The sequence below is a fragment of the Pongo pygmaeus genome, chromosome 7, assembly GCF_028885625.2.
Source record: "Pongo pygmaeus isolate AG05252 chromosome 7, NHGRI_mPonPyg2-v2.0_pri, whole genome shotgun sequence".
In the NCBI taxonomy this organism is placed as follows: Eukaryota; Metazoa; Chordata; class Mammalia; order Primates; family Hominidae; genus Pongo; species Pongo pygmaeus.
This window is the reverse complement of record NC_072380.2, coordinates 64,933,533-65,221,890: the sequence shown is the minus strand read 5'-3', so window position 1 is coordinate 65,221,890 and position 288,358 is coordinate 64,933,533. Positions and strand designations below refer to the sequence as shown.

At 39.9% G+C, this 288,358-nt stretch overlaps 1 protein-coding gene across 3 annotated transcripts; it reads left to right on the top strand.

The window, feature by feature from the left end:
• The first annotated feature begins 119,111 nt into the window (after window positions 1-119,111).
• Window positions 119,112-286,553, top strand: OPRK1 (opioid receptor kappa 1). 3 transcript variants are annotated; one of them, XM_054499482.2, is made up of 6 exons: window positions 119,112-119,313; window positions 162,369-162,536; window positions 259,834-260,029; window positions 261,186-261,490; window positions 277,169-277,521; window positions 282,454-286,553. In XM_054499482.2, the coding sequence occupies exons 4-6, from the start codon at window positions 261,234-261,236 to the stop codon at window positions 282,984-282,986; spliced, it is 1,143 nt and encodes a 380-aa protein (XP_054355457.2). In that variant the 5' UTR covers window positions 119,112-119,313; window positions 162,369-162,536; window positions 259,834-260,029; window positions 261,186-261,233; the 3' UTR covers window positions 282,987-286,553. The 3 variants fall into 3 exon arrangements, with proteins under 3 accessions (XP_054355457.2, XP_054355458.2, XP_063524846.1); XM_054499483.2 differs by lacking the exons at window positions 119,112-119,313; window positions 162,369-162,536; window positions 259,834-260,029 and adding an exon at window positions 260,634-260,823; XM_063668776.1 differs by lacking the exons at window positions 119,112-119,313; window positions 162,369-162,536; window positions 259,834-260,029 and adding an exon at window positions 269,342-270,588 and having other exon boundaries at window positions 261,422-261,490.
• Window positions 286,554-288,358: the final 1,805 nt, after the last annotated feature.

Sequence of the window (288,358 nt, the reverse complement as noted above, 5' to 3'; positions counted from 1 at the left end):
ACTGAGGAAGTGCAGTGCATCACCATGTAGTTACCATGGTAACAGCACCAACACCTGCAGCTCAGGTGACTTTTGATTTGAGGTTTGAATTGAAAGCCGCTGCAGCTTGTCCTTGGCTATTGTATCTTGACACATACTCCGGTTCCTCCTAATTGGAAGACAGGAGCCTCTTCTTGTGCTGGGTTCTGCAGCTTTGGAGGATAATATCTCCTTCTGATGCCTCTCTCACACTCACCCTGACATCAAGGAACCCTCCAAATTCTTTAAAACAAAGTGCAGAAAACCCCATCTGGCTGTTTTGTGTCCTGTAGTGATAGACAAGCAGATAGAAATTTCAGTTTATTGACAGAGGCATCATGTCTTCTTATTTAGATTCTAAAATCCACACATTAAGTTAGCCAAAATCAAAGTTGAAGGCCATTTGTTACCTCTGTGTAACTTAGTCTGCACGCCTGGTGTGGTGCTTCTTTAAGAGACTTCCATCAACATTTAAGATAATTTTCAGGCCTTTTTCAGATGGTAGGCTGCTGTTTTGAATGTGACTGGTTGTGAGTAGTCATAAATTAGCTCAGTTTTATCCAAGTTATTGTCCAATAAAAAGCAAATCAAAACTTCGGAGAAACTATCTGAAAGTATTATTGCAAGATGGGGGAAGGGAACCATTGCTGGGGCAGGGGACTATTGCAATAGGGAGAGTGCTCTAAACTTAAGATCTCTGAGCACCTCTAGAGTTAGGCAAGAGTTTTACTTTCTTTTTTTAGAGACAGAGTCTCACTCTGCACCCAGGCTAGAGTACAGTGGCATGATCATAGCAGCCTCAAACTCCTGGGCTTCAGCGATCCTCCTGCCTCGGACTCCTGAGGAACTGGGACTGACTACAGGTGTGCACCACCACACCTAGAAAGTTTATAAATTTTTTGTAGAGACGGGGTCTCATTATGTTACCCAAGCTGGTCTTGAACTCCTGGGCTAAAGTGGGTGGTGGGGTGGGTGGTAGTGATGGGTGATGGGTGGTGGTGGTGGTGGGTGGTGGTGGGATGGGTGGTGGGTGGGGCGAGGGGTGGGAAGTGGGTGGTGGGGTGGAGGGTGAGTGGTGGGGGGTGTTGGGGGTAGGAGATGGGTGGGGGGTGGGAAGTGGAGGGTGGGAGTTGGGGTTAGGGGTGGGAGGTGGAGGTGGGGTGGGATTTCTTGACATTTTCTGTTTCCCAGGATCAGAGGGCTCAAGCAAAGTTTAACATTGTCGTTATAATATTTCTAGGGCTGGAAAGAATTTTAGAGTCTAGTTTCACCCTCTCATTTTACCAGTGAAGCAGCTGAGGCCCTGACAGAGTTTTCCACCAAATCTGTCGAATTGGCTAAAGGCACAGAGAAGAAACTGCACGAGGGATGCTAAGACTTAGAACTATTCTAGTCTTCATGAATGTATATGCACAGTGTTATGGGGAGGTCAAAACGAGATCATTTTGAAGATTCTTTGGAAAGTTAAAAGCAAGACTTAAAATAAGCATCTAAAATGGACATTCATTCTCCCTCTCAGCCCTCTGACCTTGTTCTTCCAGATCTTCTAACAACCTGCATTTACCTACTGTGTTGACTTATCGTCTGTCTCTCTGCACTATAATACAAGGTCTATGGGAGTAGGGGTTTTGGTTTTCTAGTTTGTTACTAATTGATTGTTAATATGCAGAATGGTTCTTACAGGCTAGGTACTCAACAAATATTTATTGAAAAATCAATAAGCCCAGGGAGTCATGAGCCCTAGAAATAAAGAAATCTTTAAAATATCAGCCTTTTGGTAGGCTTCTGCAATCACCCAGCAATTATCTATGGGAAGCTTCAGAGTTCTCGGCATTCTCTCTGGATCTGGGGTTTGAGTGGTAAAGGCAACGGACCACGTCCTGCTGATCTTCCTGTGGGGAAGCCCAGCAGCAACTGGAAACTGATAGAGAAGTAAAATATCAGACAATGACCCAGTGAAGGAATTCAAGGAGGGAGTATCACATCTTAGATTGGAGGTCAGGGTAGAAGAATGACCCAAATAGCGAAGAGAATTCAAGGAGGGAGGACCACATCTTACATTGGAGGTCAGAGTAGAAGAATGACCCAGACAGTGAAGAGAATTCAAGGAGGGAGTACCACGTCTTAGATTGGAGGCCAAAGTAGAAGAACTCTCTGGGTCTAACATTTAAGCAGATATTGAAATGATGAGAAGACAGCCAAGTAAACCAGCAAGGAAAGCATTCCAGGGGGCAGCCCAGAAGAATCAGCTTCTTGCAATGTACGTTTTTATGGTGCCTTTTCTATTTCTAAGTGCCTTGCTGTCATCACCACCATGAGAGCCCTAAGGATTAGGGGTTTTGTTATCACAATGTCTGGTTTATTAGAAAGGCCTCTAAAGTTTGCCTCTAGTTTGGAAAACCACTGTTTCTATTTATCTGAATAGAGAAGAGGAAAGCTAACCTTGGGATCGGTTGTTTTAATTTGCAGGAAAACCTAGATTTTTAATGAATAACAATGAATGAGAGAGAATTGATACAGGCAGATCTGAGATATCCATATCTGTCTCTGCAGTAGATGGTTAAGAAATGCTACATATGATTTGTGTTTACTGTGCTGATGTTGAGAGAGGAACACCTGGGTGAGATCCAGTAAGTTCTAAATAAATCTAGCTTGATGATATCTCTTTGAGTTATAAGTATATATTCTATCTGTAGTGAAAGAAAGGGAGAAGCTACATTGATTTTAATGGAAATGTCAGGAAGAGGTTGAATGAGTTGAAACATAAATGAGACAGTCATTACAAAATATTCAAATGAAATTTTGGGATAATAAGAATGCTCATTTAAAAAGCCTGTTCGATTAGTGTCAAGCTAGAACAGAAAAACACATTTAAAAGGCTGCACTTTAGTTTGTGTCTGCGTATTTGCCACACGTAAGCTTAGACACTTTAATAAGACATTTATAAACACTGAAATATATGAGTTGATACGGTGAAACATAATTCCAGAATCCCTGAGTATAACAGGTCTGGAGCATGATTTATAAGTTATTTTGCAATGATGTGTCTGAGGTCGTGGTGGCTGCACCTGTAGTCTCAGCTACTTGGGAAGCTGAGGTGGCAGGATCCTTTGAGCCCAGGAGTTCCAGGTTACAGTGAGCTGTGATGCGCCGCTGCACTGCAGCCTGGGCAACAGAGTGAGACCCCATCTTTAAAGAAAAAAAAAGAAGAATCTGAGACATTGTAAGAAAAATTCCTTCATCTCCTCATCGTGTTTATTGGGTGCCTGCTGTGTGCCCAGCCATATGCTAGAGGCTGGGGATATAGGAATAAAAGTTACCAGCCATGCCCTAGGTCAGTGCCTAGTTCTGGGTCAGCAAATAGCATCCAACTTGTTCAGTGCTATTCTATCATTAAAACATAAGCCGGAGTTATATTTGTTTGCACACTTTACAAAAATAATATGTAAATAGATGATTCTATGAAAATGTCCAAACGATGCTGTTAGGTAGACATCACTCTACACACTTGTTTTGTGGGTGACGTTGCCTCACTAAGGAGCAGCTCCAGCAGCCGACCAGAATCAAAGCTGTCCTCTTTTGTGGGGCCCTGGGCTTACCCAGGAGAGAAAAAAATAAACTGACACAATGTAGGCTAATCGTGATATTGAAAACAGAAAGGACTTGGGAGCCTCCTGAAATGAATTGTTAAAAATTACATAAGCCTATTTATGGTTGAATTTATAATAAAATAAGTGCCTGTGTGTTTGTTTTCTTGGCAGTTCTGTCAACGAGGCTGGAGTGCAGTGGTGCAATCATGGCTCACTGCAGCCTCCCCATCCCGGGCTCAATCGATCCTCCCACTGCAGCTTCCTGAGCGGGTAGGAGTACAGGCATGCACCACCACTCCTGGCTAATTTTTTTTTCTTTGGTATTTTTTTGTAGAGACAGGGTTTTACCATGTTGCTCAGGCTGGCCTCCAACTCCTGGACTCAAGCGATCCACTTACCTCGGCCTCTCAAAGTTCTGGGATTACAGGCGTGAGCCACCGCGCCTGGCCTGTGCTGGTGGTTGTAAGAGCATAAGCTATTGTTCTTTCCATCCTTCTCTTTTTCAGTTTTTCTTCTGTTTTTGCATAGTTAGGCCCTTGTGAAGTTTGGCTGATATTTGTTTTATGCTTTTAATTCCCCTCAAAAAAGAATTTTCTACATTTTACAAAGAACTAAGAGAAAACCCAAATAAAGCACTGAGTCCTGGGGATCTGTGGTCTCCTGTTTCCTGCAGCCTGTTTCCTGCGGCCTGTTTCAGTGAGCTCTGTTGCTTGTTAAAGCCTTAAATAAAGTCAATATTTTGTGATGAGACCATTTCAGAGGACATGCTTGCATATCTGTGATGTGCCCATGGACTCCCAACAGATGCTGCTATTTTCATAATGACATTTTCTAGCAGAAGAGATGAAACAAATATTAAGGCTCCTTTCTTTGTTAAATCAGATTAGAATGTAATGCCAATTGCATCCAGCTTTAAACAAACCCAAGGAATAAAAATCTATACTTCCAAAACAGATGCACGAGGTTTGAATAAAGATTCATCTGAAGGTCTGCACTTGCTTTCTCCTCCTTACATATTGTTCCTTGAAGTGATTTTTTAAAACCCAGGTCTGATCCTATCATCTCTGATGCTTACAACCTTTCCAAGGCTTCCCTTTACCTATGGACAAGGCATTTTAACATGATAGAAAATGTCCTTTCAGCCCATTCCCAACTCAGCAGGCCGCTGGCATGCACATATGCGCACCTCCAAGTGTGTGTCCCATGCTCATGTGGCTATGCTGTCTCGTAGTCTCCAAGTCACTGAGCATCCCATTGCTGGGGCTAGGTGTGGTGTGCATGGTTCTTCCTCAGGAGATGGAGGGATGCCAGCCTTTTGCCTGGTGAGGTTTGGGACGAGGTCTTGCCATAACCAGATGCTATGCTGCGATGCCAGGAGTGGGCTCTGGAAGTCTGTGTAACCCCTTAGTGTCCTTTCCCACCCCTTCCCCACCCCTTTAGGCTAGAATGTAATGCCTTAATATTCACACTGTGGTCCAAGTGCCAGCAATGCCAGCCTCACCTGGGAGCTCCTTAGCAATGCATCACACTAGGTCCTACCCTGGACTTACTGTGTCAGAAACTCTAGGGTGGATCCAGCTGTTGTGTTTGAACCTCTGGGTGATTCTGATGTGCATTTGAGTTTGCTGTAGATGAACACAGCCTGGCTCTTCTAGGTCCTGCTGACGTATTGAAGCAGAATATGCATGTTAACAGGAACCCATGATTTGTGTGCTCAGCACCATTCAGAACCTGCTTCCTTGATTACACATATTCCATTCCTACTGAGCTCTTCTAGGTAGGTGGGCAGCAAGGAGGAGCAGTATAGACAGAGGCCTTGCTTTTACATAGCCTGCATTCCAGGTGGGAGGGTGGCATGACAATAAGAAGGGGGGAAAAGCAGGTAAAATAGTGGCAGAGTAATGGCTCTGAATCAAAGGAAACAGCCCGGTGGGAGGACAGGGGGGAGAGAGAGAGAGACAGAGACAGAGAGGAAGGTAGAGAGGCAGAAGGAGGGAAGTAGAGAGAGAGGAGGGACAAGGTAAAGACAGCATGGCTAGTGAGGCCTCTTTCTAGGAGAAGCCAGCCTGTGCTCACCTGGGACTACGTTGCACAGAGGGTGTTGTGAGATGACTGGGCTCACTGCACAGTTTCTGACTCAGTAGGTCTGGGGTGGGGCCTCAGCGTGTTGCGTTGTCCGCAAGCTCCCAGGAGGTGTTGTTGCTGCTGGTTTGAGAACCCTAGATCTAGGAGATCATTCCAGAAACACGGCACATGTATTTAGACCTTGGGCCTTGGGGCAGGCGTGGGTGGGACAGGCTGTTCAGCACAGCCTGGGGTCGGAGGAAGGTGGGACGTTGGGGGCCAAGTCTGGTAGGTCAGCAGGTGCCCTGTGGGCTGTGGGATTTTGTTCTCTTGGCCCAAGAGAGCTAGTGGTGGGTTGTGGCAGGGGAGAGATGTGGGGCCTGATTTGCATTTGTAAAAATGCAAATTATATTGCTTTGATTTTCTATTCAAGGACAGATTGGGGGGCAGAGGTAGAAGCAAGAGAGGTTAAGAGGCTACGGTGGTGGTCAGTCCCTTCCAGAGATGATAGTGGCTTGGATCCCCATGACAGTGGCAGAGTAGAGAAAGGTGGGCAGATTTGAGGTACATGGTGCAGGTGGAGCAGACAGCACTTGCTACTGGATGCTTGGGGGTGGGAGAGGGGAAGAGAGGAACCAAGGGTGCCTCTCAGCACAGCACTTGGGTGGAGGTGAAGCCATTCACTGGAATGGGAAGCTGGGGTTGCAGCAGTGGGAGGTGGGGCGGGAAACCCAGTGTTCTCTTTTAGACATGTCATGGTGTACGTGAGGATGAGACATCCCAGTGGGAACGTGGAGCTGGCATTTGGGTCTGTGAGTCTGAAATTCAGGGAAGTAGCAAGGGATGAGGATTTTATTTTGGAAGGCATCAACAAGAGGTGCCATTTGATTGAAGTTAGCAAATTGGCTTAGCCATCCAAGGGACTCCACACTCCCCAGCACACCTCGATTCCCAGCCTCCTTCTAGGACTCTCCCGAGCCCAGCCTGGGTCTGGCTGCTTCCCCCTGAAGCAGGGCTGGCTTGCTGCCCTTTCCCGCAGCACAGCCACAGCTGGCACCCTGCTAAGACACAAGAAATCCTCTAAACCTAGCTCCTTTCTACTGGGGGCTCTGCTGACCTTCAGTGCCAGCCACCACTTCACTCAAGCCCTCCCACACTTGCCTCAGTGGGGTTTCCACCAGTTGGGTCTTTGCACACGTGGCTACTTCAGCCTCATGCCCTGACCGTATGGGGGTGCCCCACTGAGCCAGGATCTGCCCCCACGCCGTCCTGCTCATCCCCATGATGTGGAGCTGTTTTATCAGCTGGTTACTGTGTGTAGTCCAGGTCCTCAGAACTTGGAATAGGATGGGCCTTTTTCATTTAAAAAATGTGCTCTCCAAACGCAATTTTCAGATAAGCTCTTTCAACTTTATTTTCTTTTTCTTTTTCCTTTTTTATATGACTACAGGCATGTGCAGGTCTTTAAAGAATCTCTGTGTGACTGTGATTGATTCTTTGGTCTGAACATGACAGCCTTCTGGTCAATTTAGCTGCTATTGAGTCACACCAAGACTGAGGAGGGGCATGTTCCACTCGCTGACTGTCTTTGGCAAGCCAACGTGAAGTCTTGGAATTAAATAACTATCCATTCTGTGCCTAAATACTCATTTGTAGAATCCACGTTCCTGCCTTTCCTAAGAAGCACCTTTGATTTGCTTTTACATTCTCATTTTTTTTTCCTGTTTCATAAGCTCAGTTCAATTCATCATAATCAGCTGTAGGCAGCTCCAAATTTAAATAATGTCACCTGGGTGAGTCATGCCTAAGGGAACACTGAGTTGGTCAATACACGGTTTCTGCACAATCTAAATTAAAGTCAACTTTGAGGTTGACTTGAACAGAGTGAATTCAGCCAGTGCTTCAGGTTTAAAAGACCAAGCTGCTCTTGGTTGTTTGTACATGATAAACTAGGTTGTCTTAGTTCACAGACGAATCCCAAAGAATGTCAGTGTCTTTTGGAAGTAGCAAATGTTGGGACTGAGAAACGCTAAGCACTATCAAAGGACTAAATACCCCGGCAAACTGAAAATCCTGATACTGTTTGCAAAGTGCATCAGTAATTATGGTCTGGAATACCTGCTATGTTGGGGGAGGTTTATTTATCTTACCTTAATCAAGGACCGTATGGTACTAAGTCAGGAAGCAGCAGTCGGACCTTGACTATTCCTAGGCCAAATATGGTAAAATTACTAATTGCCTTGCACAGGATTAATAAAGTGCTATTATTTGTGTTGAATTTTACTGAAACATAAGTTAGAGTTTATAGAGACAGTCATAAAATAGATATGATCTTTTCTGTTCCTGATCCTTTTCCAAGATATTACTTTCCTCCTCTTTCAGGGCCCAGGAACAAAGAATTGATTTCCTTTCCTCATTTAATTAATATTTGTTGGGTGATTGCTATGCAATAGGTACTGTTGTACACCTTGAGGATACAAATGTGAGCAACATCATGGCCTCTGCTGACATAAGTCTGAGAATGTGGTGGTGGAAATTGATATGTGTTAATGCTGTGTAATTAGGAGAGGTGCCTCTTACATGGAGGTGAGGCCTGAGGTTCTAGAGCCATGCTAGTTTCTCGAAGCTGAATCTTTGAAAAGAGAATAATCAAGAATGAGGACAGAGATATAGGTGAGTTGGGAAGAGCTGAGATGTTCCTAAATATGTCAAGCTCAGATGTTAACTTCCAGGCAATGGCTAGCCATCCAAAGATTTTAAACAGAGGTGTAAGAATCATTAGATTTTACTTCTGAAAGATCATTCTGGGATTAAGGTGGAAGATAGATTTGAAAGGTGCTGCACACACCCAGAAGAGAGATAGGGAGATTTCACAGGGAGGCGATGGTGGGAGCGATAAAGAAAGGATGGAGTCATTGGTGAGAAGTAGGTGAAACAGAAAGACCCCAGGAGACAGAGATGTGGTGGGACAGTGAGACATACGTGTGGTGGGATGGTGAGATGTAGGTGTGTTGGGATGGTGAGAGGTAGGTGTGGTGAGATAGTGAGATATAGGTGTGGTGAGATGGTGAGATATAGGTGTGGTGGGAGAGTGAAATGGTGTGGTGGGATGGTGGGATGTAGTGTGGTGGGATGGTGGGACGCAGGTGTGGAGGCCTCAGAACATCTAGCCTTTGGACAGGTGAGTTGGAACTTTAGCAGGAGTTGGGGAAGGAGACACAGTCTGAGAAAGCAGCTCTGTGGAACTGATTCTTCATCTGCAGAAGTGGATAGTCTCTTCCTGCAAGCATTTAGAGGAGGGAGGAGAAGCAATCACTAAGCCAGAGGGATGTGGAGAAAGCACAAATGACACTGAGGAGCAACAGACACCAGAGGAGAAAGTACGACATTGTCTTTAGCAATACTTAGTAATGACCTTCCTTTTTGTTAATTTATTTAATTCTCAAAGTTTTCCCTATCAACAGGGAAGGAAACAGGATGACAGTGTGTGTCAGATAGTCTCTGAAATGGCCACAATCAATCAACACCTTCCATTTTTGGAAGCTGAGGCTGGGTCTTCTCAGGCAGGGCAGAGTGTTGAATCTGGGCTATCATCTCCACCACATGGACTGTTAGAATGTAGTGGAGGAGGCTGGGTGTGGTGGCTCACATCTGTAATTCCAGCACTTTGGGAGGCTGAGGCAGGCGGATCACGAGGTCAGGAGATCGAGACCATTCTGGCTAACACGGTGAAACCCCATCTCTACTAAAAATACAAAAAATTAGCCAGGCATGGTGGTGGGCGCCTGTAGTCCCAGCTACTTGGGAGGCTGAGGCAGGAGAATGGCGTGAACCTGGGAGGCGGAGCTTGCAGTAAGCCGAGATCGCGCCACTGCACTCCAGCCTGCGGGAGAGAGCGAGACTCCTCTCAAAACAAACAAACAAACAAACAAAAAAGAATATAGTGGAGGTGATGTCAGGTGCCTCCTGAGACTAGGTCATAAGAGGCCCTGCAGTACCTCTCTCTTAGAGTAGAGCTCTATACTGGGGGCACCATACCACCTGGAGAAGCTACATGGAGATCCATGTAGAAGTGCACCAGTGACGACCAGTAAACTCTCAGGGGCATCCTTGCAGAACCAGCCTGAGCCATTTGGCTCCTGGGTCCTTGCTCTTCCTGTTCTGAGATGCCTCATGTATGCTGTGGAGGTACGGATGCATTCTTGCAAACAGTATTCATGTTCTTATAAAAATATGTACTTATGCAAATGGAACATTTGCCAGGCACAAGTGTTTCCCTAAATATTTAGAGTAAAAATTATTGCATGGATAGAGCCTGAAAGTCTTAAAAAAATCTTTCAGAATTTATCTTTTTTCATTTGTGAGTTGGAACAAAAGAGCCCTTAAGACTCCCATACTGATCCAGTTTGCTTATTAAGTGTATTGGTTTACTGGGGCTGTCATAACAAAGTACCACAAACTGGATAGCTTAAACCACAGAAGCGTATTGCCTCCCAGTGCTGGAGGCTGGATGCCAGCAATCAAGGTGTCGGCAGGGTTGGGTCCTTCTGAGGCTCCGGGGCAGACTCTGTTCCATGCCTCTCCTGTTTAGGCTAATGAGCAGCACACATTAGCTGCTGGTGGTTTGCTGAACATCTTTGATGTTCCTTGGCTTGTAGAGGTCTAGTGCCCTGATCTCTGTCTTCATCTTCACATGGGGTTCTTCCCATGAGTGTAGCTGTGTTTGAGTTGCCCTTTTTATAAGGACACTGGTCATACTGGATTAGGGCTCACCTTAGTGACTTTGTCTTAATTTAATTATATCTATTCCAAATGAGGTCACATGCTGAGGTCCTGGGGATTAGGATTCAACATAAAGATTTGTGGGGACACAACTCAACCCATAACAAATAGTATTTATTAAGCATTTATTCAGCACACCTTTGCAAAGTTCTAGCACATTGAACAGAAGTATCAACAAGTAATCATAGTCAATTTTTGTAAGACAGATAGGAGCAAAGTGCCCTGGGGAAAGAAGCAAGTAATACCCTCTGCCTGGGAGAACCAAGGAGGGCTTCCAGGAGGAGGAATTTATAGTGTGCACAGAGAGCGGGCTTATAAAAAGCAGAAATCACCCCGTGCAAGAGCCAGGAGCAGACAGGCCTTGGTGAAGGGTGTGCTAGAGTCTGGAGGGCTGTCCTAGAGTCTGGAGGGCTGTCCAGTTTATGTTTTAGCCAGAGGATAGCATTTCAACTTGAATTTCTGAGAAAAAAAGCCGGGTACTTGTGTGCATTTCTTCTTTTCTTCTCTTTCTTTCTTTCTTTTTTTCCTTTTTTTTCTTTTTTTTTGAGATAGAGTCCCGCTCTGTCACCCAGGCTGAAGTGCAATGATGCAATCTTGGCTCACTGCAACCTCCCCCTTGCAGGTTCAAGCGATTCTCCTGCCTCAGCCTCCCAAGTAGCTGGGATTACAGGTGCATGCCTGGATAATTTTTGTATTTTTAGTAGAGATGGGATTTTGCCATGTTGGTCAGTCTGGCCTCGAACTCCTGGCCTCAACTGATCCACCTGCCTCAGCCTCCCAAAGTATTGGGATTACAGACATAGCCACCACACTTGGCCTGTTTTTTCTTTTCTTGTTTTTATATCATGTCCTTTATTATTATTTTGGTTTAGGTGCCTCTACATATATATGTCTGCATTTTACCCTTATGATAAACTACACTTGATTTACTTTGCCATGCACAGGGCTGATTTTTACTCCCTCTATTAAGTTGGGCACTGAGGCCCAAGAAGCAGGCTCCTGGGCAGGGCTGGCCCTGTAGGAACGGGCGTCCACCCACTCCAGGTGTGTTCCTGTATGCCTCACACTCCTGCCGTCTCGAAGGTCCTAGGCGTGGGGTCGCAGCACTGCTCTCAGCTCACCTTCATTATCGGCATTAACTGTACTGTCACGGGGCATGATGGGTCCCTGGACTTAATCCCCACAAGAGCCCCGGGAGCAAGGCATGGGGCCTATCTCCATTTTACTGAGGAGGAAACCGTGTCTCAGAAAGAGAAGCCTGAGAAGTACCTCACAGAGGCCCTGAGAACACCCCCTTCGGCTGTCTTTGTCTGGAGAGGAAGCTGAGGCTCTGCAGGGCAAAGGGACTTGCCGAGGTACCAGGAGACCCAGTGGCCAAATCAAGCCCAGGCCCATACCCTGTCTCATTGTCCTGGGCTGCTTCAAGGTTACCATTTCAAGCGTCCTGCCATTCTACATGACTTACCATAATGATAGAGGGAAATAAACAGCATTTTAGTCTCAAGGGTTTTTTTTTTTTTAAATTTTGGTTTTGTTTTCTTTAAAGATTTCAGTGCATCTTATAGCTGAGAGTGATTTGCCTATTAAGTATACAAAGTGAAGAAACATCTTTGTGTACTGATGCATCAGATCTTGGAGTTGGAAGGGCACTTCCTGGTGCTAACCCACCCCTGGTGCTCTCAGAAGGGAGGTGCTCAGTGTCCACGTACTGCCATGCCCGAAGCTTGGGGCCACACCATGGGAAGCACATGCTGTTCTTGTTCTTGTTCCAGGAGCAAAGGAAGCTTCCAAGGCTCTGCAGAGGGGTGGTGGCACCACCCCTTGGACAGTTTCCCTCCTCCCTCCTTTCCTCACTCAGTAGCTGGCCTTCTTTCATGTGCAAGTCCCTTGCAGCTCTTGTAGGTGTGTCCTTTCTAACACTCACGGCAGCTTGCAACCCTTGAGTACAGCCCTGTGATTGGTTTTAAGTGTTTGTCTCCCTAACTCACTGGGATGAAGCCATGCATGTATTGTTCCCCACTGGAATCTCACGGCTTAGTGCAGCCTCTGACACACACTGGGGTTGCATAGCTATTTGCAGAATGCATGAATCCAGCGCCTGGTCTCAGCCACCAAACTCTACTGCTTTCTGCACTAGGTGGGTGGATGGCAGTTGTGGGCTGGTAAGTGGCAAATACCCACAACCTGGCCTTCCTTCTGTGTGGGCGGGAGGACTGGTTCCCATGCATCTGCTCCAGGCTAGTCTCACTCCAGAATGCACACTGCTGATGTGTGCAGCTTGTTAGCCTAAACAAATGTGTTGAGGATTCTCCAGGTCCAAGCATAAGAGTCACTAATTGTTTCTCTAACAAAAACCCAAACTAGTGGCTGGTGGGCCAGTCCAGGCCCAGGGTTTTGTGCTGCCAACTTCATTCTTTTGAGTTTTCATGGAAAGAGATGCTGGCTTGGCAAAAACATGGCGTACTAAAATTTTTTAAGTGGGAAAGATTGCTGAGCCCTGACCTTGACAATGTTCTTGGCAAAGAGGACATGAGAAGCTGCTGGCAGTCAATTCTCCTTTTGGTGGGGATACGCTTTGCAGTTCCAGGCTGCTCTGTGTCACCACTCCTGCTCCCAAAAGCTGGTGACAAGCAGATATATACAATCTATTCAGCTAGCTTTTTTGGCAAACTTTGCTTTCTCCTTGGTGGCTATTGGCTCGTTTTTATGGTTAATTATTGGCTTTCTTTTTCTTTCTTTCCTTTTCATTTTTTTCTAACAGACTCCAAGACTCAAACATTTGGAAGCTATCTGGATGTCTCTGGCCCCTCTCCTCCTCATTCTCTCCCAGCCAATGCTTCTTCCTTCCTCCAGTCTCACCCCCAGGAGTTCATCAGTCTCTGCTGCAGATTCTGTGGCAATGCAGAACAATTTAGTTCCGAGTGAACTTGTCTGAAGGCTTGAAATGGCTTTCTTAAACTGAGTCACTTTTTATTCTCATAAGAGGTTAATTTTCTTTACACATGAAATCGATGTAGCTTGCTATAGTGTTGCATATTGAACCTTCTCTCTTCTTTCCCCAGTGGACCCATAGGGGATCCAATGGGACCCATAGACTCCCAGAGACCTGGAGGATGCAGGTATCATGTGGTCCTTGCCACAGAACCATGATGTGTCAGGAAGATGGCAGAAGACGGTGGAAGATGTGCATTTTTTTAAATAACAAGGACAGGAAACTCAGGGAATGTCTGGATAAAGCAGGGAATGTCTGGATAAAGCGGGGATTGGTCTGGGATGTTCCAGATGATGGCAGGGCTGCAGGCTTGCCAAAGGACCCCCCGTGGGGATGGTGGTCCTTTGGATCAAGTTGTGGTCCAGGTACAAGAGGCACATCATCAGGATTCTCCCCACAGTGGAGGCCTCCAGGAGGTTTGTGCCTATGGCTTGATTTTCCACGTGGGTGTAGTGGGGGCTCTGATAGGTGCTCAGGGGACAAATGAAGACCGGAATGCAGCCCATGGTCTTGCTGAGACTTTGTGGCTGGGGAGGTCATCAGTTTCAGCAGGCCCTGCCAAGAGTCTATTCCTGCAGTGTCATAGACATTATTTCACCCATCCAATTATTATTACTGTGATTTTCTTGTGTATTTATACATCCAGTTACAACATCTTAACTTAATCTATGAGGACCCTGGCCCAGGGAGGTGGCTGACTTGTTCAAGTTTGCAGCGAACAGCAGAGCCAGCTCAGCCCCTCTTCCCTCCTCTAGGCCTTCCTGCGCTGGACGCCAGCCTCCTTCCCGCCGGTCCACTCCCGCCTGTCCATCAGCGCCACTCTGTGAGTGTGACCCTCGAATCAGACATAGCATTCTATTCACTGGTAGAGAAGAGCAGGGTCATTCCCTGTCCCCAGGTCAGCCCTGTCACTCAGCTCCAGGGCTTTACTGAAACTGCCTTACCATCTGAAGTCAAAACTATAGATTGCTATAGTTTTGATTAAAGGACTAATGCTGACTCTAAGTACTAAACCAAGCTGTTACCAAGATATATTCTAGAACTGGAGATTTAAGTATAGCTTCCTGTTTCTTCCTAAATTCTCTCAATTCGCTGTTCCTCCTAAAATGGGCTTATATTCAAATGCAGCAGGATAGAATTGGTTGAGTAAGATATCATTAAAAACGTGCATTAAGGAGAACAATATTGGATGCTGAGAAAATTGAGCAATTTTGAAAATTTTCCTGCTTCTAAAAAAATAGTCTAAACTAGACAACCTTTTACTATAAATAAATGATGTGTATACAAATGACAAATTAAGAGCTGCAGATCACAGCAAAAGTAGAACATAAAATATTCTGAATATGTTAGGGGTAAATTCAAGTCTGTATACGATGAAGGTGACTACCATTTGTAAGTTTATTCTCATCTTAAGCTTTATCTAGCTATATGACTTTATCCAAGTCAGTTTCCTTTTCTTTTTTTTTTTTTTCTGAGATGGAGTCTCGCTCTGTCACCCAGGCTGGAGTGCAATGGCGCAATCTCGGCTCACTGCAATCTCCACCTCCTGGGTTCAAGCAATTCTCCTGTCTTAGCCTCTTGAGTTGCTGGGACTACAGGTGTGCACCACCATGCCCGGCTAATTTTTGTATTTTTAGTAGAGATGGGGTTTCACCATATTGGTCAGGCTGGTCTCGAACTCCTGACCTCAGGTGATCCACCAGCCTCGGCCTCCCAGAGTACTGGGATTATAGGTGTGAGCCATCGTGCCTGGCCCCAGTTCTTATTTTCTAGGTTTAGTGATCTTGTCTCAGATGAAGAGGTAATTACATCTACACTGGAGGACACTGAAGACTTTCCTAGCTCTCACATTCTGTGCTTCATTGTGTAAGAATGTGTATAACTGGGTGGTAAGTAGCTGGGGTTGGAGACTAGGAATTGGAAATTGGATAATACCTTCTTTAGCTGTTTAGAGTTTTGCTGGAGCTGTTTCACTTTAGAAATTAGGGTTGATGTTTCTGTGGTTGGAATGGAAAGTATGTTTCTGTCTCTGTTGAAGAGGAGGCTCTCTTCGTGTGCCATTTATCCTTTCTAACACCTGCCAGCTGAGCTGTAAAGGGAGCTCCACAGGGTCAGCTTTCCAAGGATTGACAGATGTCAGTTTTCACATCATGCTGTTCATGAGACATTTCACAGCAGCAGGACTTTAAACAATGTTAAAAAATATTATCCTTGGCATTATCCAGGGCTGCAGATCACTTTCTTATTTTTATCTCTGCAGACCAGAGAGAGGTTCTTCTTTTGAATTACGTCACCATCTTAAAAAACAGCACTATTACTCAAAGGACAAATTAGCAGAGAAGAGGAATGAGTTGTGCACATTGGCACTGTGTCAACTTGGAATGAAGGGAAGCATAGATATTGTTCACAATATACCCCAAACCAAATCGTCATTAAAAACAAAAGCCATGGCCAGGCGTGGTGGCTTACGCCTGTAATCCCAGAACTTTGGGAGGCCAAGGCAGGCAGATCACAAGATCAGGAGATCGAGACCATCCTGGCTAACACGGTAAAACCCCGTCTCTACTAAAAAAAGTACAAAAAATTAGCTGGGTGTGGTGGCAGGCGCCTGTAGTCCCAGCTACTTGGGAGGCTGAGGCAGGAGAATGGTGTGAACCCGGGAGGTGGAGCTTGCAATGAGACAAGATCACGCCACTGCACTCCAGCCTGGGCCACAGAGCGAGACTCCTTCTCAAAAAAAAGAAAAAAAAGCACCAAAAAAAAAAAAAAAAAAAAAAAAGCCATGTAATCAGTCAAATAAGATGTCATTACTTTGGGGATTTATATATATTTAATCCTAAGCTAACTAACGCAGAAACAGAAAAGTGCTGCATGCTCTAACTGGGTGCTCATGGACGTAAAGCTGGCAACAACAGATACTGGGGACTCCTACAGCAGGGAAGGAGGGAGGGGAATGCATTGAAACACTAACTATTGGGTACTTTGCTCAGCACCTGGGTGACAGGATCTGTACTCCCAAACTTCAGCATCATGCTATATAACCATGTAACAAACCTGCACATGTACCCCCATAATCTAAAATAAATGTTGAAATTATGTAATAATAATCATTTAAATGTTAGCCCATGAGATGGTGAAATACTGTTACCAACACAACTTTGACAAAGCGGGAGTGCATTGACCAGAAGCAGATCATGCGATGGTGAGGACATAGGCTGCCTCTCTTCCGATTTCAGAAGGAAACACGGACGTGGGACCAGCTGCACTCAGGCCAGCAGGGTACTTGTCCTTCTTACAACCACACATATTGTGAATTTGTATAGCAGTTAACATTGCTGAAGCCCTCTCAGGAATATATGTCATGGTCCTTTGAACTGATAGGCGTGGTGTTTAACCATGTCTGTAGTGCCTATAAACTTCATACTTTAACATCTGCCTCTGTGATGATACCCGATGCCTTGTTCTGGACAGCCTGAGTCACCTTGTCTTGGCCTCCCGCCTCCCTCATCATCACCCTCCACATCAAGAGGTGTCCTTCTCCTGAGGTGTGCTTTTCAAAGGCAAACCACCTAATCCAGAGTCTGCACGCCCATCCACCTCCCTTATCTGGCTCTCACGCTCTGAACCACCATCCCCCTGCCCTTATCACTGTACCAGATACCAGATAGCCCCTGGAATTATTTAAACTAGCCCATTCTGAGCTTGTTTGCCCTGCCTCCCATTGCTTCCCTTGGAAACCATAATAAAGGCTCTTGCCCACAGTGACCTCTTCCCCCGCCTTCTCAGCGACCCCGGGGAGTCCCCATGTGGCCCTGTGGTGTGATGCACGCTCCCTCTCTTGGGATCTGTGAGTTTAATGCACAATCTTTTCAATGGTAGTTGTCCCCTGATCTGTTGTCTTCACCATACCTGAAAAAATAATGAAACCTATCAAAATACAGGCTGCGAGGCAGAGGATCTGATGCCTGCAAGATGAGAGACCCTGACAGTTTTTTCTAGCTCCTAGCCCTGAGCTTCCCCCCCCGCATGATATTCTAGTGATAAATGGTGTGGAATGACAGAAAGAAATCCAGCTGGGGGTGTATGGATGTACCTTTGACATTGCATGGGAGCTCTTTGCCTACCTGTCTTGCTTGGGCATTTCCAGTCCTTCCTCTGGGCATCCTCAATAGCAGTGGAATTTTTAATTGGGAAAATGGGGATTACTTCATTGGGAAATGAAGTAATATGACATATTATTTCAAAAAAAAGCCACATTACTTCATTTCCCAATTATAAATAGACCCTTCACCATGGATCTGCCATTTGCGACTTCCATGACATTGCAAGTGTTTGAGTTCAAATTCACTTTCTGCAAACCACGACCATGTTTGTCTGTTTCACAGCTGTATTCCCAGGCTTAGCACATCTGGCATAGTTAGTGCAGGCTAGATATCAGTTAACTAAATGAATGAATGAATAAACCATCCAACTACTAAATCAGGTTGTTTCAAACTCATCCAAAAGTTTATATGGGTTGAGTGTAACAAACTTCATGGGTTTCTGTGGTAGGCTGAATAATCATTCCTCCTGAAAGTTATCCACATTCAAATTCCTGGAAACTGTGTGTATTACTTTATATGGCAGAAAGGGTCTTTGCAGATGTGATTAAGAATCTTGAGATGGGGAGATTATCCTAGATTATTTGGGGGACCCTAAATCCAATCACAAGCATCTGTGAGAGATGCAGAGTGAGATGACATGCATGGAGGCAGAGGAGGCAGCATGAGCAGGAGCCAGAGATTGGAGTGTTGTGTCCACCACTATGGAAGCTTGACAAGGAATTTTTCTGCAGAGCCTTCAGAGGGAGCAGGGTCCTGATGACACCTGGGTTTTGGGTTTCTGATCTCAAAAACTATGAGAATAAATCTCTGTTGTTTTAAGTTCCTACCTGTGTCATAATTTGTTACAGGTGACTCAGGAAACCGATAGTTTCCGAGGGAAATTGATGGGTATTTCTCTCTGGAGAATTCTAAAAAGAGAGACTCCCTGGTCATGTCCTGTAGTGGCTGGATAGTAGAAACTAGATTTGGTGGTCTGTTGAAGTTCCTTTCCAATAATTCTTCTTGGATTCTTCGAGAAATGCGATGACTTGGCTTCATTTTCTGTCCTCATGTAAGTGACTTAGGTAAGGTTAGATGAGAGGAAGAGCACAGGTGTGTTTAGGTAGACCTACACCCCCCAGATAATTAGGATACTTCAACTCCTGTTGTTCTTAGTCCATTCTCATACTTGCCAGTCCATGTTACTTAGATAAAAGTGAAGGGAGTCTTTGAGATTTATGTTCTATCATTACACAGGGATTGCATTTCTTTCTCTATTGAGTTAGGACTGGAAAAGATACTTCAAGAGAATTTTTGAATTCAATAGGATGACCTTTGAAGGTAAAGAATATGTAAAGTGGATTTCTAATGAAATCTTATTCAATCCCGGTGAAGATATTAACATTTTGTTTTGTGTAGTATTTTCCTGCTTTATTTTTTGTCAGTTAATTTATTAAGAGGCCACTGACAGTTTTTTCATTTTATTTTTAAAAATCTACCCAAACAAGGTGATCAGAAGCTTCTAAAATCTTAATAAAAACCTGATTCTTAAATGTGAAATGAACTTAGAGAAAGGATAGTAGCATACATCATCTAATTATTTAGGTATTAAATGTTAGAATTTTGGGGGTTAGATTCGCAGATATGTCCAAATCATGTCCTGTCCTTTCTTGTCTCCTAGGTAACTGCTAGAGCACATTTGAGATTTTTTTCCCTGAAAAATAAATGTCTTATATAACAAGCTGGCAGTTAAGAAGGCAGAACATATATTTTTTTTTCCATTTTAAACAATACAATTTGGCCACAGATTATATAGAATATAAAAATTGACAGAGAAATATAGCTTCAAGAGATATAATGTCAGTATGAAATATTTTAGTGAAAGTTACTAACATAATTTTGATTCATTGCATTTCTCTTAATATAAAATTTTATACAGCCTGCTTTTCCACAACATCCCCATTAGCAGGGATCTGTGTTGGTCTCTTTGTAGACTTTAGTTTATATTCAGTGTCCAGGCTCTGTCCAGTATTGCAAAGGCTACATATCTATCAGGGGTTCATCATCCTCTGCCTAGAGAAGCTCTCACAGAGGGCAGTGAGTTTTCTCCTGATAACAAAGGTCAAAATGCCTTTTCTCTCTTAATGTAAGATTCATCTTTAATCCTGCGGCATACAAGCCACTTTTGTGCCCAGTCAGCCAGTGTCTGAAATGTCTCCAGTCTGAATCCAGTTTACTTTTTTTCTTCTAGTTGGCTCCAGTGGGAGTTTGCAATTTCACTTGCTTTTTGTTTTACCTTTCTGGAGTTCCCTAGGGAAGCTAGTCTATACTATACAAACTTTAGTAGATGGCCAATACATGCGTGTATCTTCTCTACCAATAATATTGATTTCTTTAATAACATTCCTACCAGTGTTATTGGTAGAAACATTATTAGTGGAAAGAATGATGTCAGTTGAGAGAGGCTCCTAGGCTTCTGGCTAAGAAGCCTGGTGAGTGGTTTTAGTATTTATTGGGGAAGATGGTGATTTAGTGTTTTTTTTTTTTTTTTTTTTTTAATGGATTTGATTTTCTAGAGCAGTTTTAGGTTCATGGCAATATTGAGCATTAGATATGGAATTTTCCCATATATCTCTAGTTTCTGCACATGCCTCACCTTCCCTCAACATATCCCACCAGACTAGTGCATTTGTTACAATCGATGAACTTACACTGACACATCACCATCACCCAAGGTTTGCGGTTTATATTAGGGTTCAGTCTTGATTTTGTACATGCTATGGATTTGGGTATGTTTATAATAACATGTATCCACCCTCGTAGTATCATGCAGAGTAGTTTCACTGCTCTTAAAATCCTCTGGGCTCCATCTATTTATTCCATGATTTAGGTTTTGATGTCTTGAGTTTGCCCACAGGGGACAAATGAAGCCTTGCAAATGGGTAAGGGCATCTAGGTATACAATGTAAAATAAGAAGAGAAGATTGCCTGTCGCTACATCTTGAGGAGCACCCACAGGCGGCAAAGAGATGGACCAAGAAAGAGGCATCTACAGCAGAGTGAGAGTGACAAAAAGATAAGTGAAGCAAGTCTTTTATTCATTCATTCAACACATATTTTTGAGTCCCTACTATGTGCTAGAGACTACTATGCATTAAGAGCTAAGTATTTGGAGAGTGGCATCACAGAAGCACAAAATAAAGAGTGTTTTTAAAACTAGAAAATGGTCAAGAAATGTATTTTAGACATGAGGTCATTGGTGACTTTAGGAAGAGAAGTTTCAGTGGAGTGGTGAGAGTGGGAGCCAGATGGCAGAGGCTTGAGGATGGAGAGAGAGGTAAGCAAGGGTGAGAGTGAAGGTGAACAGTTGTCAGGTTCACGACTACACCAAATGTCATGTTGAGGTCCGAAGGGTGTGGGTGGATGAGCAGAAAGAACTCAGGGGCCCGTAGGCAGGTGAAAGATGATTTTATTCAGCAGCAACTGTCATCAACAGCTTTCTCACACTGCCTGCCCTGTCTTGGTTGCTTAAGCCAGTGGCTCCCACATACAGCTGCGCAGCTGGCTCTCCCCTGCTTTCAGGGTCAACAGCTTAACTCTTTCTCTCTCTGGGCGTGAATGAGCTGAGCTATGTTCTGGCTGCCCTTGGTCCATCTGCAAAGATGGACAGCTCTGACTCACTCTCTCTTTCTCTGGGTGCCAGTGCCTATACAGTGTCAACAGGGCAATTATACCTTTCACAGACAATAGTGGCTTAGAGCCAGGTGATGAGCCTTTCCTATGTTATGGCTATGGTGGTGAGCTTCTCTATGTTATGTCTACATGGCTGTGATAACAAGTGGAGTTGTACACCTGTGCTCTAAATTCATTGAGTCACTCTGGATGTTTACCTTGGCCTATCCTTGACCAAAGCACAGCCATGTTCCTTACACTCCACCCCCTGGGCTGAGGAGGAGGTAGGGCTTGATACACAGGTTATATGCATAAACTTTGGGTACATAGACTCAATATACACAGGCATGGGCTTTATACATAAGTTTGGGGCACATAGGCTTGATAAACAGGTTTGGTACACAGGCCTTACATTCTATCCCCTAGGCTGAGGGAGTCCTTAGTGGGGACCCATGCACATAGGGCAGCACCTTGGACCCATAGGCCACAGCAACAATACAGGGAACAATAGACTACCACTAATGTTCCTGTTATGCTACCTGTGATTATTAGAGCCCAACATAGGCCAGAGCCTAGAGAAGCCCACCATCTCTGCAGGGGGTCATCAGTAAGGCGCTCAATCACCTTAATATCCTGTGGCACCCCTTATAAGGCTGCTGTTATGTTCTGGTGGTTGTCAGGAATAAATGTACAACATTGTGTCTCTACAAGGGCACAGGTGCCACGTTGGGCAGCTCTGACCATGTCTAAGGCCATCCGGTTTTGCAGCACCACATTCCTGATCTGATTGATTTCATCAGTTAACAAAAAGGAGAGCAACTCGGGTGTAATTCAGGGCCCAAACTGTGTGCTCTGCAAGGGCTGTAGCTTGCATTTCTACAGTAGCGACACCTGCTCTAGGGATAGTTATCGCTTAGGGGTAGAGTCACCAGGGGGCTTGCTGAACTCGTAAAAACCAGGAACATAGCACCTTCCAGTTAGGTGGATGACTAGGCAATGTGGGAAACACAGTGGCAGGCACAGAAAGCCACCCCCAGGTACAACGTCCAGTCCAATTGGCTGGTAGATATGGCCATCCTGTGTCCCCATGGACCCATAAACTCCCTGGGGGCATAAAGTCCATGAAGGTCCAGCCTTGGTAAGGCCACTTATTCCACCACACCCTTGGTGTCGCGGCATGTGTTATGTTTGCACAAACCTCAGCAACCATCTCTCAGTGACTTTACCCCAGTGCTCCTCTATACATCATGGTACCTGCAATGGGGGCACCACGTGTTTTCCCGTTAGTCAGCCCCATCCATCATGGACACTGTAAGTCAGCCAGGGGCAGGCTTGCCATGGGTTTTGGGATGCCTCGCTATCCAAAGCCCGCCCATTGCATTGTCCATTGAACACCAAGTCTCTAGCCATGTCCAGTTCTGCACAGAAGCTGGATGCATGTTCCAGGGCAAGCTGCCTGTAGCTGCTGCTGGAAGGGTGGTGCAGATCCAACAGTTGAAGACATTGGTCACCTCAGCATAGGTGTGGGCCCAGAACATGATGCTGTTGGAGCATGCCAACCTATGGCTGGAACGACAAAGCAAGCACAGGTACTAACAGAGGTAAATCATGTCCCTCAGGCAAAATACAGGCCAACTTTTCACCTCTGGATAATAATGCAGCCACCAAGGGCATCTGCCCTGGGTGATGATACCACACTTTATCAGCTCCCTATGGTTCTTTTGGGTGCTGTACCCATGCCAGACACACAGGGGAGCTTATGCTAAGCCACACAGACAGTACACATGTCCTCTGGAGGAGAGTCTCTTCCCTGGCCATTCCCCTATGCATGGTTAATTGTGGAGGCCACACATTAAATACCCAAGGAGTAACATGTAAGTTATACTGCAGCCCCTCCCCCCAGGGGGCTATGATAGCCAACCATCTGCAATGAGGTGCTTGCAGAGTCCATGGCTAACACTAGGTTTTTCTGTTCCCCTGCCTTTAGGGGCACTGGGGCAGGCAATAACAGATTACCGTTCAACCCTGTACCTGGTTGGAGAAGGTTGTTCTTCCTCTCCTAGATCTGGCCACATGGCCTAGCCCCACATGGGTCGATGACTAACTAGCTAATTCTGTAACTTCTAGGTAATTAACCACAAAGTTAAGCCTTGATAAATTGCCTAGCTACTAGTATAGATTACCACAGGTGTCATCTCCTTGGTGATCACTGTCCATATTGCCTTGAGTTCAACGTATTAGCTACTTTATTTACACCTGGTTTTAAACCATATCGTGTCAGTACTAGGCTGGACTGCAGCAGCAATCCAGGCAGCAGCAGTACTCTGGCTATACCTACCTGTATACTATGCCTCATTAGGAATGGGAGGATGCCCTTCCTTATGGTAAAGGCTCAGGGTCTAGAGGTGCCTCAGACCGCATGACTTTATCTTGCATTAGGACTATAGGCTTCAAGACCTATCGTAATTTTACTCCTAAGGGACCAGTACTCAGTGTACTCTGCTGCTCTAAGTAGGTGCTCCACTTAGCTAAAGTGGATGTCTGTGCCTTCCCTATCCAGGGGGCTGTTACCTATGAATGCACCAATCTCACTATTACTAACTGCTTCTTTATCAAGGAATACTGGGGCTCAGCTCCCTTCCACAGCTGGGACCAAAAGCCTGTTGGCATACTCAGGTACTCTATGCACTGCTATAGGCCCTAACTGAAACTCTGTGGTCACAGGCACATCTAGTTTAAATGGGCACCTCTGGCCAACTACCTGTATGGCTTGTGCCTGCTAAATAGCCTGCCAGGCTACCAGAAAGACTGTTTCAGGAGCATCATACCAATCCTAGGCAAGAAGAACGTTGCCACTTCTAAATCTGCATGAGAATCAGAGGTTAACATGACATCATTAAAATCATGACACATGGTGGGGCTATGAATATAGCCCTGCTGCGCAACACTGTGAAAGTCCATTGTCGCCCTCCCATGAAAGCAAACTGTTCCTGGCTCTCTGGAACAATGTCGACTGAGAGGAATGCATTGGTCAATTCCACCACATAGTGGCATTGTCTCAGTTCTGTTGTCAAGAAGTTCATCAAATCCATGATGGAAGGTACAGATACATGCAGAAGGGGTATTACTTTATTCAGTTTCCGATAATCCACCGTTATCTGCCAAATCCCATCAGGCTTTCTGACTGGCCATAATGGAAAATGGTAGGGGCTATGGATGCCACACACTATTTGCACCTCCTCTAACTTCTTAGTGGTCTCAGTTACCTCTGTATTCCCAATGGTATTGATGAGTGGAAGTAACCTGTCAGGGTTGTGGCAGAACTTGGGGCTGGTGATGTGTATGTTCACCCAGTACCGGCTTTACTGCATGGACTCAGAATCTGAATTCTCTGGCCGTGGTGTGCAAGCCCAGACCACGCAAAATGTCCACCCCTAGAATATATTCAGGTATAGGAGAAACATACACAGTGTACAGGTGGGGAGCCAAGCGGCCAATGCCAAGATGCAGAGACACAGGCTTCACCTTCACCGACTGGCTCCCATAACCGTCCATAAATGCAGCTTTGCCTAGAAATTTATCTGGGTTCCCATAAACTAGACTGCAGTCTGCACCAGTATCTACCAGTGCTAGGACCCCCTGTACCTTAGTGGGGGACCAGTGGATTGCCAGCTCCACATATAGCCTCTGGTTGTCTGGTTCCCCCTGCCAAGCTGGGGACCTCGGCCAGTTCCCTAATCAAACAAGAAAGGCTCTGTATCTCTGCCTGTCTGCAAATAGTCCTTGAGTTGTAGCTTCTGGGAGGGATTAGGTTGAACAACATTGTTTTGCCCCCCACACCTTAGGCATTTTCTGGAATTGCTGCTCCGGGGACAATTGCCTTCACAGAGCCAACAACATTCCATTGAGTTGCCCGTCAATTTTCTCCTGAGCAACCCCGGCTGCAAGTAAATCAATCCACATCTGCATGCAGGTTACCTCCTGGAGCCCCTTTTTATCTAGTGGGGTGGTTGACTGCGGATGAGGCATTTTCTCCTTCCTTACAGTGCGGATTCCCCGGTCCTGCGAATGGCCTTGCCAGAGCAGTAGTCACTTCATGTATGCGGCACCCCACAAACGGGGTGAGAACAGCGGCTAGAAAGCCATAAGGGTTCGGGATGCTGAACTCAGCACAAGATCCCTCATATGGGAGGTAAAGCGTTCATCATCTGGCCCCACGGTAATCAGACCAAACATAGCCTGCAGCATACCTATCTCCAAGAGTATCTGCACCAAATTAGTATATGATTGCCATTTACTCACGATTTCTAGTATCTCTCTGGCATCATTGAAAACAGTCCATATGACTGTCATTAGCCACTTGATTAATGTGTGGCCACCTTGCTCTTGTGCCAACCGTTGGCACAGCTGCAGCTGCTGACGAAGGGAGGGGTGAGTTGTGATAGAAGTCAGCTTCTCCATTTCAGAGGCGGAACAAAAAATGCTATCAGCTCCCTCAGATGCTGCCGGCACTATTTACCTAATTCTCACAACTCATTGGGGTTATAGGCATAATAAGAGGTGTGTTGCACCACTGTGGACGGGGTCCCTGGGCTCTCCCCTAGGGTCCCATCAGCTGCTTATGTTCTACCTTCTGACGGATCACAGGAGGAGCCTGCAGCGGAGGAGCCTCCTCCTCCTCAGCATCAGATCTAAAGGGAGTGTCCTGCCTGAAGGACGGGCTCAAGGTCGCACTCACAGCTGTTGCTAACTCCTGTTCCAGGCTGTTTATCTGGGCCTCCAAGTACCCTGCTTGCGCCTGGAGGTCTCTCACCCCCAGGTCCTGCTCAAAGCTGTGCACTTGGGCCCCCAGGCATGCGGCTTGTGCCGGAAGGTCCCTTACCTGTGGCACTGAGCATGTACTTTCTGCAGTACAGTTAGAAATGCCCATCCGACTCTGCTTGCAAAGATACGTTCTTTCTCTGTGCTGTGAGCTTCCAGCTGCTTCAGTGCTTTCTCCACACTCGAAGGAGACCTGTCCTCTGGTTCCCATGTTTCCACTGGGGCTCATCCAAGCAGCACTACTGCCACCAGGTATCACAGCCCATGCTGCTGCCAGAAAGCCAACCCCGGGATCCCCAAAGGCTGAAGACCCACTTGCCTCATCCTGCCAACTACGCTAGTTGTCAAGCTCACGACTATGCCGAATGTCATGTTGAGGTCCGAAGGGAGTGGGTGGATGAGCAGAAAGAACTCAGGGGGCTGTAGGCAGGTGAAAGATGATTTTATTCATCGGCAGCAACTCTTATCAACAGCTTTCTCACACTGTCTGCCCTGTCTTGGCTGCTTGAGCAAGCAGCTCCCACATACAGCTGCACAGCTGGCTCTCCCCTGCCCTCAGGGTCAGCAGCTTAACTCTCTCTCTGGGCATGAGCGAGCTGAGCTGTGTTCTGGCTCCCCTCTGTCTGTCTGTCTGCAAAGATGGACGGCTCTGACTCTCTCTTTCTCTGGGCGCCAGTGCCTGTACAGTGTCAACAGGGCAATTATACCTTTTACAGGCAATAGTGGCTTAGAGGTGATGAGCCTTTCCTATGTTATGGCTGTGGTGGTGAGCTTCCCTATGTTATGTCTACATGGCTATGATAACAAATGGAGTTATACACCTGTGCTCTAAACTCAGAGTCACTCTGGGATGTTTACCTTGGCCTATCTTTGACCAAAGCACAGCCATGTTCCTTACTATGGTGTCTCAAATAATCAAATTATGATTGAAGAGGACAGAGTTTGGATGGTAGATGGAAGGGCTCAGGCACAAAGGAAGGTTATGTCAACAAAAATGGTGAAGGAGGAAATCTGAAATTCCGCTCTCCATACAAGCAATAAAAAACTGGCAAAAAGTCTAAGAATCAAAATTTTTGGGACTCTGGAAATAACCAAATGCTTGCAGCAACCCAGGGAATGCTTATTCAAGAAAAAAGCTAAATCTTGGCAACAACAGTAAACTTTGTGGTGTTTAATGTACTTTAATCCCATTTCCCACTCTGAAGCTCAGCAGAAGCCTTGATAATAAAGCTTAAATTCTTGGCACTTGTTTAACATGGAAAACACCTGAGCATATTTAATCACTAATTTGAAGAGGTTAGAAGAACTTGATAGAGCACTTGAAGTCACTGTAACTGAGAGGAAAGTGGATAGTGCCAGGTGGAGGGGCTTTGACAGGAGGAGGCTCACTTCAGATATAAGGAGGGGAAAGGAGGAGAGACCATGTGCCATCTGCTTGTGCAGAGCACTATTACTTTTTATTCTATGCGTCCTATTTTTGTCCATTAGATAAGGGGCATATGCCAATGGTGAATATGAGAGGACTAGGAATCCTAATAGGCTTTGTAGTCACTGCCAACATCTCCATGCAGATTGACATCTGAGAATTTTTGATACTGATTTGTACAGTTGTGTTATAGCCATACTAAATGGACAAAGACATACCCTCTGTAATCAATTACCATAACCCACCTATGTCACCCATAGTGTGCCTGCCTCCCTGTCCATTTCTACTGCCACTGCCTTATTCTAAGCCTTTATAGCCTCAATTCTGGATCACCTGCACTGCCTAATAGGTGACGTTCCTAACTCTAGGCTACACCCTTTTCTTCCTTTCTTTTCTTTTTTTCTACAACAGAATTCAGATGTCTACTGCAGTCATGATGAAGATGCATGTATTCATCCAAGAATGAAGATTTGCTAGCCATTTGCAGTGAAAGCAAAAAGAGATAAAACCAAATTGGCTGTTGAGTGACTTGGGTTGCCTGGCAACAAGTTAACTGAGACTGGAGCCACTCTCAACCCCACTTGGGAGGGACTCTGTAGAATTTCAACTTACTGCAAAGTCTTTCAGGTGCTATCAGCAGTAGCATGAGGTTCTCCTGAGAAATTGCAAACCAGCTGCCATATCTACTATCAATGGCACTTTCACAACCACAAGAGCTCCCTATGTTGTTAATTGATTGGGTGATCTCAAAGTCCCTGCATAAAGGATGAGCAGCAGGGGGATGGGAGTACTTCTCCGGGAACACAATTCCTGCTCTGTCCAGCCATTCCTGGAACAAGTACTCCTTTCCAGGCAAAGCTGAGAGTCCCAGAATCAGTATGTAATTTGCCAGGCATGTTTTGGCTTACACTGTGAAATATTTGTAGGGTTTAGCTGGGCACTAAAGGATAAAGGGCCAAGGGAGTAGAGCATATTGGCAGAAAGTAAGGTGAAATGATAGATCCAAGATGGGCATGCTTTTGCTTTGGCTGCCATAACAAAATACCACAGACTAGGTAACAGAAATTTATTTTATCACTGTTTTGAAGGCTAGAAGTCCTAGGTATAGATGTGGGCAATGCTGGTTGCTTCTAAGGCCTCTCTCCTTGGTTTTCAGATGGCTGCCTTTCCCCTGTCTCGTTGCAGGGTCTCCCCTTTGTGCACACATTCCTGGTGTTTCCTGGTGTGTCCAAATTTCCCCCATTATAAAGACACCAGCAGCTTGGATTAGGGTCCTCCCTAATGGCTTTATTAACTTAACCACATCTTTAAATGCCCATTTCCAAGTCAGTCACATTTTGAGGCACTGGGGTTTGGAACTTCAACACATGAATTTTGGGAGAACAGTTAATCTTATAACAGATAAGGAGAAAAATGAATACAGTGAGGCAATTTGATGAGAAATTATAAACTAGAGGGTGGGATCCCTAAAGAGAACAAAGACAAAGATAGTGAGACTTGTTAAACAGGGAAGCTATAAAGATAGAAGGTTGTGGTGAGGAATATCTGAAATATTACTTTGAAGATAAAAACCTTTCACTAAATAATACAATCTAGGGTATGATCTTAGAAGTGGATAGGTGGGGTAAGTAGGAGGTAGACTTCGAAGGTGATTAAGTCAACCCCCAGTGCACTAGAATATGGGAAGTATCTCTGATGTGAACATTGAAATAACAGAAGGATGGCAGATAGTGGGATAAAGAGGAATGCAGAATCTGATGTGAAAATATACTCTTCTCATTTGGATTTGAGCCATTGCTTCATGGCAGGTGACATGCAGCCTAGTTTCCTAGGATTCTGAAAACCAAGTTGATTTGAATTTGCTATTTAAGGAGGGCACATTTTAAAAGCAGGTCTTGGCCAGGTGTGGTGGCTCATGCCTGTAATCTCAGCACTTTGGGAGGCTGAGGCGGGTGGATCATGAGGTCAAGAGATCAAGACCATCCTGGCCAACATGGGGAAACCCCATCTCTACTAAAAATACAAAAATTAGCGGGACATGGTGGTGTGTGCCTGTAGTCCTAGATACTCAGGAGGCTGAGGCAGGATAATCGCTTGAACCCAGGAGGCAGAGCCTGGTGACAGAGTGAGACTCCATCTTAAAAAAAAACAAAAGAGAAAGAAAGAAAAAAGCAGGACTGTAGCAAGTTTATTTTATACTAAATCTGTTGTGTTTTATTACCAGTCAAAAAGGTGCTTCGCATATTTTTTGTGATCTCCATTGTGTCAGGTATTACATGCAATAATAAGAAAATATAAAACACAGTCTCTATGATTAAAGTTTATATTCAAGTTTAAGAAACATGAGTAACATATCTGAGACAGAACCCAAATAATATAAAGAATCTTACATACTAAATTTTGTAATCCAGACTCAGTAGTAAAATAATTTGAAGAAAGAAATCAACAAGAGATGTTAAAAGAGACAGGAGAAACTGTAACAAGCTGAGGCTGAAGAAATGGGTATGCTTTGAAAAGCAGCGAGAAAGGAAGGAGGTGAAACAAGTATCCTGACAGAGAGCCCAGAAGTACGAGGGAACATGGTAAGTTTGTGAATAGATAGACTATTATTTGGACCAGAAGGCTAGGCATATATTGCAGAATTTAGAAATCAAAATTTGCAGCACTGAAACAAAAAAGAGCTTATGAAATAAACAACAGTTTAGTATACTGTTAGCTTTCACTGGGAAGAATTCGAAAGCTCTTTAATGTTATAATGCAAATAAATGACCTGAGTGAAGGGATGTTTATAAAAGAATATTTGGATAGGTATAGCCTAAAGCTAGGAAGGTCAACTATTAGGAAATTCAGATGATCTGGAATTTAGGGTATCAGTGCTTAGAACAAGGCAGTGGCAGTGGACATGAAGAGGGAGGCACGCTATTGGTGACATGGGTGGGATGTGGTAACTACTTATATAGGATATGTCTTAGTCTATTTTGTGTTGCTATAACAGGATACTTGAGGTTGGGTAATTTCTAAAGAAAAGAGGTTTATTTAGTTTGCAGTTCCACAGGCTGAGAAGCTCAAGAGCACGCCCCTGGCTTCTGGTGAGGGCTTTTATGTTGCATTATAACATGATGCAGAAAGTCCAAGGGGAAGTGGACACTTGAAAGAGATAAAACCTGAAGGGCATCCTGGCTTTCTCATGGAAATTAATCAATTTCTAGGAGAACAAATCCAGTTTCACCAGAGTGAGAACTCTTTGACTGCCATGAGAATGACACCAAACCATTCATAAGAAATCTCCCACTATGACCCAAACACATCCCACTAGGCCCCACCTCCTAACACTGTCACATTGGTGATCAAAATTCAACATGAGTTTTGAGAGGGCCAAACCAAACCATAACAGAGTGTAATGGGGGATTCTGGGGTAAAGATGATTAAGTTTTTGAGTGTTTCTGACACATGAAAAGTGGTAGTGTTGGGGTAGAGGGCAGCTGGCTTGAGAAAAAGTTAACTTCTGAACATTTATTTTAAGAGGCTAGCTTCATGTCCTTGTTTAATCATCTAAGTCATATAGACAAAAAATTAATTTCATATTCATGTAGGAAGCTACTCTGAATGATAAATTAAGTTAAAATGACTCCTCTAAAAGCATACTTATATTTCGTATTATAATATATGTGTATAGAGAACATTTATGAGCATAGACATCATTCTCAGCAAACTATCGCAAGGACAAAAAACCAAACACCACATGTTCTCACTCATAGGTGGGAACTGAACGATGAGAACACATGGACACAGGAAGGGGAACATCACACACTGGGGACTGTTGTGGGATGGGGGGAGCGGGGAGGGATAGCATTAGGAGATATACCTAATGCTAAATGACGAGTTAATGGGTGCAGCACACCAAATGGCACATGTATACATATGTAACAAACCTGCACGTTGTGCACATATACCCTAAAACTTAAAGTATAATAATAATAAAATTAAAAAAAAATTAAAAAAAAAGAAATATTGAGAATGTCCAGAAAGCAACAGAAACCTCAAAGGTCATGATTTAAAAAAAACATTTTCCTAATTACGGATTAAAATGTTTTATTTGCTACATGAAAAAAAAATTTTATGTCAAGTACAAGTGAAATTGTCAGTGTCTCCATTGTGGGGGAAAATGGAGAGACAAAGACTTTTTGTTTACATAATATATATATAAATTCTCCCTAATTTTAAGCATATTTTTCGTACTATTGGTAAGTATTTATTAGAGAAACTTTAGAAAACTCTCATCTATTTTATTAAATAAGGAATTATTTACTATACTGTTTGGCAATCTACTTTTCTGCTCAATAAAATAGAATTCATATTTTAAAAAATCACTAAATAATCTTCTCCAGAATATTTTAATGACTTCATAAGATCCTATAGTATATATGCTTTATAATTTTTGTCAAGTATTGTGCAGTTTGATATTTAGGTTATTTGTAATATTTTGTTACTTAAAACAATGCAAAGAACATTCTGATAGCTTATTTTTGAATATATGTATAACTATTCTCAGCATAAGTTTCTAGAAATTGAATACCATATAACATTTTGTTTTTTAAAAATTACATTGCCAATTTCTCTCCTGGAAAGATAAATATCTTTGCCTATTTAGTAGGCAAAAATAGCATTGCATTTTTAAACTAAACTGTTTCATATTTAAATACACTTACTATTCCTTTTCTTTTTGAATTATCTGGTGTCCTTTACCCACATTTCTGTGGTATCTTTTCTTCTTTTTATTGTTTTGTAGGACATTAAGCCTCATATATATTACAGACATTTCACTTAGTTTATTATTTACCTTCTTTAAGAGAGAAGAAAGACCAAAATGTTTTTTCTACTCTCACACGTAACACTTACCATAATACTTCACCTCTGGTTACCAAAGTGGACGTGGGGTGTTACCTCTGTCAGCCTAAAATAACAACAAAGAGAGTGGCTCACAAAATAAAGGAGCTTACGTGGTAATAAATGACAAGGGAGCATAATCCAGAATTTGTATGCTATGAGGAGCTGTAGGCATATTCAGGGAGGGTGAGGCAAGGGGAAACTTTTAAAGGCAAAATGAAGAAATGCACACAAGTTGTTTTGAAATAATTATCATTGGCAATAAGGATTAATAACAAGGGTGGCATCAATAGGAGGTTAAATAGGTTCCAGGCAGATGTCAATGTGGAAGTGTTCTTTGTGTAAGATTGCAGTGGTCTTTGTGCAAGATTGTGGTTTTCAGATAATTCTTGTAATAATTTTTATCATAGGCACGTGTGTATGAGAGCCCCTCTATCATGACCTTCTGACTTCATTTTGTACGGTTTGGCACAAGTGACTCCATTTTGATTCTGACAACTTTCACATTTTCCTGTTTGATCAAGATCTTTTCTCTGAAATGATTGTTGATTAATTAACTAGGAGTTAGGTTTGATTGTCCCTTCATACTGGATGGACCTGTTCTGGTTGGTTTCATCCTGTGTGGAGGAAATAGCCAGCAATTATGAATCAATATCAAGACGCTTTGGCTGCATTTGGGCAACAAGGAGGTTTAGAAGGATGGGCTCCCAGGTTAAGTTTGCCCAAGTTCGTTGTCAGGTTAAATTTTACCAGTTCCATAGGTATGGGAGGTATTATTCTGAAGCATTGGACCAGCATTATTCGATTAGGTGTTGTACTTCTATAGAAATTTGATAGGAAACAGGCACAATGTTTAAAAAGAATAATACAGAGTAAAAATGACAGCAATATGATGTCCCAAGTTTGTATAATGGTTTTGGACCATGAATCTAGGCCTGAAGGCAACCAACAAAACAAATAAACTGACCATGGGGAAGGGAGTGAGACCTGCTGTATAGCCAGATATTAGAGGAAACTAGAAGAATTTAGGATTGAGTCCAGTCTACAGATAGATAATAAAAAATTTTAAAATACAATGAACAGGGTTACAATCTAATAACAGGTGTATTACAACTTTTTTAAAAAGCTATCTCTATTTTTACCAAAATAGATAATCAAAGCAAGACTAATTTGTTTGCAAACTTGACCTGATTATTTATATAAGTCCAGAAAAAATGATGATTGATTTCATAGGTTAAAAACTCTTGAGACTAAAAAGCTGAATCAAGGCAAACTTTAGATTTCACCTGCAGTATGTTTAAACAATTGAAATATGACATCCTAGTCAAAACCTCAGTGATATAATCAATGTTTTCAATTGTATCCTGTTATAAAGGAAATAGATTCTTATTGAACTTATGCACATAACTATATATTGTCATAAAGATACCCATGAATAGTTTCTGAATTCTGGAGGGATCAGAAGAAAAACAGTGAATATTTTGAATTTTGTTTATGAAAATATACTTTACCAAATTGCCATAAGCTATAGAGAGCTTAAGAGGAAAGCTTCCTTAAATCTGGAAAACAAAGTATTAAAGTAAAGAACCAACAAAATTTTAAGTAAAAAGTTATAAACATTATTTTTATTAGTTATTATCTCATAATAAATTCTTGTGCTGCTTGATCTTGGTTAACAATTTCATGAATTTATCCATTTCTTCATTAGAGTTTTGGAAATTTTTTACCCAGTCCAATGGTATGATCTTAAAGTTATTAGAAACCTGCATTCAATAGTACTCATCAGAGTTTTTCCCATGAGAAGTAGTTTTAGACTGTATCTAATTGGAAGTGCTTTTAGAGAAAAACCAAGACAATAAATGTCTATGGACAAAGACTTAGAATAGCCAGTATTAAGAATCTAATGAGAATGTATTATAACCAGAAATTGATGAGAAAACTTGTTTCATTTTGTGTCATATAACATTTTAACATAATAACTAAAATTGTGACTGATAACTATTAGATTCTAAAAATTTACATAATTTTTGGAACAGTCAATTCAATAACATTTTCATACAAATATAACTTTAAAAGATTAAGCATCATTTCTTATTTCGAGAATGCTTCTCATATGATTTAATATAGTAAATAAGCCTAATTAGTTTAGTATCTCTATTTTTACAAAATGAGAGAGATCGAGTAGACTCAATTTAGAATTTGATTTTAGAATTTGTAAAATGTCAAAAAGTTTAAAACACTTGATCAATATAGGATCACAGGTCACTGTGAGAAAGTAATTCATTTAACCAGAGTGATAATTAAAAGACTTGAAAATCAAATACAGACAAGTACATAGTACTTTCTACAAAGCAGAAAGAAAAAGAATCTTAACTCCTTGAAGGTTTAGTTTTCTTAAGTAATCAAGGACCTAAAAAGACAGTACAAAACACAAGAAATTCTCTTGATAAACCATAGAACCCTTATTTCCTAGGCCAATTATCAAAAAGGTAGAGAACTTTTACTATTTTTAAAATTAAGAGTAGATCAGTACTCCAAAAAAACCTTGTTGTTTTAACACAGGATGAATTTTTAGTTTTATGTCAGTATTATTTTGATATCAATGTTTAACCTTTAGAAAAACATACAAACAATTCCCTTTTAGTTTTAGCCACCCTGATCACATGCAACATTCCTTTTATAAGATTCATTTTTCACAAACCTTTTACAAATTGCTCCGACCTTCTATAACTTGCTCAAATCTAGTTTTTTTTCCCATACTGTCCCTGTTTTTATATTGAAGCGACCAGTCATTCTACAAAAATTTTACTTTTCTTTTTCCCTCATCATTTTGACCATACAAGATTGTCTGTCCTAGAAAGAATAATTTTCCACCTTTCTCTTTTCTATTTTCCTTACCAAAAACATATTCCCAGACTTATAACTTTCTTTGCATTTGTCTGTCTTACTCACTGGTTCCTTATTTTCTTTATAAATTCACATTATGAAATGACCTTTAAGTAACCTCAGACATACAAAATCACTCTTTTTAAACAAAAAATATATCCTCATGCCTTTTTACAATTTTTCTCATCAAAAACACATCTTGGTTTTTCTTATACACTTTGTATAAGGATTTACATATATTAATTAAAAATATTGACTCTTAGTAGCCTTAATTTTTAGAAAAAATCCAGAAAGTAAGCAATTTTTGAACTGTCTTGACACATATCAAGATTTGATAAATACACATTTCATGATTTTTAGGAGCATTTTTTTTTCAGGGAACACTTTTTCAATGTGGATGAGGACATATTTATGAACAAATACAAATATATATTTTTTATAAAATTTAAGAAGCCAAGAATAAACTTAAACTAATATTTAGCAATTAATGTTTCGATATTTTAGCTTATTTGGATTACTCATGAAAAATTTCCTGAGGCGTTAGATAAAGCTAGCCATCATTTCAAGTTATTTCTGTATTAACCACTTTTATAGGAGGTGAATATCAGGCAGGCATCACAAAAACAAGAACCTGAAGAGTTAAATATATGAATATCTTATTTTACTGCTGTGGTTGATATATATGAAGTAATGGACACAGCATTGTACTCTCATTTGCACATGTTTCTTAGGTCACACTCATATTCTTATGATCTTAAATATCTAATAGAGATAAAAGTTGTGTCTGCATTATATTTAATATTAACAACTGTCAACAAATCTTTAATTATAATTTTATCCACCAAAAATTGTCTCAGATTACATAAGCCTTAAAAAATTTGGGTTAGTTTCTACTTTTCTGACAGTTTTAGATATGCTCACTTATTTCTATGTCAATTTTTTTTTTTTGAGATAGAGTCTTGCTCTGTCACCCAGGCTGGAGTGCAGTGGCACGATCTCTGCTCATTGCTACCTCCGCCTCCCAGATTTGAGTGATTCTCCTGCCCCAGCCTTCTGAGTAGCTGGGACTACAGGAACCCACCACCATGCCTGGCTAATTTTTGTATTTTTAATAGAGACAGGGCTTCACCATGTTAGCCAGGCTGGTCTCGAACTCCTGACCTCACGTGATCCACCTGCCTCGACCTCCCAAAGTGTTAGGATTACAGGTGTGAGCCACCGTGCCTGGCCCTCTATGTCAATTTGAATGATGCCTTTTATTAATATTAGTAGAAAAGAGCTTTACAATTTTTCATTTGCTCAGTTTTTAAATAGTCAAAAATCATGCCAACAAGAAAGTGGGCAGAGGAGCAGAACATATAGTTAGTCGGGTTCTAAGAAAAGGAGTTTCAGTTGACTGAGAAATTCCCATGAGAGAAGCAGGATCTAACAGAGAAAACAGAGAGGCTTTAAAAAATTGTAGCTTGAACATCAGCTTCCAATTAAGTTGACTTCTCACCACACAGTGCTTAAAAAATTATTCAAAAATATCTTGTTATTAGGTTTCAGCTGGGACAACAACAAATATTCCTGGCAGTATTCAACTCCCTTTCTTTCTGAGTGTGTAATTTCATTTTCGCTTAGAAGAGAAGGTCGAAGAAACAAACCAAAAGTTTCTATCATGCTCCAAATATAAACCAAAGTTTCAAACCAAATGTTTTCAATTGTGATTCAAAATTAATAAGGCTTTTATGGCTTAACCATGGGTGCAAAAGGCATCCCCAAAGAGGCTGCAAAAGAAGCATCCCCAAAGAGGGTGCAACAGTCAAGATCCAAAGTTTCTCTCGAAGATACCCTAAAAAAGTGAACATTCTAAGTGTTAACAAGGCAATGAAGGCGGAGACAATTAAATGTAGATTTCCCTGAGAACCACAGCTGGACAGAGGCACTTTTGCCTGTTGAACTCCTAGCCAAGATGGCTGGTTGTCTGAAGCCAACCTGACAACTTGTGTTTCTCTGGCTGGCAGATACCAGAGAGAATATCCTCTTTGGTCACAAAGCCAAGATCTCAGTGATTTTTCTCCTTATGACAAATCACACAAAAGAAAAAGACAAGGACTGTTTTTGAGAGGCTGTGGATCAATAACCAATGGGAACCTGGAACCATATTCAAAAGAGTCACAATTCTCTGTAATGCCAGTACTTGGGGAGGCCAAGGCAGGTGGATCACGAGGTCAGGAGATCGAGACCACCCTGGCTAACATGGTGAAACTCCATCTCTACTAAAAATACAAAAAATTAGCCAGGCATGGTGGTGGACACCTGTAGTTCCAGCTACTTGGGAGGCTGAGGCAGGAGAATGGCATGAACCCAGGAGGCAGAGCTTGCAGTGAGCTGAGATCATGCCACTGCACTCCAGCCTGGGCAACAGTGTGAGACTCCATCTCAAAAAAAAAAAAGTCACAATTCAAATTACGAATTCTTACAAATAGTTATTTCTCCTGCCAATCTCCATTTAGCAGGGGAAAGAAACAATGAAGGGACAAGGGAAGTTGTTTACCTTCCCTTCTCAACCAGGCACTACAGCTAGAGATCCGGGAAAGCTGATTTTGGTAAGAATTTTTACCTTTTGCTGGCTTTTGTCAGATCTCTGAGGATCCCATCTGTAGACTATGAAGCCAGTGGGGTGCCACAGTCTATATGGTCCTGCCTGGATCAGGGAATGAAATCAACGTAATATAGATTAATAGAACAGAAGTATAATACAAGTTTTACATGGCCGACGAGCCCTCATAAGAAAGTGGAGACTCAAAAGAGGTAGTCAGTTAACCAATATCTGGACTGCACAGGGAAGAGTAAACTGAAAATGTGACCAAGGAGGCTTAAAAGACAAGTTACTCTACAAGGTTTACAAGTGTTCTTTCAGTTTCAAGTTCATGTCCAAGAAGATAAAAATCTTGCCTTTCCGGCAGAGGCGGGCAGATCACGAGGTCAGGAGATCAAGACCACCCTGGCTAACACGGTGAAACCCTGTCTCTACTAAAAATACAAAAAATTAGCCAGGCGTGTTGGCGGGCGCCTGTAGTCCCGGCTACTTGGCAGGCTGAGGCAGGAGAATGGCGTGAACCCGGAGGCGGCGCTTGCAGTGAGCCGAGATCAGTGCCACTGCACTCCAGCCTGGGCTACAGAGTGAGACTCCATCTCAAAAAAAAAAAAAAAAAAATCGGAATTGGTGGCTGTGGAGAGATGAAACAGGCAAGTAGTTAACAAATTTTGGGAAAAAGGGGAATTCAGCTAGACAAGGATAAAGACAAGGATAAAGACAAGGAGGAATTATAGGAAGGGGAGGGGCAGACTCCGGAGAAGGAAATTCAGCCAGCTTTCAGGCAGTACTTTGCAGTGAGGCTTTTTTTAAAAGTCCTGAATGTGCTCTCTGAAATCTTAAGATACCAATTAGAAATGTGTGTCTCATTTGAACTGTTTAATACTGTAACATGATCTTGTAATTTTAGTTCTAACACACATAAGCTTGGGGAGTTTGAGTAATCCTCATAATGATCATGAGAGCTTTAAATTATCCTTGGTGTAACATGTCCATTGGTTCAAAAGTGTGCATAAAGAAGGGTCATAGTATTTGAACATATAACCACCTGGAGCCCCTGAAAATCTGGCATGCTTTAGAATTTGAGGATTCATTTCATTTCTCATTAATTTCTCAAGAGCAAAAGAAAATCTTTTAATCACGGTCAAGGAACTTTAAGAGTTTGAGTAAAGTGTTTTGTTTTGACATGGCATGGGATGCTTTTTCTGCTTGGTTGACAGCCTTTGCCCTAGTTTTCCAACCTGTGACCAAGTTTTCCCTGTTGCACATAGATTTTCTCAAGACTGGCACATGGCTTAGTGGTGATCTTGCCTGTCTGTGACCCAGTGTATCCTCACATGAGAGACTTTTTTCCCTCATAGAATGGTGATTACCATCCTAATGGGTTTTAACTCATCAACCTGTGTCCACCATTGGTATGTTCACTTTTGCTCTGCAAAGTTGTTCAGAAACAAACAAGGAAAAAAAAAAAAGACCCAATTTACTTACAGACAATTCCTAAAAAAACAAAACCAGGGTACTCAACAGAAACAGAAAGACAAACTGCCTTTATACCAGAAATGACTTGTCAGAAAAGACAAAAAGTCTTTTATAGCCCTAGGAGGGATGCAAGGTCCTTTATTAAGGTGGTCTCATTCAAGCTTGATCTCAAATACAGTCAAAGAGCTCCTATCAAAAAGAGGGAGCTCAAACTGAGAGAAGACTCCCCAGGGCAGAAAAGGTGAGCTGTGAAAACACAGTCCTCAAAAGGGCTCAAGTGGGTACTGTACACTAGTCCAAGAAGTACCAACTTCTTCCAAAGGTGATCTTACTTCAGATCCTACTTCTGACACCAGATTATGTTGGCCTAAAATAACAACAGGGAGAGTGGATCTCAAAATAAATGAGTTTACTTGGGAATGAATGACAGGGGATTACAAACCAGGAAGTGTGTGCTATGATGGATCACAGGCATATTCAGGGAAGTTGAGGCAAGCTGAAATTTTTAAAGACAAAATGGAAAAGGTTATATAAGTTGTTCCAAAATGATTACTGTGGTTGTGGTGGTCTTTGTGCAAGATTGTGATTTTTAGACCATTCTTGTAATACTTTTTATCACAGATGTGTGCATGTGAGAGCCCCTACTGAATCCATTTTGTTAGGGTGTGGCATAAGTGACTCCATCTTGATTCTGACAGCTTTCACACCCAACACACCAAGCAGTTCTCTAGCAGACACCAACTGGGTGTTTTATAATTTTTATTTTATTTTATTTTTTGAGACAGAGTCTCGTTCTGTCACCCAGGCTGGAGTGCAGTGGCGCGATCTTGGCTCACTGAAAGCTCCACCTCCTGGGTTCAGGCCATTCTCCCGCCTCAGCCTCCTGAGTAGCTGGGACTACAGTTACCTGCCACCATGCCTGGCTAATTTTTTGTATTTTTTAGTAGAGATGGAGTTTCACTGTGTTAGCCAGGATGGTCTCAATCTCCTGACCTCGTGATCTGATCACCTCAGCCTCCCAAAGTGTCAGGATTACAGGTGTGAGCTACCGCGCCCGGCCTTATAATTTGTTTCTGTTCTGACACTACATGGAAATAGCATCAGATCCCACAGGTTAAGGACTCAGTCCCACCAGACTTCTCCCCATTTCAGACACCAATCACAAGTAGGCTCTGTCATCTATACTTCTGACTGACAAGCTATTAATCAAAGTTCCCACCACTTCCTTCTTGGGTTTGATTAATTTGCTAGTGTGTCTGGAATTGGTTCTTTCTGGTGGGTTCTTGGTCTCACTGACTTCAAGAATGAAGCCACAGACCCTTACGGTGAGTGTTACAGTTCTTAAAGATGGTGTCTAGAGTTTGTTCCTTCAGATGTTCAGATGTTCAGATGTGTCCAGAGTTTCTTCCTTCTGGTGGGTTCGTGGTCTTGCTGACTTCAGGAGTGAAGCCACAGACCTTCGCAGTGAATGTTACAGCTCTTAAAGGTGGCATATCTGGAGTTGTTTGTTCCTCCTGGTGGGTTTGTGGTCTCGCTGACTTCAGGAGTGAAGTCACAGACCTTCGCAGTGAATGTTACAGCTCTTAAAGGTGGCGCGTCTGGAGTTGTTTGTTCCTCCTGGTGGGTTCGTGGTCTCGCTGACTTCAGGAGTGAAGCCACAGACCCTCATGGTGAGTGTTATAGCTCATAAAGGTAGTGCAGACCAAAGAGTGAGCAGTAGCAAGATTTATTGTGAAGAGTGAAAGAACAAAGTTTCCACAGCATGGAAGGGGATCCAAGCAGGTTGCTGCTGCTGGCTTGGGTGGTCAGCTTTTATTCCCTTATTTGGCCTCACCTATGTCCTGCTGATTGGTCCATTTTACAGAGTACTGATTGGTCCATTTTACAGAATGCTGATTGGTCCATTTTTACAGAGTGCTGATTGGTGCATTTACAAAATTTAGCTAAACACAGAGTGCTGATTGGTGCATTTTTACAGAGTGCTGATTGGTGCATTTACAAACATTTAGCTAGACACAGAGTGCTGATTGGTGGGTTTATAATCCTTTAGCTAGACAGAAAAGTTCTCCAAGTCCCCTCCTGACCCAGAAGCCCAGGTAGCTTCACCTCTCAATCCCCCCTCTAAACAGGACACCCCAACTGCTGTTGGGAATTGGGCAATAACTGCTGTAGCTACTTCCTGCTGGATGGGGTTAAGAAGGGGCCCTGCAGTTGTAGTATCCTCCAGAGGGGAGCTCTCTAGGCCAGGGAAAGGGCCAGTGGGTCAGTCCAGGGGTCCTTGGTAGAAGTTATTAGTTGAGCTCATTTGGGGTTCCATTTGTAAGACCATCTGTAGTTGATGGCCTCGATTCTAGAAGAAACAAATTTGACAAGGAGGTTAAAAATACAGGGCCTGAAGGCAAGTAATAGCAAGATGGCTGCCACGGGACCTAGAAGGGGGAGAAGCCATGTTGCCCAGCTCCAGAGGTTGGTATAAGAGTTTGAAAGGCATTGTCTCATTTCAGAAGCCTTTTCCTGTAAATGCCGGGCAGCATCTCATACTATCCCTGACTGGTTAGTGTGAAAACAATACTCTTCCCCTAAGAAGATGCAGAATCCTCTTTTCTCAGCATTGAGAGGGTCTAGGCCTCAGCGGTTTTGGAGAGTCACTGCTGCCAAAGAGTCTATTTGGGATTGTAGAGTAAGGATAGATTTCGTTATTTCTTGCAAACTGTCTGAGAAATCCTTTGAGAGTGTGTGGTAGTAGGATAATGAAGTAGATAAACTGGCTATTCTGGTTCCTGTAGCAGTAGCCATTCCTAACCCTATAAGTAGGGGTATTAGTTGTATGGCTCTGCACTGACAGACTTGAGCTTTGAGGGGTACTGATAGATTCTGATTTCCTGGGGTAATGTTAATGTTGGGACTTAGAAAGACTAAGGTGCAGGTGCCTGTCCAGTTTGTAGGGAGGCAGCTATAGGTCCACATGCCACATAAGAATATACCTTGGCTGGGTAGACAGAACTGGTTGTGTATATTAAAAAGGTGTGTGAGTTTGTTGTTTTCATTTTTCCATACTCCTAGAGTACTTGCCAAGGTAGCTCCAGTGAGTGCCTGGAAAGGGGTGTTGGGAGCCAACTGAGTGGCTCCCTGTGTTCTATTTTCCCATTGGAGAAAAAACCATTTTGTATCTACTAGGAAGCATTTGAGAGAGTGATTGAAAGAGGGGATGAGAAGGCATTCACTGGTGGTGGGCGTGCTGCTGCAGGGGGTCCAGGGGGTGAATGGTCATGCAGGGAGCATTACAAAACCTGGACTTTTTGTTAAGCAGGAAGGAGGTGATGATATTTGGGGGCCCTGAGAAGCAGACAAGCCATCTGAATGGGGCTGTTTGGGTGACTCAGAAGTTACTATGATTAGTTGAGGCTTGAAGTTGTAGGGTGTAATTACACTGATGTAGTAGCTGCCCCAGGGGCAGGCCTGATCACAGGTTGCGTTGGATGCATAAAGGGGCTTGGAAAGTTAAGATGGTATTCATAGTTACAGGGCCATGTATGGGCTTTTCATTGCTTGTGTAATAGGTGTGGTTGGAAATGTAAGAAGTAGAAGTTGGATTGCACGTCCTGTTAGGGTATTCTTGGTCCTATCAGAGATGGGGAAGTTGGCTAATGATTGCATATTTAGAAGTCAGAAAGGGTCTTTTCCTTCATAATAAGGATGGTAGGTTAAGTTGGTAAAGACCCAATTTTTTTGCAGGAATGGGAGTGGCAACATAAGCAGATGTGGATAGAGAGATTCAAAGCCAACAGTCATTTGCCAAGGAATGATTGGACTGGTTTAACAGAGATTGGGTTAAGTTGAGAGTCTTGAAGAGGTAATTAGGAGCTAGTGGAAGGGGAGGGGTGATTGTATGAGGTACCCAAGGAAGTGGGAGGGATAGATAGGCAAAGAGTAAATGGGAAGGTAAAGAGGGTGCTCTGGAAGATGAGATCATTTTATCCAGTCTGAGTTAAAGGTAGGAGTAAATTGCTGTCAGAAGGAATGAAGATAGAAAGGTTGATGTGATTAGGATTTTCATCCTGGCAGGAGCTACAGTATATAGTCCTATTGCAAAGAGTATGGTTAGTATGCTACTTAATAATGTGATGAAATAGTAAAACGATTCCATTAAAGGGGCAAGGAGAGGTGTTAAAGATTATGCAGGTTTTCACTTATCTTTTTTAAGGAGGAAGGGGTTTTTCTTCAGGATCAGTGGTAGGAGCCTTTTCAGTCTGGGATGTTTCCTTCCAAAATAGGAGATGCAAGTCCTCCAACAGTTTGCAGGTATATTGAGGCAGCTCTGGCTGATCTTGGGACTCCTGAGCTGATGGCCCCACAGGTTCCACAGGGGGTGTCCAAAATTTAACTTGGGTGTGGTGAATCCAAGATTCCACTCCTGCCACCTTAACTGCAGTGGGGATAGAGAGGATTACTGAGTATGGTCCTTCCCACAAAGAGTCCATAGATGGGGCGTAGAGGGAGAAATTTGACCAACACTAGATCTCCTGGTTGAAACAACTCTGTTCCCTTTTCTCTGTGACATCCTTCAGGTAGGTTTTTAAGGTTTTGTTGATATTTTGCCAAAGAAGTTATATCTTTGACCAAGTTGGCCGTTTCCTGATCAAGTGGGAGGTCATTTGTGAGAAAAGGTCATCCCTACAGCATTTCATATGGACTGAGCCTCATATTGTGAGGAGAATTCCAGATTCTCAACATGGCCATGGGCAAAAGAGTAGGCCAAGGGAGATGAGTTTCTTGTGTTAGTTTCCTTAAGTGCCTCTTCAGTGTTCCATTTGCCTTCTCAACCTTCCCTGAGGATTGTGGCCTCCAGGTGCAGTAAAGATGATATTGTATCCCTAGCACCCTGGAAATTCCCTGAGTTATCATGGCTTTAAAAGCCAGACCATTGTCACCTGTAAGCTTTGGGGAAGCCCAAATCTAGGAATTATTTCATGAATTAGGACTTTAATCGCTTCCTGAGTCTTCTCTGTCTTACAGGGGAAAGCTTCTATCCAATTTGTAAAGGTATCAACACAGACCAACAAGTATTGAAATCCCTTTGACTTAGGCATATGGGTGAAGTCTAACTGCCAGTCCTCTCTGGGATAGTGACCTATTCTTTGTTCCCCCAAAAGGGCCTTATGATGGACCAAGGGATTATTCCTTTGGCACACCTCACAGGCTTTGACTACCTGTCGGACGGTCTGGAGGAGATTTGGCCCTGTAAATAGGGATTTGGCCATTTGATGAATGTTTTCAATAACCATATGAAAAGTTTGGTGGAGGGTTTTAGGTATTTTCCACTGGCTGGCTTTGGGTATAAGTACCTTTCCTTCTTCTGTCATTAACTACCCCGAGGGGAGAAAACTGTGCCCCTGTGTAAGTCCCCATTCTGTTTCAGTTGGGGTATACTGGGGCTTAATCTCTTGGAGGGGGTTGTTCCATACCAAGGGTCCTTCCATAGGTATTTGTAATGGGATGTTCTGCCTGGCAGCAATTTCTGCCTCAGCATCTGCCTGACAGTTTCCTTCTGCCTTTTCTCCTTCACCTTTCTGATGGCTTTTGCAGTATGAGACTGCCACCTCCTTGGGTTTTTGCACTGCTTGCAATAACACCATAATTTCCTTGTGGTATTTAATGGGGGTTCCCCCAGAGGTTAGGAACTCCCTTTCTTTCCATATTGCAGCATGGGCACATAGGATCAGATAAGCATACTTGCTATCTGTATACACATTTACTCTTTTTCCCTTTCCCAGTTCTAAGTCTCGGGTAAGTGCCACCAGTTCTGCTGACTGGGTGCTGGTCCCTGGGGGAAGAGGCTTACTTTCAAGAACAGTTACATTACTAACTATGGCATAACCTACCCTTCATATCCCATTCTCCACAAATGAACTTCCATCAATATATAACTTAAGGTCAGGATTAGCTGAGGGGACTTCTAAGAGATCATCTTGGGTGGCATAGGTTTGGGCTATAATTTGTTGGTAGTTATGCTCAATTGGTTCCCCATCCTCTGGGAGAAAAGTGGCAGGGTTGAGGGCCATGCACATATGTATTTGAAGCACTGGTCCCTCAAGGAGTAGCACCTGGTATTTAAGTAGGCAGTTGTCTGATAGCCATAAACTTACTTTGGCACCTAGTATGCCATTTACATCATGAGTAGTCCAGACAGTGAGATCCTTTCCTTGTATTATTTTGATAGCCTCTGACACTAAGATGGCCACTGCTGCAACTACCCTTAAACAGTGAGGCCAGCCTTTTGCTACTACATTAACTTCCTTCCTTAGGTATGCCACTGGTTGTGGGGTTGTCCCACAAGTCTGTGTAAGGACTCCAAGAGCTATTCCTGCTCTCTCTGTGATGTACAAACAGAAGTTTTGTCCTGTGGGAAGGCTTAAAGCTGGAGCTTGTACTAGGGCCTGCTTTAAGGTTTTGAAGGCTGTTTCTGCCCCTGGTTCCCATTCTACTAGATGAGTATTTGCCCTCGGGGTCTCCTTGATTAGAGTATAGAGGGGCCTGGCTATCTTGCTGTATCTGGGGATCCATAGTCGGCAAAAGCCAGTGATTCCAAGGAACCCCCACAACTGTTTTAATGTCTTAGGGTGAGGATAAGCCAGTATTGGCTGTATTCATTCCTTGCTGATGGCCCTGGTCCCTCTGTCTAAGATTAGGCCTAGATATTTGACCTGCTGTAGGCAAAGCTGGGCCTTTGATCCAGACAACTTATACCCTTGATTAGCTAGAAAGTTCAAGAGATCTAGAGTAGCCTGCTGGCATGAGGCTTCTAAACTGGTAGCCAAAAGTAAATCATCCACATGCTGAAGGACCAGAGTGCCTGGACTTGAGAAGTGGCCCAGATCTTGGGCCAGTACCTGAACAAACAGGTGAGGGCTATCCCTAAACCCTTGGGGCAAGACTGTCCACATAAGTTCAGATGTGTGGTCTGTGGGATCCTCAAAGGCAAAGAGAAACTGGAAGTCAGAGTGCAGGGGATTACAGAAGAAGTCATTCTTGAGGTCCAGAACTGTGAACCATTCTGCTTCCTCTGGTATTTGAGAGAGCAGGGTATAGGGGTTGGGTGCAACTGTATATAGAGGAATTACTGCCCCATTGATGAGTCTAAGATCTTGCACTAGTCTCCACTGACCATTTGGTTTTTGTACTCCTAGAATTGGGGTGTTGCAGGGACTGCTGCATTTCCTTACTAAGCCTTGAGCTTTTAAATGTTTAACAATATCCTGTAATCCTTTATGAGCTTCAGGCCTTAAGGGATATTGCCTTTGATAAGGAAAAGGGGTGGGATCTTTTAGCCTGATTTGGACTGGGTGGGCATTTTTTGCCCTTCCAAATTGTCCTTCCAATACCCAGACTTCAGGGTTGATTCCCTCCTCAAGTAGGGGACACAGATTGGGTAACTTGTTCCCCATATTCATGTAGATAATAGCTCCAGCTTTGGCTAATATATCCCTCCTTAATAAGTGTGTGGAACTTTCAGGCATAACAAGAAAGTCATGTGAAAAGAGCAAAGTCTCCCAATTACAACTGAGTAGGTGGGAGAAATACCTGGCTACAGGCTGTCCCAGGATTCCTCAGTTGGTAATGGACCTTGAGGACAGTTGTCTGGGACAGGAGATTAACACTGAGAAGGCTGTGCCAATGTCCAGGAGGAAGTCAATTTCCTGGCCCTCAATGGTTAAACATACCCGGGGCTCAGTGAGGGTGATGACATGAGCTGGCACTTGCCCTGGGCACCCTCAGTCCTGTTGTTGGATCATCTGGTTGGGGGCTTCTGGCCTGGGGACTCTGGATGTTGTCCTCTGGGGCAGTGCACCTTCCAGTGATTACTTTGGCATTGTGGACATGGCTGAGGGGGCAGCTTGTGTCTGGTTGGACAATCTTTTTTAAAGTGTCCTTGTAAACCACACTGATAACAAACCCTATCGGGTGATTGGCCTGCTCCATTTTCTGTCCTCTCTGAACCACCAAGGTTCATTTGTCTGAGGGCCATGACTAAGGCTGCGGCCTTTCTCTGATCTCGCTTTTCCTTTTGGGCCTGTTCCTCTTGGTCCCTATTATAGAATAACAAAGTTGCCAGGTTTGATAATGCCTCCAGATTTTGTCCAGGGCCTAGGCTCACTTTTGGAGCTTTCTCCTGATTTCTGCAGCTGATTGGGTAATAAACTTATATTTTAGGATCAACTGACCCTTGAGTGAGTAGAGTGACAGGGGAGTATATTTTCTTAAGGCCTCCCATAGCTGCTTGAGGAAGACAGAAGGATTTTTTTCCTTTCCCTGAGTTATGGTGGACATCATTGAATAATTCATGGCTTTTTCCTAATTCTCCTTAGTCCTTCTAGAACATGGGTCAACAGATGTTTGCAACTCCAGTCCCCATGATCTGAGCTGAGGTCCCAGTGGGGATCCATACTGGTGATGGCTTGCTGACTGGTAGGGAATTTGTCCCTTTCTTCAGCTGTCTATCACTTACTTGACTAAGATACCAGGTATTTCCAAACTCTTGGGCTGCAGCTAAAGCTGCATTCTTTTCATTAAAGGCCAGGGTTTGATCTAACAATAGCATGACATCTCTCCAAGTGAGATCAAAGGTTTGCCCTAGACACTGTAGGACATCTGTGTACCTATCAGGATCATCTGAAAACTTCCCCAGGTCTGCCTTTATCTGCTTTAAATCAGAGAGTGAGAAAGGGACGTGTACCCAGGTAGGGCCAAATTCCCCTCCTCCTACAGCTTGAAGGGGACATAACCAATAGCCCAGGGGTTTTTATGGTCCTTTAGAGATTTCTTTGCTTATTTCCTTCTGGGTTGGGGAGATTAGAGGAGGCTTATCATTAACAGGAAGGAGAGCTATGGGGAGGCTAGGATATGGGGATAAGCTGAGAGGTCCTCCTGTGGGATGTAAATTGTAAGCTTTGCATAGTTGTGTATTCTCCTTCAATGAAAAGGAAGCTTGGACATAAGGTATTTCACTCCATTTGCCTTCCCTCTTACAGAAAAGGTCAAGCTGCAGTATAGTATTGTAATTTATACTTCCCTCAGGTGGCCATTTTTCCCCATCAGAGAGATAATGTTGGGGCCAAGCCATGGTGCAGAAAAAAATGAGCCACCTCTTTTTCAGGGTTTGTGGGTCAAATTTGTCCCAATGGCTTAGGATGCATTTCAGGTGTGAGCCTGTTGATGCCTGAGTGTTTCCCATCTGAAAGACAAAACTGCCCATGGTTTTGGTTTGTTTCTTTCTCCCCCTGCCCAATAACCCATGATGGTCCCTGGGCCCTGCTGATTGGAATAGTTGCACTCACCGATGCAGCAGCAGAAACACCTTTTGCCCAAGAACCCGCAATGGTCCCTGGACCCTGCTGATTGGAATAGTTGTGCTCACCGATGCATCAGCAGAAACACTAGTTTTCCTCCTAGACCACAAGGAGGACTGAGGGAGGTCAGATTTAGTGGCCCTTACTGATACATTCTCAAAAATCTGCACCCTTGCCTGTTCTCCTAGACCACAAAAAGGACAGAGAAAAATCAGATTTAGTGGCCCTTACCGGCGCATTCTTGAAAATCTGTTAGAGTCCTAAGCATTCTCCTGTTAGTATTGGGACCTTACCTGTGTCCTATAAAGATGTTATGCCCTAAAAAATGAAGTGGAGGGCCATATCCTGAGGGAGGGGAGGGATCTCCAGAGTTGGAAGAGTGATGCCTTTTGTCCTCACTTATATGAATAGGAAGGATACAATTTCTGAGGCTTCCCATATCCTAGCTTCAGGAATAGCTTTTGTTAGGTCTGGTTGTCTGAGGAGGGATCCTAAAATTCCAGATAGTCCCCCCTACAATGGGGCTTTTGGCAAAAATTATGTCTTTCTGATTGGTGAGCCTGGGTGCCTAAAGAAGGTAACAGAGACCTGGAGTTTAAATTAGAAATAATTCTTATAGGAGAAACTAGAAAAGCACCAGAGACAGGGAGTGGTTTTTAGAAGCAGGACTTGCCTCAGAGAAGAGAGGCAAGAGGAAGTTTGTCTGACAGGCATTAGGACCCAGGAGGCAAGAGTCAGGATAGATAGGATAGATGGGCGAGTCTCACTTGGGTGACATGACTTTGAGAGTTCCACTCATAGCTGCAGGGTCAACCAGCTTGTAGTTGGGACCCCGGAACTGTATGGCTTTCCTCTCTGTCGACTCTTGGCTCAGCCCAGAAGTACAGGAAAAGCGGAAGCTGGTTTCAGGCAAACTAACACTCCCAACTCCAAAGAATCAGGGGTTGTTAGACAGCCCTTTCGCAGAAAGCCTGACGCCAGTGTCTTTAGACTGGTGGCCATGCTAGTCGCTTTTAACTGGCCAACAGGCACCCGGTATTTAGCCCCCAAATTCTAAGGAAAAATAGGACAGGGTAGCAAGTGAAAGGGGTCCGATGGTACTCACCACTTGGTGATAGGTGATAGTCCCTTCGTGGTTGCCAAAATGTGTGTGGAATTGGTTCCTTCCGGTGGGTCCTTGGTCTTGCTGACTTCAAGAATGAAGCCACAGACCCTTGTGTTGCGTGTTACAGTTCTTAAAGATGGTGTGTCCAGAGTTTGTTCCTTCAGATGTTCAAATGTGTCCAGGGTTTCTTCCTTCCAGTGGGTTCATGGTCTCACTTGACTTCAGGAGTGAAGCTGCAGACCTTCACAGTGAGTGTTACAGCTCTTAAAGGTGGCACGTCCGGAGTTGTTTGTTCCTCCCAGTGGGTTTGTGGTCTCTCTGACTTCAGGAGTGAAGCTGCAGACCTTCGCAGTGAGTGTTAAAGCTCTTAAAGATAATGTGGACCTGAAGAGTGAGCAGCAGCAAGATTTATTGTGAAGAGCGAAAGAACAAAGCTTCCACAGCGTGGAAGGGGACCCAAGCAGGTTGCCACTGCTTGCTCGGGTGTTCAGCTTTTATTCTCTTGTTTGGCCCCTCCCATGTCCTGCTGATTGGTCCATTTTACAGAGCACTGATTGGTACATTTTACAGAATGCTGATTGGTGCATTTTTACAGAGTGCTGATTGGTGCATTTACAAACCTTTAGCTAGACACAGAGCGCTGATTGGTGCATTTTTACAGAGTGCTGATTGGTGTGTTTACAAACCCTTAGCTAGACACAGAGCACTGATTGGTGCATTTTTACAGAGTGCTGATTGTTGCATTTACAATCCTTTAGCTAGACAGAAAAGTTCTCCAAGTCCCTACCTGACCCAGAAGCCCAGCCATCTTCACCTCTCACTAGGACAGCTCACAGAACTCAAAGAAATGCTTACTTATGTGTACTGATTTATTATAAAGAATATTACAAATGATACAAGTGAATAAATGGAAGAGGAAATAGGGCAAGCTACACAGAGAAGGGGCACAGAGCTTCCATGTCCTTTCTGGGCACATCACCCTCCTAGCATCTCCACATGTTCAGCAACCCAATAGCTCACCAAATCTTGTTGTTCAAGAGTTTTTACATAGAGTTTAATAGAGCTTAATGTTTATCCCCTATCCCTTTTCCCAGAGGTCAGTGGGTAAAGCTGAAAGTTCCAATCCTCTAACCCAATCCTCTAGTCTTTCTGGTGACCAGCCCCATACCATGGCTATCTAGGAGCCCCACCCCAAAATGCTTTCTTAGCATAAACTCAGATCAAAATTGGCTCCTTATGAATAATGACACTCCTATCACCCTGGAAATTCCAAGGGTTTTAGGAGTTCCGTGACAGAAAGAGGGGAAAAATGCTAAATATGTTTCATACTACACTACTCATTCTAATTTTTGTTTAAAATATTCCTGTACTGTATTTCTACACACAACAGTGCAGGATTTCTTTGAATGAAGGACTAGAGATAGAAAACTAAATAAGATTATTTTATGTTTTTTCCAGAAAAAGACTATCTTGGTGGAAGAAAAACTCCATAACAGGTGGGATGGAAGTCAACTTAAGAACAAAATTTGACGTTTGTTTCTTTTACTAGCAAGTACTTTCTGTTAAATTTTAATAAAAAAGTTAGGGCAAAAAGTTGTGTTAATATATGTTCCAAGTAGAATTTCAATCCTTTGTCTTCCTATAAATTTTTGTCTTGCTTTTTTCTTCAGAAATATTTTGATCCATATTTAGTCATGGACTAGTTGTATTTCAATTGTGTTTCATCTTTGGCTGTTACATAATATACCTTGTTATAATTCATGCAAGATAATTATCTATTTTAGAGTCTATAAAAAGCACAATTTACTCAGCAAAAGAAAAATGAGCTCATGAAATAAAATCTGGGAAATCCAAGCCAACTCTAATCGATTGGTAAGCAATACAAATTTAGTTGAAATTACTTTTATCATATATCAAAATAATATGAACACAACTATATCTTTAATAATGAGAGATTAAAGCTTATCGTTAATCTTTATCTTTCTTTCCTTGACTTCATTATAATGAGACTAAACAAAACCTTCTTTAAACTTTAATCTTCCCAATTTAAGCCACTTCTGGTTAAGCAAATGTCACACTTTTCTCTTTTCATTTACAGGGTTGCTTCCCCCACCCCACCCAGACTCTTTGCAGTTGCACACTGAAATAGAAGTAGAAAAGTTTGGCTCTTGCAAGTCTGTGTACTGTTTGACGATTATGTCTTTCCTACTTTTATTTCATTGCCTTCTTCCTAATCTTCTTTTTTTTTTTTTAATACTTTAAGTACTGGGATACATGTGCAGAGTTGTTACATAGGTATACACGTGCCATGGTGGTTTGCTACACCCATCAACCTATCAGCTACATTAGGTATTTCTCCTAATGCTGTCCCTTCCCCCAGCCCCCTTAACCCCCCGAGAGTCCCTGATGTGTGATGTTCTCCTCCCTGTGTCCATGTATTCTCATTGTTAACTTCCACTTATGAGTGAGAACACGAGGTGTTTGGTTTTCTGTTATTGAGTTAGTTTGCTGAGAATTATGGTTCCCAGCTTCATCTATGTCCCTGCAAAGGACATGAACTCATCCTTTTTTATGGCTGCATAGTATTCCATGGTGTATATGTGCCAAATTTTCTTTATCCAGTCTATCATTGATGGGCATTTGGGTTGGTTCCAAGTCTTTGCTATTGTGAACAGTGCTGCAATAAATGTATGCATGCATGTGTCTTTATAGCAGAATGATTTATAGTCTTTGGGTGTATACCCAGTAATGGGATGGCTGGGTCAAATGGTATTTCTGGTTCTAGATCCTTGAGGAATCACCACACTGTTTTCCACAATGGTTAAGAACTAATTTACATTCCCAACAACAGTGTAAAAGCATTCCTATTTCTCCACATCCTCTCCAGCATCTGTTGTTTCCTTACTTTTTAATGATCACCATTCTAACTGGTGTAAGATGGTATCTCATTGTGGTTTTGATTTGCATTTATCTAATGATCAGTGATGATGAGTTTTTTTTTTCATGTTTGTTGGCCACACAGTCGCTCAGATCACAGTCCAATCAAATTAAAACTCAGGATTAAGAAACTCAGTCAAAATTGCACAACTACATGGAAACTGAACAATCTACTCCTGAATGACTACTGGGTAAATAACAAAATTAAGGCAGAAATAAATAAGTTCCTTGAAACCAATGAGAACAGAGACACAACGTACCAGCATTTAGCTGTATTTAAAGGGAAATTTATAGCACTAATTGCCCGCAGGAGAAAGTGGGAATGATCTAAAATCAACACCCTAACATCAGAATTAAAAGAACTAGAGAAGCAAGAGCAAACAAATTCAAAGGCTAACAGAAGACAAGAAAAAACTAAGATCAGAGCAGAACTGAAGGAGACAGAGACATGAAAAACCTTCAAAAATGAATGAATACAGGAGGTGGTTTTTTTAAAAGATTAACAAAATAGACAGCCAGCCAGACTAATAAAGAAGAAAAGAGAGAGGAATCAAAGAGACACTATTAAAAATCATAAAGGGGAGATCACCACTGATCCCAAAGAAATGCAAACTACTATCAGGGAATACTATAAACACCTCTATGCAAATAAACTAGAAAATCTAGAAGAGATGGATAAATTCCTGGACACATACACCCCCCTAGGACCAAACCAGCAAGAAGTCGAATCCATGAATATACCAATAACAAGTTTTGAAATTGAGACACTAATTAATGGCCTACCAGCCAAGACCTTTGATAAAATCAACACCCCTTCATGTTAAAAACTCTCAATAAACTAGGTATTCATGGAATGTATCTCAGAATAACAACAACGATTTATGGCAAACCCACAGCCAATATCATACTGAATAGGCAAAAGCTGGAAGCATTTCCTTTGAAAACCAGCACAAGACAAGGATGCCCTCTCTCACCACTCCTATTCAATATAGTATTGGAAGTTATGGCCAGGGCAATCATGCAAGAGAAAGAAATCAAGGGTATTCAAATAGGAAGAGAGGAAGTCAAATTGTCTTGGTATGCAGATGACATGATTATATATTTAGAAAAACCCATTGCCTCAGCCCCAAGGCTGATAAGCAACTTCTCCTAAAGCTGATAAGCAACTTCAGCAAAGTCTCAGGACACAAAATCAATGTGCAAAAATCACAAGCATTCCTATACACCAATAATAGACAAACAGAGAGCCAAATAATGAGTGAACTCCCATTCACAATTGCTACAAAGAGAATAAAATACCTAGGAATCCAACTTACAAGGGATGTGAAGGACCTCTTCAAGGAGAACTACAAACCAGTGCTCAAGGAAATAAGAGAGGACACAAGAAATGGAAAAACATTCTATGCTCATGGATAGGAAGAATCAATATCATGAAAGTGGCCATATTGGCCAAAGTAATTTATAGATTCAATGCTATCCCCATCAAGCTACCATGGACTTTCTTCACAGAATTAGAAAAAACTATTTTAAGTTTCATATGGGACCAAAAAAAAAGAGCCCGTATAGCCAAGACAATTCTAGCAAAAAGAACAAAGCTGGAGGCCTCATGCTACCTGACTTCAAACTATACTACAAGGCTACAGTAACCAAAACAGCATGGTACTGGTACCAAAACAGATATACAGACCAATGGAACAGAACAGAGGCCTCAGAAATAATGCCACACATCTACAACCATCTGATCTTTGACAAACCTGACAAAAATAAGCAATGGGGAAAGGATTCCTTATTTAATAAATGGTGTTGGGAAAACTGGCTAGCCATATGCAGAAAACTGAAACTGGACCCTTTCCTTACACCTTATACAAAAATTAACTCAAGATGGCTTAAAGACTTAAATGTAATACCTAAAACTTAAAAACCCTAAAAGAAAACCTAGGCAATACCATTCAGGACATAGGTATGGGCAAAGAATTCATGACTAAAACACCAAAAGCAATGGCAACAAAAGCCAAAACAGACAAATGGGATCTAATTAAACTAAAGAGCTTCTGCACAGCAAAACAAACTATCAACAGAGTGAACAGGCAACCTACAGAATAGAGCAAAATTTTTGCAATCTATCCATCTGACAGAGAGCTAATATCCAGAATCTACAAAGAACTTAAACAAATTTACGAGAAAAAAACAACCCCATCAAAAATTGTTTTTTTTGGTCAGAGTATTCCAATCTGGCCAAATAAGAACTTTGTTTTCCATACTGGGTTTGTATACCTGGTTTTCCTGAAATGAAGCAAAACTGACCATTCCCAACAATGCTTAACCTTCTGTTATACACTCACTGTTCCTTTTATGGAACGACTTCTAAGCTAAGCTCACAAGAGGATTAGCCTTTCAAAAATATTCTTTAGAATTGAGTTATTTAAGGCTTGGATGCAGAGTAAGAAGAAAGTCTTGCTTTAGAGAAGTGTTTTCTGTTTGTTCACTCTGAAAATTGACCTGCCAAACGCAGAACAAAAGGGAATAAGCAGATCATATCTGCCATTCATCATATACGATATTTATTTCTCAATTAGAAAATGCATAGTTGGAAGAAATTATGTGAATATCTGCAGACACATATGAATGCTTTTACACCAATAACTTTGCTTTAAATAATTCTCCAGAAATATTCCAATACATGTGACAGAACTGTTTGGAAATCCCTAGTGTTTAGACTGATTGTGAGCATGTCTTTCTGGTGGAAAGGCTGCTGTACTAGCCCTGAACATCAGAAAGAAGCATTTTCTGCAGGAGTTTGTTTTTATTTTTTCTTATTTCTTATATAAAAATAAAATTGGATACATGTGCAGAACATGCAGCTTTGTTACATAGGTATACATGTGCCATGGTCATTTTTGGCACCTATTGACCCATCCTCTACGTTCCCTCCCCTCACCCCCCCATAACCCAACAGGCCCTGGCATGTGTTGTTCCCCTCTCTGTGTCCACACATTCTCAATGTTCAACTCCTACTTAGGAGTGAGAACATTCTGCAGAAGTTTAATAATATAATTTGAGTACTGGTCATTGAAATTTGATAAAAGATTATAAAATTAGATGTTACAAGCTACTTAAAATGGTTCTCACTGTGTCTTAATTCTAATCTTATCTCCATGGATTCTTCTGTAGTTATGAAATGTACCCAGTATTCTTGAGAACTGATGTAATAGACATAACACAATAACTGAAAATATCAATTAAAAAGAACAAAAAGAATCCAATTCTATCACTAACATGCTGTGTAACCTTAAGTAAGTCCTTAATCTTTTGGTATCTCATCAGTAAAATAAGGACAATTATATTTAATTTAAAAAATTGTTAGGATTGTTTATAAAATTATAGGACATATTATTATACTTAGGACAGTGTTTGGTACCTAATAGACACTTAGTAAATACTTGGGGAAAAATTGGCTTTCTTTATTTATTGAACAAATATCTATTGAGGGTTTACCTTGAGCTAGGGTCTTATCTAGTTACTTGGGACAAGTCAGAAAATAAAACAAACAAAAAAAAATCCCAGCTCTGTTGGAGTTTACATTTGTGTGTGTGTGTGTGTGTGTGTGTGTGTGTATGTGTGTTTGATACATACAATAAACAAACAGGTAAGTAGATTATTGATGGTGGTTTATGCTAATTGAAAAAAACGGAAGAAATCTCAAAGGAGTAGAGAGTGACAAAAGTAGAGTATGCTTTCTAAGATACAGAGAAACCTCCCTGATAAGGTGGGATTTTAGCAGAGATCAGAATGAAATGAGCCATATGTATATCTTGAGCATGCTTTGTTGAGAAAAGGAAAGATCAGTGGATCTGAAATCAAAAGATCAAGGAAGGCATGATAGCACATAAAATCTGGGAGGAGGATATGAGTGGGTGTAGTTGGTGCAGGTTATGCAGGGACCCACAGGTTTTTCTAAAAATTTTGGTTTTTACTTTGAGTCTAATTTTAAGCAAGAGTGATGTGATTTGATTTACATAGAAGAAAACCACTCTTGCTGCTAAAGAATAGACTATACAGGGCAGGAATTAAAACTGAGAAGGCCAACTGGTAGATTGTTGTAATGGCGAAGGTAAGATATGACTGTGGCTTGGATCAGGTCGGAAGCAGTGTAAGTGGTGGCTACAAATCAGATTTAGATATATTGTCTAAGAAGATGGGTCAAGGATTTAGTTACGAGTAATTATGGATGGAGATCATGCCAATTTGGCAAAGATATGGAATAAAAAAATTTTGGAAGAAAAATAAAGAATTTTTAAAATATATATTATGTGCCTTAGTTAATTTGCTTAAGAGGAGTGTTTAGGACTGAAGATATAAGAATGGGTGTTGTCAGCATATATTAAAGATATATTTATTACTCTAAGGAATGATTATCAACAGACCAGAGAAAAGTCAGAATTCTGGGGTATTTTACCTCTCAGGATCTGAAAGGGATGAGAGCAACTCAACAAAGGAAGCTGAGATGGGGTGGCTTTGAGATAGGCTGAGAATCAAGAAATAGTCATGTTCTGAATGCAAGGCAAAGAAAGTGTTCCAAGGATAGAGTGATTAACTGTATGAAACACTGCTGACAGGTCAAATCAGACGAAGGCTGATCATTGACCAGTGAATTTGGTAATATGGAAGTCAACTGGACATTTGGTAATATGGAAGTCAACTGGAAAATATTGTGAAAAACAATATTCTCAGGGCATTGGGAATTGATCAAAAGTAGGCATGCACACACACACACACTCACTCACAGAAGCATGAATAATTTTATATTTACCCATATACTTAGGATTTCTGGTGGTAAACTGCAGCCAAGTTCCTGTCTAGTAACATTTTCTTGCTGTCTGAAGGACTTACTTTAATATATTTTGTATGGAAAGTCTACTTGCAATGGATTCTCTCATTTGTTGTTTATCTTTGGATTCCTTTATTTCACCTTTATTTTGAAAAATAGTTGTACTGGATCTGGAATTACTTATTGACATTCTTTCTGCACTTTGAATATGTCATTTCACTGCCTTTTGGTCCCACTGTTTCTGATGAGAAGTCAACTGTTAATCATATTGTATTTACCTTATATGTAATTACTTACTGTCAGAATTTTCTTTGGACTTTCACCAGCTTCATTGGATGCGATTAGGAGTGATTCTATTTGTGTTTGTGTATATCTTGCTTGTGGTTTGTTGAGCTTCTTAGATTTTTCTGTTAATGTTTTTCATTAACTTTCGGTACTTTCAATTCTTAATTCTTCAAGTATTTTTCTGCTCCTTACTGTCCCTTCTCTCCTCCTGGGACACCAATTACATATATGTTGATGAATTTGATGTTATCCATAGGTCTCCCAGTCTCTGTTCATTATTCTTCAGTCTTTTTCCTTCCCATTTTTCGAATTAGATATTCCACTGCCCACCTTTATTTCAGCGTATTCTGATATCTCAAATCTGTAGTTCAGCTCAACTAGTGAATTTTCATTTTGGTTTTGAACTTTTTAGCTTAGAATATCTATTTGGTTCTCTTTTATAATGTTTAGTTCTTCATTAAGAATTGCTGTTTGTTGGGTTATTATCATTCTGTTTCATTTTTCATTCTTTAAACATTTTAATAACTGTTGCTTTGCAGACTCTGTTTGCCAAATCAAACATCTGGGCCAATTCAAAGTAATTTTCTATTGGCTGCTGGTTTTCCCTGAGTATGGTCATATTTCCATTTCTTTGCATGCCTCAGATTTTGGCTAAAAACTGGATATTGTATTTTGTATATTGAAGCCACTCTGGATTCTGTTTTATTAGCAAACCAAATTCAGCAACATTAAAAAAAGATTATTGCTATGGTTTGACTTTCCCCTTGAAAACTCATGTTGAAATTGAATTGCCACTGTAATGGTATTAAGAGTGGGACTGTTAAGAGGTGATTAGTCCATGAATGCTCTGCCCTCATGCATGGATTGCCATTATCATGGGAGTGTGTTAGTTATTGTGGGAGTGGGTTGTTATAAAAATGAGTTCAACCTTCTCTTGCTCTTACCCTCACTTGTCCTTCTGACTTCTCCTATGGGATGACATAGCACAAAGGCCCTAGCCAGATGCTGAAACCTTGATATTGGACTTCCCCACCTCCAGAACTGTGGGAAATATTTTTTTCTTTATATATTACTGTTTGTGATATTCTGTTATAGCAACACAAAGCAGACTAAAATGATTATATACCACAACAAAGTGGAGTTTGTTCTGAGAATGGAAAGTTGACTTTACATTCAAAAAATCAGTTAAGAAAAATAATTTAAAACAAAACAAAGACCAACTAAATATTAATTTAAACTAAAAATTAAACATAAATTAATCATTTAAAAACCAATGATTATTTCAATCGATGCAGAAAAAGCTGTATATAATTGAATATCTATTTATGATAAAAAATCTCAGTGAACTAGAAACAGAAGAGAGATGCCTGACAAAGTAGCTACAAAAAGCCTACAACTAAGATGGTAGGAAATGTTGCAGAATAAAGTCTTTCTTCTAAGACTGGGGAACAAGAAAATGATGTCAGCATCAACCACATTTATTAACTTTGTATTGGAGGTTTTAGCCATTACAATAAGGACAAAAAGGGAATTTCTAGGTTGAAAAGGAATCAGTAACTCATTCTTCACAGACAACATCATCTTGTGTGGAGAGAATCCAAAGGAATTTATAATAACAACAACAAAACCCTATTAGATAAAAAAAACCCTATTAGATAAAAAAAAAACAAATTTACCTAGGTTGTAGGATACAAGATCAGTAGGCAAAATCAATTGTATTCATAGTATTAGCAAAAAATAATCTGAACACTAAAATTAAGAGGACAATTGTATTCACAATAGCATTTAAAAAAGTGAAATACTTAGAAAAAAATTTAAACAAAGAAATGTAAGACTTGTACACTGAAAACAATGAAACATTGCTGATAAAAATTGAAGAATACCTGTATTAATGAAGAAGTTGTCCACGCCATGGGTTAAAAGATTTAATATTTATAAGATGATAATTCTTTGCAAATTTACCTAAAGAGTCAATGCAATCTCTGTCAAAATCTTAGCATGCCTTTGTAGACTTTGAAACCTAATCCCCAAACATATTTGGAAATGTAAATGATCCAGAATACCCAAAAATTTTGAATAAAAGAACAAATTTGAAGTTCTCATGTGACCTAATTTCAAAACCTACTATAAAGCTAGGGAAAAACAGTGTGTAGGCATAAATGTAAGGACAGACATAAAGATCAGTGAGTCAGAATAGAGAACACAGAAACAAACTCACATATTTATAGTCAACTGAGTTTTAACAAAGTTGCCAAGGTAATTATTTTAAACAAATGGTACACTACAATTAGACATCTAATTTATTTTATACCCTTATTTCAATCCATACACAAAACTAGCTAAAATGAATTATAGACTTAAATGTAAAAGTTAATTCTATAAAACTTCTAGAAGAAAACATTTAAAAGTATATAAGTAATTTTGTGTTCGACATATATTTCATAAATACAACAACAAAAACAAGTAATACATTAAACCTCATCAAATTAAAAACTTTAATTCTTTCTAAAGATACAATTAAGGAACACAAGACAAAAACTTGGAGAAATATTTGCAAAAAACATCTCTAATATTTTACAAACATGGCAGAAAAAGACAGTGAAAAAAGAGAAAATGTCTGTAATAGGTTAAAAAAAGTATTGGTTTCAAAATGTTCCCCCCACAACAAATCTTCTATTTTGAAAACTGTCATTGTTCTAGACATTTTTAAAATTCAATGAAGCTGAAATTCATATAATATAAAATGATACATTTTAAAGTAAACAATTCAATGACATTACTGCATTCATAATCCTGTGCAACCACCACCACTATCTAGTTCAAAATAATTTTCATCATCTCCAATGAAAACATTATGCTCATTAAGCAGTGACTCCCTAGATTTCTGTCTCCTCCCAGCTGCTGGCTACTACCAATCAGCTTTCTGTCTTTATGGATTTGCCTATTTTGGATATTTCATAGAAATATAATGCTATAATATGTGACCTTTTGAGTCAATTTTTTCACATAATGTTTTCAAGGTTCATCCACATTGCAGCGTATGGCATCACATCATTTACTTTATGGCTGAATAATATTCCATTGTATGGATATATTGCAGTATGTTTATCCATTACCTATTGATGTATAGTTGAGTTGTTTCTCTCTTTTGACCATTGTAAATAATGCTGCTATGAACATGGATGTACACACATCTGTTTGAGTCTCTGCTTTCAATTTTTTGGAGTGTATACTTAGGATTGCAATTTCTGGGTCATACAGTAATTCTGCATTTAATTTTTAAAAGAACTTTCAAACTGTTTTCCAAAACAGCTGTACTATTTTACATTTCCAGCATCAGCAATTTACAAGTGTTTCAATTTCTCCACATCCTCACTATTATTTTCCATTTAACAAAAATTATAGTCATCCTAGTTGGTGTGAAGTGGTATCAAGTTGTGGTTTTAATTTGAATTTTACTAATGATTAGTGTTGTTGAGCATCTTTACATGTACTTATTGGCCATTTGTATATCTTCTTTGGATAGATGTCTTCAAGCCCTTTACACATTTTTGAATTTAGGTTGTCTTTTTATCTTGCTGAGTTGTAGGAGTTCTTTATATACTTGGGATATTAGACCCTTATTAGATAAATGATTTGCAAACATTTTCACCCATTCTGTAGTTTTTCTTCTCACTTTCTTGGTAATGTCTTTCATGAAAGGTTTTAATTTTAATGAAATTTAATTAATTAATTTACTTTTTTGCTGCTAATTCTTTTGATGTCATATCTAAGAATCTATTGCCAAATCCAAGGCTATGAAGATTTACTCCTCTATTTCCCTTATGGTTTTAGCTCTTACATTTAGGTCATTGATCCATTTTGAGTTAAGTTTTGCATATGGTATGAGTTAGGAGTCCACTTTCATTATTTTGTGTGTGAATATGCAGTGGACTCAGCAATATTTGTTGAAGAGACTCTTCTTTCTCCATTAGGTGGTCTGGGCATTTTTGTAAAAAAACCAGTTGACCATAGATATATGAATTTATTTATGGACTTTCGATTCTATTTCCTTAGGCCCAAATCCCACTGTTTTTATTACTGTAGCTTAGAAATATGTTTTGAAATCAGGAAGTGTGAATTTTCCAACTTTGTTCTTTTTTACAATATTGCTTTGGCTATTTGGAACTCTCTGAAATTCCATAGGCATTTGAAGATCAAATTTTCTGTTTTTGCAAAAAAGGCTGTTGGAATTTTGATAAGAATTGCATTAATTCTCTAGATTACTTTGGAAAGTATTGCCATATTAACAATATTTACTATTCCAACCCCTGGATTGGGATGTTTTCCATTTATTAAAATCACGTTTTATTTCTTTGACATTTTTGCTGTTTTCAATGTATAAGTCTCTCACAGCCTTGTTTATTTTTATTTTTTAGACATTCTATTCTTTTGGATGTGATTGTAAATGTAATTGTTTTCTTAGTTTCCTTATGGATTTTTCATTTCTGCTGCATAGAAACACAATTAATTTTTGAGTATTGTTCATGCCCACTGCAGCTTTGCTGAATTTCTTAACTCCAGTTTTTCTTGTAGATTCTTTAGTATTTTCTATACATAGAAATGTCATCTGCAAATAGAGATAGTTTTAGTTTTTCTTTTCCAATTTGTATGTCTTTTATTTATTTTTCCTGCCTATTTACTCTGGCTAGAACTTACAGTATAATGCTGTATAGCTGGGGTAAAAGCAAGCATCCTTATCTTTCGAGGAAAAACTGTCAGTCTGATCATGAGTAGGATGTTAGCTGTGGATTTTTCATAAATACCCTTAGACATGTTGAGGAATTTCGCTTTTATTTCTAGTTTCTGAATGTTTTTTAAAAATCATGAAATGGTATTTGATTTTGTCAGACATTTTTCTGCATCAATTGAGATGATCATGTGTTTTCTACTTGGTCTATCAACTTGATGTATTACATTGATTGATTTTCTTATATTGATACACCCTTGCATTGCTGGGATAAATCCCACATGATCCTGGTATATAAGCCTTTTAGCATATTGTTTGATTTAGTTTTCTGGTATTTTGTTGTAGTGTTTTATGTTCATATTCATCAGACATATTGGTCTGAAGTTTTCTTTTCTTGTGATGTCTCTGTCTAGTTTTGGCATTAGGGTAATAGTGACCTCATAGAATGAATTAGGAAGTATTTCCTCTTCTATTTAAGTAAGAATTTGGAAAATATTAAAATCAAACTTTTTAATGTTTGGTAGAATTTCTTTTTTTATTTTTATACTTTAAGTTCTAGGGTACATGTGCACAATGTGCAGGTTTGTTACATATGTATACATGTGCCACGTTAGTGTGCTGCACCCATTAACTCATCATTTACATCTGTTATATCTCCTAATGCAATCCCTTCCCTCTCCCCCTACTCCGTGACAGGCCCCAGTGTGTGATGTTCCCCACCATGTGTCCAAGTGTTCTCATTGTTCACTTCCCACCTATGAGTAAGAACATGTGGTATTTGGTTTTCTGTCCTTGTGATAGTTTATTCAGAATTATGGTTCCCAGCTTCATCCATGTCCCTGCAAAGGACATGAACTCATCCTTTTTTATGGCTGCATAGTATTCCATGGTGTATATGTGCCACATTTTCTTAATCCAGTGTGTCATTGATGGACATTTGGGTTGGTTCCAAGTCTTTGCTATTGTGAATAGTGCCACAATAAACGTACATGTGCCTGTGTCTTTATAGTAGCATGATTTATAATCCTTTGGGTATATGCCCAGTAATGGGATGGCTGAGTCAAATGGTGTTTCTAGTTCTAGATCCTTGAGGAATCGCCACATTGTCTTCCACAATGGTTGAACGAGTTTACAGTCCCACCAACAGTGTAAAAGCATTCCTATTTCTCCACATCCTCTCCAGCACCTGTTGTTTCCTGACTTTTTAATGATCACCATTCTAACTGGTTTGAGATGGTATCTCATTGTGGTTTTGATTTGCATTTCTCTGATGGCCAGTGATGATGAGCATTTTTTCATGTGTCTGTGTGATGTCTCTGTCTAGTTTTGGCATCAGGGTAATAGTGACCTCATAGAATGAATTAGGTCATATTTCCTCCTCTTCTATTTAAGTAAGAACTTGGAAAAGATTAAAATCAATTTTTTTAATGTTTGGTAGAATTTCTAAGTGAAGCCATCTGCTCATGGTCTTTTATTTGTTGTGAGGTCTTTTATTCAATCTTTTAAGTTTGTCCAGGTTTTCTATTGCTTCTTGAGTCAGTTTAGGTAATTTGTGTCTTTTTAGGAATATATCCATTTCATCTAGGTTATCTTATTTGTTGGCATACAATTTTTCATAGTGTTCTCTTATAACCCTTTTTATTTCTGTAAAGTTGGTAGTAATGTATCTACTTTTATTTCTAATTTTATTTATTTGCATCTTTTCCTTATTTTCTTAGTCTGGCTGAAATTTGGTTAATTTTTTAGTCTTTTTTTAAAGAACCAGGATTTGATTTCATTTATTCTACTTATTATTTTTTGATTTCCTTTTTATTTACCTCTCTAAATAAACCAATCATCATAGAGGAAGTCAAGTTAGCAAGGAATTATTGTTCAAAAGTCTCTAGGCACAGAAAATTTTCTTGGCAAATTATTTCAAGTATTTAGGGGATAAATTATTTCCTGCTATAAAACGGTTTCATAATGTAGAAACAGATGAGAAATTACTTTTATTCTACAAAAACAAAAATGTTGATGCACAAATAAATTCTGGAAACACCTACATAAATTATTAGTAAATATGATTCCATTGCATATTAAAATACAAAGGCAAAACTGTCTGCATAAACATGACTAACAGAAGACTGTAATGATTACTCAATATAAGCAAAACATATAATCATGTCAATAAACACTGAAAAGATGACTTCTAAAATTCAACACACAATCCTGATAAAAATGACAAGAGAAAGTTTGAACAGAAATATACTTTCTACAACAACATCAAAATTAAATGCAAGGCAGAGTTTTCAGAGAAATTACAATTAAAATCAGGAACAAACTAAAGATGGTCACTCATCTCTGTTCTTCAAACATTAGCTTGGAAGCTCTATCTTTTACAATAAGACATGGAACAGAAATAAGTATAACCATTTTAGAAGGAAAAGAATTATTTTCTAGCTGAAAATATTTTATGACTAGAAACATCAAAGCAATCAATTGAAAATGAAAAGTTAATATGAGAGGTAAACAAAATGATTAATATATAAACATCAAATTTATTATCATATGTCAGGAATGACTAACTAGAAAACACAGTAGAAGTTAAGAGAAATACACTTCATTGTAGCTACAATACATAAAATACCTTGGCATAATCTTAACCACACTTGGATCCCTTGGACATTGCTGTTAGCCAGTGTGCATTTCAAGTTTTCTGTACGGAGCAGAGCAACACAGAGATTTAATAAAGTGATACAAACCTTTAGGAAAGCAGTTTTGCAATTTATACTATCAAAAGTCACTAAAATATTCAAGCCCATTGTCACTCCAGTTTTACCTCTGGGAATTTATCCTTAGGTATGTAAACCAAAAGTATCTGAGACAGGTCTCAATCAATTTAGAACGTTTATTTTGCCAAGGTTTTCTGTACTTTGCCAAGTATAGAAAAAAGCCTTCAGGTTGCTAATAGTGATTAAATGCCCAAGGAGGTCCTGACGACATGTGCCCAGGGTGGTTGGGGTACAGCTTAGTTTTGTACATTTTAGGGTGACATGAGACATCTATCAATACATGTAAGATGTACATTGGTTCAGTCCAGAAAGGCAGGATAACTGGAAGTGGGGCTTCCAGGTCACAGGTAGATTTAAAAGTTTTCTTACTGGCAATTGGTTGAAAGAGTTATTATCAATAAAAAGGAATGTCTTACAACAGGGGCTGTGGAGACCAAGGTTTTATCATGTAGTTGAAGCTTCCAGGTAGCAGGCTTCAGAGAAAATAGATTGTAAATGTTTCTTATCAGACTTAAAGAGTCTGTTCTGTCAGTAATTCCAAAGGGGAGGAGAGTATCATGAGGCATGTCTGGCTCTCCTTTCCCATCATGGCCTGAACTAGTTTCTTAGGTTAACTTTGGAATGCCTTTGCTGACACAAGGGGCTCATTCAGATGATTGGGGAGCTTAGAATTATGTTTTTGATTAACAGGTAATAATCCAAACTGTGGGAAAATTTATATACAGCAAGATTTTTAATCCACCTAAAATAAAATAGGAAACTATCAAAATATTCAACAGTAGGGGAATAATTAAGCAGCTATGGTATACCCTTATGATGGAGTATAATTAGATTATTAAACATGATGTTTATAAAGATGCTATGTGAAGTGACAAAAATATTATAAAATTTTGTTAAAGTGTTATTCAAGCAATATAAATTATTGTTGGGAAAGTAGTATAGAAAAAAGCCTTCAGATTGCTAATAGTGATTAAATAAGTAAATAAGTGTAAGTGGTTTTCTCCTAATTAGATTTTCCAAAGTGTCTGCAATTATTTTTATATTAAAACATCTTTTTTTATTTATCTACCTGAAATTTATGTTTTAAAATAACAGATGAGAAAACAATTGAAAATGTAAGCTGTAGGCAGGACATGGTGGTTCACGTCTATAATCCCAGCACTTTGGGAGGTCAAGGTCAGAGGATTGCTTGGGGCCAGGAGTTCAAGACAGGCCTGGGCAACATATTGAGTCTTTATCTCTACAAAAACTAAAATTATCCAGGTGTGGTGGCATGTACCTGTAGTCCCAGCTACTTGGGAGGCTGAGGTGGGAGTGTTGTTTGAGGCCAGGAGTTTGAGGCTACCATGAGCTATGATGACATTGAGAGGTGAAGCTGGCTGGGCTTCTGGGTTGGGTGGGGACTTGGAGGACTTTTCTGTCTAGCTAGAGGATTGTAAACACACCAGTCAGCACTCTGTGTCTAGGTAAATGTTTGTAAACACACAAATCAGCACTCTGTAAAAATGAACCAATCAGTGCTCTGTGTTTAGCTAAAGGTTTGTAAATGCACCCATCAGAACTCTGTAAAAATGCACCAATCAGCATGCTGTGTCTAGCTAAAGGTTTGTAAATGCACCAATCAGCACTCTGTAAAAATGCACCAATCAACGTTCTGTAAAATGGACCAGTCAGTGCTCTGTAAAATGGACCAATCAGCAGGATGTGGGTGGGGCCAAATAAGGGAAAAAAAGCTGGCCACATGAGCCAGCAGTGGCAACCTGCTTGGGTCCGCTTCCACGCTGTGGAAGCTTTGAACTTTCACTCTTCACAGTAAATCTTGCTGCTGCTCACTCTTTGGGTCCACACTACCTTTATGAGCTGCAACACTTGCTGTGAAGGTCTGTGGCTTTACTTCTGAAGTCAGCAAGACCATGAACCCAATGGGAGGAACAAACAACTCCGGACCCACCACCTTTAAGAGCTGTAACACTCACTGTGAGGGTCTGCAGCTTCACTCCTGAAGTCAAGTGAGATCATGCACCCAGTGGAAGGAAGAAACTCCAGACACATCTGAAGGAAGAAACTCTGGATACACCATCTTTAAGAGCTGTTACACTCACTGCAAAGGTCCACAGCTTCATTCTTGAAGTCAGTGAGACCAAGAACCCACCAGAAGGAACCAATTCTGGACACATTTTGGTGACCACGAAGGGACAATTGACTGTCACCAAGTGGTGAGTACCATCGGACCCCTTTTGCTTGCCATTCTGTCCTATTTTTCCTTAGAATTTGGGGGCTAAATACCAGGCACCTGTTGGCCAGTTAAAAGTGACTAGCATGGCTGTCGGATTAAAGACATGGGTGTCAGGCTTTCTGGGAAAGGGCTCTCTAACAACACCCGACTCTTCGGAGTTTGGAGCATTGGTTTTCCTGGAACCAGCTTCTGCTTTTCCTATACTTCTGGGCTGAGCCGAGGGTTGACAGAGAGGAAAGCCATTCAGCTCCAGGGTCCCAACAACAAGTTGGTTGACCCTGTGGCCATGAACGGAACTCTCAAAGTCATGTTGCCCAAGCAAGTCTCACCCATCTATCCTATATATCCTGACCCTTGCCTCCTGGGTCCTAATGCCTGTTAGACAAACTTCCTCCTGCCTCTTCTCTGAGGCTAGTCCCGCTTCTAAAAACCACTCCCTGTCTCTGGTGCTTTTCTAGTTTCTCCTATAAGAATGATTTTTAGTATAAACTGCAGGACTGTATTCCCTTCTTTAGGAACCTGGGCTCACCATCAGAAATATATAATTTTTGCCCAAAGCCCCATTGGGGGTGGTGGACTATTTTATCTGGAATTTTATGATCCCTCCTCAGACTAGCAGGCCTAACAAAAGCTATTCCTGAAGCTAGGATATGGGGAGCTTCGTAAATGGTATCTTTCCTATTCATATAAGTGAGGACAAAAAGCATCACTCTTCCAACTCTGGAGATCCCTTCCCTCCCTCAAGATATGACCCTCCACTTCATTTTTGGAGCATAACATCTTTATAGCACAGTAGTAAGGTCCCAATACTAACAGAAGAATGGAATGCTTAGGACTCTAACAGGTTTTTGAGAATGTGTCAGTAAGGGCCACTAAATCCGATTTTTCTCAATTCTCTTTCTGGTCTAGGAGGACAGGCGAGGGTGCAGGTTTTTTGAGAATGCATCAGGAAGTGCCACTAAATCTGATTTTTCTTGCTCATCTTTTTGGTCTAGGAGGAAAACTAGTGTTTCTGCTGATGCATCGGTGAGTGCAACTATTCCAATCAGCAGGGTCCAGGGACCGTTGTGGGTTCTTGGGAAGTGGTGTTTCTGCTGCTGCATTGCTGAGTGCAACTATTCCAATCAGCAGGGCCCAGGGACCATCGTGGGTTATTGGGCAGGGGGAGAAGGAAACAAACCAAAACCATGGGCAGTTTTGTCTTTCAGATGGGAAACACTCAGGCATCAACAGGCTCACACTTGTAATGCATCCTAAGACATTGTGACAAATTTGACCCACAAACCTGAAAAAGAGGTGGCTCATTTTTTTCTGCACCATGGCTTGGCCCCAACATTATCTCTCTGATGGGGAAAAATGGCCACCTGAGGGAAGTATAAATTACAATACTATACTGCAGCTTGACCTTTTCTGTAAGAGGGAAGGCAAATGGAGTGAAATACCTTATGTCCAAGCTTCCTTTTCATTGAAAGAGAATACACAACTATGCAAAGCTTGCAATTTACATCCCACAGGAGGACCTCTCAGCTTATCCCCATATCCTAGCCTCCCCATAGCTCTCCTTCCTATTAATGATAGCCTCCTCTAATCTCCCCAGCCCAGAAGGAAATAAGCAAAGAAATCTCCAAAGGACCATAAAAACCCCTGGGCTATTGGTTATGTCCCCTTCAAGCTGTAGGAGGAGGGGAATTTGGCCCAACCTGGGTACGTGTGCCTTTCTCACTCTCTGATTTAAAGCAGATAAAGGCAGACCTGGGGAAGTTTTCAGATGATCCTGATAGGTACACAGATGTCCTACAGTGTCTAGGGAAAACCTTCGATCTCACTTGGAGAGATGTCATACTACTGTTAGATCATATCCTGGCCTTTAATGAAAAGAATGAGGCTTTAGCTGCAGCCCAAGAGTTTGGAGATACCTGGTATCTTAGTCAAGTACATGATAGAATGACAGCTGAAGAAAGGGACAAATTCCCTACCAGTCAGCAAGCCATCACCAGTATGGATCCCCACTGGAATCTCATCTGAGATCAGGGGGACTGGAGTCGCAAACATCTGTTAACCTGTGTTCTAGAAGGACTAAGGAGAATTAGGAAAAAGCCATGAATTATTCAATGATGTCCACCATAACTCAGGTAAAGGAAGAAGATCCTTCTGTCTTCCTCAAGTGGCTATGGGAGGCCTTAAGAAAATATACTCCCCTGTCACCCAACCCACTAGAGGGTCAATTGATCCTAGAAAATAAGTTTATTACCCAGTCAGCCACAGATATCAGGAGAAAGCTCCAAAAGTGAGCCCTGGGCCCTGAAAAAAATCTGGAGGCATTATTAAACCTGGCAACCTCAGTGTTCTATTACAGGGACCAAGAGGAACATGCCCAAAAGGAAAAGCAAGATCAGAGAAAGGCCACAGCCTTAGTCATGGCCCTCAGACAAATGAACCTTGGTGATTCAGAAGGGACAGAAAATGGAGCAGGCCAATCACCCTGTAGGGCTTGTTGTCAGTGTGGTGTGCAAGGACACTTTGAAAAAGATTGTCGAATGAGAAACAAGCTGCCCCCTTGCCCATGTCCACTATGCTGAGGTAATCACTGGAAGGCACACTGCCCCAGAGGGCAAAGGTTCTCTGTGCCAGAAGCCCCCAACCAGATGATCCAACAACAGGACTAAGGATGTCCAGGGCAAGCAGCAGCTCATATCATCACCCTCACTGAGCTCCGGGTATGTTTAACCATTGAGGGCCAGGAAATTGACTTCCTCCTAGACACTGGTGCAGCCTTCTCAATGTTAATCTCCTGTCCCAGATGACTGTCCTCAAGGTCTGTTACCATCTAATGAATCCTGGGACATTCTGTAACCAGGTATTTCTCCCACCTCCTCAGTTGTAATTGGGAGATTTTGCCCTTTTCACATGCCTTTCTTGTTATGCCTGAAAGTCCCACACCCTTATTAGGGAGGGATATATTAGCCAAAGCTGGAGCTATTATCTACATGAATATGGGGAACAAGTTACCCATTTGTTGTCCTCTGCTTGAGGAGGGAATCAACCCTGAAGCCTGGGCATTGGAAAGAACAAACTCAAGCTCCAGCCTTAAGCCTTCAAACAAGATGAAACTTTTCTTTATATATCACATAGTGAGCAGGAATAGCTCTTGTAGTCCTTACTGAGACTTGTGGGACAACCCCACAACCAGCGGCATATGTAAGTATGGAAACTGATGTAGTAGAAAAAGGCTGGCCTCACTGTTTAAGGACAGTTGTGGCCATGGCCTTCTTAGTCTCAGAGGCTATCAAAATGATACAAGGAAAGGATCTCACTGTCTGGACTATTCATGATGTAAATGGCATACTAGGTGCCAAAGGAAGTTTATGGCTATCAGACAACCAACTACTTAGATACCAGGCACCACTCCTTGAGGGAGTGGTTCTGCAAATACATACATGCATGGCCCTCAACACTGCCACTTTTCTCCCAGAGGATGGGGAGCCAATTGAGCCTGACTGCCAACAGATTTATGCTGCCTGAGATGATCTGTTAGAAGTTCCCTTGGCTAATGCTGACCTTAACCTATATACCAATGAAAGTTCATTTGTGGAGAATGAGAAAGGAAGGGCAGGTTATGCCATAGTAACAGTACTTGAAAGTAAGCCTCTTTCCCCAGCGAACAGTGCCCAGTTAGCAGAATAAGTGGCACTTGCCTCAGCCTTAGAAGTGGGAAAGGGAAGAAGAATAAATGTGTATACAGATAGTATGGTGCTTATCTAAGCCTACATACCCATGCTGCAATATGGAAAGAAAGTGAGTTCCTAACCTCTGGGGGAACCCCCATTAAATATCACAAGGAAATTATGGAGTTATTGCACACAGTGTGAAAACCCAAGGTGGTGGCAGTCTTACACTGCTGAAGCCATCAAAAGGGGAAGGAGAGGGGAGAACAGCAGCATAAGCAGCTGGCAGAGGCAGCAGAAAGGAAAGAGAGAAAGAGACAGAAAGAGAAAGAGAGAGAGGAAGGAACAGATGGAGAAAGAGAGAGAGGAAGAGAAAAAGAGGGAGTCAGAGAGAAGGAGAGAGACAGACAAAGAAGAAGTCAAAGAGAGAGAAAGAGACAGAAAGTCAGAGAGAGAGAGGAAGAGACAGAGACAAAGAGGGAGTCAGACAGAGAAAGAGAGAGAAGTCATAAAGAAAAAACAGTGTACCATATTCCTTTAAAAGCCAGGGTAAATTTCTAAATGTCTACCCCACCAAGGCATATTCTTCTTACGTGGAATGTCAACATATATCTGCCTCCCCACTAACTGGACAGTCACCTGCACCTTAGTCTTTCTAAGTCCCAACATTAACATTGCCCCATGAAATCAGGCCCTATCAGTGCCCCTTAAAGCTCAAGTCCATTAGCCCAGGGCCATACAACTAATACCCCTACTTATAGGGTTAGAAATGGCCACTGCTACAGGAACCAGAATAGCAGGTTTATCTACTTCATTATCCTACTACCACACACTCTCAAAGGATTTCTCAGACAGTTTACAAGAAATAACAAAATCTATCCTTACTCTACGATCCCAAATAGACTCTTTGGCAGAAGTGACTCTCCAAAACCGCTGAGGCCTAGACCCCCTCACTGCTGAGAAAGGAGGACTCTGCAGCTTCTTAGGGGAAGAGTGTTGTTTTTACACTAACCAGTCAGGGATAGTATGAGATGCTGCCTGGCATTTACAGGAAAAGACTTCTGAAATCAGACAATGCATTTCAAACTCTTATACCAACCTCTGGAGTTGGGCAACATGGCTTCTCCCCTTTCTAGGTCCCATGGCAGCCATCTTGCTATTACTTGCCTTCGGGCCCTGTATTTTTAACCTCTTTGTAAAATTTGTTTCCTCTAGAATCAAGGCCATCAACTACAGATGGTCTTACAAATGGAACCCCAAATGAGCTCAACTAACAACTTCTACCAAGGACCCCTGGACTGACCCACTGGCCCTTTCACTGGCCTAGAGAGTTCCCTTCTGGAGGACACAAACTGCAGGGCCCCTTCTTCACCCCTATCCAGCAGGAAGTAGCTAGAGTGGTCATTGCCCAATTCCCAGCAGCAGTTGAGGTGTCCTGTTTAGAGGGGGGATTAAGAGGTGAAGCCGGCTGGGCCTCTGGGTTGGGAAGGGACTTGGAGAACTTTTCTGTCTAGGTAAAGGATTGTAAACACACCAATCAGCACTCTGTGTCTAGCTAAAGGTTTGTAAACACACTAATCAGCCCTCTGTAAAAACGGACCAATCAGCACTCTGTAAAATGGACCAATCAGCACCCTATAAAATGGACCAATCAGCAGGATGTGGGTGGGACCAAATAAGGGAATAAAAGCTGGCCACTCAAGCCAGCAGTGGCAACCCATTCAGGTCCCCTTCCATGCTGTGGAAGCTTTGTTCTTTCGCTCTTCACAATAAATCTTGCTGCTGCTCACACTTTGGGTCCGCACTACCTTATGAGCTGTAACACTCACCATGAGGGTCTGTGGCTTCACTCCTGAACTCAGTGAGACCACAAACCCAACTGGAGGAACAAACAACTCCAGATGCACTACCTTTAAGAGCTGTAACACTCACTGTGAAAGTCTGCAGCTTCACTCCTAAAGTCAGCAAGACCACGAACCCAGCAGAAGGAATAAACTCGACACATCTGAACATCTGAAGGAACAAACTCTGGACACATCATCTTTAAGAGCTGTAACACTCACCATGAGGGTCCCTGGCTTCATCCTTGAAGTCAGTGAGACCAAGAACCCACTGGAAGGAACAAATTCTGGACACAACATCACTATATTCCAGCCTGAGGGACAAAGAGACCCTGTCTCTAAAATTTTTAAACAAGTAAACTTTTAATTTTACTGTCCTGTAGCCTACTATCACCTAAGATTTTGCGTCTGAGCTTGTTAATTCTCTTTTCTTATGTGTATGTATGACACTTAAAAACATCTGTTCATTTTGTTTTACACAGGTAGTAGAATAAAACCATCTGCTTGTAAATATGTCAAATAGAACAGAAATATACAGTGTGTGAGAAATAAATTTCTCTTTATCATATTCTTTTCCTGCTCTTGGCAATGCCACATTGTGCCTCAGAGGTTCGCAGGTTGGTGCAAGTCATTCCAAACATTTATGTGAACTTACATAAAATGTGCAAGAGCCTTAAAAAATAAATTGAATTGCCCTCTTGCACTGAAGTGCACTTGCGTGTTCTGCACTAGGTATATTGCAATGTGTTCTGGATAGCTTGCTCCCTTGGCACCAACAGCTCAGATTCGTTTCTTTATTGAAATTAGAAGAACCAAACTTCAACTAATTCCTAACTGATGAATTTCTGGTAAAGTAATAAAATTCTTCTTACCACCAGTGATTATGGTTGTAGGTTTGCTGATTTATTCCTGAGTTTCTCCCAGTTTCGTGTTATCAGGTGTTTTCTAATTCTCTTCTCTTGATGGGATATTCCCTTCATTATGTGTATGATCCCTTTTAAGATTACATTTTAGAGGCTGGGCATGGTGGTTCATGCCTGTAATACCAGCACTTTGGGAGGCTGAGGTGAGTGGATCACCTGAGGTCAGGAATTTGAGACCAGCCTGACCAACATGGTAAAACCCCATCTCTATTAAAAATACAAAAATTAGCCAGGTGTGGTGGCAGGCGCCTGTAATCGCAGCTACTCGGGAGGCTGAGGCAGGAAAATTGCTTGAATCTGGGAGGTGAAGGTTGCAGTGAGCTGAGATTGTGCCACTGCACTCCAGCCTGGGTAACAAGAGTGGAACTCCATCTCAAAAAAAAGAAAAAGAAAAAGAAAAAAAGAAAAAGAAAGATTACATTTTACTGTTGTGTTTACTTATCCTTCTTTCTTGTATTTCATGCCTTCCTCTTCCTTGACTTCTTCCTCTACCTTTTCTACCCCCTCCTCCTTGTCCCCCCAGTCTTTTTCTTCCTTTGTAGTTCTTACTTGAATTTTCTTCCAGAGGGTGATATTAATATATGAGTGATAATATTTAAAGTCTTGCATGCTCCAAAAATTTCATATTTAAATGCTTTATTGGCTGAGCATAATAGCATTCTATTTTGAAAATTGTTTCGTTCTTCTAACTTTTAGTCGTTCAACAAATCCTAAATGAGCATTTAATAAATCAAGAGCTGTTTTAGGTGCTGGAATTACAGCAGTGAACAAATCGGACAATAATCTCTGTCTATCTTGGGCTGATCACCAAGCCTAAAATCCTACATCCTAGCAGGCTGTCCATTAGATACTCGGTATTCAGTAGGGTATATATAGTACTCTTTCTATATATACTATCTATATATTACTCTGGTATTCAATAGAGAATGGATACTAGAAACTTGCTGTCAGTCTAATTTTCAGCTTCTGAGACAAATGTTTAGAATTTGCATTTACATTGAAGTCTCCAATTTTTTCTAGGATGTGTTGACGTGAGTGTTGTTAATGTGTGTGTGTGTATGTGTATGTGTGTGTGTGCATGCTTTTAAAAAATTAATTTTCTTGGTTTTCACATTGCAAAAATGAACTTTTAATTTTCCTTCTATTCCCTCTCGCATCCCCTTTGGATGTACTTAATGCCACATACATTGGTCCTCATGCTTTTTGACTCTCCTCTCATTTAACAAAAGTCTCTGCCTACTCATTCTATATTTTAGAAGATTCACTTTACCACTTATTAGATCTTCAGCCATGTTCATTCTATTATTCAACATGTCCACTGACATTTTAATTTTGATGGTTATTTTTGAAGGAGTAAGAGCACTTTTCTGCTCCTGGGATAGCTAGCTCTTTTTCACAGAACAATATTTTTGTGATATAATATTCTCTTGACTCGCTCACAGTATACTAATTAGAAGATGTTTAATTTTTTTTTCTAAATTCTGGGTTACTTCTCTTCTTCCAAGGTTGTTTTTTTCACTTGTTAATTTGGGCTGCTCCTTGATGCTTTTGATTTTCCTCCAATGTCAGTTGTACTTGGTTGATCCTATCTTCATATTAGTTTTTGTTGTAAACAAAAACACTGGTAATCTGACTTCTATATTTAGCCACATTTTAGTGTTTTTGCTTTTTTTTTATTTTTATTATTATTATTATTATTATTATACTTTAGGTTTTATGGTACATGTGCACAATGTGCAGGTAAGTTACATATGTATACATGTGCCATGCTGGTGCGCTGCACCCACCAACTCGTCATCTAGCATTAGGTATATCTCCCAATGCTATCCCTCCCCCCTCCCCCCACCCCACAACAGTCCCCAGAGTATGATGTTCCCCTTCCTGTGTCCATGTGTTCTCATCGTTCAATTCCCACCTATGAGTGAGAATATGCGGTGTTTGGTTTTTTGTTCTTGCGATAGTTTACTGAGAATGATGATTTCCAATTTCATCCATGTCCCTACAAAGGACGTGAACTCATCATTTTTTATGGCTGCATAGTATTCCATGGTGTATATGTGCCACATTTTCTTAATCCAGTCTATCATTGTTGGACATTTGGGTTGGTTCCAAGTCTTTGCTATTGTGAATAATGCCGCAATAAACATACATGTGCATGTGTCTTTATAGCAGCATGATTTATAGTCCTTTGGGTATATACCCAGTAATGGGATGGCTGGGTCGAATGGAATTTCTAGTTCTAGATTCCTGAGGAATCGCCACACTGACTTCCACAAGGGTTGAACTAGTTTTCAGTCCCACCAACAGTGTAAAAGTGTTCCTATTTCTCCACATCCTCTCCAGCACCTGTTGTTTCCTGACTTTTTAATGATTGCCATTCTAACTGGTGTGAGATGGTATCTCATTGTGGTTTTGATTTGCATTTCTCTGATGGCCAGTGATGGTGAGCATTTTTTCATGTGTTTTTTGGCTGCATAAATGTCTTCTTTTGAGAAGTGTCTGTTCATGTCCTTCGCCCACTTTTTGATGGGGTTGTTTGTTTTTTTCTTGTAAATTTGTTGGAGTTCATTGTAGATTCTGGATATTAGCCCTTTGTCAGATGAGTAGGTTGCAAAAATTTTCTCCCATTTTGTAGGTGTTTTTACTTTTTACTATGAAAAACCTGTTTCAGAACCAGGAAAATATCTGATTGTTGATATTTTTATAGTAATTTTAACAATTTGAAAAATATGTTTCTGCATCTTTCTAGACAACATTCGGCATCAAAATATTGAAGTTTTGGATTGTTTTTGATGTATACTCTTCAAGGATGATGCAAATAAACATCTTTACCATGAAGGCTGGGCATGGTGGCTCATGCCTGTATTCCCAGCACATTGGGAGTCCAAGGTGGGTGGATCACCTGAGGTCAGGAGTTCGAGACCAGCCTGGCCAACATGGTGAAACCCCATCTCTACTAAAAATACAAAAATTAGCTGGATGCAGTGGCAGGTGCCTGTAATCCCAGCTACTCGGGAGGCTGAGGCAGGAGAATCTCTTGAGCCCAGGAGACAGAGGTTGCCATGAGCCAAGATCACACCACTGCACTCCAGCCTGGGCAACAGAACAAGACTCTGTCTCAAAAAACAAAAACAAAAACAAAAACAAGAACTTCACCATGAAATACTGAGAACAGGGCAGAATTTGTCAGCTTGGTCTTTTTTTACCCTTACATCTAATTCCTTGAAAGTCATATTCACAGAAAAAATACTTTGGTTTCAAAAAATATTTCAACATTGATTTTCAACACCTTCACCTACAGTCTTATTTATATTTTGACATTTATAATGTGGAACAGTGCATATCATATAGGTTTCAACAATTAGAGTGAACATATAGTTCAGATAGCAAGAGCTTGAGTTAGCTATCTTTTAAGTTATGGGTGTTTTTTGCTTACATCAAATGAAACTAGAGGTTCTTGTAATCAGAACACAATAAACTTCTAGGGTTTGTTTTGTTTTGTTTTTGAGATGGAGCCCCACTCTGTCACCCAGGCTGGAGTACAGTGGCATGATCTTATAACCTCTGCCTCCCATGTTCAAGAAATTCTCCTGCCTCAGCTTCCCAAGTAGCTGGGATTACAGGCACGCACCATCATGCCCAGCTAATTTTTGTATTTTTAATAGAGATGGGGTTTTGTCATGTTGGCCAGGATGGCCTTGAACTCCTGGCCTCAAGCAATCCTCCTTCACTTGAGGATGGCCTAAGCAATCCTCAGCCTTCTAAAGTGCTGGGATTACAGGTGTGAGATACCACATCTGGTCTAAACTTATGTTTCTGAATGTGGCTTTTCTGGACCACAGGCCAGTCAGTACACACTACTTATTCATAGTCATGACTGTTCATTTAAGTACTGGGTAGATAATAATGAATCTAGTTTAGTAATTCTACCATGAAATGTTGTTCAATTGAGTTTATGTCTTTGAGATAAAAATTTGTGCATTACAGAAGGGAAAATAAACAATATATAAGACATGAATTTTTTCCTAGAGACCATACTGGAATATGTCAGAGGTACATAAAAAATAATACATTCAGAATAATCTAGCAGCAGAGTAGCGAGTGCCTGTACCAGAAAAATTTCATACCTACTCTTAATGGATTATAAATTGCTATTCAATCTATCATCTGAGTAAGAAGTCAACTATATTATAGCAAAGCTTGAGGGGTATTGATGTTTTAATGACCTTCCTCTTCCAATTGGTTTAAAAATGTTTATACTAGAATTCTAATTAAGGTCCAAACAGTCACAGTCAAATTAGACACTTGTCTCCTGGAAAGGGCAGGACACTCTTGGCTGGGGAGAAGAATGCTGAACAAGGTCCTCCCCTGCTCACTCTTAGCCTTCAGCACTGATTAGTTTGGTAATATTGTTACCTCCTTTGCAATTTTGTTAGACACTGAAGTGTCAAATACATGTCACTGGTCACCCAACAGGAGTGTTCACTTAGAATAATCTCTGATAGCAGCAGGGAACAAAGAAAATGCCGTGTTGGAAACACTCACCACTTACACTCAGTGCTGCTCATGCCATTGTGCGAAGGCCACCACCATATATAGCCTTGCATGGTTTTGCATTTTCTCTTATTTTTCCTGTTTTCTAGTCCATGCATAATACTTCCCATCAAAATCTCAAGGCACTTTGCAAATTGCTGCTGTGCTTTGATCTTAATTGCTATGTGATGATAGTTAAATAAAGGCCTGAGAAGAAAGAGGATGTTTACCTTTCTTTGAAAAGAAAATTGATAAAATGAGGTTTTTACTAGGAGTGATGGAAGAACCAGGAAGCTGAACTAATTTCTCAAAAATGCTGTGATTATTTTATGGAAGTGGGTGGTTTGGTTACTTTCTCAACTAAGAAGGTGATAAGAATTGTCGACTCCATCTCCTTCTTTTCCTCAATTTTCTCTTTATCATTACAAAAATTGTTTTTTGTGTAAAATGATCTATTTTAGACCAAAGGAATAATCCTAGGCATGTGTCTTTGCATGAGAAATTTGCCATCTAAGAATGTATAAAGCAAGCAACAATCAGAAAATGGTTTCTGACAAAATAACAAGAAAACAGACATCTTGGCAATGTTCTAGTTTTGTCCAACGGCCCTAGAGGCACTGATGTGGCCTTGTGATGTTGGGAAGGAGAGAAATGGTTCCACCACTCCTTAGAAAGCCTCAGTGGTGGGAATCCTATACCCCAACATGCCATGCACTGAGTCCCTTACTAGATGCTTTGCTTACAAACTCTTATTTTCATTCTCACACCTGTATGAATTACGTATTATTTGAAGTCCTATTATTTTTACTATACAGATGAGAAAACTGTATTCAGGAGTGTAAGTAATGTTCCAAAAGCCACAGAGCTAATAAGTAGTGCAGTTTAGAGGCAATCTCAGACCTGTCTGCCTCCAAAGACCTCTCAAGTGAATGTGGTTATTTTCCAGAGTTTTTGATGTTTGGTTTATTTTTAGCTATTTCTATGTGGACCCACAACCACTCAATCTTCAAGCATCCAGGGACTTTTTTAACTGAGCTGGAGTGCTTGGGAAAATGTGGCAAAAAGTGTCTTCCTGCCTCAATCAGTTGTAAAACTAGAGTAGCCAATGCCATTAACTCTGCTCTCACTCCTGTCTTTCTTCTGATTTCAGTGCCCTTTCTGTTTTTTGAAATTTGAGATTTCCTTGTTTGTTGTTATAGTAGACATTTGTTTGTTGTCTCTCTAGTATCAACTCCTGTTTTACTTTCTCCCAAAAGCCATGATGTCTTAGTCTAATTAATTCCAAGGCTGGTCTGAGATTGGCTTAAGCCTACTAGATATCCAGTCTCTCTGGTCACAGGGATTGGCTCAGAGATGGGCACATGATCCAGTCAGAATCATAGAGTATGAAGAAATATTGGCTTCAGGGAAAGAACAACTTTCTCATCTTCTGGGGCAGCCATCAGAAGAAACTCACTTGTTTTGGAAGGTGAGGTGTGAGGTGTGAGGGGCCAAGCCTCTGCAGCCATTCCCAGCCAGTGGAGGGATCCCCAGGGCTGCCAGAGGAGCACTTAAGCAGCCTGAGGATAGACCCAACATAGGATGGTGAGTCCAGGGCCATTGGTGATATCATTTCAGCTGCTGCAGATGAAGCGTAACCTGAAGCAGCATATTTGCTTCCAGACTTGCTAAATATGTGAACCAATAAATTATCATTGTTGCTTAACACTATGCATTGGGATTTTTGTCACTTGCACCTAACTGATAAACCTGTCTTCTAGATTTTTCGAGAAAGACAGTCATCATGAATACACTTTTATTATTGCACTTTTTGTTAGAGTTCTCCAGAGAAACAGAACCCATAGGACATATATAGATATACAGAGAGAGGCCTGTCAGGAGGGATTGGCTCTGTGGTTATAGAAGTTGAGAAATCCCACAATCTGCCCTCTGCAAGCTGGAGGCCCAGCAAAGCTGCTGCTGTCATTCCTGCCCAAGCCTGAGAATGGGAGAAGGTGGATGTCCCAACTTAATCAGAGAGTGCAAATTTCCCTTTCTTTCACCTTTTTTTTCTATTTAGGCCCTCAGTGGATTGGATGATGCCTGTCTACGTTGGCAAGGGTGGATATTCTTGTCTCAGTGTACCGATTTGAATGCAAATCTCTTTTGGAAACACCCTCACAGACACACTCAGAAATGTTTTACCAGCTATCTGGGGATCCCTTAGCCCAGGCGAATTGACACCTAAAATTAACTATCACACAGTTACTCATTTGAAAGGAATTCATCATTGCTATGAGTAGGAAGCATAATTAACTGGTGATAGTAATTCTGTTTAATTGAAATTTATGGCTGAGAGCAGTTAAAAAGCCATTTTTATGTCAACAGTTGTTATTGAAAAATATTTTCTTCCTAAAGATGGTGGAGTTGGTATAAGCCTGCAATTATTTAAAGGCCTCAGGTTCTGGTTAGTTGAGGTTAATTGTAAATAATAATCTCAAATCTTTTATTGTAAGAGCCTCCTGGGATCACATAATTCAATACCCCTTCTTTTGTTGAGATATTCTTCAATCATCTGGCAGCTGTATTTGCTGACACTGATGGTGAATTGTTTAACCTTTTGAAACCATTTTCTATAATTCAAGGGTGATATTTGCACATGTACTTGGCTTTCTTTATAAATAAACAATACAAAGCTTATTTCAGAAAGTTAGTAAATGTGGCAAAGCTAGGAGCTGAGGGCAGACTGACATTTTTGCAAATTTGGGGACCACTTAAAATAATGGTTTATTCTGCAAACAGACTTAAAACTGTTTGCTTATAAACACTATAATATAAAAAATAATGATCCTAACATTGCTTTTTAATATTTCATTTGCTGCCATGTAAGGAATGGTAACTAAAAGATCAGTTTTACTGACTTTTTTGGAGCTAGACTTGAGGAACTGAAGTCCATTGGGGAAAATAGCTTTCATTAAGAGCAACGAGAAAAATATCATGGAATGCACTTAAGTATAGAAATAATTAAGATTTGTAGCCAATTAAGATCATTATGGGCTACTTCAAAGATTCAGGAGGTTTCCCAAAGAAGAAAAATGAGGCTTTATGCCTTCATTAGGAATCCGGGCCAGGTCTACCAGGGAGGCCATTATTCTAGCCTCTTTGGGGAGTGGGAGAAAGAGTATATCATTTACACTTTTATGAAGGTACTGACTGTGAAACCCAAAGCACCCTAGCTCAACATATCATCTCGAACAACTTGATTCATTTTTCACTGGAGAGTTTTCTTCAGAAAGTAATTAGAAATCATGCAGGTTTTGCCATAGTAAAGGAAAAAGAATAGATAGCTGAGAGTCTATAATATAAGCAACATCTACAAAGTCAGTGCCTATAATATAAGCAACATCTACAAAGTCAGTGCCACTTTCCAGCAGACGGAGGACTGAGGAAATTAGCTTTGGCAGCTGGTCTTGGAAGAATGAATTTGCCGAAGGCTCGTCTGCTGCCTTAGTACAGATGGGCTCATCTGGCCGACTTATGTGAGGAAGAGAAAAATTATATTCTTTGAGCATATGTTTGTTTGATTACTGTGAAACAGGCAAGACTCTCCATAAGTAATTTTTAACAACCGGTAACTATGTATCTGGTTTCATAAAGACCATATTGAAACGAGAAGAAAATGCTATTTAGAATGTCTGCAAACTTAGCAAGGAAAGATGCAAAGGCAATGTAGCTACTGCAGGAAAGATTGGACATATGAGACCTAGCTCTGTACAGAGCCCTCCAGCACTGGCTAATTATTTAACCTAAGTCCACCATGATTGAATTGGTAAAAGCTTGACAATATGATCTGGTTTAGCCCCTTCATCAGAAGCTCAGGTAAGAGTCTGGTGGGTGGAGAGGTGAGTATGTGTGAGACTGAAGTAGCTGAGGACCTTGCACATTCATGGACTGATGGAGGCTAAGGTGTCAAGTTCATGGAGAGCTATGAGGGTGGGCCAGAGATGGGGGTTTATAAGTAGGTGGAACTCTGTTGGTTAGAACCTGACGAGCACTTGAAAGACTAGGAATTTCATATAGAAGTCACTGGAATGACATGGACAAATTTCACTAAGTTTTATGTTAGTTTTAGATTTATAGAAAAATTGTAAAGGGAATACAAGGAGTTCCTATATACCATGCATCTGGTTTCTCCTCTTATTAATATCTTACACTACTGTGGTGTTTTTTGTATCATACTAATGAACCTGAATTGATACATTATTGTTACCTCAAGCCCATAGATTATTTAGATCATCTTAGTTTTTACTCAATGTCCTTTTTCTGTTCTCGGGTCCCATTCAGGACACCGCATTACTTTTAGTTATCATGTCTCCTCAGTCTCCTCTTGGTTGCGACAGTTTCTCAGACTTTCCTTGTTTTTGATAGCCTCGATGGTTTGAAGGAGGACTTGAGCAGGTATTTAGTAGAATGTCCTTCTATTGTGATTTTTCTGATATTTTTCTCATGATGAGACTGGGTTTATGGGTTTGTGGAAGAAAGACAACAAAGGAAAAGTGCTGTTTTGATCACATGATATCAAAGGTACATACTATCAACACGATTGATCTCTGTTGATGTTGACCTTGATCACTTGGCTGAGAAAGTTTGTCAGGTTTCTCCATGGTAAAGTGACTCTTTTCTCTCCCTTTCATATTGTGCTTTTTAGAAGACAGTCGCTATGCACAGACAACATTGAAGGAGTGGAGAGTTATTCTCAAACTTCTTGAAGGCAGAATATTTACATACATTATTTGGAATTCTACACGGGAGACTTGTCTTTTCTCCCTCATTTATTTGTATCCAATCATTTATTTATATTAGTATGGACTCATGGATATTAATTGTACACTTTGGGTGATAATCAAATTCTACTTCATTTGTTTTGTTGCAACCATCGAGAGTTCTTTCCATTGGTTGCTGTGTCCTTTAGAAATAACCCCACGTAGTGAATGTCTGTAATTTTATGTTGCCGCAGTATTCATTTTGAATATAGCTTTAACTTTCTCCTATCAGAAGCAGGGATTAGTCACCCTTGATCCAGTTTCCAGTTCTCTGCCTTCTCTCAGTTCCTCAATGTGGTCAATCCAGACATCTACCTTATACAACTGTTCTTGGTGACCCCCTTCCCTCTGGAACAGCTAGATGCAGCCAAGTTCACTCACTCCGCTGACCCTCACACTCCACAGGGACTACACAGATATGCCTCAGTGACCACCTCTCAGTCACAGCATGACCACACGGAACTGTTGCCTGTTTGCTTTAAACCCGCCAATTAGAACTCCCCTGGTAAACCTGCTTGAGCAATGCCCGGGACCCCAATCAAGGCCTCAGTCCTTAGGTCCCTTTCTTTCTCTGGCTCCTCACCTGCTGGTTGAATGCATTGTGCTGTGACCTTTCTGACGGCCTGCCTTGGTATCCCTCTTTTCTTTTTTCTTTTTTTTTGGCAGAGTCTCACTCTGTCGTCCAGGCTGGAGTGCAGTGGTGCAATCTCTGCACACTGCAAGCTCCACCTCCCAGGTCCATGTCATTCTCCTGCCTCAGCCTCCCAAGTAGCTGGGACTACAGGCACCCGCCATCATGCCCTGCTGATTTTTTGTGTATTTTTAGTAGAGATGGGGTTTCACTATGTTGGCCAGGATGGTCTTGATCTCTTGACCTTGTGATCCACCCGCCTCTGCCTCCCAAAGTGCTGGGATTGCAGGCATGAGCCACTGCGCCTGGCCAGTATCCCTCTTTTCTTATAGACCTGTAGGTAATAAACTGCTTCTGTTATTTTCTGTTTTTGTGTATGTATGTGTGTGTTGCATTCTCTATGTTTCACCTGACAGACATATCTGGACCTAACTTTTATCCTGGCCAAGGCTCTTATAGAAAGTGGTTATCTTCAAAGAAATAAATTGGACACAGGTCAGACAAGAGTATAAGGGCATCTGCCAATATAAACAAATTTCCTGTGAGAAATTTGTTCAACACTTGGTGAGGTACCTGGTCACATGTTGCACAGTTAAGCGCTAGGCTGTCCTCTAGGATAAAGAAGTATTCCATGAAAGCCATGATGTAAACATTCATGACCAAATCCCCTGGAGCCCTGTCAGGGCAGGGCTAGAGTATATAGTCACTCTCCTGAAAGGACTGCTGAACCAAATTAGAGAAAGATAAAAAACACCCCTTCATTGTATGCATGTGTGAGTGTTTCAACACTCTCTTACTTTCTGATGTTATAGGCTCATCTCCTATGTTTTCTTCCCCAGTCCTAAAATCTGCCCTTTCCACATAAATTTCAATATAATCACATTGGAAAATGGTATTAGAAACCAGGATCTGGGTGCTAGGTATGCTTGTTGTTACTGAGGAGTCATTACTTCTAGGCCCTGTCAGCTGACAAAGCAAGGAAATATATGTGTTTATACTAATCCATATATATATATATGCACACACACCCATCTGCAAGTATTTTTATATTTAACCACCTGTGTCTGTATTAAGCTAAACATGAGCTCATACTGATAACTCACCTCTAATTCATTACCACCTGGATAATTCTGGCATCCTCCCATGCTTACCTGTAAACACTCACTCCAACAGTGAGAAACCTAGTTTCCACCATGCATCATCCATTTACTTAATTGTTCAATTCCATTATACATCTATAGTAGTAGCAGATTTCTTAACACATACTTCCATGGGAAACAACTTTATCAACTAGAGTACAGAGCTAATGACAGTTTATTTTGCCTTTAAGTTTATAATTCATTTCTAAGCCACGGATAATTTTTTCATGTGAAAATATCTTTCTGCTATGTGGGGAATAGATTTAAGAAGGGTAGAGAAAACTAATGGGGAAGCTAAGTCCAGCTGAAAAGTAATGGTGGTTTGGTCTAGGATAAATAAAAGCAAACATTTAAGTTCTTATTAGTAAGTTCTTTGTAAAAGTTAGTTATTTTTGTACCATGAGCCCTTCTAACCACTTATAATCCTTAACTCACTGAAGCTTACAAACACCTGTGAGCTCTACTATCATTGTCCCCATTTCATAGATGAGGAAACTGAGGCACAGAGAGGTCCAGGAAGGGTTAGAATTAGAATTCAGACTCTAGCAATCAGATTGTAGGTCCTGATCTTTTAAACAGTTTCAATATTTCCTCTCAGTTAAATCTCCCAAATCTTGGCTGTATGAGGGCAATAATTCTCTCATTTTTTGCAAAGTACTAGCATACACTGTTATGCACTGTAGGATATTCCTAAGTAGGTAAGTAAACATCCCTGACTGAGAAAAGATTAACGCACCAAACCAAAACCAACAAACCAAACCCAACTCTGCTTAAAGCCCCTTGGTGGTGGAAAGATCATGTGCTTCACTGAACAGGCTGCCATGCTGCTGGGCCTTCCATCATTTATGGACCACAGAGGAGAAAGACCTAATTCAGCAGCTGTGAGCTGTGATGGTGCCTGCTGCCCTGAGGTAGCTGTAAACTACCTCAGGGCACAGGCGAAGTGCATCCAAACCAAGAAGAAAATAATCATATGCATTGTAAATCTTAGTTTTTTTAAAATAAGGAAGTCATTGATAAAAGATGAGATATAGCTCTCTCATTAAAACAATATTTAAAGGATATGAAAAATAGTCTTTTGTAGGAAGCCTCTGGCTATTTATATTTCTGAATCAGTTTTTCCATTTCTCTTAGGAAATCAAAACAATGATTCTGCATACTGAATTTTACCATCAGGATTCAAATTTGTTTTCAGATACTGGTGTGGTGCATTTGCGGGCATATTTTGCCATCACCACAATCAGACAAAGACTATCTATTCCCAGGGTCTCCTGGTACCCTGAATCACCATCTGAGGCACAATAAACTCCTTATGGTAACTTATGGCTTCAAGCAGAAGCTGGAATGCCACATACCACCAGATTCGGAGTGGGGATGGGCCAAATTTAACCAAAAGCAAATGAGCAAGGAAACTCTCAGTAGCTCTGCTTTAGGCAAAGTTATAATCTGATTTTGGTCCTGGGAAACAAAGCTCGTGGCATATGTTTTTGGTAAAATCATCTTTAGTGGTAGACATTGGGTTCCCTACTGTCATACTAGACCCACAAGCTTGTGAGCTGGGAAGGTACCACCTCAGAGAAACTGAAGAAAAGACATGGAGACATGAGCTTTATTAGGGACCTTACATACAGGTAATGCAGGAGCAGCAGGCTGGACAGGAAAACAGCTCCCATTTGTAAAAGCATACAGGTTATACAGTACCCTTCCCACAGCAACCTCCACTTAGCAACCCCCACCTAGCCCAAAACAAATGGGCTCAGTTCCTTGTATGGCCTGCGTTCCAAGGAACAGGCCAGGCTCCAGGTTGTTTCTCATAGGTATGGTTGTAAACATCTGAGTTGGCCATTCTCGGGGTCTATAGCTGGGAACACTGAGCAAACATTCACTAAGGAACACAGGTTCATTCTCAGGGTATGATTGGGTTATTGCTGCCTGGCAAGACCCTGGGCTCAGAGGCATCTCAGTGTGAAAGCTCCAAAGCGGTCATCTGCCTTTTTTGATGTTTTGTATCCTCAGGGCCTAGGACAGTCCTGTTTCAAGGTGGTCATGCAATAAATTGGAGACATCCACTAATTTGAATGACTGGCTGGCAGAATAGAATAGACAAGCATTTCCATCCCTAATCACCTCTCCCACTGCACAGACCACAGGAGAGAAACAGAGAAGCTAATAATTGTCATATAGAGCCTCACGGGAAGTTAACCACCATAAAATCTTAGGTTTCCAGAGATGAGAAAGGCCTCAGTTTCTTCTGTACTGTTTGATGAAACACTACAGCATATGAAAGCTCACTTATCCCAAATTACTCACTTTATGCTGAGGCCATAGGAATTTGAATGATTGTCTCCAAGTTGCTTGTCAGTTGGAGGAAGTCCAACTTTCTCCCAGGCAGAGAACCCAAGGCCACAATAAGCTAGAGCTAGAATTCAACACCCCGGTTTCTCAGGTTAGAGGCCACAGACTATGCCTTTCTTAGGGTAGAAATTATGGCTTATTCCCTGCCCTTCAGTATTTAGAATTAAGTCCTAACTTGGTGCTCTTTCTTCACTGTGAAAGTGAATTCAGTATACACCTTTTCTGTTTTTACAATGCTCAGCTGGCTAAGTAGGGAAAACTATGCACCCCTCCTCAATCTAAAATCACTTGTAAATACACAATTGCCTTTTGCATGGCTGCAGGACTTCACTGGGAAACATGGTGAACCTAGGTTATTTTCTTATGCTCTGTACTTGACCCTCTTTGCGTCTCAACATAAGGAAACTAATTTGCACTCGGTTAGCTAAGATTTGTGTCATTTGCTGTGGATAATCTTTCCTGGCTTTTTAATAGGTTATTTTATTTTATTTCTTTTTTTTGTCAACTTCTGGGAGCACAGATTAATAAGTTATTTTTAAGTGTTCTAATTATTTAGAGTAGTTGTGGGAAGGCTACACTATTTTGGTAAAAAAAGTGTTTTCTTAAGGCTTGGCAGCAGCAGTTTATAAATGGTAAAATCAACAAAAAGTAAAAAAAAAAAAAAAAAAAAAAGCCAAACCACTGCTTTTCTGCCTTTACCTTGTAAGCATCTCCAATGGCAGTTCACATGGCTCAGATAGTTCACTTCTACAGAGAGCTTAATTTACTTGGGACAGGGTAGCAAGAATAATTACTTTGACAATCATTTTGCCACCTGATGACTGTGCTGCCTGTCCTGAGCTGAGGTGTGTTGCGACTGGTTTTTATCAACTTCATTTATCATATGCGGGGAGGAAAATAGTGATCTCTCTCCCTATCATTGTTCTTAATTGGGATTCCCTGTAACAAAAGGTAACAAGAGCAAAACAGAAGTTTATAAACATTTATACCTCTTATATACATGGGAGAAAATGCAGAGCAATGAGTAAATTGCTACAGTTGATCTCAAAGAAAGAGTGTAAACTTTTGGCTTAACCACCGGACTTTTCTGAAACAAAGAAAGGATGCAGTGAAAGACCCAGTTAAGAGATGACTGTGGAAAAAGCACCTTAAACAAAGGAGGTCTGTTATGCAGATTTACATCAGTGCCTTATCCATTGTCCAAGCTCACTAATGATTTGGAGTCATTCTTCTGTTCCTAGTGCAGAGAGGGAGACACTCTTACAAATGGAGATTTACTGGATAGAAATGTGGCCAAAGAGTTCAATAAAAGGGTAAGATCATGAATATTCAGCTATAGAACTCCTTCTCCATGCTGTCAACCATTCCTCCTCAGATCCTCCTTCTTTTGGGGGTTTGTTGAGCTGCTTTTCCCAAACCAGAAGCATTAGGGCTTCCTGAAGAAGACTCTGCATTCCCCTCTCTATCAACCCTCCCATTATAAATATGTAACTGCCCAATGGGTTCACCTTGCCCACTGCCTAGGCATAGCCGATTTATCAAGACAGGGGAATTGCGATAGAGAAAGAGTAATTCACGCAGAGCCGGCTGTGCAGGAGACTGAAGTTTTATTATTACTCAAATCAGTCTCTCTGAGCATTCGGGGATCCCAAACCATAATTTCTAATCTTGTGGCGAATTTCTTAGTCCTACAAAGGTGGTCTAGTCCCCAGGCAAGAAGGTTTGTTTTGGAAAAGGGCTATTATTGTTTTAGTTTTAAACTATAAGTTCCTCCCAAAGTTAGTCCAGCCTACACCCAGGAATGAACAAGGATAGCTTGGAGGTTAGAAGCAAGATGGAGTCAGTTAGGTTAGATCTCTCTCATTGTCTCAGTCATAATTTTGCAAAGGCGGTTTCAAATACGTCCTCAGTCCAGACCTCTCAGTGGGGCATGGGATCCTGTTCATAATCTTGCACCATGTGTCTTGTCTTGCCTTATCTGTGTGTATTTATTATGGTTTTAGTTGCAAGTAACAGAAAATCCCATCCTAAAAATGTTACCAGAGCAGCCTCGATGAAATAATTGGGAAAGTTCTCATTCTTACTGTTTTTATTCAGTTCCTTTATTTATGGGCACAGCTGCTTAAAGACTGTTACCAGAAAGGAATCCTGATCCAGACCCCAAGAGAGGGTTCTTGGATTCATGCAAGAAAGACTTCGGGGTGAGTCCATAGAGTAAAGTGAAGGCAAGTTTATTAAGAAACTAAAGGAATAAAAGAATGCCTACTCCATAGAAAGCAGTGGTATGGGCTGCTTGATTAAGTATAATAGTTATTTCTTGATTATATTCTTATAGTTATTCCTTGATTATATGCTAAACAAAGGGTGGATTATTCATGAGTTTTCTGGGAAAGGGGTGGGCAATTTCTGGAATGGTTTCTCCCCTTTTTAGACCATATAGGATAACTTCCTGCTGTTTCCATGACATTTGTAAACTGTCATGGCACTGATGGGAGTGTGTTTTAGCATGCTAATGTATTATAATTACCATATAATGACTGGTGAAGAAGGCCAGAGGTCACTTTTGTCACCATCTTGGTTTTGGCTGGCTTCTTTACCACATCCTGTTTGTCGACAAAAAGAGTCAAACTATCGAATATTTGAAGAGGTTTATTCTGAGCCAAATATGAGTGACCATGGCCCATAACACAGCCCTCAAGAGGTCCTGAGAACATGTGCCCAAGGTGGTCGGTGTGCCTTTTGGCTTTATACATTTTAGGGAGAAATGAGACTTCAATCAAATACATTTAAGCAATACATTGCTTTGGTCCAGAAAGGTGGGACAACTCAAAGCAGGGGCTTCCAGCTTACAGATAGATTTAAAAGTTTTCTGGTTGACAATTGGCTGAGTTTATCTAAAGACCTAGGATCAACAGAAAGGAATGTTTGGGTTAAAATAAAGGATTGTGAAGACCAAAGTTCTTATTTGCAGAGGAAGCCTTCGGGTAGAAGGCTTCAGAGAGAATAGGTTGTAAAATGTTTCTTATCAGACTTAAAGTCTGTGTTGATGTTAATGCCAGGGACGTATAATGAGGCATGTCCTACCCTCGCTTCCCAGGATAGCCTGAATCAGTCTTCAGGTTGAATGTTAAGAGTGCCCTGGCTGAAGAGGAAGTCCATTTGGATGGTTTGGGTGCCTTAGAATTTTATTTTTGGTCTAGATGTTTTATCAGCAAGGTCTTTATAAAATGTATCTTGTGCCAACCTCCTATCTCATCCTGTGACTTAGAGGGCCTAACTTCCTAGGAATGCAGCCCAGTGGGTCTCAGTCTTATTTTACCCAGCCCCTATTCAAGATGGGGTCACTCTGGTTCAAATGCCTCTAACAAAACCAGATGGCCTGGGATGGCACCAGAGCTTCTTAACCCCTGACCAGATACTGGAGGGAGATATGACCCCCAAACCAGCACAAACTGGAACAGATGACCTCTTGTTACCTTTAGATCATTAACATATCATTATAATGCTAAATTTCCCACCCTTATGTAAAAGGAAAATAAATCTCAGGACCCCAAAATCACTAAGTCAAAGGGAAGACTCAAGTTGGGAACTGCATCAGGCAAACCTTCTTCCCATTCTATTCTACTTACCTCCCTCACAATTTGCCCACAAGGAAATTCTTTGTGGACAAAGGACAGACAGAACTCAAAGTCATCCCTTTGCTCATGTGAGACAAGTGCATATCTGATTGCTTCTTTGCCTTATTGTTTTCACTAAGCCAGACTAAAGCATAAGTGACTATTCCTATGAAGTGTGTATTCAGTGAAAGGCTAATCAAAAACTCAAAAGAATATAACCATTTGTTTCTTATCTACCTATGACCTGGAAGCCCCCTCCCTGCTTTGAATTGTCCCACTTTTCTAGACCAAACCAATGTACATCTTACATGTATTGATTGATGTCTCATGTCTCCTTAAAATGTATAAAACCAAGCTGTGCCTCAATTGCCTTGGGCACATGTCATCAGGACCTCCTAAGGATATGTCACAGACACGTCCTTAACCTTGACAAAGTAAACTTTCTAAATTGACTGAGACTTGTCTCAGATACTCTTGGTTTACACTTACAGGAAAATCACCACCATTTTCTGAACATATGTCACATGAAGAGGTGAGTTTATTGTCTACACCTGTGTCTAGGGTTCCTCCTTGCACATGTTCGCATACCTTCCCACCCCATGGCTAACTCCTTAAAATTCCCCAGTGTATTAGTCTGTTCTTATGCTGCTAATAAAGATATACCTGAGACTGGGTAATTTATAAAGGAAAGAGGTTTAATTGACTCACAGTTCCACATGGCAGGGGAGGCCTCACAATTATAGCAGAAGGGCTGAGTGCAGTGACTCACACCTGTAATCCCAGAACTTTGGGAGGCTGAGACAGGCAGATCACCTAAATCAGGAGTTTGAGATCAGCCCGGCCAACATGGTGAAACCCCATCTCTACTAAAAATTAGCCGGGCATGGTGGTACACACCTGTAATCCCAGCTCCTCAGGAGGCTGAGAGAGGAGAATGGCTTGAACCTAGGAGGCAGAGGTTGCAGTGAGCCGAGATTGCATTACTATACTCATACCAGGGTGACAGAGTGAGACTCTGTCTCAGAAAAAAAAAAAAAAAAGAAAAAAAGAAAATCATCCTGAAGGCAAAGAAGAAGCTAAGGCATGTCTTACTTGGTGGCAGGCAAGAGAGCAAGTGCAGCAGAACTCCTCTTTATAAAACCATCGGATCTCATGAAACTTATTCACTATCACAAGAACAGCATAGGAAAGACCCACCCCTATAATTTAATTCCCTCCCACCAGATCCCTCCCACAACATGTGGGAATTATGGGAGTTACAAATCAAGATGAAATTTGGGTGGGGACACAGCCAAACCATATCATCCAGCTTCCCATGTCTTAGGGAGAAGATGCTCCTTCTACATTCCTGGCCAGGAATAAAACCTGTTTGTCTTTTTTTTTCTGATTGGGTGTTCTTTCTTTGTGACCAATACAAAGTAGGAAAGGAACTCAGTTTACTGGCAACAAGGGGGCTCAAACAACAGGCAGATTGATTATCTACAAATTGAACAGGGCCCGGATGTAGTGAATGCAGGCAAGTTTGGTTCAGTGGCTGTGTAATGTCACAAGGACTGAGGTTGTGGGGGTCAAGAGAGAACTTTCCCCTTGGCCCTTTAAAGGTTGGCTGAAAAATCGCTGACATGAGGCAGATTGGTTAATAGGAAAAAAAGGTGTACAAATATGTTTAATGTGTATACACAGGAGCCTTTGGAATGAAGACTCAACTTCCCAATAAGGTAGAGAAGCTTATGTGCCAACTTGAGGTTTCAGAAATAAAGGGGCCTTGGATTCTGATAAAACAGGTTATGGGAACATGGAGAAGAGGAAGTCTATTGATGGGAATAAATGATTACTCAGGAGAATGATTGAATGGGGAACAGAAATTAACTTGTAAATAGTTCTCTTTGGAATTTAAGTGATCCTTGGAGATAGTCATCATCTTGAAAAAGGGTCCATTCAGGTGGTTACATTTTGGTCTTACAGGGAGGGGAAGAAAACTGTTCTCTTTGATAGGTCTGGATCTTAGGCAGATAACGGAACTTCAGTTTCTTTGGAAGAAACGGTGGAAGATCAGAGAGACCTTGAGTCTTGTTCTTCAGTTCAGCATGTCATATTTTGGGGTACTGGTTTCTGAAAACCAACAGGTTCTTTCCATCTTTCTGTTCTTCCATCCTCCGTGTCCCAGTTCTGTCCTCAACCTGTTCCCTTTTTAGGGCTGTTGATAGAGGTGTAGTGTGGTGGTTGTTAAAAGGAAAACTGTAGAGAAATTTAACAAAGTTTAATGGAGCAAAGAATAATTCACGAACTGGGCAGCCCTCTGAAACAGAATAGGCTTAGGGCAACTCCAGGTTTGCCATATGGTCCAATACCATTTATAGACAGAAAAAGTAAAGTGGTGTACGGAAGATGGAAGTGAGGTAAACAGAAACAATCAGATTGGTTACAGCTCAGAGTTGGTCTTCTTTGAACGCGGTTTGAACAGTTGGCTGCCTGTGATCAGCCAAATCTCAGCTGCTGTGATTGGTTGAGACTTGGCAACTTGTTATAAGAGTAGGTCGTGGTGTGTTTACACATCCAGTTAGGTGACAGTTCACTATGTACTAAGAAACCTTTAGTCCCGACTGAAAATATCTAAAGAGGAAGCTGTAGACTAAATTCAATTTAACAAGACTAAATCGTGGACTGGGGTTCAAGTCTCAGCTCTCTTGCTTAGAAGCCATGCCACAGTCTCCTCATATGCAAAGTAGAGGAAAATGGAGGAATTTATCTCACTTGGTTGTGCTGAAAGATAAACTGGTTTTTCTTTATTAAAATAGTAAAGAGTTTATTCGAACAGAGAGCAGTTCATGAATCAGGCAGCTCCAGATTGCCAGCAGTCCACAGCTCCAACAAAGGATCCTGAGGGGAGGATTTTTATAAGGTGCACGGAGAGGCAACAAAGAAAACATCTGGCTGGTTTAATTGCAGCAGTAGCCTAATTTGATTCATTTCAGTGCACAGTTCCTAGTTAGAGTTTACTTGGCAGTTTCTGATTAAACTTAAGTTTTGTTCTACTTCAACACTGAGTTGAGTTTTGGTTTACGTACACAGGAACCCAGGGTGCTGGAGTTGCCTCAATGTAATGCCCTCCCAATTAATTAGCTGTGGCGATCATACAAGGAATAAATGCTGTCTGCCTTATTTATCATTTTCTTGGCTGAATCTGACTATACTAATTCCAGACTTCAGATCCACAATATACAGTGAAGGAAGAAGAACCATTCTTTCCAGTGTCTTTGTCTTTCTGTTAGCCTAGAGGGCACATGTAGATTAATTAGGAAATATATCCCCTTCCTTGAACCCCCACCCTGGATGCTTTCTCACCTGAGGGTGACTTGTGTGCATTACACAACAATGCCCATTTGCTTTATGTAAAGACAAAAGTGTTCTTTCTGGGTACCTGCCTCTCCACACTGCTCATGGGCTGGTGAGCAGAAACCATATGGGTCCACCCTAAATTTCCTGGGCTTTATGCTGTTGCTTCAAACCCTGTCTCAAATGCCACTTAATTTGCTTACACTGTATCTTTATAATGGAAACTTTCATCTTCCATCATATCTTATAATTTTTTGTTTGTATTTAATTCCCCACATCTGACAGTGATCTCCACAGTGTCTTTTGCAAATGTTCTGAAATGTTTGCTCATACTACTTAATCTCTACGGAATGGTACTGGATCACTTTAACTTTTGGAGATGGTGCCTTCTTAGACCTGATAAATCAAGTTTAGCTTAAAGCTGCCTCCTTACATATTTTAAGTTTGGTCTAAAGATTACTCCATACATTGTAAACTCTAACCTGACTGGATGTGTAAATATATTGTAACCTATTCTTGTGCCATTCACTGAGCTTTGGTCAATCACAGGTGGACAACTGTTCAAGTCATGTTCAAATAAGACAAACTGAGCTGTAACCAATGGGCTGTTTTTGTACCTCATTTTAGTTTTCTGTAAGTCACTTTCCTTCTCTCCATAAATCTTTCACCATGTGGCTGTGCTGGAGTCTCTCTGGGCTTACTCTGGCTTGGAAGACTGCCTGATTTGCGAATCATTCTTTGCTCAAATTAAACTCTGTTAAATTTAGTTGTTCAGGGTTTTTTTGTTTTTTGTTTTTTTTTAAATCAAATCTTCAGTGACTCTTAATGCTGGTCAATTATGGCCAGGATGGATAGGAGACTACCACGCAGAAAAGTATGAAAGAGACTTGAGAGCCATGCAGTGATCTTAAAACCCTCTGAATATGTATTTTCAAATGCTGCTTTCATAAATCATTAACCATAATTTATTGAATGTGTACTCTGTGTATGGCATTGTACTAGATCCTTTATAAATCATATACAATTTTTATAGTAACCTTGAAAAGTATGTGTTATTATATCCACTGTACATATTGGGGGGACTGGAGGCTTAGAAAGTGGAAGTCGAGGCTTGCACACACTTATTATGAAAGGCCAGCTGGCGTGATAGTGGTTCACTCTGAACAGCAGATGGAACTGATAACAGGCCCATTAAATTATGGGCCAAATAGTTTGCAACCTTAAGAAATCCCTGTGAAATGTTCATAGAATATTAACTTCTTATCTTATCAAAGAAAATTTTAACCCATTGAAATATAAGATTTGTGTTAGAGTCTGAATGGCCAACCATTTCTTTTTCTGTATATATTTGAGAATAATGTGTTTTACAGTTTTTACATGCAGTATTATATATAAGCTTATGGTACAGCTTGTTTATTGTATAGTTTAAAACTTCCATGTCCTTACTAACTTTTGTCTGTTTATTCTATTGCTAAAAGTGGTAAATACACTACAATAATGCATTTGTCAATTTATCTTTAGTTATGTCACTTTCTGCTTCATATATTTTGAGACCATGTTATTAGGTACATAAAATATAATAATTATATTTTTTTCTGGCAAACTGAAGCTTATTATAAATGATCCTCTTTGTTGCGAGTAATGCCTTTTGCATTTACAACTGATGGAGACAGGACGCAGCCAAGGGTCCCTGGTGAAACCCTGCCTTCAAGCCTAAAACAACCTGAAGGTTGAAAAACCAGACTTCTGGTGCCTGATGAAGCCTGCCCTTTCCTGACTGATTCTAAATAATGCCTACCTGCCAACTGGGAAGACAGGGTGGAGCCTTCGGAAATTCATGACCTTTGCAGGGGAGAGGAGCTTGGCCTCTCCTATTCCTGTGTGGTGACCTGGGATTCAATCTGTGAGCAGAAAACCTGATAGCAGGACTTTCGCTTTGCTGAGAGTTATTTTTCTTTTCCTTTTTATCCAATAAATTCTGTCTTCTCACGCTTCTATGTGTCTGTGACCCTGCTCTTCCCTGGTCATGTGACAAGAGCCTGGTTTTAGCCGACCTAAGAAGAAAGTTCTGCAACATTTTTGGTGTCCAGACGTGAGGCTTGAGGAAGGGTGAGTACATGCAAATCAAAAAAATCTTTTTTTTTCCTTTCGCTTCTAAACCTTTTTGTCCTTGTACCTCTTCTAGGGGTAGAGGAAACTGCGTACCACCCCACCCCAAGGGCTGCAGGTGTGCGCGGGATGGACCAGTGAATGGCGGCTCCCCCGCTCCCTTCCCGGCCATGGCTGGAGTGTATGGCTCGAGGCTGCCCACCAGCAGGCTGGCCAGCACTCCCGCCACTTGTCCATGGAGGCTTCCCCTCCCCTGGCCAAGGGGACCCACTCTGTCTGACAGCAATTAAGTTTCTTTCCCTGGTGGAGGAACTATTTGCATAAGAATAAGAGGTTCTTCCCCAGGCATCTTTTTCTTTTCTTTTTTTCTGACAGGAGTCTTACTCTGTCGCCCAGGCTGGAGTGCCCTGGCGCGATCTAGGCTCACTGCAACTTCCACCTCCCAGGTTCAAGCGATTCTCCTGCCTCAGCCTCCCAAGTAGCTGGGGTTGCCCCACCATGCCCTGCTAATTTTTGTATTTTTAGTAGAGACGAGGTTTCACCACGTTGGCCAGGCTGATCTCGAACTCCTGACCTCAGGTGATCTGCCCACCTCAGCCTCCCAAAGTGCTGGTATTACAGGCGTGACCCACCGCGACCGGCTGGCATCATTTTTTTTTCTCCACTCTGTCAGCAGTTAACACAGCCCTGCATTTAAGCTGTCTTTTCCTTTTCTCCGCCGGGTCAGGAGTTAACTTTTTTTAAGTGAGGCTATTTTGATTTTTAGAAGATGTTTTACTAGGCTACTAGGCCAGGACCCCAACTGTCACTGTCTATATCCTCTGTAAAGTTTTAATGATGAAAAAGGATTTGTTAGGTTGGCCTTAAGCTGCAGCCAATCCAGTGTGCTTTGCCTGGCATTCTGTATGGTCAGCAGCAAACTTTGCTGCGGGCCTCCATCTTGTTTTACCTCCTTGGGAACCTGACCTGCAACCAGGTGACAATGCTTCCTTTAGCCTCCCCGATTTTACCATGGCAGCCAGATTCAGTCCTGGCTTAGGGAATGAGTCCTTTCTGGTTTGGTGTCTGTGTGACCCTTGCTATTTGTTGATTCTCTTCCCCTCCCAAACTGCCTTGGATTTTCCTTTCTCTGAGTCTTTAGTAAAGTTTGAAAGTCAAAAATGTCTGCTTGGTCTGGTTAAAGTCAGGTAATAGCGGATTTAAAAAGATTTTCTTAAAAAGCACCCAGCTTAATTAAAAGTGGATATCCAAGTTACAGGTATATTTAAAAGGCCTTTATGTTTTTCTTTTCTTGGACCTCATTTTGTTGGGAAAAGGTGTTTTTTTTTTTTGGTCAACTGAAGTATTTTTCTCCATTTTGCCTTGCCACTTTTAATGGACACATGAAAGGGGAGAGACCTCTGTTTTTCTCCTGGAACCCCAGGAATTAAAGGCAGATAAACCCGTCTCAAAATTTGTTTTTGCTTCCCAGTTATGCCTCTCAGGCCTTAAAAGCTGCACATTTTCCTAGCCTAACTCAAAGGTCTCCCCTCGGAGGCCAGTAATCCAATTAGGAGATTGGCAAATGAAAAAATCTTATGGCTGCTGGATTTTCTTCTGCCTGTCTGTGTAGTTATGTATGTGTTGTGTGTGTGATGTCCATAAAAAATAGCTCTAATTAATTGGCCTAAAGGCAGACAAGTGCTAGGATCAAATATTTTTTAAAGGAAAGATAAAAGCTGTGGTACTGTTTAGATCACATGACTTTAATCTTTGAGAAATAAAAGCAGCCTTAAAAATTATTGGTAAAATGCAGATGTCATCAAAATGTAAATAGGTAAACTAAGTTATGCAGGTCACATACTAGATTTGCTAAGCGCATTGAGGTTATAAACTGCCTTTTTGGTCTTTAAGAGCTTTTCAACTTGCTGGCTTCTCAATTGGTAAGGCCTGGGGACTTAAAATCCACAAGACCTTATGATGATTGTTTATAGAGTTAACATAGACATATCACCGTTTACTAATTTCCTTTCTTTTACTTCTTGTATTTCTAACATTCTATCTGAGATCATTTTAATTTGCTTTAATATCTCCCTTAAAATGTTCTTTGGTGTAGGTTTTCTAGGGATAAACTACTTCAGTTTCCATTTGCCTATTTCACCCTCATTTTTAATGGATATCTACATTGGGTATTGAATTCCAAATTGGCTATTATTTTGGCACATTAAAGTTATTTCACTGTCTTCTTCCTTCCATTTTTCTTGTTAAGAATCTAGCTGAGTTGGGACATCTAATTTTTGCTCCTGAGGAGGTAATCTTTTTGTTATGATTGCTTTTAAGATGGTCTCTCTTTGGTTTTCTATAGTTTTACTAAAATGTGTCTGAATAGGAATTTATTATTACTTCTTCTGTTTGTGATTTGTTGGACCCACTGACTTTCCGGGTAATGTCTTTCATAAGTTCTGGAACATTATCAGCCTTTGTATCTTCCAATATTGTTTCCCCCTATTCTTTTTCTCCTCTATTTCTGGAACTCTAATGAAATATATTAGAACTTCATATTATGTCTTTTGTATTCTTATCTTCTTTTATGTATTTTCTATCTTTTGTCTATCTGGAATGAATTCTTGATGCTTTCTTTGCATCTCTATTTTAGTTCATCTTTTTTTATTTAGAGAAATCTAATTTCTTATTGAACCCATTTATTGAGTTCTACACTTTATTTTATTCTTCAATTTTAGGATTTTTTCTCTTGATTCTTTTAAAAATCTAGTATGTCACTTTTTCATTTCTGATGGCATGTTGAATTTTCAATTTAAAAATTTTCTCTTAACATTTTAATATATTTGTTTTATAGTTTGTGTGTGATTATTTCAACATCTCAAGTTGTTATGGGTTTGTTTCTTTCTATTGTTACAGGTAATACTGGTTCATTGTGTCTTGTTTGTTTGTGTACCTGGTTATCTTTGACTGTATGCTAGCCATGGTAATTTAAAATGTTGTAGAAATAATTTTAGGTCAGGGTTATAGTATCCTTTTCCTGAGATAATCTTATTTGTTTCTGCTAGGCATTAGAGGTTCTACCATGTGAGACTGCTGCTATGGTTTGAATATGTTCCCCAAGTTTCATATATTGGAAACTTCATCCACAAATTCATAGGCTGATTGGAAACAGGGCCTTTGGAAGGTGATTAAATTAGATTGAGACCACTATGATGGAACTAGTGGCTTTATAAAAAGAGGAAGAGAGATTTGAGGGGACATGCAGGCTTTCACTGTTGCAATGTGATGTGTTCTGGAGTTATAACACAGTAGAAGGTCCTGACTAGATGCCAGTGTCATGCTCTTGAATTTCCCAGTTCTGGAATTGCAAGAAATATATATTTGTTTTCTTAATAAATTACTCAGTCTATTGTGTTCTGTCGTAGTAACAGAAAATGGACTAAGAAAACTGTCTTATTCTAAATTTAAGACTTGAGATTTTCTAGACTAGAAGTGTCAAGAAGCTGCTCTGAAAATCTATGGTTTATCCTCATCTGCCTTTCAGGATTCCTGTTTAAATGATTGTTTATCAGCATCTCTTTATTTGGCAAAATCCAGCATTTACTTTTGTTTTTTATCTATGTAAAATTGTGGTTTAGTTTTCTAATGGTTTTTTAAAATTGGTAAATTTCCATAGGAAAACAATGCCTAAGAGTATAGGGTTTACTTCTGTGGGTTCTTACCTACTTTTGAATTTAGACATAATTCTTAAATATATATATATATATACCCTTTTTTTTTCTTCTTCTTAGATGGAGTCTCACTCTGTCACCCAGGCTGGAGTGCAGTGGCACGATCTCGGCTCACTGCAACCTCCACCCGGGTTCAAGCAATTCTTCTGCCTCAGCTAGGACTACAGGCGGGCACCACCATGCCTGGCTAATATTTTTGTATTTTTAGTAGTGATGGGGTTTCACCATGTTGGCCAGGCTGGTCTTGAACTCCTGATGTCAGGTGATCTGCCTGCCTCAGCCTCCCAAAGTGCTCAGATTGTGGGCGTGAGCCATTTTACCCGCCCATTTTTAGTTATTTTTAGTGGGAGGATTTGTCCTAATTACTTGGATTGCCAATTCTGAAATTAAAAACCCAAGACTGAGTTTCTAAAAAAAATTTGAAAATGAAATGATTTACATCTGAACTAATTAAAAACATTTAATTGAGTGATTATATTATTTCACTTTTACATTGCTATAAAGAAATACCTGAGACTGGGTAATTTATGAAAAAAAGAGGTTTAATTGGCTCATGGTTCCATAGGCTGTACAGGAAGCGTGGCTAGGGAGGCCTCAGGAAACATTTACTCGTGGTGGATGGTGAAGCTGGAGCGGGCATCCTTACATGGCTGGAGCAGGAGGAAGAGAGAGAGGTGGGAGGTGTTATATACTTTTAAACAACTACATCTCATGATAACCGTTAATCAGGAGAACAGCACTAGGGGAATGGAGCTAAAACATTAGAAACCGCCCCAATGATCTAATCACCTCCCACTAGGCCCCACCTCCAGCACTGGGGGTTATATTTCAACATGAGATTCAGGTGGGGACAGAGATCCAAATCATATCAGTGATCATCTTATTTCTATAGGAATATTTCCTCTTCTTTACAATTTGAAAAAATATATATACTTGCTATTTTTGCTCTTCTTATTTGTGATGATGTTACTGAAATTAATGTCCACATTTAAGTTTTTTATTTTCTTCATTCATGTCAAAGATACAACCAAGTGATTGTGTAAAACATAAATTCTGTTTACATTTAAAAAATTAAAAATCCCTTTAAAAATAGCAACAAATGATCTTAAATTTCAGCATAAGTAATTTCTAAAAATCAAACATTTCTTTTTTAACATCTTTTAATTATGAACACGTCGTTCTAAGGGAGTCTAAAATAAGCATGAGAAAATAATTTTTCTTAGTTTTATAGAATTTCATAATTTCTTGTGCCAATTTGCCACAACATTTAATCATAAACATGTTCTTATTTCGGACATAAATCATTTTTTTTTGTTATAGGTTTAGAGCATATAGATTTACTGAATATGCATGATTATATAGTAATGTTTTCACAATCATGTTCACTGTTTCTGTTGAGGTGTGTGGGCAGTTTGTTGTTTATGAGAAAACAAGATGTGGTCCTTTGCGTTTTCCAGAAAAGACAACACGATAATGCGCTGAAGACAAAAATAGGACTACACACTCTAGGAAGAAGGGAGAACAACATTGGAAAAAGGGCAGCAATTTTAGTGTCAGTGGAGAAGGGTGGATGGAGATCACGAAGATCAAAAGATGAAAACTTCTTAGTTTTAACTGGGAATGGTTATTATTTGAATTAAAAAGCGAATACAAGTTGGGCATTTTAAATCTGAAAATCTGAAATCCAAATGACTCTAAAATCTGAAACTTTTTGAGTACTGATGCAGTGCTCAAAGGAAATACTCATTGGAGCCTCATTCAGATTTCAGATTTTCTGATTTGGGATGTATAATGTAACCAGTAAGTATAAAGCAAATATTTTCATTTAAAATCTGAAATCTGAAACACTTCTGGTCCCAGACATTTTTGGATAAGGGATACTCAATCTATATAGCCTTCTTGGAAAGCCAGGTTGGAAAATAGCTTGGACTTAGAAACTTGGTTACATTTATAAACTGTTAAAGTTCTCAGAATACTCTCAGTACTTATAAGTACTTACCTGAGTATGATTTTACGCTAATAATATTTGTAATATATATTTCATATGTTTTTTTCTGTTGCTTCTGAGATGGTTTGGCCATATGTGTTACTTTCAGAAAGGCTTAGCAAAGGTGAGGTTAAGAAGGTTGAAAGGAAGTCAACACGGGCACAGGAGAAGCCCTAAGCTCTGGGATGTCCCCAAACCCTACTCTTCCTTGAAATGGTTGCAAGCAGATAATACTCCCTTCTTCTAATCCCCATTTTAAGTATGGGGCAGAATGGGGATATCCAAATGAAATAAAATTTATCAGGAATAAACTGAAGCCTTATAATTGGGACAGAAATTATGTGGATAATGCAGAGTAAGATATGTGACTTAGCAGCGGCATGTGCAAAAATACCTTGGGAAAAACTGAAATCATCCAAATGTCCAAGAGTAGTTAAATGAAACATGGCATATACACACACAGAGGAATACTATGCACACAAATAAGCATGTTTTCAAGGAATATTTAATGACATGGGAATCTGAGACTGATAAAATATAACTCAGAAAATATTAAAGATGGTCATTCTTTGTAAGGCTAGAGATTATTTAAATTTTCCTTATAATTTATATGTTTATTTTTCTATAATGAGCACATGCTTTTGTGATTATAATACTGACTTTCATACTTATTATTAATGTTAATATTATTATTATTTTGAGATGGAGTTTTGCTTTTGTCACCCAGGCTAGAGTACAATGGCATGATCTCAGCTCACTGCAATCTCTGCCTCCCCAGTTCAAGCGATTCTCCTGCCTCAGACTCCTGAGTAGCTGGGATTACAGGCACCCACCACCATGCCTGGCTAATTTTTGTATTTTTAGTAGAGGCGGGATTTCACCACATTGACCAGGCTGGTCTTGAATTCTGGACCTCAGGTGATCCACCCGCTTCGGCCTCCCAAAGTGCTGGGATTACGGACTTCAGATGTTATCTGAGAGAATGCGCAAGACAGATGCAGAGGAGGCTGAGCAGTGGTTGGGTAGGTGACCCTAGAGATGAATTCCAATGCTAAGCTTAATTAACCAGTCAGCACTTTGGGGATTCTAAAGCCTCTATCTCAAATTCTTTTCACATTTGTCACAGTCCTTTTGAGCCAAGAAGTTCACCCTATGGGAGAGACAGAAAAAAAATGAAAAGAAGGAATAAAAAAGAAGCAGAAAGTTCACCCTATAAATACTGGAAGAGGATAGAGTTTTTTTAAATTAATTTTTATTGAGGTAAAATATACGTATATAATTTACCATCTTTACCATTTTTAAATGTACACTACAGTAGTAATAAATTAGTTTACATTTTTTTTTCCTTCATTCCTCCTCCCCTTCTCCATCCTGGCCTCTGGGTAACCACGAATCTATCTTCATTAGATCTACTTTTTTAGCTCTCCATATGCATGAGAACGTGCAGTATTTGTCTGTGTTTGGCTTATTTCACTTAACATAATGTCCTCCAGTTCCATTCATGTTGCTGCAAATGACAGAACCTCATTTCTTTTCATGACTGAATAATATTCCACTGTGTATATCTACTACATTTTCTTTATCCATTCACCTGTTGATAGGGACTTAGGCTGAGCCCATATTTTGCCTATTGTGAATACTGCTGTAATAAACATGGGAGTGTAGATCCTTCTTTGATTTCTTTTCTTTTGGCTATATACTCAGAGTGGAGTTGCTGGGTTATATGGTAATTCTATTTTTGGTTTTTGAGGAACAACCAGACTGTTTCTAATTTACATTCCCACCAACAGTGTATGAGGGATCCCCTTTCTCCACATCCTCACCAACATCTGTTGTTACCTGTCTTTTTGATATAAGCCATTGTAAAGGGGCGAGATGATAAGATGACAGCTCTTTTTTTTTCTTAGACAGAGTCTCACTGTGTTGCCCAGGCTGGAGTACAGTGGCACAATCTTGGCTCACTGCAACCTCCATTTCCCAGGTTCAAGCAATTCTTGTGTCTGCCTCCCGAGTAGCTGAGATTACAGGTGCATGTCACCATGCCTGGCTAATTTTTTGTATTTTCAGTAGAGATGGGGTTTTGCCATGTCGGCCAGGATGGTCTCAAACTCCTGGCCTCAAGTGATCTGCCCATCTTCACCTCCCAAAGTGCTGGGATTACAGATGTGAGCCACCATGCCTGGCCTGTAGTTTTGATTTGTGTTTCTTTGATGATTAATGATGTTGAACTTTTTTTATATATCTGTTGGCTATTGTTTTTTTTTTTTTTTTAGACAGGGTCTTACTCTGTCACTCATGCTCGAGTGCAGTGGTATGATCATAGCTCACTGCAGCCTCAACCTCCTGGGCTCAGGTGATGCTCCTACCTCAGCCTCCTGAGCAGCTGGGACTATAGGCATGTGCCACAATGCTGGGATAATTTTTATTTTTTGTTTTTTTGTAGGGACGGGGTTTCACCATGTTGCCCAGGCTGGTCTTGAACTCATGGGCTCAAGTGATCCACCCATATTGGCCTTCCAAAGTGCTGAGACTATAGGCATGAGCCACTGTGCCTGACCTGTATGTCTCCTTTTGAGAAATGTCTGTTCAGATATTTTGCCATTTTGATTTCAATTATTATTATTATTTTGCTGTTGAGTTGTTTGAACTCCTTATATGTTCTAGTTATTAATCTCTCGTTAAGTAAATAGTTAGCAAATATTTTCTGTCATTATGTATGTGGTCTCTTTACTTTGCTGATTGCTTCCTTGGCTGCGCACAAGCTTTTTAGCTTGATGTAATCACAATTGTCTATTTTTGCTTTGGTTGCCTGTGCTTCTGAGGTTTTACCCCCAAAATCTATGCACAGATCAATGTCCTGGAGCATTCCCTCAAGTTTTTTTTTCTAGTAATTTCATGGTTTCAGGTATTAGATTCAAGTCTTTACATTGAGTTGATTTCTGTGTAAGGTGAGAGATAGAGGTTTCATTCCTCTACATAGTTATCCAGTTTACTTAGCACCATTTATTGAAATGACTATCCTTTTCACATTGTATGTTCTTGGTGCCTTTGTTGAAAATGAGCTGGTTGTGCTGGGTGCGGTGGCTCACTCTTGTAATTCCAGAACTTTGGGAGGCCTAGGTGGGTGGATCACTTGAGGTCAGGAGTTTGAGACCAGCCTGGTCAACATGGTGAAATCCTGTCTCTACTAAAAATACAAAATTAGCCAGGTGTGGTGGTGTGCACCTGTAGTCCCAGCTACTTGGGAGGCTGAGGCGGAAGAATTGCTTGAACCCAGGAGGCTGAGGTTGCAGTGAGCCAAGATCGTCCCACTGCACTCCAGCCTGGGTGACATAGCAAGACTCTGTCTCAAAAAAAAAAGAAAAAAGAAAAAAAAAAGAAAATGAGGTGGTTGTAAATGTGTAGATTTATATCTGGGTTCTCTATTCTGTCTTATTGGTGTATGTTTTCATGCCAGTACCACGCTGTTTTTGTTACTATAGTTTTGTAGTAAATTCTGAAGTCATGTAGTATTATGTCTCTAGCTTTGTTCTTTTTACTCAGGATTTCTTTGGGTATTCAAGGTCTTTTGTGGTTCCATATAAATTTTAAGATTGCTTTTCTTATGTCTATGAGGAAAGTCACTGATATTTTGAATCCCTTCTCTCATTTTCCCTCCCTCCTTCCTCCCCTTCTCCTTCCTTTCTTCCCTTCTTCCCTTCCTTTCTTCAACTGCTCAAACGTATATCTAATGAGCACTGCACTTTCAATTTCACTAAGAAAAGCAGCCAAATAGAACTAGATAAGGTGGGCAGCAGTGGGCGGTATCTGAGTTTTGGTGGCTGAATCCATGGGTCCCCTATCTTCTCCTACTCCTGCGTTCCTGGCCTTCACCCTTTATTGCTCCAAATCTCCATGATTGGTGGAAAATTTCCTTTCCACACAGTTTTCAACAGGCAAATGTGATGGCATCTAATGCAGCTTAATTCCTCTTATGTCCTTGCTTTTCATTTTCTCCTTTCACTCTTCTTCCTCACTTTCTCTCCTCCAAGATCCTTTTGGCTTGTCTCGAAGTTCCTTCTGATTCCTTTGGGCTGTCAGCTCCAGGGGCCATGTGAGGGTCAGGGGGAAGCTGTGTTTGGGTCCATGCCTGCTAGCTGGCGTGAGGAGCACGTTGTGGGGCACACATATGCATGGAGCCATTGGGGAAAGCTCTCACATCTAGCTGTATTTCCCTAGACAAGTACAGGCAATCACCAGGAGCTAAGGAACAAGAAGCATCCAACCCTGCATCTGTGGGTTTCCTGAGGTGACTTTCAATTGTCATAGATGAGCTCGCTCCCCTCCTGCTCTCCACCCTTACACTGCCAAGAGCAAGAGCGTAGAAAGACATAAAGGATGTGGTGGAGCCAAAAAGCTAAAAGTTTTTTTCTGTCTGATTTGTTCAGGGGTGAAGAGTGAGTGAGGAAACCTTTGGAGCACTTGTTTGCTTCGCAGACATCCCGACCTCCTTTTAACTGTAAAGACTTAGTCAGAGGAGGGCAGCTCCCTCAGCCTCATTCTGCAGTTCCAATGACGCTTTTTACAAAGGCTCTGTACTTGTCTGATTCTTAAATATTCCAGTTTTTGAACTTTGCTGCAGTAGTTGTATTTGAAATGGATTAATTGTCTCATTTTCTTTTTAATGCCTAGACTCTTTCAAGGCTCAAATCTTGAATAGGTCAAAAAGAGCAAGAGGAAAATGTCAGAGAATGGAGAAAGGCAAATACAGAGAAGCAGTGTGACCATCCATCCGGCGAGGTGACCTGATGGTGCTGCTCCGTGTCAGAGACAGTAGTGTCTGGGAAGAGGGAGCCCTTTCCACAGGGTGGGGCGAAAGGCCTGGAGCTGACCCCTGGCTCCTGGGCCCACTCGCCCACCACCTCGAGCAACTCCCTTTCTTAATGTCTGCCCGAGTGTTAAGGGCTGAGCACACGACCTCACAGGAGGATGTGAGGGGCAGCAGTAACATGTGTCCAGCACTTTGTCCCTTATAAGTCACCCACAAATACTTATATCCTTATTATCTTCATCCTTTTCTCTTGAGTTTTTCTCTAATTCTTTAAGAAGGAAACACGTAGCCAGGAAGTGGAGAGCCTCTCACATACTTGGGGAGTTTTCATACTTCCCCCATCAGTTCCTTTTCTGGCCTGAGCTCATGCTCACTAAGATCAGGGCTCAGGCTTTGTTTTAGTCTGTGTTGTTATAAAAGAATACCCAACAGTGCGTAATTTATAATGAAAAGAGGTTGACTTGGCTCATGGTTCTGCAGGCTGTACAGGAACAAGCTTGGCTCCAGCATCTGCTTGGCTTCTAGGGAGGCCTCAGGAAGCCTTCACTCATGGGGGAAGGCAAAGGGGAGCAGGCATCATATGAGAGGAAGGAAGAGAGAGGCGGGGGAGGTGCCAGGCCCTTTTAAACAATCAGCTCCCATGGGAAATAACAGAGCCAGAACTCACTCATTAACTTGAGAATGGCACCAAGCCAGTCCTAAGGGATCCGCCCCAATGACCCAGACACCTGCCACCAGGCCACGCCCAGTATCAGGGAACGCATTTTAACCTGAGACTCAGAGGGGACAAACATCCAAATCACATCTGGCCCCATAACCTTTGGAGCCCTCAGCTCTGGCGCTAGGGTGGTAGGTCTAAGGGTTCGTGCTCTCTGAAGGAATTGGGTTACATTAACTGGGAGAGCTTTCTGGAGGAAGTGAGCTTTGCTTCTCACAGGTTTCTATAAGGAGGAGGATGGGCTGTTGGAAGGGGAGTGAGTGTGTGTCCAAGTGAGGAAAAGTGAGGTTCAGCATCTTGGTGCTCTTGGCTCACCTTCCCTTTCTGTGCCATGCACAGTGCCTCCAGGATGCCAGGGGGTGCCATCCCTGACCTGTTCTGGGGTGGGTGTGCAAGATGAGAAATGGCTAATTTCAGTTCATTGGTAACTCTAACATTTGGATAATAATTGGCCATAGCATTAGCTTTGGTTATACATCTCCAAATGTGTTATTACATTTTATATATATATATATATACACACACACACACACACACACACACACACACACACATCTATACTGTATTGATATGTTGATATATTGATATTATGAATTATTTTAAAGAGTATTCTATTGATGTGGAGGATAACATGAAATTCAATATTTTCTGGCACTCTTTTTAAATGATACTTAGGCCATCTGATGAAAACAGAGCTCAGTAAAGATTTTTTATTGATAAATCAACATTACAAATGAAGACTAGTTTCATTGCCATGATCAGTAAGTTAAGGGTCATAAATTAACTGTTGAGTTATTTTCTTTGCACTATCAAGCCTTCCACTCAATCTTTCTACAGTCTTTCTTATTTAGCAAATGGTGTTACTTGATACAAACATCTGCTGTGATTTTGTTTTTTGAAATTTAATAAGAGAGCTATATAATACAATTCTCGGGGGAAAACAAGCAAGGTAGGTTTTTCACAGTAACCTCCAAGCAGAGAAATGGTTTCAGTGCGCAGTCCAGTGAATTTCCTCCATAGAGTGTGCTGGAAGAAGTCACCTGGAAGTGATCACCAGAGTGATATTCAGTTTGACTCCCATTGGTTTGTATATAATTGATTATATATAAAAACAAATGCCAGGGTGAGGGTGGGACTAGAGTCCCCCTTTCAGGCTCCTCCCCTTGCATTTCCATCTGGTCCTGCAGCAAGTTAACCACGGTCCTATCTTCAGTTTCAATTACTCCCTTACTTTAAAAAATAGGTTTTAACACCTATGTATCTCTCAACATTATATTGTTTTATTTTGAAAAATTGAATAATAACCACACACCTAGCTTTGGAACAAGAGGCTTCATGGCCAGGATCAGATAAATGATCCTCTTAGAGTGGGTGGGACCTCAGCATCCCAGAGCGTGTGGAAGAGTGCCTGCCAGGAAGCCACCAGACAAGGTCCTAAGTACATGCATGGAAACAATGGGCACAATGCTGGCTATGGCATGGGCCAAAAAGTGACATGGGGCAGAACTTCAGTGGGAGGAGGGGTGCTCTGTACGTTCAGCTTCTAAGCCCACTGTGGCCTTCCTCTTGGGGTTTCACAGAGCCAAGCAGAAAAGGAGCACAGGTGACCTAGGCAGGAAGGCATGCATGGGAGAGCAGGTCTGCACTCTGGGACACCAGCCTCAACAGGTCTGTCTCTTGATCACGCTGGCGACAAGCTGTCAACGTGGGATTTCCTCCCCTCCTGGGGATTGCCTTGGCTTCTGTGTTGAATTGAATCCCCTGTTTCCTCCATTCTAGTGGTTTTTTTTTTTTTTTTTTTTTTTTTAACAAGGAGTCTTGCTCTGTCACCAGGCTGGAGTGCAGTGGCGCAATCTCGGCTCACTGCAACCTCTGCCTCCTGGGTTCAAGCAATTCTCCTGCTTCAGCCTCCCTAGTAGCGGGGATTAGAGGTGTGTGCCACCATGCCCAGCTAATTTTTGTATTTTTAGTAGAGATGAGGTTTCACCATGTTGGCCAGGATGGTCTCGAACTGCTGACCTCAGGTGGTCCACCCGTCTCGGTCTTCCAAAGTGCTGGGATTACAGGCGTGAGCCACTGGCATCCGGCACTGCAGGTCTTTTTCTCTTTTAGTTTTTTCTCTCACCTTGGTGATGAGTATTCTCCCGGAGATATTTAAGAAGTTCCAAAAGAGATACATTTTTTTTTGAGGTTTCACAGGTTTGAAAATGTTTCTATGCAACCCCCCATACTTCACTGATAGTTTGGATATGGATTTCTAGGTTAGAAATCACTTTCCTTCAGTGTTTTGTTAGGTTGCTCTTTTATTTTCTTCCTTTAGGCTGTTGAGACATTCAAAGCTATTTTAACTCTTCATGCTTTCTATATAAATTGTTCCCCCGGCCCCTGCTGGAAGACTGTAGAATTTTCTCCTTGGCCCCAATATTATGAAATTTCAAGAAAATGTTTTTTGTTATGTGTTTGCTTTACCCATTTTGTTGGACATTTGGTGGGTCCTTTCAGTCGTGGGAAACTTTCTTGAGTTATTTCATCTATAATTTCTTCTAATGCACTATCTATGCTCTCTCTTTCCAGAACTCCTATTTGAATATTGGACCTCCTGATCTAGTTCTTTAGTTTTCTCACTTTTTGTTTTCTTCAATATTCCATCTCTTTGTTCTACTTTCTGGAGAGAACTTCAACTTTACCCTTTAACTTTCTTTAACTTTTTTTTGTGTTTTCATTTTGTGCTTTTACTTCTTAAGTGTTTTTCAAATGCTGTCTATTATTCTCTGTATGTTTCTCTTCATAGTATCCTGTTTTTCTCATGCATGTGATATTTTATGCCTCTGATGACATTAACTTTTGGCTGATGCATTTTTTTTTGCTTAATGTCAATTTTATATAATTGCTTTTCTCTGCTTGTTTTCTTTTCTGCTCTCTCTGTTATCAATTTTTCTCATGAACCTGGTAGTTTTTGTTTTGCTGCTCATGATTAAGAGGGATCTGAAAAGCTCACCGGAAGTGTTGGTGTACAGCAGTGACTTATTGATTTTGAGTTTATTACAAGGTAATTTGAGTGGGCGATTCACTGATTCACTAGGTCTTTTCTGTTAAAAGTCTGTGGAAAAGACTCTTTGCATCTTGTGTTCTTAAAGTTAAAGGTCTGGCTTCTAGCATCCTAGGAGATAGGATGCAGGAATAAAAAGACTGGACATTTAAAATTCAGCTTTTAATACCCCTATAATCATTTAATCTCCTTTTTGTCTCTATAGGACACATCTCCTTTTATTTGCAAGGCATCAGGTATTCCTTTTTTAACTTTTACTGTAGAATAAAGCTCTAAACTTTTGGGGTGGGGTTAGATCAGTCACCCAAAGAGCACTGAGTAGGAAAGATATCCTGGGGGCTAAAAGCCTGTCAAGGAACTTTCACCCCATCTCTATATTTTCCTGCCTTCCCTCTGTCCTTCGTTCCAGAGGTAACTGGTGCCACCGCTTTCTCATCTTTGAAGGATTCTGACATTTAAATTGGTTTGGATCTCAGCTTTCTCTTCTGGAGGCACTGGATTTAGTTCTCTTGAGCTGCTAATTACTACTTGTCCATCTGTTGCTGCTGTCTCTTCTCTTCATCATCCAGCACATGCGTTTTTGTGTGTGAATGCAGTTTTAAAGAAGTTTCAGCAGGGAGCAAAATTGTATGCACGTGTTTAATTAACTTATCAACACGGAAACTGGCCTGCAGTCTTTACCAGATCATTCATTTTATTTATGTCCTATACAGAGCCACAGAATTCAGAGTAGGAAAACATTAAACATTTTATATACTCTAATGCCCTCATTCTGTAGATGAGTACATTGTCTCCAAGAAGAAAAATAGCGTGTCTAAAATGATAGGCTTGGTTTGTGTTAGGATCCAGATTTAAGAAGTCAAGCCTAAATCTCTAAATACTACCCAATGTCCAAAGTTGCTCATCTGTCTTAATTTAGTAATTTAGCAGGTCAATTTGAGTTGTAGAGATCAAAATTTTGTCCTATGGGAAATTATGATATTTGCCAGACCACAAAAATTGAGCAAAGGATGGAAGTGCTCCAAAATCAAACAAATAGTGGATGTAATCCAGAAACAAATAATTAGTTTGGATAATGAAAGTATAGGTATATTTTACATTTAAACCAATGAACAAAGAATCAGTGAGCAGTAAAAAGAAATCCTGTGTTTTAAACATGTCAGCAAAAACATGATATGTGCATGGAATATTCTCATCTGTTCCTTTTGAGTTCTGGATTTCAGACTCTCTTCTCAGCCCTCCAAGGCCTAAGAGTCCCTGTGCTCTCCAAGGCTTCCTCCATTTCTAAGGTGCTGAGAGTTCCTCTATCTGCTGTCTGCTGTCTCCACCCATCTGCCTTTCATTCTATCAACAAAACAAGACAAAACAAAACAAAAGCACCTTAATTGTGATGAGTTTTGTCCCATAACAGCCTTTCTCCATGACTAACTAATTAAAAAAAAAACAACTTTTGGTATGATCCTGAGTGCCTGCATGGAACTTGGTGATGAGCATGAGGAGAACAGGATTCCAGTCCTTACCTGTCATGAGTCATGCGACTTGGCCCAGATACTTCCAGGCCTCTCACTTTCCTGATTTGCAAAGTGATCTTTCAAGCTTTCAAGCTCTAGTGTTTCGAACCATGAAATTCCCAAATGATTTTAAATAACTATTAGTTATTTAGAACTCATAACCAAAGGAATGCATTTCTAAGTTGGAATTTCAGACCCCACTGTGGAAGGTTGTATGTGTTTGGGTTTGGAGCCATAAGAGAGGAACTACTGGGCCACGTCATCTAGGTGGCTGTCCATACTCCAAGGATAGACAGCATCTACAAATTTGAGGTTCAAGAGAAAATGGGTGATTTTGTCGCTATAAAAAATCATGAATGAGTAAAAAAGAAGGAAACCCTGCCATTTGAGACAACAGGGATGGGCCTTATGAGCATCATGCTAAGTGAAATCAGTGAATCAGAGAGAGACAAATGCTGCCTGACCCTACTCACCAATGGAACGTAGAAAACAAACTCATGGAAACAGACAGTAGAACAGAGATTGCAGGGCTGGGGAGCAGGGAAACGGGAGATGCTGGCCAAAGGGCACAAACCTTCAGTTACAAGGTGAATAGCTCTGGAGAGCTGATGTACAGCCTGGTGACTGTTGTTAACAATACTGTATTGTGTACTTGAAATTTGCTAAGAAAATAGATCTTAATTGTTCTTACCAAAAACGGAACAGAACAGTCTAACAGTGTGAGGTGTGGACATGTTAACTAACTTGATTGTGGTAATCACAATGTGTACCTCTATCAAATTATCACATTTCATACCTTAAATATATACAATTTTATATGTCAGTTATATATCAAAGCTGAAAGGAAAGAAAAAATGAGACACAATTTTAATCTTTATATATTGGGGACAGATGTTTATTTTATAGACATACACCTGATGATTTAAAATTAAGTTAAGCCTTCACTCATGTTTCTTTTGAATTAATAATCTAAAAATGTAAATGGAAAATAAATTATGGTTGAATTGTATCTTCCAAAGGGAAAATGACGTTTAAACTGTCATAACTCTGACAAGCAAATATTTAACTTTCCAACCAATGGATGATAAATCAGCTATTGATTTAACAGACTTTTATGGTCACAGCTTGGGATTTTATAGCCATTTGGTTTTGAATTAGGCTGACTGTACCTTGTACTAGGAAAGAATCACAGAATTTAAAAAAAATAAAATTTATGGGGTTGATAAGTCTCACATCTGAGTTATAATTATGATCCTTTTGCTTATTTGTCTTGTTTTCATCTGGGGAGGGTGACTGGGAGTTTTATTCGCTTTTTTCTACTTTTAGAATATGAGTTTTGAATTATTGAATTGCTGTTAAAACTTTCATCATGAACACTGAAGTGAGTGAAAAGAGACTTTTGCAGTCATTTTTTTTGGTAAGCCTATTACCTGATCTGCTCTGAGTAATTAGCTTCCTTGCTCACCGAGCCATCTTCTATTTTTGCTTCCCACAGTCTCAAGTCCTCTCTCCCAAGGACATGCACCTCCTGAGCTGCAAAGTGTGGTGTGGGTGTTGTCCAGGGTAGGGGTTTCCAAAAATGGGGAGAACTTCAACCAGAAATATTCAGATTTCAGCTTTCAGCAGGATGACAAGAAGGTCTGGGATACACTTTGTAGATACTTGCTAAACTTCAACGAAGAATTTGGTTTGAAGATTTTTATAAATCATGAGTTTTAGGTCAAGAGCATCTAGTTAACACTGAGGTAGGTACCTGGCAAAGGCTTTATTCCTCCATGTCTGATTCACACTGTTGGACATATTCTCTTTCTTTTCTTTTTTTTCTTTTCTTTCATTTTGAGATAGGGCCTTTCTCTGTTGCCCAGGCTGGAGTGCTGTGGCACAGACACAGCTCACTGCAGCCTCAACCTCCTGGGCTCAAGTGATCCTCCCATCTCAGCCTTCTGAGTAGCTGGGACCACAGGCATGCACTACCATGCCTGGCAAATTTTTGTATTTTTTTTTTTAGAGATGGGGTCTTACTGTGTTGCCCAGGTTGGTCTCAAACTCCAGGACTCAAGCAGTCCTCCTGCCTCAGTCTCCCAAACTGCTTGGACTACAGGTGTGAGCCACCACAACCAGCCTCATTGGATATATTCTTTTGTAGCTAATTTTTGTATTTTTAGTACAGGTGGGATTTTGTCATCTTGGCCAGGCTGGTTCTGGAGCTCCTGACCTCAGGTGATCTGCCCACCTCAGCCTCCCAAAATGCAGAGATTACAGGCGTGAGTCACCGCTCCCGGCCAATTTAATTTCAAGAAGACAAAATACAAAGTGGAAAAATAAATTTGAAGCAAGCACTTACATAATGAAATAATTATTTATTTGGAGAGTTATAATGGAAACTATTTTGATATGCACCTGGGTTTTGTTGCACGGTTCACACACAAAAATTCGTTATATTTTTTCAGTCTTTGATGATTTCTAATAAAATGAGAAGAGTTTGTTATTGAACTTCACTTTGCTTTTCTTCTTTAATTGGCTACAGAAATGCCAGTTCCCAAGGACAAAGCATTTGCCAGTTTCTGTTCAGTGTTTTAATTTTTCAGTTATAAGCCATAGCTGCCAGATATTTTTCTCCTGTGAATATCAATAATGTATGTTTAACTAGATTTACATTTTGTTTCTTTTTTATTATTGACATTTTTCATAATTAGATGATTATGGATTTAACAATAGGAAAAAAAAAAAGACAAACTGTCTTTAGTGTTAACATCAATCCCTGCCTCAGAACAGGAGTGCTTCAGAACAGGAGTGCTTCAGAATAGGGGCATTATTCCACTCAGCACAAGTGCATCCACTCAGCATCATATATGCACCAAAGAAGATGCACTGCATGAGGCAATCCCTTTAGCGCATATCCTTTCAGATGGATGAGACAAATACACATAACTGCAAATGAGAAAGATACAAAGCATTAAGGAAACGTGGCAGAAAGCTTTCTGCAGGTCCACAGTTGGATTACATTTTCCATCGGGGGCTATTTCCCAGAATGTGTGCCACTTCCATGACTGCTATACAAACCCTCCATGAATGTCCTTTGCTGTCCTTTTCTGCCAACTGGCTGCAGATGACAGTGACACCCTGGGAGCTAAGAAATGCTTGTAAGATGGAAGGAGGCTGTGCCCCTGAATGATCACCTGGAAGAGAGCCACCTTAGCCAATGAAACTCCTGCCATGAATGTTTGCTGAGCAAGAAATATACTTACTGCTTTATATGCCTTTGAAACTATAGGTTCATATTGTTACCACAATTTAAAGTGCTATAATAAAAAGCGTTCAGGAAGCAGGCACATGGAAGCAATAAAAGCAACAAACATTTACACAGGTATTGTTTAAGTGCTTTTGTTTAACAATCACTATAGCTATTAGTAGCCTCATTGTAATAATGAGTAAAGCTTAGAGATTAAAAAGTATTTCTTATGACACAGCTATTTGAGAAGACTGCCCAGCTGAAAACTTGGCCTATCTAATTATAAAGAAGAGCCAATGCATGTTCCTAAAATACTAGGGTGATATGTTTAGAATAAGCTGGCTTATTACCACAGATCCACTTAAGGGCAAGTTACAAATAAGTTGATGTTTACAAAGTCTTGAGAGTCCACTGAGGCATATTACCATATGTTTGCCAGGAAACTCTTTTTAATTGTATAGGTAATAGTCACATTATAGAAACATTTTTTAATAAATAGAAAAAATCCTTTTCATCAACCATCAACCCACAATCTTAATATAATTCTTGTTTGTATTTTGATGTACTTCTTTCTATACTATTTTTCTTTTTCTTTTCTTTTTTTTTTTTTTTTTTTTTGAGGTTGAGTCTCACTCCATTGCCCAGGTTGGAGTGCAGTGGCCTGATATCGGCTCACTGCAACCTCCATCTCCCGCGTTCAGTGGATTCTCATGCCTCAGCCTCTGGAGTAGCTGGGATTACAGGTGCCTGCCACCACACCCAGCTAATTTTTTTTATTTTTAGTAGAGATGGGATTTCACCATGTTGGCCATGCTGGTCTCAAACTCCTGACCTCAAATGATCTGCCTGCCTCGGCCTCCCAAAGTGCTGGGATTACAGGCATGAGCCACCATGCCTGGCCCATACTATTTTCTATACATGCTTTTAACTAGGCTATAATCTTATTGTATGTACAATTCTGAATTTTGCTTTTTTCACCTGAGTATATCACAATCATTTTCCACATTATTAAAAAGTTTTCAAATGTTTTCAGTATAAAAAATAATATGTGCTGATTGAATAAAATTGGATGAGGAAAAAAGTTGGGAAATTGTCTCTCTTGCATCCATCACTCAAGAAGCAACGAGAATGTTCTGCTATTTCACTCAATATTTTGTCATAACAATCTTCTAATGCTTTACATAATGTTAAAAAGCTAACTTTTATTAGTAATTGTAAACCAAATACAAATTCTATGCACATAGCTGAAGAACACAGAAAAGCACAAAGGCAAAATAAAATACTTTATAATCTTACCACTTTAAGATAAACATTTACAGTATTCTATTAACATATATGTATATGTGCATACATTTTAAAAGAGAGTGTATCATATATATTGTTTTGTAGCATTTTTTAAAAAAAATTTAGTATTCTATCTGTAACGGTTAATTTCATGTGCAACTTGGCTAGGCTATAGTGCCCAGTTGTTTGGTCAAACACTAAATGTTGCTGTGAAGGTATCTTTTAGAAGTAACACTTAGAATCAGTTGACATTAGGTAAAAGAGGTTAGCTTTGATGATGTGGGTGGACCTTATCTAATTAGTTGAAAGCCTAAAGAACAAATGCTGAGGTTTCCTGCCTGAGTTTCCAGCCTACCATCTGGTATTACAAATTTTAAACTTAAGATCGCAACATCAATCTTTGCCTGAGTTTCTAGCCTCCTGGCCTGTTCTACAAATTTTGAACTTGCCAGCTCTTACAATCCCATAAGCCAATTCCTTAAAATAAATCTCTCTGTATTTATATACGCTTTAGAGAGTGACAGAATGATGTTACAACATCATTAACATTTTCTACCTCAATATTCTTTTACAAGATTTTAATGGCTTCCTAATGATTAGTTAAATGGTAATCATATTAACAAAATCATAGTATTCAATTGAATGATGTTCCATAGTTTACATATCCATTCCTCTACTGTTAACACCTCTAACAATTTTTTTTATTGTGGTAGAATACATATAACAAAAAATTTGCCATTAAGTGTACAATTCAGAGGCATTATTTACATTCATTATATAGTGTAGCCATAATCATGATCTATTTCCAGAACTTTTGCATCACCCTAAACAGAAACTCTAACCACCAGGTCATATACCATAGTTGTTTTAAGTTGTTAAGTTTTGTAATATTCATTATTCCAAATCGCCATAGATAACTGATATCAAAGTTAGTACCATGAGTGGGGTGCTACTGAAGAAAATGTAAAGCAAGTGTCATTGTTTTTAGGACTGGACAGTGAGTGATGCTAGAAAAGTGATGAGGTGGCAATTAGAACTGCTGGTGTGAGAAAATAACTTTTTTTTTTTTTTTTTGAGACAGAGTCTTACTCTGTCACCCAGGCTGGAATGCAGTGGTGCAATCTCGGCTCACTGCAAGCTCTGCCTTCCAGGTTCATGCCATTCTCCTGCCTCAGCCTCCTGACAGCTGGGACTACAGGCACCCGCCACCACACCCAGCTAATTTTTTGTATTTTTAGTAGAGAATTTTTGTATTTTTAGTAGAGATGGGGTTTTACCATGTTAGCCAGGATGGTCTCAATCTCCTAACCTCATGATGTGCCCTGCTTCAGCCTCCCAAAGTGGTGGGATTACAGGCATGAGCCACCACGCACGGCTGAGAAAATAACTTTTTGAGGCTGGAAAAGGGTGACCTGTGTTATGTAGTGGGGGAATAACTGGCAAATATGTCACCTGCAGTAACTGGAAGTTAGGAAATGCCATGTTCCTAATGAATTCCTGTGTCTGGCTAAGGAGATCTCTAGACAAAATGTTGAAAAGGCCAGTTGGGCAGTTCTGTGTAGGTATGACAACATGTGCAATACTATAAAGAAGCTATAGAGAGAATTGTTTGATTTGTAAACAAAATTCTGAGAAAATAAAGAAGAGATAGTACTTGCTGGGTTGAAAATAAAACTGTTTCTCATTTACCACATTTTCAGTCTCTCCAACTGACAAAAGGTTCTGAAATAGCCTCAGGGTAAAGAAACATAAAATCAAAGTTGTGGCTAGGGGACTTCTGATACCTCAGAAAGATTTAATGTCATGCCAGACCCTCTTAGAAAACAAAAGGGCTTCTAAAAGTGTTAACAGTGTCTTCCCAAAGCAATCCAACGGACCAAAATTTGAAAGAAATCTGTCTCAAAAATAAGTATGCTTGTGAAATTTGAGGCATAGAGTGAACCCCACAAAGTTGTAAGAGAGTCCTATGAATGAAAGCATGGCCCAATTGGACTAAAAAGGCAAAAACATTTGAAAAGAAGCTTCCAGAACCCCAAATTTTTATGGAACGAGAGTAGTCTAAGAAAGCTACTTAGCTACCGACATGGTCCATTTCCTGTTGAAAGATGTCTCAGAAGGTGGAGCTAAGCATAGAGAACAACGGATTAGAGAATGACTTCCATGGAGCAGAATGAGGCTCAAATCTGTGTTCCTTCAGAATGGGAGACCCCAACGACAGCTGATGACTGCGTTTGGAATTACTGTAGAGCAGTGTGGTTGCTATGTAACTCCTTATTATGCACCTTTGGAATGGGAGTGTCTGTTGGGAATTTCCTGCCCTGTATCTTCTGTTTAACTTGTGTTTGTGAGAGGCAGATAACTTGGCTATTCAGTTCTCAGGTCCCTGGACCATGAGGGGCCACATCCAAGGAGCTACCCCAGGAGGCCTCTCATTTGCATTCGTCCCCGCTACTGCAGGACAGAGATCATGGAAGTTGGGCCCGACTGGATGAGATTTGGGGGTCTTTGGAAGTGGTGAATGTGTTTGCCCTGGGGAAGAGGTGAGTGTGTTCACAGGACAGTTGTGAGTTACTGTGGTCAGAGGGAAACCTGGGCCAGATGGGTTACAAAGATGGGTGCAAAACCTCTCTGTTCTTCATGCATGCCTCTCCAAAATATGACTTTGCCATTTCTTTCATGAAGAGGTGATGTCTAGGAGACCTCTTCACTCAGGGCAAGCTCTATGACCTGCTTTGACTCTAGAATGTGGTAGAAGTGGCATCGCATAAATTGCAGAGCCTAGGCTTTAAGAGACCTTGCAACTTGCCTCTCACTGTCTTGAAGTGCTGCCATCAGAGCATCTTGTAAGGAGCAGGTAGAGCATGTGGACAAGACATCCCTGCCAGCCCCTGAGACATGTGAGAGAGGCCAGAACAGGCCATCCGGACCCCACTGTGCTGGTGGATGAGACAGCAGAAGGAATATCAACCTACCAACAGAATCCTGAGAAATGCTCACTCTTACTTCAAGCTGCTGCATTTTGATGTTATGAAGCCATAAATAACTTATGAAGTCATCTTTGCTGACTTAAAGTTTTCCATAACTTTATTATAACATATCAAAATTATGAAAAATGTGAAAAGTAGAAAACTGATGAATTTTGCTTATTCATATGGTCTTTAAGAATCTCAAAGGCACTGAAGTTTTTTTATCTTTTCTGTCTTAGAATAAAAAACCTTGAATGAAAATCTGCTTCTTGGAAAAGCAGCAAGGTTTATGCAGAGGCAATCTGGTATTTGTGTGCACTGGCAGCTGATCATACCCAGCATGCACGCACTCTCAGGGCAGAGTCTGATGCCCCACATAATGGGGCACGGTAAGGACTCCCATGTCCTTAAGATAAAATGATAAGGAAAATACACACTGCTATTAGAATAACAGACCCAGCTTCTGCACATTTTAATTCCCAAAGTTTTCATGAAAGACAATGATTTTTTGGTACCATGTTTAACTCTACAAGAATCAGTAGTGAAAACTAAAAATGATACTTTGTGAAAGTTCATTAATTTTGTTTTCAGCCAGTGGTGGCCTTGGTCAGATGGAATCAAATCTATGATACTTTTTATCAGAAATGCTTGTACTGTGTACAAACCCAAAGTGATGGCTTTCAATGATCGAATTTGATTATTTTCTGTATGGTGCAGATGAAGGAGAAGATGGGTTGGAGGTGCTCATGAGTAACCAGGAAACAGTCTGAAGTTTTTCTGATACTTCTCCTTGGTCCAACCAAATGTGAGATATAAAAACAAACATGGGATTCTGTTCTTATGTTCTGGTTGTTTCAGTCTTTACAGATGTATCGAAAGGCTGTCCAAAAATGTCTGACTTCTGTAGTGTGCCTTTGTAGCACTAGAGGGTTCTGTAGCTGTGAAACTGAAGGCATTGGCAGAAAGCCCTCCATCTTCAAACCACTTTCTGCTAAGGTGTGGCTCTATAAAACCACTATGAGCTGGGATTCACTGAGACTGAGTTGTTTCAGTAGGATCTTCCAGAAAAACATGTTCCCTCCTTTACTTGGGTTGTCATTCCGAGAACAATCACACCTTCAATTTTGGCTTTACTAAGCAATAGCGTTTTAATGATTTTAAGCCAGGATTTGCTCCTCCTTTCCTCAGTATGAGACCTTAACCACTGGAGGAACCAAGAATTCATGCTGGTTGGGTTCTGATTCCACTTTAACTTACTGTATAGCCTCATCCCTCGTTTTTCTGGAGATTCTCTTTTTCTGCTTCACTGATTTATATTTACATTAAAATCAAATGAGGCCATGTTTCTGAAATCACATTGTCCCTACATGGTCATAACAATGAGTCTGTAATGTGACTGAAAGACAGCCATGGATACAGGTAGAGGATATCAGGCAATTGAATGCTCATCAGGCATTCAATTCAGGGCAAATGGCATAAGGTATGCAGTTGGCCTCTTCTGATATCTGTGTCTTAATCCCTTCTTCAGCCTCTGTTTTCTGGATCAAGGCTAAGATATTTTCTGGGCACAGTGGCTCATGCCTATAATCCCAGCACTCTGGGAGGCTAAGGTGGGAGGATTTCTTCAGCCCAGGAGTTCGAGACCAGCCTGGGGTACATAGGAGACCTCATTCCTACAAATAATAAAAAAAATTAGCCAGCTGTGGTGGCGTGTGCTTATTGGTCTCAGCTACTTGGGAGGTTGAGGTGGGAGGACTGCTTGAGCCCAGGATATCGTGACTGCATTGAGCCATGATTGTGCCACTGCACCCTAGCCTGAGCAACAGAGCAAGTCCCTATCTCAAAAAAAAAAAAAATTCTGAGACTTCTAATTTTTTTTTCTTTAATTAACTTTCTGTAAGCCCAGCAAGTAAATAAAACACTTATTTTATGAAGCATCTAGTTGCTTTTAGGGGAAGGGACATCCTCCGCATAGTATCTAGGCCAGCTCACTTTCTTCTCCTTACTCTTGATTTACTCTCTGCCATTGAATCTTCTGTACCAATGTTGGATTAATGTTTCCGGGCCCTACTTTCATCATGCTCCCCTGTATTATCACCCGTTTTGGTTTACAGCAATGTTTTTAAGGTAAGGCATGGTGTGTCCATCATAGTCACATGGGAACTTTTTCAAGCCATATTAAAAATGCCCCCCATCCATCATTCTGCCCCTGGAACAGTGTGTGCACTTGGGACCTTCATGTAAATCTACTTTGTTGAAACCCACTGATCAGCATGGTGTATTTCATAACTCTTTGCCTTACATTCAAGAAATTCCTTAACCTGAACTCCATTTACTCTTTTCTTCATTCATTCAAATTAAGAATATTGCCTGAACATGAATTATGTGCTAGACATTTTTCTAGGTGCAGGAGGAGTAGGGATGAACATAACTAGCTATAACTATAGCTATCAATTGTGGAGTGTCTGTTATGTGCCAGGAACTTTTAAGTGACCTACTTGATTTACTTGCATGACAAACTGTGAGGAAGAGCCCAATATTATCCCCTATTAACAGATGAGGAAACTGAGGCACAAACAGCCTGAATAGTTTGTTCCAGATTGCATCATAAGAGGCACAGCCAGCTTTCTTACCAAAGCAGCCCTGGCCCAGAGTCCGTACTCCCTCCTCCCCTGCCTCTGCCTGGTGGATAAGGTCCCCCTGGCCTTGTGGAACTTACGCTCTAGTGGGGACAAATAGTTATAGGGAATGACCGATGTTGTTACTAAGAAAATAAAAGCTGGTAAGAAAACAGAAGAACTGAGGAGGTGACTGAAGTGAGCATTTATAATTTTATGTTATATCCATTGTAAAATATAAGTTTAGCTTTCTCATACCAGAAGCAGGGCTCAGTCCATCCTTGACTCAGTTTCCAATACTGTTCCCCACAGGAATGGCTCTTGCTGGTGGCCAGAAGTAAAACTTAGAAATATCTCTCTCAGTGACACCTAAGCAGGCTGGGCTCCCTGGTTTCCTGTTGCTTCCTTTAAAGAAGCTCTTCAGACATCTGCACAAAAACTCAAAGTGACCACCTCTCAGCTCAGCATGACCTTCTAGAACTAATGCCTGCTTGCTTTCAACCTACCAATTAAAGCTCCCCAGGAAACCTGTTTGGATAACACCCTGGACCCAAGAAAGGCTCTGGGCCATGGGTTTCTTCTCTCTCTCCCTATCTGTACTCCCTGACACCCTGTGTGTGTGTGGTCTCTAGGCTTGCCTCGTATCCCCAGGGGTCTGTGAATACTAAAAGCACTTAAACTTTCATATTGTAGTTGTGTCTTTGAATCCAGGTCCCCATCCTATACCCTGAGGGCAAGGCCTCCTGGAAGGGACCCATGTAGGTGGATCCCCTGCTGTCCAGGCCTCTTAGCTGCTGGGGTAGTGACCAGTTAAGTGGATAGAGTTTCATTCAAAACAATAGTCATTCAACTGTATCTCACATCAAATCTCTGCTCTAGTTTATGTATCTACTTTATGTTCTTAGAAGACTGTGCAAACACGTTGTCTTTTTTGAGTGCCTGTCTTGTCCCAGGCACTCTGCTTGGTATGGGGAGAGATGAATCTTCTGTCTTCAGGGGCTTCCACTCCAGCAGGGGGCATGTGACTAATAGTGACTGGTTGCTGCTGTAGGTAATAAGTGGCTCCCACTAGGCCCTCCACTTGGTGGCCCCCTGTCCCTCTCACTGGTGGAAGCCTACCTGTCCTCTAAGGACCAGCTCACTAATGTCCTAGATCCTCACAGACCAGATTGCTTTTCTCAGAACTGAAGAGCATTTACTAATGGCACCTCTTGTCATATGCTGTCCCAGGATTCGAATTTTTTTTTTTTTCTGTCTTGCCCAAATAAATGCTGAACTCCTCGAGGGCTAGGAGTGTATCTAGCGGTTTCCTTATACTGGACTAATCAGATGCTGACTAGGTAGCAGTGAGAAAAATCTAGAAATTCCCTTTTAACCACATCGACTTACAAGAGGGGATATGTGTAATGTACTATAGCTCTTCAAACAAGAGGTGGTCTCGTTTGAAGTGTGGATTGATGTGGGTGTTCAAATGACGTCACAAGTGGCTGGTTTCTCTGTCTCCATTTCTTTTTTTTTTTTTTTTGGCTCCATTTCCAAATTTCCCAGATAGCACAGCAAGTTGGCCCCAGCAGCTCTAGACACTCCATCTTCTCAGGGGATAGCCAACACAATAAAATATTTCAAGTTCCTGAAAGATAGCTGCAATAAGCCCTAGAAATTTCTGGATTGGGAGCAGAGCCAAACCTGCCAGCTCACATAGATGAGGGCAGGGAATAGGGTGTCTCATGATCACAGTGTCCTGCCTTCTGATTTGCCTGGAACTGTCCTGTTTTGGCACCAAAAATACCTGCATCCTAGGAAACCCTCAGGTCCTGGGCAAATTCAGACAGTGATTTGCCCTATCAGAAGCAAAGCAAGGTTGCCATTACCTGAGGTGGGCAAATAGAGGCTGGGCGGCCAGTGAGTGACCAATACCCCCAGCATTGGAGAGGGTGGAGCAGCCCTTCAAGAAGTTCCAACCTCTGCCCAGGACTGGTTTTACCAACTTCACTAGGCTAAGAATCATAGGAAGTCTACTCGGAACTTGCAAGTCTCACGTATTCCTGCCTAAACATTTATGGATACCTGTTTAGAGCTGAGATCTTTTCAGCTCCCATAATATAAGGGAATTAGGTTTCAAAGAAGATCATGTATTTTGATCAGACCTTATAGCTGAGCAGCGGAAAGAAAAAAAAATCAGTGTGAGATCTCCCAGGGTTCCTCAGGAGTGGCTTCCTTAGTCCAACTGGCAGCCTGTCCTGGAATATTGTCAGGGAGAGAGGTTAGTTGCTTTTCCTAGTGCTAGGAACTGAACGGTTTTACATATTGACCAATGAAAATACTTATTTGGCCTACAATAGGTGCAAAAATAGTGCTAATTACTAACAGTATCTCTTCTTTGCTGTGTGCCAGACACTCCACTGGGCATTATGCAGTTAATACGTACCATGCATTTCCCGTGGTTAGCAATGATGTCAGGCATAGAAAAGACATGAAATTATGATGTCAAATTAATAAAATGGAAAAAAGAATTTCTTGCATTTTCTCCAGCTGTCCTAAGAATGTATCTATACTTTGATCCTGGCCTACCTTTTCAACATCTAAACTTTTTTCCCCAAGCTTCTAGATATTCAAAGTTAAGTATTAAATAAAATCAGTAAATATATACAAGCTTGTTTGGCCATTCTGAATAAGGTTATATTTCCACCACACAATCTCCAAATTCTCTAGCAGAAGAGATCAATATGTTATAGATACCTCCTTTCCTTCCCTCCCTGGCAAGCCACCACATCTGTTATGGGTACGCAATGCAGTGGCTGCACCTGGGCCTCGCTCATTAAGTAGTTGTTGATTGAGTGACTGAATTGAATGCCTGATGAGCTCGCAAGTAAGATTCAGACTGAGCCTGTGAACTAATAGGATCCCTCTACTTTTTATTCACTGTGGCTGAGGTAGATCTCAGGCCAGCCTGAAGTTTAGGTCTACTGAGAAATAATAAGCCTGAAAAATCGAGCTTTGCTTGACCCAGTCTCCCAGTAAACACTAAGAAATGTTCACATTATTTACACATCCTAGACTGCCTGTCTTATGGACCAAATGTTTGTGTCCTCCCCCCAATTTATACATTGGAATTCTAACTCTCAATGTAATAGCATTACGTGCTGGGGTCTTTGGGAGGTGATTGGCTAATGGACCTGGAGCCCTCATGATGGGATGAGTGCCCTTAACAGAAGAGACCTGAGAAGGCTTGCTTCCTCTCCCTCTGCTCTTCGTGGTGTGAAGACACAAGAAGACAGCCATCTGTGGGCCAGGAAGAGGCCCTCACTGGAACCCAACCATGCTGGCACCCCAATCTTGAATTTCTAGCTTCAAGAACTTGGGAAATAAATGTAAGCCAGCCAGCTTATGGATTTGTTATAGCAGCCTAAGCTAAGTCAGAGTCTCTAGAACAGCTGGTCTGGGGCAGCGGTGAAGGGAGGTGGGTGGGCATATGACCCTGCCCTGCACATGAATGGTAAAGGCAACTGGAGAGCCTCTCCCTTTTGGTGAGATCCCCAGTCCACAAGGGCATGGTCATCCATAGCTTTACTTCCCAAAGCAAATTCTGGTTCCTGGGACCTGTGCCTCCATAGATGGCATGATCTGCAGCCTTCTGTGGTAATTTACCCTCTTCCTAAATTTCTGAGTCTTCACATTTAAGCAATCCTACTTAGATATCCTCTACCTGTATTCATGGCTTACAGAGTCATTGTGATGACCATGTAGGGACAATGCGATTTCAGAAACATGGCCTCATTTGATTTTAATGTAAATATAAATCAGTGAAGCAGAAAAAGAGAATCTCCAGAAAAACGAGGGATGAGGCTGCACAGCAAGTTAAAGTGGTATCAGAACCCAACCATAGTCCATTATTTGTTTCAATTCTGCTCTTTTCTACCATATCACCCAGTTTCCAAATCATTCAGCAAATTGCCATGGTCAATGGGATTAACCTTTCCCTTTTACTCTCAGGAAGTCTCCCTTGTCCAGTTTGCAAGACTGTGTGATTCCTTCTACTGTTAGAAGAAACAAAAGCCTTCCTAAAAGGTCTTTGGTGCCTTCATTATTTTGCGGATCATTTCTGAGGGAATTATTGAACTTCATTATGTAACCACCACTTGGGTTCACCTTGCCCACTGCCTAGACAGAGCCAATTTATCCAGACAGGAGAATTGCAATGGAGAAAGAGTAATTCATGCAGAACTGGCTGTGTGGGAGACTGGAGTTTTATTATTACTCAAATCAGTCTCCCCAAGCATTCAGGTATCAGAGTTTTTGAACATAATTTGGTGGGTAGGGGCTTGGAAAGTGGGGAGTAATGATTTGTCATGTTGGATATGTAATCATAGGTGGTCGAAGTGAGTTTCTCTTGCTGTCTTCCATTTCTGGGTGGGATGGCAGAACTAGTTGAGCCAGATTACTGGTCCGGGAGGTGTCAACTGATCTATCAAGTGCAGGGTCTGCAAAATATCTCAAGCACTGATCTTAGGTTTTACAGTAGTGATGTTATCCCCAGGAGCAATTTGGGGTGGTTCAGACTCTTGGAGCCAGATGCTGCATGACCCTGAATCTGTAATTTCTAATCTTGTAGCTAATTTGTTAGTCCTGCAGAGGCAGACTGGCCCCCAGGCAAGAAGGGGGTCTTTTCAGGAAAGGGCTGTTATCAATTTTGTTTCAGAGTCAAACCATGAACTGAATTCCTTCCCAAAGTTAGTTCAGCCTATGCCCAGGAATGAACAAGGCAGCTTAAAGGTTAGAAGCAAGATGGAGTCAGTTAGGTCTGATTTCTTTCACTGTCATGATTTCCTCAGTTATAATTTTGCAAATGTGGTTTCACTTAGTTTCAGAGATGGTTGGGGCTGCTTCAGCATGGGGTGCATGAAAGGTGCTCAGCTGTGGGTTGGAGCAGGGGCCTCCACTGTCCTGCTTTTAGCTCCTGGTTTAGGGAGGAGCCCACTGACTGTTGCCAGGTGGATGGCTGCTGTGCTTCTGGATCTCACAGCTGGTTTGTGCACAGAGTTTGTGTTTAGGGGTAAACTTCCTCTTGTCTTCACATGTCTCAGAAGAAAGTAGAAATTTTGCTCCTCTCCTGGGTGTGAGTATCATGGTGCAGATGGGGGAAGTTTTAGAGTAAACATTTTTAGTTTTGCTCCCTAATGACCTTACCCTCAGGCATAGATGATCCGACTGCTTTCATTGCAAAGAAGCTGCTAATTGGCTAGCTCAATTTTGCGCTTGTTGCCTACAAAGTATATGAAAAAGGCAACGTGCACCAGTCTCTTTCCCTGGCTTCCTCCTGAATGTGTGTGCATCCAGAGGCCACAAGACTCCTGCTTCCAGCAGGCTCCTTGTGATACACAGAGTTCTCCTGCCCCACCTCAGGCCTCCTCAGGGCCCAGGGCTGCATTTTCCAGCAGCTCCCTGCCCTTCAGCAACCAGGCACCTCTGGTTCAGAGCCCCAGGGGTAGGCTTGGAATTCAAAGAGGAAGCTTCAGACCTGTGTCCTATCTTTCAAACAAGCTTTATTGGGAAACTCTGTAATACAGTAGTTCTCTGGCCATTACTATTATTTCCTATTAGGAGTGTCTATTCCACACTCCTTAGAGCATGGAAGGGAGCAGGTGTGAGGGATTGGCCATCCAACCCTATCCAAGTTTGGATTTCTGTTAGCTCATCTTCTTGGTTTTGAACCCCCAGCCTGTTAGCCTTTGGTTCAGGCAATCTCTCCCCATAAAACATGAGAGTGTTTTTTTGTTTTTGTTTGTTTTTGTTTTTCCTGATAAGGGAAGACTGCCACTTTCTCAAACTCTCTACTTCACCAAGTTCTGACAGCCTTCCCATTCAAGTGTAACTTACTCATATCACTCACATATTTGCTCAGTTGTGCTGCTAGCATGCAGGATATCAGAGACCTGGGAAGATAGTTGGCTGCATGGTGCTGTCTCCTGTTATAGAAATAGTTATGGATAGTCCTTCTCCCATGGCCAGGCAGCTGTGAGCATCTCTGGTGACTTCATGACTTCCTATGGTGGCAAAGCCATATGGTATTTCATTCGGAGTGTCAAGACTCCCTCAGTGCTGCCCAGGGGAATGTCAGGCAACTGACAAGAAAATAGGTAACAATTACCAACATCAACAGTAAAAAAGAAGATACATTTAAACTTTACTAATAACTTCATGCCAGTTACGTTATTGACTAAATAAAGTGGATAAACTCCTTAAAAAATGCAGCTTAGCAAAACTGACTATGAAGTAACAGAAAATTTGAAAAGCCCGAATTTATGAAAGAAATTGTATTTGTAATGAGAACTCTATCCACAAAGAAAATTTGGGGCTCAGATGGCTTCGGGCTGTGTTTTGTGAAGGAACAAATAATACTAATATTACACACAATCTTTCAGAAAATGAAGGAGAAATGAAACCTTCAAAATGTATTTTATGGGGCTAGTATACCCTCAATACCCCAAACTGACAAAGGTATAAGAAATGAAAATTACATAACAATGTCCCTATAATATTAGCAAATAAAAATTAGCATTATCCATATGATATTAGCAAATCAAATACAGCAAGAGATAAAAAGGGTGATATATCCTGACAAGATGGATTTATTGCAGGAATGTAAGATTGATTTAATGTATGGAAATCAATCAATGTAATTCACTACTTACTTTCCATATGATAATTTCAATAAATGTCCAAAAAATATTTGAAAAAACCCAACACCTTACAAACAAATTAGGAATATTTAGGAATAAATATAAATAAAATGTGAGATCTCTATTTTTAAAATTGAAAAAATTGCTGAGATATATTAAAAATTTAAACAAATAGAGATATACTACCATATTTATGATTGAAAGTTTCTGTATTATTAGTATATCCATGCTTCCTAAATTGATTTATAGATTCAACTCGGTCTCTATAAAATCATAGCAGACGTTTATGAAGAAATTGGTAAGCTCATGCTGAAGTGTTTTATGGAAATGCAAAGGATCTTGAATAGCCAAAATAATTCTAAAAAAGAACAAAGTTGGAGGACTCCTACTGCATGATTTCAAGATTTACTTTGAAGCTACAGTAGTCAAGAGTGTGCAATATTTGTGTAGGGAGAGACACACAGGTCAGTGGTGGAGAATAGAAAGTTGTAGATTAGATCTACAACATATAGTTAATTGATATTCAAAAGATATGAACACACACTTTACAAAAAAATGAATGTCCAATAAATACATAGGAACATGCTCAACACAATTAGTCTTCAAGGAATTGTAAATTAGTACAATAATGAGATAAAATTCCACATCAGCTAGAATAGCTAAAGTCAAAAAGATTGACAGTACTAATTGTGGGTACTCTCAATTGTGGGTACTCTTGGACATTGTAAAAAGGTCCAAACACTTTAGGGAATTGTTTTGACATTTTCTTATCAAATTAAACATAATCTAAATCATGATCCAGAAATTCCACTAACATAAGTATTTACTCAAGAGTAATACACATTGATGTGTACAAAAAGGCTTATTTGAAAAATTTTTATAGCAGCCTTATTCATTATAACCCCAAACTGGAAGCAACCCAAATAGCTATCAATAGGATAATGGATAAACAAATTGAGGTCTATTCATACAATGGAACAACACTCATCAATAAAGGCTGAGAAATCTTGACACAGACAAATCTCAAAAACATGATATTGAGCCAAAGGAGCTAGAAAAAAGTGTGTTCTGTGTGAACCTATTTATACAACTTCATAGAACAGGCAACATTAATCTACAGTGACAAAAATCAGAGCAGTGGTTGTGATAGAGGCAGGAGGCAGACAAAGGCCTAGGCAGATAGGGAAGAGTCCCTGGAGAACCTTCCACCTTCCCCACAAATATTTACACCAGATGTTTTGTGCAGATAAGGGAAGCTGCACAGGGGGCTTTCCTGGGCATGCCCACAGCAGACTGGAGACCCACATGCACTGGGGGAATGGGGTGGAACCACCAGGAATTCATGCCTTATGCAGGGGAGGAGCCTGGCCTATTCAACTCGTGTATGATGGCTCTGGTATTAAATTTGGGAGGTGGAAACCTGCTTACCGGACCCTCTTTCTTTTGCTGAGAGCTTTCTTTTCACTTAATACATTCAAGACCTCCTCACCCTTCAATGTGTCTGCATGCCTAATTCTTCCTGGTTGTGAGACAAGAACCCAGACTAGCTAAGGAGCGAAAAAAAAAAAAAAAAAATCGTGCATCGTTTGCACTTGGTGAGGTGGAGTGATGGATTGGCTAGAAATGACATGGAGAACACTTGTGGGGCCTAAATGCTCTATGCTTATTTTGGGTAGGGTTATATGGGTGTCTATAATTGTCAAAACGTATTGAACTGAACACTTACCATCTTGGCATTTACTGTATGTAAATTTTATTTCAATTTTTAAAAGTTTAATAAAATTTTATTTTAAATTGACAAGTAAAATTTTATTTTAAATTGACAAGCAAAAATTTTACATATTTGTGGGCTACAATGTGATATTTTGCTATATGTTTACAATGTGGAATGATTAAATAATGCTAATTAACATACATTGCCTCTCATACTTTTCATTTTTTGTGGTGAGAACATTTAAAATCTACTCTCTTAGCAATTTTGAAGTATGTAATACATCATTATTTGTTATAGTGATCATTCTGTACACTAAGATCACTAAGGCTTATTCCTCTGAACTGAAACTTTGTACCCTTTGATCCACATCTCCCCTTTTCCCACCTATTCCTCTTCCCCAGCTTCTGAAAACCACCATTCCTCTCTCTACTTCTACGAGTTCAACTTTCTTAGATTCCACATATACGTGAGATTATGCAGTATTTGTCTTTCCATGCTTGGCTTATTTCACTTAACATAATGTTCTCTGAGCTCACCAATGTTGTTACAAATGACAGAATTTCCTTCCTTTTAAAGGCTGAATAGTACAAATAGTATTCCATTGTGTACATATATATTTTCATTATCCATTCATCTGAAAATGGACAGCCAGGTTGCTTCTGTATCTTGGCTATTGTGAATAATGTTGCAGTATGTTGGAGTGCAAACACCTCTTTGACATACTGATTTCAATTCCTCTGGATATATATCCAGGAGTGGTATTGTTGGATTATATGGTAATTATATTTTTTGTTGTTTTTTTCGAGGCACCTCCATACTGTTTTTCCTAATGGCTGCATCAATTTACATTCCCACCAACAATGCACAAGGATTCCCTTTTCTCCATACCCTTGCCAATACTTGTTATGTTTTGTCTTTTGGATGACAATGATTCATTCTAACATATATAGTTTTGAGTTGCATTTTCCTGTAGTTAAGGATGAGCTTTTTTTCATATATCTGTTGGTCCATTACATGTCTTCTTTTGAGACGTATCTATTTGGGTGCTTTGCCCATTTTTTGATTGGGTTATTTGTTTTCTTGCTATTGAGTTTGAGTTCCTCATATATTTTGGATATTAGTCCCTTATCAGATATATGGTTTGCAAACATTTTCTCCCAATCCATGGGTTGTCTCTTAAGTCTGTTAATAATTTCCTTTGCTGTGTGGAAGCTTTTACAATCTCATTTGTGTATTTTTGCTTCTGTTGCCTGTTCTTTTGCCATCTCAGTTTGAATAAAGAAAAATATCTATGGAATAATAAAAGCTCTACACAAAGAAAATTATACTAATAAATAACTATACTAAAGAATAAAGAAAAAATGGGAGAATTTTATAGTTATTCTAATAATTTCAAAAAATATCACTAACAGAATAAATCAAAATAAACTAGGAAGAGGGAATTAATAAAGATAAAAGCTGAAATTACTGGACTGGAAAGTAAAAAAAGCAGGTTTTTGGAAAAAAATGCAAATAGATGAACCACTCATAAGTCTGACTGGATAAAAAAGGTAAGAACAAAAATTTTAAGTGTCAAGAATGAGGAAGGAAAAATGGTAAAGGACCAAAAACATTGTAAGCATTTTAGATTCCACATATAAGTGAGATTATGCAGTGACGAATTCAACTCCATTACATCAAATTATGTACTAAAATTAGATTATTATAAAGCAAATACAATTTTTTCAGAACTGAACCAAAAAATCCCAAACATAGACATGTTACCAAATAAGTGATTAGAAAGAGCACTAATATTCTATTATTTTAAAAAAGCACTAGGATTAGATAGGCTTAAATTTGAAATCGGTCTAACCATAAAGAACTCTAATATTTGTAAATAATTCAAGATTATGGAAAAAAATGAAAATCATCTAGCCTAATTTTAGTATCCAAACCTGATAAAGACATTGAAAAACAGGAATAGTAAACCTATTTATAGATGAATATAAATACTAAAAATTGAAAATAAAAGATGTGGAAGCAGAATCCCAAATTACCAACTGTATAATATTCTAAATCCAAGTACAGTTTATTCTAGGAAGACACATATATGTGTGTGTATATATACATCATACTCACATATACATATCATCCTAGAATATATATATCTTATATATTAAGATATATACCTTAATTTATCTTAAATTAATATCTTAATAAAATATTAAATTAACTTAATAATATCTTGAGTTAAGATACACACACACACACACACACACACACACACACAATACACATATATATGAGGTGGAAGTCTTGCTATTTTGCCCAGGCTAGAAGATTTGAACTCTTGGGCTCAAGGAATCATCCTGCCTCAGCCTCCTGAGTAGCTGAGATAACAGGTGAGCCAACACTCTATCAATATATTCTTCTACATAAAGATTAATGGTTGAAAACTTTATGACTATATCAAGACACTATTCATTAAAAATATTAACAGCCATTTCTATGAAAAGGACAAAATAAAAACTAATCATGGGTAATTACTTAAACATATTAAAGAATATTTTCCAATAAAACTAACAGTCAATATTCTAGATTTCAAAGCAAAATTCTTTTTAAGTCAGAAAATAGGGAAGGATAACAGATAATCACCATTAATATTTAACATTTCCTGGCAATTCCAGCAAATAAAATAAGAAACGTGACTGAAATAGTTAGAAAAATCACTGGAACATTAGAAACATAACTATTTCCATTTTTGCTGAGATTATATTTGTATATGTGGAAAACCTGAGAAATTTAGAACTATTAAAACTAATAGTTCTAATTTTGAATGTGGTGGTTCATGTCTGTAATCCTAGCATTTTGGTCTCTTTTTTTTTTTTTTTTTTTGAGACAGAGTTTCACTCTTGTCACCCAGGCTGGAGTGCGATGGTATGATTTTGGCTCATGGCAACCTCCGCTTCCTGGGTTCAAGTGATTCTCCTGCATCAGCCTCCTGAGTAGCTGGGATTACAGGCACCTGCTGCCACTCCCAGCTAATATTTGTATTTTTAGTAGACATGGGGTTTCACTATGTTGGCCAGGCTGGTCTCAAACTCCTGACCTCAGGTGATCCACCCACCTCAGCCTCCCAAAGTGCTGGGATTACAGGAGTGAGCCACTGCGTCTGGCCTTTTTTGAGATGGAGTCTCACTCCATCACCCAGGCCGGGGTACAGTGGCCTGATCTAGGCTCACTGCAACCTCCGCCTCCCGGGCTCAAGTGATTCTGATGCCTCAGTTTCCAGAGTACCTGGGATTATAAGCATGAGCCAACAGGCCCAGCCAATCGCAGCACTTTGGGAGGCCCAGGTGGGCAGATTACTTAGGTCAGGAGCTCGAGACCAGCCTGGCCAACCAACATAGGCAAACCTGTCTCTACTGAAAATACAAAAATTAGCCAGGTGTGGTTGTGTGCGCTTGTAATCCCAGCTACTCCCAAGGCTGAGGCAAGAGAATCGCTGGAACCGAGGAGGTGGTAGACAGAGGTTGCCCTGGGCTGAGGTCACACCTCTGCACTCCAGTCTGGGTGACAGGGGGAGGCTGTGTTTAAAAAAATGAAAAGAAAATAATAAATAAAATTTAGTAAAATAAATAGATATTTAATACTTACATAAAACCAGTAGTTTTCACTTCAATAATGATTAAGATTTAGAAACAAACATGTAAGATGAAATGTTTTATTCCAAAAGTGAAAAGAAATCTCTACAAATGGAGACAAATTTGACAAGAAAACCAGTGTGCCTGCTAACTTAGGAAGAACAGGAAAGAGCTTAGCCCACAGAAACACACAGCACGCTCTAGGGTTGGGAAAGCTGAGGTAACTTAAATGTCAGTTCTCCAAAAACTTATCTGTGAATTTAAATTACAATTAGCTTTCTAATGGAAAAACTTCTTAATGGAGTTGGAGAAAATTATCTTAAAATTCATAAGGAAGGACACATATTTAAAGAATAAGAAAGTAGAAAAAAAAGAAGACTAAGGAATTTTGATTTTAAGATATTTTGGTTTTACCAAATATTACAACACCATAAAGACAGCATGGAAAATAGCACAGTGGAATAGAACAGAGGGCCAGAAAGTTCCCTCCTAGGCAAATCTAACAACCAAGTCTAATTTAATTGTGAAAATTCAACAGTATGCAAGAAAAGAAAACATAACATTTGGTATTTTTTAATAAGTGGTGCTGTTACAGCAGTCTGCCCATCGGTAAGATAATAAAATTGAACCCCATCTTACTCTACATAGAAAAATTAATTCCAGATGTGTTACTTAAGTGAAAAGAAATACTTCCAGATGTATTAAGTATTTAAGTGAAAATAAATGATATAAATCTTATAAGGAAATGTAACTAGAAAGAAACAGTGTCCATCAATAGGAGAAGTTCTGTGTAAAACAGAATATCTGGAATTCATGAAGTTTTACCTGGACTTGGAAAATAAAAAATTAAAACTATCATCTGACTTAGATATGAGAGAAGAGAGACGGACCGTCTCATATTGTTTTATATGGTTTATACTCAGAAAAGGAAAGAGAAGCGAAACTAAAGGCAGGTAGCCCAGCACCTAGGAACCAGACCTGAAACCAAGGAACCAGACCCAAAACCAGGCCTGGGCCTGCCTGACCTAAACCTGGTAGTTAAAGATCAACCCCTGACCTAACTGGATATATTATCTATAGATTCCAGACATTGTATGGAAAAGCACTGTGAAAATCCCTGTCCTGTTCTGTTTCATTCTGATTACTGGTGCATGCAGCCCCCAGTCACATACCCCCTGCTTGCTCAATTGATCACGATCCTCTCATGTGGACCCACTTAGAGTTTTGAAATTTCAAAATGGACACGAATTGCTCACTTGGGGAGCTTGGCTCTTGAGACAGGTGTCTTGCTGATGCTCCCGGCCAAATAAACCTCTTCCTTCTTTAACTTGGTGTCTGAGGAGTTTTGTCTGTGGCTCATCCTGCTACATTTCTTGGTTCCCTGACTGGGAAGTGAGGTGATTGGTGGATAGTCGGGGCAGCTCCTTAGGCAGCTTAAACCTGCCCTGTGGAACATCCCTGCAAGGGACTCCAACCAGCCCGAGCAACACAGATCCTGAGAGCACTCCCGGGTAGGCATTTGCCCCAGTGGGATGCCTCACCAGAGCAGTGTGTGGCAGGCCCCCATGGAGGATCAACATGGTGGCTGAACACCAGGAAGGAACCGGTACTTGGAGTCCAGATGTCTGAAACTTGGTACGACTAGTCTTTGGAACTTGCCTATCCCATTTGAGTGGAAGCGTGGCCTGATCACCCATGGCGTGCCTTTATTGGCACTGTAGTTTTGGTTTTGGTTTTAACTTGGTTTGAATTGCTTGACAGGAACAATCTTGGGAACTTGCCCACTCCATTTGAGTGGAAGCATGGTCTGATCACCCATGGTGTGCCTGTACCAGCACTTTGTTTTTGTTTTGACTTGACTTGGATTGCTTGATACTTTGGTTTTTGTTTTGACCTGGCTTGGATTTCTGGATACTCTGATTTTGGTTTTGATTTTGGTTTGGTGTAAACTGCAAAAGTGTGTTTGTGCCATTTTTACTCATTCTTTGTTTTGTGGTGTGCCTGTGGTGTAAGCGTGGTGTTTTGTCTCGAAGAAGCACGAGTCAGGCACAAAAAAACCCACCCTACTAGGAGCTATGTTGAAAAATTTCAAAAAAAGATTTAAAGGAGACTATGGAGTACTGTGACACCAGGAAAACTTAGAACTTTATGTAAAATAGACTAGCCAGCATTAGAAGTAGGTTGGCTATCAGAAGGAAGCCTGGACAGGTCCCTTGTTTCAAAGGTATGGCACAAGGTAACCTGTAAAGCCAGGGCACCCAGACCAGTTCCTGTACATAGACACTTGTTACAGCTGGTTTTAGATCTCTCCACAGTGGTTGAGAGAACTGCAGCATAAGCGAGAAGAGAGAGAGAGAAGCAGAGAGGAGAAAGACAGAGGCAGAGAAAGAGAGGAAGAGACAGAAGAAAAAGGAAAGTCAAAGAGAGAGAGACAAAGTCAAAGAGAGATATATGCAAGTAGTTAAGAAAAAAACCAGTGTACCCTATTCCTTTAAAAGCCAAGGTAAATTTAAAACCTATAATTGATAATTGAAAGTATTCTCCACAACCCTACAACACTCCAATACCACTTTGTTGTCAGTGTAAACACGGATGTATCCCAAAAGCACTGAGGCCTTCCTATCAAAAATCCTTAAACCAGTAACCCATGGATGGTCCAAATGCATTCAATCTGTAGCAGCAACTGCTTGCTAACAGAAAAAAAGTAAAAAAAAAAAACTTTTAGAGGAAAACTTATTGTGAGCACACCTCACTTGTTCAGTTCAGAACTATCCTAAATCAAAAAAGCAAAAAAGTAGCTTACTAACTCAAAAATCTTAAAGTATGGGGCTATTCTGTTAAAAAAAAAAAGGCCATCTATACCAATTCTAAGTTACTTTGGACAAAACAAGTTCTTATTAACAGCAAAGAATAATTAAAATCCCAAACTTACAAGGTTTTCAACAAAAGTAAAGTTTGCTAAAAGTTAACAGTATAACAGGTATTCTACTAACTTCTATTCTTGTGGCCTTAGACAGTCTAGTCCACAGACATAAAAGAAGTTTGCTTGGAAAGGAATGGTTATCATCTTCAAAAGAAAAAAATGGAAAAAAAGGAGGAGGCAGAATTCATGTAAAAAGAGTATTATAGGATAAATTCTTGTACTGAAATGAATTGACTGGTTGTTTAAAAAAAGAAATATTTGTAGTAAGTCAGAAAGTTGAAGCATGTCGAAGAATTACCTGTGAAAGTCATGAAAGAGAAAATGTTATAAAAAATAATTTATGCAAGAAATGTTGTATAATTTAAAAGTAACTAGGCCTCCTGAATGTAAAACTATTGAAAAAAAAAAACAGTTTATGTGCAAGGTATATAGAGAAAGTAAAATATACCTTTGGTAAAAGGATTATAAGGAGGCATAAGAATGTAAATTTTTACCTACATTAAAAGGTTTAAAATATATATATTTTGTTTTAAAGGTTTAATCAAGTTTTAAAATGTTAATTGGAAAGAAAATTCTGTGTGTAAACATTGGCTAAAGTTAAAGAGATATCATCCAGTTTTTCCATAAACTGGACATTAAAATAAAAACATAACAGGTTTTTCTTAAAGCACCAACCTTCTGTTTAGCAAAAATTATAAAAGGTGAAAAAGAATCTATAAAATCTTACCTTATAGTCAAATATTAAAAATTGGATAAAAATGTCTACAAAGTTTTATTAAAATTAAGTTTAACATTAATAACTCACTAATATAAAGGTAAAATTTAGCTTATCTAGTGTAAAATCATACAAAAGCATTGTTAAATGTAAAATGGTATTTGGCTTTCTTTGGTTTAAAAACTAATAAAAATAGGTGCTAAAGGAAATTTCTCAGTAAAAAGGCACTAAGGACTATAAAGTCCACTGTCAAGGTCCCCACATTTTAAAAAGAAAGGTCAATTTCTTAAAAGTTATATACTTGGTTTATCTCCCACTTTCCTTTCTCTCAAAAACAAAAAGTCTTTTAGCACATGTACCACCCCTAGAATTTCCGGTAAACCAGCACCAGCCTGAAGATCACGTTTTCATCAAAGGGTGGAAAGAAGAAAAACTCGAGCCAGCCTGGGAAGGACCCTACCTTGTGGTGCTAGCCACCAAGACTACTGCTCATACAGCAAAAAAGGATGGATTCATCACACTCGAGTCAAGAAAGTGCCACCCCCTCCAGAGTCATAGGCCATAGTCCCAGGGGAAAACCCTATCAAACTAAAGCTAAGAAAAATTTATCTCTTTTCATCTATTATATTACTCTTTCTTCTTTCCTCATTCTATTGCTGACCATCTAGTTGTTAACATAACCAAGTCAATTACCTCAAACTATTGCATTTAATGCTTGCCTTGTTATACCCTGTGGAGACGTGCCAAGTCAAAGACAGCTCTCCACTTCAGAAAAATACTTGTGTTCCTCTTGACTCTCCTTAGATTGGGAATTAATAAACTAGGACCATTTAATCCAGGGAGATTTCGATAAAGACCCCAGTGCCAACCAGGAGTCTTGCCCCCGATGTAGAGCTTTCATGCCATAGTTGGTCCAACATTCTGTGGACCACTAAAGAGCAAGGATGGACTGCCCCAACCAGTTTTTGTAATTTCCTAAAATCATACATTCATTTTACTAGAGGATCATAGAAGTTAAAGACTTCCAAGATGCAAATGCCTGGTAAAAATGGATCAAATATTCCATCTGCACGTTAAATAAAAGCAATTGTTATGCTTGTGCACATGGCAGTCCAGAGGCCCAGATTATCCCCCTTCCACTAAGGTGGTCCTCCAGTTGACCAGGCATAGGCTGCACGGTAGCTCTTTTCCAGGATTCTACAGCCTGGAGTAATAAGTCATGCCAAGCTCTCTCTGCTATATCCCGAAGTCCAGCACCCTGCGGGTCAGCCCCCGAGGGCCATCCAGCTTCCATCTCCCAACACTAAGTTCACTTCATGTCTCTCATGACAGGGAGGAAACTTAGCATTCCTTGGAGACCTGAAGGGATGTGATGAGCTTAAGAATTTTCAAGAGCTTATCAATCAGTCAGCCCTTGTTCATCCCTGAGCAGATGTGTGGTGGTATTGTGGTGGACCTTTACTGGGCACTATGCTGAATAACTAGAGTGGCACTTGTGCTTTAGCACATTTGGCTATCCCTTTCACCCTGGAATTTCATCAACCAGCGGGAGAAAAAATAACACATTGTAAAGTGAGAGAAGCCCCTTATGGGTCTTTTGACTCTCACATCTATTTAGATGCAACTGGAGCCCTGCAAAGAATACTAGATCAATTTAAAGCTTGAAATCAAATAGCTACATGATTTAAGTCAATATTTTAGTGGGTGACAATTAATAAAAATGTAGATTAGATTAACTACATCTATTACAACCAACAGCAACAAGCTAAAAAAAAAAAAAAAAAAAACTCATGTCGGCCCCAGCCATGGGGCTACTTGACCTGACAAAACCCTTTACACCCTATGTGTCAAAAAGAGAAAAAATGGCAGTTGGAGTTTTTTTTTTAAATTATACTGTAAGATTTAGGGTACATGTGCACAATGTGCAGGTTAGTTACATATGTATACATGTGCCATGTTGGTGTGCTGCACCCATTAACTCGTCATTTAACATTAGGTATATCTCCTAATGCTATCCCTCCCCACTCCCTCCACCCCACAACAGTCCCCAGAGTGTGATGTTCCCCTTCCTTTGTCCATGTGTTCCCATTGTTCAATTCCCACCTATGAGTGTGAACATGTGGTGTTTGGTCTTTTGTCCTTGTGATAGTTTGCTGAGAATGATGGTTTACAGCTTCATCCATGTCCCTACAAAGGACATGAACTCATCATTTTTTATGGCTGCATAGTATTCCATGGTGTATATGTGCCACATTTTCTTAATCCAGTCTATCATTGTTGGACACTTGGGTTGGTTACAACTCTTTGCTATTGTGAATAGTGCCACAATAAACGTACGTGTGCATGTGTCTTTATAGCAGCATGTTTTATAATCCTTTGGGTATATACCCAGTAATGGGATGGCTGGGTCAAATGGTATTTCTAGTTCTAGATGACTGAGGAATCGCCACACTGACTTCCACAATTGTTGAACTAGTTTACAGTCCCACCAACAGTGTAAAAATGTTCCTATTTCTCCACATCCTCTCCAGCACCTGTTGTTTCCTGACTTTTTAATGATCGCCATTCTAACTGGTGTGAGATGGTATCTCATTGTGGGTTTGATTTGCATTTCTCTGATGGCCAGTGATGATGAGCATTTTTTATGTGTCTTTTGTCTGCATAAATGTCTTCTTATGAGAAGTGTCTATTCATATCCTTTGCCCACTTTTTGATGAGGTTGTTTGTTTTTTTCTTGTATGTTTGTTTGAGTTCATTGTAGATTCTGGATATTAGCCCTTTGTCAGATAAGTAGATTGCAAAAATTTTCTCCCATTCTGTAGGTTGCCTGTTCACTCTGATGGTAGTTTCTTTTGCTGTGCAGATGCTCTTCAGTTTAATTAGATCCCATTTTTCAATTTTGGCTTTGTTGCCATTTCTTTTGGTGTTTTAGACATGAAGTCCTTGCCCATGCCTATGTCCTGAATGATATTGCCTAGGTTTTTTTCTAGGGTTTTTATGGTTTTAGGTCTAACATGTAAGTCTTTAATCCATCTTGAATTAATTTTTGTATAAGGTGTAAGGAAGGGATCCAGTTTCAGCTTTCTCCATATGGCTAGCCAGTTTTCCCAGCACCATTTATTAAATAGGGAATCCTTTCTCCATTTCTTGTTTTTGTCAGGTTTGTCAAAGATCAGATGGTTGTAGATACGTGGCATTATTTCTGAGGGCTCTGTTCTGTTCCATTGGTCTATATCTATGTTCTGGTACGAGTACCACACTGTTTTGGTTACTGTAGCCTTGTAGTATAGTTTGAAGTCAGGTAGCATGATGCCTCCAGCTTTGTTCTTTTGGCTTAGGATTGACTTGGCAATGCGGGCTCTTTTTTGGTTCCATATGAACTTGAAAGTAGTTTTTTCCAATTCTGTGAAGAAAGTCATTGGTAGCTTGATGGGGATGGCATTGAATCTGTAAATTATGTTGGGCAGTATGGCCATTTTCACGATATTGATTCTTCCTACCCATGGGCATGGAATGTTCTTCCATTTGTTTGTATCCTCTTTTATTTCCTTGAGCAGTGGTTTGTAGTTCTCCTTGAAGAGGTCCTTCACATCCCTTGTAAGTTGGATTCCTAGGTATTTTATTCTCTTTGAAGCAATTGTGAATGGGAGTTCACTCATGATTTAGCTCTCTGTTTGTCTGTTATTGGTGTATAAGAATGCTTGTGATTTTTGCACTTTGATTTTGTATCCTGAGAGTTTGCTGAAGTTACCTATCAGCTTACAGAGACTTTGGGCTGAGATGATGGGGTTTTCTAGATATACAATCATGTCATCTGCAAACAGGGGCAATTTGACTTCCTCTTTTCCTAATTGAATACCCTTTATTTCCTTCTCCTGCCTAATTGCCCTGGCCAGAACTTCCAACAGTATGTTGAATAGGAGTGGTGAGAGAGGGCATCCCTGTCTTGTGCCAGTTTTCAAAGGGAATGCTTCCAGTTTTTCCCCATTCAGTATGATATTGGCTGTGGGTTTGTCATAGATAGCTCTTATTATTTTGAGATGCATCCCATCAACACCTAATTTATTGACAGTTTTTAGCATGAAGGGTTGTTGAATTTTGTCAAATGCCTTTTCTGCATCTATTGAGATAATCTTGTGGTTTTTGTCATTGGTTCTGTTTATATGCTGGATTACGTTTATTGATTTGTGTATGTTGAACCAGCCTTGCATCCCATGGATGAAGCCCACTTGATCATGGTGGATGAGCTTTTTGGTGTGCTGCTGGATTTGGTTTGCCAGTATTTTATTGAGGATTTTTGCATTGATGTTCATCAGGGATATTGATCTAAAATTCTCTTATTTTGTTGTGTCTCTGCCAGGCTTTGGTATCAGGATGAAGCTGGCCTCATAAAATGAGTTAGGGAGGATTTCCTCTTTTTCTATTGATTGGAATAGTTTCAGAAGGAATGGTACCAGTTCCTCCTCATACCTCTGGTAGAATTCGACTGTGAATCCATCTGGTCCTGGAGTTTTTCTGGTTGGTAAGCTATTAATTATTGCCTCAATTTCAGAGCCTGTTATTGGTCTATTCAGAGATTCAACTTCTTCCTTGTTTAGTCTTGGGAGGGTGTATGTGTGAAGGAATTTATACATTTCTTCTAGATTTTCTAGTGTATTTGCATACAGGTGTTTATAGTATTCTCTGATGGTAGTTTGTATTTCTGTGGGATCGGTGGTGATATCCTGTTTATCATTTTTTATTGTGTCTATTTGATTCTTCTCTCTTTTCTTCTTTATTAGTCTTGCTAGCGGTGTATCAATTTTGTTGATCTTTTCAAAAAACCAGCTCCTGGACTCATTGACTTTTTGAAGGTTTTTTTGTGTCTCTATTTCCTTCAATTCTGCTCTGATCTTAGTTATTTCTTGTCTTCTGCTAGCTTTTGAATGTGTTTGCTCTTGCTTCTCTAGTTCTTTTAATTGTGATGTTAGGGTGTCAACTTATATCTTTCCTGCTTTCTCTTGTGGGCATTTTGTACTATAAATTTCCCTCTACACACTGCTTTGAATGTGTCCCAGAGATTCTGGTATGTTGTGTCTTTTTTCTCATTGGTTTCAAAGAACATCTTTATTTCTGCCTGCATTTCATTGTGTAGCCAGTAGTCATTCAGGAGCAGGTTGTTCAGTTTCCATGTAGTTGAGCAGTTTTGAGTGAGTTTCTTAATCCTGAGTTCTAGTTTGATTGCACTGTGGTCTGAGAGACAGTTTGTTATAATTTCTGTTCTTTTACATTTGCTGAGGAGTGCTTTACTTCCAGCTATGTGGTCAATTTTGGAATAAGTGCGGTGTGGTGCTGAGAAGAATGCACATTCTGTTGATTTGGGGTGGAGAGTTCTGTAGATATCTATTAGGTCTGCTTGGTGCAGAGCTGAGTTCAATTCCTGGATATCCTTGTTAACTTTCTGTCTCGTTGATCTGTCTAATGTTGACAGTGGGGTGTTAAAGTCTCCCATTATTATTGTGTGGGAGTCTAAGTCTCTTTGTACATCTCTAAGGTCTTGCTTTATGAATCTGAGTGCTCCTTTATTGGGTTCATATATATTTAGGATAGTTAGCTCTTCCTGTTGAATTGATCCCTTTATCATTATATAATGGCTTTCTTTATCTCTTTTGATCTTTGTTGGTTTAAAGTCTGTTTTATCAGAGACTAGGATTGCAACCCCTGCCTTTTTTTGTTTTCCATTTGCTTGGTAGAACTTCCTCCATCCCTTTATTTTGAGCCTATATGTGTCTCTGCACGTGAGATGGGTTTCCTGAATACAGCACACTGATGGGTCTTGACTCTTTATCCAATTTGCCAGTCTGTGTCTTTTAATTGGAGCATTTAGCCCATTTCCATTTAGGGTTAATATTGTTATGTGTGAATTTGATCCTGTCATTATGATGTTAGCTGGTTATTTTTCTCGTTAGTTGATGCAGTTTCTTCCTAGTCTCGATGGTCTTTATAATTTGGCATGTTTTTGCAGTGACTGGTACTGGTTGTTCCTTTCCATGTTTAGTGCTTCTTTCAGGAGCTCTTTTAGGGCAGGCCTGGTGGTGACAAAATCTCTCAGCATTTGCTTGTCTGTAAAGGATTTTATTTCTCCTTCACTTATGAAGCTTAGTTTGGCTGGATATGAAATTCTGGGTTGAAAATTCTTTTCTTTAAGAATGTTGAATATTGGCCCCCACTCTCTTCTGGCTTTTAGAGTTTCTGCTGAAAGATCAGCTGTTAGTCTGATGGGCTTCCCTTTGTGGGTAACCCGACCTTTCTCTCTGGCTACGCTTAACATTTTTTCCTTTATTTCAACTTTGGTGAATCTGACAATTATGTGTCTTGGAGTTGCTCTTCTCGAGGAGTATCTTTGTGGCATTCTCTGTATTTCCTGAATATGAATGTTGGCCTGCCTTGCTAGATTGGGGAAGTTCTCCTGGATAATATCCTTCAAAGTGTTTTCCAACTTGGTTCCATTCTCCCTGTCACTTTCAGGTACACCAATCAGATGTAGATTTGGTCTTTTCACATAGTCCTTTATTTCTTGGAGGTTTTGTTCATTTCTTTTATTCTTTTTTCTCTAAACTTCTCTTGTTGCTTAATTTCATTCATTTCATCTTCCATCACTGATACCCTTTCTTCCAGTTGATCGAATTGGCTACTGAGGCTTGTGCATTTGTCATGTAGTTCTCATGCCTTGGTTTTCAGCTCCATCAGGTCCTTTAAGGACTTCTCTGCATTGGTTATTCTAGTTAGCCATTTGTCTATTTTTTTTCAATGTTTTTAACTTCTTTGCCATGGGTTCGCACTTCCTTATTTAGCTTGGAGTAGTTTGATCATCTGAAGCCTTCTTCTCTCAACTTGTGAAAGTCATTCTCTGTCCCGCTTTGTTCCATTGCTGGTGAGGAGCTGCGTTGTTTTGGAGGAGGAGAGGTCCTCTGATTTTTAGAATTTCCAGTTTTTCTGCTCTGTTTTTTCCCCATCTTTGTGATTTCGTCTACCTTTGGTCTTTGATGATGGTTACGTACACATGGGGTTTTGGTGTGGATGTCCTTTCTGTTTTTCCTTCTAACAGTCAGGACCCTCAGATGCAGGTCTGTTGGAGTTTGCTGGAGGTCCACTCCAGACCTTGTTTTCCTGGGTATCAGCAGTGGAGGCTGCAGAACAGTGGATATTGGTGAGCAGAAAATGTTGCTGCCTGATCGTTCCTCTGGAAGTTTTGTCTCAGAGGAGTACCCAGCCGTGTGAGGTGTCAGTCTGCCCCTACTGGGGGTTGCCTCCCAGTTAGGCTACTCAGGGTTCAGGGACCCACTTGAGGAGGCAGCCTGTCCATTCTCAGATCTCCAGCTGCATGCTGGGAGAACCACTACTCTCTTCAAGGCTGTCAGACAGGGACATTTAAGTCTGAAGAGGATTCTGCTGCCTTTTGTTTGGCTATACTCTGCCTCCAGAGGTGGAGTCTACAGAGGCAGGCAGGCCTCATTGAGCTGTGGTGGGCTCCACCCTATTCCAGCTTCCAGGCCACTTTACCTACTCAAGCCTTGGCAATGGCTGGCTCACCTCCCCCAGCCTCACTGCTGCCTTGCCGTTTGATCTCAGACTGCTGTGCTAGCAATGAGTGAGGCTCTGTGGGCGTAGGACCCTCTGAGCCAGGTGTGGGGTATTATCTCCTGGTGTGCCATTTGCTAAGACCATTGGAAAAGTGCGGTATTAGGTTGGGAGTGACCCGATTTTCCATGTGCTGTCTGTCACCCCTTTCTTTGACTAGGAAAGAGAATTCCCTGAGCCCTTGTGCTTCCCGGGTGAGGTGATGCCTCACCCTGCTTTGGCTCATGCTCAGTGTGCTGCACCCACTGTCATGCACCCACTTTCTGACACTCCCCAGTGAGATTAACCCATTACCTCATTTGGAAACACAGAAATCACCCATCTTCTGCATCACTTATGCTGGAAGCTGTAGACTGGAACTGTTCCTATTCAGCCATCTTGGCTCCACCCCCTGGCAGTTGGAGTTTTAACCCAACTGGCCAAGGCCAGTGGCCTATCTCTCAAAACAAAACAACTAGACAGGGTTTCCAATGTCTGGGCCCCATGTCTAAGGGCCTTGGCAGCAATGGCCCTGTTAGCACAAGAAGCAGATAAGCTAACTTTTAGGCAAAACCTAAACATAAAGTCCCCCCATGCTGTGGTGACTTTAATAAATACCAAAGGACATCATTAGCTAACGAATTCTAGACTAACCAGATACCAAAGCTTGCTCTGTGAAAATACCTGCATAACCATTAAAGTTCACAACACCCTAAACCCCATCATCTTGCTTCTGGTATCAAAGAGCCCAGTTGAACATAACTGTGTAGAGGTATTGGACTCAGTTTATTCTAGTAGGCCCAACCTCCAAGACCATCCTTAAACATCAGTAGACTGGGAGCTATATGTGGATGGGAGCAGCTTCACCAACCCCTGCAAAGTGACTCTGAAGAAGATGACAAGCCCTGCTCCAGTCACACCCAGAAGCTGACTTGTCCATGTGCAGCTGAAGCATGAAGAAACTCATCACAAGACTAATTTTCCTTAAAATTTGGACTTGTACAGTAAGGACTTCAACTGACCTTCCTCAGACTGAGGGTTGTTCCCAGTGTATACGTCAAGTCACTGAGGCAGGACAAAAAGTCACTACAGTCCCATTATTTTACAGTTATTGTAAGTGTACTGGAACTCTAAAAAGAACTTGTTTGTATAATGTTACTCTATACAAGGTATGTAGCGCAGGAAATGACCAACCTAATGTGTGTTATGACCCATCTGAGCCTCCCATGACCACCGTTTTTAAAATAAGATTAAAAACTGAAGACTGATGGGGACTCATAAATGATAAGAGTAAAGTGTTAGCCAAAACAGAAAACAAAAGAGGTACCCAAATGAGTCACCTTGAAATTTGATGTCTGTGCTGTCATTAATAAGAAGAAGTTAAGAAATAGGATGTGGTTCTCTTAATTAGAAAAGAGGCTATATGGCAAAAAATAAGTACATTTATCATAAATTAAGACTGTGTAAAAATAAATGAGGATACTGGTCTTGTGTCATTTAGGCTACTTGGATAAAAAAATATGAAAAAATCCTGTCCACCTTCGGCAAGGGGAAAGTGGCCCTTCCTGTACCAGTGGTCAGTGTAACCCCTTAGAACTAGTAATACCAACCCCCTTAATCCTCACTAAAAAAAAAAAGGGGAACAGGTAACCCTAAAAATTGATGGAGCTAGACTGGATCTTCAAGTAAATATCGTGGTTTCAAAGCTTCTATGATGAACTGAATGTGCCAGTACCAGAAATTCCAGGAAAAACAAGAAATTTGTTTTTGCAATTAGCCGAGCATATAGCCCAGTCTCTCAATGTCACTTCATGTTATGTATCGCACAAATGTACCATATGAATCATTATCAATCTATTGCACAGGAAGACATAAGTAGTGAAAATAAGAGTGAGAACTCCCACTAATAAAAAGTGAGAGTCTCAAAGGGGGGAAATGACAGAAGAGAGACAGACCACCCATATTGTTTTATATTGTTTTATACTCAGAAAAAGAAAGAGAAATGAAACTAAAGGCAAGTAGCCTGGTGCCTAGGAACCAGACCTGAAACAAAGGAACCAGACCCAAAACCAGGCCTGTGCCTGCCTGACCTAAGCCTGGTAGTTAAATATCGACCCCTGACCTAACTGGTTATGTTATCTATAGATTCCAGACATTGTATGGAAAAGCACTGTGAAAATCCCTGTCCTGTTCTGTTTCATTATGATTACCAGTGCATGCAGCCCCCAGTCACATACGCCCTGCTTGCCCAATTGATCACAGTCCTCTCACGTGGACCCCCTCAGAGTTGTGAGCCCTTAAAAGGGGCAGGAATTGCTCACTCAGGGAGCTCAGCTCTTGAGACAGGAGTCTTGCTGATGGTCCCGGCTGAATAAACCTCTTCCTTCTTTAACTCAGTGTCTCAGGAGTTTTGTCTGCAGCTCATCCTGCTACAGATATATGGAAAACATGATTGATGTAGTTAAGTTAGAAATGCAACATGGAGAAAAGTATGAAAAATATGACCTCAGTTTTGTGCAACAAAGGCAGAATACAAATTTTATGTGTCTGAATATGTGTGTCTCAATATAATCATATAAGCAAAGAGAGTATTTTGGAAAGATATATTCTGAGTTAGTAATAGCTTCACTGGAGAATGATGGAGATGAAATGGAGAAGGGAAGAAATGGGAGAAAAGAAAAAAAGAGAACTTAACCAATCGAAACAATAGATCCTACAAATGCATTCATGTAGATGATTCTTCTGTCACTCTTCCCACCTCACTTATCCCAGCTATGGGGCCACTGCTGTTTTGCAACACACCAAATGTGCTCCTGCCTCAGGGCTTTGCACTGGCTATTCCTACTGCCTGAAGCCCACTTCCTCTAGAATTCTGTGCATATCTCACCCTCACGTCTTCCAGGTTTCTGCTCCCATGCTATCTTAGGGAGGCCTTCCTTGGATACCGCATGAATTAGCAACCCACCTTCCCCAAGTACTCCCAATTCTCCTCTCCCTGCCTTGATTTTCTCCATGGAACATATTACCATCTGATGTGTGGTAGGCTTAGGTATTTGTTTACTCAATTTCTCCTTTCACGAGAGTGTCAGCTTCAAGGGATAGGGACTTTGTTTTATTCTTTTTTGTAACTCTGGGAGCTAAAATAGTATCTGCCATGTAATAAATATTTGTTGGATTAATGAATAAATGTGTATGTGAGTGCATATATACATATATATATATGTACAACGGAAAATATAACTGCCCACATATAAATGAGAATTCTCCTTCCGATGCTGAACTTCGAAAATCAGTCACTGGTTCTCTTAAGAAAGAAGCCTGTTTCTTCAAATGAACTAGACTGCATTTTCACAATTAAATTAGACTTGGTTGTTAGATTTGCCTAGGAGGGAACTAAGAGTTGCATGTCTTTCTGTTGTGACTCACCCTATGAATCAGCAGGTCATCTTATCCATTTCAGCTTTAGTTTTGCCTGTAAGTAATCAACATTGTTGAAAAATTGAACGTTTTTGTAGCAAAATCTATCTGTGAAAGTGCTTTGTGTTATTAGGGAGCATTTCATCTAGATTTCTAGTCATTCTGGCCAATAAATGCCACTACTCTGATTTTTAAAATTCCAGGCACACGGTTTGGTGTCAGCCATGTTCACTCAACCAGCCAAGCACTAAAAGCCAAATGTTTGTTAGTTATTTAGCAGACACTTTTTCTGACACCCATGCCAGTTTTTATAGGGTGATTGGCTGATAGGCTGTGCACACAGTTAGATGGGATAGGATCAGGTTAATTTTGCTTTGGTTCTGGCTTTCAACCAGCTTTGTACCACTCTGTGGATGGTTCTGTGCACACATGGGTGCTTTAAAGCATGCTTCTAGGTGCTTTTGACCTAGATTTGTTGGTTTCTGTTATTTGTATAATAGTTTGAAAATGAATAGTCATAATGGAGTTTGTAGCCTAGTTTGAAAATGAATAGTCATAATGGAGTTTGTAGCATTTTAAAACCTAGACATTTTGGACTGTGACACAAAACAGGAAATGAAACCCAGTTAATTAATCATTTAGTTAATCAGATTTTTTAAACGTGCATTTAGAGCTTGCTGTTATGAGTAGAACTGCTCTATTGGAAATATAGAGTGGAATGTAAAGGAGAAATGTGAAAAATCAATCATGAAAGCACAGTCCTCCTCAGGGAGGTGAGGGGACACTTCCCATAGCAGGATCGCTCACCCTGTTTGAGACATGAGGCTCTGCCTCTGGGATGGTGCTGATGACCAAGGGACAAAGGCTTCTGGGTGACACTGGGACCCCTCTTCATCCTCAGATTAAGGGGAGTCACTCCTGAAGAGGCACTTTTAAAAATAAAGGACTGCACTTTATCATTTTAAGATTTGAGCATTCAAAAATAGTAAATTGTGGTTTTAAAAGGACAAACTTTAATTTCAATGCATCCCTTTCTATTTTATTGTCAAGACTTCATGCTGATCCTCTAGAAGAGAGAATGCCAGTTTTCAGTATGCCAGTGGGTATCAGTTTAGCTTCAAGATCTTTGTTAATCCTGTGACATCAAAAAGGATATGCTTCATCAAAACTTTAGGAAGGGAAGGAAGTGGCGGCCAGATCAATAGCACTGATTACTGTTTTAATAATTGCTGCCAACAGCATTTATTCTGAAGTCCAAGTACTAATTTGTTGTGTCTGTCAGATAATAATTGTTTCGGTATATTAATCTGGAGTTCCAAAATATAAATCTAGTTCTAAAATTTCCTAGAAACTCTGGGGGATATTTCAGATGCTCTCGTTCAATCAGTAACATGCCAGGTCATTGGTAGCTAAAATGTCATCTGCCTCCATGTCCCAGTCTAGCTCTTGCCATTACTTCTTTCAAGTATAAAATTGCATCCTGTGTTTGACCATGAAATTGAAATGCTCTCTTTTTGAAGGCCAAACATGGTAATTGAAAGGAATGATTGTAGGTGTTAACAGGGCCCTTTTCTAAAGGAAAGATGATTAAACTGAAGAACTTTTACAATAAAATAAAATGGAAGATGTAAAGTAAGATAGATCTAGGGCACATAGAGTGGTCTTCTTCTGCTGTCTCTGCTGAACAGCATTGCTCAATGAAGACTTGGCATTCTTAGCTGAGGTTAAGGAACTTGACCTTAGGACCAAGTAGTTTTTAGCTTTTCAGTGGTTACAAGCTTCAGTGGTCACAGCTGACCCACATCATTTTTCTGGAAAACTCATGCCCCTTAATTATAAGCAGGTTTAGTCAAATGCATATATTAGCATAAATTCTTCATTGTCTCTGGAAGCACAACTCAAAGCACCAGGTGAGAGTAGTATTGGGTGTGCACAGAAGACAAAGCTCACACTCACAAATATGAACACACACCCACACGCAGCCACCCACACACAGGTTAATGCCCATGTCACAGAACAACAATTAACAAACAATTTATGGTTCTATTTCGTTTCCTATTGTTAATGTTATTCACTTTTCTAAAAAACATTGAGAACACAGTGATACACATCATTACGTAATGGTATCGGCTTAATGGAGTATCTGATATAAAATACCTTCGATACTGACATATATCTCAATGCATGTGGACATTCAAGTGCAAATTTTAACGTGTATGCAGTACTAACAACTGTATCCAAGCAAGCTGTCTTTTTATAAACTGTTTGCAATGGAGCTTTTCCCCCACAATTAATCCTTAATATTTTTTCCATGCTATAGGCATTAACTCACTCCATGATTATTAAGGGGTTAGGAGGAAGGAATAACGATTTCCATACAGATGATAACAGAAGAGTTAGGCTATGTCTTTGGCCATGAAAAAGTGACCTGCACAATGGCCTTACCATCTTTCTGGGTCACTGCCAGGGTGCCTGCGTGTCCAGCATATCTTTCTTCTCCTGAAGCACAGCTGCACTGGGAATGTCACATCCACATCAATGGTGAGAATGGCCTCTGTTAGAATCCAGTCCTTTGGGAAAACTTCCATTCATTTAGTAGGCACACTTCAGAGATTTAAGAGTCTAAAAGTCTCGTGGCTCATGGTTACTGCCATCAAAGAATGTATTCTGCATAATAAACACCGATTTTTTTTTTTTTTTGAGAGGGAGTCTTGCACTGTCGCCTGTGCTGGAGTGCAGTGGCAGGATCTTGGCTCACTTTAACCTCCACCTCCCGGGTTCAAGCCATTCTCCTGCCTCAGCCCCTGAGTAGCTGGGATTACAGGCAATCGCCACCACGCCCAGCTAATTTTTTGTATTTTTAGTAGAGACGGGGTTTCACTATGTTGGCCAGGCTGGTCTCAGCCTCCCAAAGTGCTGGGATTACAGGCGTGAGCCACCGCATCCAGCCAACAAACACCAATTGTTTTAATGCATGAGGTGCAAAATGATAAGCACATAAGGGAGGTATAGACAAAGAGTGATGGGAATTCAGAAAGGGCAAAGTTGCATTAGCAAATCAGACTTTATAATGTTGTAGTACTTTATACTTTTCAAAGCATGTTCAGATATGTCACCAAATTTTTCCTCAAACCAGTGTGTTGGTAGGCTAAGGCAAGCACAGCTTGTTATAGTTGAGAACTGTGCAAGCAGGGCTCACATTCAGGTAATGAGTTCACCTCCCACTGCTAGTTAGAGACAGAGCTAGAACTATTTCTAATCCACTGATATTTCTAACATAATGATGTCAAGAGAAGGAAGAGTGGAAAGAACACTTACCTTTGAATTCTCCTTTTTCTAACCAAATGTTTAAAATAACTTAGCTCCAGATAATATATGTTAGAAAACAGAGCATGTTGTATTAAAAAGAAACCTGGCTTGAGAGTCAGAACATCTAAGAGATTTGCCACACTGATTTACTTCATGACATTAGGTTAGGCATTTAATTTTTTTGCATGTCATTTTTTAACCTGGTAAATGAACATAATCATGTTTTCTTCCTTTCAATGACAGATTGCATGAGGCTAAATGAGTAACAGCATTATCTCTTTATGACATTGACCTAAAAGAGGAGGAACACAATTTGCATTTAGCCTAGAGGCTGATTAAGCCACCTCCTACCTTTATTGTTTGCAGTTAATGGTGGAGAGAACTGATTTGATCTGTGCTTCATTAGGATCTTGTCCTCTGGGATTCTCCCCTGTGTCACAGTGCGAGGTTCATCAGAAGGAAGAGAGTCAGAGCCTGTGTTACAGAAGGTACCCTCTGATTCTTTTTTGCAGAGATAGAGCAAAGAAAAATTATGTTATGGCCGTACTCTAAATTTAAGCAAGTTTTATTTCCTGACTTATATTTGGACAATCTTCATTCATGTAAAATGCTTCTTTTAAATTTTATATGTAAAACTAAGAGGGTTAAAATATAATGACCTGGTGATACAATGGTCCTTATAATTTTTAAAGAGGTCCAATAATGTCTCAGCAAAACTGTCATCTGCTCTTTGTTCAGGGGCTCCCTACACTGACTGTCCTTTCTCCCTTTGATGTCTTGGATACAGCTTCACTCACTAAGTGATGCCACTTGCTCCAACTGAACTTTGAAATGGCATGTGGAGTTACCTTTTCTCTGTGGACTGTTTCTTGAAATACCAGTCAATCAAGCCACCTTAATCTAGCTTGCTTAGCAACACTGGTCATTGAACAGACAACTAGCACAGAGAGCTATAGGCAATCAAACAATTTAAGGAGATTCTGTGAAAAACAAATACAGTACTCTCCGCTTGGCCCACCTTTGCTTATTGTTACCAAATCCACAGCTGGGCTACATTTGCAGGATTGGTTTGATCCTTTGAATGATGAATGGAGGCTTTGGTTTCAAAATCTTTTCCAAGAAGTAAATAAAACCTCCTAAGATATTTTACTTCTTAATAGAGAAACTATTTAGTTCTGCTAAAGAAAAATGTTTAATCATTCTTCCCCAGTCATGGCTGTTGAGCACAAAACCATGTAAAATGCATACAGAAACATATAAAAACCTTATAATCATGCATGTCAAGTAATTAGTTTATTATTTAAACTTGTCTTGTTTTTAAATTTTTTTTATAAACCTTCCTATCTAGTTACAGTATTATAGTTCTTATTGTATTTATGTAATTGTAGCAAAACTCAATGTGTCTTCTGGGGATATTTAATAATATCCTTATTGAAGATATATAAATATTTCATAACTCTTTTTGACAGGACTTTGAGCACAGTTATTATCTTTTATTTTCATAAATGCTATCTCAAATCCCCAACTGCAGAATCCTAATTGCACCATGGTTACTTTCTACAATCAATGAGTCCTTTCAGATTTGAATCTCATTTCCTGTACACTTATAATGTTTCAGTCACTGTAATAAATGCTTTTTTTTTTTTTTTTTGAGAGGAAATCTTGCTCTGTCACCCAGGCTTGAGTGCAGTGGCACAATCTCAGCCCACTGCAACCTCTGCCTCCCAGGTTCAAGTGATTCTCCCACCTCAGCCTCCCGAGTAGCTGGGATTACAGGTGCATGCCACCACGCCTGGCTAATTTTTGTGTTTTTAGTAGACATGGGGTTTTGCCATGTTAGTCAGGCTGGTCTTGAACTTCTGACCTCAAGTGATCTGCCTGCCTTGGCCTCCCAAAGTGCTGGGATTACAGGCTTGAGCCCCAGTGCCTGGTCATAAATGCTTTATATGCACTTAACCCTCATAAAAACTCTGTGATATCGATAATATGATTTCATTTTGATAGGTGGAGAAACAAAGGTGCCAAGAATTTATGTAATTTGTCTATAATGATATGCAGTGTAGGCAGCAGAATTTAGATAAATTATAGGCCACTTACAGTAAAGATAATAATAAAGTCAAAAAACCCAAATTTAAAATGAGAAAAAACTTGAATATACATTTTTCTAAAGACGTCATCCACATGGACAATAAGCACATGAAAAGATGCACATCATTAGCCACTAGGGAAATGCAAATCAAAACCATAATGAGATACTATATCACACCCAGTTGGATGGATGGAACCAAACAGCTACTAAGATGACTATAATCACCAAGTGTCGGCGAGGATGTAGAGAAATTGAGAACTCACGTATTGCTTGTGGAAATGTAAAATGGTAGCATCAGTGTGGAAAAGAGTTTCACAGTTCTCCAAAAAGTTAAATTCAGAATTACCTTATGATCCAGCAATCCCATTTCTAGATATATGCCCAAGAGAGTAAAACACCTACATCCACATACAAACTTTTACATGGCTGCTTATTCAAAATAGCATTATTCATAATAACCCCCAAGTAGAAACAATCCAAATATTCATCAGCTGATGAATGGATAAACAAAATATAGTATATCCAAACAGGAAATATTATTCGGCAATAAAAAGAAATACTAATACACGCTAGAGCATGTGAGAACCTTGAAAACATGATGCTATGTGAAATAAGTTAGTGACAAAGGACCACATATTGCACAATTCCATTTGTTGAAATGTCCAGAATAGGGAAATGGTAATCATAGAGACAGATAGTAGGTTAGCTGTTGCCAGGATATGGAGGGGTTTGAGAGGAAATGGGAAGCAACTTTTTGGGATGATGAATGTGTTCTAAAATTTGATTGTAAGTGATGGTTATACAATTCTGTGAATATACTAAAAGCCATTGAATTGTATACCTTAAAGGGACGAATTTGATGGTATGTGAACCATATCTCAATAAAAAGAATATTAAAAACAATACTTAAATAAATATTTAGGAGTCCTTAAACCATATCGTGGGAAACATTTGAGGCATTTGGATTACCTTTAGTTTAGGATAGAAAAGCTGAAGTATTTTCAGTTATTTGAAGCAGTGTTTTTACTTAGTTTCACTCTATGAGTTTGGTGGTATTGCAGCTTTTCCTTTTGAAGCAGTAGCATGACAATATACAGCTATGCACCACATAATGACATTCTGGCCAATGATGGACCACATATATGACCCATGGTCTCATAAAATTGCAATGAAGTTGAAAATTTTCTATGGCCTAGTGACATTGTAGCCATCGTAACACTGTAGTGTGAAGCATTACTCACGAGTTAGTGGTGATGCTGGTGTAAGTAAAATGCATTACTCATCAGTTAGTGGTGATGCTGGTATAAGTAAACCTCCTGTATTGCCAGTCATCTAAGTCCAGCACATAGAATTATGGACAGTACAGAATACTTGATAATAAGAAAGAACTATGTTACTGGCTTATGTATTTGCCATACTGTACTTCTTATTATTATTTTAGAGTGTATTCCTTCTACTTATATATTTAAAAAGTTAACTGTAAAACAGTCTCAGGCAGGTCCTTCAGGAGGGATTCTAGAAGAAGGCATCATTACCACAGGAGATAACAGTTCCATGCCTGTTATCACCTTGAAGACCTTCCAGTAGGACAAGATGTGGAGATGGAAGGTAGTGATATTATGATCCTAACCCTGTGCAGGTCTAGGCTAAATGTGTGTGTCTGTGTCTTAATGTTTTAACAAAAAAGTTTAGAAAGTAAAAAATAAGAAATTTAAAAATAGAAAAATGCTTATAGAATAACGATATAAAGAAAGTATTTTTGTACACCTGTACAATGTGTTTGTGTTTTAAGCTAAGTGTTATTACAAAGGATTAAAAAAGTTTGAAAACTTAAAACCACATGAAATAATAAAGTTATAGTAAGCTAATGTTAACTTATTAGCCTTAATAATATTTAAAAACATTTTAAAATAAATTTACTGTAGTCTAAGTGTGCAGTTTTATAAAGTCCATAGTAGTGCACAGTAATGTCCTAGACCTTCACATTCACTCACCACTCACTCACTGACTCACCCAGAACAACTTCCATCCTGCAAGCTCCATTCATGGTAAGAGCCCTACATCACTGTACCATTTTTTATCTTTTAGACTGTATTTTTACTTTACTTTTTCTATGTTTAGATATGTCCAGATATACCAATACTTACCACTGTGTTACAATTACCTACAGTATTCAGTACAATAACAAGCTGCACAGCTTTGTAGCCTAGAAGCAATAAGCGATACCATATAGCCTAGGTGGGTAGTAGACTATCCCATCTAGGTTTGTGTAAGAATACTGTGGTGTTCACACAACAATGACATCGCCTAAAGACACATTTCTCAGAACATATTCCTACCATTAAGCAACTCATGACTGTAACAGCTATTTGACAGAGGTCGAATTGCAAATGGAGAAGGTTGTGGTTCTTAGAACTTTAGAGTCTCTGGCCATCCTGGGCTCCTGACTATTGTGCTGAGTGTGGAAGCCTTGCCTGGAGCTACCCAGAAAAGGTCCTTGGCCCCAGTGCTTTTAAATGGAAGAGAGAAAGTCTGGATGCCTGAAAAAAGTGGTTTTGAATCCAGGCTCCACCTGTACAAAAATCTATGATTTTAGGCATGTTGTATGACATCTCTGGGCCACCATAGCTTCATTTGTTTAAAAAAACTTAGAATAATAATATCTATTTAAAAGTTTACCAGGGGGTTTTTATGAGACAATAGTTGTGAAAATGACAGATACAGCATCTGATACTTATTAAATCTGACAACTACTTTCTTCCTCTATTCTACCTCTTCCTTCTTCATCCAGCAGGTTTTTTACCCTCAAATGAATATTTTGAAAATTTCAAAGCAAGAAAAAGTTAAAATATCAACACTGAACATCTGTTTACACTTCACTTAGACTTATGAGTTATTGACATTTGCCATATTTTATCTCTTTCAGTATGTGTATACATACACCCTTTTTTCTGAAACTATTGGAAATAAATTGCAGATTTCATGATACCTCATTCCAAATGCTTTAGCCTGTGTCTTATAAGAACAAGGACATTCTCATAACACCGATTTCACATCCAGACACTTTATCATTGATTCAGTAATATAATTTAATAAGCCACCCTTATTAAGGTTTTCCAAATTGCCAGGCATGGTGGCTCATGCCTGTAATGAACCAGTACTTTGGGAGGTTGAGGCAGGAGGATCACGTGAGCCCAGAAGTTCAAGAACAGCCTGGACAAAATAGTGAGACCTCATCTCTACAAAAAATTAAAAAGTTAGCTGAGTGTGGTGACATATGCCTGCAGTCCCAGCTACTTGGGAGGCTGAGGTGGGAGAATGGCTTCAGCCCTGGAGGCAGAGGCTGCAGTGAGCTGTGTTTGTGCCACCGCACTCCAGCCTGGATGACAGAGCCAGACCCTGTCCCTTTCACCGCCCCACAAAATTCTCCAAATTGTTTCAAGACATTCTTTCGTAGTGTTTTTGTTTTTATTCTTATTTAATAAGAGAATCCAAATAAAGTAAATGCATTCCATTTTATCATATCTCTTCAGTCTCTTTAATTTCAGAATTGTCTGCCAGCTTTTTTATGCATTGGTCATTTCTGACATTGATGTCTTTTAGGGGTTCAGGTTACTTGTGCTGTGGAATGTGCCACATTCTGGACATCTTTGCTTGTTTTCTCATGATTAGATTCAGTTAAAATATTCTTGGAAGAATGTGACAGAGGGCTATTTACATCTCATTGCATCACAGCAGGAGGTCCATAGAGCCAGTTCATTCTGTTATTGGTGATGCTAAATTTTGTCCCTTGAATAAGGTGGGGTTCCCAGATCTCTTCATTGTAAAGATATCTCATTAATTTGTAATTAAGAGCACATCCCTAGAGTGTGACTCTGAGGTGTGGGAATGCATTATTAACCAAAGATCTTTCCCCAAATGGTACTAACATTTATTGATCATCTTTGCCTGAATTAATTTCTTCACTTTGGATTTATAAAATACTGATTTGTTAATTCTATCCTTCTTTCTCCTCATTTCTTTTTAGTTAGCATTCTTCTGGAACCCCCCTCACTCCGATATTGATATTGATCATTGCTCAATTGATCCAAACATGATATTGATCATTATCATGATCAATATATGAATTCTCTCTCTCTTTTTAAATTAAAATTTTATTTGGGAATGATTTTAGATTTACAGAATAATTGCAAAGATACAGAGAGTTCTGTAAGTTTAGTTCATAGTAATGTACCAGTCTCAGTTTCTTAGTTTTGACAAATATACTATGGATTCTTTTTAAAAATTCAATATGTAATGATCCACTACCATGGCTTTTCTTTTTGATGGTCAAATAGTGCCAAATTAGGCCAACAGGGGTCTATGTAAATCAGTTCCTGTGACTTTTTAATGCCACTGTTAGTCTCTGGACATTTCTTAGCCTTCTATTGCAATGAGATGTCCCAGAATCATTGTGTCCTTTCTCTTCCCAGGCTTGGAATTAGCCATTTTTTAATAAATTTATGTAGTTAAACTTATACATCTTCTGTTTTTAATATTATATCCAAATTTTGGGTCAAAGTTGAAAACGTTTCCTCCATACTCAGCTTATAATGAAATTTACCCATTTTTTTTCTAATATATATATGGCTTCATTTTTATTATGACTTCTGATCCATTTGAAATTTATTCTGGTGTGAAGTGTGGACCCAATGTTATCTTTTGCCAAAAGGCAATGTAGGTGCACATACCACTTATGAAAAATTACGCTTTTTCCACTGTTGATTTGAGATTCTACTTTTAATCATATGTTAAATTCCCTTATAGCTATTTCCATATTTTGTTTTCTAATCTATTGGCCTATTTGTTTATTTCATATGCCAGCACCACACTTTTAATTGTGAGGGATATTTATTTTATTATCTGCTCTTCACTGTCTATCTTTTATGAGGGTTTCCTAGCTATTCTTGCATGTTTATTTGCTACAAATTTGGAAATGAAGTTACCAAGCTTCAGAATACTGTTTTGTTGATATTTCTGCTGAGATTGTATTATTTACTTCAGACAATTTGGCATAATTATGAAGTTGATACATCCAATCTAAGAACAGGAATGTTCTTGCATTTGATCAAGTCTACTTTTATCTTTCAAGAATGTTTTAAATATTTCATCCTATTAATTTTGCAGATTTCTTCTTAAGTTTACTCTTAAATATTCTACCTTATTATTGCTATTATGAATGGGAGTTTCCTTATCTATTATATATTTTTAAAGATTTCTTTGTATGTATGAAAGCAAATATTTTAAATAATTTGTATGTTTATATTTTATATCGATTTTATATTTATCTATCTTGGTTCTTTTAATATTCGTAGTATTTTTATCATTGTACTCTTGAAATTTTCAGATATAGTTTCCTAACATCTGAAAATTAAGATAACTTTTTAAAACCATTTTTTATACCTTTAATTCTTTCTTCTTCTCTAATTACATTGGCAATGCCTCTAGTATAATAATAAATAATAGAGAATATAGTGGTGTCCTTGTCATATTCCTAAGAAACTGGTGTTTGGTCTTAGGTATATAAATATATACATATATAAATGTATAAGAAAAATGTATTTTTATATATATTACTTATATATTTATATGGATTATAAATATATATTTATAATTATATAAGTAAATAAAATGTATTTATATACATTATTTTATTTATAATGTATATTTTATATTTATATAAATGTATATAATATATAAATATTTATATATGTAAATGTATATAAGTACACTTTATCATATTACATTTATTTATAATACATAAATACATACTTATATATTACATATATGTACATATTGCATATTTATATATGAAATGTATGTACATATTACATATTTATATATAAAATGTACATAAAATATCTCTATATACATTTTGTATACAAATATGCAATATGTACATATATGTAATATATAAATACATTTTATATACATTATGTATAAATATATGTATATATGTAAATATATTGTTTTTACATATATTACATATAATGTATATAAATACATTATATATATGATGTTGAGTGAGTATTCATTCCGATTTTATTGAGTGATTTTAAAAGACACAAATGTTCAATTCTGCTGGAAGGTCTTTTCTAGATCTATAGAGATTACCATATATTATTTTTTCTATATTTATTCATATGGTAAATAATATTAATAGTTTTTCTAATATCAAATTATCCTTGCAATTCTAAAATAAATCCCAACTGAAGCATGTGGTGGGGTGAATAATGGCCTCCAAAGATGTCCACTCCCTCATCTCCTGAAATTGAGAATGTGTGACCTTACACGACAAAAGGGACTTTGTGGGTGTGATGAAGTTAAGGATCTTGAGATGGGGAGATTATCTTGGACTGTCCAGTTAAGCGCAATGTAATTGCAGGATCTTTACAAGACAGAGTCTGGAAGATCAGAATCAGAGACAAAAGATATAAAAATGGAAATAAAAAGGGAATTAGAGATCAGATGAGAGAAGACGCAGCATTGCTGGCTTTGAAGCTGGGAAAGCAAGGGCACAGATTTCTGCCTGGAACTCACAGAAGAAACTCAGCCCTGACAAGAGGTTTTTTTTGTTTGTCTGTTTGTTTTTTGAGACAGGGTTTTGCTCCGTTGCCCAGGCTGGAGTGCAGTGGCACGATCTCAGCTCACTGCAACCTCCATCTTCCAGGTTCAAGTGATTTTCCTGCCTCAGCCTCCTGAGTAGCTGGGATTACAGGTGCCCACCACCAGCTAATTTTTGTATTTTTTGTAGAGACAGGGTTTTACCGTGTTGGCCAGGCTGCCTGCCAAAAGATTGATTTAGCTCAGTGAGACTCACTTCAGACTCTGACATCCAGAAGTGTAAGATAATCAGTTTGTATTGTTTTAGGCCACTAAGTTGTGATAATTCATTAGAGCAGCATTGGGAAAATAATACAGGTCATAATGTGTAATTTGAAAATATGCTTTGATTGTTACTACAATTTTATTACTTTTCTATTCTTTAGTGAGATAAGTTTGTAGTCTCTTTTGTGCTATGTAACAACTTAGATGTCAAAGTTATATTTACTTCTAGAAAAATAACTTGGAAATCTTCCCTTGTTTTTATGTTCTACAACAATTTAAGTCGCAATGGGATTGTCTGGTCTTTGAAGATTTGGCTGTGAAGCCATCTGGGCCTTATGCTCATTTGCATTCCTATAGATTTTTAACCTTTCAGCTGGGCTCTATCAGTTACCACTTCTGTGACTCATTCCTGCCTGTCACCATGAAAAAAATGGTTCTCCTAGTTCAGGGTGTGGCAGGCCATTTCTCTCTGACAATCACACAGACAGGCCTGCATAGCACTCCAGTTACACAGACAAAGCACTGCTTTAACATTGAGCAAATAGTTAAACCTAGGGAAATCAGTGCCCAGACATCAAAGCTAGAAATGAAACATATGGTCAGCAGGAGCCTTGCATGGGCTTCTCCCTAACCTGGAACAAGCCAAAATAATATAGACAGCCTTACATTCCTAGTGCCAGGACCTGTCTCGGGTCAACAAAATCTGAGATGAGTCATGGTAACAGAGGCAGCTGTTTGAATAGATTCATTGGAGAGCCTAAGGCGGCTCTCCAGATCAAGCTGTAAAGAAGATAAGATGGAAATAATCACTCCAGTAACACAATAGACAGGCCTTGAAGGTACTGGGGCCCCCGCAGCTTATTAGGACCCAGCAAGCATTTTTTTGCCTCTGACCTTGTAGTTGAAACAAAATTAGTTGCCAACAGACTTAGGCGAATGCTATACTGCACATAGGCACATAACCCCAACCTATATAAGCACTAAGAAAATTGTGACACTTTCAATTGGTCTGGCGGAATTTTCTCTGACCTTCTCCCTGTATCCAGTTACAGCAATACATTCCCTTGTTTCGTAGTTTGTCTGCATCTCGTTATTGGGCCTCGAGAAAACGCAGCCGGACCTGGCTTGGTTCCGGGAATGAAAATTTTGGCGAGTCAGCCAGGAGGCCGCCAGGATGATGTTGCCTTCGGTGGCCAGCGGATTGCAATGAGATGGTCAACAGGAGACTCCCAGCAGCTGCCTGGTGAGATTGTCCCAGGGAATCTTCTGAGGGCTGGCCCATGGGCAAAACCATACATCCTTTTCCTCACTGGGAAAGAACGGAAGTTTGGCAGGAGTGGACTAGCTCAAAGGGTGAGTGAAAACGGAACCATATGCCTGGAGCCTATTATTTCCTTATTTGGGCTATTAAGCCATTTGTCCGGTACCATCAGGAAGATAATAGGGCTGGTTTGTACACCCGTTTGGTATTTGGTTTTCGGGCCTATTTCAGCCATGTGCACCTCCTTTTGTGTCTGAAACTATCTCTGTGTCTGTGTTTATCTAAACTATCTCTGGGTCTGTACCTATAGTCTTGTTGAATTTAAGATAGGGAACGCTGCCTCCATTCCCTCAGAGAGCCCTCTGGGAAGACTTCTGTCAGATTAGAAACAGTACCGGTACCCCTCCACACCTCCTGCTGAGAGGCCTCTGGGAAAGAAAAAGATTTTTATAGGAGCTCCATGGTTAAGAGTCAACTTAATTAAAAGCTAACATCCAAGATGTGTATATATATGTGTGCATATGTATGTGTTTGTATTTAAAAGATCTGCATACTTTTGTTTATTTCTCTCCTAGGACCTTGTCTTGAGAAAAGGATTTTTTTTTTTCTCAGTTGACTGAATTCTGTTTTCTTCATTAGTAGTTATTGCAACGGAAGCTACTCTGGTATCTGTAAGAAAAATGTAGTTTAGACACTTAGAAATGTCTTTGTTTGAAAAAAAAATTTTAAGTGCACTGTAAAAGCATCACATGATCTAGCCTCATAATATTCCTTCCTTTTGAAAACCCAGGATTCAGTGAGGGCTCTGCCCAGAGCTCAGAGAGCCAGTTAAAAGATAGATAGTTGATATCTAAATAAAGTTAGTAATCTCCCTCTAGCACCACCAGACTTTTCTCTCTGTACCTTGAGATGTAAATCTTGCCAATTCAGTTTTCACCTAAGAGTTGTTTCCTTCAATATGAAGATTTAGGGCTATTTAGCTGACCACTGCCAGGGTAACATACTAGGTTATTCAGAGTTTGCAAGTCTAAGATAGGAAAAAAGGAGGCCTTATGAATCTATAAAATGTACTTCTGTTTGGATGTCTAATATGTCTATATATTTATATGTTGTATACACAGTGTTTCACTACTGAAAAAAATAAAAAGAGCTCTAATTAATTGGCTTAAAGAAAAATAAAAGTGCTTAAATCAAATGCTTTAATGGAAAAAATGGAAACACTTGTCAAATGCTTTTTCAAGTTTATCTGACTTAAGTAAAATCTTTAATAAGCTAGCTAGCTTTAAATTATTGTTAAAGTAATATTAGAAATATCTTAAGAATTTCCAGAATACATTTTGTTTGCATTTATTGATCAAGCAAGTTCATTTTTATCCCAACCAAATATTATAAGGTGTCAAAATTTGGCATAGGGGCTACAAAACTATAAACTCAGCCCAAAACAGAATGATCTTTGCTTGTGTAATTTTTGATAAATAAAACAATAATATTGGTTTAATGAAGATAGCCACGTCTTGAATTATTTAGTAACATACTGTAACTTCTAATCTTGTGGCCTTAAGCAGTCTGGTCCATGAGCTTGAAGGAAGTTTGTTCTGGGAAAGGACTGTTGTCATGTTATGTAAGAAAGAATCTTGTATGGTAAATTCGTGTCCTAAAGTAAAATAACTGGTTGTTTAAAATGGAGGGATGTTTAAAACAAGTCAGAAAGTGAAAGCATGTTGTAGCTCATCTGTGTTAAGTCATGAATAATTTATGAAAGGGAATTTATGCAAGAAATGTTGTACAATTTAAAAGTTATTAGGCCTCCTAAATGCTTTTTAAAATGCCACTATGACTCTTAGCTGTACAACTTGCCTTCTTTACAGCTAAGTGAGGCCTGAGACACATTAAGCTAAATGCTGGGAAGAGTCAGACCTTACCTGCACTTCTGTCTAGGTCCTAGGCTCCACACCTAGTACATAATTAAAATCCCAAAGCTCACCAAGGTTTTCACCAAAAGTAAAGGTTGCTAAGAGGTAACAGAGTAACATGTATTTAAGACTATTGAAGACAACAGTTTGCATGCAAGGTGTGTAAAGAAAGTAGAATAGACTTTCGATAAAAAGATTATAAGGAGGCATGAGAATGTGGGTTTTTTGCTTTGATTAAAAGGTTAAAGGATTGTTTTAAGTTAAATAAAACAAAGCTAAAGGTTTAAGCAAGTTGTGGAAAGTTTATAAGATAATTAATTGTAAAAATTCTGTATGTAAACATATTGGCTACAGTTAGGGGTATCATCCAGTTTTTCCGTAAATTGAGCATTAACAAAAAAAGCACAACAGGTTTCTCTTAGAGCACTAACCTGCTCTTTAACAAAAATTATGAAGGGTTATAAAAGGTCTATAAAAACCTTACCTTATAGTCAGACATTAAAATTGGGTAAATGTCTACAAAGTTTTATTAAAAATTAAGTTTAACATTAACAGTACACTAATGTAAAGGTAAAATTTGGCATATTTGTTACAAAAATCATACAGAAAACATTGCCAAGTATAAAATGGGGTTTGGCTTTCTTTGGGCCATATTTGCATAAATATGTTCTAGTATGTGTTTCAAAATTATGGAAAACTCCTGTAATTCTGACATATCTTAGTGTAGATTATCCATAATAATTATAATGGTTATGTTAAATTATTCTGTGCCACAGAGGAAACAGATTTGTTGTCAATTTTGTCTTTAACTATGGCTACCCTAAAATTTTTTGTCATCCATAAATAGTTGTTGTCTTGTTTTGGCCTCTTTAGAAAGTGGTTTTACAATCAGCTATAAAGCTCTAACAGGTGTTCTTGAATGCAGGTTTCTAATAACTTTGGAGATTGTAACATCAGTATAGAGAGATAAAGTTTGGGACTCTTGGAGAGATAAGGTGTTTATTAATATTAAGCACAACAGGAATTAACTGCATGAACTAAGCTAATAAGAAACTGAAGTGATCTTTTTAACTTTTTGCTTAAAATGTTGCTGATACTTTGTTTTGCTTTTCAGAGTCAAGGAAACTTCTTTTAAGCTATTAACAACTTTTAACAAGTGCAGCATACTCCTATGAACAAAATATGGGGCATATTTGTTTCTCTCTACCTGATTTCTCCAGAATTTGGAAACTATTTGTGAGTATTCCTAACTTATGGCAATATAGTTATTTGCATACGTGAAATGAGAATCTGTTTTCTTTTGTAACAGGACACAATTGGAAAACCTGGTTATTTTACCAAGACTTTAACTGGAATGTTATGCTCTCCTTTAAGGAATCAAACTTGACTTATGAAGCCAATAAAGCCCTTGGAAAACTGGCCTCATATTTTGTGTACACAGTCCCTGTACAGAGTTTCTGATCTGTGGTAAGTAAAGAATGTCACTTTCTGACAGGCCAGGAACCCCAAGTTATCTTGGAACCTCAAGAGAAGAATTCACCTAACTCATAGGTATTTGATGGTACAAATCCATGCCTGGGCTCGGCTCTAAAAAGGTCTTATCTCAGATTCCTTCTATGGAACAAAGTTCCATCAAAGTCCATTTAAAAGGCCTATGTGAAAAGTAATTATTCTTGCTGCAATGTATACAAATAATTAGACCAAGTATAATAAAGCAAACCAGTTCTACCATAATTTGTCTTTTAATAAAAATGGGAAACTGAAGAGAGAAAAATCATGTTGCAAAACTATAGTACACCTGTTGTTAAATTACAATCTTGCCTGATGTTTTTCTATTTTTATTATTTTCTACAGTTTAAATTAAATTCTACTTTTTCTGGCTGCAAGTCTCCAAAATAATGTTTTTAATTCTTTCCTTTTTTCCATTTTTCCTAATTAGAAATTACTGAAATCTAAGCTGTGCTTTCTTAAAGTCCTGTGAACTAAAGACTAGACAACTTAAACTTCGGAAGAAAACAGCAGCAACCTATTTACATGTGTTACTGTTGCATACTCTTATGTTTCAGCAGGCACTGTCTCTAAGCCCCTGAAACAGAGAGTGCTACCAGGAAAAAACCAACCTATTCCACTCCAGTGCTGCACTTGGTGCCCCATAACGATGACCCTCTCTCAGCAGGATGTAGCCAGAAATATTGTAATGCCCTGTCTCCCTACAATTCTCATGATAAATAAATATACAAGCATGATAGAAATCATGCACAAATTGACATTGGGGATTTTGGCAGGCCATTTCTCCCAGACAATCACACGATAGGCCTGCATGACAGTCACACAGACAGGCCTGCCTAGCACTCCAGTTACACAGACAAATTTCCACACCACTGCCTTAACATTGACTAAATAGTTAAACCTAGGGAAATCAGTGCCCAAACATCAAAGCTAGAAATAAAACATATGGTCAGTAGGAGCCTTGCATGGGCTTCTTCTTAACCTGGAGCAAGCTAAAATAATAGAGACAACCTTATATTCTTAGTGCCAATGTTGTAGGACTTTTCCTTAGTTCAGCTAAAGACAAGGGCCTTGTCTATCCCATGGCTATGAAAATTTAGGCTTGTGGACAGTTTAAAGGGTGAGTAAAGCAGGGTTTTATTGGGTGAAAAGGAAGAAAAGGGGCAAACAGGGATTCTCACAAGGCCAGAGTCCCTGCCAGAGCACTTCCCACCCGGCCATTCAAATCTCAGTTTCCACAATGGAAGAGCAGGGGCCAGGCTCCTTCCTGCTGCAAATGTCGTGAACTTCCCAATGCTCCACCCTATTGGGCAGGCTGGTTGGAGTTTCTCCATGGACCCCCTCCCACCTTGCTGCCATTCCCCCCTCTAAAGAAGTACATTTAACTGCTATTAGATTAAAGATAAGGACGAAGACTGATCTTAAATACTTCCCACTGATGGGGGGATGCTCTTTGGGGGAATTGGCAGTCAGCGCTCCCTCAGAGACCTATCTAAGGGTTCCTGGAAGAAGGGGCCATTGTCAGAGGCTCCAGTTGAATGACTGCTTGGAGTTTGATGGCCTGAAGGAGAGAAAAGACAAACCAGGTTATTAGAAAACATGTATGAAAATGAAACAAAGTTGGGGGAAGGACAGCTAAAACACTTCCAAGGCCTTTTACCAGTTTTCATAGGGAGAGGGAGGCCAAAAGTCCAACTGGTTGCACTTTACCCTTTTGCTGGCATGTCAGGCTTCTGGGTTCCTTTCACCTGAGCCCAATCCTAAACCAACCAATTTAAGGTTTGGGAAATTAACTCCAGTTTGGAGGATGCATCTGAGGGAAGTGTCTCACAGTATGGAGATGCAATTACCTATTTGTGCAGAGAGAACTAAGGAGGAGGAAGGAAAAAGGAATGCATTTTTAAAATGAGTCCCAGGGTTTCAGGATGCATTCAAAAGGGGATACAGACTGAAGATGAATGGCTACCCATCTAGAAAGAGGGGATCAGGCATCACCGGTTCCCTTATCTTCTTAGAAGATAACCGGGGTACATGAGGGAGAGAGGGAAGAGCATCCTCTTTCCCTCTTCTGTCCTTGCAACCACGAGTTCCGGTGACCTTGGCAGGTGCTGCCATGAGTACCAAAGTGGCTTGCATCCATGAAGCAGGGGTGCCTAGAGAATAGGAATTATTTGCTTTCACCTGTGCCTCTTTTCCACCTACTGTCAGTAGCCTTGGCATTCCCTAAACCTCATTTATGCCGTGGATATTAATGTGGCCTTTATCCATGAAACAGGAAGCTTGGGGTTGGCTTAATTGGTAGGAATCAGCCATGCTCACCTGTGCTGTGCCTTTTAACTTCCATTATTACCTACCTCTGGATCCCTCAGATCCAGTTTTCTTTCCTAGGGCTTTGACCCAAAGCTTGGAATTGAGTCTGGGACAAAAATTTGTCTCTGATATGGGGGGTTGCATGGACTCCTTATCATAAGCCAAATGCTAAGGTGAAACTGTGGAATTGAGTCCTCCTCCAACAAGCAAGAGGAAAGGATGTCTTGATAACAGGTAGCTATATCTACGCTTGCTAGGATTTGGGTGCATGGTGCTTGGCTTTTGTTAGCTCCCTTGGTTTTACTTTTCCCAAAATGAAACCTCCAAGTGATGGACATCCTATTTATTCCCATTGCCTGGTAGGATTTGCAGGATAATTGCTCAGAACCAAGATATTGATCCAGATTTTTGCATACCCATCCCTCTTGTTCTTTCTGAGCTGCAGCCAGAGATTGCTGGTAGGATTACAGGAACAAGCAGAGTTAGTCTAAAATGTAAGCAAAAACTTTGCACTTAGTATGTTTAGAATTTAATGGCAAATGTATAAGTTTTGGGATATAATTTCTCTCTTTCCAGTCCTCATTTTTGTTAAGAAACAAATGATCTTAGAACTGAATTGTTTAAATAGAATTTAGTTTTATACTTGGCCTGATTATTTGTATAAAGTGCAGCAAGAATAATTATTTCTACATAGGTCATTTGGATTGGCTTTGATGGAAGTGTGTTCCACAAGGAATCACAGATAAGCCCTTTTAAAGCCAAGCCCAACCACGGCTTTGTATCCTCAAATACCTGTGAGTCGGGTGATCCTCTCCTCTTAAGGTCCCAAGACAAACTTGGAGCTCCTAGGCCTGTTAGAAAGTGACATTCTTTACTGACCACAGGTCAGCAACCCTGTAAGGCACTGTGTAGGTGAGGGTATGAGGCCAGTATTCCCACTGGGCTTTTATTGGCTCTGCAAGTCGAGATTGACTCCTTAAAGAGAAGCATACCCTTCCAGTCAAAGCCTTGGTAAAATTACCAGGTTTTTCAATTATGTCCTATTGCAAGAGAAAAATGGATTCTTTTTCCACTGCAGCAAACAACTATATTGCCATAATTTAAGAATACTCACAGATAGGTTCTAAATTTTAGAGGAACCAGGCAGAAAGAAACAAACATGTTCCAAATCTTGATCACAGGAGTGTATACCTTACTTAATATTAAAGACTGTAAGTGATTCAAAATCAGTTTCCTTGAGTCTGAAAAACCAAACATGGATCAGCAATATGCCAAGCAAACTGTCAAAAAGGTTGCTTCAGCTTTCTGAGCTCAGTCTATTTAGTTAACTCTTGTTTTGTTTGATATTCATGAACATTTCAGCTCTTTATGAGTCCTGTACATTTTCCTTTATTCCAATGTTACAATCTCTAAAGTTATTAGAAAATTGACTATCTCAAATATAATCAGAAATTGTATTTGAGAGCACCTGTCAGGGTCCTATAGCTCATTATAAACCATCTTTTGAAAAGGATTAAACAAGACAATTGTCTGTGAATAGCAAAATGTCCAGGGTAGTTACTGTTAGAAACACAATTGACAAATAAGTTTGATTATCTTCATGGTTTACAACAACTTAACATGCCAACCTTAATTATGATTGATAACATATATTTAGACATTAGAATTTTAGAAATTCCATATGTTATGGAACATATATTTGTATTATTCACAAAAATATAACCTAAAAAAGATTGAACATCATTTTGGCAATCCCATGTACCTAAACATGTCAAATGATCCCGTTTACCTCTCTTTTCAGGACACTTCAGAGGCCGTCTGAAGTATTCAAAAAGCCAGGCACCAGGGAAGACAATTTTGAAACTGAAATTTGATGTTGGGAGGGCTGTCAAATATGTTCAAGGTTTAAAACACTTGATATTATGAAACAGATTTCCAAATTACCATAAACTAATTATTTTGGCAAGATGATGACTCAGAAATTTTAAAGAAGCAAAAAACCTTTTATAACCCTTTAGAAATTTTGCCAAAGAGCAGATTAGTGCCTTAGGAAAACCTTGTTATGCTTTTATTGCAATGCTTAATTTACAGAAAACCCATAATATACCCTTTTTTGAATTTAGTCAGTATCTTCACACAGAGAACCTCTTCTGCAAAATTGATTTCCACAATTCTTCCACCACTTCTTTGAACCTTCAGCTGTTTTCTAATTTAACTCAAAACAATCCCTTAACCCTAGGCAAAAGTTTACATGTCCATGCCTTCTTAACAACATTTTACTAAAAAACACATTTTACTGTTCTTACACTCCTTGCATATAAATCTATTTCCAGTAGTTTCAATTAACTCTTAGCATTTATTAACTTTAGGGTAAAACTTGGTAAGTTATTTTCATTGTGTGTTAACTACAGCCAAGGTTTGGCTTTTTAGTTAAGCGTGTGGTTAGTTCCATATGTCCCCAGGCCTTACCAATTGTGAAACCAGGAAACCAGAAAGTCAAATAGTTTCAGCCTTCTCCCTGTGTCTGGTTACAGCAATAAATTCCTTTCTTTCCTAGTTTGCCTGTATCTTGTGATTGGGCCTCTAGTAAATGCAGCTAGACCCGGCTTGATTCCGGGGGTGGGGGTTGGGGGAAAGGGACTCTATAGAAAACACAAAGATAAGTTTTTGCTGATTCACACTACCAAGAATGATCTGAGCCTGGTAGCCATCTTCCAGTACTTGTTTGTTTTTTTTTCTATTGTTCTCTGGTTCTTTAACTGAATTCCTTCTCTGGACCATAAATCCCCAATAACTGGTGTTCCCAGTCCTTGCTCCCATTTTTCAAGAATGATTTCCTTTTTGCCAATCTAACAATTGACTTAATGCCCCTATGTTTATGCCATCGTATGACATTTATTTCTAAGGGTTTGAATTGGCTTGTACTTCATTAATCTTTGCTCTATCGTAGCCTCCCTGACCTTTGTTTGGATGAGTGTCTTAGATCCTAGATTCAGATGTCATTGACTTATTACTTGAGATTTTGATTTTAGACATAAATGTGGAATTTGTACTCACATTCCTATGTGTGTACCTTAGGATAACCCATATTAGCTTCATATCCAGTTTTAACCTGTGATAAACACTGCAGATTTGCTTAATCTCAGGTTTCTAAAGACTTACACATCCTGATGCCACTGAAGTGCTAATCTTGATCAATTCTATGTAATTCAATGGCTGTGTATTTTGAACACTGTAATTAACTTTACAAATTTTATTTCTGTTTGATTACTTTCTCCCATGAATTTAATCTGCAGGTAACATGCTATTTTAAAAAGTTGAAATAACTACTAACAACCTATCTTATTTTGGAGTCTTATGTCTCTTTGAGTAATAGATTTCTGTACTTTTGTCCATTAATTACATTCTCTTGCATAACTGTTAAGAATATTATTAGGCTGTTTTATTTTTATGTTGAATCAGTTTAATTATCACCTCTTCATAAATAATGGGAAGTTATTAATGTCTATATGTGAGAATTTGTTGTGGTTGACCATATTTTATACTCAGATTCAAATAGTTCTCTTAATAAGTACTAAATCTCCTGGTGCAAATAATGTTTTTCAGAAAATGTGGTTAATTAAATGTCTTCTAACTTACAGCTTGTGGATTTGAAAACACAGCAGCATTTTTTTTGCTAAAATATTCCATCAAAGTTATAGAATAATTGATTCACTCTTTATTAGATACTTACTGAGTACCAACTGTGCTTTCAGGTGCTATTCTGTGTGCTTAGAAAATATCAGTAAACAAGCCAAAGATCCTTTCCCTCATGGAGCTAATATTGTAGTAGCAGAGAAAGGCAATCAACAAAAAATACAAAGTAGATTACATGTGTTATGTTAGAAAGTGATAAGAATTATGGAACAACAACCACAAAAAACATAGAGGAAATAGAGGAAATAGAAAATTGGGAATGCTATGGGTAGGGGGAGACCAGACTGCAATTTCAAAAATAGTGATCAATGTAGACATCATTGAGAAGATAAAATACAAACAAACACTTGAAGGAGATAAGGGAGTTGAATATTTGGATATCTGGGAAAATTGTTCTCAGACGGAGTTAAGAACAAATGCAAGTGCCCTAAGGTAGAATTTGTCTGACTTGCTCTAAGAGGGGCGTGGAGACAGTGTGGATTGAAGTTCAGTGATTCACAGAACAGTATGAGATGAAGTTAGAGATCTGGGGAAGATGGCAGATAGGAAACAGGGCTATTATGCAGCTCCCACATGGATAGACAGAACAGCATGTGGAAACTCACACTGTGATATTTACTGCAAGAACCACCACAGGATTGTACCAGAAAACTGAAAGAATTCACAGATCCTTTGAAAGAAGTGGCATGGCACTGCAAATTCCATGAAACAGGCAAAAAACTGAATTCCCAAAGTGTGAGAGGGGGACACACATCCGAACACACATCTCTACTGGGGAATCTGAAAATCCAGATCACATGAGAAGGGTTTGACTTTGCCTAGAGATGAAATGGATTTAGGGAGTCAGGCAAAATATAAAAGTCTCCAGTTTGAGCCCAGGGAAGCCATCCCTGATTATATCTCATGGGGCCCTCAGGGAAGGCAGCCAGCAGAATTTGGGAGGGATCACAGGATGAAGGAGACTCCCAAGTGTAATTTTTAGTGGTTTTGACTGGGCATAAATTGTATTGAGTGGAGTCCAGGGGATCAGTGGGAGTTGCTGTGGATATGAGCAAGTGCAGGAGCACAGGAGCTGCCACGAACAGAGTAGACAGATGGGGGGTGGGGGCTGAGGTCTGAAAGCCATGCTTGCTTTCTCAGCAGTGTGGCTTATGATCTGAAGCAAGGTGGTCAAGATCCCCTCTGTAATAGAATCCCATTGGCCTGAGAACAAGCCCCCCATCACCTATAGTAGCTAAAGCAAGCTCTTCCCAAGGAGAGCCTGAGCTCAAACCTGCCTACCCTGCCCCAACCTGATGGTATTTTCCTATCTTCCCTGGTAGCCAAACACAAAACATAGAAACTCTTGGTAGCTTTATGGCCCCACCCATCTTCTGAGAAACCAAAATACTCTGGCCATCTTAGGGCAAGCTTATATCCCCCTTCTGCTATCACAGCTGGTGCTCTCTCAAAAGTGCCACCTCCTGGCTGGAGGCCAACCAATGTAGGTCATTACAACAACTCATGACAGAACAACCCTGATCCCAGGAAAGAGAAGACAACAGCTAATTCCACTGCCTGCAACATCCTGGCTAACCAGAGGTCCTGAGTGTGTCCACATGACAACTTCATTGCTAGCATAACCAGCATTTAAGAAAGCCAGCACACTAAACATATCTACAACCAAGGACTCTCACAGAGTTTACTTTACTTCCCTGCCACCTCTACCAGAGCAGGTGCTGGTATGCACAGCTGGAAGGCTTAAAGATGAATTACACAACAGGACTCTTTGCAGATATCCTCCAGCACCAGCCCAGAGCCTGGTAGACCTGTTAGGTGGCTAGATACAGAAGAGCAATAACAATAACTGTAGTCCGTAGGAGATTGCTCAGGGTGGTGGGAAAAGTTATAGAAATTATGGGGAAAGACACAAACCTTCTTGGAAAGCCAGGAGGTTTTGCAAAAGCTTCGAAAGAAAATTTGGCTGAAGGCAGCCAAATTCTCTTATCCAGAGCCTGAGAGCAAAGGGTAGGTAACAAGGGAATATGAAGAGACTTATCTAGATAAATTTGTTTACTCCTGTCTGCAGAAACCGACCTTTGATTATTCACCCACAGGACTGCTCTCTACTCGGGGGATTGACAATGTTTATTACCCACAAATTGTGTTTGCTCCAAGCCTTTGTCATTAAATCTGTACTAAATAAATACGAGAATCTCTGGCTTATGGGGGCTGCTGCAGCAGCACTGCACTCTCATCGGTGGTGCTAAGCCATGGGGTCCCTTAGCCGTGCTGTCAGGCAAAATACCTGTGTCAGTGAACTTCTTCCATCCGTCACTCAGCCAGAGTCTGCAGGACAGACTCGGCAGCAGTCCAGCTCTCAAGAAACCCCATCACTAGGGGAAGGGAGAGAGCACCACATCAAGGGATCACCCCATGGGACAAGAGACTCCAAACAGCAGGCCTCAAGTTCCAGATCTTCCCACCAAAACAGTCTACCAAAATGAGAAGGAAACAAAAAAGTAATTCTGGTAATATGGAAAAATGTGGTTTTATAACATCCCCAAAAAACTACACCAGCTACCCAGCAATGAATCCAAACCAAGAAGAAATCTCTTAATTGCCAGATAAAGAATTCAAAAGGTTGATTATTAAGTTTCTCAAGGAGATACCAGAGAAAGGTGAAAACCAACTTACATTTAAAAAATACAGGATATGGATGAAAAATGCTGCAGAGAAATAGATATCATAAAGAAAAAACAATCAAAACTTTTGGAAATGAAAGATACAGAGAAATACAAATTGCAGTAGAAAGTTTCTGCAATAGACTAGCACAAGTAGAAGCAAGAACTTCAGAGCTCAAAGACAAGGCTTTTGAATTAAACCAATCAGACAAAGACAAAGAAAAAAGAATAAAAAAAATGAACAAAGCCTCCAAAAAATTTGGGATTATGTTAAACAGCCAAGCCTAAAAATAATTGGTGTTCTTGAGGAAGAAAAGAAATCTAAAAGTTTGGAAAACTTATTTGAAGTAATAATTGAGGAAAACTTTCCTGACCTTATTAGATGTCTAGACATCCAAATACAAGAAGCTCAAAGAACACTCGGGAAATTCATCGCAGAAAGATTATCACCTAGGCACATAGTCATCAGGTTATCTAAAGTCAAGATGAAGGACAGAATCTTAAGAGCTATGAGAGAAAAGCATCAGATAACCTATAAAGGAAAACCTATCAGATTAACAGTAGACTTCTCAGCAGAAACCTTACAAGCCAGAAGGGATTGGGGTCCCATCATTAGCCTCTCAAAAGAATATAACTGTCACCTAAGAATTTTGTATCCAGCAAAACTAAGCTTCATTAATGAAGGAGAGATAAAGTCTTTTTCAGACAAAGAAATGCTAAGATAATTCACCATGACTGAGACAGTACTACAAGAAATGCTTAAAGGAGTTCTAAATCTTGAAAGAAAACCTCAAAATACACCAAAATAGAACCTTTTTAAAGCATAAATTTCACAGGGCCTATAAAACAATAACACAATGGAAAAAAACCCCACAAGGTATTAAGGCAACAACTAACATGATGAATAAAACACTATCTCACATCTCAATACTAACGTTGAATGTAAATGGCTGGAATGCTCCACTTAAATGATACAGAATGGCAGAATGGATAAAAATCCACCAACCAAGTATCTGCTGTCTTCAAGAGACTCACCTAACACATAAGGACTCACATAAACTTAAGGTACAGGGGTGGAAAAAGATACTCCATGCAAATGGAAACCAAAAGTGAGCAGGAATAGCTATTCTTATATTAGACAAAAAAGACTTTAAAGTAACAACAGTTAACAACAACAACAACAAAAAAAAACAAAGAGGGACATTAGGTAATGATGAAAGGAATAGTCCAACAGGAAAATATTACAGTCCTAAATATATATGCACCTAACACTTGGTAATGGATTTATAGATATAATACTAAATTCATGAGCAGAAAAAAAATGAATTGGATCTCATCAAAATAAAAGCTTTATGCATTGAAGGACATTATTAAGAAAATGAAAAAAGCAACTTACAGAATGGTAGAAAGTATTGCAAATCATATATCTGATATGGGTTTAATATCCAGGATATTTTTAAAACCTCCTTAAACACAAAAACAAAAAGACAAATGACTCGATTTAGAAATAAGCAAAGACTTGAGTAGACCTTTTCCAGAGAAGAAATATCAATGATCAATAAGGACATGAAAAAATTATTAGGGAAATTAAAATCAAAACTACAGTGAGATGCCACATCACACCTATAAGGATGACTATAACAGCAACAATTATTATAATTATAATAAGCCCACATATGTTGGTGAGGATGCAGAGAAGTTGGAAATCTTGTACATTTCTGATGGGAATGTAACATGGTGCAATCTCTGTAGAGAAAATTTGGCAAGTCCTCAAAAAGCTAAATATAGAATTACTATATGACCCAGCAATTCCACTACTAGGTATTAACCCAAAAGAATTGAAAATGGGGACTGAAAGAGATATCTGTATACTAATGTTCCCTACAGTGTTATTCACAATGGCCAACAGGTGGAAACAATACAAGTGTCCATCAACAGGTAAATGTACAAACACAGTGTGGTTTATACATACAGTGGAATATTGTTTAGCCATAAAAGGAATGACGTTCTGACATATGCTACAGTATGGACGAACCTTGAAAACATTATGCTGAGTGAAATAAGCCAGTAACAAAAGGACAAATATTCTATGACCCCATTTACATGAAATTTCTAGAATAGGCTTGAAAAGAATACATATGTTTTGCTATTACTGGGTGGAGAGTTCAAAGACTTAAATGTAAAAGCTAAAAACTATATAAATCTTAGAAGAAAACATAAATGTAAATCATTGTAGTCTTGGATAAAACAATGGTTCCTAACAAATCACAGTAAAATCACAAGCAACCATAGGAAAAAACAGATAAATTGGACTTCATCAAAATTAAAAACTTCTGTGCTGCAAAGAGTAATATCAAGAAAGTGGAGGCTGGGCATGGTGGCTCACACCTGTAATCCCAGCACTTTGGGAGGCTGAGGCGGGCGGATCACCTGAGGCCAGGAATTCAAGATCAGCCTGGCCAACGTGGTGAAACCCCATCTCTACTAAAAATACAAAAATAAGCCAGGCGTGGTGGCACGTGCCTATTATCCCAGCTACTCAAGAGGCTGAGGCAGGAGAATCGCTTGAACCTGGGAGGCAGGGTTGCAGTGAGCTGAGATTGCACCACTGCACTCCAGCCTGGGTGACAGAGCAAGACTCCATCTCAAAAAAAAAAAAGAAAGTGGAAAGTAAGCCTATAGAATGGGACAAACTGTTTGCAAATTATGTATCTAATAGTCTAATTACATATCTAATAAGAGTCTATATATCTAATAAGAGTCTAATTATATATCTAATAAGAGTCTAATAATATGTCTAATAAGAAGAGTCTAATTATATATCTAATAAGGGTCTAATTATATATGTAATAAGGGTCTAATTATATAGCTAATAGTCTAATTATATATCTAATAAAAGTATAATTATATATCTAATGAGTCTATATATCTAAAAAGACTAATTAAATAGCTAATAAGCATCTAATCATATATCTAATGAGAGTCTAATTATATATCTAATAAGAGTCTATATATCTAATGAGTCTAATTATATATCTAATAAGAGTATCCAGAATATATAAAGAAATATTGTAACACAATAATAAAGACAAAAAATTTTAAATGGGCAAATGATTTGAATAAACATTTCTGCAAAGGAGATATACAAATATCTGATAAGCAAATAAAAAAATGTCCAACATGATTAGTAACTAAAGAAATGAAAATCAAAACCTCAATGTAATACAACTTCACACCCTCTAGAAGATTTAATTTTAAAAATCAGTGGCTAAGATTTGAAGAAACTGGAACCTTCATCCACTGCTGTTGGGAGAGTAAAATGGTGCACCACTTTGGAAAAAAGTTTGGTGGTTCCTTAAAATATTAAACATAGAATTAATATAAGACCTAGCAATTCCACTCATAGTTATATACCTAAATGAAATGAAAACAAATGATCACACATAAATGTGTATAAAAATGTCCATATGCAACCTTATTCTTAAAGGCAGAAATAATCTGAATGGCTATCAACTGATGAATCAAAAATAAAATGTGTCATACCCATATCAGGGAATATTATTTGACAATAAAAATAAGAATGAAATACTGATACGTGATACAACATGGATGAACTTTGAAAACATTTTGCTACATTAAATAAACCAATCACAAAAGGCCACGTTATGTAATTATATTTATATTAAATATTTGACATAGGCAAATCTACAGAGACAGAAAGTAAATTAGTGTTTTCCTAGGACTTGGAGGCGGGAAAGATTGGGAGTGAAGGCTAATAGGTATGGGGTTTCTTTTGCAGGGTGATGGAAATGTCTTAAAATTAGGCAGTGGTGGTGGTTGCATACTGTGTGAATATGTGAAAAACTACAGAATTGCATACTTTAAATAGACAATTTTATGCTATGTCAATTATAAAGCTTTTAAGAAATAATCCTGGCTAGGCGCAGTGGCTCATGCCTGTAATCCCAGCACTTTGGGAGGCTGAGGCGGGCAGATCATCTGAGGCCAAGAGTTCAAGACCATCCTGGCCAACATGGTGAAACCCCATCTCTACTGAAAATACAAAAATTAGCTGGGCATGGTGGTGCGTGCCTGTAATTCTAGCTACGCAGGGAGGCTGAGGCAGGAGAATCACTTGAACCAGGGAGCTGGAGGTTGTAGTGAGCTGAGATTGCACCACTGCACTCCAGCCTGGGACAGAGAGAGACTCTGTCTCCAAAAAATAATAATAAGAAGAAGAAGAAGAAATAATCTTAGGGGGAAAGGGGGATCTGTGTCCGTTTGTGAGAATTCTGAGCAAGACATGAGACTGGATGATTTGCTTAGCCCAGTGGATATTATGTTACAAATGATTAATCTGCTGTTTACAACTCTATTCTTTCATTCTCTGGGGCAAGTGGATTGCAGTAAACAAGCATCAGCCACAGGTGCCTTCTACTGAGCACTTGTTAACTGCCAGACACTCTCCCGGACACATACTAAGTCCTCACAATGATTCTAATAAGACAGGCATTAGTAATTCATTCATGTAACCAATATTTATGGAGCACTCTTTATGCATGGGAGCTTTCCGAGGAACTGAGGATATAGCTCTAAATAAAACAGACCGGTTCCAGGCCCTACTGGTTCCATTTTTGAGAAGTTGTTTAGGGTCACACAGCTGGAGTAGATTAGAAATTGAATCCCAGTGTTTGTTCTTCCCCTCACACAACCTCTGGAGACTGGCAATTGAGAGTTAATACAGTTGATTGATTCTGGTTTAAAGAAGAAATGTGGGCAAAGGAAAAGAGAGAGTAAAAACAGGATGGAAAGAGGAAGAGATTGATAAAGTTCATTAGTGTATATTAAACATGATTTTGTTTATTATTTAATTTGGTATTCTATAATGTACAATGTAGGTAGCATACTTCAGGCTAATAATGTTAATTTAAGGTTTGTATTATCTGATGTGACTATTTAAACTGACATACAATGGCTAATTGTCCAATCTCCATTTTAATACTCTATAGACGGTTTCCTTAGCTCTAAGCCCTCCCGGGTCTCTCGGTTGCGTTGTTTCTATGTAAATTCTGATGTATTTAGTAATTTCCTGGGAAAATTTTTATTTTACATGAGAAAAACATAAACTGAGCTTGGTGCTTTTAATCAATGGGTTTTCTTATTATGTAGTTGTTGGCAGGGCACAGCTATTTTTTGTTGAATTATTCATCTTTTTCCTCTTGTTCTTATTCTAATGATGGATGAGGTTTGGGGAAGTTAACTCTATGCTGCGTACACATTGCCTGTGCTATAACTTCTAATATATGGCTAGAAAACTTAACATGAAACCAAGCATGCCAACCAAATTGAGTGTCTAATGATGCCATAAATGTACATATATATGTATCCATAGCACTGCAAAACAATACTAAAATGGCAGAACTTGGGAGAAAAGAGAGTGCAATTTTGTTTGTTGTCAACATCCAGTGATTTTTCTTTACTTTCATTTTCTGATCCACAATGGTGGGATCATGTTGATTATAAAATGATGTTAGTATCACTGGTGCTGTAGCTTCTCTTCCTTGATGAGAAATAGAATACACTCTCCAGAGTATGGAATAAATGATATTTTCATTGTTAATTAGTATCACAGCGTATTTGAAATTATAATTAGAGAGCCTATGTTTTCCCTGTACTGTATACTCCAATAAGCTGAAAAGAAAAAAAGTGAGGGTTGGGGGCCAATATTTATTGGTAGTCAACTGTGGCTGGGGTATTTTACATACATTTTTCTCACTGGATCTTCCAAACTTTCCAGGAAGTTTATTATACCCTTTCCATAGACCAGTAAGCACAGCTCAGAGTTGTCCAAAGTTACACAGCCAGCCAAGATTTGGGCACAGCCCGTCTGACTCCAAAGCCCAGAGTGCCCCACCACAGTGTGTGTCTACCCCATTGTGTTGGCCACTCTCCCTTCCTTTTCCTGTGAATAAGCCCATTTGGCCTTGACTGTGCCACTTTCTTGCTATTTTGCAAAAATATGTGCCATAATTTGTGAAAATAGCAGGTTACAGAAAAATGAAAGTGAATAATTAGGAGAGACTCAAGAACAGAATGGCATTTAAGACTAGAACTTTTCTTATGCTATGTGAAACCATTTGCTAAGATGGTTTTCATAAAACACTTATCTCCCTCCCCAGGCCCACTGTGGGGGGTTACTGCAGGGAAGAGGGGGACACACTCGTGCAGATGTGGGCGAGAGCACTCCCTGCACTGCAGGAAGGAGGGGCAGAGAGGTCTGTGGATGGCAAACAAAGCAGCAGCTCCAGGGAACCAGAGTGGAGCGTGTCTCTGGGGGCTTGGGCCAAGTGCGTGGTGTACGTGGAAGGAGGCTGAGTGGCTCAGGGTGTGGGAACTGGGGACTGTCAAGGAACCAGCTTGTCTGGCCTCTGGCCCTGATCTTTTCTCCACCCTCATGTGCAGATTGTTGGTGGCCAAGCATTTATCACTCAGGCAAAATACCCGAAGGCCCCTCTTTAGAAAATTGAAAGGCTTCAGAGAAAGGAGAAAAAAATAAACAAAAAAAACACCCCGAAATGAATCCTGCTGGACAAGTCCTGCTTGCGTGCAGGGAGCTCACAAATTACACTTCATAGGGCCTCTGCCTTAAACATACATAGACAACCAAGGCTTACTCAGATATTTGAAGCAAATCTCCCACGCAAAATCTTTCAGAGCATTTACCTAGTGCTCGCTTTCTGGCAAAGTCCTTCTCATATTCACCTAGTTAACTTTTGCAACAATCACAGAACATAAGTTCTGTTATCTTCATATTTTAACATGAAGAAACTCATATTTAAATGATTTATAAATGACTTGAAAGTATAACAAAAATACAAAAAGATATGACAGCTTTCTAGCTGTCTAGTAATCTAGATTTTGTAGCTAACTAATAAGAATTCTAGAATTCTTATTAAAAACAGTAAAAATATCCAATACAATGAATTAAGAAACACACATACCAAGACTCACCATTTTATAATGTCATAACACCCAGAATAAAAAGAAGTGATGCAAAATTCTAGATACACACACACACCAACAAACCAGTATCATCAACAACAACAGCACACGTGAAGGAATGAAGGTAAAAACAGCATCAGCTTTTAAACAGCACTATTGGAGGTGAGCAGACACTGGAGCAAAGTTCTGAGGGGATTTTTTTTTTTAACAGTTTTAAGATCACTGATTTATTTTTCACATTTAAATATTCATCAATTTTAATAATTACTTTTATAATACATAATTATACTTGCAACATATATTACATATAGCATACACAAATAATAATACATTATTCAATACAATATAAATGAAAACATAGCCAAGTAATAATATATAAAGATATCTGCCCAGACCAGCTCTGTCGTGGAGACCCTAACCCAGCAGCGCTAGAGGAATTTAAGACACACACACAGAAATATAGAGTGCGGAGTGGGAATCAGGGGGCTGACAGCCTTCAGAGCTTAGAGCCACGAACAGAGTTTTACCCACATATTTATTGACACCAAGCCAGTGATAAGCATTGTTTCTGTAGATTATAGATTAACTAAAACAGGGAAATAAAGGGATGGGCTCTGGCTAGTTATCTGCAGCAGGAACGTGTCCTGAAGGCACATATCGCTCATGCTACTGTTTGTGGCTTAGGAATGCCTTAAGCGGTTTTCTGCCCTGGGTGGGCCAGGTGTTCCTTGCCCTCATTCCAGTAAACCAACAACCTTCAGCGTGGGTGTCATGGCCATCACAAACATGTCACAGTGCTGCAGAGACTTTGTTTATGGCCAGTTTGGGGGTCTGTTTATGGCCAGATTTGGGGGCCTGTTCCCAATAGATATCAAGAGGCACATATGGAAGAAGAAAAACCAGTGTCCTACACTTCTCATAGGCCATTAAAAATCAAGTCCAAACTACTGCAACAAATGATCAGTTTTCATTTTTCAGACTGTGAAAATATTGGTAATATCCAAAGTTGTCAAGAGTATGGAGAAAGGTACCCTCTTATATGCTATTGGTAGGACTACATAAATGGTTTAGGCCATTATGTGGAAAACTTGTCAATCTATCTGACTTTAGTTTTAGTTACTTTTCTTACTAAACTGCATTTCTTTCATCACTAATTTCCATAAACCTGGTCTTTCCAGATGCCACCCATGGGAAGGGGGAATGCCAAGGACCCTTGTCTGGCTTAAGAAAGCAGATTTACAACTAATGATGCATTCAGTCAACATAGATGTCAATTTATGTATTATTAGCATGGCAACTAATTAGTAGGAATGATAGACTTCTAGAGTTTAAAGGTTATTTTTATAGAACATAATAATTTCTAAAGTCTGGATGTCTTGCAATACTCCCTTTTCATAAATGCCTTTTTATTCTGAGAACAGTTGTATTCTGAAGAATGTATCTGCTTTTCAGCAGCTCCATGAAATAGAAAAATGTTTCTACTTCTTGTCTTGCTAATGTTTCTTTGACCATATAGTAGAAAGTGCCAGACTAAGTACTGGAAAAACATTGTTTAGAGAAAAAAATAGGCTTGGGAAGTCCAAACCTTCAATACATAAAATAAAGGGCAGAAAGAAAATGTAAAGAAACAGAAAATGGGCCACGTATACTCTCTTACTGTAATAGTCACATAAGTACAGATGTGGGGAATTATAGATACACTGTAGACATGGGCATACACATAGGTAAATATACACAATGTTCATGGTAACATTTGAATTTAGATTAACATGGGAAATTATTTGGGATCTAGAGTTCTTTCTTGGTTAATTCTAGCTAAATTATCTATTATGCTTAAGAATAGGTTACAATGCTTTCAGAAATGCAAGGATTCACAAAGAATATACTGAGATAGTATATGGTAGTGTATAGATCCAGAAACCATGAAACCAACACTGGAAAGAAGCAGAATCAGAAACATTAAAAGACAGGGAGTTACTATATGGAGGGAAAAAACACCAGCTAAAAGCGTTAAGTGATTAGCTTTGAAGTGAAAATGGCTCACATGTTTGTCACTTGTAACCACGTGTATATATTCCTTTGGCAATTTTTTTAGAAATATTATTAGCAAAATCCTCCTCTCCAAATTCAAAAGGCCACAATAGGTTTTGCTAAGTTGGTTACCAAAGTTAGAATCCACGAAGATTTGATAGATTTGCTTCTATAAGGATTTTAACAGAATCACAAATATGAAACACTTTTAAATGCCAAGAAGAATGACCTGAAGCCTATATGTGACTGACAAAAAAGCTGTATCTTTACCATCTAAAGACTGCTTCTAAATCAGTCTAATGAAACTAAACTTCCAATAGAAAAGTAAGCTAAGGACAAAAGAAAAAGCAAAGGTCAACCACAAGAGAATGTAAGTGGCCCAGCTATTCAATATTCTGGAAAAGAAAAAAATGGCTATTACATTGGCAAAGGTTAGAACAAGTGAGCTGGGAATATGAGAAAATCGTCACTCTCCCACACTCCTGGTGGAGATGTGAATTGTGCAAACTATTCAGGTTACAGTTCTGATCAAACTCCCTCCCCGCAACCTTTGATGCATCAATTCCAGTTCTAAAGCTTTATTTTAAAGAAATAATTGGACAAGTTTATGAAGGTATATGGACAAATGTGTTCACTGCAGCTTCTTTTTAAAAAAATTTTTTCGTAGAGATGGGTCTTGCTATATTGCCAAGTCTGGTCTCAAACTCCTGGGCTCAAGAGATCCTCCTGCCTTGGCATCCCAAAGCTCTGGGATTACAGGCATGAATTACCACACCTGGCCTAACTTCTCTCTAATATAGAAAAATGTAAAATAATTATCTGAAAATATATGATTTGTTAAATGAACCATGCTATACTCACGACATTCAATATGTGACTATTAAAATAGCAAAAGGCAGTTCTATCTTCATTAACATGGAAAGGACAGTCACTATATGTTAAGTGAAAGCATAATTAGGGGCACCTCCATCCATGGAGGCTTGTTTGCCTACGACATCTTCTCAGGGTCTCTTGGGCCCCACAGGGCTGAGTTACCATCATCTCTTGCACGGATTGCTACAGTACACTCAGAATCACTCTCCCCACTCTTGTCTCTCTAAGTTTTGTATCTTAGAAATCACCACTCTGTAGTCAGAGTCATTTTAAAAAATGTATGTTTTTTAAATATCACTCTCTCGCTTAGACATTTCAGTTTTTAGGCTGAAGTCTGAAATCTTCCACGTGGCCATCAGGGTGTTAGCACAATTCTCTAGCTTCATCGTTCACCGTTATTACCTTTGCTCTTTTTGTTCCAGCCAATCATGTTTCCTTTCATAGCATTAAATACTTCCTGAAAGAATTAAATTCCTATTAAATATTTCTTATAGCACTTTTACTGTATTTGTAACTAATTATTTTACAATTATTTGTTTAATGCTTATCAGTCCATGAAAAGAGAGGACATGTCTGTGTTACTTCCTGCTGTACACAGACTGCTGACACAATGCCAGGCTGCAGAGGGCTGCTCCATCAGTATTTGCTGGGGGAATGCATGGATGGATTGATGAATGAATGAATGAATGAATGAATGAACGTACTTGGCCAAATGAATGCATAATTGCTCTATGCGTCTATATCCTTTATATTTGTGTGTATGCATATACTTACATTTGCATGGGGAAAATTCTGGATGAATCTATTTCAAAATATTAGTTATTATATCTATAACATTAGCCATTTTTCCCTTTCTATTTATTTAATTTCAAATTTTCTTTGAATTTTTTTTGGGGATAGTATCTTAACATGGTCCTCAGCAATAACATTTTCGACATTATCTGGTAAAATTCCTCAAGAAAAATAATCAACAAAATTATACAGCCAAAGTAAAACATGTGGAAATACTACCAAATAGGTAAGTGTAAAAGAGACATTAATTTGCTGGGCATATGATTAGGGCAAATGAGTTAACCACACTAAGCTTCAGTTACTTTTACTGTAAAATGGGGGTAACAATATCAGCTTTGAAGAATTGTTATACAGAACTGAGATAATGTACATTCTATGCCTCACTCATAGCAGCTGCCTAGTAAGTTTAACTATTTTTATGGAAAAAATCTACATAAGGAATCTCAGAGAAACCCAAAGTGATTGTAATACCTTAAAATGCTTTTATTGAAGGAAGAATTAAAATATTCATAAAATTTAATAATGTTATTTTAAAATATTAGACTCGATTTAAAATAAAGAGTTTAGAAAACAACATATTAGATTTAAACTACCTGTAAATCATAAAAAATTCTTTAGAAATAGCAACAATTCTTACCTTTGTATTCTCCTGCAGAGAAAAAAAACTCAAGCCCCCAATTTTTAGCATTAGGCTTCCTAGTTCGACCGTAATTTTTGATCGTGGCATTCTCAAAGCTGCTTGCTTGATTTAACACATATCTTTGTAAAAGGAAAATGGGAGAGGCAAGTTCTATTTGTGTTAAATATTAACAGAACTTTGTAATTTCTGTTAATGGTACACATTCATTAGGGAAGATTGTTCAAAATCTTTATATATTCAAGAGCTGTTCTATGTTTTAAACTGATGAACAGACAGTAATTTCCTCTTAATGCTATCACTGCTTGAATATTTCAGCTAGTGTATTCCTAGGGGGGTTTTATAATTCTTTGATTTAACTCACCTTTTGTTTCTAGAGGCCTTTTTTAAAAAATGATAAATCTGATTTGTTGCTAAAGTAGAACACTTAAGGGAGACACACACACACACACACCAGTTGAACATAAGATTGAATTTAGTTGATCTCCCCTAAAATATTTTCAAAGTAAATAAGAAAAGCTACTGAATGAAAAGAATAAATAAATTTCTAAATGAAAATATAAATAAATGCTTTTTGACTTTGCCTTTGAAATAGTAGTGGAGAATATAATCCAGGGTATAGAGTTTATAATGCCTATGCGTTTGAGAAGAGATGTAGAGTGGGCACAGTTTTACTGAAGGTCAGATTATTATGCCACCCTGTTTGCCTGGGTCCTCTCTGGATTTACATTTACTTGAATTCTTCAGTTTTCAAAGAGGTGTTATGATCAATAGTTGCAGTAACAAACTGGAACAGGTTTAGCGAATCCACTTGGTGGAGTTAGCTGTGCCATGTAGAGCCCTCACCTTATCACGGTACTGGGAAAGAGACCAGTGACCACTCTGAGCTCCTGCCCCTTGCAAACCCAATGTGGCTAACCCCTCCCTTTCAAAGACAGCATTCTAGGTGCTCACTGGGCAAAAGGAGTGTGCTCCATGGCCAGTGGCTAGGGACACCTCTCTCCCAAGTTTTTCCTGTCTTTCTCAGTGGTGTTAGGAAAAATATTCTAGAGCTTCCTGACTGCTGGGTGCACTCAGACCATCTGGGATCCCACTCAGAAGCAGTTGCTGGCTCAGTAAGTCAGGGGTGTATCTGAGATTCTGCATTTCCACTAAGCTTCCAGTGACATCTTTGCACTAGTCCCTCAGACCACAATTTGAGCAACAGGGAACTATGCAGTGTTGCCTCTCTGCTGACTACCTGATGCACCGAATCTGTTGTGCCGAATCTGTGATGTGGCCAGAGATCTATGTATCAAGGTCACTAGGACAGCATTAGATGGGGTCAGTGGAAACTGTGGGAAGTGATAGAGTAAGTGAATGAGAAATGTGGTAGAAACAGAGGCTGAGTGTTGCGGAATAGTCTGAGTGAATCTTAGCAAGTAAATCTACCTTTTACTTATAATATTGTTTGGCAACGATTTAAAAAACATTTTCAGTAAACCATTTTGATGGTAATAAACTAAAAGATGAAAATTCATGTTTCAGGGAAAATTTGATAATGAATATGGGAGCAAATGACAATGTGTAACATTAAAATAGTGTGACTGCTTTGCCTTCTTCCATGGTGGCTGATGTGTTGTCCTTGACCACCTCAGAACCAGAAGATCATATCGCAGACCAGACTTCTGCCTCATAGGCTAGAGATTCATTTATGAAGGAGGCTAGCGTGCAGCCGCAGAAGATGTGTTTGCGTAGCCCCCTGTAAAGCAAGACTCATCATTTAGATCAAGTGAACGTCCTAAGTTAATGTTATATATTATCAATTTCAAGAATTTTATTTGTGAAAGTAGAAGTGTAAAACAAAAGCTGTTAATGTGTTGGCTCCATTAACAGAAGAACTTTGCAATAATTAAGTAAAGCTAGTTTTGTCTCAATGCTATAAGATGCTTTATAAAGAAAATCAATTATTTCCAGTAAAATTTGGTTTATTTCATCTAACTCATGAAGTCAAAGTAGAGCACGTGGAAGTTCATTCTGTTGGAGGTTAAAAATATGACTTTTCTGAGGCGGGCCGATCACCTGAGGTCGGGAGTTCGAGACCAGCCTGACCAACATGGAGAAACCCCATCTCTACTAAAAATACAAAATTAGCCGGGCGTGGTGGTGCACACTTGTAATCTCAGCTACTCAGGGTGCTGAGGCAGGAGAATCACTTGAACCCAGGAGGTGGAGGTTGTGGTGAGCCGAGATCTTGCCATTGCATTCCAGCATGGGCAACAAGAGCAAAACTCCATCTCAAAAAAAAAAAAATTGACTTTTTTGAGGTGAGGGCTGTTATAAATTCAGTTTTAAAATTTGACACTGAAGATAAAGTCATATTTTTGTCATGATAATGTAAAGATAAATTTTAGCGAAACACAAAATTGTGGTAAATGCAACATTCTTATTAGATTAAGAAATCAGTGGAGCAGAAAACATACTTAGCCTTCATAATGGTGAACACATAATGTATAATTGTGCTCATACAAGATGAGATATTCCGCCTTTTACAAAGGACATTGTAGTTATCTATGTTTATAAATATTTTGTTTGAGCAGTAAGTAATCACACTACAAAGCTTTAATGACACAGCTATTGTGAATATAGCAAAGTGTTTCAGCTTGATGGTATGGGTTTTTCTTCTTTGAGACCCTTCATCAGTCACAGTGTAGGTGTTTGAACCATAGAAAAACTACTTAAAAATTTTATAAGTGTGTGTCTTACAGTGGGTCTTATGATAAAAGTGGACTTTTTGTGAATTGGTCCTGTATATTATAGTTATGATGTGTTTAAAAATGGTTGAAAAATTTTTAAACATTTTATTTTTAATTGACAATAATTGTATATATTTATGGGTCATAAATTGTATAAATTTATATTTATTTATCATATGCAATGTGTTGTTTTGATATTTGTTTACACCATGGAATAATTATATCAAGCTAATTAACGAGGTTTTTTTGCCTCATATACTTAACAATTTTTTTGTGGTGAAAACATATAAAATCTGCTATTTAAAAGCAATTTTGAAATATACAGTGTGTCATTATTTATTATAGTCACCATTCTGTGCAATAGATTACTGGAGCTTAGTCGTCTTGTCTAACTGAAACTTTGCAGTCTTTTATCCACATCTCCTCTTTCCCTATCCATTTATCTGATGATGGACACCTAAGTTGTTTCCATGTCTTGGCTATTGTAGATAATACTGCAGAGTATGTGAGTGCTGACACTTTACTTCAACACACTGATTTCATTCCTTCGGATATACTGGGGTTGATGGATCATATGGTAATTCTACCTTTAGTTTTCTGAAGAACCTTCATACTGTTTTCCATAGTGGATGTATTAATGTACATTCCCACCAACAGTGCACAGGTGTTTCCTTTCTCCATACTCTTGCCAATACTTGTTATCTTTTGGGTGAAAATTTTTTATCAATATATTCAACTCACAGAGTACCAAAAAGTTTGAAGCTTTTCAAATTGTAATCATTAAAAACAAAATTTGCCAACAAGAACAGATTGAAAATGGTCTGTAAAAGAGCAAGGGAAGAATAAAAATAAATTAAATGGGTGCTTAAATATGTACAAAATTAATTTGAAGTTCTATAATTTGTGCTTAGTATTTTAACTTGGGGCAAGAAGGGTCTCACTCCCGTCACCCTGGCTGGAGTGCAGTGGTGCTATCTTGACTCACCGTAGCCTCAGGTGATCCTCCCACTTCAGCCACCCGAGTAGCTTGGACTACAGGTGTGTGCCACCACATTGGGCTAATTTTTCATATTTTTTTTTTTAGTAGAGACAGGGTTTTGCCATGTTGCCCAGTCTGATCTTGAACTCCTAGGCTCAAGTGATCCACTCACCATGACCTCCCAAAGTGCTGGGATTACAGGCGTGAGCCACTGCACCTGGCCAAGAAAGGACTTTTGATTTAGCTCCTATTTCTAATTGGATAAACTTATACACTCTATCAGAATGAAATGAAATTGAGATGGCCGACAATTACTGTCAGCCTATTCAAAAGAGTCATAGAGAAAAGTATTGAAGACATTTTATTGTACAAATATTTTTGTCAAGGGAAAATACTCTGAATGGAGGCAAAAGACAGTATCTGTGAAGATAATTGGGCAGAAATATTCTCTACATTTCACCAAGAAAGAAAGTTAAGAAAAATTTTTAGCATAATTTGCCCTTAGCCTACCAAGTATCTTATTAAAGTAAGATACTGGCTCTTAGCCTACCAAGTATCTTATTAAAAAGTAAACTGAGATATAATAAAATATTAAAGGGTTTATTTGAGCAAACAGTGATTCATCATTGGGCAGCTCCAAACCAGAGTAGTTTGAGAACTCCACGGAGGGAACACAAGGGGGAGACTTTCATAGGATGAACAAGGAAGTAAAACAAGGAAAAATATTTGATTGCTTACACTTGTGCAATTGCCTTAGTTGGTTTATCTCATTAAAAAGTCACTAGTTATGATCCGGTTCCGATGACTGAAGGAACACCAGGGTTCTTGGTCTCGCACCGGTTTGGATAAAACGACATGGACACACATGGAGTGGTTTTAAGGAGTGAAAAGTTTAATAGGCAAGAAAAAAGGAAGGAAGAAGAAAACAGCACCCCCCTTACAGAGACAGAGGGAGGGGGGATTCCAACAAAGAGAAAACTGAGTGCTGGGGAAGAGTGGCTGTTTATATGAGAGGGCTGGAGGAGGTGGTGTCTGGTTTGTATAGGGCTCAGGGGATTGGTTTGACGAGGCCATTCACATACTCCGCGAAAAAATTGGCCCTCCCACCCTAGCTTTTAATATGCAAATGCAGGGCGCCTTGATGTTCCACACACGTGAGGATATTTGGGGGCGGCCATGTTGCCAGGCACACGTAGGGGCAAGCGCAAGAAGAAGACAGCGGGAAGCGCCATGTTTGGGTGGACCCAGTTTCTAATGGTCAGCATTTGCATATCAAAGCTTGCCGCCTGGCTCTAAGAGCCGGGGCTTTCCTGCTAGACAAGAAACATTTCTGGAGCTGCTTTAAAAGAAGTAAAAACTTCCCAAGGACCCCTTTTCCTCTCTATCTGCCTAAAATAATTTCTTAATAACTCTTATAACAGTTATATGTTTGTTGGTTGCTTCTGTTTGGCTGAGCTTACGTTCTGTTTTTCTTTAATATAGGCATTTACAAGGAATAGCTTAAGTTTCACTTATATTTGCAGATCAAGCAAGGTTGAGGTCACGAGGAGGCCCGGCTGGCTTTGTATGCTCAGGGATTCTTCAGGTCGTGTTTCCATTTTCATTTACTTTAATAATCTTATTCCTTTATAAAGAGTATTTTCTCATTTAAAAATGCTATGGTCTGGATAAAGATAAGTGCACACACACATATATACACATACACACAAGATTTTAATAACTTGTGTGCTTCCCTGCATGCTCAGAAGTGGCCTGGTGTAGGTGATAAATTGTGTTGCACCCTCTGCATTTATCCCTTAGAGCTGGAGGAAGGGTGAGGTGGGCACTGTGACTCTGTCTTTCCTTCCCTATGCAATGCATCTTTGTCTATTTTTATGTTAAACCAGGTACTGTGGTCTCTCATCACTTTCGCTCTTGTGATGGTTCTTTCGTGAGCAGAGAATTACTCAAATTGGTGTTTCTCTCAGAAGAAACAGAGGGTCCTGTTTCTGCACCTTGCTCCGCCCCTTCCTGCACTTATCTTTTATATAAGTATAGGAAGAGAAAGGTCTTTTTGGTCTTCGGATCAAATTCAGATTATTTCTTTCATTTTGATCCTTACAGTGAAGCGGGATCTTAACTGGGAGTGTCTTTCTGTTCCTCTGGGCTTGTTTAGCTCTAGCTTGTATCGTCCTGCAGCTTTACCTCATTCCCTTTTTTCTCTTTCCTAAGAGAGGTAGTGATTTTCTGCTATCCCCTCCTCCTCCAAGGGGGAAAAGCCGACTCCAGTTTAAACTCCTCGGGGTGAGCTCTGCTCCTCCAGGGGAAGGCCATCTCCAGGTTCTAGAATGAGGCTGTGACTCATGCTGACCAGGGATGAGAGGCAGCCTTAGCCAACACTCCCCAGAAATGGTTTCCCTTCTCAGGAGGAAGCCAGCACAGGCAAGCCTCCCCTGCGCACCTGGATGAAGACAGATGAAGCACGCAACTGCCCTCCCTGCTGCCAGCGTCTGGAGGGCATCTGGGGCGCCTGCCTCGGCAGAATCTGAGGCTCTGCGTGGCACAGCAGAGAGGCAGAAACAGGCCAAGTCTTTGATAGTATCTTTGCAGTTCTGACTTCTGTTCTTATTTTGTGAGACAATGAATGCTCTTATTATTTAAGTGGTTTTCCTGAATTGGGTAGTTTGTCACCTTCAGATAAAGGTGTCCCCAGCGACATATTTCTCCAGCAGTAGCAGCAGCAGCAAACTCTCCTCACCCCTCCCACAGTCCTCATGCTGGGCTTCTCAGTTGTCCTGTAGCCCACATGCTCCTTATATATGTATGTACGGATCGTTTGTGATCCTACTGTGATCGTAACATTACTGAAAGCAGAGAAACTACTTGTTTCTTTTTGAAAAAAACGTGAATAATGCTGTTATTTTATTTTAATAATGCATGTAATAGCTCAATTTATTAAATATTGGTTAAATGCCTGCAATGTCTCAGGTATTGTGCAAGGCATTCAGGAAACAGAGATGATTAAAATAGATAGGGTTTCTGCCTTCCTAAAGATTCATCTAGGACTTTACCGCCTGGTCTTCATGTGGTCATACAGCAACTTCACTTGGTTGAATTGTATTTGTCATAATAGAAAAAACAGAACATTATAGCAGAGAAACTGTCAGGCTTTCTATATTTCAGACATAAGGTGAAGCTAAATCTTGAAAACACTTCATGAACATTTCATTTTCTTAAGTTACCTTTGCAACAATTAACTGTGTATTTCAAAGTATTTGTGTCTAAATTATTTGAGTAGATGTCTGAATTCCATGTCAGGTATTGTGCAAGAATATTACCATAATAGTCACACTTTCCCTCCCTAATTGGTCCTTCTTTCCTATATCACTTGGCTTTTTAAAGATCTTACTTAAGCATACAAATTAGACACTATGATTTTTCCTCTTGCTTGTCCCCAGGATTTAATTATTACTTGAGTTTTTAAACCTACTAATATCTCTTAAATTCTTTACCTCTTCTCCAACACACTTCCCACTCCATATTAGCTATGTGACTTTGGACAAGTTGTCTTACTGCCCAGTAGTCTGGTTTCATATTGAAAATAGGGATACTGGAGGCAGAGGTTGCAGTGAGCCGAGATTGCACCACTGTACTTCAGCCTGGGTGACAGAGTGAGACCCTGTTTCAAAAAATAAATAAATAAATAAATAATAAAAATAAAATGGGGATAAAAATAGCAGTCCCCTGATATAGTAACTGAGGATAGATTGCAGTCACATTTGAAAAGTGTGGAGCATTCTGCCAGGTGCGAAGCTCTGAATACATTCTCTACATTCCTCACCTTACTCTAGTGCTCATCATCTGTCAGTGGGGATTATTTTGAAAGCTTTTGAACTGATCTTTCTGCCTCTATTTTCTCCTTCCTTAAGTCCATACTCTTCTTTGTGGTCTACATTATTATCTCTCCAACATAAATATGATCATACTTCTCCCTATTGCTTATGGCATTCCAAAATCTTTAGGATGGTTCAGATAAGCAAATGCTACTTAGAAGCTACCTGAGCCATTCACTGAGCTGGTCACTAAGAGCACAAAGTGGCTATGTCCTACTTCTTGCTTTTAAGCAGCATAGGAACAGTGGGAAAGATGGACCCATAAACAAATCACTCCATGCCCAATGGCAATGGTATATGTAAGCTATGGAAGTTGTGTTCAAGACTGGATGATTAACTGCATTAAGGGTTAGGGAGGGGAGTGAACATACATATGGGGAAGGTCACACCTTAGCAGGGTCTTGATGGAAAAATATAGCTTAGACTCATTTCTGTAGGCTCTGAGAAGCTACTGATGGCCTTGAAGCAAGGGAGTGTCACGTTCAGACTTTCCTTTTGGAGACCGTTCTTGCCTTCTGATTTTTCCCAGCAAACTTCCCTTTTGATGGCCTCTTTGGTTTGAGTGGGCTCCATGTAACCTAAACACAAAACCCAAGCCAAACAAACAACTTTTGGAATTTTCCAACAGTGTTCAGAAAGGACATTCAGAAGAAAAACCTTTATACGGAGGGCACTGGACATCTAGGCAAAGTTAACATTTATTAAGCTCTGTAGTTCAACGGAGATACCGATGTGTTGCTAACAGGTGCTACTACGCTTTTTGGATGAGGAGAGGAGGAAACTGAGGCATAGAAGCTGCACTACCAGTTAGTGAAGCAGTTAGGAGTCCAACCCCGGCCTGCCTGGCTGCAGAGCCTGTGCTCATATCATCCCGGTCACTGCCTCTGGTCACGCAGCCCTGCCTGTCTTCACCACACCAGTGAAATTCTACTTCCCACCTTCGCTCATTCCCAGAGCCTGCCATAGTGCATTGTCTCCCAGGAATTCTTTCTCTTGAGTTTTCTTCAATAAAGTTCTCCTTATGTTTTAAGATGTAGCCTCAAAGTCAACTCCTATGTGAGGCCTCTCTGCCCCGGCCTCTCTCATCCCAACACCGTCCCCATATGGTTAAGGAATTACTCCCAGAGGTTTCATGGAGCCTTATATATGCCTTCCTGATGATGCACTGTCTTCATTTGCTAATCATCTATTTTCCCTTTACATTTTGATCTTCTGCAAGTGGGCAGCTTAGCATCTGATGCATAGTAGATGAATGCATAATAATGATAATTTTGTGAATAAATAATGAATAATGTGAATCAATAATCGTGGTTAATATTGAAAATATTAGCATTGAATAATTCTGTTCAGGTGCAAGATGGAGTGTTTCTTTAGATACTCAGTGAACTCTCAAACTTTGAGAAGAAAGGAATTACGGAAATGGAAGAAGTGATGGTTTGAAGTCATTCATTTTATTCCATGCTTCCTATTTTCCAAGACATTATTCTACTGCCATGAATGAACTAATGTGATTGTTATGAACTGAGTGTTCATGTTGCCCGCAAATTCATATGTTGAACCCCTAACTCCCAGTTTAGTGGTGTTAGGAAGTGAAGCCTTTGGGAGGTGATTAGGTTGTGAGGGTGAAGCCTCATGATGAGATGAATGCCCTTATGGAAGAAATCACAGAGAGCTCCCTGGCCCTTTTTCTACCATGTGAGGACACAATGAGAAGTCTGTCTGCATTCTGGGAGAGGCCCTCAGCAGAACCCAACCATGCTGGCGCCTTGATCTTGGACTCCAGCCTCCAGAACTGTGAAAAATAAATACTTGGTGTTTAAGCCACCTGGTCTGTGGAAATTTGTTTTAGCTGCCTGTAATGACTAAGACAACAATCTATTTTTGATTTGATGTGAATCAGAGATACCACTCTACTCTACTCCTCTGATTTACTTTAAAAAACACACAGGAGACAGAATTTAGCTGCAACCCTCCTGCAGCTCGGCTGACTGTCCACCTCCCAGAGCCTGCCCCTCTTGTCCTCTGTATGGCACTGTGGCTGTCATTCCTGCTCTTCTCCTGCGGTGAGCTGCTGTGTGACATCTGTGTCCCAGCCTTCTTCCTCCTTCCCTGTTTTATCATCTCTGTGGCACTTTGAATTGTTTAATATGCTTTTGTTAAAGGGAGCAGTGAGGTGTGCTGGTCTTTTCCCAGACTGTGCCCTCATTTAAATCCTGTGTTCTCTTAGGCCAGGACAGCAGCTGTGAGGCACAGAAGCATTTACTAAATGTTCTAACTATGTGAAAAAGCTTTATTCTTGTATAGCTGTATGTGTGCATGCAGCACGAGCTGAATATGATTCTGTTGTGTATCCTTAAGTTGCTCTTCTTTCCTGCTAATGAGCCATAGAATATTCTCTCAGACCTGGTCACCAAGACAGTGGTGGAAATGCCTTCTGTTCTTTTGCTTACTAAAATAAGTAGTGTTGCTAATACAAAATGAATTTGGTTTTCAATTTAAGTTGTCATTTTAGCATCCTGTCATCATTCTTGCCAAATGCCTTTCAGGGTCCAGTCCTTGTCTGTTCTCTTGCCCTATAATAAAGAACCGAGATCTCATCACCAGGGAAAACTAGCCAGTGAGGCAAGACAGAGCCAGACATTTGCAAAGATGAACAGATTCCAAGAGCATGTAGTGCTTGCACATGGTAGCAATTGGTAAATGTATTAAAAGCAAAACAGACTTGAAAACCAAAGAGCAGGCTTGAAGGAATGAATTTAGAGAAACCTAGAAAGATCTGAGGTTTCTTTGTGATGGATGAGAGGATACATTGACTTCCTAATAAATTCAAAACTCACGTTCCTCTAGCTACATTCCTCTAGTGACAATGTGAGGTTCAGCTCAGTACCACGGGACTGTTACCCAGCAGGGCACAGGGTGGATAGTATGTGGCAGGAAATACATGGGAAAATGGAAGAGGAAGGAGGGATGGAAACAGACTCATAATCCCACATGTGCTTTGCACATTAAACCATGTTAAATGTCTTACTTGTATGTGGAAGCATGTACAAAATACCTTGTGCCCTTAATGTATTTCATATTCTAATATGAACTGTAAATGCGTAGTATAAGCTGTTGGAATTAGCTGGCATATGAATAGTACCATCTGTGCATGTCAAGTAAGAAACTACAATACTATTGAAAAAATCCTTTCCCCATCTTAGAAAATAGCAGAGGGATGGGTGTTTAGTGAATCAGTTTTGCTTAATTGGGAGATTAAGTAGAAATCTAATAATTCCCCAATGGAGGCACTGCTCGCACAAACAGGTCGTACAATGAAGGAGGACACTAGCTATGCCATGGGCACCATGCCATAGTAGTGAGGGAAACAATTTCTTCAGGTGTTCTAAATAATCCATTTTTGGTATTTTGAGGAAAGGTCTTAGTTGTCTTCAGTTCTACCCAAACTATGGTGTGGTTACTTTCAAGCGTCAAAGGTTTGCACCTGGATAATTGACATAACAGGAGCTCTTAAAACATGTATAACACACACACTTCACAGAAACTTGGATAAAATACTTATTTCTTGTACATGATAAAATGGACAAAGACTTATTTTAAAGCATGTTTGCCCACTAGTGAACATGTCTACATGGGAGAACTTATGAGTAGATGAAGGGCAGGGGTCCAAGCTGGGAAAGGTCAAAGGTAGGTGAGATCTACTAAGGAGAGGTACATGGAACATAGGCAGGATTTTTTTTTGATGGAGAAAAAATTTAAACAGTCTCTTGGCTACATTTTCCAGAAAATGTTATAAAGACGGTCATTTTGCTTGAGTTATATAGATAATCTATTTTCAATTGAGATCAGACCTCAAGAGCTCAAATCAGCTACTGGATATATGCCAGAAAGAGAATTTAAAAGCAGTTTTTAAAAATAAAAGGGTTGTTCAGCTACAAAGCATTAGCAGTATTCTGTCTCCAGGAACCACTCAGCGGCCATCCAATATGGAGTTGTACCCAAGTGGTAAACAAACCAGATAGGAACAGCTCTTGAATAGTCCAGCAAAGGATCCTGGCCCAGCTTCAAGATGCCTGTTAGCAAATGGACAAAGAGGATTGCAGCTGCACTGAGCAGCACTAGCCTCTCCTGGAGCACACCCACGTTCACAGTGCCATGTCTCTGAACATGGTGCTTTGAGCTTCCTCTTTTTGCCCAGCAAACTTCTTTCAAGGTCCAACTCAAATACCACTTAGTCCATGAATCCTTTCTTGATGGTCCCCACAGATTCCGTTGCCCTCTTTTTGTGAATCGATAGCCCTTTTTTCACACCCTGCTTTAAAACATCGTATAAATTTGAACCTTTGATTCTCTCACTGCTCTCAGCACTGATTCAAGAATAGAGATGATGACTTATTCATATTTTATATCCTCAGGCTTTAGCCTAGTGCCTGGCAATGAGGAACTGCTCAGGAGTCAGTCAGTAACTAGGATGGTATGTCTTTTTGACATCCAGTTGGCTTTGACAACGGGATGAGACTGTACCAACTTTGACCTGGATGCTTGGAGTCAATGCAGCATGAATGGGAATGAGGGAATGAAGGTTTGCCTTGACAACATTGAGAATTTTACTGCTCTGTTTGTTATTTAAATTACCTGCTTCTATTTATTTTACTCAAAAGATGTTATATTCTTTATGATGAATCATTTAGGAAAAAATGTCTAAGTAAAACCTGCAGAGTATGCCGTTTTGGAGGATATAGTGTGTCATTCTCAAAAATATTAAAAATTACACTTTTCTTTTTCTTTGATCACACACTTCTATGTAAAAATGGACTAGCACACTGTTTGAAGCACGCTGTTTCTGGAACTACTGTTTATATATCATGCACTACCATTTATATATCGTGCACTACTGTTTATATATCATGCACTTTCCCTGTAGTTAGAGTCTAGAAATGAGGGAAAACTGCCAGAGTTTCCCTGGCATTTGCATTTCAATAGCATATTATTTTGGCTTTTCCAACACAAAAACTGTTTGTATGACCTTCATAGTGTGATTACCTGAAAAGGCAGGGAAAGGAGATGTGTTATTATTCACTTAACTTGGTCAATATGCAGAGTCAAGAGGGTAGTTTGGGCTCACAGTGCAGTTTTGGTCTGTAATTAAGACACAGTGAACTGAGTATTTAAAATATTAAGCAGTCTTGTTAGATAATTTAGTTCTAAAAAAGTCACATTGGGAATTGAATCTATGAGAAAGATTACTTACATTAAAAATGAAGTCTATTCTTCATACATAGTCACAGGTTTATGAGGAAAGGAACACGGGAAAACCAAGGCAAATCACAACACGCTGACTTCCTGTCATTATTATGTTCCACACTTCCCTGTCAATCTGCATTCTAGCCAAAGCTGTTATTTCCATTTCTTTGAAGTTCACTTGGAATTTAAACAATTAAACTCACATTCCTTTGAGAAGACTCACCTTCTTACTGTTCTAAGATTGTTCATGCCCTTATCTATACACACACACATTCACACACACGTGCACTCACACACACGTGTTGCACTTTGGCTAACTGATATGGGATTGGGGTAACATTTTGAAGTTTTATTTCCAGGTAAATTCTTTTAAAACATTTTAGAGAAGTTCATATACTCATGGTTAACTTTGATTCTGGTACTATGTCTTATAAAAATTAAATCTGATGGTTTGTTATAAATTATAATAAATATAAATCTGATGGTTCATCTATAAATTATAGAAAACAGAGCCTTTTTAGTTGTGGCCAAAAATGTGAGTGAGCCTGAGGGTTGGGGAGTGGAAGGGCATGTGCCATCTGTGATGCCCACTGGGCCTCTCTTTTCCAAATCCAAACAGCACAGATACAGCAGTGGGTTTTATTTGGTCATACTTGAAGTATTTTAATTAGAAACACACTAGCTACTTCTGGTTCTGGTTGTTTGGTACCAGGTGGACATATTATTTAGCTATTTGAAGCATGCTGTTCCTGGAACTACTGTTTATATACCATTAATATCATATGTTGATTGAAGTTTTTCATTGCCTCATTTCCATCACCAAATTTATCTCTAGATGTACAACCAGTAAACCATGGAGTGTCAGCTGTGCAAGTGGCATGAGGACATTTGGCACAATTCCAGAGGATCTGGATCTACTAAGGCTTTAGGTGCCTCAGCTCTAGACATGTGGTCTTCATTTTCCTGAGACACTTTCAAGCTTTACAAAACATTCTTTTTAGGAGCCATAAAAGTCAATTTGATGAGCAGTTGAATCACTGAGGTGAAAATTCATGAGCAATAGCTAGGTTGCACTGAGTCCTTTAGAATGGATATGGATATGGAGAAAGGTGTATTGAGGCTCTTTGAAAGTAGTCATCAAAATGGAGGCTCCCTCTTGGTTTCATGGCAACTGTCTCTATTGGCTACCACTTATGTAAATGATCAGTTCCATAAGAGAAAACGACTTAGAAACTTTGTTCAATTTGGGCAAAAATGGGAGACAATAAAAAATGAAACTGTGATAAAAAGAGCACACTGGAAACCAGGGCAGGGAATATCAAGTTGTCAAAGTGTTATTCAAAACCAAATAAACATGAAAAAGTCAAGTAGGAGGAAAAGTTTAGAAAAAAAAATTCCACTCTTTAGTACAATAAGAGAGAGAGAGAGAGAATACTTAGACACATTTTCATGCAGGACTAGGTAAATCATTACTCTGGTTTGTTTGGAGTAAAATGTCAACTTGTCTAATTTATGTTCATTTCAGGTTAATTCATCTTCTCATCCTGTGCTTCTTTTCTGAGGATGCTTTCTGTAAAGATGTATTCATATGAAACGACTTTTAAAATATTTATAGGAGATTTCTATACAATTTTGAAAGTCCATTTTCATTAAATAATCTTTGTTTCTTTTGTTTGAGGTTATGGCATTATAACTTTAACAACTCCTGTGTTATGATAGATTGTGTTTAGCAAAGAACTTTGAGGCAACTTTACCAATTTAAATTTTTAAAAAAATCATTGATATAAGAAATAATTTTGTTGTTTCCTTCTAAATATCATGGCATAATTTTCAAAGACATTTTTCTCTATGGGGAAAGGAATATTAAGCCTGGCATGTTCTTTTTGGCATCTTGTATACCCAGGGGATTTCTAAGCAAGAGGACCCAGCCATAGGTTACTATGTGAGCATTGCCTTGGGATCACACAGGTAGAAATTCTAGCTAGGTGTAGAGCTTAGCAATGAAGGTCAAGTCTCTAAAAAATTCAGTGTTTATCTCAAGGTCCTGCAAAAATGCTGCCTTCTCAATGAAGTATTCTCCATGCCTTGGGCATTCTGAACATCTTGGCTAATTTACATCACCTTGCCTTTGTCATCTTCTACCAATGCTAAACTTGGCCTGTGTGGGAATTCGATTGAAGAATCCCATGGTGTTAGGATAAAATGTAGCCTCGCATAGAGCCTGAGCTATGGGAGGGACTCAAGAAATATACAGCAAGAACAAAGACATTTGGCTGGGTGCGGTGACTCACGCCTGTAATCCCAGCACTTTGGGAGGCTGAGGTGGGTGGATCATGAGGTCAGGAGATCGAGGCCATCCTGGCTAACACAGTGAAACCCCGTCTCTACTAAACATACAAAAAATTAGCCTGGCATTGTGGTGGGCACCTGTAGTCCCAGCTACTCGGGAGGCTGAAGCAGGAGAATGGCATGAACCCGTGAAGTGGAGCTTGCAGTGAGCCAGATCGCACCACTGCACTCCAGCCTGGGCAACAGAGCAAGACTCTGTCTCAAAAAAAAAAAAAAAGGAAAAAGACATTTAAGGTTTTCCAATTACACTGGCACCATAGAGAGTAAAGCTGAGAATAAGAAATTAATATATTGATCCCGGGCATGGTGGCTCACACCTGTAATCCCAGAATTTTGGGAGGCCGAGGCAGGTGGATCACCTGAGGTCAGGAGTTCCAGACCAGCCTGGCCAACACAGTGAAACCTCATCTCTACTAAAAATACAAAAAACTAGCTGAGCATGGTGGTGTGCGCCTGTAATCCCAGCTACTTGGGGGGCTGAGGCAGGAGAATCGCTTGAACCCAGGAGGTGGAGGTTGCAGTGAGCCAAGATTGCACCACTGCACTCCAGTCTGGACAACAGAGCAAGACTGTCTCAAAAAAAAAAAAAAAAAAAAAAAAAAAAGAAAAAGAAAAAAAAAAGAAAAAACAGAAATTAATATCTTGAGAAAACCTTGTCCTGTGAGTCTGACAGTTGACGAGAGACAGGGAATTGTTCATCTTCCGCAGGAGAACTTTACAAAGCCTCTCTCCCATAGGGGAAGTTTTGCTGTCGGCCGTGTCTAAATACCTAGAAAGATTTATAGGGAAAGTTTCATCAGGATCTACTACTGGTATCTACAGTGGTTATCATGAAAGCCATTTTAATAAAACATAATTCCCTTTGACACGCTTATTAAAACATGAAATCAGTTCAAAGTTTGACTTTGCAGTAAGCTATTCAGCAGAGGTTTGCATTTTTTTCACGGGAGCCCCGTGTAATCCTGAAGGTGAGAAAAGAAAAGTGTCTATGGAATGGCAGCTGTTGCAGGGATCATCATAGCAGTTTAAGGCTAGGCTCACACAGCAAAGCATTTTGGTTGTATATACCATTTCAAATCCACAGTCTACACAAAGAGCCACGTCGTGACATGAAATTAGAGGCGGTCTCTAACCGCATTGAGATCGCGTTGCTTAAAGAATTTATGATGCTTAAGGATGCTGAGCTGGTGTGCTTTGACAATGGGTAGGCAGAACATGAAGCTGTCACAGGAGCTTTCAGTGGCCAAATGAGACCTTGGAATTCCCCTACCTCTCACTTGTTTTGGCTTTTCCAATGCTTGAGATTCTTGAGTTGTTACTGCTGGTGTGATTTATGGTAGAAGAGAAGACATAAGAGACTGGGCACAGCCAAGCTTTTTTCACCAGCCTTTATTATTTTCTTCTTACTTTGATTGACCTTTCAAAAAAAATTTTTTTTTTGACAGAGTCTTGTTCTGTCACCCAGGCTGGAGTGCAGTGGCATGATCTCAGCTCACTGCAGCCTCCACCTCCCGGGTTCAAGCCATCCTTCCACCTCAACCCCCCGAGAAGCTGGGACTACAGGCATGCGCCACCACACCCTGCTAATTTTTGTATTTTTTGTGAAGATGACGTTTCACCATGTTGCCCAAGCTGATCTCAAACTCCTGGGCTCAAGTAATCTACCCGCCTCCACCTCCCAAAGTGCTGGGATTACAGGCATGAGCCATCATGCCTGGCTAATTTTTTTATCTCATTAAAATTCCTCAAATTTTGATGGAATCCAGGTACAAATTTTCTAGGCTGTCAGCTTTTAGCCTGATATCCACCAACATATTTTGACTGTTTTGTAGTTGTTATTAAGAATTCTAGAATTTCATTTTAATGTATAGCTAGAGTTGAAAATCCTTAAAATTAACTTGACAATAAAAAATCTTAATTGACACATAAATATATCAAAGTAATTTTATATAAATATATAAAAGTAATTTTAGATAATTAAAATTTATTCTCTTTCTGTATGCAGGTGTGTGTGTAAGAGACCAAGAAAGAGTGAAAGACAGAGGGAGGAGTACTCTAATATGTATTTTCTATGAATAAGGACATTCTCTTACCTCCCCACAGAATAAATACCATAATCAGGAGATTAAAATTGCTACAGTACTATTGTCTAATTTACAGACTTTATTCAAATTTTTGCCAATTGTTCCACATGCCTTTTATTGCAAAAGAAAAGGAAGAGGCTTACACATTGAATGTAGGAGTTTTGTATCTTTAATCTCTTATGATCTGGAAAAATTCCTCAGGAATTCTTTGTCTTTTACAACCTTGGCATTTAGACATCTAGATATAAGATGGTTCTAAGAATCAAAACTGTACACAAAAGCACATTCAGAGAAGCATAAGTCTCTTCCCTTCCCTTCAAACCCGTTTTCACCTCTTCATTTTTTCTACCTCATTTTCCACCACCACCTGTAGTTAACCTATTTCATTTATTTATGTTTTATTCTTTCTGTTTCTATTAATAGAAATGAGCAGATTCATACTCTTTCTTATGCAAAATAGCTGAGTGTGGTGGCATGCGCCTGTATTCCCAGCTACTCAAGAGGCTGAAGTGGGAGGATTGCTTGAGCCCAAGAATTCAAGGCTGCAGGGAGCTTTGATTGTACCACTGCACTCCAGCCTGGTCAACAGACCAAGATCCTGTCTCTGAAAAAGAAAGCACGATATTCATGCCCTTTTGTACCTGGCTTTCAGCTTTCCTCTCTCTAGTTCAGAAAGATCTTCCCCATCTTTTTATACACTGCACAGTAGACTATGTGTGGATGTACCATAGTTTATTAAACTGCTCTCCTAGGTGTGGGCATTAGATTATTTTCAATATTTTGTAATTACCAACATAGCTGCAAGTAATAATCTTGTTCATATGTATTTTCTTATTGTTGGGGATGTAACTTTAGGGTGAGTTCTTTAAGTCAAAAATAAGTACTTATGTAGTTTCACTAGATATTGCCAGATTCTCCTCTAAAAGAATTGTGTCTATCTGTTCTCACCAGTAAGCTATGAGAGTCCTGTTTTCCTCTCTCCCCAACTGAATGTGTTGTCATACTTTTTAATTTTTGCCAAATTCTTAGGTGAGAAATGATGTCTCAGGGTAGTTTTAATTTGCATTTTGCTAATGAAGATGCTAATGAAGAGTAAGTTTGAGCACCTTTTCGTATTTTTAGGGTCTAAATTATAAATATTTTAGTGAATAAATTGTCATATATTTTGCCCATTTCTGATGAGGTTTTTGGCCTTTTTCCCCCTGCAGTTTGAATTTATTATGTATTAGGGATGTTATCCTTGTATTTATGACATATGTTATAATTATTTTCTCCCAATTTCTAAGTTATCTTTCACTTTTATGATTTTTTTTTAACTTAAAAGATCTTAAATTTTTTTTTTTTAGGTAATCAATTTTATCTTTTATTACAGTTAGATTTTGAGGCATGGTTAGAAAATCTTTCCCTAATCAGGGTTACAAAATCTTTACTGTTACTTCTAGTACTTGTGTGGCTTCTTTTTTTTTTTTTTTCTTTTTTTGAGATGGAGTTTCACTCTTGTTGCCCAGGCTGGAGTGAAGTGGTGCGATCTTTGCTCACTGCAACCTCCGCCTCCTGGGTTCAAGTGATTCTCCTGCCTCAACCTCCCACATAGCTGGGATTACAGGCGCCCACTACCCCACCCAGCTAATTTTTTGTATTTTTAGTACAGACGGGGTTTCATCATGTTGGCCAAGCTGGTCTCGAACTCCTGACCTCAGGTGATCCACCGGCCTCGGCCTCCCAAAGTACTGGGATTACAGGCATAAGCCACCGTGCCCTGCCGGCTTCATTTTTCATACTTTCATCTTTGACCTATCTGGAGATAGTTCTTGTGCGTGATGTAAGTCATGGATATAGTTTGTGCATAATGTAAGTTATAGATACAGTTTCTGCATGATGTAAGTTGTGGATATAGTTTTACCTTTTCCCTAATGACTACCCAGTTTTCTCAGTACCTTTTATTAAAAAGTACATCTTTGCAACAGTGATTTGAAATGTCACCTTTATGGTATTCCATATGTATGTGGTTCTGTTTCTGATGTTTTAATTCTAATTTACTGTCTCTTACACAATAAACAAATAACACACTACTTAATTATAGATGCTTTGAATTATGTTTTAATTTCTCAGAGAGCTAGCTTCCTCTTATAGTTTTTTTCTTTTCAATTTTTTCTGGTTATTCTTGCATTTTTGATTGTATATGAATTTTAGTATCAACATGTCTACCTTGGTAAAGAAGCTTTTTGGTATTTTTTGAGGATTGTATCAAATTTACAAATTAATTTAGGGAGAACTGATACCTTATGATGCTGGGTCATTTTATATAAGAATAAGAAATGCATTTTTATTTGTTCACAACTACTTGTTGGTCTTTCAGAAAATTTTTAATTTTTCCATTGTATAGGTTTTGTATATTTAATTTAAGTTTATTCCTAAGTATTTTTATCTTTTTAATTGTGTTTGTAAAACCAGACTTTTCTCCTACTTGTTATTGGCTTAATATATGAAGGTCATTAATGTTAATTTCTGATTTTCTGGTTTTGTTTGTTTGTTTGTTTGTTTTCAGAGATGGAGTCTCACTCTGTTGCCCAGGCTGGGGCAGTTGTGTGATCATAGCTAACTGCAGCCTTGAATTCCTGGGGTCAAGAGATCCTCCTGCCTCAGCCTCTGAAGTAGCTGGGACTACCAGTGTGCACCATCACACTCAGCTAGAGGCCATTAATTTCTGTATGTTATAAAGTTTATATTCTTCCAACTTCCTGAATTCTCTTATTGTTTGAGTTGGTTTATGATTCTCCAGACTTTTCCAGATCAACTCTCATATCTTCTACAAGTTGTAGTTTGCCAATTCTGGTGCTTTTCCTTGCTGTCTCTTGTTTAATTTAATGCAATGACCAGCACATTCAGTAGAATGCTGAATTTAGTATGAACGTTTTTGCCTTGTTTCTGATCTAAGTGTAAATAACTTTAACATTTCCTATTTTCTTGAATATTTTCATCTGTGTTAGTATCAAATTTTGTCAAAGTCTTTTTCAGCACCTATGGAAATAATCGTAATGTTTCTCTTTAGGTCTTTTAGTAAGCTGTATTATGTTAATGGATGTCCTAACATTGCTCTACCTTGCATTTTGGGGTAGATACCAATTGGTTATTGTTATTTTACCAAGAAGTTGTATTCTGTTTGCCAATACTTTATTTAATATTTTTGTATTGACATTTATAAATTATATTTGTCTGAATTTTTGTTGTTATATATGTGATCTCTTAATCTGTTTAATTCTTAATGTTCTACTTGATTCATGAAAACACTGAAAATTTCTCCTTCATTGTCAATGCTCTGGAACAGTTTACAGAGCACTGGGACAATATGGTTTTGAAGGTTGGTAGAATTCCCCTGTGGAACACCCTGGGATCAGTGCTTCTTTTACAATATAGTTCCTTGAAACCCTTTTCTTTGTCTTTCAGTAAATTGATTTATCTACCTCTACTTGGGTTAATTTTGCTGAACTTTGTTTCTCAGTGAAATTATTTCATCTATGTTTCTGAAATTATTTTGTAATTTTGTAATTTCTCATTTTTGTATACGTGTGCTTCCTTTCTTTTTCTAAATTAAGATAACTAGTGTTTATTTAGTAAAAAGAAAATACTATATTTATTTTGACTTACTAATTAGGTATATTATTTTTTCTTTTCTAACCCATTAATTTTTGCATTTATCTTTATTATTTGTCTTATGCTTTCTTTCTGTTTCTGTTTCATTGTTGTCTCTTGAGTTGAGAATTTTTCTCAAACTTTTCTTCATTTTTTCAATTTTAAAAATTAGAATGTTTATTATAAATTCTCTGATCACTGCTTTTCATGTATCAGAGATTCTGATGTATATGTTTTCATTAAATTTGTTTTAGGAATTCTTTTATTTGAGTCTTTATTTCCCCTTTTCTCTAAGAATTAAACTTCCTCTGTAGGAGGGCCTTTGACTTTGTTAATGATTTTGAGTTTTATGGCATTGTGATCAAAGAGCATGCTTGTAATATTTCTACTTTACCAAACTTACTAATGTTGTATTTGTAACCAAATATACAATCAAGTTTTAAAAGAATTTTCTCTATGCACTTGGGAATATGATGTCTTGGCTATCATCAAGATGTGAAGTTCCACATCTATTTATGAGTTACCATGCCGATTATGCCATTATGCCTTCTACACATCACAACAGAAAGATTAGAGAGGCAAGAACAAATCAGCCCCAAATTTAGCAGAAGACAAGACGTAACGAGAGTCAGAGCTGAACTGGAGGAAAATCAAGATGAAAAAAATTCAAAAGATCAACAAATCCAGCAGTTGGTTTTTTAAAAAAATTAATAAGATAGGTAATCTGCTAGACTAATACAAAATAAAAGAGAGAAAATCCAAATAAACAATTAGAAATGATGAGGGGGATGTTACCTCTGACCCCACAGAAATAAAAAATAACCATTGGAAACTACTACAAACACCTCTATGCACACAAACTAGAAAACCTAGAAGAGATGAGTAAATTCCTGGACACATACATGCTCCCAAGACTGACTGAATCAGGAAGAAATTAATTCCATGAACAGACCAATAATGACCTCTGAAATGAATCACTAATAAATAGCCTACAAATCAAAAAAAAGCCCTGAACCAGATGGATTCATAGCCAAATTCTACCAGATGTACAAAGAAGAGCTGGTACCATTCCTACTGAAATTATTCCAAAAAATTGAGGAGGAGGGACTCCGCCCCAACTCATTCTATGAGGTCAGCATGATCCTGATACCAAAACCTGGCAGAGATACAAAAAAAAAAAAAAGAAAAGAAACTTCAGGCCGATATCCTTGATGAACATTAATGCAAAAATCTTCAACAAAATGCTTGCAAACAGAATCTAACAGCATATCAAAAAGCTAATCCACCACAATCAAGTAGGCATCATCCCTGGGATGTAAGGTTTGTTAAACATATGCAAATCAATAATGTGATTCATCATATAAACAGAACTAAAGACAAAAAACACATGATTATCTGGATAGATGCATAAAAGACTTTTGATAAAATTCAACATCCCTTCATGTTAAAAATTCTCACTAAACTAGATACTGAAAGCACATACTATGACAAGTAATAAAAGCCATCTATAACAAACTCATAGCCAACATCATACTGAATGGGCAAAAGCTGGAAGCATTCCCCACAAAAACCAGCACAAGACAAGGATGCCCTCTCTCACTACCCCTATTCAACATAGTATTGGAAATTCTGACCAGGGAAATCATGCATGAAAAAGAAAGAAAGGGAATCTAAATAGGAAGAGAAGAAGTCAAACTATCCCTATCTGCAGATAACATGATTCTATATCAAGAAAAACCCCATAGTCTTGGCCCAAAAGCTCCTTCAGCTGATAAACAACTTTAGCAAAGTTGCAGGATACAAAATCAATGTGCAAAAGTAACTAACATTTCTATACACCAACAAAGCCAAGCCAACAGCCAAATCAGGAAGGCAATCCCGTTTATGATAGCCACAAAAAGAATAAAATACCTAGGAATACAGATAACCAGGAGTGCGAAAGATCTCTACAATGAGAATTACATATAACTGCTGAAAGAAATCAGAGATGACACAAACAAATGGAAAAAAATTCCATGCTCATGGATAAGATAATCAATATTATTAAAATGGCCACACTGCCCAAAGCAATTTCCAGATTCAATGCTATTCCTATCAAACTACCAATTACATTCTTCACAGAACTAGAAAAACACTATTTTAAAATTAATATGGAACCAAAAAAGAGCCTGAATAGCCAAGGCAATCCTAAGCAAAAATAATAAAACTGGAAGCATCATGTTACCTGACTCTAAACCATACTACAGGGTTACAGTAACCAAGACAGCATAGTACTGGTACAAAAACAGGCATGTAGACCAATGGAATAGAATAGAGAGCCCAGAAATAAGACTGCACACCTATGACCATCTGATCTTTGACAAAGCTGACAGAAACAAGCAATGGGGAAAAGACTTCCTATTCAATAAATGGTGCCTGGTTAACTAGCTAGCCACATGCAGAAGATTGAAGCTGGATTCCTTCCTTACACCATATAAAAAAATCAACTCAAGATGGATTAAAGAATTAAATGTAAAACCCAAAATATAGGAACCTTGGAAGACATCTTAGGCAATACCATCTGGACATAAAAACGAGCAAAGATTTCATGACAAAGACACCAAAAACAATAACAGCAAAAGCAAAAATTGACAAATGGGATCTAATTAAACTAAAGAGCTGCTGCACACCAAAAGAAACTATCATCAGAATAAACAGATAACCTAAAGAGTGGGAGAAAACATTTGCAAACTATGCAGCTGACAAAGGTCTAATATCCAGCATCTATAAAGTACTTAAATAAGAGAAAAGCAAACAACAAATAAATGAATATTTATAATATTCATAATATAATTATATTCATAATATAATTATATTCATATTTTATGAATATTTTGTTCATAAAATATGAACAAAGATGCTGCATTAAAAAGTGAGCAAAGGACATGAAGATACTTTTCAAAACAAGACATACATGCAGCCATCAATTATATGAAAAAAAGCTCAATATCACTGATCATTAGAGAAATGGAAATCAAAACCACGATGAGATACCATCTCACACCAGTCAGAATGGCTATTACTAAAAAGTCAAAAAACAGATGCTGGTGAGGTTGTGGAGAAAAGAGAACAGTTATAGATTGTGGGTGAGAGCGTAAATTAGTTCAGCCATTGTGGAAAGCAGTATGGTGATTCTTCAAAGAGCTAAAAACAGAACTACCACTCCACCCAGCAATCCCATTACTGGGTATATACCCAGAAGAGTATAAATCATTTTAACATAAAGACACATGCATGCGAATATTCATTGCAGCACCATTCACAATAGCAAATACATGGAATCAACCTAAATGCCCACCGATAACAGACTGGATAAAGAAAATGTGAAACATATACACCATGGAATATTATGCAGCCATAAAGAAGAATGAAATCATGTCTTTTTCAGGAACATGGAAGGAGCTGGAGGTTATTATCCTTAGCAAAGTAATGCAGCAACAGAAAACCAAATACCACATGCTGTCATTTATAAGTGAAAGCTAAATGAGAACTCGACACAAAGAAGGGAACAACAGACACTGGGGCCCACTTGAGGGTGGAGGGGCAGGAGGGAGAGGAACAGAAAAAATAACTAATGGGTACTAGGCTTAACACCAGGGTGATGAAATAATCTGTACAACAAACCCTGTGATGGGAGTTTACCTACATAACACACCTTCACATGTGCCCCTGAACCTAAAATAAAAGTTAAAAACAAAACAAAACAAAACCTCTTTTCTGTAGCCACAATAGTTGAAGGAGAGCTTGGCTGAATATAAGATCATTGGTTTGCATTGTCTTGCCTTACCTTTTCAGAAAGATGGATCCAGTGTTGTCTTGGTTGAATGTTAGCTTTGAATGTTTGATCATATTGCTGAGATATATCTCAGGGTTGATTATTACCAGTCAGTTTTTCTTGCTACATAGCCAAGCAAGCTTGATATATTCTGTTTGTACTACATAATATTTGAAAAAGTTATTTAAGCTTAACCAAATTTAGTGTACTACAAAAGGATATCATCATAATATTTCTTTTCTTTTTTTTTTTGGAGCTGACGTCTTGCTCTGTGGCCCAGGCTGGAGTGCAATGGTGTGAATCTCGGTTCACGGCAACCTCTGCCACCAGGTTTCAAGCAATTCTCCTGCCTCAGCCTCCCGAACAGCTGGGATTACAGGTGTGTGCCACCACACCCAGCTATTTTTTTGTATTTTTAGTAGAGACAGGGTTTTGTCATGTTGCCCAGGCTGGTCTTGAACTCCTGACCTCAGGTGATCTGCCTGCCTCAGCCTCCCAAAATGCTGGGATTACAGAGGTGAGCCACTGCACCCAGCCATCATCACAATATTTCAAAAAGCTCATGTGAAACTTTGTCCAGTATTTTGGAACAGAAGAGATAGCCAATAGGGTTTTTTTGTTTTTGTTTTTTTAATGCCATGCTTTCTTTGGTGGAATGAAGCCTAACTTGCGTGTAGATAGATCTGGGGCAGGAGTTGGGGGGGACTTTTAAGGAAAAGATGAGGGTGGCAGAGCGTGTCCTTTGTCACGCACAGGAGACAAGAGCAAAAATGGAGTGCATTTATTGCCGTTTAAAATAAAATGCAAAGATACTTTTAGAAAAAAAGTTTCCAAATCTACTGTGAACTGTGAAACTGCAATCCAGTTATTTACCTTCCTATCAATCTCCAAAGATGTTGCTTTACTCGATAATTTAGACATCAATGATGCTTGCATTCCAGGAATTTTCTTGGTGGGTGAACGAACAAATTCCAGAGGAAAAGGAGATTTGGAGGTTGTAGAGAAGTTTGAAGGGGTAGCTCTCTGAGGGGCAGAGAGGGGGAAATATCCTATACAAGAAAAATAAGGCTAACTACAAGGTGTATGCAAGGAAGATCTCATGTGAAGTATTTAATTTTTCTTTGTTTTTCCCTTGAACTCTGTGATCAGTCCTATTAAGCATCCAGTTTAAAATTTTAATTCTACATTGCAATTTTTATAGCTATTACTGAAACTCTAGTAAAATCTACTTACTTATAAAAACAATGGGATTGTAGGGCATTCAGAACACGTATATAAGGGAAGGTAAGGCCTCTTGCCAGAGGCCACAGGGGCAGGAGCAGACAGGAAGGACAAGATTCTTATTGCTGTCCAAGCCGCTCTGTATGAGACCAGAGGCTCAAGGCAGAGGTGAACAGAGGGCAGAGAAGCATCTACCCCCATACACCTCTGGGTAGCCATGAGGCAGTCTTCCCTTATCCCCACAAAAATGAAGGTATGCCTAGAAGGGGGATACATGGAGGCAGGATAAGCAGGTGGGAGATGATGATAGATAGATAAAGATACTGTGATAGAACAAGAAATATATATATTTGGTCTTTATTCCCAGTTCCTGGCACAGAGTTCCTAAAACTCGTGGAATTTTCTGAGTGGTAGGGGTGAGAAGAACACCTTTTGTTATTCAGAACAAGCCCTTTTTAATTCTTCCTGAGTTTGTGCTAATGAGATGACTCTTGGTAGGCCCTAGGCAGCTTCAGGATGGGGCCAGCTGCCAGAGGAATCAACCATGTGGCCCCAGTCCTGACCTCCTGAGGAACTGAAGATTGAGTTCCATCGCCAGTGGCCAATGGCCTTATCATTCATGCTTTTGTAATGGAGCCTCCATAAGAACCCTAAGCAACAGAGATTGGAGAGTTTCCAGTTTGGTGAACACATTGAAGTGCTGGTAAGGGAGGAGACCAACCCTCATATTGTCTTATGCCCAATTTCTGCCTCCAAAGAAAGAAGTAAAAACTAAAAAGCAGAAATGAAATCCACAGGCAGACAGCCTGGTGCCGCGCCCAAGGCCTGGTTAAAGATTGACCCCTGACCTAACTGGTTGTTATCTATAGGTTCCAGACATTGTATGGAAAAGCATTGTGAAAATCCCTGTTCTGTTCTGTTCCATTGCGATTACTGGTGCATGCAGACCCTAGTGACGTATCCCCTGCTTGCTCAATTGATCACGACCCTCTCACCCGGACCCTCTTAGAGTTGTAAGCCCTTAAAAGGGACAGGAATTGCTCACTCAAGAAGCTCGGTTTTTGGAGACGTGAGTCTTGCCGAAGCTCCCGGCCGAATAAAGCCTTTCCTTCTTTAACTGGGTGTCTGAGGGGTTTTGTCTGTGGCTTGTCCTGCTACACTGGGAGGGTGGCCAGAGAGGGCATGGAAACTCTGGGCCCCTCCCCCATGCTTTGAACTAAGCATGCCTTCCATCTGGCTGTTCCTCAGTAGCATTCTTTCTTTTTTTTTTTTTGAGACGGAGTCTCACTCTGTCACCCAGGTTGGAGCGCAGTGGCATGGTCTTGGCTCACTGCAGCCTCTGCTGCCTCCTAGATTAAAGTGGTTCTCCTGCCTCAGTCTCCCAAGTAGCTGAGATTACAGGCATGTGCCACCACATCCAGCTAATTTTTGTATTTTTAGTAGAGACAGGGTTTCACCATGTTGGCCAGGCTGGTCTTGGACTCGTGACCTCAGGTGATCCTTTCTCCTCAGCCTCCAAAAGTGCTGGAATTACAGGCTTGAGCTACCATGCCCAGTCAGTAGTATCCTTTCTAATAAGCCAGTGGTAGAAAGTAAACTGTTTTCCTGAGTTCTGTGAGCTATTCTAGCAAATTACCAATCCTGAGAAAGGTATGGTGGGAACCCCTGATTTATAGGCATCTGGAAGTTTGGGAGGCCCAGGACTTGCAGTTGGTGTTTAAAGTGGCAGTCTTGTGGGTCTGAGCCCTTAATTAGTGGAATCTGATGCCACATTATGCTAATGAAGTGACTCCAGATGGTGTCAAAATTAAAGTAATTTTAGGACACTCAGCTGATATCCACAGAGAATTGGAGAATTGCTTGCTGTGGAAAAAACCCACACATTGAGTGTTAGAAGTGTTGTTGAGTAGAAAAACAGTTTTCTTTTGATATGTATATATAGATACATGTAGATACATATGTATGTGTAGATATGTATACATAGATGTATATATGTATGTTCTGATATGTATGGATAGATGTAGATACATATGTATAGATACGTATGGATAGATACAGGTATGCTTACATATCTATGCATAGATAGCTAGATAGAGATTGATATAGCTAGATGCCTTATGCACATCTAGATTACAACAGCAGCAATGATACCATCTTCCTTCCTTTACCACTGAGGTAGTGATACAACGTATGTTCAGATATGTGTGGATAGCTGTAGATATATATGTGTTCATATGTATGGAAAGATATCGATACATACTTATGGATATATATGGGTAGAGATAGACATGTATGTGTAGATGTGTATAGACAGCTAGATGGAGAGAGAGATTGACACAGCACTTCTGAATTACAACAGCACCGGTGACACGACCTTTCCATCCTTACCCCTGGTCTCCCATTCCCTGGCACATCCCCTGGAGAAGTCAGCAGGAGGAGAGGGGAAATAGTTACAGAACAAATCTGTTACAGGCTGAATTTTCTGGAAGCAGATGCTGAGGTGGAGTTTGGGGTGCAAAAAATATTTATTGGGATTGACACTTCTGAAAGCAAGAGGGAGGAAGCAGGTTCAGGCAGACAGTGAGGCAGGTCTTACGAAGCCTCAGCCACCCCAGCAGGAGCTCTGCAGAAGGAACTGCCCACCAGCATTGTCTGGGTTGAGGTCAACTGGCCAGACCTTTATGCCCCCACCGCAGACACTGGATACTGGTGCTCAGACAGGGCGTGGGCTTGGGTGGGGGCTCTCTGCAGCTGAGGCTGCCCTGAAGTGGCTGACAGCTGGATCTGTCTGCTATCCACTCCTTGCAGCTGGAAGGCACATCCTTCCTTGAAGGGGGGATCTGAACTGTCACCCTTGTCCCCTCTACAAGTCTGTGAGCAAAGAAATCTGACAAAATTGAAGCTCTGAATTGGGTGTTGGACATGATTGGCCTGAACACATTCGTGAAGAGTCATTACTCAGATAGACTGTTTCAATGAAAATGAGCTAAAATTCGAGGTATGGTCAAAGGGTAGGAGAAGGGAGTCTCAACAGAACATATTTTAAGGCAATGCCAGGAGGAAAATAAACCTGCTTCCTGTTTGGACTCTTCAGAAGTTTGGCCCATGTGATAAACTTAATTAATAGCCTCAGTAGAGAGAACTCTGTATTTATGCTTTTTTCCATAACTTTCAGTTCTTTGCATTAAAGATGCAGGGTGTATTTCTTCAACCCTCAGCCACATGACTTGCCTTGAGCAACAGTATGAGGCAGAGGTGATGGTGAAATTATTCCAACCTAGACCTTAAGAAACCTTCAAAGTTTTTGCTTCTTCTGGCTCATCTGCCATCACCATGAGCATGACACACCTGTATTTGCCCAATGGTCTGAGGAGAAGCATGGAGCTGAGCTGCCTAGGCTGTATTGTCCTAGCCATTCTCAACTAAGAGTAGAATCCCTAGCCAGCCTGCAGACGTGTAAGCCCAAATGGTTTCCACCAACCTCTAGCCAATTCACAGACTCATGATGCATTATAATAAACAATTACTGATTGTATTGAGCCACTTAGTTTCAGGGTGGTTTGTTATATAGAAACAGATAATTAGATATAGCCCATTAAAGTTGATATATTTATGTTTACATATATCACACCAGGTTGGTGCTTGGAAAGGGGGGTGCCATTTTTTTCTGTTGAGTATTTCATTCATTTATTATTGATTTGTTAAACTTTTTATATATTGAGGTTTAGTTTTGCATTTTGTAACAATAGTAAACAATCTCAAAGGATACGGGATTAATACATACAAGCCATTTGCTAATTATTCTTAAGTTGACTAATTTGTTATTCCAATAAGGTATTTACACAGTTTTTACTTATTTTCAGGATCACGCTCACCTGCATGAATTTCTGAAATAGTCACAGAAATTTCAGTATTGGAAGAGAACTGGGAGATCATATATCTCCATGATTATTAATATTTTCTTAGTCTCTTTGACAATTTAATAAAAGATCTGAACTCCATTCCCAAAAAGAAAACAGACACAGAGAGTATTTTGCCCACAATTTCAAGGGCTTCATGGAGCTCATGAAGCTCATTGTGTAGTATATACCGTAGACCCAGGTAATGTGATGCAATGACCAGCAAGACAGAGGTATTTTGGCCTGTTTTCTTTCTTTTCTTTTCTTTTCTTTTCGTTTCTTTTTCTTCCTTCTTTCTTTTTTTTTTTTAACAGATAAAACCAACATTAGTTGCAAGTAAGGAGATTAAACTTAGACTGTCTGAACAAGTAAAAAACTAATAGTAGATAATGAATTTGAACCAAATAGATCATCAAGTTTTGAATCATTTGTGTTAAGCTCTTCTTTTTGTCTGAATTAAATGTAATTTCCTTAAATCTGTACTGCACTTTGGTAGAGTAGATTGAGTGATACTTTAAGTGTTATTTTACTCTGTCAACAAAGAGCAAGTTCATAAAATCAAGTGATTCTTCACTCTTTTCAGGACACTTTCAAATTTTTCTTTCTGATAATTTCCTGGGCAGCAACTTTATGAACACAGAGCACTGCAAACATTAATGTAGGTGAGAGTTTATGCATAAAAGCACCCAAAGTATCATTTGTGGTCAGAAGAGCAAGTTGAAGAAGGACTTGGCACTGTCTAGACATGTTTTAGCTGATTTTGTTTTTCTACTCAAAACTGTCATAATAAAATATCAAGGATTTGTTATTTTAAGAAAATATTTTACTTTATGGTCTTTGATAATACTGCCTTGAATGATTTTTATGTCTTCTTTTCTATTTTTGATGTATTGTGGTAAGGGGAAGCATCTATAAAAAGAAATTTTCTTCTTAGAGGAGAAAAGACTAACTGCAGATAATCATTTCCCTGGGCCCCAGGGATGTTTCTAAGCATTGGACTCTCCTGGGAATGGATAGCACTGTGTGCATACTTAGATCCTCCACAGACCCAGCTCTTACTACTGGTGAGATACTAGGCTAAGCGCTAAAGATAGAAGAAAGAGCAAGACCTAGATACACTTTCAGAGAATCATGTTCTACTTCAGAGACCATAATATTGGCAACCTGTGGTCCAATTTGGGCAAAGATGAACAATATATTAGCTGATGCAGAGCTGAATTGATTTTACATTAATTTTACATTAGCCCATTAATTTTACATTAGGCTAATATATCTTTTTCAACTTAAAAAAGTTGGAATATACAGCACATCAGGCCCACATTACACATGGCAGCTGGCAGCTGGGTAGTGTTGCTGCTTTAGAAGATGCAGTCCTCACCCGCCTCCACCTGGCCTGGACAATCATGTTGTTTGCCAGGACCTAGTAAGCACTTGAATTTGACACATGTGGCCAAGTTGAAGGAGAAGTAGATCCAGTTGGTGATTACATGGTGTGGAGAAAGGCGGTAACAGATGTATTTACATGAGACCATGAGGACATGATGGGGGTGGGTGTGCATGTGTGTGTGTGTGTGTGTATGAGTGTGTGGTGTATTGGAGGAGTATTTTTGGAAATTCTTTATTAACACCTTATATTAAGTTGCATTTGTTTATGAGATTGACTTTCTGGCCCTCTAACAGTGCCCTAAGAACAAAGCCTCGTAGAAAGCTGAGAATGAGATGAAACATGAATTCAACACTTGCCACTTTGTATCGTCAACCCACAATTCCATTCACTGTCTGTTGAGTCCCTACCATGCACCATCCATGCATTTGCACACTAGATTGGTGAGATTATCTCAGAGACTGGCTTCAGAGATCGTGCTGCTTTCCTCTTTGCACAGGTATCTGTGGCCTTGCTCAGTGAAAATTACTCTCTATGTGCTAATGATGATTTTAGCTGTTTTTACTACCTCAGAGGTCATGAATTTTTAATGAGGGACCCTTCAAGTCTGATATACCTATGAAACTGCCCCTGTAAACTTTATAAAATTAATCATGGAATAAGGGAGGGAAAAAACAAACATAAGCCAAGCGTACAGCACATCAGCATTCATCATGAGGTCAGCTGCTCTCTGACCCCTTCCTCATAGTTATTTGGTACCTATTGCCCCAGAATCACACAGACCCTGTTATAAGGTTCTGGTTCCCTTTAACTGCTCAACTGCTCTATAGATAACAACTTTCACATTGTAAAATGTTAAGTTTTCCCTTTGAGATATTCTTTCAGGTCCTGCGTAGTCATGGAACTACTTGCATCACTGGTAAAGGATCCCACAAAGAGCTGACACCAAAGAGGGAAGTTTCCATATCCTGATGATTTTATCCCCCACTTACATTAACCAATCAATTACTCTAATTTTCCAGCCCCTCACCCTTCATGATCTCCTTAAAAATCCAACCCAGAACTCCTGGGAAGATGGATTTAAGGCTCCCATTTTCTCAGCTGCCCTGTGATCATTAAACTCTTTCTCTGCTGCAAACCCTGCTGTCCCTGTGTATTGGTCTGCTACTGTGCAGTGGGCATATGATTCTGGTGGTCCTGTAACACCTACACAAATGAAAAGAATAGAGCCCTAATGGAGCTCTTTATTATGACGAGTCCATATTTGGAAACATGTGTCCATCAAGTTATGTCATATAGACTGGACCTTCATGTTACTTTTGAGATAATCCTTGACTAAGTGTTTGGAAAGCAAAATAGATGAACTGGGGAAGAAAGAAAGGAAGGGGATGGAATAAATAGGGACTACTTCAGAGCTCTAGGATGCTCCTGGCTGCCCTGGGCTAGAGGGACAGCAAGAGACATTGATCAATGGGAGAGGAGCACATGGGAAGATACAATATACATTTACCTTGGAACATCACCTGGGTGTGGCCTTGACCTGTTTTGTTTGCATTTAACAAGAGCAATCACCTCTATACAATAGAGAAACAAAGTGACAAACAAGGGGTTTGCCTGTCAACAAGTTCCATGTATTTTTGTGTCCTCAAAAAATTCAAGAAGTTAACAATGGGGCTTTAAATCTCAGAAGTTTTATTTATATTCATTTATTTATTTATTTATTTATTTATTTATCTTTTTCAACTTTTATTTTAGATTTAGTGGGTGCACATGCAGGTTTGTTACATGAGTATATTGTGTGATCCTAAGGTTTCAGGTATGAATGATCCCATCACCCAGGTACTAAGCAGAGTGCCCAACAGTTAGTTTTTCAACCCTTTTCCCCTTCCCTTCCTACCCCCCACTCTAGTAGTCTCCAGTGTCTATTGTTGCCACCTTTATGTCCATGAGTACCCAATGCTTGGCTCCCACTTATAAGTGAGAACATGTGACATTTGGTGTTCTCTTCCTGTGTCTATTTACGTTGATTCCATGTTTTTGCTATGGTGAATAGTGCTGAAATAAACATATGGGTGCATGTGTCTTTTTGGTGGAATGAGTTGTTTTCTTTTGGGTATATACCCAGTAATGGGGTTGCTGGGTCAAATGATCATTCTGTTTTCAATTCTTTGAGAAATCTCCAAACTGCTTTCCATGGTAGCTGAATTAATTTACATTCTCAGCAGCAGTGTATAAGCATTTCCTTTTCTCCACAGCCTCACCAGCATCTGTTATTTTTTGACTTTCTAGTAATAGCCATTCTGACTGGTGTGAGATGGTAGTTCATTGTGGTGTTGATTTGCATTTCTCTCATGATTAGTGATGAGGAGCACTTTTTCATGTTGTTGGCTATTTGTATGTCTTCTTTTGAGAAATGTTTATGTCTCTTGCCCATTTTTTAATGTGGTTGTTTTTTTTTTGTTCAATTGTTTAGGTTCTTTATAAATTAGGATATTAGACATTAGTTGGACACATAGTTTGAGAATATTTTCTCCCACTCTATAGGTTATCTGTTTATTCTGATTCTCTTGATAGTTTCTTTTGCTGTGCAGAAGCTCTTTAGTTTAATTAGGTCCCACTTGCCAATTTTTGTTTTTTTTAGAAGCATGATTTAAATGATATAATCTTTGGAATTACAAAATGTGGTATTGATGCTCTACATGAAATATAAAAGACTGCAAAAATATAAAAGCCAAAGCATTTACTTATTTTCCTTTAACACCAACCAGATTAATGTAGGCAAAATAAAATTAGTATTAGAAGTTGTGAATTATACAGTTTAAATGTGTTGCCATTCAAGAGAAATGCATTGTCTTGGGAGTCTGAGTGCTCTAGATTGATTGTCCATAAATAATTACGTTATTGCTTGATCTTCAATTTCATTATGCCTTGTTAGAAAAGGCAGTGTAACAACAAATAGTTACATATATAGTTCTGTTTTTATTTTCTTTGTGATTTATTTCTTCTCTGCAATTACCATCATTAAGAGAAAAAAAAATTACAGTTAAGGAAAGAACATTACTTAATTTCCTGCATAGGCAGGTGGTGTTAAATGCCAAAAATAAATGACCCTGCAGGAATCAGCCTTAGACGTGAATTTAACACCCCTATCCATTTATTAGTAATTTTGAAAATGTTATATATTACCTGTTAATTTTAAATTATGACGAATACTTAATTGGCAACTGGAATTACACAGTTGAGAGCAGCTAAAATGCAAAAGTGCCAAGAAATTTGATGAATATACAGAAGGAGAAAGGTGAATATTAGTTATACATCTTCACTGCCTTGGAAAGATTAAAGAAAGAAAGATAAATTTGCAACTTTATTGTCTGTAATGTCCTAAAATAAGGATACATAAATTATGGTTTTTCAGTGAGATAGGAAAAAAACTACATACTGTACTGACATGCATGTATTTTCTGTGGCTCTTCACCTACTCAATAACTAATTGGTATGGTTTAGTTATTAGGCCTGAATTCCATCTTAAAAAGTAATGACTCTCTCTTTTGCTATGATTGCTTCCTATGCCCAAAATATTGTAGTTATAAACTTAAGAAATTCCTGCTGTAAGGAAGTGATCATCAAAACCCCTAAATTTTGTCTTTCTCTCTCTCTCTCATACACACACACACACACACTCCAACTGTCTTAGTTTGCATTGTCATTCCTCACCAACAGAAACTCAAAACAACAAGCCCAAGACAAGGGCTGTGACTTTGGCGCCTTGAAACCAGGCCCTACGACAGAAATTTGCTGAGCAGTTTTGTCAGTCAGTGTGCTCTGAGTAACAGCACAGTTAAGGGAGTGGGTGAAGTGGATTTAAACAAATGGAGAAGTTGGGTTGTGATGTGACAGCCATAGAGGTGTCCACTGACCCATGGTGAACGCTGATTCTTAGGCGGCCTTGCAGAGTTGTCCAACCGAAGTCGAGGGGCTAGGTCTTTGTACTCCAATACTGACCAGTCACGGAGTAGTAACTGGCCCCAGGATAGCAGCATAGCCTTGAGTAATGCAGCTCCTTCAGTCAACAGCAGTTCTCAGAGCTGTTCTCACCACAAGCAATATTTCTGATGTCTGTGGAAATGAGTGCCTTCAGCTCAAAGCAGGACTGAATGGAGCATCTCAGCAAAGGTAGACTATTTAGGAAAGTGATCACAAAGAAAAAGATTGGTGGCGGGACTGGGAAGAATAAAAGGAAGAGGAGGAGGAAGTCAACATAAGGGGCACTCACTAGCTCACAATTGAGCAGGACTGCCGTGGACTAGGGGAGCTCCTGCTGAGAGCCCTCCAAAGGACTTTGTAGAATATGCAGAAACGTCCATCTGAGACATGGAAAATGGATGGGCTTCATTCCCCAGTGGACAAGGGTTAACACCCTTACTCTTATGGATTTCTGTTTGTGTCAGAACATCTGAGCAGGCTCCTGCAGGACCACCCCCCAATAACAGTATTAAGTGATTAGGGCAGAAGAAGAGAGTTACGTGGTATAGCTGAGGTGAAGTGCTCTCAGGCTGCACCTGATGGCCATTGGTTACCAGAGAAGGAACCCAAGCAAAGCAGTCGTGAGTTGGTAACAGATAGTGAGTAAATCATGGCAGCTTTGCCTTTTTCATGCTTAGTAACTACCTGACAGAAGACTTGTAGTCTTTCTTGCTTATTTGGCAAACTCATAACTGGGAATCCTTATTCATTGGCTTTACATCCAGCTGCATTTTGCTGCCTATGTTATCACCAGGAATGATCTGTCATACTTGAGCAAGCTGGATAAAAATCTTTAGAATTATGTTGAACTATGATCTAAGAACTTTCACTTTTTTCCTCCTTTTAAATCAAAAGAGATGTAGTAGGAGATATTAAGGTCTTTATACTGGTCTTTATAATGAGGTTGGTAGTTAGTGTTCTCTCTTACTCAACATTCTCAGGGAAGTAGGTAGTGTACATACATAAATTTTTCAAGTAGCTAAAATTTATAGAATTTTAGAAAAGGATGGCACATTAGAGAGCATCTAACAAAATCCACCTTATTGACAGTTGAGTGAACTGATGCCAAGATAGAATAAATCAGCCTGACAATGGCACACTGTGCTTTCATGATTGAACAAGGAGCAGAACCCAGGTTTTATGGCTGCAATTCAGTGTTCTTCCCACCCAAGACTTCATTTCCTCCTGTATTACATTTTCCCATCTTTACTCCAAATCATGACTAACTACATTACTTACTTTCTAGACTTTTAAAGCAAAATATACTAAACATAATATATCAGTTATGTAAAATGTTATTTCCATTGCAAGACAGTGAACTGAGTGTAAACTGGTCTTCTCTCTCTAAATGAAATAATAGAAACAATGCTTGTTTGTAGAGAGTAAATACAAAGCGTTGCTCAGCAACACAACAGGAGTCTTCAGAAGTTTATAAACTAAGGGATGCAGGTGACAGTGGGTCACAGAGGAAGCCAGCAGGTGAGGATGTGTACAGGGTCCATGGCAGAGCACAACAGCAAGCATGGAACATTGCCAGGACGAGGGGAGCCTGCGGTTGCAGGGCTGAGGAGGAGGGGGCCATGCAGCCCTGAGGGGGCTGAGTGCCAAAGCTGAGTAGCTGACTTATCACCCTGCCCATTCAGCCAGCCCAGCTTCCCAGTGAGCTGCTGCAGGGCTGCCACCTCCAGGAAGCAGCAGTGCTCAGAGCAGAGGGCAGGACAGTGCTTCAAGCCAGAAGAGATCTTCCCTCTGGCAAAAGGATCTGACAAAATGACTTGCCTGTCTTGCCCGTAGCTCTGGATTGAAAAACACTTTTTCTTTCCTCTCTAGAAAATGTGTAGCCTTGAAAATACCCTTATATTTGCTTGGAATTTTAATTATGTTGCCTTCATGATCCAGAAAATTATAAGTCAATGATTAAATTAAAATATCCCCAGACTGATAGTGTCCTGGATTCCCTAGGAAAAAAAATACAGGGTGAAAATGCTCTTAATTCAGCCTTGTTTAGGATTATCCTCTATTAAATTCTGCAGGGCATGCCCTCACAATCAAAATGATAAAACATCTGCAGGGGATCTAGCAATGGCAGAGGAAGACTGAGGAACACAGATGCTGTAATATAAAACACAGGACCTTAAAATAAAGCCACTTATAAAATCTTTAATACAATGAAGGATGAAATAAAAATGTTAGCAACAAACAAGATATCAAATAAGAACAGTCTGATTTTCTTTTTTCTTTCTTTTTTTTTTTTTTTTTTTGAGATGGAGTTTTGCTCTTGTTGCCCAGGCTTGGATGCAATGGCACGATCTCGGCTCTCTGCAACCTCCGCCTTCTGGGTTCAAGTGATTCCCTTGCCTCACCCTCCCAAGTAGCTGGGATTACAGGCATGCGCCACCACACCTGGCTAATTTTGTGTATTTTTAATAGAGATGGATTTTCTCCATGTCGGTCAGGCTGGTCTCGAACTCCCGACCTCAGGTGATCTACTCACCTTGGCCTCTCAAAGTGCTGGGATTACAGGCAGGAGCCACAGCGCAAAAAGTCTGACTTTTAAAATGAGAGAATATAAGATTTAGAAATAAAAAATACAGTCAATGAAATTATAAAGTTAATAGACGATTCAGAGAGCAGATTAGATACAGCTTACAGGGAACTGGTAAGCTAGAAAAGAAATTTGAAAGTACTTAGGATATGGCACTAAGAGATGACAAAATGGTAAATATGTCAGAGAAGTTAAGAGAGATAGCAAATAGGAAAGAGTGGTCTAAAACACACTCATCAACATTCCAGAAGCAAAAGAATAGGGAAAGTGGAGAAGAGGGAATATTTAAGAAAAGCGTAGCTGAGAAGTTAAAAGAAAAACTGATAGATTTTTAAAAGAAACCTAAATAACTGTAGTTAAACAGCTGAAAGAAAAAAGACAAAGATCTTAAAAGCAGATGAAGAGAAAAGACAGACTGCCTACAATGGAATAACAATTAAACCAGCGCTGACTTCATTAAAAGACAATGTTACCCAGAAACAACTGTAATAATATCTGCAGAGGGCTCAGGGAAAATAACTGTCACTTTCAAATTATTTGATCTGCCTAACTTTCATTAGAAAATAAGGACAAAATAGAGACATTTTCAAACAAACAAAAATTGAAGGCATTCACAACCACCAGGCCCTCACTGAAGGAACTCTTGAAGGAGTATGAGAAAGAAGGATATTGGCTTAGGCTGCAAAAAGCAATAAATGAGTGAAAGAAAGAAGGAACAATGCGAAGTTTGAGGGTTAAAATGCAAGTAAAAGGCTCACAACAATATTATACTAATTTACCATGAAGTGGTTGGACTGATGTGCTCTAGGATGCCTGTTTTATTCGGGAGAGAGTGGAGTGGTGGATTTACTTTAGCTTCAGACATGTTTGTGTGCTCGACTTCTTCAGTTACCCTCTCAGGCCTGTCCCGCTCTGCGCAAGAAGGCTGGCCCTTGTGCCTGTTCCGTGGGTTTGCCCTGGGAGGCACTGGCGGTGAGAGGGGAGTGAGGGAGAGGGATGTACTCCCCGGCTCCCTCTGCTGGGTCATCCCAGGTGGCTGCTTTGCTCTCCAAAGGCAGCTTCTGTAAGACACCCTTTTTTTTTTTGAGACAGAGTCTCGGTCTGTCGCCCAGGCTGGAGTGCAGTGGCATGATCTGGGCTCACTGCAATCTCCGCCTCCCGGGCTCAAGCTATTCTCCTGCCTCAGACTCGCGAGTAGCTGGGACTACAGGTGCCCTCCACCATGCCAGGCTAATTTTTTGTATTTTTAGTAGAGACGGGGTTTCACCATGTTAGCCAGGATGGTCTCAATCTCCTGATCTCGTTATCCGCCCGCCTCAGCCTCCCAAAGTGCTGGGATTACAGGGGTGAGCCACCGCGCCCGACCGACCCCCTTTATTAAAATGTTCTCATATAAGCGATTAATTTCCTACCAGCATCCTGACTTCTACAGCATGTTAATATTCTAAGGGTAACCACCAAGTAAACAACAAAACCGGGAATAATTTTTGAAAGAGTAGAGGCTGGAGGATGAAATGTTAAAAACCAAGTCAGTCTAAAAGAAGAAAGAGAGAAAAAAAGAGAATATAGGAAAAGCTGAAAATATAGAAAACAATAAAATGATAGATAAATTCAAATAGGTCAACAGTCACAAAAATAGAAATGAACTTACCACCACAACAAGAAGACACAGAATGTCATATTGGATATAAAAACAAAATTTAACTCTTAACCTATTCTTGCAAGGCCTACACCTAAAATACAATTTCACAAAAATGTTTAAAGTAAAAGGATGAAAAAGAGAAGCTGGTGTTGCTTCATTAATAAAAGACAGACTAGGCTTTTAGTCAAAGTATCAATGGGGATAAGGAGTTACTGAAGAGTAATTAGTAAAGGTCAAATACACAGGAAACTAAAATAATCCTAAAATTATTCAAAATTTGAAAATACCTCAAAACACACAAAGGGACAATGAACAGAACCACAAGGAGAAACAGAAACAACTGACATGTTCCTTTCAGTAACATACATAAAACAGGCAAAAAAATTTAATAATGATGTGTATGATGTGAACAATACAATTAGTGCGCTTAATATCATTGGTACTAGTAGACTCCAATGGCCACACATTACAAATACACATTATTTTCTAGCACACATGGACTATTTATAAAAATTGACTATCTACTAGGTCATAAAAATGTTTCAGGAAACTTCAAATATTTGATAGTGTAGAGACCACATTCTGAGATCAAAATTGAATTAGGTTAGAAATCAACAATAAAAGCATAACTAGATAGCTAGCCATAGAGAAAGTAGATGGAAATCATACTTACCACCCTATCATAAAAAAACTGTAACATCTGGAAAAATACATTTAGAAAAACAGTTTGCAGGCATTGGAAAACAATCGAGTCTGGCTTGCAATGCAGAAAACACAGAGACACATAAGGTCAGCCCCAAATTCACCCAGGCTTGCATCTTGTGGACGTATTTCTGGGTCATTGCTGAGGGAAAAATGATCCCAGGGAGGAGGCAGTGGTCTTGCTGGTAGAAGAGACAGAGATGAGTTAGAGATACGAAGGTGACTGACATTTGGGAGGCAAAGTCACAAAGGGCACACCACAGAGAAGGGAGCTCAGCATGTGAGTGTGACTGTCTCAGGGCCTGGGTGACTCCACTGTGTGCGTACACCGAAAAGCAGCTGCTGGAGCTGAGAGCCAGGTGGAGATCCTGGAGAGCAGGCATTTCTCTTTTTTATTCTACTTTTTATGAATTCAAATAGATCAATAGTCACAAAAATAGAAATGAACTTACCACAACAACAAGAAGACACAGAATGTCATATTGAATATAACTCTTAACTTATAGTTGTACGTATTTTGGGGGTACTTGTGATATTTTGATACAAGTATAGAATGTGTAATAATCAATGTCCATAACTGGGATATTCATCACCTCAAATATTTATCATTTCTTTGTGTTGGAAGCATTCCAAATGTTCTCTTCTGTCTATATTGAAATATGCAATAAATCATTGTCAACTATAGTTGTCCTATTGTGCCACTGAACACTAGATCTTATTCCTTTTATCTCGCTGTATTTTTCTGCTTATCAACTAACTTCTCTTCATCCCTCCCCCTCATAGCCTCTGGTAACAATCAGTCTATTCCTATGTCCATAAGATCAACGCTTTTCGGGTCCCACATATGAGTGGGAACATGTGGTGTTTGTCTTTCTGTGCCTGCATTATTTCACTTAACATAAAGTCCTCCAGGTCCATCACATTGCTGCCAATGATAAGATTTTGTTTTTTTTTTTTTTTTGTGGTTGAATGACATTTCTTTGTGTGTGTATATATATACCTACCCTATTTTCTTTAACCATTTATTCGCTGGTGGACACTTGGGTTGATTCCCTATTTTGGCTGTTGTGAATGGTGCTGCAATGAACATGGGAGTACAGATATCTCTTTGATATACTGATGTTCTGTCCTTTGGAAATATACCCAGCAGTAGGATTACTGGGTCAGAGGGTAGTTCTAATTTTGTTTTTTTGAGGAAGCTCCATAATGTTTTCCACAGTGGCTGCACTAATTTACATTTACACCAACAGTGTATGAGGGTTCCTCTTTCTCCACATCCTTGCCAGAATGTGTTATTTTCTCTGATTTTTATAATAGCCATTTTAACTAGGTTTCGTTGTGCTTTTAATTTGAACTTCCCTGATGATTTGTGATATTGAGCATTTTTTCATATACTTGTTGGCCATTTGAATGTCTCTTTTTGAGACATATCTATTCAGATATTTTGCCTATTTTAAAAATATCGGATTATTTGATTTTTGCTATTGAGTTGTTCGAGTTTCTTATGTACTCTGGTTATGAATCTCTTATCATATAAATAGTTTACAAATATTTTCTCCCATTCTGTAGGTTGCGTCTTCACTTTGTTGATGGTTTTCTTTGCTGTGCAGAAGCTTTTTAGCTTGGTGTCATTACATTTTTCAATTTCTGCTTTGATTGCCTGTGCTTTTGAGATCTTACTCAAGAAATCTTTGCCCAGACAAATGTCCTGAAGTGTTTCCCCAATGTTTTCTCCTAGTGGGTTCATAGTTTCACGTCTTATGTTTAAACCTTTTATCCATTTTGAGTTGATTTTTGTCTATGGTGAAAGCTAGAGGTCTAATTTCATTCTTGTGCATGTTAATGTCCAGTTTTCTGTTTTTTCCCAATATAAGATCTTGGTGCCTTTGTTGAAAATGAGTTGGCTATGAATGTGTGGGTTTATTTCTGGCCTCTCTATTCTGTTCCATTGGTGTAGGTATCTGTTTTTATGCCAGTACCATGCTGCTTTAGTTACTCTAGCTGTGTGGTATATTTTGGAGACAGTAGAGTTCCAGCTTAGCATGGCCAGACCTTAGGGGGAGATATTTATCCCAGGCCTTCACTTGAGACCCCAGAAAGACCACTCTCAGGTGAAAAGATCACACAGTAGGATTTAACAGTATAACTAAGGAATAAACACAAAACCACATTCAGGCTGCCTTAGCCTGACAGGATATAGGTGATCTGTCAGTAATTTACCTGCCTATTAGAACAAAGTTGAACCCTCTTTAAAGGAGGATAATGTATTTCATAGCTTCCACAATATGTCATCCATAATATCCAGCATTCAATTACTAGAAATATAAATAAGCAGGAAACTGTGATGAGTAGTCAAAGGATAAATCTGTCAGTCGAAGGATACCAAAGATGACCCAGATTTTGGACATAAAAGACAAGACTTTAGTATGACTGACATTAATATGTCAAAGAAAACAGAGCAAAATCTGGACAAAAAAATGGATTTAAAAAAGGAGTATCTCAACAAAGAATTAAAATCTATTAAAAGAATCCAATGAGCATTCTATAATTGAAAAATTAATGTCTGCAATAAGAACTCACTGAATGGATTTAACAGCACACTGGACACAGTAGAAAACGGCGTAAGTAAATAGGAAGACAGATATACTAAACATATCCAAAAGGAGGAAAAAGAGACAATAGAATGGGCAAAAACAGGACAGAGTGTGCAAGAGGTGTGGGACATAGTCAAAAAGTGCAATGTCTGTGTCATTGGAGTAACGACTGTGTCACTGGAGTAACATCTGTGTCACCGGAGTAATGTCTGTGTCATTGGAGTAACATCTGTGCCACTGGAGTAACGTCTGTGTCACTGGAATAACATCTGTGTCACTGGAGTAACATCTGTGACGCTGCAGTAACATCTGTGTCATTGGAGTAATGCCTGTGTCACTGGAGTAATGTCTGTGTCACTGGAGTAATGCCTGTATCACTGGAGTAATGTCTGTGTCACTGGAGTAACATCTGTGTCACTGGAATACTGTCTGTGTCACTGGAGTAACATCTGTGGAGTAATGTCTGTGTCACTGGAGTAATATCTGTGTCACTGGAATAACATCTGTGTCATTGGAGTAACGTCTGTGTCACTGGAGTAATATCTGTGTCACTGGAGTAACATCTGTGTCATCCAGAAGGAGAAGGAGGAAAATGAGGGTAGAGCAAATTTGAAGAAATAATGACTGAAAATTTTCCAAATCAAATGAAAGTCCCGAGAAAGACAAGAAGTCCTGAAAATGACAGGAAGAAGAATCTAAGTGGCAAGTTGTTAGTGTATTTTCCATGTGACGAATGCCCAAAGTCCCTTCAATTATTGCTCTTCAAAGTACCCAAAGAAAGAAATTCAGATATAGAAACATCTATTCCAAAAGGTGTCCCATGCATCCCTCAAACAAGAGGTTTTTATGTTGATTTTTAAATAAGCCAATCATGCTTCTTCCAGGGGAACATGAGATCTATCTACACCCTCTCTTTTGGTGATCTTACCAAATCCTATGGCTTTATGTTACCATTGAAATGTTAGTGCTGCCTAAATTTATTTATATATCTAGCTTTATTTCCACTGATTAGTATAATTCTATTAATGAAATGGCATGAAATTATTTCACTTGGCTGTTGAGGAATAATTCATACATTAACATATCCAAAGCAGCCTCTCAGTGACATTTCAATAACAAAGAGTTAGAAGATTCCATCCTCCCCATTTCAGTAAATGGAACCCCCATTGTATTTGGCCATTCTTGCATTGCTATAAAGAAATACCTGAAACTGGGTAGTTTATAAAGGAAAGAGTTTTCATTGGCTTACTGTTCTGCAGGCTGTACAAGTATGGCACCGGTATGGCATCTGCTCAGCTTCTGGTGAGGCCTCAGGAAACTTAAAATCATGGCAGAAGGGGAAACAGGTGTATCACATGGTAAGAACAGGAGTAACAGAGAGGTGAGGGGGGAAGTGCCAACACTCAAATGACCAGATCTCGAGAGAACTCACTCACTATAGTGAAAACAGCACCAAGCCATAAGGGATCCCCCTGTGACTGAAACACTTCCCACCAAGCCCTACCTCCAACATTGGGGATTACATCTCAACAGGAGATTTAAAAGAGACAAACATTCAAACTATATCACTTATCTTCTCAATTATTTAAAACAAAAATTCAGGAATTACCTTTGACCTCTTCTTTTCTCTTATTTCCCCACATTCACTCCATAAATGTTTTTTGTTAACTTCTAAATAATATTCAAATTCATCTATTTCTCTCTGTTTCCCTCAGGACCCCATAGTCCATACCACTGTCATCTTTCCTGGGCAATTAAAAGGTCTTAATTTGCCTGCCTACATTCACTTTTGTCCCTCTGCGCCCACAATATTATGCAAATACAGCAGTATGAACAATATTTTTGGAATAAAAAATTATATCATGCCACTCCTTGATTTAAATTTTCTATGGGCCTCTCATTACCCTTAGGACAGGATACCTTAATGAGGCCTCCGAGGCCCTACACCATCTAGCCCTCCAGCCTCATCTCCCACCCTTCTCTCTTTCCTCACAGCGGTGCTCCAGAAGCACTGCGGCTCTGTTGCTTGGAATGCTCAGGCTGCCAGGTTCCCTTGCAGCTCAGTCCTGCTTGCCTGGCCAACCTCAGCTCACATGTGAAGACCTCAAAGGGGTCTTTGCCCAATCACACACTTTGTTTTGTCTTACAGTTCTGTGTTTATTTATTTATGTGTTTTCTTGTTTCTTGCCTGTCTTCCTCATTAGCAGGGAAGCTTTGTGAAGCAGGAGATGGTGTTTTTCCTCCTAAAGCCTGAAATTGTGCCTGAATGCAGAATGTGCTCAGTCATCTGAGGAACAAATGAACAGACATAGAGAAATACCAAACTCCACATAAATCTTCTTTTCAAGTGTACTTTAGCAGCTAACACTTACTGGTTTGCTTTCAGCTATAATCTGCACCCTCCACTTGCACTGTATTGCCAGGAATACATACGTGCAGTTCCACATTTCACCACTTTCTGGTTTCCCAGGAGCTCAACCAACAGGAGTCCTGGAAAAGCTTGGTGTGAGAGGGGTGAAGAGGCCAGACTGTTCCTTCCCTAGCCTTTACTTTGAGCAGCATCTCCAGCAGTAGCTACACCTCACTGTGGCTCCAGGTCCTTTGGCCAGTCCTTCCATCTCTGGTCTGAGCTCACACTGGTGCCTCCTTCCCACACTGCTCCAGCACTCTGGTGGTTTTATCTCTTGCCAGATGTTCCAAGATTCTGCCTGGACCCTATGAACTCCATTTCCCCCACAACCCTCCAGTCCCAGAGCTGATACAACTTCCTGCTATTCTCTGGTTCTATTTTGGTCTCCTGTTTGTGTCTTCAGCTCTTCCATTGGCTACCTAACCAACTCCCAGGACTAAATATCCTTTGTTTAAGATATGTAGAGTGGTTGCTGTTTTCCTGATGGGACTCCAACTGATACACACACATATTTCCAAAATTTTGTCATTGCTCAAAACATTTTGGGACTCCTCTTTTATAAATGTCATAATAATATGCTTATGAACCATTTTGTCTTAGCCTATGTGTGCTACTATAACAAAATATCTCAGACTGGGTAATTTGTAAACAATGAAAACTTATTTCTCATAGTTCTGGAGGCTTGAAATCCGAGATCAAGGCACCAGCAGGTTTGGTGTCTGGTAAAAGTCCCGTCTCTCTGCTTCTAAGATGGTGCCTTATTGCTGTGTCTTCAGGTGGGGGAAGGCAGAAGGGCTAGAGAAAAAGGCCTAAGCTAGTTACCTCCAACCCTTTCATAAGGCAGTAATCCATTCATCAAGGTGGAGCCCACATGGCTTAATTACTTCCCAAAAGGTCCCACCTCCTAATATCACCACAAATAAATTTTGGAGGGGACACATTTAAAGCATAGCACATCCAAAACAATCTGAGTCCCTACAAAGGACATGAACTCATTCCTTCTTACGGCTGCATAGTATTCCATGGTGTATATGTGCCACATTTTCTTAATCCGGTCTATCATTGATGGACATTTGGATTGGTTCCAAGTCTTTGCTATTGTGAATAGTGCCGCAATAAACATATGTGTGCGTGTGTCTTTATAGCAGCATGATTTATAATCCTTTGGGTATATACCCAGTAATGGGATGGCTGGGTCAAATGGTATTTCTAGTTCTAGATGACTGAGGAATCGCCACACTGACTTCCACAATGGTTGAGCTAGTTTACAGTCCCACCAACAGTGTAAAAGTGTTCCTATTTCTCCACATCCTCTCCAGCACCTGTTGTTTCCTGACTTCTTAATGATTGCCATTCTAACTGGTGTGAGATGGTATCTCACTGTGGTTTTGATTTGCATTTCTCTGATGGCCAGTGATGATGAGCATTTTTTCATGTGTCTGTTGGCTGCATGTCTTCTTTTTGGAAACCATCACTCTTAGCAAACTATCGCAAGGACAGAAAACCAAACACCACATGTTCTCACTCATAGGTGGGAATTGAACAGTGAGAACACTTGGACACAGGATGGGGAACATCACTAACTGGGGCCTGTTGTGGGATCGGGGGAGGGGGGAGGGATAGCATTAGGAGACATATCTAATGTAAATGACTAGTTAATGGGTGCAGCACACCAACATGGTACATGTATACATATGTAACAAACCTGCGTGTTGTGCACATGTACCCTAGAACTTAAAGTATAATAATAATAAAAAAAGACATTAAAAAGGAAAAAAAATCCACTATCACCATAATGCCATAAAATACCCCCAAAATATGTGAAATTAAAAAATATGTATCCCTATATTAAGTAATTTGTTTAAAAGGGTATACTTAACTTGGTGAAAAAAGTCACATTATCCTTATTTTTATTATTTTCTGTGAATCTTATACCAATACTGTAGACCATAAGCCTCACTTAGTTGGATGATATTTCAGTGTTATATGAAAAGAAGGACAAAGGTTGGTGCATTCATTATCTCTCATGTAATCTACATGAGGCTTCTGCAGCCCCCTCACCCATCTTCTGTTGCCATCCCTCTCCTGCTATTTGGCTCTGTTGCCCTGGGAGTAGCCCTAGTTGAGGACACGGATGTTCCTTCCCCACTTCTCTGCAGGCCTGCTGAAGCTGTGAGAAAGCTCAGACTTCCATCCCTACATTGTTGAGAACTGGCAGTGTTAGAACAAAGAAGAAACCCCTCAGGACTATCCGACCAAATATTTCGTCTCTGAGAAATGTTCACTCACCCCAGGTGTGGAACTGAAAGTAAGTCAGTCTATCCAATTGATCAAGAGATATTTCCTGGGGGCCTCCTATAGGCCTGCTACAGTGTTAGGCACTGCAGATATAGGGATACAAGACATGGTTCTCCTTCCTCCAAGAAACTCAAAGGATAGAGAGGTGTGTCTGGCCAGGGCCAACCCTTCTGTAGGTCTGATGAGCACAACTCAAAATTGCCTCCTCTGGTTGTAGGTAGAGCCTGGAGTGCCCAGTTAATGTTTCAAAGACAAGTTCATGAACCACCCATGAAGCTCATGCCTAAGTGATGTCCTGTGCCCACCCAAGACTCCTAATTGGGGCACCCATCTGAGGACCTGGCAAGCCAGTGGGGTGGTGAAGCCTCTTAATTGATGGCTATGTACAACCATATCTGTTACACAGCCTCATTACTGGTTTGAAGGTAAACAACAATAAAAGCAACTTAAATCCTTAAAAAAAAAAAAAAAAAAAAAAACACAATCTGATTAATTTGACTCACTATGCAAGCCTAAAAGTGACTTTTGGACATTTCCAAATACTAAAACATAGCATTTCTTCATATACAGAAATTTGTGGATGGAATTCTAAAAGGAATGTTTTAATTTTTTTGAGAAATGGCAATATTTTTGGTATAAGCATGATCCAAATATATCGAGGCTTGCTGTCCTTCCTTCCTTCCTTCCTTCTTTCTTTCTTTTTCCTTCTTTCATTCTTTCTTTCTCTTTCTTTTCTTTTTCTTTCTTTCTTCCTTCCTTTCTTCCTTTCCCTTCTTTTGTTCTTTTCTTTTCTTTTCTTTCTTAATGTCCCTACTTTAAAGTTACAGCAACTCACTCTTGTCCTCATAGATCCAAAAAATTTAATCTGTAACTAGATATTGGCATATGTATGATAAAAATGTTGATTTGTCAGCAATTCTAGACAAAGGAATGAAGAAAGATGGGAGAGTTCAACATCATCCTATAATCTGTATATCACTACATTTCTTATTGCATATTGGATATCGATTTCCATGACTTCTATGACGTTCCATACTGAAATGACTTCTTTTGCTTTATTCTGAGAGCTGTTACATGGAATGAATTCTGTATAAGACATTCCATCTTCTCCCCAAACAAATACAGACTTGGGCAGTTTTCCATTTTTAAGAGAGAAACTAAAATTATTCCAAAACTAAGTTTTTATTAATATCCCTGCCAGATAAAAGGCCAGGATCATAAGCAAATATGGCTGAAAGGAATGTTGGTCATTTGAATTTTAAAGTATGCGTTGAATGTGTTTCATAGCAGTATTGGTGCCAGTGTCTCCAGACAAGCCTTCTGCAGGAAGCCCTGTGCTTTACCACGAGAGTTTTCTCTAGGGTCAGAGACAATGGAAGTTGCGCTGAAACACTGGAAAACATTACATGCAAGAAAATTCTTAGAATTGAATTCTGGTGTGAGTAATGAAATATTTCCCTTTGCAAAAAAATCAATTTAGTCATCAGATCAAAATCTGAACCAGTCTTGTGTATAATGGCTACAAAAATGTAAATCAAGCAATTGCTGACTTGGTTTCTTACCTGTCCACCAACTGTATGTCATGAACAAACTGAAATGCAGTCTTTTGCTTTAGAGCTAAACAGTGCTATTTTTATGGAGGAAGTCCCTGAATTTTGAGTGAAATATTTTTCTCTAAATTCTGCCATCTGGGAAAGCTTTATAAAATCTTGTTTTCTAACACTCCTATCAAAATATAATGCTTAAATCAGACAATAAAATATGATTATTTATATTTATATGTTCTGTCAATCTATATGATGTAGCAGGAGTTCTGTGTCCATCAGAATCCCTTTTCCAGTCCTTTCTACTTCTGGATCTCACATAAGGCTGGTCCCAATCCACACCACTGAGAAAATCCTGAGAAAGAGATTTAATCCCAGGATTAACTTGTATTTTAAATATCTTAAATTCATGAAACTGTGTAGCTAATGACATCTCTAAAGTATGTCATCCTGCTTGATTCTGGCATGAATATGAGGGTGGATTGGGATGGTGAGAAGGTAAGAGAATTATATATAATTTCTTATTAGACCTGAAGGATTATATCTGTTCTCCTTTCCTTCATCCCATGACAAATTTATTAGTTCTCTTCTTGATGTGACATAGTCATTTAATTTATACATCATCATGATTCCAAAAGCAGAAAGCTCTGAGAATCAATTTTTTTCCTCAGAAAATTTCAGTAAATTTATAGGGAGGCAAAATCTGACCTGAAGTAATGTGAGTCTTTATCCCAGTTTGGTGCGATATTAATGATTGATTACAAGAGTAGTCAATACATTGATTACCATTAATATTGGATTACAAGAGTGCCACCTCAGAGCTCCCTGAAGAAATTATGTAAAACATGGTGTAGGCACTGTATTAGTTTTCTGAAATTTGAAAAATGTTAGGTTCAAAAGCATGAGGGCCCAAGGATTGGTATATGGGACTGTGGACCTATCATAAAATTTGGCCTTGTTGTGATAGATGGCTTATATTAGAAAATTGAATACGGATGTAAAGAGAACAATATTCTGAAACTTCTTTTTCTTCTACAGTAAAAGCAGGGCTGTAAAGTACATTTTAATGGGTACCTAATATAATTATTTTCTCCTCCTGATCTGCAATTGAAAGAAATAATTGGGCAAATTTAGACTGACACAAAAAATAGTTATATTTAAATGTACTTTTGATGCTTATGTTGATCTGAATTTCTGTTATCTTGACACATTTAAAAAAGGTTTCTTAAAGACAAAGATTCTTTAACTGCTGCTTGATTCCTGGGCCTAAATATTTGCCATTAGTAGGGCCCAGTGTTTAGAATTGCCCAATTATTTCTCTTACTTAATACAGGTGATTATTTCTTAAAAGCTATTGTCAGGGAATACAACTGTTACAGTTTGATTGCAATATCAAAATTAAAAAGTGTCAATCATACGGCTGGATTCCTAGAAACTTCATGAAGTGGAGTTATGCTTATGACCCACAGTCTGGTCTTCAGCTTCAAGAGTCCAGAAACATAATCTCAAGGACCCAGTCTCAGCAACCTACTTATAATCATCAGGCTCACAAGGCACTGGTCAATAAGAAAATTAAATGTACTCTTGTATAATAAGATAATTGTAACATGAGTGGTAATTTTCTTTCTTAGAGTGATCAGTGCCTTTTTTTCCTATAGAAAAGGATAAAGAGGAAGTGAAATACAAAGAAAAGGTTGCTGAGTGCATACAAAATCAGCACAAAGGGTATGGCTGCTCCTGTTATGGCAGTCTGATGCACTCATAGCTGCAGTAGGGACATAATTCCAAATCCACAGGGTACTGAATTAGCTGGTATTTGTCTGCTGACACTTGGGGTGTTCTGCCTCCCTTTGTTCCTTGTTTTTTTGCTATCCCATACAGACAACTTCCATCCTTTTGAGACTTTCTTCCTCTAACTATTGGGATAACTGCACTGTTAGCCCACCATATTACCTGGAGAATTGTAATAAGAAAATACAGCCTTTATCTTCTTCCTGGGGAGATACTGGAGATATTCTGTCTCCTTTCATTATGGTAATTTTCTTTTATGACACCTTTATAGAGCTATAATTTACATAACATAAAACTCAACCACCTAATGTGAAAAATACAATGTTTTGAGTATATTACTGAGTTGTGCAATTATCACCACAATCTAATTTTAAAACATTTTTATCACCCCAGAAGGAAATCCTGTATCATTGATAGTCATTCATTATCTCCCACTCCCAGACCTAGGCAACCATGAATGTCCTCACTGCCTCTGTAGATTTGCCTGTTCTGGGCATTTCATGTGCATGGAATCATGTGATATGTGGTCTTTTGCAATGGGCTTCTTTCCCTTACCATGATGTTCTCAAGGTTCATCCATGCAGTACCATGTGTTCATTAGTACTACATTCTTTTCTCTTTTTTTGGCTGAATAATATTTCACCGTGTGGACATACAACATGTTATTCATCTGCTCAGTAGTTGGTGGACATTTTGGTTGCTTCCACTCTTGGCTATTATGAATAATACTTCTAAGAATACTAGTGTATAGGTTTTTGTGTAGATACAGGTTTTCATTTCTTTTGGATATAACAAGGACAGGAATTTCTGGATCATATGGCAACTCTACATTTACTATTTTGAGAACTCCAAAACTGAGCTCCAAGTGGACCAGCAATGTATGAGGGTTATGCTTTTTCTACATCTTTTCCAACACTTTTATGGTCTATATTTTTTATTGTAGCCATTGTAGTGGGTGTCGAGTATGATCTCATTGTGGTTCCTACATGCATTTCCCTAGTGACGAATGATGTTGAGCACCTTTTCATGTGTTGATTGGTCACTTGTATATCTTTTTCAGAGATCTGCCTATTTAGATCCTATGCCCATTTAAAAACTGAGTTACTTTTAAAATGATTATTGAGTTGTAATTGTTCTTTGTATATTCCGGATTTATCTTTTATCAGATATATAAATTACAGATAGTTTCTCCATTTTGATGACTTTTCTTTTCACTTTCTTGATGGCATCATTTGGCTAAAGTTTGTCAGTTTTTCTTTTCAAAGAGCCAACTTTTGGTTTTGTAAATTTTCTCTAGCGTTTTTGGAATTCCTATTCCATTTATATCAGCTCTAACCTCTATTGTTTCCATCCTTCTACTAGTTTGGAGTTTTGTTTGCTCTTCTTTTTCTAGTTTCTATGATGAAAGTTTAAACATTTATGGCTATCACATAATTTAATTCTGTTTTTGTTTGAGAACATACATTAAATTGTCAGGTACAGCGAGTTCCTCTTCAAAGGTGAAACTTTCTAGTTCTTTGTTTTCGGATTCAACTTTGCTGTACCTTCCCGCCCCCAGTTACCTGCTCTGTAAACAACTATTCCCACTAGTCCTTACCTGTAACCCACCTTCTCCATTCTTTCTTGTTTCTCAGCTTAATTTGTAACTAGCCACACCCTGACATGCCCAGACATGCCTTGTACTTGTTCTGTAGAAAACCCTTCCTACCTTAGTAACGAACCGTCTCTCCATCCCCTCCTCTCTTGGCAAATTGTGCATTTACCCCAATTGGAAAAGTTTAGGTCTTAGCCAATCGGGATAGTTTAGATTGTGTGGTCCAACTCCAGCCAATGGGGAAAGGACACAGAAACAGAAGCTGCGTTAGAGCTTCTTTCCTTTGTTGGGGGTGCTTGTGCAATCATGACTGATGCAGGCAGCACCCTTCTGCAGAAGTAAATTTTGCCTTGCTGAGAAATTCTCTGTTTGATTGCTTGTTCTCTTGGTGACTTCAAGCTCTTATTTCCAACAATTTGGGGGCTCATCTAGGATCCCATTCTCCTCAGAGAAAGGGTGAGTCAGTTCCCTCTTGTGAGGAGACGCATCCCGCTGCTTCGTTGCAGCGGCCTCAGAAGTGAGGGATCAAGACCCACCCAATGTGATGAATTAACCTAGGCTCTCAGCAATGTGAGAAGAAAGGCCTACAGATACTGCAGTGACCAGGTAACTCTGTGCACAGACCAAAGTAAGAAAAGTCATGGGGGCAGTGAAGTATTCCTTGGTGGTCGGGACATCTTGAAGGTGGAAGGTACATGAGTGAGACATACAATTGAATGCAAAGCAAATGTGGTCCTGATCTGCAGTTCCATAGTCATCTCATATGGCTTATGGCAGATTCCTATAGTGAGGTTTATAGTGACATGTCCATGCTAAGAGGGACTTAAATTCCCACCAGGGAAGTGGCCAGAGATGGACGAAGTGAAAGAAAAGAAGTGAAAGAAACCTCCAGTAGGGGGGTTGAGCTTCCAGGGAAAGGGTGCAAGAAATCTCTGGTAAGAGAGGTTGAGCCCCACAGACTCAGGGAAACACCGAGAAAACATGAAGGACCTTAGGGAACTGAAGTTAAAGGGATTTGGGAATCAGTACCTCAAACCCAAAATATTTCCTGAGCATTTAATATAAAGCAGGAAAAAGGCAAAGGGTCCATGGAGTTTGTTTATTTATTTATTTATTTGTTTATTTTATTTATTTTTTGAGACAGAGTCTCTCTCTGTCATCAGGCAGGAGTGCAGTGGCACGATCTTGGCTCACTGCAACCTCCGCCTCCCAGGTTCAAGCAATTCTCCTGCCTCAGCCTCCCGAGTAGCTGGGATTACAGGTGCATGCCACCACACCCAGCTAATTTTTGTATATTTAGTAGAGAAGGGGTTTCACCATGTGGGCTGTGTTTGGCCAGACTGGTCTTGATCTCTTGACCTTGTGATCTGCCCGCCTTGGCCTCCCAAAGTGCTGGGATTACAGACGTGAGCCACTGTGCCCGGCCAAGTTTTTAAACAAACTCAAGGAAAAGATGAAAAAAATATGCAGGCTTAGACATAGAGGATCCCCTTAGGCAGGGGATGTTAAACCTCCATTTTGTTACTAGGTAGCCAGATATCATGAAGAAATTAAAAAAAAAAATAGAGAACTGGAAAGACTGGCCTATAGAGAAACTTTAGAGGGGGGCCCAAAAAGTGTATGTAAGAAGGGATGAAGAAAAGCAAAGCAAAAGGCAAAAATCATACTGTCTGCTCTAAAACAAAGTACCCAAGGCACCAAAACCTGTAAAGAACTAAGCCCCTACTCACTAGGCCATATAAAGGGTATGAAAAAGCAAAGCAAGATAACTAAAAAACAGGGAGAGTAAGGGCAAACAAATGTTTCAAATGTGGAAGAATAGGTCACTTCAAAAGAGAATGTCCTGAATGGGAAAAAGAAAAAGAAGTCATCCACTTATGGCCTTTGAGGAGGAATAGGGAGCTCAGGGGCTCTGTTTCTTTTATCTCGAGTCCCACCAAAAGCCCTTGATAAATTTAGAGGTGGGACCCACTTCTTTACCTTTTTAATCAACTCACGAGCAGCTTACTCCTCTGTTTGTTATACTCCATCTGGTGTACTTTGTTCAAAACTATCCTTAATCAGAAGGCAGGAAGGTGGCTTACTGACTCAAGGATTTTAAAGTATGAGGCTATCTTATTAGAAAAGGATGATTTAACCTTAACCACTGACAATCCACTTAACCCTGCTGCCTTCTTAACAGGGAATCCAAACCCAGAGACCCATGAGCACAAATGTTCAGATCTAATCAGTTATCAAACCAAAGTGAGACTAGACCTAAGTGAAATGCCTTTCCAAACAGGGCGTCACCTTTCTATAGATGGCTCTTCCCAGCTTATTGAAGGAAAAAGGCATAATGGGTACTCCATAGTTGACAGGAACACCCTCACAGAAATAGAATCAGGACAATTACCAAATGACTGGTCCACACAAATGTGTGAGCTATTTGCCCTAGATCAAGCCTTAAAATTTCTACAAAATCTGGAAGGAACAATTTATACTAACTCCAACTATGCCTTTGAAGTAGTCCATACCTTTGGAAAAATATGGACTGAATGAGGCCTTATTAACAGTAAAGGTCAAAACCTAGTCCACATAGAGTTATTAATACAAGTGCTACATAATCTCCAGCTGCCAGAAGAAAGAGCTATTGTTCAGGTCCCACCATGAGGACACCAAAAAAACCCCTCTTTTGAAAGTCAAGGAAATAATCTAGCTGACCAAATAGCCAATCAAGCTGCCTCTTCCCAAGCTGCACCCATTTTCCATCTAATCCCTCATCTTCCCCCTCCAGCCACAACCCCAATCTTCTCTTATGCAGACCAAGAAAAACTGACAAAATTAGGAGCTAAGGAAAACATAGAGGGAAAGTGGGTACTACCAGACAGAAGGAAATGTGGTCTAAACCTCTTATGAGAGAAATACTATCACAACTTCATCGGGGAACTCATTGGGACCCTCAAGTGATGTGTGATGCAGTTCTTAGGGTTTATGGATGTATAGGAATCTATACTCTTGCTAGGCAAGTCACAGATAGTTGTATAGTATGCAGAAAAACCAATAAATAAAACTTAAAGACTATTCAGGGGAAGAAACCCAGGGTTGAGGCCAATCCAAAGTGTCCAAGTTGACTACACTGAACTACCCCTAGTAGGCCGCCTTAAATATTTAGTAGTCATAGTAGATCATCTCACCCTCTGGGTAGAGGCTATCCCTTTTTCAAATGCAACAGCTAACAATGTGGTCAAAGCCCTGTTAGAACATATCCTACCAAGGTTTGGTTTAACAGAGAATATTGATTCAGACATTGGGACCCGTTTCACTGCCCTCATCATTAAGAAGTTAACTCAAGCATTAGGAATAAAATGGGAATATCGTACACCATGGCATCCGCCCTCATCAGGGAAAGTAGACAAAATGAATCAAGTCCTCTAGACCCATTTAAACCAAACTGATTTTAGAAACCCAGCTACCTTGGACAAAATGCATTTCTATTGCCTTTTTAAGAGTCCAAACTGACCCTTGAAAAGACATAGGCCTATCCCCTTATGAAATGCCTTATGAGTTGCCTTACCTAAACTCTACTACTGGCCTTCCTACTTTTGAAACAAAAGACCAACTTCTCAAGAATTATATATTAGGGTTGCCTTCCACCCTCTCCTCCCTGAGGATTCAAGGTCTCCTGACACAGACTCCATCCCTCAAATTCCCGGTTCACCACCACCAGCCTGGAGATAACGTCCTTATCAGAAGTTGGAAATAGGGAAAGCTCAAACCTACATGGGAAGGACCTTACTTAGTGCTTCTAACAACTGAAACAGCAGTCCGGACCAGTGAAAAGGGTTGGACTCATCACACCCGGGTCAAAAGAGCACCGTCTACTTCAGGACCCACCCCAACCACAGTAATGTTGAAAAGTACAGTTTAATTTGTCTCTTCCTTCTTTTCCTCGTCTCCCCAGCTACCTCACATCTTATTATTAATATAACTAGGCCTAGTTCTCCTCAAACCATTACCTTGTCTTGTTATGCCCTGTGGAGATCTCCAAAGCCAAAGGAGGCTAGCCTCTTTAGAAAAGTACCTTTGCCCTTCCAGGATAAATAGAACTGCCTATAAGAGTGACTCTTGCACCAAACAAGCACAAGGCAGTTATTGGAAGTTCTGTTTTGGCTGGGGAGATGTGGTCTGGACCACCAAGTATCAAGGCTGGACCTCTCCAGGAGGAGGTTGCGCTAACCTAAAGCCTTACATCCACTTTACCAAAGAGACAACTCCCTCTAATTGTAAACTCCGACAATGTAACCATGTGCAAATCTCTATTACTTTCCCCACCTCTACTGACATTAACCCCATTATAGGTTGCTTCTATGGCCTAGGAGCTGATGTTCCTGGAATAGACCCTATAGGATCCTTTGAGATGTGTTTCATTGCTCCTCCACCCCCTTCCCTTCCTCCTCCTTCTGAACCTTCTTCCAATCAAACAGCTGTTCTTTCCATACCCAATGAAAAACTATAGTAGACATTGTAGAAGTTAAAGATTTAAAGCAAACTTTAGTGATTAAAACAGGATACCATGATGCAAATGCCTGGCTGGAATGGATTAAATATTCTGTTCACAAGTTAAACAAAAGCTACAGTTATGCTTGTGTGGCAGGGAGGCCAGAGGCCCAGATAGTCCCCTTCCCACTTGGGTGGTCTTCTGACTGACTAGGCATGAACTGCATGGTAAGTCTCTTTCAAAACCCCACAGCCTGGGGCCATGAGGCATGCAAGAATCTCTCACTGCTCTTCCCTGAAGTTAAAGGCTCTGTGGGTCAGCCCCAAGGGCCAACTGGCCTCCAGCTTTTGATGTTAATTGTACCTCGTGTCTCTCATGACAGGGGGAAAGATTAACGTCCCTCAGAGACCTAAAAGAATGCAGTGAAACCAAGCCTTTCCAAGAGCTTACTAGTCAAGCTGCCCTTGTTTATTCCCCAGGGGATGTGTGGTGGTATTTTGGTGGTCCACTGTTGGGTACTCTGTCAAAGTAAATGGAGAAGCACTTGTGCTCTAGTCCAATTGGCCATCCCTTTTACCCTGGCATTTCATCAACCAAACAGGAAGGAAAACCACAAAAAAAGAGGTGCCCCTCATGGGTCTTTTGACCCTCATGGTTATGTAGATGCCATTGGAGTTCCATGAGGGGTGCCAAATGAATTTAAAGCCCGAAATCAAAGAGCCACAGGATTTGAATCTGCATTATGCTGGTGACCAACTATAAACAAGAATGTAGATTGGATAAATTATATTTACTATAATCAACAGTGATTTTTCAATTACACAAGAGATGCCATTAAAGGAATAACTGAACAATTAGGCCCTACCAGCCAAATGGCCTGGAAGAATAGGATAGCCATTGACATATTAGCTGAAAAAGGTGGAGTATGTATCATGATTGGGACCCAATGCTGTACTTTCATCCCCAGTAACACCGCCCCCAGTGGAACCATAACAAAGGCGCTACAAGGTCTTACTACCTTAGCCACCAAGAATTACTTAGCTGAGAATTCTGGAATAAATGACCCCTTCACTAGTTTAATGGAAAAAGGGTTTGGCAAATGGAAGGGACTCATGATCTCAATCCTCACCTCCCTTGCAATTGTAATAGGTGTACTCATTCTTGTAGGATGCTACATTATACCCTATGTCTGTGGATTGGTGCAAAAACTTACTGAAACGGCTCTCACTAAAACCTTCTCCATTCTCCCCTGCCTTATTCAGATAAACTGTTACTTTTAGAAAATCAAGAAGAACAACAAAGCCAAAATATGTTAGACAAATTTGAAGAAGAAGAATCATAAAAATCAAAAGGGAGGAAATTGTCAGGTACAGTGAGTTCCTCTTCAAAGGTGAAACTTCCTTGTTCTTTGTTTTTGGTATCAACTTCCTTGTATGTTCTCACCCCTAGTTACTGCTCTGTAAACCACTATTCCCACTAGTCCTGACCTGTAACCCACCTTCTCTCTGACATGCCCAGACATACTTTGTATTTGTTCTGCAGACAACCCTTCCCACCTTAGTAACAAACAGTCTTTCCCTCTCCTCCTCTTTTCACAAACTGTGCATTTACCCCATTTGGAAAAGTTTAGGTATTAGCCAATCAGAATAGTTTAGATTGTGTGGTCCGACTCCAGCCAATGGAGAAAGGACACAGAAACAGAAGCTGTGTTAGCAATAAAAATCCTTCTCTCCTTTGTTTGGGGTGCTCTTGTGATCATGACTGACGCAGGCAGCACCCTTCTGCAGAAGTAAACTTTGCCTTGCTGAGAAATTCTCTGTTTGAGTGCTTGTTCTCTTGGTGACTCTGAGCTCTTATTTCCAATGTATTATTCAAATATGGTTGGAGCCATATGTGGCTTAGAGACTACTTTTGCCCTATGTTTAACTCAGGACTTCGAGCTCAGAGATTCCCTCTCTGATCATTCTCAGAGGTTAGTGTTGGGCAGGCACATAACCTTCCTGACCATCAGACATGACTGTAGTTTTGGTTGGGCTCTCTTTGTTTTTTTTCCACTAATTTCCCCATTTACCTTTAGTTCTTCTCTGTGGTATCACCCCCAACTGGCAGCCTCCACTAATTGCTACTGATTGCTTTATTGATTTTTACATTGTCCTGGGACATAAATTGTTCCATTGTCTGATCCAAATACAGTCAGGCCCCATGGCAAGGTAGGGTATTGCTCACCTTTGGGGCTTGGTCTGACCCTCCTCGAGGAAGAACTTCTGTACTGTGGAGCAGAAGGTAGGCTGCAGTGGGGATGAGGATTCACTCTTCACCAGCTAATCCATCTAGATCCTCCTTATGGGCTAGAGCTGCATGGGTGTGGGGAGTGGGGAAGGGGAAAGGTTAGGAGTTAGTGCTGCCACTGGTGCTGCCATTGCCCAGTAAGAATTTCCTGCAGGCAACCTTTGAGGAACTTGGGATCTGCCAATGTTCACAGGCTGCTGAAGCTACCCCAAATAGTTCTTCCACCCCAGAAAGCTGGGGAAGGGACTACCACTTGGTTGCTGAGAAAACCAGAGTAGCTCTCAGCAACATAGAGCTGTGCAGGAAAAGGAAATTTCATTCTTCCTTATCTTCTCTGCTCAGGTATCCTATGGAGTGGGAGTTGACAGTGGGTGAGTGGGAGCCTTGCTCAGCTTCTCCCATCCTCCTGGTACAGGATTTCCACAAGATGAAGTTGTACAAAATAGAATCTGTTCATGTTTCCTGGCTGCTGAATCAGTAGGACTAGGTCTTCTATCCAGGGAGCTGGGGGAGAGAGGAGATGCCACTCAGCTGCTGAGCCTGCTGGAAGAGCTCTTGCACAAGGTGGAGCTGTGTCGTGTGTGTGTGTGTGTGTGTGTTTGTGAGACACAATTTTGTTTTTCTTTTATATCTATTATTTTTCTCTAAATTTTTGTTTTGTATACATTTTCTTTTAGTTTTTCTTTTTGATTATTCATCAGTGACTTTTACTTTCCTGTAGTACCTACTTGCAGGAAGTTCTCATGGTGTAGGGTGACATCAGGATCATATTCCATGCTTCAAAGCTCTGAGAGTCTCTGCTACACAGGCAGAATTTTACAATTTGAAATGACAAAAATTGGTCTAACATGATCGATATTGAGAAATAGGTATACTTATCGGACTTTAAAAGATAATTTTAAAATCTATGAAAAGTTGAGAAAATGATCAAGTTTTATAAGAGGAAATGCAGTTAAGCTGAATTCACTTCTCCATGGCAACATATAAAGCCAGATGACAGTGAAGCAATGCCTACAAGATCTTTAAGGAAAGAAAGTGTGAGCAAATAATTTTTTATCTAGCCAAATTAGATAGGTTTTAAAATAGATTTTAATACATAAAAGCTCAGAAAATACTGTTTCCTGAGCCATTTAAAAAAATAACACAGGAAAAACTTCAGCAAAACATAAATTGGCTAAGGAAGCCAGAGCAAAGGTAATAGCAGTGAGCATTGATAATATTTATCTGTAAAACTAAGATTAAAGAAATATGAAAATTAATGTGACAGAATATAATGGAAATGTATGTGCCTTGAAAATGTGGAAATGATACATATACTAGTATATGTATATGAAAGAGAAGGTAGCAAAAAAAGGGTGAAGTGGCATAGTTTTGCTAATTGCCTAATTTGTAATGTCTGGGAATCAAAAATATCACATGAAGTTGCAAAATAAGTATTTATATCATAAACATGTTTCACAGTTCAAAGGTGAACACTAAGAAATATATTGACTAAAACTTGGCAGTGGAAGGAGAAAAGAAATATGCTAATTTTTATCTTACTTATAGAGAGAATTGTATTCACTTCCTATTGCTGCTCTAACAAACTACCACCAACTACCACAAACTTAGCAACTTAAAACCACATAAATTAGGCCAGGCGCACTGGCTCATGACTGTAATCCCAGCCCTTTGGGAGGCCAAGGCAGGCAGATCACGAGGTCAGGAGTTCAAGACCAGCCTGACCAACATGGTGAAACTGCATCTCTACTAAAAATACAAAAGTTAGCTGGGCATGATGGCATGTGCTTGTAATCCCAGCTACTCAGGAGGCTGAGGCAGAAAAATCACTCGAACCGGAGAGGCGGAGGTTGCAGTGAGCCGAGATCACGCCATTGCACTCTAGCATGAGTGACAGAGTGAGACTCTGTCAAAAAAAAAAAAAAAAAAAGAAAGAAAAAGAAACCACACAAATTTATTATCTTATAGTTCTGCAGGTCAGATGTCCAAAATCAATTTCACAAGGCTAAGGTCAAGATGTTGGCTGGGCTGCTTCCTTCTGGGGATTCTGAGGGAAGAATTCATTTCCTTGCCTTTTGGAGTTTCTAGTAGCCACTTGAGTTCCTTGGCTGGTGGGATACAAGTGGTCACTAGAAACTGAAAAAGGCAAGATGGACCCTTCCTCCATCTCCAGAGTGCATCACTCCAATCTCTTCTGTGTCATCAGATCACCTTCTCCTCGAATCTTACTTTTGCCTGCCTCTTACAAGGGCCTGTGGGGTTACATTGAGTCCCTTGGGTAACCCAGGTTAATCTCACCATCTCATGATGCTTACATTACTGATAGCTACAAAGTCCCATTTTCCATATACAGTAACATTCACAGATTCTGGATATTAGGACATGCACATATTTGGGGGGCACTTATTCAGTTTACCACAGAAATTATTGTGTATTTTCTTCAGAAGCAGATGATTAAGGTGATTTTATGTAATCGTGATTATGAGGATAACCACTTCACCTTTATAAGCATTGTTATGGACTAAAATGTGTCTCCACAAATCTATATGTTGAAGCCCTAACCCTCAATGTGACTGAATTAAATGAAGTCATAAGGATGGGGCTTTAATTTTATAGGACTGGTGTTTTTACAAGAAGAAGAAGAACCACCAGAGCCCTCTGTCTCTTTTTTTACATCCATGGAGATAAGGCCATGTGAGGACACATCGTGAAGGTGGCCATCAAAAAACAAAGGAGAGAGGCCTCACCAGAACCCTCCTATGCTGGCACTTTGATCTTGGACTTCAGCCTCCAGAACTGTGAGAAAAGAAATTTTTGCTGGTGAAGCTGCCCAGTCTGTGGTACTTTGTTATGCCAATCCTAGCAGACCAATATAAACAGAACCCATTCTAAATATCAGAGGAACTAAATACAAAAACAAGAAAAAATAGTACCCTATATTATTAGAAGCTGCAAAACAAAACTTACCAAAAACTTTACAAAACCCAGAAAACTTAATGCAAAATAATAGGAGAGAATTAAGTCAAAATATGTCTGTGAAATTAATAAATACAAATGGGCTTAATTTACCTACAAATACAAAAATATTTTCAAATTGAATTAAAAAGCAAATCTCAACTCCATGCTATATATAAGGAACACTCCCTAAATAAAGAGATTCAGAAAAGTTGCGGATAAAAATGATAAAACATTACACTAGAAAAAGGCAAAGAAAAAGAAAGCAGAAGTAGTGATGTTGTCCTAACACAAAGGATTGAGGATTGAGTTGTTAAATCAGAGTTCCACGAACCAGACAATCTACTATATATCAAATTTTATTAGTAATTTCCAACTGACACAGCTATAGCAGCCAGGTGTCCAGGACATTCACATGTTCACCAGGTCCCTTTTTCTTGCACTGGATATACTCTCTGGCCAACTCATAAGATGATATTTCTAAATGGGTCTGTAGTTACCTTGCTCATGCATGGCAGAGAGCATTTAGGTTATGAAATGCCTTTATCTCAGATTTATATAATTTACATAACTTATGTGATATTTTCCAGGAGACATGGCTCATATGTCCAAAGATTCTCAAGTTATTTACCACAAACAATCCTAGAACAGGAACATCCTGCTAAAAGTATTCAATAGATAAGGACTCTTTCCTTAGCTATTTCAATTATTCAACGTATTTTCTAGAGCATCTTTTAAGGTATGTTTACAAGGTGATTAGACTGAGCTAACTGCCTCCTTTATTTCCAAGGAGTTTCTCCCAAATCCTATAACTGAAGAGAAATGGATTGCAGGATAGTTGCTTAACTCTATCCTTCCCAGATGTTAATACCAGACAAGATGAAATGTGGGACAGAACGAACTAAATTAGCATTAATAAGTGAAATGTGCAGTGAAAACATAACAACTGTAAATAGAAATGCATCAAAAAATATGGCAATAACATTCATAAAACAGAAATTACAGAAGACACAAGAAACACAAGTGTGGTAAGGGAATTTAGATCACCTCTTTCTTATATGATACATCAAGTTGACAGTAAATAAATAAGGATATAAAAGACTAAAATAACATGGTTAATAAGTACATGTAATTGACATTTACTAAACTCTGTATCCTTAAATTGGAGAAAATATCTTCTTTTTCAAAAGCTCATGGAACATTCACATTTACCATCTATTGAGCCACATAAGTAAATTTCAATATACTCCAAAACAGGAGAAAAGAAAAAAGTTCAGACAATTTGATCATAGTCACATAAGAGTAGAAATAAATTTTAACAATTAGAAAACAGAAAAGTTTCTCCTTTTTGAACATTTACACTTACAAAACTCTTAAACAACTCTTGGATCAAAGAGGAAATAGAAACAAAAATTAGAGAATTTCCTCAAAGCGAGATAATGAAAATATTGTGTTTAAAGACCTTTGAAATAAAATAAAGTGAGAATTCAGAGGAAAATTCAAGCCTTACATACTTTTAACTATTGAAAAAAGGAAGAAATAAATTATCCTCCAAATGGAAAAGATGGAAGAACAGGAATAGATTAAACTGAACAAAAACAGAAGAGAGGAATTAGTAAAAGTAAAAGCAGAAATTATGAAGCTTTTAAAAAGAAATACAATAGACTAAATTCAAATCTGGTTCTAAAAAATAATGAGAAATGATAGAATAGGTAAAACACTATGTTTGAAAAGGGGAAAAATTTCAAATATAAAAATTAAGTAATCATAAGGAAGGAAGAAACTATAGGATGATATAATTTGCCAAAATTAACACCAGAAAAGATTTTCCAATTTTTTTTCCGATTTTTTTTTTCCAATTGCATTCTGGTAAAAAGAAGAGTAGATTCTTATTGAACCTATGCAAAAATCTGTATGGTCATTAAAAAGTAGAGAGATTCAGTAAGAGAAGTGAATGGTGTGGAGAATGAGAATCAGATGTCAATTAAAAATGTTTAATTTCCTTTTATAAAGTTGGAGTCTACTAAATTGCTACAGGTTAAGAATAGCTCAAAGATATCTAATGGGTGGTATGCAGGTAAATGTTTAACCACTGGCTCTTTAGAAAAAAAGAAAACAAGACCCTGACTGATAGCATTTGCTAATTCTGTGGTTTCAATACTTGCCTATCATGGCTGAGTCAGCAACCGATGTGATGTTACTGAACGCAGCACACCAGTATACAGTACCCACCACATCCATATAATAGACATCTCCAGAGCACAGACTAAAGCATAGTAAAATAGTGAGGAAGTGATTCATTTATTTGTTTAATACCTTTATTTATAATGTAATTTATTAATACAACATAATGATTTTATAGTATAATTTTATAATATATATAATTAACATTTGCATAATTTAATTTTTAGTAGAGTCTGTTTTTAACGACCAGATCAAAAGATTCCCAAAACGTTAACGCTGATTTTAGCACACTACTTACTTTAACTACGCTTTGATTAAATCACCCCCCCCCCGAGAATTACAGGTATACTGCACTCCTGCCCAGTGATATATACACACAATTGCAGCATTGCTTGTGATAGCAGGAGATGAAAACAATCCAAGCTTCTATTTGTGAAGGATTGGTTATATAAACTCTGGTATAGCCTCAAAGTGGAATACTCTGAAAAAGTTAAAAAATTTTTTTAAAATTGAGAAATTTAAAAAAATTTTTTAGATTTTTTAAAATTGAGTGTCTCAGTATAGAAATATCTCCAGAATGTACAACTACATTAAAAAAAAAACCATGGTGGAGAACAATTAGTATTTTTATGTAAAAAAGTAGAGTATGTAATTTGATTTCATTTGCATAAAGAAACACAAAAACACATGTAAAAGAAACTGAGAAAGTAGTTTGCTTATATGAGATAGGAGTAGGATGGGAGGAAAAGGATAGAATAGGAGAGAACAAAGCTTCCAAATATCTTTGTAAATAGTTTTGACTTTTGGTTCATGTGAACACATTAGCAAAACAATTAACAATCTTTTTTTTTTTTGAGACAGAGTCTCACTCTGTTACCCAGGCTGGAGTGCAGTGGCGTGATCTCGGCTCACTGCAATCTCTGCCTCCTGGATTCAAGCGATTCTCCTGCCTCACCCTCCCAGGTTGCTGGAATTACAGGGGCATGCGCTCATGAATGAATAATTTTTTATATTTTTAGTAGAGACAAGGTTTCGCCATGTTGGACAGGCTGGTCTCAAACTCCTGACCTCAAATGATCCTCCCGCCTCGGCCTCCCAAAGTGCTGGGATTACAGGCATAAGCCATCACACCTGGCCAACAATCTTTTTAAACTAATAAAAGTAAGTCTTGCTTGTTTTGACCTATACATAATGTTTTTTATTGTTCGCCATCTAAGCTTGATAAATTATCCTATATAACAAAATGTTACTTTCACATGTTTCACATAATCCTGTTCATATCAATTATTTTTCCCCAAATAAACATATTCTCAGTATTCACTTATTCGATATTTTTCTTTTCACTGACTGTGGAATCGATGAGTCTTTTCTTCTACTAGCTTTAGTTGTCCAAATACAGTCTTTTTATAGAGAAGTTTAACATACTAATATTGATGCAGTTTTTCAAAATTGTTTCCGTTGTGACCATTTGTTTCTGGTTTAAAATTACATTAGGTAGCTCTTGCACAATGAAGACAACGAAGCCACAGTTCATGCTTCAGTGTTAAAGAGAACACTTGACAGTCTTCTCACATTTTAATTTTACTCTTATGACTCATCTCTGCTTTCATTCAAACTAAAATTTTTGTGCAACCTGGCAAGGTGAAAAAAATCACTGGGTTGGAATTCAAGAGGAAGATTCTATTCCTAGTCCTCCATTTATTAAGTGATCATGGTTATAGGGCTTAACCTCTTGGAACGTGTTTTCTTAATTATAAAATAGGGATAGTCAGTTTTTTTCTGTGTAAAGCACAAGGAAGATATGACCAAATAAGGCATTTTTTATATGAAGTGCCTTGATGAAAGCAAAGACTCAAACAAATTTATGATATTATTATTACCATGACCACAGAGGTGGCTTAATATGCTGCCTAGATTTTGAAATATAAACAATTTCAATATCTTCGAAATAAAGCTGGATTCAAATTTTGCTGTGTCATTGAAAGTATTTATGCCAGTTCTATCTCTGTTTATTTTTAATCTCTTTACCAAGAGTAATATTTTATAGCACCTACTCCCTCTGCTGTTTGAACGTCCTTGTTTTCACATTGTGTTAAACTGAGTGCGGGGCAGGAATAAATCACATAGAATTCACCTCTGTGTCACCTGAAACATGCTTGCAATTATCTCGTTCTTTCTTAGGGTAGATTATTCAAACATTCTCTATTCTGTTTTTCTTTTCTTGTAGTTTGTAGAACCATGCTTTGATCTTCTTTCTAAATATGATTTTTTGAGCGCAGTCTAAAGCTTTTAATTTGAATGGCACATGCTGTGAAATGCTAGAAACTGAAGATCTTTTTCTTATAAGACAAAGGAGTCAGTAGAGATGGTATTATTAGATGTCATGAGCTACTGAGGCTTCTCCACTGAGAGGATTTTTGTTTCTAGACTCTGAGTGCTAACTGAATAATGGTTAACTTTACTGTAAAATAAGTAAAATTTTGAGCAATCACTGCCTTCAGATACAAAGCTTGTTCCAAGTATAATTGCCTTGGGAGTCATGAACTCCTAAGTTTTGTTAAACTAAGTGAATTTATTGATCTTAATAAATGTGCACAATGCTATGTGGGATCCAAAGAAATCCACCAACCAGTTTTCTCTAGACTTGGGTTCTACCATCTTGGCCATAATTATACTTCAAGATGTATGTAAGAAAAAAGAAAAGAAAATGCTGTCGAAGTTGGTAAATTAAATATAACCACTGTCTCAAGGTAATGCTAGCTTTCCAACACATGCTTGTATTCTATCAGTACTTTTTCTGGTCCCGAGCCCATCCATTCGCCTTTGCTTCTTTAATGTGAAATGTAATATATAATTTGTCCTTTTTTTTTTGAGACTGGGTCTCACTCTGTCACCAAGTCTGGAGAGTAGTGACACTGTAACATGTAACTCCTGGGCTCAAGCTGGAACTACAGGTGGGCACCATTCCTGGCTAATTTTTATTTTTATTTAATAATTTTTGATTTTTTAAAAAATATTTTTGCTGTATAGGGCTGGCCTCAAAAGATCCTCCCTCTTTGGTCTCTCAAAGCACTGGGATCATGGCGGGAGCCACTGCGCCCAGCCTGCCATCATTTTTAATTCATCCAGTTAATTTATGCTTTGTAGATGCCAGAAATTGTGTTGGAGATATGAGTAAAAGTATCAGTATGAATATTTATTAACTGAAAATGCTTTTCTCTCTTTGCATACAGGACAGTGGGTTTGGTGAGGTTGAGGGTGATCAGAATACTTGCATGACCAGACCAAATTCTGGGGGATTGAGCACTGTGGGTTTGGTAATAAAGACCCGCCATCCCAGGGTGAAGTTTGTCTTCCCTCTGCAGAAGCTGACAGCATGGCTGCCTTGTCAGAGCGCTTTCATGCCAAGGAGCCAGGTGAGTGGGGAGGAAGAGTTTAATGTCTGCTGGTTGCACAAGCTACACTCTGGAGATTCTGCACAGCCTCTTCCGGCCCATTCAAGAGCAAGGCAAAATCCAGCCATTCAGGGACTGAGGAGTCCCTCACTCCCAGGGAAGCCAGTTATTCTCCAAACTAGCAGTCAACCAGTCCCTCTCTGGGCAGTGCTTTTGTGCATCTGCCCTAAATGTCCTTGCTTGCTGAATTGTGCATCAGTAATTATAGTAATTCCTGAAGATGAAAAGCTCCTGGCCTTCTTGCTCTCCTTGCAGACTCATGTCTTTATCCATAAACTGAAACTGTAAGACAGTCATCTGAACTATGAGCAACACTTTCATGTAAAGAGTGTGTTCAAGCCCTTTAAAATGGCTTTTTTGATTCAGTTCTCGGAAGCTGAAGAACGGAAAGTGCCTACAGCTACAGTCCAAACCAGAATTTTCAAGTACAGTGAAGGCAGGAATGATGGAAGTAGAGAGTCATCCACTTGTCCTCCAGACCCACTTGAGGGGGATCATATCGGAGTGGGAGAGTCAGTTCAGGCAATGTTTGTGAAAATAATCCTTGGAGGGGTCTGATCTTCCTACCACGCCTCTTCTAAGGTAGATGAGGAGCATCCCCACACTGGGGAAGAGAATATAATTCCCAGAAACAGTCTTAGTAACCACTAATGTGAGGTATGGATAGGGGCTTGGGTAGGAGTAGAGGATCCTCCTGGACTTGACAGAAAACAAACCAAACAGAGAGAGAAAAAGAAAAGATCCCTTGGAACTTGAATATGTCTTTGCGAAAGGATTATTTATTTATTTTTTTAAAAATTGCCTTAAGGATTATAAATCATGCTGCTATAAAGACACATGCACACGTATGTTTATTGTGGCACTATTCACAATAGCAAAGACTTGGAACCAACCCAAATGTCCAACAATGATAGACTGGATTAAGAAAATGTGGCACATGTACACCATGGAATACTATGCAGTCATAAAAAATGATGAGTTCATGTCCTTTGTAGGGACATGGATGAAGCTGGAGACCATCATTCTTAGCAAACTATCGCAAGGACAAAAAACCAAACACCGCATGTTCTCACTCATAGGTGGGAATTGAACAATGAGAACACATGGACAAAGGAAGGGGAACATCACACACCAGGGACTGTTGTGGGGTGGGGGGAGGGGGGAGGGATAGCATTAGGAGATATACCTAATGCTAAATGACGAGTTAATTGGTGCAGCACACCAACATGGCACATGTATACATGTGTAACAAACCTGCACGTTGTGCACATGTACCCTCAAACTTAAAGTATAATAATAATAAAATTTAAAAAAGTAATATATCACTTTGTAAAAATTCAAATAATACAGGCATTACAGAGAATAAAGAGTGAATTTCCCTTTAAAAAAAATTGCCTTAATTTAATTTGTCTGCAAAAGGATTTAGAAAAAGTGATTTCGGAAATTCTGTTACAGAGAACCTTATGAAAAACTCAACTTTCTACAAACTAGGCAGATAGAGGCTGATCAGCTGAGACACAAAGTGGCTTTGCCATGTGTGACCCATGGCCTGGCAGCACTGGAGCAGCTGTCCACCGCAGCAGGAGCCTTCTCTCCCCACAGTCACCAATAAGGATGACCTTTGGTCAAAATCCAGACTAGTGATGACCTATAGTGTGTGGAGTTGGCTGTGTTTTAACCTCAGTGGAAACATACTGAATTTCGATGAGTAAAGGGGAGAGTAACATCACACAAGCCAAGAGCCTGAGACCTTGTCTACCAGAGGGAGGGCACCTCCATTCCAGAGTGCAAAATTCTCCCATGGCCAGCGGCAAGGGGTGCTTTTTGTGTTCCCACAGTTGTGATATAAAGTGGGGAGTGGCCCTGGGCAGTCAGAGAGAGGCAGGTGTGTTTCGCACTAGCCATGTGTCATACTCCTACCCTCTGCCCCAGGTTAGGAGTACCTTCAGCAGAAACTCTAAGGCCCAGTGGGTCTTTGCCCTTTCACTGTTTTATTGTCTGTTCATTTCTGTTCTATTGCACAAATATAAAACATAATTTTAATTATAGATAGTACTGGTGTCTCCAGTGACATTCTCTTTGCCAAATAACTTATTTAAGTTCTTGGCCGTGTGGACACTGTTGATCACTTCTCCATCCTGAAATTCTTTTTTCTCTTGGTTTATCTGCTTCTTTTCCTCCTCTTTCATTGATGCCTGTTCTTCATCAGTGTTCTTTGATAGATCCCTATTAAAGCGCATGCTTTCTCCGGCATTTTCTCATCAGCTTGATTTTCTTGCCATGTTCACTTTCCATGCCCTTAATCACCTGCATGGCTCTGCCTTGTGTCTCTCCAACACAATCTGCCCAGCATTAGACAGCCCTGGACCACGCACACAGATGAATGCCTCACTGGTGCCTCAAACACAGCCTTCCAAACCCAAGCTCATTATGTTCTTTCTACAGCTTGCTGTGATTCCTCCTGTATTTCTTATTTCAGTTAATGGCACCGTCATTCACTTGGTCACCCAAGCATAATCCTAAAGTAATTCTAAACCGTTTCTCCTCCCTAACTTCCATATTCATTCAGACCATCTCTTGCCAATTTAATTTCCTACACAGTTCTCAAAACTATCCTATCCTCCCCAATCTGCTTAGCACTTGTGTGGTTTTAGGGTTGATTCATCTCTCACCTAGATGGTTAGGAGAGCTTTACTACTGTTCTCTGTCCAAAGGTGTCCTCCTTGTGTCAGTCAGGGCCACTTTCACCACACGGTCAGCTCACGATCCCAGCACAGCCAGGCCGACCTGCTCTTCCCTGAGTCTGCACCCTGGCTGTCCTGATGCACCACTTTCCTCCCCCCACACCTTCTGTAACACTGCAAGCCCCACACCACCACGTGTCAGGCTCTCACACCTTTGCACGTGTGCCTCCATGCCTTTTCTTCTTGATAAAATTCTTGCTTAACTTCCAATCCCTACCATAGTGTCATCTTTCTTCTACTACCAGAGATAATCTCAACTTCTTTTGAAATAATTCTGCCCATACGTCTGATGTGCCATTCATTGCTTTGTGTTGCCAAAATTTCTCTCACTCCCCAACTTAGAGTCTGACATGTGACTGGCATTGACTTTTCAAACCTGTGGATTTAATGCAGTCAAGAGTTTCAGTATAAGCAGTTTCAAGTTTAAGTCTACGGCCGTGAAAAAGTCCTGGTTGCATGTTGTCTATGTCACATGCAGATGCGCGGCACCTTTAGCTGGAACAGCACATGATTCCGATTCAATATGGAGCTCCTCACACGTACTCATTCCCTCCAGTATGTTCACCAAACTAAAGACAAGCGATACTTCAAAGACCCCAGTCTGGGCATGCCACTCTCCTGCCTGAGAGCCTTCACTGACTCTTTATTACTCTTAGGCTGAAATCCAAAATCTTTGACATTCTTGACAAGGCTTAGTATGGTCTGCACCTTAACTGCTCTTGATCACCAGGCTTAAGCACCTCAGCCTCGTCAGGGTGCCACAGAAATGCCCCACTCTTGACCATCTACATTCTTCACATATGCTGTGGAATGCTCTTTCTTCCCCCTCTCCTGGATAACTGCCATAACTGCAATCCTTAAATATCAGCTTCAATGCCATTTCAAGAAGGGCTTCCCTGATGTTCTGTGACTAAGCAGGGTTCCCAGACACCAGGTCTTCTTCAGGGGATCTGCACACAGGTGTAGACTACACTGCATCTAAGTGTGCAGTATCTCACAGTATGCTTCACACCGAAGACAAGACTGATTTGCGTATTTATTATGACAACTTGCTGACAGACATAAGTAAAGTGCCTTATGAAAGGGACGCTATTTTAAAATTTCATGCAAATTTGCTGCACTGGCTATCACTGTTTATTAAACACCTTTTCTACATAACATTTGCCAGGGTTGGATGGATTTAGTTGTTGTTAATTATTTATTAATTATTCCTAACATTAAAAAAAATTTAGATCCCTTCTCTCACACTAGCTTCACATCCTCTTTGAGAAGAGATTGTCTCTGTGTTGGTATTGTTGTATCCCCAGAGGATGCCTTTTCTTCAGCCACTTGGGGATACTCTGCAATATCTGCTGAGTGAAGTGAGCTGAAGCCAGCTGCATCCCGGCTCAGCAAGGCTCCATTGGCTGCACTGGGGTCTTAAGCTAACGAAGTTGCTCCCTCCAGCTCTGCACTCATTGCTGCACAACAATATCTGTTGTTGGAGCCACGAGAAAGGGAGTTAATTGCATTTTACTGGTGGGTTATCTAGTCTATCTAACAAAAATGTCAAAGCCACCCACTACCCAAGTTACTCCTTAGCATTGTAGCATTATCCAATAAAAATCTCCACATTTTCATCTTTAAAAGTGCTTTCCATGTACTTAGTTATAAGCATAGTGTTTGCATTGAGTAGAATGGCTAAGTATAACCACATGTGCTTTATATCAGTGTGTAACAGTGTATAGCATTTTAGCAGTTTACTTTTCCTTTCTATTTTATGAGCTTTTATCCGATATTATGATAAAATTGCATACTCCCAAGAGCGTGACTCCACAGAAGCAGCCATACTTCCTGGATTTAGAGACTCGGGTGGGTTCCCCTGGCAACCTGAGCCAGCTGAGGGCTTCTCCATTCTCTGTTCATTTTGTCTTCCCTTTATTTTGGCCATTAATTTGGTAAACAAGAAAGGTAAGAGTGTTCAAATGAAATAAAACTACTTTTATCATAATTAGTCCTGTTTTACCTTCAAAAGACTGTCTCAACTAGAAGAGGACTTTTTTTTAAAATCAATAATGAGAATGAGAACCTCCTATTATAGTTTAGAAACCCCAGGCTGGTCTTGTACCCCTGCTTTTGTTATGGAAGGAAAACCCCTCTGCACTCATGATATATGTGAGAAATGGAGTTCAAGAGTCTGAATTGTTGAAATTGTATCAACTTCGTAACTTCTTTAAAGGTTTTCACCTGTTTACAATTTTACCTAAATCTTTTCAAATAATAACTTTTCCTTTCTTTTTTCATCTTTGCTGAATATCCCCTTCCTAAATGTTTTTGTCTTTGGAGGGGAAAAGTGGCTCTGTATTTGTCTTCTTACATGAAATAGTTCTATTCAATAAGCATATGGCAAGAGCCAGAAACACCTGTGTTTGAACCCAGATCTAACATTACCAGCTGTGAGAGCCACCTGTGCACTAGCCAAAGAAAACAACCAATGTGGTAAACGAGTATAAAAGTAGCCTAGATAGAAAATACGGGCACCTTCAAAAGTGTATAGCACAAACACAATTGTATCTTTGATGCATGGAATCATAGATAAATAGATAAATAGGTAATAGATAAAAAGATAGATGGATAATTTTGAACTTCCCACTTATTTCCTTTTGACATACTATTTTTACTTTCTTTTTAACACTGATACCACTCAGTTTTTGTTAGTTTCAAGTAAACTATTTGCTGGGTTTGTTTGGGGGCAGCATGGGATCACTGTGGCAGGAAAGGAGCTCCCAGATATGCGGGGAAGACTGTCTGCCATCTTCCTTATGAAGAGGGCACCCTTAGCCACACGGAGGTCTCAGCAGGTCTGATGTATTACTGAAGCAGATGTGATCCTCCAATGACAGTTTGCAATCAGACTTAAAAGAACTCTAAGACTTGATAATAATTTTCAAAATTATTTGAAAGGGTTGAAGGGATATGGTTGAACAAAGGAAGATTTCCTTATGCTCTTCATATTACACTGCTCAAAAGAGTTGTGCATATCCAGGCGGGAAGACGCTGGTGGTCAAATCCCACTTTGGGGTCATGGCGTCTTGAAAGAGACAGGAGCCCCCTTCTGCTCTCAGCTGATGGAGGGAAGGGCTGTATCAGCCATTAGTGTGTCCGGGTGTGGCATGGACATTAGCTGTGGGATGCAGTGGAGACCTGTGTTTGTCAGCCTAAGGCAGTGAATCCACTGGGGAAATTGAAGTGCCTAAACCCCCAGTCTCCCCCCAGGCCTGTCTCCAGTACCCTGTGGAGAAGGGGAACTTCCCCACTCCCTTTCAGAACCTTCACCTCAGGGGCTGAGCCCTTGCTCCCTTTGTGTCTTGCCGGTCCCTTTGCCTGAGAAGAGAATGTCTCTCACCCAGCAGAATCTGACAGCGACCCTTGGACTAGCAGAGTTATGCAAAGAAATGATGGTGACAGTTTATTTACGGACGCTCAGATTCACAGCCGTATAATGGAGGCAGCGTTACTGTGAAGGAGAAGTGAGAAGAACGTGATGGCTGCAGGGATTAATGTAAAACAGAGACACTGTCACCTCCCTGGAGCACCACTGAGGCCCGGGTAAGGAGAGTGTTTTGCCCTTCTCAGATACTATCAGCAATTCAGGTAATACCCGTAAGGTGCAGTTTGTCTGCAGCCTGTCATCCCAGTTAGAGCAGACGGAATGGAAGAGAACGCAAAGAAATATTCTATTTATGTGTCTTTTAAGTCATTATTTTATGAACTGGTCTTACTCTAACAAACCATTTTGTTACATTCTTTGGATGGGCCATTCTAATAAACGTAGTTCCTGACTGCGAACTATGCAGATAAGAAGTTCTAGACACAATATGGAAATCCAGGTGCATACTTGCACTAAATAGGCATGCCCCTCCTTTTTACTAAATCTAAATGGCTCAGTCTCAGGTCTTGGGGAAGGCTGCATGGCAGGGGACCAGGCGGTGTGCCGCTCGGGCAGTTAGTGGGCCGGGCGAGCCTGCGGGGTTGGAGGGGACGCGGGGCTGGAAGGCTGGGGAGCTGGGGGCTCACTCCCGGCGGGCGGGGCGGGGCAGGGACCGGCCGGCCTGGGGCAGGCGCACCAGCCGAGCTCTCAGCCCGCAGGCCCCCAGCGCCCAGCCGCGTCCCGGCTGCGTCCCTCCCCGCCCCGCCCCGCAGAGCAGCCGCCAGTAGTGGGAGCCGCGCGCTGAGAGGCGGGGGCTGCGCTCGGAGGAACAGCAGCCCTCGGGCTGAGAGCCGGGCCGGGGTCCGAGAGCAGGTGACGCCAAGAGCTGAGCCGGACTCGTGAGCGCGCGGTTCAGCACCTACCAGGGCGTCCCCTAAAAAACCTCGCCTTCGCCTGTCTCTGGGAACCATAGGTAAGCTTTGGGCTTTCGAGGCGCAGTTCTAGGTAGAGCTCCGTGCTGGGAGGTGGGAAGGGGGCCTGACCCTGGAGACTCAGGCAGTCTGGGGACAGTTCCACCAGGGGCTGGTGCCTAGAATTGGTGAGGGAGGCACCTCAGGAGCTGGGGGAGAAGGAGCGAGCGCTCTTCGCCCCTCTCCGGCATCCAGCGGCGCGCCTGCTGGCCGGAAAGGCAGCGAGGAGTCCGTTCTCCCTGTCCTGCCCCCGGCGACTTGCGGCCCCGGTTGGGGTCCGCAGGCTCCGGGTCTCCAGCGCCGCTGGCCAGGACGCGGGCAAAGTTTGCCTCTCCGCGTCCAGCCGGTTCTCTCGCTCCCGCAGCCCCGCAGGTGCCGCCTGTCCTCGCCTTCCTGCTGCAGTCGCCCCACCATGGACTCCCCGATCCAGATCTTCCGCGGGGAGCCGGGCCCTACCTGCGCCCCGAGCGCCTGCCTGCCCCCCAACAGCAGCGCCTGGTTTCCCGGCTGGGCCGAGCCCGACAGCAACGGCAGCGCCGGCTCGGAGGACGCGCAGCTGGAGCCCGCGCACATCTCCCCGGCCATCCCGGTCATCATCACGGCGGTCTACTCCGTAGTGTTCGTTGTGGGCTTGGTGGGCAACTCGCTGGTCATGTTCGTGATCATCCGGTGAGCGCGGGGTCAGCGCAGCGCTGGGGGCTGGGCGGGGCAGGGAGTGAGGGTCGGGCCCCCCCACTGGAGCAGCAGTGGGGGCAGCCAGCCGGCTGGTGGGGACTCTGTTCCGTGAAGGATCCTGGAAATGCTACAGGGTAGCTTCCTAAAAGAGGTGAAGGATTTTCTGGGAGTTTTTGGTAGAGTGCTGAGAGGTTCACACAGGCGAATCCGAGCGGCCAGGGGCGTCTGGAAGATTTCAGAGTGACCCCCCCGACCCCACCCTAGGGCCCAGTGTTTCCGCTGAAAACTCTATGCGCAGGGCAAGGTGCCAGGGTGCTGACAACAGAGTAAGGGGCTCCTGGTAAAGGAACTAATCCATTTGCCTGGTTGCCTGCGCCAGTTTGGAGCACTTTGTTATGCCCTTTGCAAATATTTCTTAAGATAAATTTCAAGCCCACCCAATGCACTGAAGATAATTCCGAATTTCCTGGGACTCCTCAGACTGGTGTTTTGGCTTATGAAACAAAACCTGATATATGCTCTAGCGTTGTTGATATGCATATATGAGCCTTTTTAGTATCAAATGGCATCCCATTTGTTAGGAATATCAGTAAATAATATTTATCCTCTAAAACATGGCCTGTGGAGATTTTCAAAAACTACTTCGCTGTTTTTTTTTTCCACCATGAGAAATTGAAGGTTTTATTTTATTGTTTTTTGTGTGTGGAAGTTTCCTTAGGTCAACTTCCAATAATAAGTATCCCAATATCCACATATATGCTAATTTTTTGGTAAGCAAAGTGATTCTGACTTTAAGAAAGAAAAACAAGAAAAGAAAAACCTAACTTTGTTCTTCACTCTTCTTAAGATAGATGTGTTTCCTTTTCTGGGAGCACTAGAGCTTTGTCAACACACCTGTGAGAGGGAGTAGGAAGCTTGTGTTCCTTTAAGAAGTCTCTATGAAGTAAGGGCGGGGTGCAAGTCACCCTGGCTAGGGACTCTGAAAGGATGAATAGCTGATTTTTTTTTAAGCTTGATTTTAGTTTTGAAACAGGCCATTTATTTATTATGAACTTTAACAACCATATCATGAATGGTAGTATAAATCTTTCTCTTGGAAAATTATCATAATAAAAATACTGCTTTATTTTTATTTTTATTTTTTTGCTTGAGAATGTCAGGTCTTTTATTCCTATGTATGCTCTGACATTAAAAACCATCATTTAAGTCTCCAAACACATATTATAAAGCTCATTTCACCAACAACTAGTGTTTATAGCTTGGTGCCCTTGGTTTTCACAATTGCCTATTGCATTTCACAGGAATTCTATCCGTGATGAGTAAAGGTTATAGAAGGAAGGAATATTTTAAAATTAAATTGTTTGTCCAAGTCATTAGTAATCTCTGGGCTGGCTTCCACTAAAGAGACAATTAGACAAAAGAAAAGACAACTGTATTCTAAATTTTAATTAAAATTTTTAGGAGATCTTTGGTACAGAAGCTGTTTATTTGGTGGTGGGGTAATAGAAACATTGTTAAGCAAAAGAAAGCTCTAAGAAAAAAAATAGCTCTGTTTCTACCCATATCATATTTAGGTGCTCAAGTAAAACAGATACATATTGTTGTTATTTGAATGAGCCCCTGAAATCTCCAGTTTGAAAAGAGCTTTGTAGTTGCTCTACAACCTTTTGCAGACTAGGATTAAAAAGAATGAAGAATCCTAAAATAACATTTAGATGTTATGTGCAAATATAACTCCATGGGGAACATTTGACATGTAAGAAGAAAAAAAAAATCCTGTAGATTAGCTAGGATTTTTAATGGATAGATTTCCCAAATATATCCAACACTAAAGTGTGTTATAAGGGGATAAGTTCAGCTAAAAATATGAAAGAAGTTGGATAGTTCACATACATCATTCTCCATTCTCCCACCCCCCAGTACTTAAGGGTTACGTTTGATGATGAATGAAAAGAGAAGAGTTCTACTGCCATCCTGGAGTGCCACCCTACTGAAATCTATCTAGTTCACTTATGGATAGAGCACATATATTTTAAGGTCTTCACAAGTAAAAGGTTAATGTCTAGTGAACCTAGTTCACTCAAGTCTATAGCTAAGAAGGAAAAGGAGTATTTAGTATTATTTCATAATGATAGATGGTTCAAGGATTGAAAAATAAAACCTTTGAAGAAGAATTGATGTACTTGGGTTTATTTATCTTAGGAAATGAAGAGACTGAAGATTGGAGAGAGGGTGGCATGAAGTGGGTTGCGTTGTGATCATCAGGCCTGAGTGCAGAACCAGGGTGTGGAGGCCCCACAGCCCTTGTTACTGAAGAGACTGAGTAGCTGTGCTTGAAAGATGGAGGATACTATTTTAAATATTTTACATGGGAAAGGCTCCTAGCATAGTTCAATCTTATAGAAAATCATTGTAGAAATGGAACTTAGATGCTCAGAGTGTGGGCAGGTGCAGATCTAGACTGTTCAGCTCAGACCTGGGGTGAAAGAGCTGTGGAGAAAGATATGGCTACTTTTAGGCCTGCCTTACAAATAGTTTTTCCCATCTTGGGCCCCTGGAATGCTGCCTCGTATCTTCTGATTTAAAGTTTCAAGAGTTCTCATCAGTTAGTGTGTACCAACTGACATAATCCCTTGATAATTAGGGCACATTAACTTTCACTGTGGAGACCTTAAAATGTCAGTGCTCCAGCCCCCTCACTCATCAGGCTTTGGGGTTTGTGGTTGTTGGGTGTGAATACGGGTGTGACCCTCAGGATTCTTTTTTTTTTTTTTTGAGACAGAGTCTGGCTCTATTGCCCAGGTTGGAGTACAGCGGCGTGATCTCAGCTCACTGCAACCTCTGCCTCCCAGGCTCAAGCGATTCTCTCACCTCAGCCTCCCAAGTAGCAAGGATTACAGGCATGCACCACCATGCTAATTTTTGTATTTTTGGTAGAGATGGAGTTTCACCATGTTGTGCAGGCCGGTCTCAAACTCCTGACTTCAAGTGATCTGCCGGCCTTGGCCTCCCAAAGTGCTGGGATTAGAGGTGTGAACCACTACACTCGGCTGACCATCAGGATTCTAATCCTGTGGTCTCCTGACTTCCTCCTGTGCAGGATTCCCCCGTGCAGTCTTCATTTTTCATTAATTAATGAACACCATGACACTTACACCCCTTTGCCCTGCCAGAGGCAGCCCTACCTCTGACATCATAAACATCCATTCTGCCACTCTTACCACAACTTCATACACGTTCGACTTTCTCCTCCCTTAAAGAAGACAACTAACATTTAATGAACACTTAATATGTGTCAAGCAGGTAAAGCTACCTTCTTCATGTGAATTATTTAATCTTCACAACTATAGGTATATCATTACCATACCCACTTAACAGATGAGGAAACTCAAGTGCAGAAAGATGAAATAAACTAAGGTTACACCTGGGTAACTCACGGGGCCAGAATGATGCCAGCGGCCTGACCATAGAGCCTATGCTCTTATCCATTCTGCTCCTCATGTCCCACCATACCACTCCTGCAAACGTTTGGATTCTTTCTTTCCAGGAGGTTCGACATTTTCTCCCAGACTGTCTCTTTTTCTCTTCCCCATCCTAGACTGCATGAGCTATCACTTAAAGCTCTGTCTTGACAACACACCCAAGTGTCCTGCCTTCTTGTACTTCTGCCAGTGTCTTCCACCAAAGCCTTAACCCTTGATCAAGCCAGTAACCTATCTTCCTTATTCCTATACCCAGCTAGTTGGATGCTGTTGGATAAAATCAATTGTATCTTTGTCAAGACAGTCACCACCTTCAAGTATATCTGACCCTAATTCTCCCTAGAAGTTTTTCTGTGTCCCTCTTCTATTTTCCAGAAAGAGCCAATTCCTTGTTTCATTTCCCATTTTAAAAAATGAATTCAAATCTACCCTTATTCCCAAACCCTCCACCTGATCATATTCTCTTCATGGTCATATTCTTTACTCTCTTTATCATATTCCCTTCATGAGTGTTCTTACCCAGTAGTTCACCAAGACACTGGAGTACAGCCCTCAGGAACACTGCTTCTCTACATACACACTTTGGCAGCCACCCTCCCTGCATTCTGTTTTGTCTCACAGGAAGATTTGCCTTCCTTCTATCCAAGGCTAATTCCTGCTCCTGGGTTTTGAAGCTCATTGCCTCCTGGGGTCTTTACCATATAAACTATCTCCTTTCTACTGTGTCTGCAATCTCTCCCTCTTCACCTGCTCTTCAGCACATGAACATACCCAAGCATCTGTCATCTTACAAACAATCAACAACCCACTATCCACCAACCCTCCATTTTCCTCATTTCCTTAGCTAATGTCCTTTCATCCTCCTGCCTGTCACAGGTAGGCAAGCTTCTTGGAGGAGTAATCCCTCCTCTTTGTTTCCTTTTCTTCCACCCAGTCCTCTGCCCTGAGCATTTGAGCTCCCCGTGATGCTCCTTCACCAAAGCCTTGGTGTGTGTTTTAGGCCACTTTCACTTGGCTTGTGTGGAGGGTCTGGCGTGCTTGGGTGACCTTAGGTCCTCACTTTCTCGAATAGCACCCTCTCCTTGACTTCCCCCGCATCCTCTGGCATTCTCCTTGCTCCCCTGCACAGATTGCCCTTCCTCTGAGGTTTCCTAAATGCTCATATTCTCCAGAGCCTTCTCAGCTCTCTTCTGTCCTCACTTTGCATATTCTCTGTATTAGTCAAGGATCAGCCAAAGAAGCAGGACCAGTAGGGGATGTCCATATTAAGAAATTTCTCACAAAAAAATGGCATAGGTGACTGTGGGACTGGCTAAGATAGTAAGTCAGGAGAGACAAGCTGCTGCTCTCCAGGCAGAATTTCTTCTTCCTCAGGGATCTTCGGCTCTGCTTTTAAGGTTCCCACTGATTGGATCAGGCCCCATTTTCAGATTACCTAGGATGATCTCCCTTGCTTAAAGTCAACTGATTATGGACTCAAATCACACCTACAAAACACCTTTGCAGCAGCACCGAGATGAGTGTTTGAAGACCTGGGGACTGTAGCCTGGCCAAGGTGACTCATCACACTCCCTTTCAATGGTTTCATCCATTCTTGTGGCCATCACTGTCAGGTACATTCTGACAGATCCTAAATCTAATTATCTCTGTCTCTCCCAGTTATCCATTCCTTTCTGCAGACTCAGCTGACCTCCTTCCTTCTAAACGGCTCAGTGTGATGATCTCCCTGGCACCTCAGGTTTCTAGAGCCTCCCTTAGTTTGCTGAGGCTGCCATAACAAAGCACCACAGACTGGATGGGTTAAGCAACCCCTGTTGTTGATTGTCTCACAGTTCTGGAGGCCAGAAGCCCGAGATCAAGGTGTCTGCAGGACTTCCCCTGAGGCCCGAGGCCTCTCTCCTCGGCCTATAGATGCTGCCTTCTCCCCGTAACTTCACATAGCCTTTCCCCTACACATCTGTGTCCTAATCTCTTCTTCTTATGAGGACACCAGTCATATCAGATTGGGGCCCACCCATATGGCTTCATTTACCTTAATTATCTCTTTAAAGCTCCTGTCTCCAAATGCAGTCAGCCCTCATTCCATATCTGTGAATTCTGCATCCATGGATTCAACCAACCATGGCTGAAAAATGTTGTTTTTTTAAATTGCACCTGTACTGAAGATGTACAGACTTTCTTTCTTGTCATTATTCCATAAACAATAGAGTATAACAACTATTTACATAACCTTTACGTTGTAGTAGGTATTATAAGTAATCTTGAGATGACTTAGAGTATAAGGGAGGATCTGCGTAAGTTATATGCAAACACTATCTCATTTTATATCAGGGACTGGAGCATCCATGGATTTTTGGATCCGACAGGGGGGTCCTGGAACCAATCCCCCAGGGATACCAAAGCAGGCCTGTACAGTCACATTCTGAAGTACTGGGGTTTAGGACTTCAACACAGGAATTTTGAGAGGACACAGTTCAGCTCAGAACACTGCCCATCCTCTTTCTGTTCTCCTTAAAAGGACACTCTGTCAAGCTTCAGTTTTCACAACAATTATGTATATATTCTCTTTTCATTTATTTCTGTAAATTAATTATAAGGATAAATAAGGAAATTTTGTTAAGAAAAAATAGGAGGAATCAGAAAATTCTTTGATCCTTGGTCTTAGTTTAGCCTATTCCTTTTTTCATTAGTTGTAATTAATTTGTTGCTATCACAATACAGACCTGTAGGGTTCAATCTCTCACGAACCTTCCTCTGGGAGACCTTTGCTTCCCTACAGTTCAGCCTCAGCAGTATTGAAACCTCCCCAAAGGGGGAACTTTGTAAGGGGCCTAGAAGAAAACAAAACTGCAAAAGTACTATGGAAATGGTTACATTTCCTGAACTCAAATTTCTGCACCAAAGGGAGCCAACTCACCCAAGCTTGCTAGGCGTAGAGCTTAGTCTTTCTAAAAATACTCATCTTCTTGCTTATAAATAGCAGGATACAGTGTTTCTTCCCCAGTCCACTGAACAGAAGTTCCAGGCTTCCTCTGCTGGGATCATCTTAGGTTATGTGCCATTTACTGACTCATTCAAGTCACCCCTGGGCCTGTCTGGGCCTCATGGTTGTACTTGTCTCAGCCTCACCAAAACTATGTGGCTGTCTTGGAACTAGAGAAGTGTGGGACGGAATGGGGTGACAGAGGGTCTGGCACAATGCCTGCCTCTTCTCTCCCGAGTTTCTTCTTCTCCATCCTTGAAGTATGTGTTGTAATCACTGTAGTTGTGTGTACATACATGTTCCACATTCTTCTAAGTGTCAACATAGCCTACCTTAGATAATATCAGCAAATCACACATACAGAGGCATTAAAAAAAAGCAAAGGTACAATATGGTACCTGTATAATTCACCAATGGCTGCTCCCTACAGGACACCAGTCTTATTTTAGGCTTTGGTTAATATAGTATGTTCTAATTTTTCTTGAAACTGTCTTTAATTTCTTGATCCTGTCTTTAAACATTTTCTTTAATACAAATGTAGCAAAAATAACTTCAGAAATTATTTTCAAGAGACTACCTTTCATTTCTCAAAGTAATTTGTATACATTTGACAACCTTTTGAAAGAGAGAATTGCAACTGCTTACATGGATTAGCCAAATTATTTTCTCCCCTGAGGGATGTGTGATCACAGATGGAGGCCAAAGTCTTGTAGAACTGTTTCTCGGGGATCAGAGACTATACAACTGCAGAGAGAGAGAGAAAGAGAGCAAGTGAGAATGCGAGAAACCAATTGGGTGATCAGATATAAAGGTCCTAAACTTTAATAGACTCCAGGAAAAACCGTAGCCTTCAAAATCATTTCTCGATTGTGTTGACTTTACATGTTTTCTGATGTCTGTCTCAGAGTTAGTTTCAGAAGGAATTTGCTTCTCACTGGTACAGAATAGCTCCTCTCCATGACTCATTCAGCTGCATCTCATCAGCAGCAATATTTTCATGTGGCTGTGCAGTTGGCACCTCCCTTCATTCGCGATTAACTTGGATGCACTTAATTGTCGTGGCCCCAGGAGTCTCTGTGCTCAACTAAAAACCTCAAATTGTATGGCTGCAGGACAGTTGCCTTTTGAAGGTTTAGCTTATGTGGTTTCAGTGGTGCAAGTAATACATACTTAGAATCATATTAACAAGAGATGGTTTCAGAATAACATTTATTTATTCCTCAACAGAAAGATCAGCAGCAGTCCCTTTTTTTCCCTTTCTTTGGAGGGGGTGCTGGTTTATGTCTTTGATAAGGAAGGCTTATATATGAAGAATAGATTTTAGGAGTGGGGATAATACTGTAAATGGCCTAACACTTGCCTTCTCCATTGGCCAAGCAGGTTGGAATTTCAATGGAGGATGACAAAACCATGTGATGAATTGAGAGATCCCAAAGGAACTGGTGTGAAGCTGCGCAGGGAAGCCTTGGATTAAGAATGGCTGGAGTGGCCGGGCGCGGTGGCTCACACCTGTAATCCCAGCACTTTGGGAGGCCGAGGCAGGTGGATCACGAGGTCAGGAGATCGAGACCATCCTGGCTGACACGGTGAAACCCCGTATCTACTAAAAATACAAAAAATTAGCCAGGCGTGGTGGCGGGTGCCTGTAGTTCCAGCTACTTGGGAGCCTGAGGCAGGAGAATGGTGTGAGGCAGGAGAATGGTGTGAACCCGGGAGGCGGAGCTTGCAGTGAGCCGAGCCGAGCCGAGATCACGCCACTGCACTCCAGCCCGGGCGACAGAGCCAGAGTCCGTCTCAAAAAAAAAAAAAAAAAAAAAGAATGACTAGAGTTACATGCAGTCAGAGAGAAGCTATGACAGGACTGATTTTCAGAGCTCCTGTTGAGCTCATTCAAATTCACAACACACCTATGAAATGAAGATTGTTAGAGCGCGTTTTCAGATGAGGAAATCAACTACAGAGGTTTAATGAACTGCCCAAGGAAAGGCAATTGTTAAATGATCAATCCAGTATCACAGCCCAATTTGCTTAGCCCTGAATCTTCTCAGCGCCCTCTGCCTGGCTGGGTTGCTTTCTGTCCAGTGGAGGACTGGCTTCATGGGGAGAGGGCAGCGCAAGAGGGCCATTGTCCCCCTCTCCATGTGCCCACGCTCTGTGGCTTGCTTTGGCTTAGGTCAGCTTTCTGTATAAAAATAGGAAAACTAATTTTAAGTATCTATATACTGCTAGGCATCCGGGTAATTGTGCCCTAGGAAACTGCACGCCAGTCATTAGCGAGGTGTCATTTTCTTATAGGTGCTGTTGGGCATGAGAAGTGCTCACCCTGCACGTACCCCTGAATGCACTAGAACTTTCCTTCTAGGGGTCCAGAGGCGCATGATTCCACAGCCGGGACAACTGAGAGGAGGAGTTAGCAGCTCCCAGGGGCACTGGCTGTTCTCGTGGAATCATCGCTCCCCGTTACCCTTCCTTCCTTTCTGGCTGCCACCCTGCATGGATAGCCTGCATCTGCGTGGGGCTGTGCGTCTGGAGTCCTGATCGCACGTGGTTGCCTGCTGTTCTCTTGATCATTTGTGCTTTGCACACAGGAGAGTGATTCTGGAGAGCTGCAAGGGCCTGGCTCCTATGTGAGTATGACTCCTTCAGAATACTACAGACTGAGGGATATCAAAGTCAGATCCTTTGAGAGGCAGTGAATTTAATTTCCTTATCTTTCCTTTCCATTTTCCTTTCTTTCCCTTTTTCCTTTCTTTCTCTTTCCCTTTCCTTTTCTTTTTCTTTTCTTTCCTTTTATCTTTCTTTTTAAGCAGACAAACAAACATGGAGTCTCTCTCCGTCGCCCAGGCTGGGGTGCAGTGGGGCAGTCAAGCCATCCTCCTGCCTCTGCCTCCCTCCTTTCTTTTCTAAAATTAATAAACTACTGCCCCTTTAGAAAAAAAAAACCCTACAATTTCAATAGTAAATAACCCAGAAGAGCATATAGCAGTTAATTTCATTGAGGTGAACTGAAACTAACTGAAAAATTTAGTGAAACACTCATTATGTTTTTAAGTAAGTTCCACTGAAAAGTCACGTCAGCACGGTCATCATTCTTCATTTTATTTTTATTTTTTAAACAGACTTTTAAAAAAGCACTTTTAGCTTCACAGAAAAATGGAAGGGAAGTTACAGTTCCCATATACCACATGCCCCCACACATGCACAGTCTCCATTCTCACATTCTCCCAGAGTGGGGCATTTGTGGGACTGATGAGCCTGCATTTACACATCATCACCCAGAGGCCATACTTTACATCAGAGTTCATTATTTCCGCCCCCGCCCCCACAAGCTTTGGTGAGGCATAATTGACAAATAAAAATTACATATATTAAACGTGCACAACATGGTAATTTGATATACATTAATTTTGATTACCACAGATTACACAGCCATTACCACACACAGTTACCATTTTGTGCATGTATGGTGTGTGTTGGGGGGGTGAGTATACTTAAGATCTACTCAATCAGCAAATGTCAAGATAAGCAATACAGTATTGTTGATGCTAGCCTCCTGCTGTAAATTGGATCCCCTGAATTTATTCATCTTATACTGAAGCTTTGTATCCTTTGACCAGCCCTCTCCATTTCCCCCACCATTTCTGATCATTTTGCACATAAAATCTAGAATGCCATGCATCTGGAAGACATGCCCAGGAAAATGCTTGTTGGCAATACAGAGAAAAGAGCTCCCAAACTCATCTCTGACCATTCTCATCTTCCATCATTTGTGAAAAAGGACTGCATTTTCCCTGCTGCTGCAGAGCTTTCCTCCTACTGAGTTTGGTGTCTTGGGCATCTTTGGACTCCAAGGGCAGCTCTAGTGTTGTAAGAGAGCCACCAGCTTCCTGTGGGTCTGTGACATTTGATCACACTTGTGTTTTCACCAAACAGCATTTGTTCAGGTGCATTTTATGGACCTTTAGGTTTTCGCTGTATTGAAAGAATCTGTTTAGAAAATCACCAGGGCTTTTGTTTTGTTTTGTTTCCTTTTTCTTTTTTATTATATTGGAGCTGAAGTTTGAATTCCCATTGTCTCACTAGTTTGTGGTTTCAGGCAAGTCACCTACTCCCTTTTAACTCAGTTTCCCCACCCCCAAAAATGGGCCTATGGAAAAATTCCACAATGTACATGACATTGTTTTGTCCATTGAGGGGTAGTATTTAATGTATTATTACAGTATTTCTGCCTGGACCTTGCCCTGTTTCTCATGCTAAATGTTTTCTACCCTCATGATGCATACTTGACCATCCTCGTCAGAATGCTTTTCAACATTGAACTGTAGGAAGTGGCAGTATTTATTTCTCTGATAAAATACCTGATTTTTAAAGAAACCTTGGAATAAGACAAGCCTGAGTTCCTTTACTTATTACGTATAGATTCCAAGAACTGAAAAACACTGAGAGTATTTCTAATACGTTTTCTCAAACTTTTTCTCTTCAGAAGAAAGTAGGGGCAGTGGCATCTTATGGGATTGTGATATGGCTTATTAGGGCTGTCGTAGGTAATGAATAATAACAGTAACAACAGCAGGAGCAGTCATGTGACAATGAAGGCTGGCATTCACTAAGCAATTATCAAGTACCAGTCTGGTGCTAAGTAATTTTATGCATGTCTCATTTAATCATCATGACAACTTTATCAGATAATATGAAATTCCCCAAACAGTGTCTGTCACATAATGTCATCAATAAATGTTAAAGTGATTTTTTTCCTTCTGGTGTTCAGGGCCCTCTGTGACCTGACACTACTGTTCCTATGCCAGGCAGCCACCTGTGACTCCTCAGCAGGAACCCTGAACCAGGAAATCCATTTCCTCATTGACTCTGAATAAGACACTAGCCAGAAAGCTTCTCTCTCTGTCCAGATCTTTCTCAAAGCTCAACATCCTGCTAAATTTTCTCTTCAAAATATGTCCTGATTTCCTCACTACACAGCACTCTTTCCCTTCCATGTATTCCTATAGTTCACATTATAATCTAGTCTCAGTTTAAAAGATCCTCAGAGCCAGGGTCTGTATATTGAGTTTTTCAGTCATCCTCAAAGTCTAGTATACTGCTACTTATGGGGCAGGGAAATGAAAGAGTAAAGACAGGGGAGGGGCCATGCACATAACTGGAGAGGGAAGAGAGGGTGCATGCGTCACCATGGGGGATAAGTGAAAGGCAAGACCCAGAATAACTGAAATCAGTGTAACTGAAAGTGTGTTGGTTTGAAAGGTATATGGTAATCAGTCATCAAGATTAAAGGTTTATTATACTATTGTCACGAAGGTGAAAAAGAGTTCCTGATTAAAGAAGCATCATTGAAATTTAAAAAACAGAAAACAAACCTAGGCAATGCACCTCAACAGCAAAGCATGCTAATAATCCAATAATTACCTCCTCTACCTCTTGCATATTGTCTGAGTACAGCCGTGCATGGAAAGGACAGGAAGTCCTGAGAGTGCTGTGTTGCAGGGTCAGCTCCCCCTTCTCAAGTGCCACTTTTCTAGGATGGTGAGTGTCACGTCCTCCCAGAAACCCTGCCTGGTGACATTGGTTCCTGACATCTCAGCAGATAACTTTGTTCCCCTCACCATCACACAAGCACCAGTGGCTGCCAATTTTGAAGCCACCCCTTGTTTCTCTGTAAGGAGAAGTGCACTAGGATGGTCTTGAGTTAAAGTGTCACTGGGGAGCATTTCTAAGTCTCTGGAACACCCTCCGCCCTGTTGCCTGGCCACCATAGCCTTCCCGGGGCTCATAACTCAAGTTCCCCAGGTAAGCCCTCCTTCCCGGCCTGCCCCTCGCTTCCCATTCCATCCACCATATTGTTTTTTCAGGTCTGTTATGTTGTCAGTTTAGTGAGGACAGCCCACGGACTTTGCTCTTTTCATACCATATGCTCCTGTGGTGTGTATGCTCAAAAGTGCAGCCACGAGCTGCCAGCCCACTTCCAGCTCCTCCACACGAGCCAGAACTTCCCACCCAGATGGTGCCATTTTGCTTGAAATGCTTGTGAATTTTTGTAAATCAGTGTGGGTGAAATGGAAAATAATTTCATATCATAGCATGATGAGAAAGCTTGCTTGTTTTTTCAGTGGTGGACATACAATGAATGAAAAGACTGGCTAATTCTGTTGCGGTTAGATACAAACAATACCCTGGGGCTCAACCAGCCTGCCTCTGAGCATCACAGCCTTGCTTTATATTCACGTTCACAGAGTAGTCCAGTGTAGTACACAGAAGACTATCTATAAATATTCATTGAATTCAGAGTTTATTCATTACTTTTAATTATACTCATGAGTTCTCCCCTTCTAGTGTTGTAGGTTTATAAGCATGTGTCTTCCAGAAACCTGGAAGGGAGCCCTGCCTTGCCACCCCTTCCAGATCCTCCCACTGAGGTCCCGCCTCTGCTGACACCAAACAAATCACTTAACTTACCTGAGCCTAACTTTCTTCAGCTATATGAGGGAAAAGACATAAGTCTTTCAGGTAAACTAGAAGGGCAGTAGTTTTGAGAATCAAGTAAGATACGTGGAAGTCAAAATACTGGACTTTGCAAATTACAAAGTGCTGGGGAGATGTAAGAATGGACGAATTGGGATCAAACCCCTGGGTTTAAATTTCTGCTATGCCTATAGTTATATCACTTTGAGAATTTTAAAGAAAATCCTGTGATTCTTAGTCACTTCATCTATAGAATAGGGGTACCAGTACCTACCACATGAAGTGACTATGAGGATGAAATGAGACAAAGCTTGGGGAATGCATGGCAGAGGGCCTGATGCAGGCACTTTGGAAATGTGGTCAGTGTGATTATTGCCTGTGCTCATCTCTCTGAGATCTGAAGATGGAGTTTGAATTCTTTACATGTTGAAGTCTTATGCAGTTTCATACATCTATTGGCTATAAATATTTTGAAAAACTAAAATCAAGCTATCACTCTACGTTGTATGACTACTTAAAGATGCACATTACATTTTACGGTAATTTATGGATCATTCCATTCATGTTCTTTGTGTCAGGTCCTGGGGCTCCTTTTTATTCTCACCTTTTATATTTAAGCTGAATTGGGTAAATATGACCATGGATGTTACCTAGAAACTACATTCTTTTCTGCTTCCTGTGGTAACTGCTGGCTTCCACCCACGTAAGAAGGGAGGTGGGAGTTGGGGAACATGACATAGATTAGACATGCTGTCTGGGTCAGGTGCATTCATTAATTACCCCTGGAGCTCTATGAGATAAATATTATAGTTTCCATTTTATAATTGGGGAAACTGAAGCTCAGGGTGGTTAAGGACCCTCTAAAGTATACTTGTTAGTTTGAAAAATAAGGACTAGAACCCAGGTCTGCCTAAGTTTATAGCAAAAAGAATGCCACTCTGACTTCATAAAGAAAGAGGGGAATATCAGAGTCATAAAATACAAGAGCAGGAGTCAGATTCCTGCTGGAATCCTTGCTAGTATCTGGGGTTTTGGGGTGGGAGGAGTTGAAAGAGTAGAAGTTAGGTTTGTAAGATGCATTTTTTTCAAACATAAAACCATATTTTTAAGAAAATATCTGAATAGATAGCCTTTCAGTCTTTCTCATTAGAAACATGTGGCTCCTTCTCAGTAACTGTCCTTGCTTGGCTATCTCTGCTTTTGTAAAGCCTGTGCTATGAGAACTTGGCCATCCATGTTTAGTCACTATCTAAAACTTATAGGTCATTTAATAATGTCTGAATAAAAAGTATAAAGGCAAAACACATTTTTAAATAAACTCCTCGCTTTCCAGATTAAATCACTCTTTAGTAAGCAGAACATCCAAATGGAAACTAACAGATACCAACTCTAGTACCCGTCTTCAAAATGCCTTCCCAGCTGACCCCAAACACAGCCACTTCCTAATGAGTAGAGATGGGAGGTGGGGAGGGAAGGCAGTGGACATTGAGGCTGGAGTGTGATCCTGTGCGTCAGGCCATCTACTGCCCTTGTCTCATGTACTGTGAGTTAGGTTTTATGATTCTTATTTAGCAGGAACTGAAAATCAGATAAGTCATTCTCTGAGTTCAGACTCAGGACTGTCTGAGTTCACATGAGACCACACTGCCTCCAAGAGGAGCCAGGGCTGTTCTGTTCTATCATGAAATGTTCAGAGTTGTTTCTCATGTGGAAATTCATATATCAAATGGGGCACACTTGAATTGTGACAAGGTCTTCAAATCTGAGGCTGTAGAAAGTAATCAACATATGGATTTTCCCAACATATTTCAGCTCTTGGCCTTTGAAAACCTGATGGTGTGGTTTGGAACATTTATTTAATACTCTATGGATATTTGAGGAAGCATTCTCTAAACAAAACAACCCTCTTAACTCAGTCTTAGTTGAAAATGAAGTTGTCCTAAACATCATGTTACAATGTAAAGAATAACTCAGGTATAAAAGTAATCTTTCTTACCTACCTTGAAAATTACTCTTCTCTCAATTGGAAGATGAGACATATTACGTGCTTAGAAAATATCTCAAGGAGTAAAGAAAGACAGAATTATTTCTCTCCCGCTGTACCATACTATGCTTAGTGCTATGACGTGTAAAAGCAGAATTCAATCTGCTTTATTTATGTAATATATTTAAAATGGCAAATTAATGGTGCACTGGAGAACAAAAATCAGCAAACCTAATTGTGTTTCAGCCATTGCAACTGAGCATATATCAAAATTGAAAACCATTTTGTATTTTCAAAATACATCATAATTATAATGATTGATTTCTCAAAATAACCCTGAGGAAAAAAATGTTTTAAACAAGTCAAAGAAAATGAATACAGTGTTTTAAAAATGCTTAAAGCCAAGCGACTCTGGGCAGGATTAAGATGAATTGTCAGCCACAAAATACTGATCTGTATTATATGCAATGCTAGATCTAAATGTCTATTCATCTATCTCTGCTATCTTCTGTATCTTCTATATTTACATTTTTTAAACAAAGCACTAGAATAAACAATAAAGTCAGAAATCTTTGTCCATTTTTCCTATTAATGTCTAGAACAGTCCTTTTACATGTTAGACCCTCAATGAATATAAGAATAATCGAATGAAGAAGCAAAATCAGTAATCCAAAGACTATCACAAACACATTCACCTTATGGGTTTGACTTGAAAATGGAGGGAAATGCTATTGTTTCTTTTCTTTTAGATACACAAAGATGAAGACAGCAACCAACATTTACATATTTAACCTGGCTTTGGCAGATGCTTTAGTTACTACAACCATGCCCTTCCAGAGTACGGTCTACTTGATGAATTCCTGGCCTTTTGGGGATGTGCTGTGCAAGATAGTAATTTCCATTGATTACTACAACATGTTCACCAGCATCTTCACCTTGACCATGATGAGCGTGGACCGCTACATTGCCGTGTGCCACCCCGTGAAGGCTTTGGACTTCCGCACGCCCTTGAAGGCAAAGATCATCAATATCTGCATCTGGCTGCTGTCGTCATCTGTTGGCATCTCTGCAATAGTCCTCGGAGGCACCAAAGTCAGGGAAGGTAAGAGCAGTCATTTCATTCTGTTCATAAAAATGTAGCTTCAAATTATATAGACTTTTAATTTGAGCGTGAGTAGGCCACATATTTAGTGGAAATCGATGCCAAAAGATGACAGAAATGTAGTGCCTAAATCCATGGAAGATGAGAAGTAGAACAATTTTGTGTCCCTTTCCACCTCTAAACACAGAATGCAATAATGACATTGCCAGAAGAGAGATGCCTGACCTGTCTCCCATTCTGGCAATGCTTAGTAGAAAGCGGAGGGGTGAGGATGAGGTAAGAAACCACAGGCATGTGGAATTTTAAAGTACAACCTGGCAAGTCCAGGACACACCTTCTCACTCCTTTTTTTCTCTTTAACAAAAGATATAAATTATTGGTGACATATGCTGATTCTTTCCTCTTTTATTCCTAAAGGATAACGTCCAAATCACTATTTTAACAGCTTTGGCTGTAGGCCATTCAAAATCAAGTTAACAGATGGATGGTAGTTACAGATGAGCAGAACCACTTGATTTTGGACATATCAGGTTTTACCCCGTGCAAACCAGCCAATTGATTTTTTTTTTTTTTTTTTTTGAGACAGAGTCTTGCTCTGTCGCCAGGCTAGAGTGCAGTGGCACGATATCGGCTCACTGCAACCTCTGCCTCCTGGGTTCAACCTCAGCCTCTTGAGTGGCTGGGACTACAGGCACATGCCACCATGCCCAGCTAATTTTTGTATTTTTAGTAGAGACAGGGTTTCACCATGTTGGCCAGGATGGTCTCAATCTCTTGACCTCGTGATCTGCCCGCCTCGGCCTCCCAAAGTGCTGGGATTACAGGCGTGAGCCACTGCGCTCAGCCCCCTGTTGATGTTTTTCCTGTATTTCTAGGACAGTAGTTCTCACTCTGGGCTGCACATTGGAATCACCTGGGTACTTTAGAAAACACTGCTGCCTGCATCCCACCCCTGAAGGGTCTGGTGTAATTGACCTGGGGTACAGCCTGGGTGTCAAGATTTATGAGCTCTTTCGAGGTGACTCTGACCTGCAGCCAAGGTGAGAGGTACTGTTCTAGGAGTTTTGCTTTACTAGCAAAATATAAAGCTATGGAAAGCATCTTTGTTCCTCATAGAAATTAATGATGGGGAGGTGAGCAGAATAGTCACTCTGGGCCTACTTATGCTGTTTAATGCTCCAGCAGGTATATAAATGCTCCAGTTTATTAGGGGCTTCATAATACCTGTGAGAGCAGATAACTAAGTGTATATACTGAGGACTTTCCAGGTCATAGTGAAAGGGCAAGGCACTAAAATCATAGCTTGTCTTGCATGATACATGGTTTGTTTTTAGACTTAGTCTAGTTAGGTTTCAGTTTACAGTTTTAGGTTCACAGCAAAACTGAGCAGAAAGCAGAGAGAAGTGCTTCCATTTACCTCCATTTACCCCACACAGGCACATCCTCCCCTACAGAGCAGTCCATTTATTACAGCTGCTGAACCCACACTGACACGTCATTATCACTCAGAGCCTGGAGTTTACAGGAGGGCTCACTCTCCGGGTTACGTGTCCTGTGGATTTGAACAAATGTATAATGACTTTATTCATTGTTTTTTAATGAAGCTGATCTTTTCCCTCTGAAACTACAAAATGAATTTCTAGCATAGCCATAGCAGGTATCAAGCTATACTACTAGGTAAATTTTAAGAAATGCCCAACTTTCTTTATCATATTTGCATTTCAAAATATGATTAATCACACATAGGATTTTGTTTCTTCATGCCTACAGCAAATAGAAATAAAGTGCAAGAAACTTTTCTGAGGCAAAGCTTTCACTTTGTGAACGTAAAATGTTGACTCGAATATTTTCCATACTGTAGTATGTGTGTGTATTATGTGAGGATTCATAGTCTGCTCTTACTTTTATTCTAGTAGCTAAGGATTATTATAATCTCTATAAGCAGAAACAATTATTCTTAACAAAATGAATACACACAAGAAAAGCTTTAGTTTAGCTATTAGAACTAACTCTATAATTATGACAACCATGAGATGCTGGAACAGGAGCCAGCAGAAGCCGCAGCCCTCTGATATTAACATATAAGGAAACCAAAATCTGCTTGTTAAACTGAGGCAGTTGTATGGATACTTCAACCTGAAAATGCCCCCTTCTTCCTGAAACAGAACATTTAATAAAAATGGCATGCTTGGACAGGAATTTATTTTTTAAAAAATGCTTAGTTTTTATGAATTCATAATAGATGTACATATTTAGGGGGTACCAGTGCTATTTTGATACAAGCATACAATGTGTAATGATCAAATTAGGGTAATTGGGATATTCATCACCTCAAGTATTTATCATTTGTTTGTGTTAGGAACATTCCAATTTCACTCTTTTAGTTATTTTCAAATATATAATAAATTATTGTTAACTGTAGTCACCCTCTTGTGCTACCGAACATGATCCTTTTTCTTCTAAGTGTATTTCGTATGCATTAACCAACCCCTGTATATCCCCCTCCCCACAACCCTTCCCAGCCTCTGGTCACCACTAGAGGTTCTACTCTCTATCTCTGTAAGTTCAGGTTTTTTTTTTTTAACCTCCCAAATATGATGCTTGAGGACATGTGATATTTGTCTTTCTGTGCCTGGCTTGATCCCCTTAGCATAATGTGAAGTGCACTGGGATTCTTGATGATTGCCTCAGCACTCTCTTTACGCTACAAATTCAGCTTCATTGACATTTCTGGAGGATATTTCCAACTCTGTAGTGGGACGTTTGTTTCCCAAAGTCTTGTAAAGTAGCTGTTGTTAATTATTTCACCCAGTCATCTAATACTTATCATCTCCCACTACATGCAAGACAGTTTGTTTGGGAGGAAGCTGAGCCTCGGAGTTAAAAGTCTATCCGAATTAAACAGCAGCCCTGTGCGGCTTCTGCTTAGCTTAGCTTAGCTGGTGACTTTTCCATAATACCTGCTGTAATTAGGACACCCTTTTGAGGGTTTGTTATTCATGTGGTATGTATTTGTTTGTTCATTTATTTAACAATTTATTCTGTTTATGCACCACATGTTCCAGGTACTACCCTAGGTGCCAGGGATTCAGTGTTGATTAAGGCAGGCTGGGTTTCTCCACTAAGGCAGTTCACATTCTGGATGGAGAGAAAAATGTTAGGAAGGTAACACACAATTACAGATCAGACAAGCTTCTGTCTGGGAAATTGGGTGAATATAACATGTAGACAAAGTATAAGTTACCGGGGAGAGGACCATTTAAGAAACAAACCTCCATCTAAATGTCTCTGAAGTGACATATAAGCTAAGGTCAGCCACAGGAAACAACTAATGCTGAAAACGAAAGCTAAGCAGAAAAAAACAAACCAAACCATGGTCCCTACCTCCAAGGAAACTCTTCTACCAAATTCAACAAACAAGTCCAAACCCAGAATAGAATATTTATATTGAACTCAGATTTTTTTTTCATATATCACCCATCAAAAGTTGCTTAATGGATATCTTATATTCTATGATAAGAGTAATGATTTAAAAATCATTTACCATAAACACTAAAGCAAAAGTTAATAGTCTTCATAGTAATATTACTTTGAACAATGACTTTTTTAAAAAAATCAAAAATGACAAATTTCTCTGGAAGTGTTAATTTACTACTCCAAGGTTTGATCTGGTATTTCACTGATACATGAAGGCCTCTAAGATAGTCTTTATTAATTGTCAAAAATGATTATATCCTTTTTTATTTTAAAGTATATGTAATTAAAATTCTAGTAAGATGGGATATTCTATTAAGATTGCATTAAAATGTTTTAGAAAACATTAATAGAGCTGTTTTGCTATTTAAAAAATATTCATGTGCTATTTTTGAAGCAGATTTTTCCAATGTCAGAAGAAAATATTTTCATTACTGTAATCATGCTCATGGTGTTGCTCATGACTACCTTGTCTGTGAGGAAGGACCAGGGCAAAGAGAGCTCTGCTGTGTGCTCGCTGACTTCTCAGGGGCAGGGGTTGGAAATGTGGGCTAGCTGGTGTTTGGGGAAAGGCGAGCCCATGGGACACCCACAAAAATAGTTTAGAAGGTGTCCATCCTGAGTCCCTGGTCTTCCTAATATTAAGGCTACTCTAAAGAGAATACTACCCAGCAAAGAGAAGCAGAGCAAATATAGCAATTTTCTAAGTAATCACATACAAATATTTGTTTTATCTGAGCTACATAATAATGTTGGTAAAAATGAAAATAAATGTGCCTGATTTACTCAGAATTCCCTTGATGATGATGATGATTCTCCCCCACCTCCTCCAAAGGTTTTACTTATGTTTCAGTAATGCCCTTAATCACAATGAGTGTCATTGGTTCCATTAAATGACAATACTTGAGTTATAGTTAAACAAATTCCATATCAATTTTTGTTGACCCACATAATGATTTCCTGTAAACCAGTTAACGTTTTTCAAACAAGTTGGCTTTTGTTAAATTCAGTGGCTAGATTTGAAATATTTAGTCATTTATTACAAATAGACATTGGCTTTTTTATTGCCAGAGCCTTAGGTCTGGGAGAAGTGTTAATGAATGGAAATAGAAATAAGTACTCATGCTATACATTAACTCTTTACCTCTTCTGCAAACCGTCAGTGTCAAACAACTTCTGCAACTAGATGAGCAAGACTGTCAGCTAATCTTAATTCTACAGTATTGTGTATGTTACCAGTAAACAGGGACTATCATCGTTGTTCCATGCACAAAGATTAGGATGGTTAACAAAATACAGTGTTCATTAGTAATTTGGTGATCTACTTCAGGTAATGTCATCTTACCATAATTGGACCATTGCAATATAAGGTATTAAAATTCATATTTAAAACACTTTGCAGCCATGGTAATAACAATAACAGGTTTCTGTGTTGTGGTTTATATTGCCCTCCTCCAGATGTGGATGTCATCGAGTGCTCCTTGCAGTTCCCAGATGATGACTACTCCTGGTGGGACCTCTTCATGAAGATCTGCGTCTTTGTCTTTGCCTTCGTGATCCCTGTCCTCATCATCATCGTCTGCTACACTCTGATGATCCTGCGTCTCAAGAGCGTCCGGCTCCTTTCTGGCTCCCGAGAGAAAGATCGCAACCTGCGTAGGATCACCAGACTGGTCCTGGTGGTGGTGGCGGTCTTCATTGTCTGCTGGACTCCCATTCACATATTCATCCTGGTGGAGGCTCTGGGGAGCACCTCCCACAGCACAGCTGCTCTCTCCAGCTATTACTTCTGCATCGCCTTAGGCTATACCAACAGTAGCCTGAATCCCATTCTCTATGCCTTTCTTGATGAAAACTTCAAGCGGTGTTTCCGGGACTTCTGCTTTCCACTGAAGATGAGAATGGAGCGGCAGAGCACTAGCAGAGTCCGAAATACAGTTCAGGATCCTGCTTACCTGAGGGACGTCGATGGGATGAATAAACCGGTATGACTAGTCGTGGAGATGTCTTCGTACAGTTCTTCAGGAAGAGAGGAGTTCAATGATCTAGGTTTAACTCAGATCACTACTGCAGTCTGACATGAAAAGATAGAATTTAAAATAAACTTTTAGAGATCTCATGGTCTGAAGTCATCAGATGCAGACCACATTCGTGATCAGTGGAAACATCAAGGACAAAAGGTCCATGCAACACATGCACCTCTTCTCTAGGGCACAGAAGCGAGGCAGAACCTCAGTTACTCTGATGAACAAGGGAACAGGTCTTCTCCTTCTGGTTTCCTAGGTAAGGTTCAGCACCCATCTGCTGTGGCCGTCCTATGAAATGTAGTTTCAAAAGCTCGGTTTAAGAAAAAAGGAAAAGAAAAAACATTGCTTTCAGAGCTCAGTGGGCATCCAATCCAGATGTTTAACAATGACAGCAACAACCTCCAATGGAATGAGAACTATTTCCAGGGTTCATGCCCAGCTCACTGTATGCTGTGTGGACATGCATTTCATGTGGCTGTGTGGTAAGAATTACAGCTTACGTATGGCTTGGACCCACATCTGAGGAATCCGATGTTCACTTATACCAGAACATTATCTTGCTATTTATGAAATTATTTAAACATTCAAAAGGTTGTTTTTAACATGGTTTAATTTCTCAAAAACTGCAGTTTTTTTTCTTAGCATGCTATTCAGGTAGACAGTCTTATAATAAAGCATGTCCCATTGTGAAGAAACATAAAGTGGTGTGAATACCACTGAAAATATATATATAGTCTCTTCTGTAAATAATAGTACCTGTGCAAATAAGGAACAGGCTTGCCTCCCAGCCAGGCAATTTCCTGAGGGCACACTAATGATATCCCCTGAGTTGCTAAGTTGATGCTGAGACATTTTGCTGGGAATTAGTCATGGCATGATCTCTTTCAGACTCCCTGAATACCATTTAGTCCTGTAACAGTGCTCACAACTCATGTGTTAATGAATCACAAAGGCTTTAACTAGCTCCCAGGTTGTAGCCTTAGCAGGATCTAGTTTATTTGCCACATCTCTTTATGAACATATAGCGATTCGCAGATCCTCTCTATTCATGGAGAGGAAGGTGTTTTGCTTCTGTAGATCTCAAGGTACTATTTTGTGGCTCTCAGCAGGAGGTAGAATTGTTCCTAAATGTGTGCTGAATGAGGACATGATGTCCCTCCTGGTGCTAGGACACATCCTGCATGGCATTCTGTGAAGGGCATACCTGCTGGGGATAATGCCAGGAGCAGCACATTTAGGGTAATTTTGCTAAAACTTCCAGATGACATATAAATTCCCTCTTTTTCCCCCTGAAACTTACCATTTCAGAGGTAATGGCTTTTTCTGTAATATGCCTGAGAAGAAAAAAGGGATAATTTAGAAATAACACTCCAAGCCTATATATTGTTAGGGCAGCATCCTCTGGAATTTAATAGAAAAATTGACTATATAGCCCTATGTAACTACAGACATCATTACAACTGTTAAGTTCTGTTCACCGTGCACTTTCTTGGTGGTGTATGTAATCTCACCTTTTGAAAACAAAACCTTGCATTGAAGGTTTTACACATGGCTTCAGAATGTTACTCTGACCATGTTTGCCTCTACTCCAGATTATCATGGCACCTAACACCGATGACATATGGCAGAATGGAAGTGATTTCTCCTAATGAAAATGAAGTGCTCTTTTGAGTATTTCTTGTTTTATTGAGATTCCTATCTGCCCTTGTATTTTTATAACTGAATGTAAATAGGAATGGCTTAAATACTGGTTTACACTAATCCCATAGTTAAAAATCTTGGCTATGGTACAGGAAGGATATCTATATAGAAGATAGTTCCAGAAACAAGCCCTGGTGAAATAGGAAATATAAAAACTTCTTTATGGAACAGGAAAACCCAAGAGACTTTCTCGTCAGATTCCTTTCCAGTGCAAAGTATAACAGAGCTAGGATTGTGAGGTGAAATCAGAGTAGTGTGTTTCCTTTAATTTTTTCTGTCTTCTTTTTTTTTTCTTTGAGACGGAGTCTCGCTCTGTTGCCCAGGCTGGAGTGCAGTAGCACAGTCTTGGCTCACTGCAATCTCCACCTCCTGGGTTCAAGCGATTCTCCTGCCTCTGCCTCCTAAGTAGCTGGGATTACAGGCGTGCACCACCAAGCCTGGCTAATTTTTGTATTTTTAGTAGAGACGGGGTTTCACCATGTTGTGCAGGCTGGTCTCAAACTCCTGACCTCAGAATATTCACCCGCCTTGGCCTCCCGAAGTGCTGGGATTACAGGTGTGACTGGCCACGCCTGGCCTGTTTCCTTTAAGTTAGCACTTCATGTGCTCTTACGGCATTAATTGCCATTATTGGTTTGCCTGATTTTCCTGCATCTCCTCATATGTAAGTCTGCAGCCCAAGGAGAGAATAGTAGCTGTATGTGCCCACGAGGGGTGTCCAAGCTTCTTGATTCTTGTTAATCTCAACTCCCCAACATTGAAAAAGGAGTGAAGAAGGGAATATCATTTTAGGGTACTGCTTTAAAGGAATGATAAAGTAAACAGCGTAGCAGGGAAAATACCACTTTCACAAATGTATTTCATTGTCAAAGTGTGTACACGCTTTCTGTATGTCCTGATGTCCTGCTGTGAAGCAGGGACCACATTGCCATTTATTCATTGTTCCAGGCAATGCATTTGTCCAAACCCCTCTGGCTGTCTGATATCTCTTATTTCTTGATGTTCCTATTCTCTGACCTCAACAAGGAGGACACTGTCTGTTGTATCTCTTTGAGACCAGAACTGCACGTGTTTAACCTTCAGATCCATTCTCTACATGAACCCTATCTTTCCACCCTGGTAAGAAGGTCTGGATGACAGGTCCTAACGAGGGGTCAGAGAAGGCACAGAGAAATGAACCAGCCGTGCAGGGGCAGCACTGAGGAGGAAAGCCCCCACTCTAACTGGGAGGAGAGTGGAAACACTCGCAGTGTCTCAGAGTAGTTACCAGTCTAAGAGCATCCCTCGAGTTTAAGTCAAAACTCCAGGCTTAATACCAAAAATAATACATCATTTGGAAAAATAGCTTGGAGAAAAAAATCAATAAAGAGTCACATAAAATCTTGAGAAAATGGTTCTATTCTGTGATATATTACTGAGAAATAAAGTTCTTAAACGTGTGTAACTATTGTCAGACAATTTATAGGTGTTTCATCTAGTCCTGGGACAAAATAAGATGACTCACGCAAACGCAGGGAGCACATTGGCTGAGTTTAAATTGGAACATTGTAAAGAGAAAGCTGTGAAAGGTTGTGTGTCCTATCAATGAAATTTATTTTCTAACAAAGAGCTATTTGGATGATTCAGTATAAATACGAAAATCACATCCAAAAAGGGTGTAACCCAGCTTCCTTAAGGCAATTTTCTTCTCTGAAACAAGAATGTCTCATATGTTCTTTACTATAATGTATATTATTTTTATCTTGTACTTTAAAAGATGATAATTATGCATTGTATATACTATTGTGTGCCTTGCAATAAAATCAAAACTGTACCTGCTAAAAATCACAACAGTCAATTATTGTGGTAAATTATTTATTCTATAATTACTTCAGTGATGCTGCACTTCAGCAAGAACAATGGAAACTGTTTCTCAAAACTATAAGGGTTACTGTAACTTTCCATCCATGACAATGTTGTGGGTGATTGGTGGATAAAAACAAAATATGTGGGGATCTAAACTGTGATCTTTAGTTCCCAGACCTGTGAATTGTGGGGATCTAAACTGTGGTCTTTAATTCCCAGATCTGTGAATTGCTTAGGATAATTCACCTGTTTTCACAATAATGCTGCCAGGACCCCAGAATCAATGTTACCTATTGCTCTCACAATGAAAATCCACTTTTTTCACTACAAAAACATGCAAAATTCAAAATCAAACTGTTCCATCAATAAAAGCATAAAGAAATAGCAACTCCACCTGGAAACACAAGCAGCCTTCTGCCCTGCTCCCAGTACACTACAACACAACCCTGCCAAGAATGATCTGTTTCTAAATTGCATAGTATTTTACACACAAAGAACAACTTAAAACCCAGTATCTTGATGAAAGAAAGATTTGTGGAAGCAGAAGCAAAACTTAGGCATGGGAAGTAAAAAGGGACTCATTTTGCTAATTGGGAAGAACACACTACTAAGTCCTAGTCTCTTTTCAAAACAAGGCAAATTTCTTATTCATGTTTATCTTTGATTGGTAAGTCAATTTCATAAGGGATTGGAGTGCAAGTGTGGTAGGGGCCTCCGCTTCCATTTTCAGTGGAATCTTTGGTTGGTTAGTGAAATGAGGACAAAAATAAGTTAGAAAAAGTCAAAGGAAATAAGAGAGCAAATAGTTTTTCATCTGAATTAAGATCCTTTCTTTGGGCTGGTTGTTGCGTATTTGGGTATATGAATTCTGAATATGGAATATTATTAGAAACTTATTTTCTAAAGAAAATTTTAATATATCGGGGAGAAAACTCAATATATAGGCATTATAATATCTTCTTTATGATTAATTGGGAGCACTATACATTCTTCACATTCCTGCTGATGGTCCCGATGTTTGTGAAAACTAATGATAACATAAAACAAATGAACAAAGAGACAGGACAGTTACTGTTTTTTCAATAACTTGTGTTTGAGAGAATATTCAGTCATATATTTCTGTCGGGAACTATGCTACATTCTGAATAAACAGTGGCAAACAAAACAGACACCCCCCACCCCGACTTTTCTTAGTGCTTTACTAGTGGATTTATTAGTGTCTTAAGTGGCCAAATACATTTTTGATCTTACAGTCTACAAAAAACAAGCAACTAAGCAAGTAACTGCAATATATTGCAATGGCAGCACAAATTTTAGTACAACATAGCTTATTCTAAAAGGTCTATTGTAACCAAAAAGGAGGTTAGTTGCTCGCTGAATGCAGAGTCCAGTTAGGGAGTGTGAGGTCTGATATAAAAAAAAAAAAAAACAATGTGAATTTATTCAGAAGCTAGCTTGGGGAAGGGCACAAAGCATCCTGCATTTAAATGTGCTGCTTCACTTTGGGAGCAGAAAGCGGGCACTTTTATAGGGTAGGGGAGCAAATGAGCTAGGGAAGGTGTCCCCCTGCTACTGGGCAGTTATGTACTGGGTAGTTGAGTTGGTACCTTCCTGGTCAGAAATAAGTTGTAAAAGTGGCCAAGTGGGCATGCTTTTGACATGCTCTCCTGAGGTGACTCCCTAGAGGTGAGGGTTCCCTGGGGCATGCTTTGGTCTGCAAATCCACTGTCAAGGAGAGATCTTGGAGCACAGAGATGAACTTGCCCTGTAGGGAATGTCTGGCGAGGGGA

Bases quoted from the DNA above. Each gene is read 5' to 3' on its own strand.
- OPRK1 (XM_054499482.2), top strand. From the start codon at position 261,234: ATGGACTCCCCGATCCAGATCTTCCGCGGGGAGCCGGGCCCTACCTGC. The intron at 261,491-277,168 runs GTGAGCGCGGGG...CTTTTCTTTTAG, and splicing joins GTCATGTTCGTGATCATCCG to ATACACAAAGATGAAGACAG. The intron at 277,522-282,453 runs GTAAGAGCAGTC...GCCCTCCTCCAG, and splicing joins AGGCACCAAAGTCAGGGAAG to ATGTGGATGTCATCGAGTGC.